At 34.0% G+C, this 219,277-nt stretch overlaps 3 protein-coding genes across 4 annotated transcripts in view; 2 read left to right on the top strand and 1 right to left on the bottom strand.

Moving 5' to 3' along the window:
• Window positions 1-21,106: 21,106 nt before the first annotated feature.
• Window positions 21,107-123,108, top strand: LOC145268423 (CST complex subunit CTC1-like). The gene is made up of 25 exons (XM_080123986.1): window positions 21,107-21,264; window positions 29,962-30,363; window positions 39,034-39,127; window positions 40,998-41,109; window positions 42,437-42,502; window positions 45,150-45,228; window positions 51,770-51,853; window positions 55,930-56,025; window positions 57,926-58,006; window positions 63,902-63,963; window positions 67,164-67,263; window positions 69,213-69,293; window positions 70,870-70,982; window positions 71,612-71,780; window positions 76,077-76,217; window positions 80,956-81,547; window positions 89,223-89,323; window positions 98,100-98,285; window positions 99,614-99,705; window positions 102,364-102,500; window positions 103,834-104,086; window positions 105,254-105,517; window positions 111,610-111,760; window positions 119,826-119,964; window positions 121,668-123,108. Exons 1-25 carry the CDS (start codon window positions 21,145-21,147, stop codon window positions 121,802-121,804), a joined length of 3,852 nt encoding a protein of 1,283 aa, XP_079980112.1. The 5' UTR covers window positions 21,107-21,144; the 3' UTR covers window positions 121,805-123,108.
• A 4,616-nt stretch (window positions 123,109-127,724) lies between these two features.
• On the top strand, window positions 127,725-128,819 carry LOC145271023 (uncharacterized). Its single transcript, XM_080126584.1, has one exon. It carries the CDS (start codon window positions 127,725-127,727, stop codon window positions 128,817-128,819), a length of 1,095 nt encoding a protein of 364 aa, XP_079982710.1.
• Window positions 128,820-153,297: 24,478 nt separating this feature from the next.
• Window positions 153,298-219,277, bottom strand: part of LOC145268417 (sodium/calcium exchanger 2-like) — a 365,943-nt gene continuing 299,963 nt past the window's right edge. Inside the window, exons 9-19 of one of the 2 annotated variants that reach the window (XM_080123977.1) lie at window positions 214,530-214,721; window positions 208,624-208,786; window positions 205,074-205,197; window positions 198,713-198,842; window positions 193,734-193,824; window positions 188,589-188,667; window positions 182,548-182,667; window positions 173,908-173,983; window positions 164,699-164,856; window positions 159,519-159,690; window positions 153,298-154,613 (exon numbers count right to left, since the gene is read on the bottom strand). In XM_080123977.1, coding sequence (XP_079980103.1) covers window positions 154,470-154,613; window positions 159,519-159,690; window positions 164,699-164,856; window positions 173,908-173,983; window positions 182,548-182,667; window positions 188,589-188,667; window positions 193,734-193,824; window positions 198,713-198,842; window positions 205,074-205,197; window positions 208,624-208,786; window positions 214,530-214,721 — 1,449 coding nt within the window. In that variant the 3' untranslated portion in view covers window positions 153,298-154,469. Of the gene's footprint in view, window positions 154,614-159,518; window positions 159,695-164,698; window positions 164,857-173,907; window positions 173,984-182,547; window positions 182,668-188,588; window positions 188,668-193,733; window positions 193,825-198,712; window positions 198,843-205,073; window positions 205,198-208,623; window positions 208,787-214,529; window positions 214,722-219,277 lie in introns of both variants that reach the window. The other variant, XM_080123981.1, reaches the window with a different exon arrangement.

The raw sequence follows: 219,277 nt of genomic DNA, 5'->3' as shown, positions 1-219,277 counted from the left end.
AATTATTCTGAAGAAAATACCTTATTTTACGTGACAAGGAATTTTGGAATTTCTACAAAGAAGAAAACCCGGTAAAAAAAAGAATACGGACAAGCGACGCGGTCTTGCTTCTGAAATCCATCTGTGTGTCTACAGTTTGCACGCAAGCATGGAGGGAGAGAAAATTCTAAAAGGACTTTAAACAAAAAAAAAGAAAAAGGCACGTGCCTGATTGGCTTTCAATTTGTGAGTACGCTCCTAAAATTAATTTCATATGCGAGTGTGATTAGGAGATACTATTTTGAATATTATTATTGTATTTGTTAATGGATACACACAACTTCTTTATAAGAACCAGTGTTATTTTTTTCATTGCATGTTACCTTGGCGTTTCATAAGTTTAATGCCCGCAAAGGGAAAAATTCGCAACTTATTATTGTGAATAAAATCTCTTCTTCATTTCAAAGCCAGACATTTATATTTTATTCTTTACCCCCTCCCCCTCTTTTGTTTCATGCTGTTTTTGTTTTTTTTCAGATTAGTTACTTTAGCGTCGAATTTATCTGGAAGCAAGGTAAAATTCCGACAATATATATATATACAGTGATGATCATATTTATTGGCACGGTAAAATAAAAGTTAAATTTTGTCTAATAAATTCTAAAAAAGGGATTAAATTAAAGAAAATAACAAAGTATATTATGTATTTTTAACTGGCCTTTCCGATGCAGCAATCGGATTTTAGAAAAAATAAATAACAAAGGAACAACAAACATAATTGCAAAAAACCCTTGTTCAAAATTATTGGCACGATTTATTTAATAATCAATTGTATAGCCTTTGGCCTTGATTACCTTCCTCAGTCGCTTTTCATAGTTTACAACCAAGTTGTTGCACTCTTCAGTAGTAATTTTAGCCCACTCTTCCTGACAATAATCCTCCAATTGAATAAGATTCTTAGGCTTCCTTTGCATTACCCTCAATTTTAATGTTCTCCATAAATTTTCAATTGGATTAAGGTCTGGGCTTTGTGATGGCCACTCCAAAACATTAATATGATTGTCCTCAAGCCATTTCTTAGTCAGTTTAGCCGAATGCTTTGGGTCATTATCTTGCATGAACCACCAACGACGACCAAGTGAGAGCTCTTTAGCAGAGTCTTTCAGGTTTTCATCCAATATTTTAACATAATCTTCCTTTTTTATGCTACCTGTGACCTTAACAAGTCGCTCTGGTCCAGAGGCAGCAAAGGATCCCCAAAACATCAAACTGCCTCCACCGTGCTTCACTGTGGGTATGGTGTTCTTAGGCAGGAAAGGTTCGCCAGATTTTCTGTAAATATAAGACACTTTATTATGGCCAAATAACTCTATTTTCGTTTCGTCAGTCCATAGAACACGTTTCCAGAATGCAACATCTTTATCAATATGACGTTTTGCAAAGGCTAGCCTTGCTTTCAGGTGCATAGGCTTCAATAAGGGAGTCTTTCTCGGACGACCTGCTTTTAAACCAGCTCTCTTCAAAACTCTACCAACTGTATGTCGAGATACATTCACTCCAGAGGTGCTCTGTTCATCAACAATCTCCCCAACAGAGATCCTTGGGTTTTGTTTTACTTGCCGAACAATTTTCCGTTCATCTCTTGGGGAAAGAATCCTTTTTCTCCCTCTACCCTCTAAACTCATAACGTGGCCTTGCGATTTGAACTTGTTTATTATGGCTCTAACAGTGGATTTGGGAAGGTTTAGCTTCTTTGAAATCTTATCATAGCCCTCCCCATTGGTATGGCATGCTACAACAAGCTTCCTGACGTCTTCGCTGTGTTCCTTAGTTTTAACCATGGCGATTGAAAATTATAATTTAGTCACTTATAATAGTTTAAATAAATCGCTATCTAAAAATTATCTGAAAAAAATTATTCACTGAATTAGCGTTAAACAAGCATAATATGGCTATAAAAAAGTTCAGAAAGCACGTAAACCGGAAATTGATTGATATTATACTGATACTAAAAGAAAAACAAAGCCGTGCCAATAATTTTGAACAAGGGTTTTTTGCAATTATGTTTGTTGTTCCTTTGTTATTTATTTTTTCTAAAATCCGATTGCTGCATCGGAAAGGCCAGTTAAAAATACATAATCTCCTTTGTTATTTTCTTTGATTTAATCCCTTTTTTAGAATTTATTAGACAAAATTTAACTTTTATTTTACCGTGCCAATAAATATGATCATCACTGTATATATATATATATATATATATATATATATATATATATATATATATATATATATGTGTGTGTGTGTGTGTGTGTGTGTGAATTTAGGTAAAAATGGCACCGGAAAACATGGCAAAATATTTGTAGTAGACATTTATGCAGGTAGGGGTGGGGCTAGGCATTTTTAAATAGGGGCTAATTACGTTTGACGTAAAACTAAAAATGCTTTCTGTTTGAACGATTCTTTTAGAAGCCAGCGTGAAAAGTCTTTAGAGAAGTAGAGATAAAGACTATAAAACGTTATATCCACTCCCTTTCTCTTTTCATCTGACTGTTCAATTTATAACCCTAACCTAGCAAACAGCACCAGCGGAAAACCAGACATATAAAATCAACAGCAGGTTCTTTGATATGATAGGGGAGCGTCTGAAATGAATGTTCTGCTGAGAGCACAATTGAACGATGATACTTGATTTTTGCATTTTACACTTGAATTCAAGCCATGAAATAAAAATAATTTCATAAAATCAACATTAGGTTCTCTACTTTGCAATGTAGACAATAAGTCACTACGAAGAGGTATGTGAAGCTTCCTTCAAGTGCACCGTGATGGTTCTCCGATTAGAGCAGGCAATCTATTGATATTGAAAAATGGACAATTTCACCGATTTCGATAACAAAAACATGGAAGCGTGAAACATTTGTTGATCATCATTCGATCTCGGGCAATGTCAGGTCTCTCTGCTAGCAATAGCTAATTTTCTTTCACAACAAAAAAGTTATAATTGCGAATTGGGGGAAAAAACAAACAAATAAAAACTAAACAAAAGCAATAATAATTTCATAAATATTACTAAACCAGAACAGTACCCGATTTAAAGTTAGCAGCAAACTGTGTTTGGTCAGATATTTTTCCTGATATTAAACTTCATCAGTAATATAACTTCTGGTGAGAGTTTCAATTTCCCAAGTTTATTTATTTATTAAATTGCTTGATGTACAGAAAAAGTACAGAATAATTAACATAGAACATTCCTCTTCATGTTAAGGGTGGCTTTCTAAAGAATAATGTTATTATTTCGGCACGGTCAGTAACTTTTCTACCAGGAATTTGTTTTATTATTTATTTTAAGTCATTATCAAGATATGACTCTATCGTGGTGGTCATTTTTTCTTATTCTCACATAATGTTCGACACTACTTGTTTTTCAAACTGAATAAATGTTTTAAAGTCTATTGTAATGTAAATTTGTAAATCAATTTTGTCAAATTTTCTGTATAACATGTTTTTTAACCAGTAAAAATATTTTTGGCATAAAAAAATTAAAAGCAATGGCCGCCAGCGATTAAATCTTTGAATTAAGTTTCTATTTTCAAGACTTAAAAAATAAATTTAATTTAGATCAATATGGCAGCGGTAAAATTTAATTTAGGCTTTTTTTTTCAGCTTATTATGCATAAATATTTATCATGAAATAATTATTAAATAAAACATTATAATAATTTTTTCGATGCTTCTACAGAATTTGAATCTAACTAAACCGACTTTTTCCAAACTAAAGCTAAGGGGGCTTAGCGCTATTTTAAACTATGGGAATGGGAGTTTAGCCTGCACTTCTCAAACAGTCCTTTCCATTATCAAAGTGCCATTTTTATGTTAACAGATAGTCAAAGTTTAATTTTGTGAAGTTGGAGATACTTCAGTTATTTTCTTGAAAAGATCTGAGAATTAGAAAAGGATTTGTGGCGGGAAGGTCATTATTTAAAATTATATTTGGGAAACCCCAAATAATAACTATTTAATTCAAAGAAAAAAGATTATGACAAATATCATTATTTAATGATGGTTATGTTTGGAAAAATAGAATCGAAATGTACCCATATTTGTTGGAAACACTGGAGAATCATCCGTTGTAGCAAATCGCTACTTCACAAATAGATGTGCTATATGCATTCAAAGGGTAAAAACTCAATTGAAATTATTCCAAGTTTTAAAATAGATGCAAGATCTAAAAGAACACCATTTCACCCACACAAAAGATGGCGGAATATTCAGTATGCTTTGTCCCAAAGTCATGTAAATTTTATGGGGACTAATTTTGGTCTTCTCGCATATAGGTACAGTAAACAAGCTAAGAGCATTGCAATTTTGATTATAAATACAGTATATGGAGAAAAAATCAAATCAGTTTAGTGATACATCTGTCCTCCTAACTCCATCTCGAGATATAAAAATTATGTACCAGGAAATATGCATGTTAAGATGATTCATGCTAATGAATAAATACCTTACCAAGGGATTTGTATTTATACAAGTAACAATGAATGACTTTCTTTAACTCTTTCTTTTTTACCCAGACATATGGTTTTATACGTAACTGTTTACATCAAAGCATTAATTTTAATCCCATATTGATGAATATCACACCGCCTAATTTCATAATGGATTACCAGACAAAAAAGAGCTAATACTCCACACTACTAATAAAAACTACTGTGTTAAATAAAACTATTTAAAAATATATATAAACGTTGTGTTCAAGTTGATTCCTATTTGTTGGTGTTGTTCTTGAGTGTTGCATTCTATTTTATTTTTATTTTATTTTTTAATTATAAAGGAATCTATGATATTTAAATAGATATTTAAATGCCATCGATAATATTCTTCTTTTATGGAGAACACCAGTTGCTAAAACACTAGTGGGTGACTTCCTTTTATTCAGTAAGCCACAGAGGAGGGATACGAAAGCATGTTTCTCGCATGGTGAGTCAAAACCCATGTGGAGGAATGTAAGGTGATGCTATCCTCATCCCTAATCCTACCTTACCAGGCAATCCACAAAAGTAAGAAAAACCATCCTACCTTATATGGTAAAGAACACTTATTCCCCATGCTGAGCACATTCTAACATTAGCGGAATATCCACGTCTTATCTAAGGTAGTGATCCTACCCAGGTGATGAGTGAATGAATAGCTGAAACCACTGTCATTAATTTTCCTCACTCTTTATCTGTGCCTATATCAAAGCGTAGATTCCATGAGCAAAGCTTCTTTCTTAGAAGTGCATGCCTGTGGAACTCTCTTCCATTTGCCTGTTTCCCACCTGACTACAACTTGAATGTCTTCAAGTCCAACATAAACAAATTCCTGATGAACCGCCCCCTTAAGTAAGACACGTTATCAAATCTCCAATACTAACGATTACTACGATACTATCCCATTGATTACTGTACACGCAATAACTCTTATCCCCAAGTGGCTTCTGGGCCCTGATAAGTGGTGACCTCCATGTAAAAAAAAAAAAATTCTATATTTTTTTTACATTGTAAAATGTTGTATGTCCTTTTACAGTTGTGGGTGCATTCAATAAATCTGTAAAAGTTTTTAAAAAAATAAATTTTTTAAATAAAGAAAGAAAAATCTTAGTAAAAGAGTGCAGTCTAGTCTGTCATTATATATTATTTATGCTTTTTAAGTATTTTCTATCCTAAATACTCAACTTTGATTTTTTATCAAAATCGGATTTAAACCAACCAGTTGTTTTGGGGGCCGAGCACCTGTTACATAAGTGAGAATTAAATTAAACCTATCACCACAAACCCTTTACAGTTGTTTCCATAGCAACATGGCACAAACCAATTACCAAAACCTTATGGGCAAACCCAAATCTAGCCTTAGATACTGGGCTAAAGGTTGGCAACAAATGACACCAGAGACATGCACAAACTCATTCGCAGACAAGTCCACACACATACAGACTAAACAAAATATGCACACATACAATAATATCTCATCTACTACACCTACACATTGGCACATCCAATCTCACATAGCAATAACTGAAATAAACTTGCTCAATTTCTTACAGACAAAACAACTTTTTATTCATCTAAAACATGTATGGTTTTTCTAACCGAGCTTATAAATAAACTAGAATACCCGTCCCAGGATGGATAAAATGAATTCCCTTGTTTTGTCCTTTAGTCCTTACATTCCATGAATGATGTTTCTTGTGCATATGGCCACATATGAAAATATCAGCAGCAGCTGAAGGATAGCTGGCTAGCAAAAGTGTGCACGAGCTTATGTTACAAGAAAAGGAGAAAAAAGGACAGCACGTGGTTGTAGGAGAGAAACAAGTTGGGGGCTGGGCAAGATAGACATGTAAAGTCAAGGGCAAGAAAGTGCTGGCAAGCGCCAGTGTGAGGTGGCAAGGACAGAGACTTTTAAAAAGCACATGTGCATGTGAAAAGACTTTGGAAAATCAATAAGATGAATTTTTTTGGAAGAACCACAATAAAAAGCATTTCTATTTGCACTTAAACAAATGCCAAATCAGATTTTTGTTTCTTTCCTATTTTATTTGCTTGTTCCTTTGCAATGGTAACCACATTACATTCTGACAAAGGGGGAAGAATTGCTTGTTTTCTGGGTAGAAATCTATCCATGTAACACTAGTTTTTAACCTTTAAGTAATATTTTTTTTCTTTTTAGAATTTTTGGGTGATTCCGTTCTTATATTTTTGAAATTGTTGTGGGTGTATTGATGAAAGTGCTCAATATTCTTAGTATGGCAGCTGTGTCCAAACTAAACTTCATGTTCACCCAGGCTACCCCGGGTATCTATGCTAGTAGTTAATAAATTCCAAATAATCCAAATAACCAATCCTCATCTAAAAAAAAATCAGAAACCTGAGTTGATAATTTAAAGGCTGTGAATTATCCACAGATCAAAATTGTTGTAATGAAAACTTCCCCATTCGCTACAAAATTTACATTTGATTGAAATTTATTTGCAAGAGTTAATTTTCGTTTGATATGCACAGTTTTCATTGTAGAAAGTTCAGAATGAGAAATGTTAAGTGTGTTAAAATGAATGTTTGTTTTTAGTAAGTGTGTATCTGTATGCAGCAGTGTGAGAAATAAAACATGGTCTGTGTGTCATGTTATTGTCAAAATGCATATGCTTATGACTGTGTGCATGAGTTGAGAAATTACTTTTGCTCTCTCAGGCCCAAATTTGCTCTCTCAGGCCCAAAAGAGGGCAAATAAACATAATATGGATGTTAGCTCTGTTCTGGATTTTGGCCCGAATGGTTGATTAAGGGAAAAATCTAGCTTTATATGCTCGCAAGGTGGAACAAAGAAACAAATTTGACAAATCCAGAGAGATGCCCTTGATTGGCTCAAAAATATATTTATCTGTTTTTGTTAAATCAGGTGAATATATGCATGGAGCCGTGTGTGCCCAAACAATTTTAAGCACTTTTATTTTGTGCACTAAAGGGTAAACTTTGCTTCTACTGGTGAATGATCACAAAGGGTTCTGTATTCATAAAAAGGACTTGGGAAGTCATCAAACACAGCAGAGCATGAGAATGTAAGATTAGGGTTACCATCTCTGGATTGAGTTGACTTACATAAAACCAAAACTAGGATCTCTTCACTGATTGTTAAATCATGCTAAAGAGTCTTCCATGGTCCAGTAAACTTTCTCGGATTGGAATGGGAGTTAGAATTTTGTTTAACTACGGATTTGCTTGAAGGGTTATTGAGAAAATTGTAATAAGTGCGAAAATGACTTCGCTTAAAAACGCCCACGTGTCTGCGAGTCTTGTGGAGTTCAGCTACTAAACAAAAAGAAAAAAAACAAAACAAAATGGTGATGTCCAGTTGATTTTATCTTCAACAGTCATGTGAACTAATGTGAATTCCTGCCATTCGTATACAAATTAGGCAATCTTAGGTTGCATATAAGCAAGCCATATAAAGAACAGGAAAGTTTGTTTTTTGAGGAAGGTGAGATGTGCATATGTATAACGTTGAGGCGTGATGTATTATTTGAAGCAAAGAGAACACAATGAAGTTAAGAAATAGTGTAAATTTTTGCATCATTGAAAAGGGATGCTGTCAATTTACTTATTTAGAACACAGGTGTTGCTCGAGTAACTGCAGGAGGAGATTCGCTCAGTAGAGTTGAGGGCTGAGTTTGGGATATCGCAGCAATTCTGAGTTTATTTTAACCTGACAATTTGTTTGGAATGAACTACCTCTTGATAATATAATGTACAGAGCAATCATGGTGAATATTGCCATTTGAGAAAGTTAGGGGGCTATTATTTGGAAGCGTGTCTTACAAGGGACTTTGGAAATTTGAGCAACAAGATGTCTCTTCACATTACATTTAAACTTTAGGAGGTTAGTATAGTTGGAAGCAGAAAATGGATGACATTCCAAAGTCTAGCAGTCTGAGAGAAGAAGCTATTAGAGTAGAAGGCTTTCCAGGATCTAGGGATCTCAATTGTGAAGGAGTAAGAGTGCCATTTTGCTGCTTATTGGATTAGTCAGGAGTATGTCAAAGGAGTACAAGTGCTATGAGTTCATCAAAGACCATTCCATCAATGTAATTGCAAAACAGGCACAGGGATGTGGCATTGCAGTGATGAGAGAGTTTGAAAGTTGGCCGACAGTGTGGAATCTATTAGATTGAACTCTTTTTTGGACTCTGTTTAAGAAGGGGAGACTAGAGGTAGATGCACAAGCTCAGAGGTGGCAATAATATTCCATGCGTGAGCGAATTGTGGCTTTGTAGAGATATAGGATACTCTTTGGTGTGAGTAATTTTCTAGAACAGTAGAGGGAGCCCACCTTCTTTACAACAGCCTTGGAAATGCCCTTAATGTATTTGTTCCAATTCACGTTGCCTGTGGAGTTTAAACGATGGGATCTTCGGTAAAGTTTTATTAGTCATGGCAATAGGTGTTTGAGAAGGTTTTTGTGTAGTTTTTAAAGGAAAGAAGCTTAGCCTTAGTAGCATTAAATGTGACCATCCATTAATGGGCTCCCATTCTTTCTTTAGATTATTGGCCTTTTGTGACATCATCTCGTGTGCACAGTGACGAACAGGGTAACAAGATCCATAGTTTTGGTCATATACTACAATCCAGGAGTCGTCTAAATCAAATACCATGATGGATTTCTCCCCCCCCCCGCTGATTTGAATAATGACATCATCATTATGTACGGTTATTACACATCTCTCTTAGTGGATGAAGTCATAGTTTGTGACATCATCCACTGTTTTAATGAATGATATCACAAAACAATTATGTCATCTATTGTGCATGGGAACAAACAAGTAAACATACAAACAAAAAAGAATCCAGAGTTTTATCAGCAAATATATATAAACATTTAAAATTGCGCTCATGCGCGAGCCTTTTCTAGTCTCACACAAAAACACGTGTTCACATCTTAAGCTATATTACTTGTCATATACATACGCACGCACAAACACATGCGCGCATGTCCACACATGTACATATATTTATGTTCGTGTATATACACTCACATTCACGTGTATAAACACACACGCTAACGTACACACATGTACTCACATACGCGCACATGTACGCACACATGGGCAATGTCACTTCCCCTTTAAAGGAAATCCACACATGCGCAAAAGACCACTGGAAACAACTATAAAAGCAAGAGCAATAACCTGCTTCCCTCTTTTCCGGCTCGCCTTCCGAGCCGAGTGGTCGGTGGACCAGCCATCTCCCTTGTGGAGCACGCGTGCCCATGCGCCTCACGCCACCTGCTACTATGTGGGGCAAAAGCTAACAGACAGTACGTACACTTTATACACTTTCTCTCTCCATGAACTGGATTGACTTTCTCACTCTTTTTTCCCCTTTTGCTTTGGTCAATCAACCAAACAACTCGTATCTACAACACATGCCTGAGAACACCTCCGCGTAGCTGACTGCTAACATGGCGCATAGCTTTACTGGTGTCAACCCTCTCTCTTTCTCTTTCTACAAGCCGGACTGCCATTTCTCGTTTCTCTACTCCATTTCCTTTTCTTGCCACACGCGAAAAAACATTGGTGACCCGAACGTGAGATGAACACGCATTTCCTTTTCTTTCTATACCACCAGTCCCGCAACAAATGATGGTGACACCCGAACGCAGACATGAACACGTGTTACGCCTAAAACATACATTTTTCAACAGTAAATAAACGACACGTTTATTTTATCCAGCAATTGAGTTTTGTTTCCTTCTTTCCATTCGTTTCATTATTTTCTTTTGTAGTGAGTTAGGATATTTATATCCTGGCCCGCAACACTCAGTACAAGGTAGAGCTTTATAAATATACAGTCTACAAACATTTAAAATGGAATGGTCTCACAATTAATTCATGTTTTAGTACTACAGTGTACCTTTTCTGCTTTATGAACTTGTTGTCTAGAGGAGATGTTGCGGTGTCAGATTACTGTTCCTATTTTTGTAAACAAACACTGATACATAGGTGGTCCACAGAACCCAACACTCCTTAAAGTGAACCCAAACATGCATGCTAAAAATAGTAATAACAAAGAAAGACACATAAAACTTAATTTTCCATAACCAAACAAAAATAACTGAATTTAAATTGTGAGCATATATGCAGTCAATAAACATACAAGACATTTTTGTCTGTAAGAAATCTGGCCCGAAATTAATTATAGTAATTTGTTCGTTTATCAAGCCAATTTCTGTAACCAGGACGTTTTTTCATAAAGTGAGTGACCTTTCAATAAAAATCTTTAGCACATCTAAGAAGCAGGGAGGCTTTTTATTTGTGCAGCTGCCATTGCTCAAAGGCAACATGCATACCGCAGATTTGACTGACATAAGTCCAGTTCAAACAAAAAAAGTTTATAGAAGCTAGAAGTAATTGTAAGAAAGAAATAGCAACAGCTAAAAGAGAATATACTGAAACTACCAGAAAATGCATCAAAGCACAGAAATTAGGAACCCACGATTTCTGGAAAATCTACAACAGTGTAGTAAATAATTGGCAATCAACAATTCCCCCACTATCCAATAATCATGAGGTTGTTTGCATGTCAGCTGAGAAGGCTACTGTACTCGCCAGTCGGTTTGCCTCAAACTCTACATTGGACCCAGCAAACCACTCCCTCCCTGACTTTCCTTTGCAGACAGACACCACACTAGATCATCTGAAAATCACCCCTTCTCAGGTGCACGGTATCATAAAAAACCTAGACACCTCAAAAGCATGTGGACCTGATCCCATGCTCACTGTACTATTAAAAAAATGCTCTGCTGAGGTTGCTGCAGTCCTCTTCAAACTATATATAGAAATTTTTTTTCCAGTTAGCACAATTAATTAAGCTTGATGAAAACACCTTTACATTTTCAAAGCGTATGTCCGTAATGAACATTCAACAGCCAAATATGTATATATTTTTACTTGCATAATATTTTATTGTCTTACATGTGTTTCATTGAATGGTGGAAAAACACCAAACAACTCATCAGAGACAGTTTATAAAAAAACAAAACAAAACAATGAACAGTTGGAAATTTTTTTCCCTTGGATTAAAAGGGATAAAAGTTCTTGAAATAAAATGGAAATCCTTAAAATTCATAAGATTCATAAAAAAATTACTTATTAAAAATATACTGAGATCCTTTTATCCTCTTGAATCTAAGGAAAAAAATCTCTGTTTTTTTTTTTTTCTGAGGAACATATAAACTGTCTCTGATGAGTTGCTTGGTGTTTTCCCACCATTCAACGAAACATAAGTAAGAAACAATAAAATATTTTGATAGTGAAAATAAATATATATTTGGCGGTGGAATATTCAATTATATTTCACCTTTTATTAATAACAATCCTTTAATTTATGAAGCTCAATTTAACCACAAATAAATGACCAAAAAAAAGTCTATATTTCAAATTTCTAAATGTTGTCCATCTTACCATTTCTTTCTTTCAGCATGTTGAAATGTTTGTAGCAACCGCTATATATGGCCAGAACAAAGCCGGAACATGCGTATTTCATATATGTGTGTGTTGAAAACAGTGATTGCTGTGAGAATGTTTTCACAGCAATCATCATTCTCACAGCAATCAACGTTTTCAACACACACGCATATGAAATATGTACAAGCTTACAATGTCATAATTTGCCCATCTGCACACATGTGATAAAGGAACTATGTTATGTTCAACACATAGTATTACAACAAATAGTTTAGAATATCCTAGAACACAGGTATATAAGCTTTTGCCCGTGAAAATCAAATCAGTCCAGGCTGCAGTTTTACGAGTAAACATCATCGCTGCCCATGACTTTACACGTATCATGCACCTAAATTCTCATCATCAAAAGTTACCATATTGAATAAGAATTAATTAATAGTTTTTCTCCAGATTTCTCCAGCTTGCACCATGCAGGACGTTAAAGAACGTAACAAGACTTTCCAAGTATTATGTCTCTTAAATTCTCAACATGGAAAATATCTAAGTGATTTATTCTATTTAGCAACCTTGTTATTTTGAACTGCTGTTTTCATATCTACTGAGCACACACACACACACACACACACACACACACACACACACACACACACACACACACACACACACGTCACTTAAGTAATTAATGATTTTCTTTTCCCTTCAGAAAATAACCACGTATGTCCCTTTCTTCATGAAAATCTGTAATCATAAACTTTTTGCCTTTTCTACAGGACACTTATTAGCAAAGACTGTTATAATGAACATTTATGGCAAAATCTCTTAACGTTAGAATGAGGTTAATAAATGTTATTTCATACCAGTACAGCAATCTGTAGTTCTTTGTCGGATGTCGTTATTTTTCCGAAGTTATTCATGTCTTTTTATTTTATATGGGTGTGGATGTGATTCAATGGAACCCTACTGTAAATTGGAAATCTCCTTTAATTTACCTTTAATGGTACCGGTGATATTTGTTGCAGACCAGGATATAAATATACCCTAACTCGCTACAAGAAAATAATGAAACGAATGGAATTGAAGGAAACAAAGACTCAATTGATGGATAAGATAAACGTGTTGTTTATTTACTGTTGAAAGAATGAATGTTTTAGAAGGTGTTCTCAGGGACCAGTAGTAGATAAAGAGAGAAAGAGTGAGAATGTGTACGTACGGTCTGTTAGCTTTTTGCCCCACATAGTAGCAAGTGGGTTGAGCTACGCGCCTCCCGAAAGAGAGGCGACGGTTCGTCGAACCTCTCAGCCCGAGAGCTGGTCCTAAAAGGGAGAAGCCGGCTATTGCTCTTTGTTTTATACTTGTTTCCGGTGGTCTTTTGCGCATGTGTGGATTTCCTTTGAAAGGAAGTGACGTCGTCCATCTGTGTGCGTACGTGTGCGTGTGTGTGAGTACATGTGTGTACGTTAGCGTGTGTGTGTGTATACACGTGAATGTGAGTGTATGTACGCGAACGTGAATATATGTACGTGTGTGGACGTGGGCGCGTATGTTTGTGTGCGCGTATGTATGCGACAAGTAATATAACTTGAAATGTGAATGTGTGTTTTTTGTGCGAGACTAGAAAAGGCTCGCGCATATTCTACTGCTTCCGACTTCTAGAGATTCCTGCACTTGCAACATTGGTCTTAAAAATCGATAGATCTCACCACCACAATATCCTACATGTTCAATTCCCGACAGCACGTTTCGTAGTGCCAAATCATTCATGTAATTATTATGTTAACTTTTTTAATCTAATCTTCCCTAATTCTTCAAAGGAATAGGAATTCATCAATTCAAAAGAAAACAAACGAAACATGCATGGTCCCCTGTGTGTGCACAGTGAATGAGGCATAAAAAATGACTAAGTTCAGCATTTACCCAAAAGTCTCCAGGGGACGTCAAATCCTGGTGAAATTGAACAAACAGTGCAGTTTTAGGCCTTAACATATGTAAATTTGAGTTCTGCACTAAGCAAAAAAAGAAATGACTAAGTTCATCATTTGCACCCTCCCCATTTAACTCCAAAAGTCCTCAAGGCCTTAACATATTTAAATTTGAGTTCAGCACAATGCAAAACTGCTAAACAGACATACGCAGGAAATTTTGGATAAATATGGTAAAATAGTCCCAAAAATGGAGTGTTTTTATTAGCCCTAAAAGAGCCCCTGGGGCACATCTAAGAGTTATCGCGAAGTATAGACAAACAAAATTATATAGAAATTAGCTAGTTACAACTTTTCAGAAAGTTTTATAAAAATCCAAGGCATCAATTTTTTTAATTAGCACAAAAGTGTCAATTTTAGCCATTTTGACCCAGAAGGCACCCCTATGGGGGTAACTGGAGTTTTCTAGGAAAATCCGTTCTGTTACTTTTTTACTCGGTGCCCGGAAACTCGTCCCGGGAAAACTCGTCTCTGGACAACCCGTACTCGGAAAACTCGTACCCGGAAAAATCCCCCCTTTTTTCTAGGTAGGAAAACTGGTCCCTTATTGAATAAATATCGATTGAAAACACATTTTATTATAGTTCTTGAAGGAAATATTGTTTTTAAAAGAGACTATGCACCCCCATAATATTTAAAAAAAATATTTTTAACTCTTGCTTAAAAAAAATAAACTTGATCACGGAGTCAAGATACGAAAAACGAAACCAAATATTTATTTTTAAAAATACTCTAGTTTTAACACTTTTTGCATCGTTACAGAACAAACATAAAGAAAGAAAACATGTATTATCAAAGAAAGCAATTATTTTATTTAGAAGAATTAATTCAATTTAAATAATTCTTGTGTTATTACAAAACAACAAAAAAGAAAACACGGTCTTATGTAATTTTGGTACCGCGCTGAAATAATAACGTTATTATTTCAAAAGCCAGGAGGGGAGGGTATCGTTTAAAAGTCATTTCGGGAGGACTTGTGCACTTGTGCAGTACTTAAAAATATACAAATTTATTTTCTTTTGGAGGTGGGGAGGCTCGTTTTAAAACTACATCTACCTCAGTATTTTCTTTAATTTTCGGACATTTTTTTGTTCTTTTTAACTAAATAAACTCTTTAAAATATGTTTAAACACCAAAAACTTACAAAGCTGGGTAGAAAACGAAAACTTAGAAAAATCAATTTAAATTTTTAAAACAATAAACATGTAAAAATATTTTTAAAAATATTATGGGTTGTGCATTATTACCTCAAAATATACAACTTTATTTTCCTTTTGAAGGGGGGGAGTCGTTTTAAAACTATATCTACCTTAATATTTTCTTTAATTTTCTATTTTTGAGCAATTATCCTCCTAAGACGTGATCCTCTTATGTCGAACATTTTTGTTCATAAGTAACACTCGACATTACTTGTTTTTTTTTTTTTGTTTTTTTTTTAACTAAATAAACTCTTTAAAATAAGTTGAAAAATCAAAAACTTTCAAAGCTAGGTAGAAAACGAAAACTTAGAAAAATTTATTTAATTTTTTAAAACAACAGTAAACAAGTAAAAATGTTTTTTTAAAATATTATGGGATGTGTATTCTCTTTTAAAAATATCTCCTTCAAGAACGGTCATAAAATGTGTTTTCAATCGATATTTATTCAATAAGGGACCAGTTTTCCTACCTAGTAAAAGGGATTGAGTTTTCTGGGGTCGAGTTTTCTGGGTACGAGTTTTCCGGAGACGAGTTTTCCGGGGACAAGTTTTCCTAAATTCAAGAGGATCACGTCTTAGGAGGATAATTTTCTACCTAGGTTTGTAAGTTTTTGGTGTTTAAACTTATTTTAAAGAGTTTATTTAGTTAAAAAGAAATAACAAGTAATGTCGCACTCGACATTACTAAGTAAATAATTTTTAACATAAAAATGTTCGAAATTAAAGAAATGCGGTTTGAGTTGTCCCCCTTTGCAAATTGGCTGTTTGGAGAAGTGGAAAACTAGATGGCTCTGGTTGATAGTCAATTTGCATAAGTGGAGAAATGGGCAGCATATAAACGGTACTTTTTTTTTTTTTTTTAAAAGCAGGGTGAAGAGCGCAGAGAGTGAAACGACGGTTGGAAGAAGTGACGGTGAATTCTTTTTGTGACAGTGAATTATTTTTGGACGTTGAAGAGCTCGACCTTTTAGAAGGAACAGCTGTGTCGTATATATTATTTTTTAAAATTTCTTTTTTTTTTCTACTTCACTACAAGCTATTTCGGCGGGAACTATGGAAGCAAAGAGGATCAGCAGTGAAATGCTTAAGACGTTCTCTGGAGAGGGAGATGTTGTAACCTGGCTGACCAAAGTTAAGCTTGTCGCTAAGTTGCGGGACATCGTGGATGTAGCCAGCTTGATACCGCTGTATCTTGATGGTGATGCTCTGGCCCTATATCTGGAGATGCGGGAGGAGGATCGACTGTCTGTTGACGCCATTGAGGAAAAGTTGAAGGAAGCATTTACCGAAGGACCGTTTGTGGCATATGGCAAACTAAGCCATATGGTGTGGACAGGAGAGCCTGTCGATGTTTACGCCAACAATATCAGGAGGTTGACGGGACTAGCAGGATTCAATGGAGGAGGCCGTCAACAGATGGTTAAGATGGCCTTTATCAATGGCTTCCCGGACCATATTTCTATAGCTCTGCAGCAACTGCCCGGTGTAAATACTATGGAGGTGGCGGAATTGATTACACAGGCTAGGGTGCTGGCCAGGAAAAAAGAGAGTGAGCAGGGAATCGTAGCTGTCGCTCAACGAAGCAAACTGCAGCAGGAAATTGTGAAGGACGAAAAGCAGAGAGGACTGTGGCAGAGACCCAGGTTCTCTGGCAGATGTTACCGATGCCAAGCCCCCCATATGGCGAGGGAGTGCAGGGAGCCAAAGCCAGAAGTCACATGTTACCGCTGTGGGGAAGTCGGCCACATCAGCATATTCTGTCTCCAGGGAAGCCACTGCGCCGGTGGCTACCCCACTTGTTCGATGAAGGCGCTTCAGGGTATGTCACCACAAGTAGAGGTGACCCTAAATGGACGAAGTGCAAAAGCCCTTGTCGACATGGGCTGTACTTCAACAATTGTCACCAAAGACATGGTTGACACATGCAATGGAACCAGCAGCATTACGGCAGTTGACGGCAGAGAGGTGAAGTGCAATGGCACAAGTATCGTTCAGTTGATGGTACGTGGGATGTCACTAACAATCCAGGCGATTGTTATTAACAAAATTGTCACAAGTGTCGATGTGGTGCTAGGGATGGACGCAATTGCTCGACTAGGGGGCGTTACGGTATATAGGAACTCCGTGAGATTTGGAGGACATCAAGGGGCTGCAGGTGTGCAATTTGAAAAAGGTGTCACAGGAACGGCCGGGTTAGACAAAAGTTGCACGATAGAGGACCAAGATTTCTCTGCACACTTTGATGGTGAGAAATGGACAGTCAAGTGGGCATGGAAGGGAGAACCTCCCATACTGAACGACAGAGTGGAATGCTACGAGCATACGTTGCGAGGAGGCACAAGAGTTGAATTTGAGAAGGAGGTGGACCGTTGGATCTCAGAGGGGATTTTAAGACCATGGACGGAGAAGGTGGAAGGCGTGCTGCCGTTAATGGCGGTTGTTCAGCCCACAAAACAAAAAGTTCGGCCAGTGCTGGACTTCAGGGAGCTGAACGTACACGTTGCGTGTCACACGGGAGGCGATGTGATGGACGTGTGTGGAGAGACCATGCGAGAGTGGAGGCAGATTCAGAAGGCTGCGACGATTGTGGATTTAAAATCTGCATACCTACAGATCCACATTTCACAGGAATTCTGGAAATACCAGCTGGTCAGATACAAGGGCCGAACGTACTGCCTGACTAGGTTGAGTTTTGGCCTGAATTTTGCACCAAAAATCATGGCAGCAATCCTCAAAACGGTGCTAAGCAAGGAGGACGCAGTCAGAAGAGCCACCAGTTCCTACATTGATGATATTTTGGTGGATGAGACGGTAACAACTGCGGAGGACGTAGTAAAACACCTCAACAGCTTTGGGCTAATTGCAAAACGCCCGGAATCATTGGAGGGAGGAGCTGTGTTAGGGCTCCAACTAAGAAAGGACCAGATAGGACGGTTAGTGTTCCGGAGAGGAAATGAAATCCCGGAGGTGTCGGAAAAATTGAGCAGGCGAGAACTCTTCTCAATATGCAGAAGACTGGTGGGCCATTACCCTATTGCAAGATGGCTACGAACTGCATGTAGTTATATCAAAAGGCGAGTTAGTGGAGCGAAGTGGGAGGATGGAGTTGATAAAGAGACTGTGGACATTATGAGAGAGATTATTGAAGAGGTGAAGAGGGAGGATCCAGTGAGAGGTGTTTGGCATGTACCCAACAGTGCAGAAGGTGTTGTGTGGTGTGATGCAAGCTGTATAGCAGTGGGGGTCACCTTGGAGATAGGTGGTGTTACTGCAGAAGATGCTGCTTGGTTGCGGAAGAAGGACGACGTGGCTCACATAAATGTGGTGGAACTGGATGCGGTTATGAAGGGCATCAACTTAGCCTTGAAATGGGGGCTACAGAATGTTGAGGTGAGGACCGACTCAGCCACTCTGTTCTCTTGGATCCAGTCCGAAGCTACAGGAGAAAGGAGGGTGAAGATGAAAGGCGCTGCCGAGATGCTAGTAAAGCGTCGATTGATGATGTTAAGGGAGCTGATTAGGGAATTTGATCTTCAACTTAGGGTTACTATCGTTCCTTCAGCGAAGAACAGAGCAGATGTGATGACGAGGGTGTGGAAGACCTGGCTAAAGGCGCCGAATGAGGCGGCTGTTGCAATATGTTGTTTGAATGAAGACACTCTGAAGGATTTGCATGACATGCACCATTTTGGAGTGGATAGAACCTTGTTCTTGGCCAGGAAGGTGGACCCCAGAATCACAAAGGAGGCCGTTAGGACAGTGGTTGAGAGATGCAGCCGGTGTCAATCAATCGACCCTGCGCCGAGCAGACATGAAGCTGGTGAGGTTCAGGTGGCAGAGAACTGGAGCAGGTTAGCGATAGACGTAATGCACTATCGACAGAGGCCATATTTGTCAATGGTCGACTGTGGACCAGGAAGAGTAGCCATTTGGAGGGAAATCAAGGCGGAAAATGCAGGTGAAATTGCAAAGGTCTTGGAAGAGGTGTTTTTGGAGAGGGGTCCAGTGACGGAAGTGCTAATGGACAATGGAACTGTCTTTCGCTCAGCTGCCATGGAGAATGTGTTGGATAAGTGGGGAGTGCGGCGCTATTTCAGGGCTGCATATAGACCAGACGGAAACGGAATTGTGGAGCGGCATCACAAGACCATTAAGGCTATAGCTGAAAGGGGTCAGATTTCGCCGCAAGAAGCTGTCTTCTGGTATAATATGGCTCCAAACTCAGGGCAAAAAGTGGAGTCAGTGCCGCAGAGGGCAGTCTTCAAGTACAAGTGGCGGCATCCTCGAACTGCACAGGTACCCGCGGAGGAAGGCGAGAAGCGAGCGACTGTGCGAGTGGGAGAGGAAGTGTGGATCAAACCGCCTGATGCTCGCTGTACCACACACTGGGGGAGGGGCATTGTGACAAGTGTCCAGTCTCCGAACAATGTATCTATCGACGCCATCCCTCGACACATCCTTGATGTGCGGCCGGTAGTGGTGTCATCAGAGGAAGACAGCGACGTCGAGCCAAGTAGCGACGTTCACGAAGAGGCTCCGCGGAGATCGCAGCGAGAGAGACGGCTGCCATGTTGGTCGAGCGACTACGTGATGGGTTGACAAGTGATGATCGTGTAGATCAAGGGGGCGTGTGGTTTGAGTTGTCCCCCTTTGCAAATTGGCTGTTTGGAGAAATGGAAAACTAGATGGCTCTGGTTGATAGTCAATTTGCATAAGTGGAGAAATGGGCAGCATATAAACGGTACTTTGCTTTTTTTTTTTTAAGCAGGGTGAAGAGCGCAGAGAGTGAAACGACGGTTGGAAGAAGTGACGGCAAATTCTTTTTGGATGTTGAAGAGCTCGACCTTTTGGAAGGAACAGCTGTGTCATATATATATTTTTTTAATTTCTTTTTTTTTTTCTACTTCACTACAAGAAAATACTGAGGTAGATATAGTTTTAAAACGAGCCTCCCCCCACCTCCAAAAGAAAATAAATTTGTATATTTTTAAGTACTGCACAAGTGCTCCCGAAATGACTTTTAAACGATACCCTCCTCCCCCATGTTAAGAATGGCTTTTGAAATAATAACGTTATTATTTCAGCGCGATACTAAAATTACATAAGGCCGTATTTTCTTTTTTGTTGTTTTGTAATAGCACAAGAATTATTTAAACTGAATTAATTCTTCTAAATAAAAAAATTACTTTCTTTGATAATACGTGTTTTCTTTCTTTATTTTTGTTTCATAATGACACAAAAAGTGTTAAAACGAGAGTATTTTTTTAAAATAAATATTTGGTTTCGTTTTTCGTATCTTGACTCCGTGATCAAGTTTATTTTTTTTAAGCAAGAGTTAAAAATATTTTTTAGCAAAAAGGGGGGATTTTTCCGGGTACGAGTTTTCCGGAGACGAGTTTTCCCGGGACGAGTTTTCCGGGCACCATGTAGAACACACGTAAAATTGGGATTACAAAATGATTATGCGAGTGGGCATACTATTTTACAAACACCAAATCATTTGAAATGGATTAATTTATTTATTAGTTATTATTATTAATATTATTAATATTATTATTATTACCATTATTATTTTTTTGTAGGTATAAATATAAATAAACTATATATTTGACTTAAAAAAAAAAAAAACATTAAAAAAAAACGTAATCTAAGAGGAGATAACTCTAAAATAAAATTAAGCAAAATATTTTTTAGCACAAAGGGAGGATTTTTTCTGGGTACACGTTTTCCGGAGACGAGTTTTCCCGGGACGAGTTTCCGGGCACCATGTAGAATACACGTAAAATTAGGATTACAAAATGATTATGCGAGTGGGCATTATTATTATTATTATTATTATTATTTTTTTTTTCTAGGTATAAATATAAATAAACTATATATTTGACTTAAAAAAAAAAATTAAAAAAAAACGTAATGTAAGGGGAGATAACTCTAAAATCAAATTATTCAGGGGAAATAACACCGCCGTGCAAATTACCGTTGGCGGGTAAATGAAACTCATTTTTCTTGTTTACCTAATGGACCTCAATCAATTATCGGCCACTTGTCTAAGTCGATTAGAAATAATCAACAAGTTCTCAGCACTAAATATATTTAAAAATGATAAAGAGGTGAACTTTATTATAATTTACATTTTGCAACAAACATTGTTTTTTTTTTTGTTTTCATCTGCCACAGAACACCAAACATATTTTTGTTTTTCATTCTTTTTTTGAGGAGGGGTATTCAGTTAAAGAACTTGTGTAGTTTAACAAGTGCTTCTGCAATTTAATTAACCGTTTTTCCGTAAGTAACGCGACGACATTTACCGAGTAGAATACCGTTTTTTTTGGTCAAGATCAAAGTGTAGTATCTGTTCTTATTGCTGCACTTCTATTTCTTGTTCTCTTTCAGTGGAGGAGAAATCCTTCACGACTGAGACAATTTTTATTTTTGTACCTTTTTTCCACGTTAAAAAACGACCCTGGTGTCTAACTCTGTCCCATGGGGAGGCATAGTAAATAGGTACATTAGGGAGGTGGACAAAGATGCTACTTAATATTCTGAAAACTACTTGTTTGCGGCAAAAATATGCATGCACAGAAATGGTCACCACTGATAACATAAGGAATTACACGTATCTGTATACATATTTTTCTTTATTTCTTATCTTGGTAATGGTGTAGATTGGCCTTCCTTTGTTTACAAAGCCATTTGACGGAAGTGACGTCAGACATTTTTATCTACGGATGGCCCAAACCGTAAACCCTTTTTTTTCTGTTTTATTCAAACAATCTTTATTTGAACTTAATGGACTGTTTTTGTTTTGTTTTGTATTTATAAACTGTTTTATTCTTTTTATCCAACAAAAATAGAACTTTTATAATGACATATATATTATGGACTGTTTTTTAAACATCGAAATTTTAAAATTAAAGTTAGTTTTATTTAAAAAAGAAAAAAAAAGACGAGGTTTTTTTTTTTTCAATTAAATTATAAACTTTATTTGAACTTTTCAACAAACTTTTACAGACATAAAAAATAGACTTGGGTTTGTATTACTGTACACATAGATTCGAAAAAGTTGTCAAAAAACAAATATATAATAAATAAATGTTATCAAAGGCAAGATAAGTTACTTTTCTACCTAACCGGATATGTTTTTAGTGTTTTTATTCAATGTAACATATTTATTCAGCTCGAAAAACATACAGTGTTTACCGATGTATTGGAAAATTCAAGATGGCGCCTCCGCCGCGGCGCCTCACTCCCTCTTTAACACGGTAAGTTTGGGAAAAGGTGTTATAAATAAAAAACTAGACGAAATACTATTAAAAACCCGCCGAATAAACATGTTACATTGAATAAAAACACGAAAAATATATCCAGTTTGGTAGAAAAGTAACTTATCTTACCTTTGATAACATTTATTTGTTATATATTTGTTTTTTGACAACTTTTTCGAATCTGTGTACAGTAATACAAACCACAGACTATAGATATTTTATAATAGTTTTTTAAAAATATATTTAACGAAAAGTTTTTGTTTTTTTTTTGGTACTAGTGCAGAGAGTGATCTGCACTATTTTTTAAATCGTATTTTCAAGTTTTATTAAAGTTTTGATATATTTGTTTTTTATTCAACTGTAAGGTTAAAGTATAGAATAGGTACAAAACACCCCCCCCCCCTCCCCATGTTAAGAATGGCTTTTTAAATAATAACGTTATTATTTACGTCCGGATCACTCTCTGCACTAGTACCTTTTTTTTTTTTTTATCATTTCATTGTTGAATAAAATTTCAAAATGATAAATGGTGAAAAAAAAAATATCTCGAAAAGCAAAAACACCTCGTCTTTTTTTTTTTTATTTTTAAATAAAACTTTAATTTTAAAATTTCGATGTTTGAAAAACAGCCCATAAATATACATTTCATTATAAAAGTTCGGTAAATGTTTACTTTAACTACAACAAAACACCAACCAATAAAATTTGTTTTTTTTATAGGTTTTCGGGGTCGCTGACAACGAATCTGATATTCAAACCCGTCGCAAATTTACCGTTTGTATGGTATTAACCTCTGAACCCTCGCAATTTTGTGCCAACTCACCGCCATCGTTTATGTTATTCTTACATGATGCGTTCGCGCATGGACGCACGTAGTAAGGTGACTTGTCACATCGCGGAAGAATTTTTGAGCAGACATTTGAAATAACAAGAAAGTTTTCAGAAAAAAAAAAATGTGGTTCATTTTTTATGTGTTACGTAGTTTTTGATGCTTTTTAATTGACTAAAAAAAAATTAAGTTTTCACGAGCGATTTACAAAAACATTTTTATTTTTCGTTTTTTTATTATTTTGCACGGGGGGGTTTATTCAATTATAGAACTTGTACAACATTTAAGAGGTGCATCTGCAGTTTAATTTACCGTTTTACCATAAGTAACGTGCCGACACACCGAGCAGAAGAACTGTTTAATTTTTCACAAAAATTCTGTTTACATAGGGCGGTGGAGGGGCAGGGGGAATGGGTGGTGTCGCGGTAAATTAAACAGCACAAACACCTCTTAAATGTTGTACAAGTTCTATAATTGAATAATCCCCTAAAAAAAAAAAATGCTTTTGTAAACCGCTGGTGAAAACTAAAAATTTTTTTGAGATCAGTTAAAAAAGGCATCAAAAACTACGTAACACAGAAAAATGAACCACATTTTGTTGTTTTTGAAAACTTGTTATTTCAAATGTCTGCTAAAAAATTATTCCGCGATGTGACAAGTCACCTTACTACATGCGTCCATGCGCAAACGCATCATGTAAGAATAGCATAAACGATGGCGGTGAGTTGGCACAAAATAGTGCGAGGGTTCAGGGGTTAATACCATGCAAACGGTAAATTTGCAACGGGTTTGAATATCAGATTCGTTGTCAGCGACCCCGAAAACTATAGAAAAAACAAATTTTATTGGTCGGTGTTCTGTTGTAGTTAAAGTAAACGTTTACCAAAAGTTCTATTTTTGTTTGATAAAAAGGATAAAACAGTTAATAAATATAAAAAAAAACAGTTCATTAAGTTCAAATAAAGACAGCTTGAAGAAAACTTATAAAAAAAAAGGTTCATTCTATACGGTTTTGGCCATCCGTAGATAAAAATATGTCTGACGTCACTTCCGTCAAATGGCTTTGTAAACAAAGGAAGGCCAATCTACACCATTACCCTTATCTTTAATGTCCTCGTGTCTTTATTGGAAGATGAAAGCAGAAAAAAAAACCTTTTAGCAAAAAAAAAAAAAAACAATAATTGCTCCCCTTTCACTAAGTGGCCAGAATGTGGGTTCTCATTTTACGTTAACTTTATATAGTAAAGTGACTTCCCACTTTTTGAAAAAGTAATTTCTTCATATCATAAAACCTATTTATCTGCGCCATTTTAAAAGTATAAATTCGTTTTCAGCACTTTAATCGTGGTAGCAGGTGAAAAATTGCTGCCATCTTGTTTAAATCGAAACGGAAAATTACCTCTCTTTTGAATTCTCCTGTGTCTATCAATCGTTTTCTTCAAATTCTGTTTCTTATTTTCTTTAATAAATAATTTTCTACCTTATCGATTTTCATAATTTTTGGAATTAATCATCTTAAAAATACAGGGAATGCATAGTTACAATTGTTTTCATATGAAATTCAGTATTACAATTTCCGAAATTTTGTCTTAATATTGTAGAAGCACCACAAAATCTTTTGCATTCAGATCGTCAAATTAAGTGTGTTTTGATTCACCAAGGGGAATTATCTTGACCAATCAAATGGGACTATTTAGGAATTCAAGATCTCCATCTGGCATCAATTGAAATGAATGGCTCTTGTCTTGGGGAAGCTTCATGTTTTGACAAGCTTCTGGGCTTGACCTTTACTCCTGATCTGAAATGGAACACTACATCAAATCCGTTGCCAAAACCGCTAGAAAAATGGTGGGATCTTTCTATTGATCCATTAGATATCTCACTGCTGATGCAATTCTCTATCTATATAAGAGCCAAGGATGGAGTACTGTTGCCACATCTGTGCAGGAGTTGCTAGAAAGGAGTTATTCTGCCTTGATAGAGTTCAAAATAGACTTCGTAGCCTCGTAGGGATGCTCTTTTCTCTCCCCTGCAACCTCTTTCTCACAGAAGAGATGTTGCGAATCTGTCTCTGTTTTATCGTTATTTTTATGGCAAGTGCTCATCTGAGCTCCAATCTATGGTTCCCCCTCGCCAAACTTTCACAATAAACACTCGTCTAGCTGAAAACACTATCCATAATTTCCCCCTACTCTTTATCTGTGCCTAAACCTAAATTCCATGAACAAAGCTTTTTTCTTAGAACTGCATGCCTATGGAACTGTCTTCCATTTTCCTGCTTTCCAGCTGACTACAATAAGGTTGTCTTCAAGTCCAACGTAAACAAGTTTTTGATGAGCTGTTTCACTTAAGTTAACAAATTTACCGAACTTCCATTACTAGCGATTGCTATATTGTCCAATTGACTACTGTACAATCTTTAACCCTTATTCTCGAGTGACCTCTGGGCCTTGATAAGTGGTGATGCCTATGTAAAAAAAAAAAAGATTCACATCTGTCATAATGAAGAAAGGGAAATAATTCTTTCAGGTGACAAGAAAGAGGGAGTAGCTGTTGTTTTGTTTTTTATTTTATTTATTTATTTTTTTTTTTTGGAACATATGTTGCAGCGATCCAATAGGTGAGGTGCTAATCGACTGTACAAGTACAACTATGAAATGAGACAGAAAGTAAAGAGGTAATGGCAATATCAAAGAAATGACAAACACAAATGAATGGTTAAAGATGATAAATATTGTGGATTTATTTACCACAGGAAAATGGTAAATCAGTAAACACTGGAAATCATTTTACTGCATCATTTCAGAGTGAGGACAAGCACCTCACGGGATTGAAGTTCGGGCATCCCGGAGGTATGATAACTTGCCTGAAGTTAGTCTGAGTAATGTAGATGGGATCTGATGCTGGAACGGGTGAACTGACATCGACGAAAACTCTAATGAGTAACTGGACATGAGTCGGCACTGGAACAGGTAGTTGAATGTCAATGGGCATTGAAACTTGTTGCTAGATATCAGTAGGTACTGGAACAAATAGCTGGACGTCGACTGGCACTGGAGCAAAGAGGTGGATGTCAACGGACACTGGTAGCTGAAGTTAGTGGTGTAGGTAGGAGTAGTTGAAACAGAAGCAGGAACTCAAATAAGCGTGTGCCGAGCATGCGCGAAAGCGCACAAACGTATGAGTTTGGCCTACCTGCGATGAAAAGCGAACCTGAGACCTTTCGATTACAAATCAAGTCCACTGACGATATGGTTTCGCCCAACAGCCATGAAAATAAAAAAGCCGATAAGTGATTTGTGGGTTTTGAAATACACTTCTTTAATAACGTGTCTCACGTTATTGGATTTTCGTATTGTGGTATGTCGATTCAGCGAGATTGTTCGGTTCTGCTTAGGAACGTGTATGTCGATTCAATGGTATTTGTTCATGGCGTGGCATGTCAATTTGGTGGTGGTATTCAGAATTGCGTGGACGAATTTGTTAAGCACCGTGCCATCACATGTGAAAACATATATATATATATATATAAGTTTTCACATGTGATGGCATATTATATATAATACATTTTTTTTCTCTGACACTCTCTCCCTCGTGTAGCGACAAAGGGATCCCAGAAGGCAGGTAGCAGGTAAATTGTGAATTGTCCTTAAAAGGATGGTTTGAATCACATTAATAGTTTGGTAGTTAGTTCTGAAAAGGGTATTTCTGCTGTTGAATCCCTCGGCTGCTGGGCTTGGTAATTTAATAAAAGTCGAGGTTGGGAGTCTCCTTTAACACTCACCCTATCTGCTGATTGATGAAAAAATCGCTGGCTTTATGAAAAGGCGATCAGGTTACTGGTATGGACTCATTGAACATACAAATGACTAAAATTAATTATTGGGTGGATTTCTTACAGTTAAAAATGTTTAAGGTATTTAAATCGGTTGTTTTTGTTGGATATGCAAAAAGGAAGTTTGTATGTTTTTTTTCTTTGTTATTGAGATAATCAAGAAAAGTCATCACTATTTTTTATTACACGTGATTGGAACATGTCTTTTTAATTTTCCTCTGAGCTCATCAGATCTAATCCTGTCTTTACACACCCATTGTAACATTCTCATATCATTTCTCTTCATGCAATGCATGTTCTCAACAAAAATTAAAGCTAAAAACATTCCTTAGCAATGCCGGGTAGGTACACCTATTAAATAATCAACTGCATAAATCTTCTATTTCAATTGAATAAATTAAAAAATTATTTTGAGTGGACATTTTTTTAGAGGAATTCTGCTTCTTTTTTTTAAAAAATACATAAAACCTGTTTATTTTAATGAATGTTTTTTTTTTTTTATTAATAAACATTTCTATGAAATATTTTAATGTTGTGACCTGTATTGATTAAAACACACCAAAAATTCGCTTACTAATATTTATTTTTTATTTTTTACTAATAAAGATTCTAATACCTTAGTTCAATCTTGTAACCCACATTAATTGGTTAAAACAACCCCAAAAAAGTCGTATTAATTTTAATTGATGTTTTTCAATAATGTGTTTCAATTCAAACGCCATCTGATTTAAACTCGAATATGCTCAGCATGTCATATTGCCTTTTAGAACAACTTCATCTGTCACTTAATCTACACATTTGCCAAATCTTTACTATCACATCCATCAAAGTTAGGCAGGGACATGATTTAAAGTTCAGAGACTATTTAGTATTCTACTATACAACAATAGCAGTGTTATAGAAACGATTATGGGAGGTATATCTATATATATAAAAGCGAAAATGTATGTATGTATGTTTGCTTTTTGTGTATGTCTGCAAAAGGCTTTTTTCCCAGGCCTTCTCGGGGGGGGGGGGGGGTCGCTCATTCTTAAAACTTTTTATATCGCGTCTAAATGATAATATCTACGACTTAACAACGGAGGTCGCTAACTGGCTTGCAACGAAAAACTAGGTCAAATAACGTGCCACTTCCTCACACCTATATATTTCAGTTTATAAACCTTAACTGAACACGCTTATCAATTTCTCTCCCCTCGTGGCCGAGATGGTTAGGTGGTTAGGTGTCTGGCTTTTTTTCCCTTTTGTTTCCACCTTCGCGTCAAGGCTTTGGGTTTCAATCCTACCTTCCGACCAAAACTTTTTCTTTCTTTTACACCTCCAAACACCCGGCCAACATTATTTTTTTCTTAACACACACACCTCCAAACACCCGGGCAACGCCGGGTACCCCCCCCCCCCCGCTAGTCTATAATATAAATCTCACCTGTCTATATGTATGTATGTTTGTATGTCAACTTAAAACTTTCAACAGAGGTGACGGATTTTCTCGAGATCAGTAGTTTCGAAGCTCGACCCTTCGGATGACAAATATTGAAAAATTGGCTAAAAACATTAATTCCTTCAACCTCAACTGGGAACTTTTCTACAAGGAGGAGTCACTTTTTTTTCACCGATATTTGCGAAAGTCCTCCCCTATTTTTGATTGACTAGCCTTAATTAAAACCTTCGCTGCGATGAACACAACGGCAAAGACGTTACATTTTTTTTTTCATGTTCTTTTCCTCCTTTGCGGTACGGGTTCGAGCTGGCTTGCCAACTGCCACTTACTATTTTTTTTTTTTTTTTTTTTGCTCAATACACATCTACAAACAACCGGGCAACGCCAGGCACCCAGGCTAGTAATATATAATAAACAGTATGGCAATAATTAAATTTAACTTTCAAAATGCTATTTAAAAATGATTTGGTAAAAATCAAATGGCATAGTCACAAAAAAGAAAGTAGGAAAAGTGAAAAACAACAGGTAGATATAACTAATTTAATTCCTAATCTTATATATAAATGCAGATTTTGTCCATCCGTTAGTCACAATTTTTTTTTTTTTCCAACATAATAAATACAATGCAGAATATGATTCATTACAAAATATAAGAGGTATTACCTACTTTTCGAAATTTAGAATATTGTGTTTCTGATTTTTTGTGATAATACTTGATAATTTGTATTATTTGGACTACTGTTCTCATCTTGAGTGTTATTTTCACAACGTTTAGGTTGATGTAACCTACAACCTTTTCCAATATATCTTGGCTGATGTAACAAGAGCATATTACCTCCATGGATTAAATAAAGGGTTCCATTTGGAATTCTGTTTAGATTTAGTTTGACAAGATATGCTTGAAGAAGGTCAAAGGTTACATTGGTTAAAAATAACACTCCAGGGAATAAAAGTAATCTGAATAATTCAAATGATACAAATTAATCTTCATTCTGTTCTAATCATTAGGCCTTTATTGTTACATTTAATGTTGCAATATTTTTGATATTATGGAAGAGTAGGATATAAAATATTGAAAGGTTTTACTTATAGACATTTGTTATAGGAATTGACCAATCAAATGCAGCCACATTCTGCTAGCAATCAATCAGAAATCAGAATCGCTGCATGTAAATATTGAATCTTTTAGCATGCCCGCACATAATTTTTTTCGTGTCCACGCGAGAAAGATCTTTGCTTATTGCCTGCAAAAATTTAAAGTCTGAGACTTATACAGAACAGCTAGCCACCAAAAACTCCTTTTCATCTCCAGGACTTGTACAGAATAGTTACCCTTCGGAAACTCTTCTGAAATTAAACACGGCTTTCAATTCAAAATCTAATTTCCACCCTTTCTTCCTGAAAATTCTGAAAGTGTTTTTTTCTTTTTCTCTACAGAAATGGGAATTTTTGAAGAAATTCATTCGGTTTTATGAGTCTATGCAAACCTCAGGATGTTCACTTCCAGCTTTCACTGAAATGTTGCAAACTCTTTGTCAAGAACTCGATCATGAATTGCTGTCGTCTCTTGAGTTCATTACAGTTTCAAAATTACTGATGGAATTTGGTGAAAGTTGTAATATCTTTCTGCCTCTGCGATCTGCAATGGAAGAGAAGGATTTATCTCCTTTCCCTGACATTGCAGAAAATACAAATAAAACAACCGTTCGTTTACCCAAAAAGAAATTCCTTCTTATTGCGAAACTTACGCAATCCACTTCCATCCCAGATCCATCATCCAGAAAAAGTCCATCCAGTTTTCTCTTTTTGTCTGATGGATTTTTGAAGATCCCTTGCTTGGTAAGTTATAAAAAGTTTATTTAAATCATCAATATCTTCTGCACTTGTACAGTTTAATGAAGACATTAAAAAATGAAAATATCGAAAAAAGGTTATATTGTACATATCCGTTTTGGACTGAAGATCTCCGAAAAAAATTTCACTTAATTTGATCAAGTAGTTAATTTTTTTACAGCGGAAAAACACATTTTTATGAGAGCGCGTTGAAGGTAAACATCTTTGAATTTTTTTAACACACCATGTGGAGATAACTCAATTTAAAGCACCGACACTGCCTCCCCGTTTTTAATACTAGCCTTCCTTCCTAAAAATCGAACGTTTTGCTCGGTATCATAATAAATTGTTTTTTTTTGCTGTAAAAAAAAAAAAAAAAAACTATTTGATGTAATTAAGTGAAATTTTTTTTTTAGGAGAACGTCATTCCATAAGGGATACGTTCAATTTAAACTTTTTTTTCGATATTTTCATTTTTTTAATGTCTTGATTAAACTGTACAAGTACCTCTTCTTCTATATAATAAAGTAAAGTTGGTTTATTTCTTAACCTTTTTAGGTAATAGCTTTGATCATACAAAATCAACATTCAATTCTGAATAGCCAGTTATTCGTGTGGATTATGCCACTATGTTCTTTAGAACAATAAAATGTAATTCAATCTAATTTCTTTAAAAAAATACTATTTTTGGTTGAATTTATGGTGTTTGTTTATAGTGATGATCTTTTAAACCAACATATTTCAGGTGAAAACATTATGTACTTACCTGTCATGGTGAAATTAGTATAAATTTAAAAAATTACGAAAATGATTCAGTAGATGTGCTAGATGTACTTTTAACAAAAAAGTCATTCAGAATTGTGTTCGATTTAAAAATGGCATCAGGTTAAATGACCAACTATGCTGCACTTCCAGCTAACAATTTATGGGATAAAATGTGACACACTGATATCAAGACTTGTTACTCCACCATCCAAATCCAAGTCAAATGAATCTTTGAAAAATTCAGGCTTTTTTTATATTTAAACCAGAAACATCTCATTTGCATATGAAGTGACAAGAGAAGCAGCAGACATTTTTTTTCTTTTCTCCATTCTTTTTGTTTGCACTGGACACTACAGGCTGCTGAGAGAACAGGTTTGTATCATATTTTTAAGGCATTTAATCACACGTCCTCCTCCTCCCCTGATCTTTCAGATCACTCACGTTAAGTAGTCATCCAACATTCTTGGCGGACGTCGCTCTCTTTGGGATCTTCGCGTTGTTTCTTTTTCAAATTCCTGTTGCTCATTATTTCCATTGCTACTTGGATCTCCTCCAATCAACCTAATGTCAATAAAATGTCTTGGTACACCGTCCACCTAGTTAATGTTATGCGACTGTGTCCCAGTAACAATACATTTTGTCTATTTTGCTGTGTAGCAGGCCTTGGGCAGTTTAACCCACACCTCTTCTCCAATTCATATAGATTCTGGCTTGTCAGATTTTTCTGCAAGCACTCTAACTCCAGGGTGTCACCATTGATACTTAAAAATCACCCTATGCAGTACTGTTTCCTCAAGCTGCCAAGACTTAGATGTCATATTGAATCAAAACCCTGCTTGTGTGGGTGATATTCCCCCTCTCTTGGCAATGGCTTTTACAGTTCTGTGATTCCTTTCTCCAATACCATTTCTGCTTGGCCAATAAGCTTCCCTACATTACTGCCTGTTATTCCACTTATCCAACATCCTCCGAAATATCTTTAAATGGTACACCATCTCATTGTCCATTAGCATCTCTTTGATTGGTCCATGCTCAAAAATATTTTCCAATTTTCTTGCAATGATGTCCGCTGTTTATGCTCAAATTTCTCTACAAATGGCAAATCTCCCTGCGTCACAATCTATCATAGATAGGTATACTCCTCCTTTACAATGGCTAACATAAATAGACAACTGTGTCCAATTGGCAGCCACTTGAACCTCTCCTGGTTCATGAATGCTTGGTGGCGGGTTGATCGTCTGACATTGCTCACGGCTTTTGACTATCTTTTGCACATTATTCCTTGTAATTTCTCGGTAGACCATTCTGCACTAGATAAAGCAGTTTATTATTTCAACATTGTATAGTGTGCGCAATTCCTTCACTTTATCTTGATCGACACAACACGCTGTTGTAATCATTCTGTCTAGTTTAAACCAACCTTTTTTCACTCTAGTCAGTTTGTCGGCCTTATTTTTGCTAGAGAACACAAATGCTACACTTAACTTTAAGTCAAACTCATCAATCATTTCTCTCAGAATCCCTAAACGTTGTAGAATAATTAATTCTGCTAATCCTTTTGTTTGGATCCTTTTCTCATCAGTTATCATAAAATTAATCCCGCTACGAACAGTATATGAATCAGTTCAGATCTCGATTTCTTTCAGACCTCATTTCAAAGCAAGGTTTGCGCCCTTTATCATAGCTTCCGGCTCGGTGATACTGATGTGATTATAATCACATTTCTTAACCTTTGCATTCTTGACTTGCAACACCATCAATTGCAACACACACACTAGTGGCCATGTTGCTTGCATTACATCAAGCAAAGACTTTGGGAACCTGCCATATCTCTCGAACCAGGTTTCTTCCACAATTTCTCTTAACACACCAACCGTCTCGCTATCCACCATAACTTTATAATCAATTCCTTTTGCTCTTCTTTTTAAATAGCTGCAAGTGGTTCTAAGCAATCCAGATATTGAGTAATGACCGACAAGTTTTCTACAGGCAGAAAACATTTCGTGCCTGGTCGTTTCATTATTTATCTTAAGCAGGTCTTTTCTTCTTGTAAATATTAATCTTCCTGCATTGTCCATATTGAGCTGGAGACCCAATGCTTCTTCAATGACTGATGGTTTTACTGTTTGACCAAACTTGCCAAGATAATGTACAAGTTCCACTGTTTCATTAACCAAAATGTCATCAATATACGAATCTGTGTTCTTCCTGATGAGGTCCTCTTTTCTTAACACAGTTTTCAAAATTTTTGCCATGATTTTTGGGGCAACATTTAACCACAACCTCATCTAGTCAGACAATTTCAAATTCACAATCTTTGTCGCCATTGTCATCTGCTTCGAGTTCCTTATAGTTTCTCTGCAGCCCTCAATTGCATCTGTACTTTTTTTGTTTTATTTTACTTTTGTTAGTTTGAAGATCTCTCTCTCTCTCTCTCTCTCTGCATCCAAGCTAAGTAGCATAGTATTTTTTTTATTTTACTTTTGTTAGTTTGAAGAGATCAAGGGTCTCCTTCCTGGGGCTAACACTTGATTCTATTACAGTTTAAATTTATATCCGAGGGCTCTTTTAAGAATAGACATTGTTCCCTTTATGGTTGCTATCTGTAATGCCTTACAGCTTGGTTTTCCCGGGATTGCTTCTAAGTATTTTTGAAGGTCCTTTTTTATTAGGCCAGTTGCTCCTGTCACAACTGGTATGATGTTTATTTCTTTCAGAGACCATGTTGCTTTTAGATCATTTTTAAGGTCCTGATATTTTGTTATCTTTTCCCGTTCTGCTCTATTAAGGCCAAAGTCGTTTGGAACTGTGATGTCGATAATGAGTGCAGTCCTTTCGGGCTTGTTACATATTACTATATCTGGCTTGATGGCCTTATCTTTCATGTATCTACCTGCCTGTATGTCTTTGTCATAGAACACTGTCACTTTACCATAGTTGGATGCGATATATTTAATTCTCGATAATCGAGAACTTGTCTGATTTTGTTCTTCGTGGGTTGTATCACCGCCATCTACTGCTCTTATAGTACTTGTACCTTTACAATCACTTGAAAGACCCAATCTAATTAACATGGTAGTACAGCCAGTATCAATGAGAGTCAATGTAAATAAATACCAAATTTATTTTTTTCAACAGCCACTATTATTTTTTTTTTAAATGAAGATAAATATATATTTGTCCATTACAGACTTGCTCCTCTTTGTTTGGAATTTGGAATGAAAATATAAAATTTAGAAAAAAATAAAAACAAAACAAACAAAAAAACAAATTCTAAGCGATGTTGGGTGGCATATTGGGAATGTCATCCTGTATGAGTAGCGGAAACTATTAGTTTAGTGTAAAAATATGTCGTTTTTTGACGTTCAACTTCTAAGGTTACAATCAGGATTCGGTTCTGGGGTTCGGGAAGGAGTGAGTCACTCGCTCGACAACAGCACGTTTCTGCTCTCTTCTTTTCAATCGACCACACTTGGCCTCTCGCCACCAATGTCACACCGCACAATCTGAACGTCAGCAACACGAAATACTTTTCAAGAGATGTTCACGACTCTTTTCTTTTTGCCCTTCGTGTATATAAATGAGCTAGCCATCTTTTCCTTCTTCTTTCCCAAAGAGCGATGCAGATACGCCGGTATGTTTTCTTTTTTTTTTTTTTTTTCTAACCATATACCCCACACAACTATATATAAAAAAACATTATTTTTGCACCAACCTAATAGTAGATTTATTTATAGATCTATTAGTAAGTAAATAAGGAAAGCCATGGAATTTATGCCCCATTGTTTTCCAATACAATTGTATTCATGGGTCTGGTGATGCCCTCGACCAACTCCTTGTTTGTTATATCCCAAAAACTCAAGTATGAGTAAAAATAAAGTGGTTGACCAGAGCAACCTGAAGGTTTCTTTTTCAGTTAAAAATATCAATACCTAACAGCCTAAAAGAGTTATTTGCTCTTGTTCTAAGAAAATTCTGTAGGGATTATCTCCCTTTGTACTTTTTGTTTTATTCCAATGTAAATAAAAGAGAATGCCCTGTGCGTTTTTTAACTCTACGCTAACAATTGTTGCGGACCAGAATATAATACCCTAGCTCGCTACAAGAAAATAATGAAACGAATGGAATTGAAGGAAACAAAGACTCAATTGATGATGGATACGATAAATGTTGTTTATTTGCTGTTGAAAGAATGAACGTTTTAGTTATAATATGCGTTCATGTCCGCGCGCGTGGAACCAATGTTCGTTGTAGAAAGAAAAGGAAATGTGTGTTCATCTCAAGCTCGGGTCACTATCGTTTGTTCGCGCGTGGGAAGAGAAATGAGTGTTGTAGTGGAAAATTGGAATGATAGTCCAGCGTGTAGACAAAGAAGAGAGTTGACAGTCAGCTACGCGAAGGTGTTCTCAGGGACCAGTAGTAGATAGAGAGAGAAAGAGTGTGAATGTGTTGGAAACAGGACGGTCTGCAGTGCGTTAGACGATCCCGTCCCCATGTATGTAATGGTGGATGGATGTATTTAATGGTAGAGGAATTGAAAAGATGAAAGGGCGCATAATGAAGACGAAAATATGCCGTTATATATCAACGAAACAAATGCAATTTATTTGCATAAATATACAGGAAAGAATGATAGAAAGAATAAGAGTTCAGTGAGAGATGAGTAACATTACTTGCGGTTGACTGGCTAGTCAGGAACGCGGTGGTGGCTCATGGCTCCACCGGAGCGGTGTTTGTCACATCTTGACTGGTTGTGCGTTCAGTGGCAAAGAGGGTGAAATTTGAGAAACAGGAAGTGACATAGCTAGGTCGCTCTTCTGAGTTAAAGGGCGAGAGTTTTCAACTCCCACAAATGTGTGCATACGGTCTGTTAGCTCGTGCCCCATACATAGTCGCAGGGGGTGTTGACACGCGCGAGCGTGCGCCTCCCGAAAGGGAGGCGGCTGGTTAGCCCAACCTCTCTGGTTGAGAGCTGGTCCTAAAAAGGGATAGAAATAGCTTGTCTATTTGTTTTATACTCGTTTCCGGTGGTCTTTTGTGCATGTGTATATTTTCTTAGAAAGCGGAAGTGACGTCGTCCATGTGTGCGTTCGTGTGCGCGTGTGTGAGTACATGTGTATATGTTAGCGTGTGTGTATATACACGTGAATGTGAGTGTATGTACGGGAACGTGAATATATGTACGTGTGTGGACGTGGGCGCGTATGTTTGTGACATAGCTTGAAATGTGAATGTGTGTTTTTGTGCGAGACTAGAAAAGGTTCGCACAATACTCCCCTTCCTAGGAAAAAAAAAATATACGCAGTGTATATATATTTATATATATATTTTTTTTGTGAGTAATGTTTTCGGCAATTGATTTTTCGTCCTGTTTTTTTTTTTTTTTTTTTTTTTTGTTGGTGTGGTTGTTTGAAAAACGTCAAAAGGAACGGAATGTCAAAAACGGAGTGTGTTCGTAAAAAAAGGTATTTACTTACGCGTGGAAAAGGCGTTTACTCTTTTTTTAGGGTGACGTTTGTTTGTTTTTTTGTTGTGTGCTGACATGTGCAACGAGTTGCTTGGACAGAGAAGCGAATTGTTTGTTTGGAAGGAAAATTTTTGTTTTGTGTTGACGGTGTGTGTGCCCAGTTGACGGTATCTTTGCAAGTGAGTTGCGGTAATGTGTGCATCGTTTGGACTGGCGCTAGGTGCGCATTCGTTCTTGTCGAACAAGGTGTTTGGTTGCCGTTGTCTTCGCATGTGAGTCTGCGGTAATGTGTGTACATTGTCTGTACGGGCGTTTGTTGTGTATTCGTTCGTGGTTGCCGGCTGTCAACGAAACTTCCAAGTTTTGAGTTTATCAGCGTGCGTGGTGCATCTCAACTCGTATTGTGGATTCAACTTCTTTCTATGTGTTGATAGGGATGTCCTGTTTCTTTGTTGTTGCGTCTGCTGTGCGGGAGGGAATTGTACATAGGCTTATGTGATTTTGCTTCTCGCGTTTGTTGCAGAGTAATGTCAGGAAACCATGAAAATGTTTGTCGAGTTCGAATTTTTTTTTAAATTCGCTGTGAAGTCGACAGCTCCATGTTCGTTTTTTTGCCGAGTCTGATGAGGGGTTTCGTCATTGTAGCTCGTTGAGGTACTTGTCGGTAGTAGGTCACTTTTTTTCTTTGTTAAAAAGTTCGTATTTTTCTTTATCAAATAAAACGTGCGTCTCACTCAAAACAATTAATTTAAAAAAAGGTAGGGTCGCCATGCTTCTTCGTTTTCGCATCAGTCGGGCGCCAGTTTGTTGTGGACTTGTGGTATAGGAGGCAATGCTTGTCTCGCGTTCGGTTGTCACCATTTTGTGGTGGTGGTGCGAAATATGGAAAATGAATTGTCTCGAGGAAGAAACGAACGACGTGTTAAATTGAATTAAACGAACAGGAATTTTTTTTGTGAAAGAAACAAATGAAAGAAAAGGGTACCACACGTGTTTAGTTTGGCGTGCGTCTCTTGCTGTTAACTGGTGAGAAAGAGTCTATATTTTGCTGTGCGTCTCCTGTTGTTAGTTGGTTTATTGTTGTAGAGAGGAGAGAGAGTCTGTGTGTGTATGAGTGTCTCGTTCAACCTCATCCATTTCATTTTAAAATAAAGGGGTCACCAACCATGCTGCGGACTATATGGAAATAAAGACTCCTTCAATTTATGGATAAGATAAACGTCGTTTATTTGCTGTTGAAAGAATGAACGTTTTAGTTATAACATGTGTTCATGTCCGCGCGCGTGTAACCAATGTTCATTGTAGAAAGAAAAGGAAATGTGTGTTCATCTCAAGCTCGGGTCACTATCGTTTGTTCGCACGTGGGAAGAGAAATGAGTGTTGTAGTGGAAAATTGGAATGATAGTCCAGCGTGTAGACAAAGAAGAGGATATGAGAGTTGACATCAGTTAGCAGTCAACTACGCGAAGGTGTTCTCAGGGACCAGTAGTCGATAGAGAGAGAAAGAGTGTGAATGTGTACATATGGTCTGTTAGCTCGTGCCCCATACATAGTCGCAGGGGTGTTGACGCGCGCGAGCGTGCGCCTTCCGAAAGGGAGGCGGCTGGTTAGCCCAACCTCTCTGGTTGAGAGCTGGTCCTAAAAAGGGATAGAAATAGCTTGTCTCTTTGTTTTATACTCGTTTCCGGTGGTCTTTTGCGCATGTGTATATTTTCTTAGAAAGCGGGAGTGACGTCGTCCATGTGTGCGTTCGGTTGAGCGTGTGTGAGTACATGTGTATACGTTAGCGTGTGTGTATATACACGTGAATGTGAGTGTATGTACGCGAACGTGAATATATGTACGTGTGTGGACATGGGCGCGTATGCTTGTGTGCGCGTATGTATATGACATAGCTTGAAATGTGAATGTGTGTTTTTGTGTGAGACTAGAAAAGGTTCGCACACAATCCATGTTTCTGGTTATTTTTTATTATGGAGTATAAAGATTGAAGCAAGCGAGGTATGTACACTTGTCTAACCATTTGATTCTTCCTCTTCAGATACTACACCTTGATGTAGGGGAGGGTGTCACTTATTTCCCAAGATTACACCAGTTACCTTTCTGTTGATTATTGGGTGTTTAGAAAGATTATATTAAGTACAATTTTTTAAGTTTTTGGTATGACTTGATCAAAGATTGAACCCTGAATTTTTTAGATGAGGATTGAAAATCAGTCTCCCGGTCCTTTAGTAAATGCTCTTACCATTATGCCAAATGAGCCATACTATGTCCTAGTACAGAGAAATATTATGAGAAAGGGAGAGTTTGAATATTATTAGACCCTCCCACCCCAATTTGAATGGCCATGGTCATTGCCTCATTACTTCCCCACCCCTTGCACGGCACACCACTATCTCATCTGTTAGTTTAAAGATTTTTTCTTTTTTCTTACTGTTTTATAGGTAATGGCATCACTTTGTGATGAGATGTTGCTTTTGTTTAATGAATGGATACTTCTTGTCAATGTCAATTTCATCTGCAGTTCCAAGTACCCAGGTATTTAATACTTGCATCTTCTGTTTTCCATCTTCTTTTTATAACTTCTGCATAGCAAAACAACCTAGTGTTGCTTTGGGAAAGAAGAAAATACTTTTAAAGCTCTGATTTCCAAATAGGTGGAATTTCAAACCTAAGTAAAAGAATTTAGAATTTAGAAAAAAAAAAGTTTTGTATTTTCTGAAGATACAATATAAAAAACACTGCTTACCCTACAAATGAACATTTATTTTTGAGATGAGGATTGATAATGTGCATTATTTGGACTATTGTTCTCATCTTGAGTGTTATTTTCAAAACATTTTGGCTAATGTAACCTCCAACCTTTTCCAGGTGTATCTTGTTAAACTTAAACATCTTTCTGTTGAACTCGAGAATTTGCATTGAATTTCAAACAGAACCCTTTATTTACTTTAATTAAAGACTTGTAAAATGCATACTAGAATTGTCCCCAAGCCATAATGAATAAAGTACTAGGTAAAATTCAGTTCTTTTTTCTTTTTGGGAGGTTGAAGGTTCAGTCCTCAGTGCATGATTTTTGGAATATGACATTTTTGTTCCAAGATGGGTACATACATCATAAAAATTTTTCTGCATTTTTGTGTTTTTTTAATTAGGTTGAACTCTGGACTTGCAAGAAGAAAATGATTCTTAATCATTCAGATTTGAAATAACATAATACTTTGAGAACTTAGATATGAGAAAGTATATTTGGATGGCGAGCCTGTTGAGGTTGTCCAGAAGTTTTATTAGTGATATGTTCAGAGCACAGGGAGGGTGTGATTGCAAGAGTTAGGAGTTGATGCAGTATCTTTAGAAAACTCCTGTCATTACAAACCAGCAAAGAGTTACCAATGTTGATAAATGTGTACGCAGTGCGATGATGTATAGAATGAAATCTGGCCAAGGAATGTTGATGCATGCATTGCATGAAGGAAAATGTTATCCTCATCTTCATAGTTGTTGTTGTTTCACCATGTTTCGGCCAACTCATCCTATGGCCTTCTTCAGGTGATTAACATTGACAGGATAGGAATGCAACAACTATAGTAATGATGATAACAGTCCGTAAAAAGAATGAATACACAACTTATGAAGCCTTATCTCAAAGGATTCCAAAAATGATAAAGAATAATACCATTCAGTATAGACCCGAGAATAGAAGACCAGATAAGAACACAAAATTGGATTTATAAGACCATAGAATCTAACCTTGATCACCCTTCAGAGCCTGTGGTATAGTGGATAGAAGTGTTCAGTCTCTACAGTTCCAACTGAGCATTGTCTGAAGCTAGTGGTTTCAATTCTACCCAAGCAGGCCAGAGGAATAGTTGACCAAAACGTGATGAAACAACAACTATGGAAGGTGGTAATTACTGGGGATAAGTGACAAGAGCCTACATTTCTATCCTGCTGGAGTTAATCACAAAAGGATGAGTTGGGCAAAACATGGTGAAACAACAACTATGAATTTGCAAAAAAAAAAAAAAATGAATGCACAGTATAAGGAGACTTTGATGGTATGGCCCCATTGAAAGAATGCATGAGAGTTTTTGGTTGGTAGATGTAAAGCAGTTGAGGTAGGACGGTCGCTTAAGGGGCGGGAGGCAAATAAAGCATGGGAGGAAGTGATAAGGATGGATTTGAGAGAAAGAAGGATAATTAAAGACCTGGCCAGAGATAGGATAGTTTGGAAGTCAATTTCTAAAAGCTGTTCAATACATGCTAGCATATTAAACTGACTATGATGATGATGATGATGACCTTTGAGAAGTTGGACATAGTTTTACTTCATTATGATAAAATTATATTATTGTAATTTCCAAAAGTCATTTCTAATCTTTGGCACAATATTTTTTTTTTTTTTCAGGAATTCTAGAAATTTGTCATAAGCCAATTCCTCTAAGAGGTCCTTCTCTTTTTCAAAGAAATTTGATCTCTACTTTGGATGTCAAAAGTGCGTTCTCATTTCTCCATGAAAGGTTAGTTATTTGAAATCGTTGTCTATTCACGATTATAATGCTGAGTGACATTACAAAATTTAAGCCATTACAAAACTGTTTTATTTTCATTCTCAAGCTATGATTTTCCATAGCATTCTTCTAAGTTTTTAACTTAACAAGTAGGTCTTCCATTGTTTCACAGGCAAGTACTAAAACATCAGCATGCAGCACCTCTTCTGAACAATCTGTACAAACAGGGCTTTACATTGTGAGTGAAACAGTCACATTTGCATGTAATTTTTCCAAGTGGCAACTAGAAATAATAAAATGCTTATCTTTTGGCGATTGTTTTTCTTTCCAAAATCTTCCAAAGCCCATTGCTGAATGAAAACTGTCTTTTCAACCTTTATTTTTTATTTTTTTTAAAAATAAAACAAGCAAAGTCAAATTATTCAAACAATAAAAGGTTTAATAGAATAATATACTCTTTTTTTATAACGGAGGCTGCTTAAAGAAAATCTGAAGAAATTTGAATGTTCATACGTTCTAGTCTCAACATAAAATTCAGTGCATATTTAGAATTACACTAAAAAATACAGACAAATCTTTATGATGAATGTACTCATCACAGAACAAAGATTTCATATTCCAAAAATCGCATGGGTTTTAGTGAGTAACTTTTCTATTTGGTTACTAAATGAGAATATTTAGTTGGCAAATGTTACTATAGATAAATTTACCCATAGAGGCCTCACAGAACTCCTCAGAAACTGCTTTTAAGGCACAAATGGAAAGCAATGAATTCAGTACAGAACTCTCCTGTACTTTAATATTAAAGCTCTCATTAAATGTACCGTTAATTCTATCTTAAAATGCACAATTAGTGACAGGAGACTTTGATGGCATGGCCATGTTAAAACAATGGAGAAGAGGTCTTGGATTAGTAGATGTAGAGCAGTTGAGATAGCAGGTCCAGTTCATAGGAGAAGGCTAATGAAAACATGAGAGGAAGTGATAAAAATGAACTTGTGATAAAGAGGGATGAATAAAGACCTGACCAGAGATAGGGTAGTTTAGAAATCCATTTCTAAAAGCTGACCAATGCATTTTTTCAGCATGTAAAATGAACATCAAACCAAATATGATGGTGATTCATGGTTATTGTTTTTGATTTCACTTAGTCATCCAAAAAAATTTACAAACAAAAAAAAACAATTCTTACAAAAGTTTTATTAGGATTTGGTAAATTTCCTTTCTAATTAAAAATCTAAAATAACATTTATTTTTATGTTGTTTATTTAATTCATTCAATCAGTGAAAATCTTTCCACTGAATTATAATTTATTTTTTGTCTATTTCATTATAGAGAAAAATTCAAGCCTAAGGAAGTTTGCGTAGCTGGAGTTGTTTCTGCTATTTCTGAGATTGTTGAGTAAGTTTGTAATTTTTTTCACTTTGATTCTGAGAAGAAAAAAAAAAAAACAAGAACAAATCTAAAGTTTTAAATGATTTCAATGGCATTTTGTGTTAATTATTAACCAAAACAAGAAGGGACTGCATTTAATTTTGTGATTGGTTATTCTACTAGTAAAGAAATCTGGTATTTAGGAGTCATACTTAATAAAAAAAAAATATGATGGCCATTCCAAAAGTAAGGCCTCCTATTTTTAACTCCAAAACTAAAAAGATGAAGAGCTATGAAGATAGGAGTGGTATCATGAAAACAGGTGACCTTTTGTGTTCTAGAATTTATTTTTCTACATAGTCATCACCATTCTCAATGCACTTTTGCCTGCCTCTTTTGATGCCTCAGTTGTAGAAGTCCAGAATGCACTTTCTCACTTACATCTCTGTCATCACTCTGAAATCGACAAACCCATCTGTGCTGACATCAACAGCATAGACTTTGTAAATGTTCAATAGGCACAGGTGATAGTTGATCGGTTCAAGTTTTTCTGGATGGAGGAATTCAATGACATCTGTTTTTGACGCATGTCCATGGCAGGGGGTTGCTTTCTTAGAGTATCACACCATCAATATCTGCAACAAAGATGAAACTTTCAAGTCATCAACAAAGTTTCCGGCCACGGTTATGGTCTTTGGAATGGCGCTGACCCACAAGTACAAAGAAACTCAGGCTTGGCTTCAAGAGAGCTATGATTTTGTACCCTTCACTGGATCCCCTCCTCCGTTGACCTGAACCCGCTGGACTACTTCGTTTGGTCATATGTCGAGAACATCACCAACATGACCTCCCACAACACCAAAGCCAGCCTGATCACCACCATCTGCCAAGTTTTTGGTGAGCTCCTGCTGGTGCTTGTGGAAAAGGCATGCTCCCAGTTTATACAGATAAGAATAACACAATCTTTATTTGCACTTTTAATAACAAAAATCAAAAAATAAAAGTTTTTATTTTATTTGAAATTTTATAAGAAATATATTTTTATAAAACTATAAAAATTAAAGTTTTTTTTTAATTTTAAAAATAAAAGTTTTTTATTTGAATTTATGTAATAAAAATATGTTTATGAAAGTATAAAAATGAAATTATTGAAATCAAAATGGCAAAATAGCACCATTAAAAAATGTATCCAATACATAATGTTCCCAAAATAGTTTTAAAAGATTTTAAAAATATGTTTTCAGTAATTCTTTAAAAAAAAAAAAAAAAAACTAATTGCAATAATTTTTAATTAAAATAAGACCGAAAAACCATTTTAATGATTATTAAAAAAACAAAAAGAAAGATCGGAAAAATGTAATAAAAAAAGAGTACATACATAGGGGAGATATATGTGTCAGAGAAAAAAATGAAGGAACTGATTTGTCTTGTGACTGCTTCTGGTAGCACTACACCAAGTGTTAGGAAGTATGTTAGCTGACTATAACCACTCAGTGTATTACTCTTAACTTTGACTTTGTTATTAGAAACCGATTGAAGTTATTTAGGAAAAATGTTCTTTTTTGAGTCACACCTGAACACGGGATGATGGTGAGGAGATGAGTACATCTCCTAACCCCCAGGTTGGGAAATTCATTTCGATTTCAACTTTTTTTGCAATTGGCTATTCAAACATCTCTGTATTATACAAATGTGTTCTGATAACCCCAGCATAACAATAATGTTATATAATTATTATCTAATATATAAAATAAATCAAATGGATTTTTGACTTCAAACCTAAATAGCATTGCGTCTGACAGATTGATACTTGATTCTGATTAGTTATTAATTTTTATATCCTTGCACCATGTTTTTTGCCTGCATATTATATATTTCACTTTTGTTTCTTTCTAAAATTATTTATTTCAGCCCAGAAGATTGGTAAAATAGAGAAATTTTTCTAATACCTAAAGAACAGCTGACATCATTAATAAAATAAAAAAATCATTGTTCTATCTATTTCATTGCAAAAAATGAATAGGCTAATATTTATTGAAAACAAGTTATTTTTATTTACAATAAATATTAGCCTATTCATTTCATACATTTATTTGATTTATTTATTGACTAGCAGGACTTGTGGAAATTCCACAACCGATTCTTTCATATGTAATATATTGATGTTGGCATTCTGCAGATGTTCAGTGTAAATGGAGACACCCTGATATTACTGTAGCTCCTTTGTTAAAACTGCAAAAGTATTTATCTAAGCTAGCAGGGGCGTCCAGTGTAGTCCAGTCGTAAAATATGCTTAAATATGATAATTTATGCAGATTTTTGTGAAGAATTCTTGGTAAAATTATTTATAAAAACAATAGATAACTTGAGTGCCATCAGCTATAATCGAAACCAAAACTCATGAAGAATTCTTGGTAAAATTATTTATTACAAGAAATGAAAGGTCATGACAATTAAACAACAGTCTCTCGGCAGAAAAAGATGTGTGACACACAAAATGACACACACTATAATATTAATATATAAATAACAAAAATAACAAATTTATCTGATATGATGCTCGTTTTTTGTTTTTTTTAATTGATGTAAGATTATTTTAACTTTTCAGATCATTATTAACAAATGGCTCCATTTTTGTTTGTATTTTTTATGAACAAATGTTTTACTCCTTCAGAATAAAAGAAAGTGTTATAGTCCTTGTTGAATTGTGTTGCCAGGAGAATGATAGATATTCTTGTTACATTTTGCTGAAGGTAAGTCTATTGATCATCGAACATGAATGACTTCAGTATTTCTTTTCATAATCTTGTGTGCAAAAGAGCTACATTCTATTGTTCCTCCTTTTTTGTCATGCGAGAAATTCTCTATTCAGATGACTATTCCAAACTTACTTGTAGCAGTCATCCTAGTCGGATCAAGTCAACTTTCTTCTGAGCATAAACTACATCTTGAACCATCGCAGTCCAGTTTCGATGACCCCAGGCCAGATTGCAGGAAATGGCTAATAACTCCCAATTCCAGTGCTGGAGACCAACAACTTGTGGGTTTGATAATACCACTAAGTCATCCTTAAATGTTGTTACCCAGGTCTTCAGCCGTCCATTGATACATTTGTGGCAGTTAAGCAGAGTGGGGAGACATGAATGAGCTCTCCTTCTGATCAACAAGCTGCGTGTCCAAACCATCAGAGATGTTGTTGAAAAAGGATGGACGGTAGAGGGCGTAGGTGTAGTCGAAACTAGAACATTATCTCCACACCAGCTGCGAAAACTGATTATCAAAGACTTCTAGTTTGTGCAAATCTGCCGCTCTCCGAGGCCACAACTCACAGCCTTAGAAAAGGATGGTTCTCACAATCGCTTGATCAATACGTTCCTTTGTATCCAAACGTACTTCCCAACAGGACCACAGAAACCAGTTGAGATGGACGAATGTAGACCGTGCCGCTCCTATTTTCCGTTCAATCTCAAATGCTGCTTGGCCAGTCAGCATGATAGTTATGGGCATATGCCTTTATCTAATATGCGTTAGATCATACACACGTACACATGCACACATCATTATCACCATGATGGGCTCCTTGCCCGGACCAATGTGACTCTTCCTCTCCAGAGTTTCCTGTCTTCCATCAGTTGCCTCAGATCTTCAGGTTCACAGTTGGCGTCGTGTGCTATTTGTTGGATGTACGTGGATCTAGGTCGTCCTAGATCCACACATGCACACACTTTCATAAAATACACCCCGGTTACCTGCCCTTGTCGTGATTTCTGCTTCAGCTGACAGGCGGTGTTTGCATGACTTCCTGTTTTATTCTCTCCTATGATCTTCCTCTTTTCTCGCTTGCCATTGATGTGGCGACACGTTCTTTTCTCATCGAGCTGTCCATGTGAGGAACACACTTTTAACACGTCTTGACAGCCACTTAATCCTTTCAAGGTAAAGATGAACTCTCGTATGTACTCATATATGCATACACAATGAACATTCAACAAATCCAGACACACATATGCACACGAATGTATACGTAACAAACATTCTACTTCATACACATGTATGTGCAATGAACTTTTGCACATAACGGACAATTAACTTAATGCATGAAATATACATACATGTGTGTAGACCCACACACTTTGTATTCGTCAATACTTCTGTATAAATAAATGTCTCCTGTATATATAAATATATAACTCTGTTTCAGCATGCTTTATTCTAAATCTTCTTCCTAATTGTATTCATAAAACATTTTCTTTATTGTGGATTGTTTTTATTACGCTGTCACAACTACAAACGACGACATTCGACCTTCAAGCAATAGAACATGCAGCCCATAACTGATAACTAATCTACCATATAGTAGAACCAAGATAGATAGACAACGAAATCCATATTATCTTCTTTTTTTTTTTTTTTTTTTTTTTTTTTTAATTCAATTTTCACCCCAAACAAGGCACAGTGCCACTACTATCAGGGACTTAATTAGCAGGGCCATTATGAAGGGAGATGAGTAGAAAGATGTTTGTTCACATTACACTTGAACTTCTGCATATCAGTACAGTTGGGAAAGCAGAATCCCGGAAGAGAGTTCCAAAGACCCGCAGTTCTGGGGAAGAAACTATTGGAGTAATCTTACACGTATGAGAAGTTTCAGTTTCTTAGTTGTTCTAGCACAAGCACAAAAGATATAAACAAAAAAAAACTCTAACTCATAATCCTAACCATAACCTTAACTAACAAATCAATATTTTTTAAATGAATATAAATTTATTATGATTTTAATTTAAAAAATTTTATTTACAGATCATGTGAATATTTAAATAGTTAAATCACTTTATGTTCATACATACGTTACCATCTGTCAAACCCATTAAAAAAATGAGATTGTTCAAATTGGTGATTAAGCTGATATTGCTATAGTAAAAAAAAAATGTGATTTTCAAATGAATTATTCTAAAATCAAATTATGTTATCCCGTTGACTAAAAAAGTACAATTTTAAATAAATGCATTTCAAAAAATGAGATTAATTTTAAAGAATATTTAGCTGACAATTGTTTTTACCGTAAAAAGACAGACTATTTCTTGTTAAAACAATTGCTACAATTTTAAATGAATACATAAAGAGACATTCATTTTTATTTATTTAATGAATATTTAGCTGACAATGAAAATTTCTTTTATGGAATAAAAATCATAGTTTTAACAGAATTTATTATGTGACTGCATACCACTTAGAAAATAATAATAAATGAACAATTTATATTTAAAAGTAAATTAACTCTGCCCATTGTCATCTCCCTTCGGATGAATAGCATTTTGAAAAGTAAAGTTATGTCCTTTACATTTGGTCAGCTGACATTAGGATAGCAATGGTTGTTTCATTCAACAATTATAATTTATTATATCTTCATCAAAAAAGAATTATTGGTCCTTGACAAAAGGAAGGTGGACCTGTAAATTCACTCTTATCCGTTCGTCTGTCAGCACTTTTCTCAATAACTATACCTTGGAAGTTTTTGAAATTTTGCACAAACATTAAACATGATATGAGTAAAAACGTAACAGAACGGATTTACCAGGAAAACTCTGGTTGCCCCCCGATGGGTGCCTTTCAGGTTAAAATGGCTAAAATTGACACTTTTGCACTTATTGCAAAAAACTGATGCCTTGGATTTTTATAAAACTTTCTGAAAAGTTGTAACTAACTGATTTCTATATAATTTTGTTTGTCTATACTTCACAATAATTCTTGGGTGTGCCTCAAGGGCTTTTTTAGGGCTAATAAAAACACTCCATTTTTAGGACTATTTTACCATATTTGTCCAAAATTTCCTGTGTATGTCTATTTAGCAGTTTTGCATGGTGCTGAACTCAAATTTAAATATGTTAAGGCCTTGAGGACTTTTGGGGCTAAATGGCGGGGAGGGGTTTCAAATGATGAACTTAGTCATTTCTTTTTTTGCATGATGCAAAACTCAAATTTACATATGTTAAGGCCTAAAACTGCACCGTTTGTTAATTTTCACCAGGATTTAACGTCCCCTGGGGACTTTTGGGGCTAAATGGGAGGGTGTGTGTGCAAATGTGAAGTTTACTGTGCACTCACGGAGGACCATGCATGCTTCACTTGTTTTTCTGTTGTATTTATATAAGGTGGGGCATAAATGTCAGGTGTTTTGCTATTACAGGGGTTTGACAAAATAATGGAAACAGTGTTAGAAAGGTGAGGGGGCAGAAAAGGCATTAGCACATTTTTTCCTCCCAAGGGTCCCTTAGACATCCTTGGGATCATGCCAGAAAGCTTGTACCTTACTGAAAGATGAAACCAACATTTTGGTAATTTTTAAATTCTTATAAGTTCAAAACACCTATTTACTAATGAAAAATTCACAAGGTGTTTCCATTATTATGTTGAATAACGATTTCAAAAATACCCGTTGATCTGTAAAGAAGCATATTCATCCAATTTATTTCTTCATATTTGTATTTTGTGGCTCACACAAACACTTTATTTCAGTATTGATGATCACACGCATTATTTCAAAAGGAATACTATTAATAACAGATTAATGACTATTACACAGATTAATGTTGAAATTTCTCACCAGTAAATTGAAAATTTAACAAAATATTATTTGAGTTAAAATTAAAGTTCAGTTTTATGCACATTGAAAGTTTATGTAAACATTTATTTTGTTGTTGTAATGTTTTTCAAATGCCTAATGTAATACATCTTTAATGGATATATCCGTAACATCAGATATTCTGCTGGCTTATCGAGAATAGGCTTGAATTGTTCGCTTGAAAAAAACTGTTTTTTGTAATAATACAATTTCAAAAATGTGCAAGTAGTTAGTGTTAAGTGAAGTCATCATCGTCATATCATAAGAATTCAAAGATTCTATTGTTGACATTGGTTTCCCTGATATTTATCCAGTCAGAATTCTTTCTAGAAAGACATTGGGTACTTATGGAAGAAACCATACGAAGGTTGCCAACATCCTAAGTGAAAATGATTTTTGTGGAATGATCTAGATTCAAACTGGGAACACCCAGTTTATCTCGTTAATCACTTATCCACCATCACCTCATGAAGTAATCTATCTCAGGGTGTTTGTAGTTTACTTAAAGCATTGGGTGTAGTATGTAAGCAAAATAATTTTTTTTTTAAGACTGTATTAATGACATTTACAGGGGGGAACGATAAAGTTGTTGCTTTACCAAAAACAGCACTACAGCTTTACTTTAAAACTTTTATTGAAAAAATCAATTTAGATAATTTGATTATGTAGTAGAGCTATTCAATATAGCTGCCTTCAGTCTCAATCACCATCTCGATATGGGTGCAAAACTGGGAGCATGCCTTTTCCACTAGCATTAACAGGAAGGAGCTTGGCGAATACTCGGCAGATGTCAGTGATTAGGCTAGCTTTGGTGTTGTAGGAGGTCATGTTGGTGATGTTCTCAACATATAACCAAAAACTAGTTCACGGGGTTCAGGTCGGAGGAGGAGGAGGGAACCAGTGAGAGAAGAGTATAAAGTTGTAGCATTCCATCTGAAGCCAAGCCTGGATTTCTTTGGACCTGTTGGCCAGCACCGAGTCCTGCTGCCATACGCAGGGTTTGTTAGTGGCCACCTGATTGCACCAGGTGAACACCACACTCTTTAGCACATCCAGGTATACTTTGGTGTTGACTTTCAAGCTGACTTGAAGCCACACGAAAGACCATAACTGTGGCTGAAAACTCCGTTGAGTTGTGCCCTCAAGCATTGAACCGTCCAAATTTGCATTTTGAGAGAGCTGGCAATGGTCCTGTTGTCATAACTTGGATTAGTAGAGAGCATGAATTGTACAGCGGGGCATCTCAGATCTCGCTCGTTGAACATTGTGTCACTTTCAGACATGATAGAAGGCTCCTATCGCTCTTGGGATTTGTACACAACTGGCCAACTAGTAGATGGGCTGCAAAAAAAAAATGAATAAATAAAACCGGTTTTCATCAAACAAATGGAATTATATTGTCTTTTCTATGGCGACAATTTTATCATTCCACCCTATAATTGCTAACACCATTTGGTATGACCAAATGACAATATTGAAGTTCTTTCAAACGGGCTGCATATACTCTAGTCCACAAAACGTATGTGTAATTAAGAGAGCAACAGTTCAACCATAAATATTCATAGTACGGATCTTTAAACAACAATAAACAGTCATACCTTTTTATAATTTCCAATGTAGGTCTATTTCAAATTCATTGACACCATGGTGAGTAGAGTTGCAATGCCAAGTTCTCACCTGTCTTACATTTTAAGTCGTAAACTTCCCTTTTGCTCTCTGAACGTAAATAAAGCCAATGCTATCACCAAATGAACAACTCTATAACTGAATCGAAAACTTTGTAGATTACATCATTAAGACATCCTGTCTCACTCTCGCAACTCTCCGACTAATATGTTTGGGCCATTACTTGTATGACTGGCTGTGGCCTTTATCCTTTAATCTTTGACCTCTTTCTATTGTGTGATTCGTTGCGGTTTGAGATCAGTTGAAGTTTATTATTCCCTATTGTTTAGGAATTCTTTGACTTCCAAATGTTTTATATTTATTTGTTTCAAACTGTCTACCCCAAATTACCAAGCTTTGCTGTGTATTGCATATTTAGATAATCTACTTGCTAGCTATTATAGAACTCCAATTTGTTACATTATTTGTGTCATTTATAAAAAATTTTTCTTCTTTTCAAACATCTGTACTTGACCTGGAGAGTAATTTGGTATTGTGAGGTACAAATCACCCCTATTTCAGAACTAAGTGGAATCAACCAGTCTTATGAATACCACTGGTTTCAGAGACTAAATGGAGACATTCATACCATGTTTAACCGTATGCTACGAACACCTTTCTCTCATACCACTTTAGTGGTTCCTGTATTCTTTATGATAAATACATATTATATTTTATACACTTTACACTACTTGTGATTTCTTTCATTTGTGACCCCTAGCACGGGTCTACAACAGTTGGTAAATAAATATCTAATTGAAAATTCAATATTGTCACTTTGGTCTATTTACTGTTGTCTCATATTAAACAGTGTTTTCCACCAAATTACATTAGCATCACCTTCAGACTACAGCAATAATGCAAAGGACTGCATAAAAAACGTGGGAAAACTATTGTATGACCAGATGCTTCAAAGGCGCACAAAGAAAAGACCACCTTAAAATGTTTCAACTTTTTAAAACTATATTTTTATTGCAATTCATTTTTTTTTACTTTGTTTTTTGTAGGACCACTTTTTGTATTGGCAACAGTTGCTTAATCCGGGAAGTTGTTATGTGTTCAGTGCTTTGAAGATCAGTACTCTTACCAAGGTAAGAAAAAAAAAATATTTGATATACAGAAATTTTTTGTTAAAATGACCCCGTTTAATCACACCTTTTCAGAAGTTGATCATTTTATATTAGACTTGTATAACAAACTAAATCCCTACTTAAAAATTGGGTGCTTATTTAGAATTGCACTTTATTAAAAAAATAAAAACACAGAAAGTTCTTTATGGTGTATGTACTCATCACGAAACAAAGATGTTATATACCAAAAATCACGTAAAGTGATAAATTATTGTTTTTTATAAATAAAAATTATATTTTTCAGATTTTTAGTGATTTTAAGAATAAATTGTAGCCATAAGAAGCCTTAGTAATTCGAATTGAGTTGTGTTCGCTTATTTATTGTGGATAAAAAATGGCCGATCCAAAAATAGTGCCTTGCTTTGTAATAAAATTTGTTTTTTAGCTAAAAAAGAACTACTTGATCAATTTATGTGATTTTTGGAACGTGACATCTTTGTTCCATGCCAAGGGCATTCATCATAAAGATTTGTCTGATTTTTTTTTTTTTTAATTTAGTATAATTCTAAATAAGTAACAAAAATATAATTGTTTTGTTATGATTCCTTTGCATTAATAAAATTATGTGAACATTTTTGTGTGTATATGTGTGTGACTTTATCACTTTTATGTAACTTACATATTATTTCTTTTATTCATTATTAATTAATTCTTTATTGAAATAAACAATGCAAGAATGTAAAGTTGTAAAACTAGCTTGTTAAATATCCTGTTTAACAGCATGATTTAATTATGAAATAAAATTCACTATAATGCATTTCAGTTTCTTCATAATCAAGTGAGTCATTGTAATTTTTTGTTAATAATTAAAAAAAAAAAGAATGAATTACTTCATACTCCTTCGAAATTTAAAAGGAATTTGGAAACATTTAAACTATTAAATTGAAACATGTTTCTGGCTTGGAAATTCTTAAGAAATCTTCATGCATTTTTTTTTTGCATCCAATAATTTCATAAATTAAAATTAAAACATTATCTTAACAAAATTAAGCATAGTTTTATAACAATTTGGTTTAATTAATAATTTAATGGTCAAATGATATTGTTATAATTAAATTTAACTTTGAAAATTCTATTTAAAAATAACAATCCTCTCTGTATAAGAGTCAAATATGTTTTTATAATGGAGTACTGTTGCCACATCTGATGAGGTGTTGATTAAAGCACTCTTTCCTGTCTCAGCAGACATTGAAATCAAATGGATGATGTCCTCTTCTCTACTCCACAACCTCTTTCTCACACAAGAGACGTCTTTGCTTGTCTTTCTCTACTCTATTAATATTTTCATGGCAGGTGCTCGACTAAGCTTCAATCTATGTTCTCCTCATCCCATAAGACATTAACAACAAAAACTCGTCTCACTGCAATCATTGTCAGTAAATTCACTTTCCTTTTCTGTGTACCAAAAACAAAGTGAAACATCCATGAGCAAGTTTATTTTCTAGAACTGCCTGTCTGTGGAACACAATACCACAGGGCTGCTTTCTGGCTAACTATAACATTATCGTTTTTAATTTCAGTGCAAACAAATTCTCTTTAAGCTGCCCTTTTTAAATAATCAATTTCTTAACAGTTACAGCCATTGTTACTAGTCCCCTTGGTGTTTCACGGTCTACCTATCAAAATAACACTACCGGCCTTACTAAGCAGTGACTCATTTGTAAAAGACAGTAATTTACAAAAATATAAACAAACAGCATAGTTTAAAAGATAAAATAACAAAACAAAAATGAAACTAAAAAGAGACTCTCGGGTGATGCCTGGTAGGTATAGTTCATTATTTATATGAATTTACTGGTTAATCTTGAAAGACTGGTTTCTTTCTGAAAGTGATGAATATAACTTCCAGATAATAAATCTAAAATGGGCTTTTGTTAAGAGTCACACTTCTTTGCTTACACAGCCATTCGGCGGAAGTGACCTAAGACAAATTTTAAGGTTCGGATGACCAACACTATATAATGTAGTTTTTTTTTTTTTTTTTTTTAAGCAAATATAAAAGTAAGAGTTTTATTCAAACAGTCTTTATTTGAACTTTTCTAACAAAACTAGTCTGGGTGCCCAGCGTTGCCCGAGTATTTGGAGGTGTAAAAAAAAAAGTGGTAGTAGGCAGGCAGGCTCGAACCCATGACATGAAGGCAGAAAAGAAAGTGAAAGAAAACCTGACGTCTTACTGCTACTCCATGACACGACCGGAACTGTAAAGTGTTTAAATTTAATGTAGTCAATCAAAAACAAAAGATGGCGTTGCCTTTAAACCTCCTATGAAAGCAAATTATACACAAAGTCATTTTTAATGTGGGGGGAAAAACCAGCTCTCCCCAAAAGGGGCCACTCTGGCAGTCTTCAAATAAATAGCAATTGTCTCAGTATGAAGGGTTTCCCCTACATTGACCAAAGACCAATTATAGAACAGATACTACCCGGGCAAAGGCCAGGCGTTGGCGTTGCCATTTGCGTTCCAATAGTTTTGCTTTATTTATACGAAGAAGACAAACAAACACCCGTTTTTAACTCGATCAAAAAAAGATAGAAACGATGTACGTTTGCGAATCTGGGATATTGCAATCTGGGAAGTATGCAAAAACTTCTCTCAGAATCTAACCAATGCGAGAACCCTCATCCAAAAAACCTTTCATGGACATACACAAACATTCGAACCCATTTTACCCTTTATATATTAGACTAGCGGGGGGTACCCGGCGATGCCCGGGTGTCTTGAGGTAAATCAAAACTCGGGGGGGAGGGTGTTAAATAATAATAAAAAAATGTTTTGGTAGGTGAGTATGAGAATCGAACCCGTACCCTTGAGTTGGAAATTAATGTGTGAAAAAAAAAAAGTGCGATGTTACCATTGGGCCACCGCAACATACAGCGTAGACGTGTTTGAATTTATTTATCTAACTATAACTATAAAAACAGGCGTAATAAAAGTTAACTTTGCTGCTTACATTTGACCTAATTAAGAAGGTCAAATAGAAGTCACGCAGCGTCAGCGTCTGTTTGTTTATCTAAATTTGACTGTCTGATATACAAGATTGATCAAAGCTGATTGCTTCTGGACGTTTTTCCCGGCGCAATGCCGCGAACATGTCCGTTTGAGTTTAGTTTCACTTTATTTATACTAAAAAGCCCAATCAACACGCGAGAAGCCAAAATAGCAATAATTTTGTAAAAATCGACGTAAATAAATCTATACGCTTTCCTAATTCCTAGATATTATTATACAGGACCTATATACACAGTTTTAAGCGATAGTAACGACCCCGGGAGCGTGTGCTCGAAAAGCCTTTTGAAGACATACACGAAATAATCACACACATTTTGCCTTTTATATATATAGATTATAACCTTTATAATAAAAACATGTTTATGCACTGTTCTTTTTATAATTAAACATCAAAGTTGTTTGTAATGTTTTTTACATCAAACGTAAAAATAGAACTATCATAAAAAAATATTTGCAGGGTGTTTTTTTAAAAATATATTTGTGAACTGATTTTTCCAATAATATGTTTATGAACTGTTTTTTTTTAATCAAAGAAAAAACAGTTCATAAATATTTTTTTAACAAAATCTCGTTAAAAAAAATTCAATTCATAAATATTTTTTATAATTTATGTATGTTTGTTTGATATAAAAAAAAATTACCAACACCTTGGATGTTTGATTAAAAAGTAAACAGTTCATAAACATATTTTTATTATAAAGGTTATAATTTTGCTATAAAAGTTCAAATAAAAACTGTTTGAATAAAACTTTAAAAAAAAGAAAAGCTATACATATATATACAGTGTTGGTCATCTGTACCTTAAAATTTTTCTGACGTCACTTCCACCAAATGGTTTTGTAAACAAAAAAGTGCAACTCTTAACGAAAGTCCAAAAATGTAATTTTTAACAGATATCTAAAAATAGGACCCATTAAATTTTCCACCAAATCAACCCAAATTTGAGATCAATGTTTATTATTCAAGTAATTGCAAAGGGAGACAACTCAAGTTGTACTTGTATTCTTTTTTTGTTTTTTTATTATAGGGCTGTGGCTTTTCTCCTGTCAAAGTTTTTGTTCCGTGCATCACATGTAAAATTTGGCCACAAAAATATTGTCAGCTCCAAAAACTCGAAATAAAGGTATTTTTTTCTTCCATTTAAGCCAAATATTTTGAAGTATCACATAATTTTTTGTTTCTATTAAGAAAGAAAAATTTTTTTGTGTTTCATTGAAAGGAATAAAATAAAGTGCTAAAAAACAAGATGTATATTGCCACAAATCTTATGAAGAGTAAAAAGTCTATGATGAGCATTAGATGGAAAGTGTTCAACTAATACACCATGCCTGTTATGACATATGGTAGAGAAACATGGACATACAATAATGCAGTAATAGAAACGTTAAAAGTGGCAAAATGAAACAAATTATACTTGGCATTAGTCTACATGAAAGAAAAAGAAACACCTGGATCAGACAGCAAACTGAAGTAAACAATGTCATACAAGTGACTAAACAGATGGACGGCAATATGATAGATGGGAGTATATATATATATATATATTTAGTAATGTGATTGATAATTTAAAAATCAAATTATAATTAAATTAAAAATCCGTTTCATAAGAAGGAAAAACAACAAAATCAATTATTTGGATTACAAATTGGATTACAAATAATTGATTTTGTTGTTGTTCCTTCTTATGAAACGGATTTTTGATTCAATTATAATTTGATTTTTAAATTATCAATCACATTACTAAATATTAAATTAGCTCTAGGATATTTACCTATCGAGCTTATTATATATCTAAATTACAACGAGCACTTTTTCTTTCCCTGTATTTTAATTAAACTAGTAATTTTACTATTACATTAAAATACACTTTGCTCTCTAGACTATTGTTCTAATCTCCTTTAAAATATATATATATATATATATATATATATATATATATATATATACAGGCTCATTCAGTCTTTGACAGACTATGGATACCCACGAAGGGGTGTCTGCATGTGAAAGTTTTGTGTCAGAAGGTACGCAATCTCCAACCACACCTCTCCTGAGTCGACATTGTTAAATACCAGTGGCGAGTGAAGTGTGTGAACAGGACGACTGGAAACAAATGCCGAGATAAGTGGAGAGCACATACAGCGCCTTGAATTCCTAAATGGTCACCCATCTGGTACTAACCAGGCTCAACGTTGCTTAACTTCAATGATCTGACGAGAACCAGTGTGTCAACGCGATTATGCTGTAATCTATATATATATTTATATTTATTTATTTATTTAAAAACTGTACAGAAGGTGAGGAAAACATTGGTGCCGTCGGTTTTAAGCCCAATAGAAGGGGGACCAGTTAATTGTAACTATTTTGGTTTCCAGCCCAATATAAGGGGGACCAATGAATGGTTACCATTAACTGGTCCCCCTTATACTGGGTTTGAAACTGATGCTACCAGTGTTTTTCTGATCTTATGTACAGTTTTTAAATGAATAAATATTAAGCTCCTGTATTGGGAACTTTTTTCTTTATAATCGAGCACTTTGCTAGAATTTTTTCCCACAAACAGTGAACAAATATATAATGCATTAGCTTGTATGTTATTCCACAAATGCTTCTAGAGAAGTATGTTCAAGGCTATAGATGATGTAAGAAGCATAGAAAAACGTTTTTAATTTGTTATATTTTATTTTGTTATTGCCAGTGGTTTTGTGCTCTTTGGCACTAAATGTAGGCAAATGAATCAAAATGAAAACTATGAGAATACCGGAAATATTTGAGTAGGGTTCATTTCTTGCTATGAGAGTTAAACGCAAAATCTTGTAACTGTTTGACAAAAAAAAGTAGTCTTATTTCGTCATTTATATATATATATATATATATATATATATATATATATATATCACCATTGTTATTAATACTTTACTATATTTATCTGTTAATAGTTATTTGTATTAAACGTTTTTAATGAAAATAAAATTTTCATTTCGGATACCTACCAAATTTAAACATTAATTGAATTTTGTTTTTAGGATTTATTGTTAGAAGAATTTAAAGAAGAAAAACTTGACTTTCCCATTGAAAAAAACGTTTCAAATTTCACTTCTTATCAGGTGAGTTATATTCAAATTTTCTAACTGAGATATCCAATTGCAGGTGCCTGGGTTTAAATGTAAGTGGAAACATATTTGGATAACTATTCTCATGCATACTCCAAATGGGGACTACATATATATGTAGCAAAATGCAAAGTAATCTATTATATAAATGACAATTGTTTTGTTTTATTTTACTTCAGTTGAAGTTCTCAGAAATCAAGCGGCCTACAACCTGGGGCTAATACTTGAACTCTATATGAGATACATAGATATCCAAGTTCTTTATCTCTCAAACACTGAGTCAGTAAAGAAATTGAGAACATAATTTTCCTCTCCCCAATTAACCATTTTCATATGTTGTAGTATATCTTTTATTTTGGTCGCTTGGTCTTACTAGATTCCAAGACAGGAATTTATCTAGTCTGGTGGAATATCCAGCTTCATACTATTACTTGAGGTGACATCACTTGGAGAAGGTTCACCAGATTGTTCTGATAAACCCTTGTACAGAGAGACCTTAGACACTTGTGGACAGTGTCTATTAGGCATTCAAGTTCTCTCCAGTAGGTATTCAAATTTTCTGTGTGTATATTTGTATGTCCAGTTCAAAGTAAAAAGAAAAATCTACAAAACAAACATCCACAAAGTTAGTATATTCTTGATCAGTATTGCCCCGGATGAATAATATCTAAAATTTATTAAAAAATATTCATTCTCTGAGAATCAACTGGGCTGAATTTCATCAGAGAAAGTCGGCTTTTCAGTGTTATTATGTATGTTATGGAAACTTCTGTGGCAGTTGTCTGTATGTTCAAAGTTGAAGTTGTTGAAAAACTCAAAACTAACATATTGTTGATGACTCCATTCAAAGTGTCTTTTTAAGATGTATTTTTGAAGATCAGGTTGCAAAAGATTTAGCTGATTTGTAGGCATTTTAAACTATTGTAATTTATTTTATGCATATTGTTATTAAATATATTTATTTATAACTTTTTCTTTCAGATTATTAATGCATCATTAATATTTTTCTGTAATAGTCTCACCTATATTTACCCACAAACAACCTTCTTTAATCAATAAAAGGGAGTCATATTTAATCATGATAATGCTTGTCATAACACAGTACTACTGATCAAAGATCTAGAAAGTATGGTTGGGAAATCTTGCCCCATCCTGCATATCCCCCTGATCTTGCTCCTTTGGATTATTGTTTATTTCAAGGATTACAAAACCATTTAGTTGACCTTAGGTTAACATCACAAGAGGACATCGAACGTGAGTTAGATTCTTATCTTACATCAAAACCTAAATAATTTTACAAGAAAGCTGTTTATAAGCTCGTTGACAGGTGGAATCAAGTTATAGAGGGTAAAAGTTATTGTTATAAATAAAGATTTTTAAAAACATTTTTTTTTCATTTTCAAAATGAAATTTTAAATCAGCAAAAACTTTTGCACTAATCTAATATTTATAATTAAAAAATACAGTATGTATGAGAGTTGTTCCAAAAGTAAAACCTTTTTTTTTTTTTTATCTCAAAAAATTGAAAGTGTTACAAAGACAGGAGTGGTACCATTAAAATAAGCGACCTTTTGTATTCCAGAATTTATTTTTCTACATAGCCACCACCATTCTTAATGCATTTCTGCCAGCGATGAACGATGGCTGTGCATGGACATCTGTATTGTGCTTTGTCATTCAAGGGACATTCCAAAAGTAGAGCCTTCTATTTTTTTTTTTTAACTAAAAAAGTTGAAGAGCTACAATGGCGGAAGTGGTGTCATTAAATCGAGCGACGTTTTATACTCCAGAATTTATTTTTATACATAGTCAACACCATTCTCAATGAATTTTTCCAAGAGTTCAATGATGTATCTCTGCTTCTGACGCATGTCCATGACAGGGGTTGCTTTCTTAGAGTCTCACACTGTCAACATCTGCAACACAGAGATAAAACTTTCAGGTCATGAATGCATAAGTTCAGTCATCATAACAATGAAATTTGCAATCCCTACTGATCCATTTAGATGCAATAAAAAAAATAGAAGGGATTACTTTTGGAATGTCCCTCATAAGTTGTGTCTGGAGAAAAAAATAACATATCTAAATTCTGATCAAATAGCAAAACTACTCAATAAAAAAAAAAATACAAATTGGATACAACAGACAACAAAAATTGAAAGAAAACTGTTATAAAATCTATAGTTCCAAAGCAACCTATAAAACCTAATAAAAGTTAGCATTAAATTTTCTATTATTTTCAAGTGATCACTAGTCTTCACGATGCTGTTCATTTTGCAGTTGAATTCTATTTCCAAGCATGACTCTTTTAGTGTAATGCAGGCATGTGATTTATGGTACTACTAACATTTTGTTTTGCTTTTTTTTTCCTATTTTTTTTTTTTTTTCAACATTTTTTTTTTTATTATTTATTTATTTTTTTCAACATTTTTTTTTTTTTCCCCAAAAATTTTTTTCCCTCCAAATTTTTTTCCCTCCAAATATTTTTTCCAATTAAATGGGAGTTAACTTTGTATAGACGAATACAAGGGATCAACATGCACTCAGATTTCACTTTGACTTATTGTATACTAGAAATAGACCTGACATCACATTACTCAAAGAAAGAGTTCTTTGGAAGCTTTGAAGCAAACAATGTATGAGAGGAAATGACTTAAGAATCAATTATAAGCCCTGGAGTACAAAAGAAGGCGACATCAACAACTTAATAAATTTAAAAGTTTGGAATATGTTTTTTCCTTCGTGTTGTTGTGAAACTTTAATGCTAGCTGTCACAGTCACAGGAGGAGAGTAGTTGTTGGGAGACACAACTTATAATATTCATTTATGATTCATTGATTTGTATTTGAACATGTATTTTATTTCATCACAACATGGAAAGAGGAGTATTGCAACACTTTTTTCTTAAAATGTGAAAAATAATTCCAACTCCAATAAAATATTTTCTGAAAGGAATTAAATCGGATTACATTTTGTTTATCTTAACAACATGCTGCAAAGATCCACAACATCATAATTTTTGTATGACGAGGGAACAGCCTTTTAGAATATATATATATACTATAATAGCCTGAGGAGTCCTAGAGTGGATGAAATGCGGAATATTCAGTGTAGCTTAATCGCCATATATATTTTATAAATTACTATATATATACTAGCAAAAGTACCTGTCGTTTACTGGGTTCAAAAACAACCTACAGAAAATGGACTTATTAAAGTATGATAGGTTATGAAAAGGAAGGGTTGTAAATGTGGATTGAATTTGGGGTATCAAAACCAAAGCAAAATATGATGAAAGTAAAAATAAAATAGATAAACCCCATAATTTATTATATCATACCTGTTCACACTGAAACACTTATCACAATATTCTGTGGATTTATATTTAAAAAACCTTGTTAAACTTTGTGACATATTTCCATTCTATGGAGGTCAGGTTCAAACGAACACCCCATAATTTTATTATACCATATTTCTTCAAACAGAAACATAATTATCAAAGTATACTTACACGGATAGATATGAAAAGTTTTTATTAAAGTTTGTACCTATTTCCATTCTATGGAGGCCAGGCGCAAACGCAAACCCCACAATTTTATTATACCATCCCTATTTAAGTTAAAACATACTTATCAAAATATTCTTATGTACATCTATATAAAAAACACTTGTAAACGTTTTTTTTTTTTAAATTTTTAAATTTTTTATTTCCATACTTTGTGGACTAGGCGCGGATGCAGACCTCACAATTTTAATGAACCACTGTTCTGTCAGATCAAACATACCCATTCCTGTGTCTCGATACATCTTCTATCATTATATGTAATCAGTTTTTTAAAATAGTCAACCATATAGGAGCCTATTTATGATCAGACACACACATACACACACAGACATTCAACTTTATATTATATATATATATATATATATATATATATTGTGTATATTTAGACAGCATCTTCTCATTCAAACAAATATTATTGAAGAACACGGAATTCTTCTGTTTTATTATCTTCCTTTTCATCTTCTCCAATCTCTGAATAATTTTCTTTGTGTTTTTTTCAAAGTTTATACATACAATTTTGAAAAAAAACACAAAGAAAACTACTCGGAGATTGGAGAAGATGAAAAGGAATTATTCATAATTAAAGGATACTCTAACTTAACATCTAAATCTGACCCCCAAGATCGCCATGGGCATGGTATATATGCCTACATTAAAGATGGCTTTCCATGTGGTAGGGATATCTCCAGTGAAGACCCTAATTTACCTTATATGTGCTTCTGGGTTGCACTTACACCACTGCATTTATATTTGCCCTCTATCACCCCCACAACAGCGGAGTTACTATCTTTAAGAGTATATCTGAGAAAATTGAGCACATCCTGTCTGCTCATCCTTTGGCTAACATCCACATTTGTGGTGACTTCAATGTCCACAATGTGGAATGGCTGACCCACTCGAACAAGACAGATGATGAGAGGAGGTTCTGTCATGATTTCACCATTGCCTATAACCTCACTCGGATTGTTCACGAACCCACCCGTGTGCTCGATACTTCCGGTCAGTATGCTAGCCTTCTGATGCAATTCTCTATCTATATAAAAGCCAAGTACATCCAAGGATGAAGTACTGCAGCCACATTTGAGCAGGAATTGCTAAAAACAGCCTATCCTGCCTTGACAGAGTACAAAATAGGCTTCGTAGTTTAGTGGGGGATGCTCTTTTCTCTTCCCTGCAACCTTTCTTCCACAGGAGAGATGTTGTGAGCCTGTCTTTGTTTTATCATTACTTCCATGGCAAGTGCTCGGCTGAGCTCCAATCTCTGGTCCCCCCTCGCCAATCTTTCATGATAAACACCCATCTAGCTGAAACCACTGTCAATAATTTTTCCCACTCTTTATCTGTGCTAAACCAAAATGTAGATTCTATGAACAAAGCTTCTTTCTTAGCAGTTCATGCTTGTGGAACTCTCTTCCGTTTGCCTGTTTCCCACCTGACTACAATCTGGATGTCTTCAAGTCCAACATAAACAAATTCCTGATAAACCGCCCCCTTAAGTAAAACACTATCAAATCTCCAATACTAACAATTACTACAATACTATCCCATTGATTACTGTACACACAATAACCCTTATCCCCGAGTGGCTTCATGACCTTGATAAGTGGTGACTACCTTGTAAAAAAAAAAAAAAAAAAGGAAGATAATAAAAGGGAAGAATTCTGTGCTCTTCAATAACATTTGTTTGAAAATATATATATAGTCTGTTTATTATACAAACATTATTAGTTACATATGTGCATTTCAGTGGAGTCCCAATTCAGAGAAAACACTTCATCACAGCAAAAAGAATTGATATTATTAATTATCAAGAATATTAAATTTCTCGGTGGTGTGTGTATACTTCGTCGTACGTCATCTTGGCATTAAGTGTTACTACTGTTATTAATTCTTTTTTGGTCTGATGAAGTGTAGTCTCTAAATTTGGCCTCCACTGAAACATGTATGCACATATGTAACCAATAATGCTTGTATAATAAACAGACTATATGCCAGCTCTGTCCTGCATTGAGCACTCTTTAATAATCATGCGAGTTTCATTGGATTTACATCTAGGAAACCAATCGATAAAATCCATACATATATATGTGTGTGTGGGTGTGTATAAACATGTACGTATGTGTGTGGTTTATTCCTCTCCATTGATTTTGTAGGAAAAAATCTATCATTGAAAGGAGATGAATTTTACTTTATATATTAGTCAGATATATTAAATAGTTTATCGCTAAGTAATTCGTTTGATTGAATCAAGAAATAATCTATGAGAAATTTTATTGTGAAGAATTTTTTCTGCACTAACTCCTTCTTAATTGTTTTATTTTTAGGGAATCATAACAGATACAAATCAAGCATCGTGTGGAATTTACATTCTCAATCATCAAGTAAGGTAAGTTGATTTGATAACAAAGATGGCGCCTAAGTTTTATTTAATTTTGAACATCATATAAGAAGCAAGGTTTTTAAATTGAAGTTCAGAGTCAGACTCATAAGGATTTTTTTTCTTAATTGGATTCCAATTTTGATTGAATATTGGAAAACTATATGAAGTAGTCAAAATTTTTTAAATCCTATGATTCGGAGTCAGACCTTATAGGTTTTTACTCTGCAACTTTGATAGAAAATTCATTTTCAGTTTTATGTCTTAAAAGCTAATAATATTTTATATCTTAGCTTTTACATTAAACAGTCAGTCAGAATTTTTGGAATCCTAGGAGTCAGAGTCGGATCTTGTAGGTTTTTACTCCACAACCCTGATAGAAAGTTTATTTTTCAATTTTATATGTCTGAAAAGCTAATAATATTTTTGTTGTGGGGACATGCACATGCACAAGATATGAACTCTTCCAAACTGTAGATGTAGACAGAGAGGTACCGTTTCTCGGTGTGATGTGTATACTTTGTCGTACGTCATCTTAGCATTAAGTGTTACTACTGCTGTTTGCTGTATATTCTGTTTTGTTATCAATGCAAATACTTTTTTCTAAACCATATCTGTGTCTGTAACTTCTTTAGTGACCCTTTTATACCCTAGCTTTTATATTTTTGATGAGCACGTGTTCCGTTAAATCCTCCCCTCACAGATAGTCGCCATTTTGTGTGTTATGTTATTTTGGATGACACACACAAGTGTCAGAAGAAAGAGAAATGCACAATACTTATTCATGGATAAACAATTTATCGAAGACAAATGTATCAACACATAGTTGAGAATTAATGGCATAATTCATTCTCACTTGCTGCTGACAGTCCTACAGAATGTGCTTGATTTGGGGCACGTCCACAACAGAAAAGACACTACAAAGAAAATTTAATGGTGCTTATTTAGAATTGCACTCATTTTGAAAAACAAAAAAATAAAGAAAAAACTTTATGGTGTACGTACTTGTCATGAAATGAAGATGTTCCAAAAATCACAAAAATTGATCAAGTAATTCTTTTTGATTAAAAAAATATAATTTTACGATTTTTAGTGATTAAGTATTTTTAAAGAAAAAGAAATAGCCAAATTGAGTTGTCTGCCCTTGTCAGTTGTCTACCATTGAATTCGATCAAATATAGTGACTGGTTTCTCTCGCATTGAGCCTGTCATAAAATTTTATTTTCTTAAATAAAACAAACAAAAAAAGACATTTGATCAAATTATGTAGTTTTTGGAATATGCCATCTTATTTCCGTGACGGGTATGTACATCATAAAGACTTTTCTGTATTTTCATTACTTAAAATTTGCAAAATAAGTGCAATTCTATATAAGCACATTTTTATGCAGTCTATCGTAATTAGGAATGATGTGCTTAATTTTATGTGTAATCTACATATACATGTATAATTTATGATTTTTATTGTTTGTCTAGACAAACTGTAAATAAATGTTATGTCTTTATTAATGACAGGCTTTTTTTTTGTTTTTATTACCAACACGTGTGTCAGTTGCTAAGTGATACATGAATTCTTAGCAGCACTCAAATCTATTATAATATAAAACTCAGATCAACTTGCTTGCGACACTGAAGCCATCTTTCCAGTTTGCAAGTTCCGATTTAAAAAATTCGTCTGCTTACCTATTTTATAGCCATTCTGTCTTAAGTCGGATATTGAAAGCTACTGTAGCTAGTTAAGACATACACAAGGTCAACAATATATTTGTATTATTTGGATTCATCGAATTACTGTTCTCATCTTGAGTGTCATTTTCACAACATTTTGGTCAATGTAACTTTTTTTAGTTCTTATGTAGATTCTCTAACCTTTATTTCTATTTTTTGCTAGTATATATATATATATATATATATATATATATATATATATATATATATACTAGCAAAAGTACCCGTCGTTGACTGGGTTCAAAAACAGCCTACAGAAAATGGACTCTGATTTATGAAAGTATGATAGGTTATGAAAAGGAAGGGTTGTAAAGAGATAGCTTCGAATTTGGGGGTATGAAAACCAAAGCAAAATATGATGAAAGTAAAAATAAAATAGATAAACCCCATAATTTGTTATACCATACCTGTTCACACTGAAACACTTATCACAATATTCTGTGGATCTATATTAAAAAACCTTGTTAAACTTTGCGACATATTTTCATTCTATGGAGATCAGGCGCGAACGAACACCCCATAATTTTATTATACCATATTTCTTCAAACTGAAACATAATTATCAAAGTATACTTACGCAGATAGATGTGAAAAGTCTTTATTAAAAGTTTGTGCCTATTTCCATTCTATGGAGGCCAGGCGTGAATGCAGAGCCCACAATTTTATTATACCATCCCTATTTAAGTTAAAACATACTTATCAATGTATTCTTATGTACATCTATATCAAAAACACTTGTAAACGTTTTTTTTTGAATTTTTAAATTTTTTATTTCCACACTTTGTGGCCCAGGCGCATACGCAGACCCCACAATTTTAATGAATCATCATTATGCCAGATCAAACATACCCATTCCTGTGTCTCGATACATCTATCATTATATGTGATCAGTTTTCTATAATAGTCAACCATATAGATGTCTATTCGTGACCAGACACACACACAGATGTTCAGCTTTATATTATAGATATATATAATATTTTGATTTATATAGACAAATATTATATAATTGCTACACTGAACTTGCTAATGTTTCAGAACGATTAGTTTATTAAAAAACAAAGGCTCTTTGTCAAGCAATAGAAATAGTTTATTCGCTATTCATCATAACTGATCTTTAAAGCTAAGGATCATTTAAGGATCGGCTATGATGAATAGCAGATAAACTTTATTTCTATTGCCTGAAAAAGAGCCTTTGTTTTTTTTTAATAAACCAATCGTTCCGAAACATTAGCATGTTCAGTGTAGCACTGTAGCAACAATGTAATATTTGTCTATATAAATAAAAATATTATACTCTGCTCTTTTTATTGAGCACTCTTAATAACCTCGTTAAATTGATGGGTTTTATCTCCTGATACATTTACCTTGATGTATATATATATATATATATATATATATATTGTTGATTTTGAGTTGCTCTTTCTTTTTAAGTGTTTACTTTTGTTATAATATTGCATGCTGATTTATTTATATAATAGATTGCATTTGTGCTATGTTCCTCTTGTTAACGACTTCAGTCACCTGCGAGTTGGTTGTTTTATCCAAGTCCATAACGTACACATAAAAGAATATTCAGAAGTAAGTACATGAGTATTTTTTTTTTTTTTTTTTCAAAATTTGATATAATGTTTTCATGGATCTTCTTGCAATCTCTCATTTAAATAATGCAAACTTTCTTGACTGTTAATGTATATAATAATGGATGACACACCGGTTCTTGTTAGATCACCAAAGTTAAGCAACGTTGAGCCTAGTCAGTACCAGATGGGTGGCCATTTGGGAAGACCATGCACTATATGTAGAAGGAGGTTGACATCACAAGAGCTACAAAAACCTAACGTTATCAGCTGCCTTGACAGAGATATAGACTGGGGACCCCTTGTAAATTTTGTACTTCCATGAAACTTCCTCTTTTGGAGGAAACTGGTTCAACCCACCTTGAGTTAATGCTGCTTGAGTTTGTGTTTTTTTTCTTTTTTTTTTTGTTGGACACGTTTAACATGGACAGTTTACATCTGAAAATATGTTTCACATTATAGCTATTAGTAATGATATATCTCATCATAGTGAAAACACAAAAAAATACTTCTATTTTCATCTCTTATATTCACAACATTTCACTTGACATAACCTCTGACCTTCTTCAGGTAGAGCAAAGTAAAGATTATAGAGAAAAGAATGGTGGAAAGTTAAACATCTCCAAGAAGCAACACATATGTTAGATGGCAATGGTCTCCAAAGACAATGTAGTATAAAATTGAATACAATATGGGAACCAATAATTATAAATAGTACATTAAAAACCAATAAGAAAATTGCAATATGAGTAATTGTAAAAAAGAAAATAAAAAGAATTCTAGGTGCTTATACAACATGGAACATAAGTGAAAATTGCATTCTAAGTAAAAACTCTTTGATATACTTAAATATGTGAAAATAGGTAACGCCACCAAAAATTGAGAAAAATTATAAATTTTAATTAAAGATAAAAATTAATTTTTGTATTTTGTTGATTCACCATTCATTATTATTTGGTTAAATGACAGACTGATTTATCTCCCCCTAACTCATTAATGGCTGATTGACAAGATACAGTAAAACTGATTTTTATTTTAATTAAAATTCTACTTGATAATTCTTCCTTAATTTTTGTGTAGATAAGTATTTTTGCTTGATATGTAAGTATATTAAAGAGTGGTTCATCTGTTCTATCTCTATAAGCAGCGAATTCTATACTTCTAAGTAATGATGCTACACATCTAGATTATTATTATTATTATTTTCATCTTGGTTGTTATATTAATAATAGTAACATCTTTATGTGCTTTTTTTTAAAACTTAGGAATCTTTATACTGAACTTGGAAACCTGAACTGAATGTTGTGAAAATAACAACCAAGATAAGAATAGTCATCTAATTAATCCAAATGATGCAAATTATTAATCTCTATCTAAAAAATTAAAAAAAAAATTTAGTCCTTAAAAGACAAAAGCCTTAATCATCTCTTATTACTAAATCGATTTGTTTTCAGACAGGATTTGAGGAAATTTAATAAAAACTATTTTTGATGGTTGTCCAGACCCCCCCCCTTAAAATAAAAATAAAAATCTGTATATGATGAAAAGAAAATATGCACAAAAAATTGCGTACATAAAACAAGTAGTTTCATTTTAAAATAAAACAATCAAATTTTATGACTAAACTATGAGCCATGATCTTGCAACACCATCTTGGAAACAGTCTGAAAGAAAAAGGAATATAACTCGAAATAATTAAAACAAAAAAAACAAAAGTAATTCTTAACATGGGGAGACAGGAGGCATTGAGAAAACTCAAATTCACTAAAAAAATAATTTTCTTTATAAAAATATAACTATTTAATCAATTTACATGATTTTTACTGTACAATATTTTCTTTCCCTCACAGGTAAGTATATCATAGTTTTTTTTTTATTTTTGCTTTTTCATAGAGGGTGAGTTCTGGACAAGTGCTACTATTTTATTAATTTTTAGCATAACTTTTTTAGGTGCCAAAAATTCAACTCTTTTGCTGTATGAAAACCTGCATTAAAGTTTTAGAATTTTCTTCGATGAACACTTCTCCTATGGTAAGTTTCCCTTGCTTTTCTTCTTCAGTTTATCACAACACTCAAAATCTTTTTTGTAATGCTAAGTCCATGTTCAATAGCGTCTGTCCATTTGGTAGATGTATGGCCTGTGTTTTTATATAAAGACAGACGCATATTGGAGGTTGAGAACCAATTTGTATTAGGAGAGGCAAAGTGTTCGTAGGATGGAATGTGATTTAACAAAGGAGATGAATGTTCGTAAAATGTTTGTAGGTATGTATGAATTGACAAGGAATGAATGTTCGTAAAATGTTTGTAGGTATGTATGAATTGACAAGGAATGAATGTTCGTAAAATGTTTGTAGGTATGTATGAATTGACAAGGAATGAATGTTCGTAAACTGTTTGTAGGTATGTATGAATTGACAAGGAATGAATGTTTGTAAAATGTAACTTATCTTTTGGACGATGGAGAGGGTTAGGGTAGGCTGGTCATCCTGCTGTCGGTGATGCGTGTCCTGGCTTGGAAAGCAAGTGACTTCTTTCATCAGCGCTAGCAGCCCGGCGTCTTTGTCTTCTTTCTCCTCCTCTCTTCTTTGGTTTGTGTGAATTAGGCATTGTTTAGAATTGAAGGCATTTGGCCCATAACATGAGAGCGTAGTCAGCTTCAGTTCACTGGTGCCTTATTTCTTTTTCTTTTTCATCTCTTTAGGTCGGGTGGGAGAATCCGTCCGTGCGTTCACTGACGCAGCAGGGCAAATCTCCTCTCTCCCTCTTTTTGGTTCCCTCAGATCCTTTGTTTTTATAGTGGCAAACTGGCTCCCAGCGACTGTGATATTTGAGGTGTTTATTTTAGGCGCAGAGCTCTGCCATTGGTCGATAATTATTTTGTGGTTATCTTATTTTTTTCTTCCCAAGCGGAAGTGATGCGTGGAGCCATGTGCAAAGGACGATTTTTCATTTTGTCTCTCATGGTGGATACGTTAACATCCGGTTCACTGCTAATTCTCATCATGTTCCCACAGATGCCACCTATTGTTAATCATGTGATGAATGGTGACACATTGAATTATAGTGTAAGCTGATTAAGGCCACATTCAAATGCTCTCAGACTAGAAAAGTATATAAGGTAGAGGGTGCTGCAAATCTGGAGAAACTTATTCTCACTCAGATTCCAGGGAACACTACTTGTTGTTGCCAATAAACAATCACAGATAAGGACTTATATAAAAAACTTCTGGCAAGTAATAAATAATTAATAAGAAAAACCACCACCACCACCACTTATAGGTTCCAAAACTATCCAGATGCACTCATCCAAATTTTTCATAAAGTATCCTTGGAATACCAAATGTCATAAAGAGATAAAAATTTGTATAAAAATGCCAGGTGAGTAATAATTAATAATAAATATTACCACCATCACTTAGAGATTCCAAAACTACCCAGAAAAAATTGTATCAAATTTTCCATAAAGTATTCTTGGGATACCAAATATCATAGGGAGCTGAAAGTTATAAAATTACTACTACTACTATCTGAGAGGCCCTTTTTCGGCAAGTTTAAAGCAAAATATTGTATTTATTTGTATTTTATATTTCTCATTTCTCTGTAGCCGTTAAATGTCAGTTGGGCTCAAGTAATGGCATTTTCGCATTCCACAAATATCAACTGGTTACTTGAAGTTCAAAACTGGTTTAACACCAGTTCCAGCCTTCTGAGATTAAAGTAAGCTTCTTTTTTTTTTCATCCTTTTATTTTGAGTTTGTGAATATTTCTATGAATTAAAAGTTTCAAATTGGAGAATTGTAAAAGAATAATATATTTTAATGAAGATAGTGTATAATAATACCAAGATTAAAAGCAAAAAACAATATCCCAGCAATTGACAAAAGTATTGTAAAATATAATGAATGAGGAGAATATTCGTACAAGGACAGTTAAAATTAATTTTTCAAGCAGAACAGTTTTGTACCACTTTTATGTCCTCTTATAAAGATTAATATCGAGATATAATTCTATGAAACCTTATGTCTAGAATACTCATTCTAATTTTGATCAAAATCCATTACATGACTTTGATTCTAGAAAAAGTTTAAAATTCAAGGTGTCTTAAGAAAAAAGTGAAATTCAGGGAATTTTGCATAATTAGTGTCTATTGAGTATGTATTAAATTTAATGCAAATCTTAAAATCTCTAAAATCCCTTTAAAATACCTCAAAGGAACTGAAATGTGAGAAATATTTGTGCATGCAAATTTTTAAAGGACTATCATATTCAATTTTTTAAAATTTATTTTTTATTATTTCAGCAAAAACACGTTAAATGAAAGTGATTTTGATTTTTTTTTCTTTAAGGCATCAAAGACATGTTGATTCTGTCTGGAATTGCTTTTTGTTGTCAACTTTGAATGAAACGAGTGAAAAGTCAAAACAATCACGACAGAATTTGTTGCAGGAATTTTTCTCTTCAAACCATAGTTGTCCAATTGTTATGGATAAAATTTGCTCCAACGTAGAAAAACAGGTAGGTTATATATCTATACTATTATGTGAGACTGGATGTACTTGACTGGTGTAGCCCGGGATTCTTGTTTTTCTTATTACCCCACCCTTTCATACACACACACACCTTTTGTCTTCTCTCTTAATTATTGTTTTGTAAAAGAATATTTATACTTGTGAAAAGATGATTCAATGAAGGAATATGTTACTCATATTCATCCGGTGTTGCCTGGATGGTGATATTTTACTGGTCAGAACGTTTCTTATGGAAAAAAAATAATTTCATATATAGTCATGTTTACAATTTTTTCTTTGAAATTTTCTTTTAAAAAGATAAAACAAACAAACAAAAAAAAAAAAAAATTAGCACATTTGTGAATATAACAACTAAAATAAGTAGAATGAAAAAAAAAATTAATTTGTTTTAACAATTGCTATTTTTATTTTGGTGAAATTGACTTTTAATGGTCTTTTTTTTTTTAGCAAAAAATGCCCTTTATTAATCCAAACACTAAGTTTGCATAGCAATCATGCCTCCCCCTAAAAATAAACGGTTAAGAGGCATCATCTATAAGGTGGGCCCCCGTCCAAATAGATGACTCACTGCACACATAACAGATCTTACTCTACATTCTCAAGTAACATATTCAGAGGATTATATGCAGAGAGCTTCCATGCAGTTCTTTCTAAAGCACCTTAGATCAGGCTATCTTTATGGCACTACTCAAGTTTTCCACATGTCCATATCATAAGTTCAATTAGGTTTCCAAGTTTGAAAAGATGTAAAACCAAAAGATGGAAATAATAGCCAAGATTAAAATAATAGACTTAATAATCCATATTTTGACAGGGTACGTAGGTCATTCAGAAAAATTATCACTCCTGTAGGTTTTGTTGGAGATACAAAGTCTCCATTATGATAAAAATCACAAAATACTTAATTACAGAATGGCTAAAACAAATGTTACCATTTCTGTAGCATTTATTATTGAAACAAAAACTTTATAATTTTTTTTCATAGACGTGCGTGACATAATTTTTTTTCAGAGACCTGATTTTTTTCTCTCGTATACAAACATTTTGTGAGCATGGCTCAATAGTTTGTAATTAGTAGGGCAGGTTATCTCAATATTCCATAAGAATCTTTCACTTAGTGAGACAAGCACTAAAATTGCCACAAATGATGTTCAGAACATACATTTTAAGAAAAGAACGTTAGCCATCAGAAAATTCAAGATGGCTGCCAGTTTTCAAGATGGCTGCAGAAGCAAACCTGACAAATTTCAATTTTGGTGCTTGTATCACCAAGTGAAAGATTGTTTCAGCAATCTGCCCCACTAAATGTGCATGATCTAGGCTGAATGACTACTTATACATTGAAGTCTCACAGTCACAATGCTATTTCCTGTCCTGACTTACCATGACCACCCACAGTGATCTTTAAATGTTATTGTAAGGAAAAAGTGTAAGGAAAAATTCAAGATGGCGCCCGACTCTCTCTTTAACACGGTAAGATATCCTCAACACGGCACAAGAAGCAACAGCCACACGATTCCCCAGCCAACTCAATCGTCACTCCCCCACGTCTTTCCCCTCACCCGCTTTTATCGTCGTTCTAGGCCGGTTAAATTTGCATATTCCGAGAATTCGTGTGACTTTGCGAGATATCATAGTTTACAAAAGACGGCGGTCGCCATCTTGGTCTTTCTTTTCTATTTTTGGTCGGTAACGCTGAGCTGGTCTCGAGGTAAGTCTTTTTCCCCTCATCCGTCTCTCCCACGTACCCACACAACACGCAAACACGCGGGCGCTTATCTCCTGGATGCACGTTACAGTTATCTTGTACTTTTTCTGTCTCTTTGAATTTGTCCAAGGGATACTTTTGCGAAATTTTCATTGAGTTTGGATATTTGATTTGGTCATGAAATAGAACTTTACAATCTTGATCCTTTGCTGTACAAAATATTTTCACCTGAAAAAATTAAAAACTATACATATGTTTCCAAGATATACAAAATTTTGAACCCAACCCACATATCTATATATTACAAAGATTAATATAAATATATTTAAAATTGGAACCTATTAAGATAAACTAAAGCTTAATATACTAAATTAAAGAAATAGGAAAAATAGATGATAAAAATAAAATTGAATAAAATACAATATTTAATAATCCATCAAATTCTACAAGGCATTATGATAATGAAAATCCTTAATTAATGAATCTTCAAACATATGGTCTTTTCATTTGAGGATAAACAGGAGTAAAAAAAAAATGCATCACTTGTTAACATAAACTTGAAAATATAAAACATATATGAGAAACATTTCTTTGCAAAAAATAAAAGGCCTTTTCAACAAAATAAACAAATTAAAATCAATCAATTAGCTAGTCAATCAATTTCTGAAAAGAAAAATCTGGAATTTCTGAAACGTAAACAATCCAAGTATGAGCTGCAGCATAAAATCTTTAAAATTTGAAAAATCAAATAATTAATGACACTGTATTCATTAATACTCACATTAAAGAGCAAGCCATTAAATCTCACCTGTCTGTTTAAATGTATGTATGTTTGTATGTCTGCCTAATACGTAACAGAGGTGACCGATTCTCACAAGATCGGTATCATTTTGAAGCTCGACCCTTCGGACAACAAATATCAAAAACTTGCCTAAAAACATTAATTCCTTCACCCTCAACTGGGCACTTTTCTACAGGGAGGGGTCGCTTTTTCGCTGATATTTTCGAAAGTCATCCTCTCTTTTCGATTGACTAGCCTTAATTTAAACCTACGTCACTTCCGGTTTGGCGATGGACACAACAGCTAACGTGTCACGTTTTCTTTTTCACTTTCTTTTCCTCCTTTGCGGTACAGGTTCAAGCCTGCCTGCCTACTACCACTTTTTTTTTTATGCTCAACCAACACCCTTACACACACCTCCACTTTCTTTTCCGCCTTTGTGTCACGGGTTCGAGCCTGCCGGCCTAACGTTTTTTTTTTTTTGCTTAACACACACCTAAAAACACCCAGGCAACACTGGGCACCCAGGCTAGTCCTATATTTAAATAAAACAGTAAATGTGTGTGTGTGCGCGTCTGTGTCTGTGTGTAAATATTTATCTGACAAACTCTTGAACTACTTTTCACATAACACTGAAATTAACAGGAAATATTAATCTTGCATCAAGGATGGTCTATAACAAGTAAAATCTTTGTTTGGAGTGATGAATAATGTGTACAGAAATATGTCAGCAAGTTAAAATGCAAAATGTTCACTTCAATTTGTCGACATATTCTTACTTTCTGCGCATGCCAAATTCAGCTCATTTCTTTAAGTTGTTTTATATTAAATCTTTCTTATCTATCTTTCAATAGCTGGGAGACACAGCTGGAGTGCTAAATGACAATCCTGAAAATTGTAGTCACTAAATTCAAGCAGTTCAGAAAAAAAAGGGTTATTAAAGATTTTGCATGAACTGGAATATGTGAGAAAACCGTAGCCTAAAAATAAATCGCTTTTTCTTCAATAAAATTCCATCCAGACATGATAGAGCCACAAAAGTTTGCACAAGAAAGGTTTTGAACGCAAATAATAAAACAATAAAAATATTTATATAAATAAAACAGTAGATGTATGTGTGTGCATAAATATTTAATCAATACATTCTTAAACTACTCGTCACATAACACTGAAACTAACTGGAAATAGTAATCATACACCAAGGATGGCTTATAACGAGTAAAATCTTTGTTTGGATGAAACATACACTTACAGACATATCATATATAAAATGCAAACTGTTCATTTCAACTTGTTGAGATGTTTCTACTTCTTTCTGCATATGCCCAAATTCAGTTCATTTCTTCAAGTTGTTTAAATTACTATATTGACCAATTTCTACTGTACACTCTTTAACCCTTATCCTTGAGTGGCCTCTGGGCCTTGATAATGTGGTGATGCCTTTGTAAAAAAAAAAAAAAAAAAAAAAATCTATCTCTTGATACTTACAATAACTACATCGGTAGGAGACGTGCTAAATGTTTTGTTTTTTTTTCAAACTTTTGAAATCACTACTATATATTAGGTACAATATAATATTCAATAGAGAATTGGCTCTGTAATAATAAATATGAAATCTGCATGAATTAAAATATATCTAAGCTTATTTTACAATCTGACAAGAGAAAGATACGTAGTAAAAAGTAGGAGTTAATTTTCATGATAGCAGTAATAAAATGGATACCTCTTTTTAGATAAGTTACATTTGTTTGTTCTGTGTTCTTATATTCAGTCACTTTATTTTTTTGTTACAGGCTTTTCCTTCTGCTATGTCTCCATCAGATTTGGTAGAAGATTTTACAAATTGGATCAAGGAGCAAAAGCAACACACCGCAACATGTGTAAATACAGAAGATTTTTGGGAACCTTTTGTTCAAAATATCCAAGGCACAAAGGTAGCTTCTTCCTTTTCTTTTTTCATTTATTGTTTGCTGATTATTAATTATTTAACTTTTTTTTATAGCTTATGTGTTTGGTTAGGGAGAAAGGATGATAAACATAACTTGGTTGCTGAATCTGACTGAAATAGAATATTGAACAACAAAAAGGGTCACCATCTTCCATAAATGACAACACATCTCCACAACTAAATTGCTATCAACTTTTATTTAAGGGAACACTGGAACATGACAAGAATTTTTTGGTAGGCTGGATTTTGTTGATAAACAAATTTTGTATCTTGACGTTCTATTCTAGCAAGCAGTCGATGGTGAAATTATCAGCACAGATTAATATCATGTCTAGCAGCAATTTAAACAGGAACTGATTTGAATCATAGTTTTGGTGAGAAAATGCATTAAGATCTTGATTTTGTGAGGATAGGTTTGGTACATTTCATTGTTATAGTCAAAGTTTTGCTTATATTTTAAAAATTAATTCAGTAAGCAAAGAGTTTTTTTTCTTTTAATAAAATTGAAATAAAAATTATTTTGCTGAAATATTGACTTCCATTTGGAATAAAAATGCCTAAACAATAGAACCTCAAAATAAATATTATTTTACTAAACACACAGTGTCAGTACACGTTTTATTAGTTCAGTTCAGTTTAAGCTAAAAGTAAAAATATTATTTTTCTTAATTAAAACAAAGAACTTAAAAATATTTTCAAGTTTTTAATTTTTAAAAAATTAATTGAATTATTATTATGTCAATATCGTATCTTTTCATATGCATACTCTGTATGAAAATAGATTTACACACACACACACACACCCATATATAAAAGAGTAGAAGAATGCCAGAACCTCAAAATAAGTGTTATTTCACTGCACACACAGTGTCAGTACACGTTTGATTAGTTCAGTTTCAGTTCAGTTTAAGCTAAAAGTAAAAATTATATTATTTTTCTTAATTAAAAAAAGAACTTAAAAATATTTTCAAGTTTTTTTAATTTTTTAAAAATTAATTGAATTATTATTATGTCAATATTGAATCTTTTCATGTGCATACTCTGTATGAAAATAAATTTAGACACACACACATACACACACATACTCACACATACACACACATATATAAAAGAGTAGAAGAATGCCTAAGTTATTTCACTACACACACGGTGTCAGTACATGTTTGATTACTCCAGTTTCAGCTTCAGTTCAGTTTCGTCTAAAATCAAAATAATTTTATTTTGATTTAAAAATATATTTTAAGTTTTTAATCCTTAAAAAATTAATTAGAAAATAATTAACCAAAAAGAGTTTTGCAAAAACATGTTTTTTTTTCTTAAAAACAGTTAAAATGATAATAAACATCAAAACCTCAAACCATGTTTATTTAAAATACAATAATAAAAAAAAACAGGCAACAACAATCAGTCGTCAATAACAAGATTATATTTTCATATTACTTTTCTTAATTAAAAAAAAAGAACTTAAAAATAACCATGTTTATTTAAAACACAACACAAAATCCAGACAACAGTAATCCATCGTAAACAATGAGATTATATTTTCATATTGTTTTTTTATAGTTAAAAAAAGAACTTAAAAATAATCGTGTTTATTTAAAACACAACACAAAAACAGGCAAAACACTCAGTCATCAATAACAAGATTATATTTTTATATTGTTTTTCTTAATTAAAAAAAGAACTTAAAAATATTTTCAAGTTTTTAATTCTTAAAAAATTAATTGAATTATTATTATGTCAATATCGAATCTTTTCATACCCATACTCTGTAGGAAAATAGACACACACACACACACAAACTTATACACACACACACACACACACACACACACACACACACATATATATATATATATATATATATATATATATAAAGAGTAGAAAGCTATAGGAATGCAGGGAACCAGCAGCTGAATTTGTGTGATGTATGAACAAAATGAACAAACAAAAGAAGGTCTATAATAATTTATGCATATCTATCTATCTATCTATCTATCTATCTATCTCTATATATGTATAAATTATTTTTAATAAATAAATATTTTTAATATCCATTGACATATATGTTTCATATTCACTAACAATCATCAGTATGGATGATGTAATCACGCTGCTGGTTGAATAACTCAAACTCAAGACCTGAATAATTTGAATCCAAGCCTCTTACCTCTCAGTCCTTGTGACAACCATATTTCAAATGTGAGAGAAATAAGTCTTATGCTTTCATTTGTAAACACAGCAAGAAACAATGTTCTACTTAGCTTAGGGAGAGAAGCTACAACATTGCTTGATTTGAATCTTTTATTATTTTCTCCCAAAGTAGTCAACTTGAATGACGCTTAATATATACCAGCAGGACCTGTTACCCGGCATTACCATACCCACCTCCATAAAAAAGTAAAGTACAGTTGTTGTTGGTGGGTTCCCCTAACCTGCCCATGTTGAAAACAGTTTTTAGAATAGGCTCCCAACCTCTCCATTCAAATCCCAAGTTTAATGCATTTGCTATGTCTAGTCATACTGATGAATCACAAAATGACGAAACACACTATATTCCCAAGGTGAAGGTAAATATCAGGTTGACAAGAAAGTTCTTGGGGTTCTTAGTTTTAAATTCAGATGGTCATGTCTTGGCTCAAATAAACATTTATTGATCAAAATAAGCACCATCAGAATCAACACACTTTTGTCAATGCAAAACAAGTGTATTTATGTCATTAATGTAAAAATCTTGCATTCTGGTGGCGATGAAGTTGCTGAAGGCGTTTTTGATATTGTGACCCAAGCAGCTACGATGATCGGAGATTGCCCCAGAGGGCAGCTAAGGAGAGCTGAATAAGAACTATGGTTGAAAATTGTCCCAACATTGCCTAAGATTGAATGCTCCACACTCCCAAACTTTTATTGTAATTGAAATTAGTGAAATCACCCATTTTGCAATTAAATGGATTGATTGACTGCTCTAGTCAGGGTCCTACCACAGTAATCAGGAAGGAAATTTCACCTGCCTTCATGCAATGACTTAGTCCACAATACATTGTAGTTTACATTGCACTGTAGAGAACCTAGTGTTGATTTTAGAAAATTATTTTTATATAATGGCTTGAATTTAAATTTTGAAATGCAAAAGTCAAGTATCATGGTTCAGTTGTGCTCTAAACAGAAACATTCATTTGCATGTGCAGTTGTCTTATCAAAGAACCTACTGTTGATTTTATAAGCTGAGCTCTTCTGCTTGTGTGGTTATAACACTTTTCAAATACACTTGTGATGTTGGACTGTATAAGGGTGTTAACATTGATCAAAATCGAACTGTTCCTTCTTTAATCAGATATTTCCGACTATCCATTTTTGATACTTATCAGAGGCATTCTGATGCAAAACCTATCCAAGAACACTCCCAGACACATTTCAGAGTCCGTAGAGAATGAACTCGCACACACATACACACAGACAAAGTGCCTTTTATATATAAGTAAAACTCTGTTAATTTATCTTGTTGGATTTTCCAGATCATATCCAAATAAACTTTTAACTGACAGATCAAACTTTGTATTTTTGAATTAAAAGTATCTAGCGGATTGTGCAGGCACACAGAGGTACATCTTTTGTATTAGCTTCAATTATCCGCCGTTGCCCGGCAATTTTTTTGTTTTACTTTCATTTTTGCTTCAACTATGCTGTTTCTTTTATTTATCAAATTATGTTTTTTAAAACAAGATTTTAAAAGTTGAATTTAATGATTATTAATCAAACCAAATCGTTATAAAACGGTAACTAAATCTGTTAATTTCTGTTTCTAAGATTATTAGATGTAAATAGATTCCAAAACTTTCAATCTTTTAATACATGAAGATTTGTTAAGAATTTTAAAACCAAAATGTATTGGAGAGATGAAGAGATAAGTGGCCACGTTAAGCCTGCACTCGCTGCAAAGAAACGGTGGCTATGTATAGGAGCGGACTTGAAACTGTCTGATTTCAAGGCAATGGTTGTAATTATGCAAAATAAGTGCTTTTGACTTTCCGAAAAAGTTAAATAAAAGGACTGACATTTTTGATTAAGGAAAAAGATCTTTTTTGAATGACACGCAGTTAATTTTGTTCATGGGCGTTGTCAGCAACAATATTTCATTTTGGGCTACCAGTTAAGGTAAGTACTGCACCTACTACTCAGAAAAAACATCTTATCTTTTGTTGATAAAGAAAAGAAAGAAGAAAGTAATCCAGCACCATAAAAAGGTGAAAATAACATTCTGTGTTCTTTCAACTCTATATAATTTTACATGACCAAAATAGAAATTAATTAACCAAATATAATTTTCCATTCACTAATTTAAAGGCTTCCAGATTCCATTAAGATTTCAAAGTGTCACAAAGTAATTCCTATTTTTCTTGTTTACGAAGTAACTGAAATGCATTCTGGAGGATTTATTTTTTTAACTGAATTATTTTTTTAAAAATAGAATTAAAAAAAATTGTTTTGTATCATGTGTTTGCATGTTTGCTTTCAATAAATAAGCAATTAATAATAAATAACAAACGACATTTCAATGCGCAATTATCAAAATCACGTAGTTGTGTGAAAAACACAGGCACACACAAAGTTGTTTTATAATTTTATTAATGTAGAAATGTTTAACTTTAAGGTAAATAAAGTTTAAACTTTTTCTCACATTTCACATTGTTTCATATTCCTTTGATTTTTCTTCTTTTCAATAGATGCTTATCGGTTATTTGGACGTATCCTCTGAATCTAGACGCCTCTGTTTAAGCGACTGCTCAAACAGCCTCAATATACTTTGCCAACCTTGGCAAACTACTCCATTGTCCGAATCACGATCACATACATGTACAGCAAGATGTCTTTTAGAACAAAAAACAAATAAACTGGTGTTTCCGTGTCCCTTTGCTCATTCTTGGTGCCTGGGTCGGTTGATTGCTGTCAACAAATTCAAAATGGTCTTAGAACGGTTCAATTCCAATTCAAATACTAAACATTGGATCAAATATGTACATTTCTCCCTTGAAGACATTGTCGTGCTGAATAGCTCAATTCCGCCTAATATTTATCCAAAGTTTGGACTGAACTTCAATTCTATGGAATCAACGGATAATGACAATATATTTACGTGCCAAATGTTTATGTTACTCCACAAGCAATCTTTGATGGGACACAATTTGTTAGGCGAAAATCCAGCCTTGAGGTTTATTGCTAATGGCTATTACTTGGGCAATGCTTTCCAAATGTCTGCAGAGAATGTCTTCAGATATATGACGAAATTCCCAAAGTCAGAAGTGTTACAAAATGCAAGTAAATACCATTTTTATTTTGTTTTTTTGAAAATTAAATATTATGTATTCCAGTGTAATAATTGTTCAAACGATAAATTTGGTTTCTTCATCTTTCTTTCTCTCATATAATGAATGTATGACAAAAGTCTATATTCCAAATTTCATGATGTTGACCATCTTACAATTTATTCCTTTAATTTAGTTGATATTTACAATTCTTGACAGTATCTGTTTCGTAGCACAAAATCAATCACTTAATTATTATAGCAATCAGTGAATCTATTCATAATTTCATGACTGATATAATAATTAAGTGATTGATTTTGTGCTATGAAACAGATGCTGTCAAGAATTGTAAGTGTCAAATGAATAACAAAAAATAAAGGAATAAATTGTTAGATGGTCAACATCATGAAGTTTGGAATATAGACTTTTGTCATTCATTCATTATATGCTCTGTAATTTTAATGTAGCTTCTTAAATAAGGATTTGTATATATAAAAAGGAAATATAAGTGAATAAAGAATATTTCCACATAAATATTTATACATATATATTTACAAAATTTTACAGAGTGATCCCCCCCCCCCTTTATATCGGATTTGAAATCGACTATACCAAAGTTTTTCTGACATTCTGTAAAATTTAAAAATGAATATTATGCTCGGATATTGAACTTTGCTTTATAATCAAGCACCGGAAAGGAAAAACAAAAATTTACAATATGTATTCGATCATCACATTTAAAAAGAGAGATTACAGCAAAGGTTGTTTCCTTAATTTATACTTTTCCCTTCATGTTGATGTTTTATCTCAAATACTGAGCATATTTTCAGGATAAGATTGAATATGTAAACATTCATATTTTTATATTAATATTTTTATCTTACTGTTTTGAATGTATGTATGTATATATATATACACACACACACATATTACGCCGTAACCCAGCCCTACTGGGGACGGTAGAAATGAGTGACTTAGCAAGATATAAAAAAAAAAAGAAATTTCCCAGATTCCTTAGCAATATGTTGGTATGGGAAAGGGAGAATCCGTCTCAAAGGCATCAATAAAATGAAATATACTGGACAACTAAATCACATAGGAATAACGACAAATACCAATGAACAATTAACAAACTTTTATTCATATAAAAATGAATAAAATTCAATTCAATTCACGAAAAAAAAATATATATATATATATAACTAAGTGAAATAGTCTTTGTCATTCAAATTTTACAGAGAGAAAAATATAACCAACATGTAATTCATATCAAAGAAGTTTGTCTGCTCTGATTGAGATGGATCATAAGGTATATGAGAAAGATGCAAGAGAGAGATGAAAAATTTTGGATGGATAACTCACGGATTTCCTTTTAAAATGTATCCTTTCTTTTGTCTTTAGATTTCCTTTCCATTCAATCGCCTTCCTTTGTTGTTTACAATTGTTACGCACCCGTGTTGTTTTGTCCAAATCCTTGTTTCTGAAGCTCATATAAAGTCACTGGTCTGTCATTAGTATTTCACCATTCTTTTGATTTTTCGCCCAACTATATCATCGTTGGGTTTATTCTTGTCTTGCTTAATAGCTCGATGGTTTGTATTTCCTACCATCCAATGTTGTCATCAATTACACGTGTACATACGTAGCGATTACTCTTGCTTTGCCTATCATCTCCACTCCTCACTTATGTTTTCATTAGGCACACATGCGCGAGAGTTGGTCGCCCCACATTAGCTCTTATAGCTTTTGCCGCCGCCGTTGTCTTCGCCTTTCGCTATCTTCACTTTCGCTGTTTTCGCCACCCCCGACTTTGCTTCTCAGCGCAAAGCTCCGACTGATTGGTGACGACTCTTGTCAGTCTCCTCTCCCTCTATGCGGTCTATCTCTCTCTCTATATATATATGGTTTATCTCTCTCTATCTTATAGATTTTCTCTATATTTTCTCCCTCTCTCTCTCATCTGTAAGCTTTCGTTTCTCTTTCCTCTTCCACCTTTCATTCATAGGATCTCCCTCTCTTCTCTCCCTTCTCCTCCTGTTCACAAGTATCCTCCTCTTTTTCCTCCTGTTTTGTTTACATAATGAAATGGGCAGACGACGATCATTTTTTTGAGTGCAAAAATAATAAAATAAAAGATAAAGCAAATATATTTTCTCTCGGTTTGAAAATCAATAAAAATAATTTATTATACATTTTAACAAATGTATAACTATATATATATATATATATATATATATATATATATATATATATATATATAATGTTGCTATATATGGCATAATTGCGTTGATATACAAGTTCTTATCAGAACATTAAAGTTAAACAACGTTGAGCCTGGTTATTACCAGATGGATTTGGGAATTCTAGGCACTGTATGTGCTCTCTGCTTATCTCGGCATTTGTTTCCAGTCGTCCTATACATACACTTCACTTGCCACTGGTATTTAACAGTGTCGACTAAGGAGAGGTGTGGTTGGAGATTCTAGAAGTGTAAGCCATGTTTAGTTTCAAAACAGTTTCCGATGGTGCATTGTTCCACACAAGTCTTGAGTGGTGACTGGTTTGCAGTAGACAGTTCCACAGAGCAAAAGATTCTTATCGTGTCGAGACGGAAAAAACATGCGAAATTGCGACATAAAAGGTTTAATATTTATGGAATAATTCTGGTTTCTGATTGGTCGGTAGCAGAACGTGAATTAATTCGATTCGTCAGTTCCTAGCAGCATCGTTTATAAATAGAATCACCTGACTGTGTGGGATCATACCCCATTATGAATCAAAAATATTGCAACATTCCCCCTATTTTTTTTTTATAATGGGGAAGTCCCTTGTGTTCATTCTGCTTAAAAATAAATATATGTTTTTATATTCAATTATACAAAACAAAAATTAGAAAGTATTTGGATCTTAAAATTTTAGCATGTAAAAAGACGCCATTTTTAATTGTGTTTAAATGTCAAACATATGTGTATAGAGAAATGGAACATATTTTTTCTTTAAAAAGGGGTGGGTATGTGAAAAAGAAACTGTTTTAAATTTGATTATGCAGTTTTGTTCAAAAACGCATACATATAAATAAATATACATAAAAATAAACATACATGCAATATGTACCCGTTTAATGAAAGGGTTTTTTGTTTGTTTTTTTTTTGTTAATTAAAACAATGCAAAAATAGGACATTTTTGAAAAATAAGAAACAAAACTAATGTGCAAAAAAAAAAAAGAAGTCAATTGTAATTTATGCATGCCTTAAAATAAGCATGCAAAAAGTATTTGTCGAAAAGAAAAATCGCACAGAAAATGTTTGCAAAAATAAAAAAATGATGCAAAAAAGCTACTTGTCAAAAGGAAATTTACAAAGAAAAGGTTTTATAAAAGTGACTTTTTAAAATTTTTTATTTCAGCAAAAGTATAAGTTACACATTAGTAGGTTAAAGTGTTAATACAGATAAAATGGATACAGTTTAATGGCTTGTCCAGGACTATTTTTTGTTTTTTTTGATATATAGAAATTTATATACATACATACATACATACAGGTCCGTGAAAAAATTATTCAGTCGAATCCCCCCAACAAGTTTTGAAGAAAACGCTTTAACTTTATTCTTGTTGCGGGTTTCGTGAATACATCAGTGATATTTTGCTCTGATGATATGTAATTCAAAATAATGGATTCCTTTTTCATCTCGTTTTTTTATGAAATGGTATTTTATATCTATATGCTTAGATCTTTGGTTGAGTATCGTGTTCTGTGCTAAGACTATACTGGCTTGATTATCACAATTAATTATTATGGGGCTTTTAGTTAATTCTGGCTCTAAAATAGTTTTTAGAATATTTTTAAGGTAAAGTGCTTCCTGGGTTGTGTGTGTGATCGCGATATCATTTTTGACCGGTGTAGAGCGTTACTTGCACTCTCCCATTTCAAAATTTAATAGTATTTTGTTGATGTATCTCGATTGATTCATCGTAATAAGTCCTTTGCTTTGAGTAAATTCTATCCCCAAAAACCAGGATATTTTGCCAAGATCAGTCATTTTGAATCTTTTACTTAATTTGTTCTTAACATACGTCAGCATTATGTCACAATTTGATGCGATTAAAATATCATCGACCCACAAAACCAAAATCAGTAGTTTATCGTCTTTGTGTTGGGTATATAAACAGGGATCTACAGCGCATTGTCTAAATTGTTGTTTAATAATATAATCATGAAATACTGTATTCCAACACTGAGCACTCTGCTTTAGACCATATAATGACTTGTTAAGCCGCCACACGCTATTTTTATTTTTCATTATAAATTCCTTTGGAGGGGTAATATAAATTTCACAGTCTATTGGGGCATTCAAATAAGCATTTTTTATGTCCATTTGATGGATGTTTAGGTCATATTGTGATGCGATTTGCAGTAAAATTCTGATTGACGTTAGGTTTGTGGTCGGTAAAAAGGTAGAAAAATATTCTATACCGTAAATCTGAGAGTACCCTTTAGCAACAAATCTAGCTTTGTACTGTTCTATGCCTGATGCTGTAGTCTTTTTGTAAAGACCCATCTTGTAGAAATAACATGTTTATCTTTTGGGAGAGGCACTACCGTATAGGTATCATTTTCGATTAAAGCATCTATTTCTTTTTTCATGGCAATTTTCCATTCATCACAATGTTCTGAATTGCTTCGTTAAAGCTTTTTGGTGCATTTTCCATTGAATAGCAATAGTCGATTTGATAATCTTATATTGTCGACCACAAAAAAATCGGGTCGCCTTCTATTTCTTTTGGGATATCTTTCGACTTTATCATCATCATCATGGATTCTCTTGTCTCCGTCATTTTTATTGTCTTTGTTTGTTTTAATAATTTGAGGAAATATAATTTCATCCTCTTCATATGACGGGTTTTCATCTTTAAAATTAAACGTGTCTGTGAATTTTACACATCGGATTCTTTTTATTTTATTTTTCTCTGGAAAAAATACTGAATTGGCTGGACTGTTTTTATCGTATCCAAAAAATATACCTCTGTCGGCTTTAATATTCAATTTACTCTTTTTATCTCTATATGCAAAGCAAGTTGAACCAAATATATGCATTCTGCTTAAATTTGTTTTTACCACAGAAAGATTCATATGGAGTTTTAGATAGCATTTTGTTAAAGCATCTGTTGCGTATATAAGCTGTCACCATAAGTGCATACGTCCAGAGGTTTTTGGGGAGTTTTGATTAAATGGGTAGGCATCTTGCCATTTCAAAAAGTGTCTGCCACGCTCTTTCAGCAGTTCCATTTTGGTGTGGCGATCTAGGAGCTGATTGTTCATGCTTAATATGGTTAATTAGTAAAAGTTCAAAGTCTTTATTGGTGAATTCCGTACCGTTGTCAGAGCGAATACACTTTACTTCACCGTAGGGAGCCATAACGGCTAAATATTTTTTAGTTGCTAGCAGAGTATCAGATTTGTTCTTTAAAAAGTAAACCATTATTAAACCTGAATGGTCATCTACGAAATTCAACACATATCTATAATGTTCTCTGGCCATCGGTTCCACGGGACCGTTCAAGTCACAATGCACCATTGATAGGATTTTTCTGGCCTTCTTGTCTGGTATCTTGCTTTGATAGTTTGTCATTTTCCCTTGCATACAGGCGTCGCAGTTGAAGTTTTTTGATGTTTGTATTTTCATTCCATCAACTACAGTCGGCAACTTTTTGAAATCAGGAATATTGCAATGTCCAAGAATTTTATGCCATGTCTGTAGATTATGGCAGGCAGTTTTTGATGGGACTACGCTATTTAAATAATATAGTCTTCCATTTTCTTTAATGTCGAATACAGTTCCATTCGGATACACCAGTTTTGATTTATTGGGGCTAAATTTTATATTTGCACCTTGTTTAGTGGCAGCTTGTACAGAAAATATATTTTGTTTGAATTTTGGGATTAGAAGAGCGTTTTCTAGAATACAGAAACATAGTTCACCTTTATTGTTCCTTAGCAAGATTTTAGCATCGCCTCTTTTCAAAACGATATCATTTACTCGACTCCCGTCAGCTAGTTCTACAAAATGATTTTGTGGCTTAAAGTTGGGATCAAAATTGATAAAATCAGATTCCTTTGTAATCACATGTGCCGTGACATCACAATCGACAAGAAAATTGTTTGTTGAAGCATTAAACGTACATGAAAATAAAAATGTATGTTCGCTAACAGAGCTCTCCACATTTTTAATGGAGTCACCATTTTGAGTCCTGTATCTACATTGGAAACTCTTGTGATTAGGTCGTCCGCAATTATAGAAAATAATTTTTGTACTTTTCTTATGAGAAAAATTGGTTTTGGCAAAGTTGCAGTTTTTATTCCTGGTATGGGTATAATTTAATTTTGGTGTTTTTATGTGTGTATTTTTAAATTTCATGATATTTGTAGATTCGTTTTTTCTGTGATAATTTTTTTCAGTTTCCTCGTAACTTCTGAGTGCTACTTTGAATTGACTAAAAGTCATGGGTTTTTCTTTCTGGGTTATCATGGTGGTAAATGGCTTGAAATCACTCTGTAATCCCTTAAAGACCATGGAAATTAACAGACTGTCACTTATAACTTCACCAGACATTTTTAAAGAATTTGCAGTCGTTTCGGCTCTTATAATATAATCAGTAATAGTTTCAGCTCCCATTCGTTTTAGAGAGGTCAGTTCAGTATATAAAGAGATAATTTTGAGTTTTCCTTTCGATAAATAATGCTATAATAAAAAAAAATTATATTAATGAAAGATGGAAACTGCGAAACTTATTCCTTTACATGTCTTCATTTGTTTCAGTTTGTGTTAATCTGTTACACCTTTGCGTTATATTGTCTTCTATTAGATTGGTGCAAAAATAATGGTAAAAAATTAATAAATGTACCCTTTTAATTGGATTAAATTTACTGTAATTGCTTACCATCAATTCCCTTTGTGCTCTTCACTGTTGTCACTAATATTTTTCGTTTATTTAAAACTATTGATTTTCGTCTTATTAGATGTTAGTTGAAAGGACCTTAGATGTTATGCTGTCTATTTGTTTCAAATATGCATTTGATAGAACAATGAATAAGAATGAAAAGAAATTGTATGTTGCCAACTTGCCATTTGCCGTTTTCCTTATTCTGCCTTTTAGTCCTCGCATCCCAGGAGCGATGTTTCTGACAAAGGGGGAAGAGTTACTGTTTCCTGGGTCAGAATTTATTCTATCTAATGCTTATTGTTGGAAAGTTTTTGACCTTGAAGTACTAATTTTTTTTTCTTTTTTTTTTTTAGCTCCTTATATCAAATTGCTTCTTGCCTAATCTGGAGCGGTTTCCATAAAAAACTTAGTTAATAACAGACTTGTTTATCTCCCTTGATTTATGCATGTTTTTCACTTTTATCAATGGCGAATCAGCAAAATATAAAAACTGATTTTTATTTTTAATTAAAATTCTACTCCATCATTTGTCCTAATTTTTAGTGAGAATAGTAATTTTTGCATGATACATAAATATATTGAAAATTTTTTACTTGGAATGCAATTTTAATCTGTGCCTCATATTGTATAAGCACTTATTTTATTGTCCCATTTTGCTATCGTTACACCCTGATTAATGTTGGATATATCTTCTAATTTAGTAATAAAAATATTAACTGCAAATGCTATTTCTTCTTTATTTCTTAAGCTTTCAATTTGGAAAACATTTGTGACGAAGAGAAAGATAATTATTACAGAGTAATGTTGCAGTTTGAGAACACTCAGGCTCAATGGTACGATCTATTACAGGTAAGTAAGATATGCTAAAGTTTTACATCTGGTCAGTTCTGACATATGGGTGTGAGTCTTGAACAATGGACAAAGCAATGAGTGGATGTTTGGAGGCAGCCGAGATGTGGTTCTATCGACGAATGCTTTGCATTTCTTGACAGAGAGAGTGTCAAATGCTGCAGTCCTAAGAAGAATGAAGATCGATCGCTTGCTGATGCAGACCATCAAGGAAAGGCAGTGCCACTTTGTTGGACACGTATTGCGTGAAAAAGAGGGCATCGAATGACACATCTTGGAGAACGAAACTGATGGAAAGAGAGCCAGAGGAAGGCAAAGGATACAGATATTAGACTGGATGTGCAGCTTAATGGGTGTCAACAGTACCATCGGACTCCGAGAACAAGCAATGGATGAAAGTCTATAGAGAACACTAACCATAATTCCATCTACGGCATGAACATTCAATGACACAGGAAGAAGAAGATATTCTTGTTTGTTATATAGAAAGGTGAGCGAGTATGTATCATACCTCAGAGATGAATGTCCTTACCTTGCACAATTCCTGTGGGCAAGGTGAAGTACCTGTTAGCTTCTCTGATATTCTAGAAAGAGTAGATGGAGTTCCTCAGCTGTGGTTAAAACAATACATCTAGGAAAGGGAAGCTTTCTTTAAAAACCAAACCGGGTAGAGATTGTTGGCCTTGTAAGACAATCTTCTAATGATGTTGTCACAATCAATAACACTCGCTTTCAATTTGTCATGAGCCAGCATGGAAGTAGTAAGTAACATAAATTGCAGGTTGTGAGATATGTAACAACAATTTTGAGAGAGGAGTATCCAAGGCTGAATCCTTAGAAAATGACCTTCAACCTTAGTTATATGGCAACATAAATGAATGTGTCTAAGATAAAGCTCTTTTTTCTTGAACAATTGTAAGAAACCTTTTGCAACCACTGATTCCCATGGCAAATCGCACTCTACCTGAGAGTCCAACATTCAAATTCATTAATCTAACATTGACAGATAACATGAATCGGAACAAATACTTAAAAATGGAAAAGTGGATTTCCTCTGCCATGCTGGAAAACGACCATATTCTCTCTGATTCTCTCTCCTCTGATTTTGAGCACGTGGTACAATGGGAAAAGAGGTGGCTGGTTATTTTTAATGCATCTAAAACCAAGCTTCTATCTTTACATCATCAACGTTCTGATCCCCATCTGGCATCTATTGAAATGAATGTCTCTCATCTTGGGAAGGCTTCATGTTTTGACAAGCTTTTGGGCTTGACCTTTACTCCTGATCTGAAATGGAACACATACATCAAATCTGTTGCCAAGGTCACTGGAAAAAGGTGTGGGATCCTTCTATCGATCCAGTAGATATTTCACTGCTGATGCAATTCTCTACTTATATAAGAGTCAGGTATGTCCAAGAACGGAGTACTGTTACCACATCTGGGCAGGAGCTGCCAGAAAGGACTTATCCTGCCTTGACAGAGTTCTTCGTAGCCTAGTAGGGGATGTCCTTTTCTCTTCCCTGCAACCTCTTTCTCACAGAAGAGCTGTTGGGAGTCTGCCTCTGCTTTATTGTTATTTTCATGATAAGTGCTTGTCTGAGCTCCAATCTATGGTCTCCCCTCGCCAAACTTTCACAAAAAGCACTTGTCTAGCTTAAAACACTATCAATAATTTCTCCCACTCTTTATCTGTGCCTAAACCTAAATATAGATTCCATGAACAAAGTTTCTTTCTTAGAACTGCACACCTGTGGAACTGTCTTCTGTTTGCCTGCTTTCCAGCTGACTACAATATGGTTGTCTTCAACTTCAACGTAAACAAGTTCTTGATGAGCCGTTCCACTTAACAAATTTACCGAATTTCCATTACTAATGATTACTATATTGTCCAATTGACTACTGTACCCTCTTTAACCCTTATCCTTGAGTGGCCTCTGGGCCTTAATAAGTGATGATGTCTATGTAAAAATAACCAAAAAAAACTCGTCAGTATTCTGTATCTCTACAAGACCATCCATACGTGCAGTATTGTTGTCACACCAATCACAAGTCTCTTCCTTGTAGACAAGATCCAGAAAAGAATCTCTAATAAGTCCAACACATGCTGCATTCATGTGTTTGTTTTATGAGTACTATTAGCGAGGGGTACCCGGCGTTGCCCGGGTGTTTTTCGGGGTATGTGAAAAAACCCCGAAAATGTGAAAAAAAACAGGTGCCCATGAAAAAAAACCGAAGCCTTCACGATGCGCAGTTGGAAAATAGTAAAGTGTTTAAAAAAAAAAAAACAGGTGCGCGTTTTTGATTGATGTAACGGCGATAGGTATTCAGCAGTTAGCATTTTGTGGGGGACAGTTTTGAATGAGGTGAATAAATCGGTTTGTTCGTTTTTAAAAACCCGCTCCCTGTTTATTAGGAGGAGCGAAATGAAAGCTGATATGACGAAGTCGACATTGAACAAACGTTACTTAGCTCTCTTGAGACAACTGGCTTTTGGCCTGTGATTAGAGTCGAGTTTCACTTTTTTTTATACCGAAAACCGAATGTAACGCGTGCCGATGCGGGAAATGTGCAATAATTAACGTTTGAAAGTCAATAAAATTAAATAAACAGGCGAGCTCCGTGGTTAACTCTGAGGTATTACAATTTATAGATGATATAAAAGTTTTAAGAAGTTGTAAACCGAGCAAGCGCTTCTCTGAAAGAAGCCTTTTGTGGACATCGAGGAAAAGCGTACATACATACACACATACATTTTCGCTTTTATATATATAGATAATACAACAACTTTAAATAAGGTAGCAGTTTTTCATTTGAAAAGAAATTGTTAAAGACAACAGAAAGCTTCTTTTTTTTAATACCTTTTTTATTTTTTCATATTTTCGTATTATCGTTTTTGTGTATAAGTCGAAGGTATTGATGTGTGGTCCAAACATTATTTGTTCTCAAAGTTGGTGGCTATATCGTTTAGTAGTTTAAATGAAAAAATGCTGCCTAAATATACATAATTCAAACTACATGACCCAGCAGCGCAACAGGATACCACTACCCAAGAGTTTCGATTCAACTGAATTAAAAAGCAAATTACCATCGCCCATGAAAATATTCGGAAACAGACCAGTGAACTGGATGAACTTGAACAAAAACTCAAGACCTGTGTCACTGGAGAACACAATGCAGAATTCCAGCATCGACTAAACAATGCTGTCACCAACTTCGGGAAGAATAAACGCTTGGACCATACATCCATACCTTCGACGTATATACAAAAAAAAGATAACACGAAAATTGAAAAAATTGAAAAAAAAAAAAAAAAAAGGTATTACATGCAATGCTGCATTTGTGTGTTTGTTTTACGAGTATGAAAATACTACAAACTTATTATTCTCATACCTCGACGTATGTCCGCCTGTCGACCCAACATTCAACTAAATCCCATTCATTCACCGTGTAGCTCTTGAGATGCTTTCTACTCTAATAGTTTCTTTCAATAACTACTGGCTCTTAGAATTCCCTCTCTTCTCCCTGTTTCTCTGACTATTCAATCATGCAGAAATTTCATTGTAATGTGAATAGCAATCTTGCACAGCACCTCATTTAGGATGCCTCCTTTAAATTTGTCCCTCAAATCACAGTATCCCCTTGCATCTTAGCAGTAACGTGCCTTGTTTCAGATGAATTAAAGTAAAGAAAAAAAGAGGGTGTATTATTGTGAACCTGCACGTGTACATTAGGGTAGGTTGATTTTTAACTATTTTTGGAAAATGTAAAAGACCTAGGTGGAGAAAGTTGCACCCACATGAGGGAAGTACAAATATATAAAAACTAGGTTTCTAACATCAGCCGTTAGATGAGCATTTGATTTTAAAGATCGTCTGTTTTGAAATGGAAAAATCCTTATTTGTGAAAGATTTACATGTGAAATTATTTGGTATTTTGCAGTTTTGATCATAGCAAGGAGTGGGTTTATTTATTTAAATAAACTATATAATAACTGGTATGGTAAATATTAAAAACTTATAACTGCACCCCCCCCCTATTTTTTTTTGGAAATGGCATATTTTACCTTACTGTGTGTTATAATTATAAAAAATTGTAAAAAGAATTGAATTTTTTGTTGTCAATAAAAAGAAGAAAAGTTTTAATTGTTTGGGGAAAAAAAAAAATTTAAACAAATCCAAAACATTTCTTACTTCTAGGGAAAAAAGTACAAAAATCAAACTATTTTTGTAACATAATGTCAAAGGTTTCTCTATAAGCCCCTTTTGAAGCAAAAAATGGCCTCATTTCATGGCATAAAATTTTAGCAATAATATGTCTATGTCTTGCTTCAAGTCCATAGACTGAATGGCAGGCTTCTGATGTCAACTTCACAGCTCTTTCAACACTTTGTGAATGAGCAGGCAAATCAGGCAAATCTGGCTTTCTACCACTCATCAAGAATTCGCGAAGTTCATTGTCTGATAAGTCTTCAGTCAAAGCTGGCTCTGACACTCCATTTTGAGAAAGGTCTATCAAATCCGACCAATGTGAAGCATTAAAATTTATATCTGAAATTTTTTTCAGACGCTTTTTCAATGGTTCCCCATTCCTGAAAAAAAAGAAATTATTATATTGAATTCAACAAATAAACACAATTTTTATTTTAATTAAATTTTTTGTTAAAATGAATGTATAAATCAGTGTAAACAATTTGATCAGTTTTATATGAACAAATGTTTACTTACCTTATGGTTAAAATTCTTTTAATAGCTTCTTCTCTCACTTCCAATTCATTAGATTTTATCATTGAGAAAATAATATTTTCAGGCAAAAGGGCAAAAGCGTTGAATTTAAGGGTTTTCAATGCTATTTCTTGAATTTCTGATGGCTGCTTTTTTATTTGCCCAATCATTTTAAAAATATACAGTTGCTGGTTATGAAATTTGTTATCTAATTTAATTTCAAACCAGCAAACTGCATAGACTTGGACAATGAATTTAATCAGATTATGCATTTTTGTGGTTAATTCTGTTGCATAACTTTTTCCATATGCACATTAATCTGATTGCCAGAGTAAGCCATCTTGACTGATTCAATGGTCCGATCCTCCAGGCTGCATACTTAGGATTTACTTTGCCCCTCGAAATTCCTACTGAATATTCTAACAGTAATCTCTGGTCACCAGATAGATCCTTATTTTCTGTTAATTTAGAGTAAATAGTCTCTAAAGGACTACTCACTTGTAAAAAGTTAACTTGGGGCAAATGATGTTGATTGCTGGCACATAATTTTCCAAGTGGGCCTGTAAAAGATGTTGGGCTTTTGCCACTTCCATCAATGGATTTAAATATTGCCCTAAAAGGGAGCTCATTCTGATGGAGGGAACATCCAATTGTGTGTAGTTTCCTTTTGATTTTATCTTCTAAGGAAGAGACTAGTCCTGATTTGCATCCTGTGTTGGTGCTAGTGTTGTCCAAAAGGACAGCCTTTAGTGTTTGAACACTTTCATATTGTTTTAACACTTGGAACACCTCATTTGCCAGAACAGCACCTGTGGCTCCAACAATGGGGATCACTCTATGAATAAGGTATTTCCCATTACTTCCGCATCCCATCTCTTTTGTAAAAGTCAAATGATGTTCTTGTCTTTTAGATTTTCTTTGTATTTTGTTCCCTTTATCATCAACAGTTTCTTGGTAAAATAATGTATCTTTGTCGTGTTTCCCATCGACACCAATGCAGATAAGATTGCTAATTTTTTCATTATGCTTTTGATAGGCACTATTTTTTGTTCTTTCTTTTTCCCTATCAATTTTGGATTTGTCCAAAAAAATATTTTTTAAATCAATGTTTGGTTTCAGAAGGCCCACAGCCTGCAGATCTAAAAGAAAAGCATTTGTGAGACTTGCTCCTAAATTGGACGAGACATCACCCCTGATGAGTTCAATTGCATAACGCAGAATTTTTATAAGGCTGTAAATACTCTTACATTCTCCCTCTGGTTCAAAACTTTCATCTGTTTCATCACTATTTTCTGAAGGAAGAATATTTTGGTCTTGGGATGTTGAAGCAACAGGAGGGGATGAATCAACTTGCTTTTCTCTTGACACTAATAACTTTTTAGATTTTGCTACTGCTGCTTTATCAACAGGTCCCAGTTGAAAATTGCCTTTGGGTCCAATTTTATTTCTTTGGTCCTTCAAATATTCCCGATCTTCCAGAGGAACCTGAAATATACAATTTGACAAATGTTAATTCTATTCTACTCTGGTCTTAGAAATAATGCTATTTTACATATAAAAAATTGTAAGAATTTTTCTCATTTGGTTAATGTCTATATCATACATATCTTAAATTAAATGAATTTCGATACTTGTAATTAATATGATTACAAGTACTGAAATTCATTTAATTTAAGATATGTATGATATAGACATTAACCTTTTTAAAAATAAAAACAAATAATTGAAAATTAAAATAAATAAAAGTAAACTTACCTTCTTTGTGATAGAACAGGTACACACTATGTGCTTTGCTTGACAATTTTCTTTTCTGCATTTAACATTTTTGTCACTACATCTTGCAAGTGGTAAATCACATGAACACGATGAAATGTCAAATAATTTGTCAAGTTTTTCGACCAGAATATTTTTAGCGACTTTTGATAAGGATTTTCTGTTTATTTGCTTAACTTTTCTAAAGCAAGTATCTTGCACTTTATATATAATCCATTTTTTCAGTCAATAGGGGCAAACGGGGATTTACTGCCTTCCAAATATCCACAATTTCATTTGCCATTAATTTCGAAAGAGAAAATGCATTTAGAGTTGGCTGAGATTTCTCCATAAAGTAACTATATTTAATAACTTGACGGAAAGTAGGGGGTTCTGTAGTTTTTAATGGAGAAGGTGGGCCTGCAAATTTTGTAGAATCAGTACTGCGTGTAGAAATACTTTGTTTTCGACTCATTGTTAGAAAAATATCTGCAAAAATATATTAAATGATATTGTAAGAAATAGAAAAAAGAAAATTATTAATTTAAATTAGGAAAAATAGATAAATATATATAAAAAAATAATAATGGTTTTACTCACCGAAAACAGTTTAAAAACACAAGTCGATTAATTCACACACAAATAAAAAAAAACCTGTCAAATAGCACAAAGATATAAAATATATATTTCTTTCTCTTATTAATTAAAATGTGCTTAGATATAAAATGCAAAATGTAGTTTTTGTATTTGAAATCAGCCTGTTACTAAAGAGTAAACACAACACACGTGAGCGAGCGAGCGAGAAAATGAAACAAATTAGTAGACGGTGTTGAAGGAAAGATGAACTGGATAAAATAAAGCCCTTGTTATAAATTTTTAAAATTTATTTTAAATGAAATCTTTAGCAGAGTTTCTTTTTTTTCCGGAACTCATTATGTTTTCTGAAGATAACATACATAACAAACAAATTTAAAAAATATTGCTTATACTTTCTTCATATTTTTTCTTAAAAAGAAGCGGTATTAATATGACATGCTTATTCTTTCATTTAACACCGGCATTCAGCGATGTACAGCCAGGATATTGAAAATTTTCAATCTTTAAATTCATTTGCTCAAAAAATTACGAGGTTTTGGGAAAAAATATTTTGCAGTGTTGTTATAAATGTTATTTAGCAACTTTCTCTACCTCAGTCTTGCCGTGGTTTAAAAATCGACCTACCCTAGTGTACATTCACCAGCCGTGATTGTGGTCCCACGTGTTGTTCCGGGCTTAATTTCTCTTTTTTTCCTGGTTTTTACTTTTTTAGCTCTCTCTACACATTTTTTCTTTCTATTTTTACTCTCTCGCTATTTTATTCTTTCTCTATCTATTTTGACTCTTTCCCTCTCCGCTTATTTTTAGTCTTTCTGTCTATTTTTACTCTTTTCATTTCTTGTTTATTTTTGGTCCCCTGATAAAAGGAGGGTGGACCTGTAAATTCACCCTTGTCCGTTCGTTTGTTCGTTCGTCTGTCAGCACTTTTCTCAATAACTATGCCTTGGAATTAAAAAAAATTTTGTACAAACTATTAACGAATTAAACATGATATGAGTAAAAAAGTAACACCACAGATTTTACAGGAAAACTGCGGTTGCCCCATCCAACCCCCACGGGTGCCTTTCAGGTTAAAATGGCTAAAATTAACACTTTTGTGCTTATTAAAAGAAATTGATGCCTTGGATTTTTATAAAACTTTCTGAAAAGTTGTAACTAACTGATTTCTATATAATTTTGTTTGTTTATACTTCACGATAAGTCTTGGGTGTGCCCCAGGGGCTCTTTTAGGGCTAATAAAAACACTCCATTTTTGGGACTATTTTACCATATTTGTCAAATTTTCTGTGTCTGTCTCTTTAGCAGTTTTGCATGGTGCTGAACTCAAATTTAAATATGTTAAAGCCTTAGGGACTTTTCTTTTTTTGTATGAGGCAGAACTCAAATTTACATATGTTAAGGCCTAAAACTGCACCGTTTGTTCATTTTCACCAGGATTTGACATCTCCTGAGGACTTTTGGGGCAAAATGGGGGAGGGGGGGGACAAATGCTGAACTTAGTCATTTTTTTTTTATGCCTTTTTTTATGCACTCACAGGGGACCATAAATGCCTCACTTATTTACTCTCTAGTTTCAAATAATTAAAAAAAAAAAATTATTGAAGCATATAATTCTAATTGTAATTAAATTTGTAGACAGAAAAATAAATATTTTTCTATCTCAACAATATTTTAATTGTTTTCTTTTTACTTTTTCTTCTTCAGAATGTTGGAAGTTGTTATATGTTAGTTGCGAAAGGAAATAATTCAAATGTCTTTCAACCCACTCTTTCTCCATCCATTGAAAGGACCCTACGAAAGTTCAGTAGCAAATGTCCTATACAAATGCCACCAAATCTATTTGTTCAAGAACTTTCAGACTGGCATTTTCACACTATATACAAAACAAAGGTATTTGCTTTTCATTTCAATTTTTTAAAAAAATTCAAGATATTTGACATTTAAACTTGTCTTCTCAGATCTTAAAAGTCAGACCTAAATAGCATTTAAACTGACAAAATGAACCATTGCTTCTGACTAGCAAATTTTCACTTTTTATTGTTGTACTGTATTATTGGTAATATAATCATTTACTTAGCTATAAATTATTCAAATTTTTTAACATAATGAAATACTTTCAATAATCACCTAAAAAATAAAACCCTGCAAGGGGGATAATTCATATTTTAAATTGAAAGATATAATAGAAATTGTTTTTGAAATTTTGAGGTAAGAATTAATAATTTATATTATTTGGATTATTGGGACTACTGGTCTCGTCTTGAATGTTATTCTGGCCAATGTAACCTTCGACATTCTTCAGGTATGTCTTGTTGAACTTGGGCATCTTTCTGTCAAACTCGAGAATCTGTACATAGTTTTGAATTGAATCCTTTATTTATTCCACAGTCATAACTGGTTAGAAGTCTTAAGTAATTCACAATTGTATTCTTAGTATTGTCTACAGTGAGGATTGAACCTTCAACCTCTTGAAGAGTGTCGATTAAAACTGAATTTTACTTAGAACTTTATTCATTATGCCACAGATCCCTGTGATACTAAGAATACAATTGTGAATTACTTCTACCAGGTCATGGCTGATGGAATGAGAGCATGCTATCTCTGTGGATTAAAGTGTTGCGTTCAAAATTCTTACAGATTCCCAAAATTTGACAAGATTCACTTGAAGAAGGTCAGAGGTTACATTAGCCAAAGTGTTGTCAAAATAATATTCAAAATGGGAACAGTAGTCAGAATAAGCCAATAAGTCAGTCAACATTTTTTCTTCTTTTATTCCCAGTCATTGCCAGGTTGGTACAGTCAATAGTAATCTATAATATAAATCTCTCCTGTCCGTTTAAATATATGTATGTTTGTATATCTGTCTAAAACTTTTGACAGAGGCGACGGATTTTCACAATGTTGGTATCGTTTTGAAGCATGGCCCTTCGGCCGACAAATATAAAAAAATTGGTTAAAAACATTAATTCTTTCACTCTCAACTGGGCACTTTTCTACAGGGAGGGGTCGCTTTTTTCGACAATATTTTCGAAAGTCATCCCCTCTTTTCGATTAACCAGCTTTAAACAAACATCCGGGCAATGACGGGCACCCAGGCTAGTATATTTCTAAAAGAGTTTGAATTTTGCTAAATGCTCCAATATTATCGATCTGATATCAGGTTAAATTTATATGCGTTTGTGCATAATTGTTTTCCATTTAATTTCTTTTTTATTCAGCAAAAATCTTTATCGGATTTGAAGAAGACAGTTTTGACGCAGATATCTAATAATTCTACTGCTTATTCTATTTCTGAGATAATTTCAAACAGGTAAGACCTTAATAACATGATTGTAAAACTTGGAAATGTCTGAATGTTCCAGTAGGCCTTCCATTCCCTGATACCTCCTTTGTATAAACTAAATTTAAACTACATATAGCCCACATTTGAACCCCTTATGCTTAGCAGCTATGGTCCATAATTCATTTGATGCTATTAGATCAGGCTGTCTGAAGATACTAGCTTCCTGAACTAAAATGCACCAAACACTGATATTATCGTCCTTTTCCTTTCCTTTGCAAAACTCAATCATGTTCTGCAAAGCCAAAAACAACAATTTTCCTCTACAAAACAATCAGATCAAACAACATGAATAAATATTTGAAGATATAAAGATTATTTTAGTATAAAGAACTTGAAGCATAAAACTTTTACCAAAATGATTAGATTCAACATTAAATAACCTATAAAGGTTTGATATGCCGCAAAATAAAATGACCAAAATGAAACAAAAATTCATAAATATCAATTATTTAGTTTAAGAGTGAATTCTGTACACACAAACAAACCTAACTTTATGAAGATAGAGATATAAGATGAGTCTAGGTAATAAATAGTGTATATCCATTCCAAAAGTGCTCAATACTTAAGTAGTTAGTAGTAGAGCTGGTGCATATATGTGGGGTCTTTTTGTGCGTTATCCACAAAATACCCCCCTCCCAATACTAACACTCTGTCTAAATTTATCTGGACCCAAAAAGTAACTCAGTACCAATTATAAGATATTTCGCAAGATTATACTTAAGATCTTAGCATTTCTAAACCCCTCACTTTACATGGATATTGATTATCAGTTCTCCTGATGGTAATTATTAATATTACCAAAATAAATTATTTTAAAGGCAGTACTGTTAGAAAATTCGTTACAAGCAATTTATTTTGCTTTAACTACCCATTTATGATGTATTTGCATTAAAATAAATTTAATATTTCAATATTTTAAAGATGTTTTAAGCGAGTTTGTTTTATCATAAAAAGTCATTGAGTATGATAATCCATATTCGGCCATTTTGATTTTAGACAGAAACTAAGTACAAAGCTGAAGTGGAAAGTGAGAAAGAGCTGAATACTTAACTTCTGTATTTTTACCCCTTACTCACTTTCCGCTCCGGTTATGTATGTAGTTTCTGGCTGAATATAGATGATTTTACTAAATGCCAGTCTTTGATAAAGTAAACTAACTTAAAACCTCGATACTTCTGCATTACACAGACAGTGCCATTTTTTTGGTGCGTTTCACTAAGCTGTCATGAGGTAGCGCTTCTTGGTCAAAGAACAGGCAATTTTGTTACAGTGAGAATTTTACTTTATTCAAAAAATGTTTAAGAAAAAAAAAAAAAATCCAATGTTGTTTTAATTCGAAAAATATTTCATTTAAATTATTAAATTGTTCAGAAAAAAAAAATCCAATTTTGCTTTAATTCAAAAATTGTTTCTTTAAAATTATATTTTCTTAGGCAGACTTTTCAATAAATGTTTTTACAATAATATATTGATACATTTTTATACAGTTTCCAAATAGTTTTGTGTTCAGGAAAAAGAAAAAAACTTCTTTGTTATTTATTTGATCAAGAAGAAATTGGAGTTACCGCCCCCTAAGAATGGCGCCGTCCATGTAATGCAGAATTGCCAAAACCTCTTTTAAATATTAAAGAATTGGCACTTGTCCAGCATTCCCCCATTTGAAAGAAAAAAATAAATCTGTTTGATGTATTTACTAGTGTTGCGACGATTAATTGGAATTGGGAGTCAGAATCAGAAACAATTGTTGTCATTTTTCTCGATGCCAAAAAACGATTACTTTAATTGTTTCATTTTTACTTTTAATCAAAATTTAATTTTCCATTACTTGTACTACTAATAAAATATTACATATATATTTCAAACTATCAGTAAACAAAAAAAAAGCTATCAATTCCTACCATCCAGAAGTGTATTTTTATGTTACCGCAAATGTATGTACATATTAATTAGGTATTTACGATAATCCGACCTCCTCCCCCCCTCAGAAAAAACAACTCTGAGCAAAATATTTAAAAATCAGAATTAGTAATTATATCAGAATCAGGAAAAATATTGGAATCGTCCCATCACTTGTATTTACGCATGACAGAAAGAAAATATTGTATGAAAAAAATCATTTTTAAGCAAATTTGAATTGTCTAAATGATCCCTTCCTCCCCATGGTAAGAATGACTTTCTAAAATCTTGATTTAGAGTTATCTCCTTTGTTTCTTGAGAGTGTTTCCAAAATGGCGTCATAAGATAGTTGCTCTTTGTTCAGCCATAAAATTTTACTTTCTATTTTAAAAATAAAACTACTTAATCAATTTACATCATTTTTGAAATACACTATTTTCTTTCTGTTGTGGGTACATATATCACACATTTTTTTTTTCTGAGTTTTTTTTTTTTTTCATATGGGATGGGATGGGGTGGGGTGCAACTCTTCACAAGCACCAAATATTTTTATAACGCAAATAGGTCACAAATGAGTTGGTAAATGCATTATTTTTGATTAATTCCTTAACAGTATTTCCTTTAAAATGATTTCGGTAATAGTAACGATTATCCCCCCCCCTCCCCACACGCCATACACACAGATGCACATATGTTTTGTAAACAAAATAATTGATATGTTTTTCCTAGTTTTTCAGAAAGTATTGTCAACTTGTTACCAACCGTGATTTTAAGCCGGATTCACCCCCAAAATAAATTGTCCGCTTATGGTTCTGGAGATGCTTACTTTGATGATTCCATTAAGGATCCTGTCAACGCTAAACTTGGTTAGTTGCGCAATTCTGAATTTTTGAGATGAGATGGGAATGCTTGTGTTATTAATCCGACTATTATTCTCATCTTGGGTGTTATTAGCACAACGTTTCGGTCGCTGCAACCTGCGACCTTCTCCGGGTGTTGAAAACATGCTTCTTTCTCTCTACTAAGGAAAAGAGGGTTGGTTCTGCATTACAAGAAATTCGAACCGTGGGTTAGAGGGTAGGTCCGTAAATCATAAAGAAGGTTCAATCTTTAGGGGTCACTAAGATATTTTTTAAAGGCTTCTTTATGACTCAATTTTTCAGGATATCTATACTAATTGTTAAGATTAGTGAAAAAATGTTTTACGGAACGATACCCACACATATTTTTTTTTTTTTTTTAACATAATGCAAGGGGGGCAATTCCAAGGAAAATAAGAGTTTTTTTGTGAAGTTACCTCCCTTGGGCTGGGCATATGTCTTGTTTGTTCTTTTTCTGTGATTTGGGGTGTCCAAATGCAATTTAGTTCTATACTGGGATGGCTAATAATGTTATAATTTTCTATCATATGTGCAGTCTCTTTAAGTTTTCTGATCCGCCATCTTTCTTCTGTCTCCAGCATTTTGACATCATCCTACAATGAGGAATGGTTACTCCCTTCCTTCCACACATGTTCAGCTAGGGCCGATTTTTCGATTTCTCCGCATGTGACAGCTTTTCGGTGTTCTTCTAGTCTTACTTTGAGAGGCGGCATGTTTCACCTTTGTAAAGTTTCCCACATTTACATGAAATCTCATAAACGCAGTTTTTTGTCATGAGTTTTTCAGCTGGGGGTTTTACATGCATCAGGTATTTTCGGAGTGTTGAGTTGCTCTTAAACACTGTCTAAAAACTAATATCGTATTGACTGCATATTTTAAAAAAAAATTTCGGTTTTGGTTAGTTACATAGCTTGTCTGGAGTGAATTTCATTTTTTAAAAAAAGCGAAAAACTAAACAACACTCCCATAAAACTCTATTCTTTTTCATCATGGTCATGGATAAAATATACACTTGTTTTTAATCATTTGTTTCCAAATCTACAGGAAAAAAATTAGTAAATTCCTTTTTTGAACATGAATTGTTGTTGTGTCCATGTGTTATACAAATTTAAATCATGCTTCACACAACTAGTTTTATTTTATTATATTTCCTAGCATTCCATGTGTTGTATTTATTCCTGAAAAATTCCAAACAGAATTGAAATTTAAAAAAAATTTGAATCACATATTTTTTTAAAATACAAATTCGAAAGTTCCTTTGAAGAACTGTTTCAAATTTCTTTGACTCTAAATTTTTTGTTTTCTTTTTTCTTTTCAGAGTTAGCAACCTTTATGGATAAAAGTATGAAGTTAGTTCTTCAGGAATTGAAATCTCATGAAGAATTAGTGCTTTACATGAATCTGGAGGATACTTCATACCCTTTGGGACTTCTTGAGGGTGCCGTTGTTGAATTCCATCTGCTTCAAAGGATTGTTTCTAGAAATGATAAAGTCTACTGCAAATTTATTGCCATTTCTAGCGTTCGTGTTTTGGCAACACCTTTTAATGGAATCCTAGATACTAATTCAAGGTAAGTACCTTTTCTTTCTTCTGTTTTTTTTTTTTTTTATTCTTTGGTTCGTCATGTCTTATCTCAAATGTTAAACTCTGTTAAAGTGGAATTCATTTTGTAAGAAAATTTCTATCTCTAATTATATATAAAAGGCACTATGTGTGTATGTAAGAGAGTTTGTTCCCTATGAACTCCGAAACGGCAAGGCTAGTTTTTTTTTTAAATGTAACAACCAGCATATTTTATGTATCTGTGAGTGTTTTTAAAAAGGTTTTGTATTGAAATGCCTCTGATGAGTATTGAAAATCAAAAATCGAAAAAATCCAATGAAAGAAGGAAGTCTGATTCTGACCAAAGTTAACACACTTATACAGCCTAACATGACAAGTGTATTTGAGAAGTTTTATCTCTGCACAAGCAGAATTACCTAGTGTACAAGGAGGTTCTTTAATAAGAAAGAAATTGCATTCTGTTTAGAGCACAAGTGAACCATGGTACTTGACTTTTACATTTTAAACTTTAATTCAAGTCATTTGAAATAAAATAAAAGAAGAGAACATTATTGATAAATATCCGATAAAAATTTTAAAAAATTATACAGATAAAAATAACACAATTAGTCTTTATTTGCACTTTTAATAACGAAATCAAAAAATAAAAGTTTATAAGAAACATGTTTATGAAATTATAAAAATAAGTTTTTAATTTTAAAAGTAAAAGTTTTTTTTATTTAAATTCATATAATAAATATATGTTTATGAAAGTATAAAAATGAAATTATTGGAATCAAAATAACAAAATTTCAAACATTAAAAAAAAAAAAGAAGTATCCAATACGTAATATCCCCAAAATAGTTAAAATATTTTAAAGTGTTTTCAATAATTCTTTAAAGAAAATTAAATTCATTTCAATAGTTGTTAATTGAAATAAGACCAAAAAAACTTTTCAATGATTATTAAATAAAAAAGAATGATCGGAAAAAAACGTAATAAAAAAGAGTATGAGTACAGGGAAGATATAGGCGTGAGAGAAAAAAAGCGAAGGAACTGATTTGCCTTTACACCACTTCCGGTAGCAGCTATGCTGGAAGTTAGGAAGTGTGTTAGCTGACTATAACCACAATGTTTACTTCTGTGTTGCTTTATACAGCCTACATTGAGAGTAACCTTTCTGTATCTTTATAGGTTCTCCAATCTTTTTCCAAACCGTGAGGGTACAATGAAACATAAGACTGGAATGAGTGAACGTGATAAATGGGGTTGTCTCTCTTTGATGCTAAGCGAACTTTACTCTGACAGAAATTATTTGTGGACACAAGCATTTGTCGCGCACATGAAGAAGCTTACTGTAAAAACCGTATGCACCAAGTGTAGCAGCATCATTGTCAATCATGTATGTTTAGATAAGAATTGCAACAATACGCAGTTCAATGTCTCCGTCTACGTGTGGTAAGTAATTATTTCTTGACACCATTTATGTATTATTTACATTACTGACAAATATAATCAGCATGCTTGTTATCTGTGGTAGATTATAGTCCAATTAAGGATTGATATATAGATTGGCTTTACAGATGTTTTCTGTATCATTATTTTAACTAGTTTGTTTCCAGACTTATCCTTTAATTTCGCATACAGTTGAACTCCAGGTTATAGTGGCCCTAGGATACGTTTTTTAAAAGGTTACGATGTGGAATACAATGTTTTTCCAACTCCTGATTACGGTACTTGCCCCGTCTTACGGTGTTATTTATAATGTTATTTGATTATATACATCTGTATTATATACTGTACTGTATTTTGTTACTAATTTTTAATGCTGTATCCTTGGGTTATCCTGTACTAAACTTTACACACACACACATCTATAATATAAATCTCACCTGTCTGTTTAAATGTATGTATGTATGTATGTATGTATGTATGTCTGCCTAAAACTTTTGACAGAGGCGACGTGCATCGAGTGCAGATTTGTGCCCTAGAATGACATTGTCTAAGATTCATAAATGATTCTCATTTAACCTTGAATGATCCGAACGCAAAGCAAGAATGACACAACACATGGATAAAATATCATAAGGCCTTTATTAAACATATAATTGAAACTTGATGCAACACCTCAATGGGTCAGGGTGAGGTCGAGCAAACGAGAAAATAAGCAGCAAAAAAAAACAAAAATGAGATCAAACAAAAAGAAAATAATAAAGTAAAAAAAAAAATTGACATGGATGTCTTTCTGGAATAACAGTCCGGAGAGAAAAAATAAACATGGATGGAGGCAGGAGTTGGGTTTGGGAGATTGGGTATTAGAAATGGGGTACTTAACTGCAGATAAAATATATCACATGGCCAGACTTGCTTCTTTTTATCTTGCTTTTTTATTATTATTTTTAAAAGTCTGTGAACGTGGATATATTGCCTTCTGTAGTCTCTTTCAAATTTGTCAACATTGTCTCCTCGACCTGAAAATTGTACGCGCTGTACGTTATTTTGCATTGTTCCATGTGGGTATAATTTCCACACCAATTTTTTTATGGCGGTTGAATATTAGGTTTCTTTTAGTCGCTTTTATGGAGATATGATTAAACGGCAAAAGAAAGTTCTTCATTTTATCCTCGGAATAATACAGAGATGATTCGTCCATCATATTTGGTCGCTGGTCCATCCATTGCTTTTTGGCATGACGACGTGAGGAATTTTTCCACCTGCTTCCTTCGTAGTCTAAACCCAAAAAGACCAAGCTTTTTTCGTTCTTCCCGCTTAGAGAGATTCTTTTTTTATCGCTGCTACTACTTCCTTGCGCATTGGTTTTTTACACAGTGAGAGAGGGGTGAGCAAAGGGGAAAAAATGGCAAGGTGTTAAAGGTGGTGGTGGGGTTCTTGCTGCTAGCGCTGTTGTAAGGGAGAGGGGGTTGGTAGGGCTCTCACTGCTAGCAATATCTTGTGTTAGGAGGGGAGTTAGTAGGGATCTATGTTTGATTTGGAGGAGAAGGAAAAGGGGGTTCGCTATTCGTACTGATATTTATTTATTTATTATTATTTTCTTTTGTTTCTTTTCTCTTCTCTACCTGGATCATTACAATATATATGTGTGTGTGTGTGTGACTTAGGATCGTCTCATGAAACTACCTCTTACAAGGAAACCAGTTAAACCCAATTAGGGTGAATGTTGTTCGTATATAGTATAACTATATATGTAGCAGTTCACATCTCACTGCAGTTTCTTTTGTTTGACTCTTGTATTACTTCATGGATTCTTTGTTATATTCAAATTTAATTGTCCTTTTGGATTTCAATATAATTCACATTTCAGATTCCAGATTCTTCCTTACAAATTACATGTTCATGTTATTAAGTAATCGATTAATTTATTAATTATTTGATTATTTTGTTTTCATTTTATTGGAAATGCCTTCAATGCACAATATTTTTTTTTCATATATTTTAAAATTTATGCTAATCAGTGATTTTTTTTTTTTTTTACTAAAATGCAAAGAGTCTATCTTCATCAATAGGTTAAGCATTTTTCTTTGTTATAATTTCTTGTTTAATTGTCACCAAGATGGACGCAAAATGAGTCATGTCTTTGTCTATAACGATGAATGTCCCTACAATGACAACTTTCAGAGAATCAACCATTTTATGGGTATGTTTGTTGGTCTTGGCCTCGATCACACCCCAGAAAAATTAAGAGGGTAGCTACAAATCCGCCAATCAGCAGTGAGAAATATTGTTGAGCAACTACGCCTGGGTCATCTTGGTCTTGTGTGCAGGAGCAGAATCTTGTTGGAAGGTATAAGAAGGGTGTTAATTGTTGGATTTAACTCATGAAACATCTATTTATGTGTCAGCTTTTTGTTTATAGGTCGACAGGTGTTAATAATGATTGCCTTAAGAATATTGGTGTGGAGGTTCAAGCTAGCACAAAGTAAAATGGAGAACACTGGTTGAGTAACTGTTCAAACAAGTGTTTATACTGAGAAAGTGATGACCAATGATAGAATTGTGTCTGTAAATATATTTTTATATATATATATATATATATATATATATATATATATAATAGTAATATATATATATATATATATATATATATATATAATAGTAATATATATATATATATATATATAATAGTAATATATATATATATATATATATATATATATATATATATCATCAGACAGCAAGCTGACGATATATATATATATATATATATATATATATATATATATATATATATATATCATCAGACAGCAAGCTGACACATATAAGATACAATGTGATTTTGTACCTGGCAGGGACACAATGCCATATTCATTTGTCAATTATAAAGAGAGATGTTTCTGTGCTGCAGAGGACTCTGCATGGCATTTGTGGATCTGGATAAAACCTTTAACAGAGTCCCTAGAGAGGTATGATTATAGGTAATGCATAAAGTGGGCATAAAGGGGTAGCTTGTCTGACTTGTACAATATATGTATGCGAACACTAAAGTGAAGGTGGATGAAACAGTGATAACTTCAGGTCAAAATTGAAGTTTACCATAAATTTCTCCTTAGCGTTCTACTTTTACTCATAGTCTTGAAAGAGTTTTGGTTGTGTTATCCATGGGATTTACTCTGCTGATGACTTAGTTTTTTTTTTTTTTTTAGTTTTTACATGGAAGCCACCACTTATCAAGGCTCAGAGGCACCTTAGGGATAAGGATTATTGCATGTACAGTAATCAATGGGATAATATCGTAGTAATCATTATTAATAGAGATTTGATAAATTGGATTATTTAAGGCGCTGGTTTATCAGGAATTTGTTTATGTTGGACTTGAAGACATTCAAGTTGTAGTCAAATGGGAAACGGGCAAACAGAAGAGAGTTCCATAGGCGTGCAGTTCTGAGAAAGAAGCTTTGTTCATGGAATCTACGTTTTGATTTAGGTACAGATAAAAAGTGGGGAAAATTATTGACAGTGGTTTCAGCTAGACGGGTGTTTTTCGTGAAAGATTGATGAAGGGGGACTATAGATTGGAACTCAGATGAGCACTTGCCATGGAAATAACGATAAAACAAAGACAGGCTCACAACATCTCTTCTGTGGGAGAGAGGTTGCAGGGAAGAGAAAAGGACATCCCTCACTAAGCTACAAAGTCTATTTTGTACGAAGTCTATTTTTGTACTCTGTCAAGGCAGGATAAGCTCCTGCCTAGATGTGGCAACAGTACTCCATCCTTGGACGTACTTGGCTTTTATGTAGACAAAGAATTGCATCAGCAGTGAGATATCTACTGGATCAATAGAAGGATCCCACCATTTTTCCAGTGACCTTGGCAACAGATTTGATGTATGTGTTCCATTTCAGATCAGGAGTAAAGGGCAAGCCCAGAAGCTTGTCAAAACATGAAGCCTTCCCAAGATGAGAGACATTCATTTCAATAGATGCCAGATGGGGATCAGAGCGTTGATGATAGAAGCTTGGTTTTAGATGCATTAAAAGTAACCAGCCACCTCTTCCCCCATTGTACCATGCGCTCAAGATCAGAAGAGAGAGAATCAGAGAGAACTTTGTCATTTATGGCCTTTGATGTGTTGCCATAGATGGTAGTGTCATCAGCATAAATGTCAGCGAATGATTTAAGTATGTGTTTTGGGAGATCATTGAGGTAGATCAGGAAGTGAGTTGGGCCCAGGATGGACCCCTGAGGGACTCCAGCACTAATACTGTGGGCTTTTGATTTCTGCCCCTCAACCACTACTTTTATGAGCTTATCAGAATGAAATTATTTTGAAAGGATTTATTGGATTTATGGAAAAAGGATTTGAAGATTAAGGTGTTATATCAGTAATGGACAATGCTGAGAAAATATTGGATATATTGCATACACGTAATATCGGATCCAGGTAAAACCAAATATAAATCAAATTGCTGGCGATGATATCAACCCTACATTCCGATTGAAAAATCAAGATCATGAAGCAATGAGAGTAATATTTAACTCTGGATTAGAATTGCTAAAAGTACAAAGCATAATACAATAGAAAAAGAATGTCAAAATAAGCGAACAGTAATTCCAACCAACGGAATTTTAATATAAAAACATAAAAAAAAACAGAAGAGAAATTACTCTATACAGTTCTGCCAGCACCCGACGGATCACACACCACCCAACTCTCTCGTCATACGTCACTGTAGAATAAATAAAACTTTGTTGATTTGACAAGTGTTTGTTTGATTACAAAAACCACAACTATTCAGCGTGTACATACTATTGGCACGCATTTGTTAAAATGTTATATAAATTATATAAATAACAATATAACAAATGGTTGAAGAGTGAACTTGCCTAAAACTAAAGTGATAGCGCGTAGCTCTCGTCCACAAACCCTAGGTGACCCTGGTCAGTATTCTTGTTCTGTGTGTTGTAAGGTCAGTTAGAAACAATGTGAATACAATGTAACCTGTACCTACTGTGGGTTCGCAAGATGACCTGAAGAATAAGTTAGTCTCAAACCCAACTTTAAGTGTAGGAGATGCATATCCTATTTACAATCGTCCTCCCCAAAAGATGGTAGTTGATGGCAATACCATGAAGGTAGTAGACTCTTTCTGCTATCTAGGAGATTTTTTTTTTTTTTTACACGGTGGTCACCACTTATCAAGGCCCGGAAGCCACTCAGGGATAAGGGTTATTGCAAGTACAGTATGTTAGTGTGGAGATTTAATGAAGTGTTTACTTAAGGGGGCGGTTCATCAAGAATTTGTTTATGTTGGACTTGAAGACATCCAGGTTGTAGTCAGGTGGGAAGCAGGCAGACGGAACAGAGTTCCACAGGCGTGCACTTCTAAGAAAGAAGCTTTGTTCATGGAATCTACGTTTTGATTTAGGTACAGATAAAGAGTGGGGAAAATTTTTGACAGTGGATTCAGCTAGACGGGTGTTTTTCGTAAAAGATATGCTAAGTGCAGATGCTGGATGTGAACTTCGTACAGCCACAAGGGTGAAGGCAGCTTGAGTGAAATTTTGTGAGTTGTTGTTTCTGATAACATAACAACCTTAGCCTCTCTACCTCCAGCGTAAGTTGTATAATAGCTGTTTCTGGATACTGAAAGCAGTACATTTAACCAGCATGGAGGTTATCCGAAGGATGAATTAATTACTTCTTCCTAGGATAAACCATTGTAAAAGTATGAATGTCCTAAATCTCAGGAAGGTTGAAAATTTGGAAGCTAATGATTGGACGAGACCACACAGAGTGGAATATAAACGCTACTGAATCATGAGGACTGGAATGTTAGGCTGCATAATATTAGAAAACATTGACTCCTGAACAAGGGAATAGTGACAGTAAATGAATAGAAGAAAATATATATATATATATATATATATATATATATATATGCAAACAAATATAACATTGAAATTTTAATTTTAAAATAAATCAGAGCTTTTATTCAGTTTTTATTTCAATTTTGGAAAAATATTCATTTTTTTTCTGTTCTAGTTAATTTTTATTTTTGATATACTTTTGTCTTGCATCTCTTTGTAGTTTTCTGCTGGATGATGGGAGCTGTACATCATATGCTTCCTCCTGGCAGGAGGATGTACTCCTTAAGATCCTTGGTTTGTCTCCAATCCAGTGGAAGGATTGTGTATATCTGATCCATTCCAAGCATGGAGAAATCTGCTTTGAGTCAAAAGTAAGTCATAAAAGAAAAAAAAAAACTATTTCTTTTGTTTTTATTCATTTTTTTTAAAAACTGATTAAAAATGAATAAAAAATTTTTAATCTTGTTCTCATGGTTCTAAATTGTAATTCATTTTAATAAGTGTACGGTGGTAATCATGACAACAGCATAATAATTGTTAGTAGTGGCAGTTCGGTATAATTGGATTATTTAAGGAGACAGCTCAGCAAGAAGTTGTTTACATTGGACTTAAAAACGACTATATTATAATCAGTTGCAAAGCAGGTTAGCATCTTCAAATCCAATGTAAACAAGTTCTTGCTGAGCCATCCTCTTAAATAATCCAATTATACCAAATTCACACTACTAACAATTATTATGCTGTTGTTGCGATGACTACCGTACAGTTATTAATCCTTATCCTCGAGTGACCTTCAGGCCTTGATAAGTGGTGACTCACTTGTAAAAAAAAAAAAAAATTTTGTGGATATACAAATCAAACAAAATATTTGATATTTTTCAGTAGTGCATATGCAGTATACATCTTTTCTACACTACGAGTACTCTCTTTCTTTCTCTCTTTATATATATATATATATATATATATATATATATATATAAAATGTATATAACTACTTCATTTACTCACATAAAATTAATATACGAAAGTATAAATTTATGCGTAAACTTTAAGTATTTACTTCAAAAGTGCTCAATACGTAGGTAGAGCTAGTTAGTTAGTTATAAAATATATATGGCGATTAATCCTTTGTCTGGTAAGTGCATGCCCATTGGCTGATAGGAAGGGCACGGTGGATACTAGAAAGCTGATTGGCTAACTAAAATCTCAATAGAAGATGCGTGTATAAAAAGGACAGACAACCACAAAATTCGCGCATAAGCCTGAAGAATCCTAGAGTGGATGAAACACGGAATATTCAGTGTAGCTTAATCGCCATATATATTTTATAACTAACTATAATATATATATATATATATTAGTGATGGGACGATGCCAAAATTTTTCCCGATTCCGATTCCGATTCCGTTCAAAATTTCCGATTCCGATCCGATTCCCGATTCCGATTCTTGTAAAATTTATACATATTTAATTAGAGATTTTTTTTGTTTGTTTTTTCGTAAATTTTCAAATTGTTACATAAACCCCTGGTTAATGTCCGCGTATATTTTATCTCAAATGTTTGCCTTGTAATTGATTAAAAATTGTAACACAACAAAACATTTATTTTGATTTTAAAACAAAGCTATATTGTACCAGTTCGTATTTACTGTATAACATGCTACTTACATGAATAGTGGAAAATATTCGAAGATTGGTAGGCAAAATAAGAAAACGATGTAAGAACAATATATTTAACAACGCCACTTAGCAAAGCCACATCTCATTGTTACGAACGAATTTCTAAATAATAATATTACTATTATGAAAACCATTTTTAACGTGAGATTGCGTGAGCTTTCTGTGCTTTCTCTCGCAGCTAAATCCCTATTCCAAAATGAAATATTACTTTTATAGATTACGTGTTAGAACATTTTTTTAATTGGCGGAAAGAAAAGCGATCATTTAGAATTTAGTGTGTAAGATCAGTTTCGAATATAAATTTAACGTAAAATGATCATCATTTCTGGCCATCCTAATTCTTTATGGATATTAACTAAAGTGTTTCCCACTAAATTAAGTTCGGTTTGCAACGTTGTAAAACCATGTGTAATCGCTTAAAAAGTAGACACCCTATCCCCAATAAGCGCACATAATTTAAAATTGGTAACACACTACAGCTCATTTTACGTTATATTTATTTGTGAAACTGACCGTCAATTTTAAATTCCTAATCGTTTTATATTAGTGTTGTGTCGATTAATCGGAATCGGGAATCGGATAAATCGGTAATTTTGGGGGTATCGGAATCGGTATTGGAATCGGAAAAATTTGTGCCTAATTTCCGATTCCCAAATCGATTCTTTTAATATTTTTAAAAAGTTCATTTTCAATTGTTTGTACCGATTATAAATATTTCTTTCTTTTAAACTATTAGTAAAACTAAAGAAGATCTAAACTTATTTTATATGCATAAAATAAACAAAACAAAAATTGAAACTTTGCGAAAATTCGCTAGGTAACCTTTAGAAGAATGCAGTTTATTTTCAAAGTAGCGAAAGAATTGTCTAAAATTAAAGAAATATTTTGCCCAGAAAAATAATATCAAACATTATTGCTAATTAAATGAAAAGTAGAATATAAAAGTGTTGGGTTTTGTCGGTATGTTTGCTGCTCCCTCACTCGGCAATCGGTATTGACAAATATAACAAGCCGTGCATGCATGGTCCCCCTCTATGTGAGGAGGGGGGATCGAATAAAGTGATAAAAAAGTGATACATAACTGATAAAAAAACAATTTTGAGTGAAAAAAAATTTTTCAAAAGTTTTCAGAAAAATGACTAAGTTCAACTTTTGCTCCACACCCAATATTAGCCCTAAAACCTCCAGGGCTTGTGACTCTGATTTTTCCCAGGGTCAGTGATACTTCCATCAGGTGTATATCAGGTATGCCCATGGTTTTGCCAAGTTTCAGAAAAATCTAATGAATGGATGAAAAGTTATTCTGAAAAATATGTCAATTTTGTCTATTTAGAGTCATTTTGAGGTATTTTTTTTACCTCTTTTGCCCCCATGGGGGAGCTGATTACTTGTAAAAATGGACAAACGGCTATGTTTCAGGCCTTAAGACATGTAAATTTGAGTTCAGCACCATAAAAAAAACACTAAATAGAGATACATAATCACATTTTAGACAAATATGAAAAAAAGAGCCTAAAAAAGGGGTGGTTTTTAGCCCTAAAAGTTCCCGGGGGGGGCGCAAACCAGAGTTTTGCCAGGGTCAGCGATACTGAATTTACATTTGCAACAATTGCCTTCACATTTTGGACAAGTTTCAGTAAAATCTAATGGACGGGAAAATAGTTATGGGGCCAAAAGTGTCATTTTTGCCATTTTGGGCATTTTTGACCCCTTTTCAGCCCCTGGGGGAGCAACGAGAGTTTTCTTAAAAAAAACTCGATGTTGTGCACATCTACGTATTGGAGTACAACTTGTGGCAAAATTTCAGAAAAAAGTAATGGACGGTTATCCGGGAATCATCCGGACGAACGAACGGACGAACGCCACTGAAAACTATAGTCCCTCTCCGATAAATCATCGGGGGGGACCAACAAGGAATGGGCAAAATTGTGAAAAGGCTTGGCCTTTGATTTAATTTGAAATATGCTTCCAGTGTGATTTTCTTTGATTCTGCCGGTATTGTTTATGTTTATACTTAAGGATTGCTACGACGGCGCCAATGCCGTCTGAAGCCGAGGCCTCCGTGATATATATATATATATATATATATATATATATGAAGCCCGCCAATCTCACTCAAAAGTTGAGTTGAAAGTATTATGGGGTAATTAACACCTTCGATGCCGTTGGTTTCGACAACAATACTTTTTCACACCCACTTGCCAAATTTCTCAAGGAGTTTAATATGAAAAGATTTCAAACGAATAGAGTTTTATTTTATTTTCCTGGAGCCACATTGTCTGACACCGTCGCATTTTTCTCGGGTTTCGGAAAAGTTAAAAATATACATGAATATCTCACAATGAATTTATCAAAGTCTGGATAAAATAGATAAAGAGAAAACATTTAGAAATTTTTCAGATTGAAAAAGAAATTATATTTACATTTAAAAGTCCCCCCTCATTGAAATTCTACTTTTGGACGATATTTGTAAACCCACTAAAAACCAAATTATTTTTAGATCTAGGATGAAGCTCTAAACTGTCTTCACGTATTAAAAACGGGTGCTTGTGCAGTTTACACTATGTTAAAAAACGAAAAATAAAAAAAATATATATATTCTACGTACTCGTTATGGAATGAAGTTCTCATAAAAAAATCACGTAATTTCATCAAACAGTTTTTATTTTATGCCGTAAAAACGATTTGGGAAATTCGGAATCTTCCTAAAAAAACTGCGATAATTAGTCAAGGGAGCGTAAAACAAAAACTATTTAATGAAATTACGTGATTTTGTTATGAGAACTTCATTCTATAACGAGTACGTAGATCTATAGAGTTTAGTTTTACTAATAGTTTAAAAGAAATAAATATTTATAATCGGTACAAGCAATTGAAAATTAACTTTTGAAAAATATTCAAAGAATCGATTTTGGAATCGGAAATTATACACAAATTTTTCCGATTCCGATGCCGATTCCGATTCCCCGAAAATTACCGATTTAACCGATTCCCGATTCCGATTCCGATTCATCGGCACAACACTAATATATATATATATATATATATATATATATATATATATATATATATATATATATATATAGCCTCATGTGATCACTGCACTGGCTGCGATTTTCCACTTGTTATGTTGATCCAAAATTGTCCAAATCAGTCAACCATGCAACAAAGAAATTCTCCCTTCAAAATAAAAACCACAAACCCAATGTATAAAGAAATAATAATGTTTATCTTTTTGGATACTACAAGTGGTACTCGCTTCTCGAAGCTGAATGACAGACAGACTTGCAGATTTTTTCTGATCAGACCGAAAGTCATGTCCCATTACAGTCTTTTGACTAAGAGCCCCAAAGAATGTAACCTTCCCAGACAGGCACAGCGGCCAAACTGCTGGAGACCTTCAGGAAAATCAACTACCTCTGTCGAACGTCCAACTCCAACTCTTCCTCCTCCTACTCCAAAAGGCTCCAACTTCCTCTCCTTTTCATTTTCTGACACTTTTTTACCGTTGACTAAATCTGAGCTTTGTTAGTGTGATCACCATTCAACCAGCCAGAGGTTGACTACTCAAGATATCCACTAAAGATATCCAGATCATTTCCATTCATGGCGCTTATCTGCAAATAATCGTTGTACATTGTTTTCTCACAAAGATCAGTCCAAGCATGCCTTTCCCATTCAATGAGGCACTTACTTTTCCAAACAAAGAAAATATCTCTTGGAGGATAGAACTTTGGTAAGAGATACTTTCAGTTGTCTGTGCTCTCATTGCCTTGTTTGACCAACTATCTATCATCTGCAAATTCTGCTATTCATATGCACCAGCAAAACATGCAGTCCAGCACATGTATACATACATTTTTTTTTTTTTTTAACATAGGCGTCACTGATAGGCCACTCAAGAATAAGGGTTAAAGAGTGTAGAGTAGTCAAAAGGACAATATAGTAATCGATAGTAATGGAAGTTCGGTAAATTTGTTAACTTAAGTGGAATGGCTCATCAGAAACTTGTTCACGTTGGACTTGAAGACAACCATATTATAGACAGCTGGAAAGCAGGAAAACGGAAGACAATTCCACAGGCGTGCAGTTCTAAGAAAGAAGCTTTGATCATGGAATCTATGTTTAGGTTTAGGCACAGAGTGGGAAAAATTATTGATAATGTTTTCAGTTAGTCTAGTGTTTCTTGTGAAAGTTTGGCGAGGGGGGACCATAGATTGAAGCTCAGTCAAACACTTTCCATGAAAATAACGATAAAGCAGAGACAAACTCGCAACATCTCTTCTGTGAGATAGAGGTTGCAGCGAAATTATAAATACCACATATTTTGGTATATAAGACAACCCTTAAAGCTAAAAAAATCTTCTTTAAAAACCAATATTTCATAAGATACCAGGTGTTGCAATCTCTAGCTTAAGTTAAACAAACATAGTTTTGTGATTTAGGAGTCATCTAATACAACCGATATATGATAAATTTATTAAAATTTGTTCCAATTTTGTAACTTGCCTTATCTGACAGTCATCCTATATGCCGAAATATATGGTAATCATTTTTAATACCTACAAACTCTAGTGTTTCATCCTTCTGGAACCATCAGTGCAAGAATTTATGATTTCCGCTGGTCATAGGATTCAAACCCTGCAACAAAGCCAAGGAACATAACCACACGACCATCAGCAACCAGTACGATATTCAAATGAGTTGCAAAAAAACCCACTGAAACTAGTTCCTGTCCCTCAAAACTAACAGCGACGTTAAGATAAGCTTAATAAGATAATCCAGAGCAAAGAACAGCTATTTTTGCCAGAGAATTAGCTCAATACAATGTGGATGTTGCTGCTCTATCTGAAACCCGTTTTAGTGATAAAGATCAACTTACTGAAAAAGAAAGGTACAGGGTATACGTTTTTCTAGAAAGGCCCAAGGGAGTAAAAAGGGACGGAGGAGTTGGTTTTACTATCAGGACAAAGATCACACCTCAGTTAATGTTAAATCATTTGCTGAAATGGATTTGTCCATCTATCATCCCAGAGAATCAACGTGGTTTTAGATCTGGCCGCAACACAATGAACATGATATTCTCTGTGCGACAGCTAATAGAAAAATATATGGCGCAGCGAGTGCCTTTGCATCAAGTTTTTGTCGATCTGACAAAAGCTTTTGATACCATCAATCGCAATGCATTCTGGAAGATTCTTGGGAAACTAGGCTGTCCTACTAGTTTTGTGGAGTTGTTTCAGCAGTTACACCATAATATAAAAGCACAAGTGAACTTTAATGGTTCTCTTTCTGATCCAATGTCAGTTGAAAACGGTATGAAACAAGGTAATTTATTTGCTCCTACATTATTTTCCATTTTTCCAGCTGTGATGCTGGTACATGCTTTTAACAATTGTGATATTGGGGTATTTGGTTTCATACAAACTTTGAACCTTAGACGTCTCAACACAAACTTGAAAACTTTTCAGAACCTTGTTCTTGAACTTTTATATGTAGATGCTGCAGATCTTGTTTCACATTTAGGAGACACAGATGATTATGGACAAGTTATTGGAGGCTTGTGAAGCTTTTGGACTTACCATCAGCCTCAAGAAAACATGTTATGTATTCCCTTCCTATAGGAATACCATATGTTAAACCAAACATCTTGGTTGATGGTAAGAAGTTAAATGTTACGGACAATTTTGTATATTGGGGTAGTACGCTGAGTAAGAACTGTACACTTGATGCTGAGATAAATCACAGAATAGCCAAAGCCAGTTCTGCTTTTGGCAAACGTGTGTGATCAGATTGGGGAATCACATACAAAAACAAAGTAACTGTTTACAAAGCATGCGTTATCACTCTGCTGCTATATGGTATAACTTGAACAACATATAGAAGGCATCTCAAGTTATTGGAAAAGTTTCATCAAAGTTGTATTCAGAGAATACTTAATATTGCCTTACAATGTAGTTCTTGAACAATGAAATAGTACTAGTATAGAAATAAAAATCATTCAAAATCAGATGCGCTGGACTGGACACTTCGTTAGGATGGAGGACAAAAGACTTTCTAAATAACTGTTTTATGGCGAGGTAGATAGGGTAAAAAACATTCGAGGATTTACAATATCATAATGCGGTCACCTTTACAAGAAAGAAAGTTTTTATACCACATATGTGTACTTTCATGTAGGACTAAAGCTGAATTAAAAAGTCACCTACGTGCACACAGCCGCACAACACTTAACTGAAGAGATGGCAAACTTCTGTCAAGAAGTAGCAATCATCATATATGTGTGTGTGTATATATATATATATATATATATATATATATATATTACTACTGCTTTATCTGCTTGGTTACACATGTTTCAGTTACCAAATCGTATCAACGACCCAGTAACTTCGTCAGACTTTAACAGAAATACTTATTACTTAGTAATAAGCATTTCTGTTAAAGTCTGACGAAGTTACTGGGTCGTTGATACGATTCGGTAACCGAAACACGTGTAACCAAGCAGATAAAGCGGTAATAAAAAATATATATTTGCTCTGCAATAGTATCGAGCGCTTTCTTCAGGTTTTTACTAATTACCATTTGTGCTATATATATATATATATATATATATATATATATAAATGTATATATATATATATATATATATATGCATCAACTCAATGAGAAAAATGATAGAAATGTCCCAAGTTCCGAAACTAATATTTTTAACAATTTAATTTCTAAATTTATAGAATTAAAATTTTTTTTTAGCCAATTTCTTCAGTCATCAATGAGGAAAGTCTTGTCCATCAGTTCCTGTCTGTGCTGTGTGAGAGTTCATTAATAAAAAGAAAATGGTGGTTAAAACTGAAACGGATGACAAATTTTGCTGCTCCATCACGTGAAGATCGTAAGTTTTGAGTTAATTTTTTTTTTATTTTCTTTTAATTCTTACAAAAATTATTAAAATATTTTTTTGCTGTCATCTAAATGCGTTATCATTAATTTCATTCATCGTATTCTTCATGTTGCAGATATATGGCGCCTTATTTTGTCATATTTTATCATTCTTAACTCAAGTTAATGTTGGGTATAATAATATAATGTAATATAAAGTCAATCACGATTAATTACATATCTTGTATAGACTTTGTGGAAGTTAACGATCAAAGAAAAGAAAAAATGGAAGACATGTTGGAAAGATCTTTTCAATAACACATGTACACAAGAAATGTGTGATCAGTTTTTATTTACATGTTGAGAAAGAAAGAAAAAATACACATCAACTCGCTTATTATATATAACATAAACGTAGATTCCATAAACAAAGTTTCTTTCTTAGAACTGCACGCCCGTGGAACTGTCTTCTGTTTGCCCTCTTTCCAGCTGACTACAATATGGTTGTCTCCAAGTCCAACGTAAACAAGTTCTTGATGAGCTGTTCCACATAAGTTAACAAATTTACCGAATTTCCATTACTAACAATTACTATATTGTCCAATTGACTACTGTACACTCTTTAACCTTTATCCTGGAGTGGCCTCCGGGCCTTGATAAATGCAAAAAATAAAAGAAAATAATAAATAGAAGTACACTTCATCAAAATTACAGTCCAACTTCTAACCGCACTTCGCAGAGTCCAAGAGAGATAACATAATATGGCAAATAATACAAATAATAACAATTTCAATCCTCATCTCAAAACTTCATTGTTTATTTTTATGTCTTTTTATCTTGGTTGTGGTAAAGTAGATATTGGTATGAAATGATGACTAGGGTGTGTTAAGTTTAAATCCACAGGGTTCCACATCATCACTTCCACTTATGGATGTTGGCGACCTTTATATAGTCCTTACTGTAAGTACCTAATTCTAGAAACAATTGAGGAAACTAATGCCAATAATGAAATCAAACCAATCACCAAAGTTGTACTCTGCTGATTTTACTTAGGCGCCATGTTGATTTTTCTGTAATGGATTTTGTAAATGTTTAGCAAAAGTAAACGGTTAATCTAACAAATGATTCTGAACAGCCAATCAAATTGCCTGGAAACTAATATTTGTCATAATAACAGAAAGATAATGTAAGAAAACATGTGAAATAATACATTCTGTTATTCTTTTATTTTTTGCCAAGGTGGAAAATTAAAAATGAAATTGTTATATTATTTGATAAAAAATAGTAAATATCAGAGTATCAATTCAGAGAACGTAGGAAGAATAAGGTCAAGTATGAAAAAAATATAAAGCTAACAAAGCAGGAATTCTTAGTGAAATTGAACAGGTGTTGTTTTTGTTAGGTGACATCCATTGATTTTTTTTTTTTAAGTATTTGGTCATTATATTGGATCAAGCGGTGTTTATTTATTTTCTGAACTTGCAGTTTTATCGGTAGGCCACTATTTGTTGCAATGAACCCTTTTCTATGAAATTATAAGTGTAATATGTTATACACAAATACTTGTTAAAAAATATATGCATTTAACATCTTATTAGATATTACTCAGATTTTTCAAGGCAGCATATACTAATAAAAGTATCTAAAAAGTTTTTTCTGCTGCCCCGTTTCCAATTTCTAAACTAAATTAATATTTTTTTCCTTTTTCTCTTGTAGATTTTCCTTTTCAAGAAATTGGATTTTCCAAACCATTTGGTAAAATCCGAACCAGATGCCTACCATTTCTGAAAGTGGAAATACTCTCCATCCAAGATGATTCACCCTTTGACATTCTATCTGCCTGTATTGACTAATTTTCGAACAGCACCATTTATCTTTTGAAATATCTGCTTGATACAAATGAACGTACCCATCTCGTGGGTTGTAAAATTTAGTGGCACTTAAACTTTTTGACTAAAAGTTGAAACGAATCCTCCTCTGAAACATGTTTTTCGATGGCCAAAATACAGCTATTTATTAACGGTCTGAAAGTAATTTTTTTATTGATTAATAATTGCTTTATTCCTTTCAGAAAAAAACATTAAGGAGAATCACGAAAATTAGTGTGCATGAAATTACTTGTCACTAGATGGTGTGAGTGGGACATATTTGTGTGAATTTTCCAATTAAATGTTTAAACAAAACGTAAAAAAACTTGAATTAAATTTCTTTTTACACCCAAAATATGGATATTTATCTTCAGTCTGAAACTTAAATTTCTTTCTTTTACAACTGGAATTAAAAATGAAATACTTTTCAATTTTTTTTATAATAATTGCTCTAATCTTTTTGGTATGAATGTTGGGAGAATCGCCGAAACTACTGAGTTCCTATGTTTATCCCTCTCACATGGCAGGAGGATATGACATAAGGTAAACAAAGTGGAATTTGAGAAGCCAACATCCTAGGGGAAGAGCACCATAGCCCACAAAAAATGCTTGGGCAGCCCCATCAGTGTTTGCCCGTAAGAATGCCTCAGATGATTAGCAACAAACTAAACACTTCTCAAAGAGTGAGAAGGCAAATCCTGGGAGAGAGGACCTCCTGGAACTGCATAGGACCAGGACAATATCTTAACAATATCCCAGACTCTATTGGCTATGTGCACAGATGGAAAACTGGTGTTGGTGGCTCAGTTTTTGTGTTATTTTGTTTATTGTTTATTTATTGTTTGTGAAAAAAAAAAAACAGACTTAGGCATAAAGATATATGCAGGAAATAAATAACAAGAACAGATAATTTTCACATGATTGTAATTCACTGCTGGATTGATTTTATATGAAAAAAATATAAAATCAATCCAGCATTTTTTTTTTTTTTTTTTTAATGAAAAAATATGGAAAAAAAAACATGAGAAAACTCAAAGATGACATAAATATCATAAAACGCAATGCAACTACTTTTTGGGTGTTTTTGGATTTAAGTAATTATGCCCAAATTCTTTTTTCTTTTTTAAAAGTTAATGAGTTCTTATTCTGCTGATGTTTCAGAGTGGAAAATATTTAAAACTGACATAATAATTATGATTGTTTCTGCACTATGAAGCAAGTGCTGTGAAGGATTGAATATTTTAACATGCTGAAATAAATAAACGCCAAGATCAACAACATCTTGGAATTTGGAATATAGACTTTTTGTCATTTATTTGTATACTAGCAGTTGCCCGTGTGTTTGTAGGTGTGTGTTGATCCAAAAAAAAAAAGTGGTAATAGGCAGGCAGGCATGCAGGCTTGAACCGTAAAACATTCAAATTTAGTGATATTAACCAAGGATGAAAAGAAGGTGACAAATAAGTTAAGAATCACGCAGGCGCAGAAATGAACGTCTGGCTGGAGGCCAGTTAAGCTTTTAGCTTTCTGCCATATTTGTTTCCCCACGATGTTGGAGAAAACCAGCTCCTCCAAAAAGGTGGAGCTCTGGCAGTGTCTTAATGAATAGCAATTGTCTGATATGAAGGGTTTCCTCCACATTGATCAAAGCTAATCGTCTTCAAGACGTCCCGGCCAGGAAGATCAGGTGAACGGCTTTGCTTTGATCAGTTTCGCTTTATTTATAATAGTTACGAAAAAAGCCTTCCTTGGATATACAAAAACGCGCACGCACATTTTGTCTTTTATATAATAGATGCTCTGTAGTTATATTTAACATATATTGAGCTTCATAAATAAAAGAATTGGTATAAATAAAGGGTGAAATATAATTGATTAAGCATATTTTTCCCCATAAAAACGCGCACACACACACACACACACACACACACACACACACACACATATATCAAATTTGGAGAATTTTTCTGTTAAACTTGAGTAATCTATATGGAATTTCAAACTTTTATTTAATCTATGGGGTTAGTATGCTCTTGTTCCATTAACCAACCATGGCTGATTAGAAATGTTTAATCATTCGAAATTGTATTTTTTATATCAACTGGTTTAAAAATTGAACCTTCAACCTCTAAAGAGTCTCGCTTACAACTGTATTGAATTTAAATGATATTATAAGGGACATATACATTAAAAAAAAACATTTTTTAATATAAACTCCGGAATAATATATATATATATATATATATATAAAGGTATAAAAGAGGAAGGGAAAGGAACCACAAGTGAGTGGGAAGACAGCGTGTTGGGAGAATGCGTGTCGAAACGAAACTATTGAAACTAAATCAGAAAAGACAGAACAACAAATTTGACTCGGTTCAAATACTGTAGAATTCCATAGTCGGATTTTGTCACGGTTTGCTTGATCTGTGTTAGTTAATATCCTTTCCTCTGTGTTAGTTAATATCCTTTCCTCTGTGTTAGTCAATATCCTTTCTTGTGTGTGGCGGAGTACTTGCCTCGCATGCAAGAGATTCGGGTTTTGAATCCCGAGTTCAGATGTGTTTAACTGATGAGCTTAAATGAGGGCAAAACTCGAGTCTTGGACTTCTGGTTTGTTGGCATTCATGGTTTGTGTGAGCTGTGACGTTGTTTGACTATGGAAATTATTATACCATCTCTAACATTCTGAATATAAAGTGGGTAGCAAATGTACTTTGTATACTTTTTTTTTTGTATTTCTCTAGAAATATCAAGTTAATTTGAATGAAATTTTCACTCAACCTTTGAACAGATATTATCTAAAAATAAAACGGAAATTAATATATATTTAGTTGATAAATATTTATTAACGAAAAATCAAATTACCCATATGCAAAATTATTTAACACATTTACTAATATTTAGTTGTACATCCTTTGTTCTGTCTTACATCCTCCAAACGCTTTCCATAACTGCCTATTAGTTTCTTATAAGCACTTGTTCATATTTTCAGTCTTTCTTCTTTGCAAACTTTCTTCAATTCCTTGATGTTCTTGGGATCTCTTTCAGAAATTTTTGATGGGAATTAGGTCGGGTTGCTGGCTAGGCCACTGTAGAATACTAATTCCATTATCCTTAAACAATTTCACAGTTATTTTAGTTTTGTGCATGGGATCATTGTTTTGCTGGAAGATAAAGTCACAGCCCAATCCTAAATCTGCGGCACGCTTGAACAAATGTGTTGACAAAATCTTCTCATATTTTGCTACATTCATTTTCTTTTTTATGATGTCCATGCTTCCAACTCCATTTGCAGAAAAGCAGCCTCAAATCATCACTCTTTTACCTCCAAATTTTACAGTGAAAATGGAATTAGATGGTTTAAATTCTGTGCTCTTTTTCCTCCATATACGGGTGCGCATGTTTCTTCAGAAAAGCTCGATTTTTGTTTCATCTGACCAAATAACTTTGTTCCAGGAGTCACCTGATTCACATTGATATTTATAAACAAATTTTAAACGATCTTTCACATGTCTAGGACTCAACAATGGAGTCTTTCTCTGTGATCCAGAATATAGGTCTGTACGATTCAAAGATCTCTTAATTGTGTCCTTGCTTACTTCGACACCTGTTTACTGCAAATCCTTCTGAATTTCTGAACGAGTCAGAAATGGTCATTTCTTCATGTTACAAGCAATGTAACAAGCAGTAACACCATTTAATTTACGTGGCCAACCACTCAAACAGCTCAAACTGTACTCACCACCAAATTTAGTTCTGAGCCTATTTTCCTGTACTTCTTTCCGTTTTTATGCCTTGCTATGATTTCCTGGCGCATATCTTTAGTAAATTCCTTTGTTTTAACCATTTTAAAACTAATAAAAGAGGCATCTGCTCAGTATCTGAGAGCTGTTATCAACTGACTCTTAAGGAGATGGAACCCTGTGGTGCCTTCTGATTGGTTGAAATATTGTAGCAAGATTAAATGACAGCTTCACACTGAAATTTCTGATTGGTTGAAATATTGTAGCAAGATGAAATGACAGCTTCACACTGAAATTTCTGATTGGTTAAAATATTGTAGCAAGATGAAATGACAGCTTCACACTGAAATTTCTGATTGGTTAAAATATTGTAGTAAGATGAAATGACTGCTTAAGAATGAAATTTGACAGTGTGTTAAATACTTTTGAGAAATATAACAAAGAACTAATGTACCAAATACTTTTGCTACCCACTGTCTCTCTCTCTCTCTATATATATAATTAAAGTTCTCCTCTTTGGGTTGGGCACTTTGTAAATATATTTTCACCCAACGCGTATATAAGCAATTAAGCGAAGCCCACTATTTGTTTGTAAACAAATGATGGTTTGAGCACTTTCTGCGACGGGAGGGTGTGGATTTAATACACACTCGAGGAGAAATATTTACAACACTGATTCGTGGTCTGATGGTTAGAGCTGTCGACTATTAACACGATGTTTGTAGGTTCGATCTACGGCTTGGAAAAGGTGTGTGTCTAGCCACACTGATGAGTTGTTATACAACGTAACAGAACTGTATGTGGATAACAAATATATATATATATATATATATATATATATAGATGTTATTTGTTTTTTGTTTTTGCGATACGCCCCGAATTAACCCAATTATTTACGAAAGTGCACTCCTACCCAAATGCGAGATGGGAATAATCCTCCCCTTAACCAATCGGCACCCCCACATGGGGAGCGGTGTATATATATATATATATATATATATATATATATATATATATTATTTTTAAAATATAATTATCCACTGACACGTGTTTCGTCGCTAGATTCAGCTACTCTGATGAGTCGTAGATGACGAAACACGTGTCAGTGGATAATTATATTTTAAAAATTATATATACATATATATACCAAGTTAAAGGTATTCAGGAGAGAAAACTTGTGAATTAAAACGAGGTTATTAAGAGTGCTCAATAAACGAGAAAATATAATATGTTTATATAGACAAATATTACATAGTCGCTGCACTGAACATGCTAATGTTTCAGACAAGTTGTTGGTCCAAACCACAAGCCTTCTTCAAGCGATGTAATAAAGCCTGTGTTCCCGTCGCCTGAAGAAGGCTTGTGGTGTAGACCGACCACTTGTCTGAGATATTAGCATGTTTAGTGTAGCGACTATGTAATATTTGTCTATATTGTTAGGAGAAACATATACCCCCCTCCTTATATCATAATGGATATATAGATATGAGCCAGACAGACCTCCCCTTCCCCCCTTCCAAGTCAAGCAGCAGACCTCCCCTTCCTAAGTTGAGCAGTGAACAATCAACGCCACAACCCCTCCCTCCCTCACTGATCAACTATAAGCAGCAGTCAAAAGAAAAGGAAGAGAAAAAAATATATCTCCACCAATGACCCCCCCCCCTATCCTGATCTGATGTTGTCTGTGACTGGACTCTCATTATGACTGTTTTATTATTCTTATTTTCTTCATTTGGTTTTTTTGTTTGAATAATAAATTCATATATTTAAACGTTATTCATTTGGTGTCCGACCTTTTTCATTCCCTGCCATCTTCATTATTAAACGTGAATGTTATCGGGTAGTCCATGATGATTCCACTGATTCGAAACTTGGGAAATGCCATGTGGTTGTGATATTATTACGGCCGGCAAAATTCCACACTTTTTCTTTTTCTTACGACGTGTATACACAAAAAAAAAAGGCAGGCTGACGGACATCGATGAATTCATAGAAAACCCATCCCCAGATAAGTTACATAAGAAGGATGAGCTGATTATAATAGGGAAAAAGCTAGACCTAGAGGTTAGAGGGGCTATGAGGAAAAACCACTTGATAAGAGTGATAGCTGAACACAAGAAGAAGAAGAAACGTTGGAAGAATTACCAGCAGAGAAGATGACCATGACACCTGACGAAGTTGAGTTAGAGAAAACAAGGATAATGGCGAAGATGGAGATAGAAAAAGCTCGAATCGAGCAGAAGCTGAGAATAAGCGAACTAAATATAGCTCATCAGCCACGAGAAGATAGAAATAAGTTTGACATGACAAAACAGGTGCGCCTAGTCCCAAAATTTGTAGAGAAAGAAGTTGATGATTACTTTGCACACTTTGAGAGAACCGCCCTAAACATGAACTGGCCGAAAGAATGCTGGGCAATGCTTTTACAGACAGCGTTGAGTGGTAAGGCCCAAAAGACATATGCAGCACTTCCAGCAGAAGACTGCGCCGACTATGAAATAGTAAAGGCAGCCATATTAAAAGGATATGAGCTGGTCCCACAAGCTTATCAACAGAAGTTTAGAAACTTAAGAAAAAGCGATGGACAAACATATGTAGAATTCATTAAGCTAAAGGAGAATTATTTCGATCGGTGGTGCAATGTCAAAAACATAGAGGGTAACTTTAACAGACTGAAACAACTCATATTAATTGAGGAATTTCAGAACTGCATACCCGAGGACATGAGGATGCACCTAGCTGACAAAAAGGCTGAAACAGCACTCGATATAGCCATGTCAGCTGATGAGTATGTATTAATTCACAAGAGGAGCCGCGTGAAACCCCAGGGACTTACGCATTTACAGACCAGGGAGCGTTGGACGAGCAACGACAATCCACGGAACCCCGTTAGGAACCCTCCCTACCCAACCAACCGACCGGACCTAGGACGAGAAGTGAGACCCATAATATGCTTTAAATGTGGAAAGCTGGGTCAGGTAGCTATAAAATGCCATGTAAAGCGATTCAATGAAATGAATCAAAATATTCCAAGCAAACCACAAGGGGCAATATCCCAGGGAGTAGATAAAACATATAAACCCTTCATGTCTAGAGGACACATAGCCAGGGATAGCGAGAGTAGAAGGGAACCCATCGATATCCTCAGGGACACGGGTGCATCCCAATCCCTAGTGAAGAGAACACAGATACCCAAAGGAGCAATGAGAGCGATAGGTAGATCAATCACATTAAAGGGCATAGGAAATAAAAATTGACAGTCTCGTTATTTAAGGTCCACATAATATCAGACTGGTATTCGGGAGAAGCTACAGTAGAGGTAATTGACAAATTGCCAATGACTGGTGTAGCCATGATATTGGGAAATGATATCGCTAAACACCAAAGTGATACATTCATAGGTATAACCACGAGAAATAGAATAGAGGGGAAGGGAAACAGACGACAAGCCGTCAGAAGGAGAACACCCGAAACATGGTGTAGCACCCAAACCTGAGCTATCCGTGCCACGGCAGATGCTGATTAAAGAGCAACGGAATGATAGCGATCTCGAACCCCTATTCGATCGAGTTGGAGTAGAGTACTCTCATAACTCGAAAAGCCATTACTTCCTCAACAACGGTGTGTTAATAAGGAAGTGGAAAGCTCCCAGGACAATGGAAGGGACGGAAGAGGCTGTGAGAGAACAGATAATGGTGCCTAACATATATCGGAAGGATATTATGAAAGTGGCACATGAAATACCATTAGCAGGTCATCTAGGAATTAACAAGACCTTAGAGAAGCTGACCAGACACTTTTACTGGCCAGGAATCGTGGGAGATATAAAGAAGTTCTGTAAAACTTGCGAAACATGCCAGAGAACAGGAAAACCCAACCAAAACATTCCCCCAGCCCCACTCCAACCCATACCGGCAGTGGAGGAACCATTCAGTAGGATAATCGTAGACTGTGTGGGACCGTTACCCAAAACCAAGGCAGGCCACAAGTTCTTATTAACGATAATGTGTGCGTCTACAAGGTTTCCCGAGGCAATCCCGTTACGCAATATTTCAACGAAGAAGATAACAGACACCCTGATAAACTTCTTCACCAAAATGGGACTACCCCGAGTTATACAAACCGACCAGGGATCCAACTTTACATCGAGGCTATTTAAACAAGTCACAGAACTCTTGGGAATCACCCATATAACATCCAGCGCTTATCGCCCTCAGTCACAGGGAGCGCTAGAATGCTTCCACGCCACCCTGAAAACTATGTTAAGAGGATATTGCGTGGAACACAATGCCGAATGGGACCAGGGAATTCCGTTTGTGCTCTTTGCAGCTCGAGAAGAAGTTCAAGAGTCACTAGGATTCAGCCCATTCGAATTAGTCTTCAGTCACCAATTGCGAGGACTGTTAAAAATGATCAAAGAGCAATGGGTCAGTAGCGAACCCATGCCGAACAATATGATAGAATACTTTGCTAAAATCCAACAGACCTTAGCTGAAACACGGAGGTTAGCCAGAAGTCAATAAGAGAATAGCGAGAGGGTCATGAAGGCCACATATGATAGAAAGGCAGTAAGCAGAGAATTCGAGAAAGGTGAAGAAGTGTTGATCCTCCTACCCATAAATGGTCAACCATTCAAGGCAAAGTACCAAGGACCATACTCGATCTCCGAAAAGTTAAGTCCCCTAAACTACTGAATATCTACCCCAGGGCGTAGGAACAAGTCGCAAATATGTCACATTAACATGATAAAGAAGTATGCCAGGAGAGCAGGAGAAAAAACGGTATTGGCAGCGTTAGGCCACAACAAAACCGCAGACGAAGGGCATCCGGAATGGAACCTTCACGTAGAAAAGGATCCGCCTATTAAGTTGAAAAATTCCGAGGTACTTGGAAATTTAGGGTGCAAACTGGCACATTTACCACTAGAAGAAGGGCGGAGGTTACGAGAACTTCTTATAGAATATAGGGACCTATTCGCCAATGTGCCGACGCGCACGAAGAGAATAATGCACGACATTAATCTAAGGGAAACCAAACCGATTAGACAACACCCGTATCGTTTGAGCCCGAAAAAAGCGAAGATAATGAAGGCAGAAATAGATTACATGTTGAAGCATGGAATAATAAAAACAGAAGATTATTGTCGTGGAGCTTAATACTACAAGAATTTGATATAAACATTAGACACGTCAAAGGAATAGATAATACGATAGCAGACGCCTTGTCAAGAAAATCAGAATTTAAAAAAAAAAAAAAAGGAAAAAAGAAAACGAAGGAAAACAACAAATTAGATATAGAAAGGTGGGAAAGCAAGAAGAAAGGAAGATAGTAGCTTACGTACAACCTCTTCGTTTTTCCTTTTTTTTTTCTTCTTTTATGGAAGAGGGTGTTAGGAGAAACATATATACCCCCTCCTTATATCATAATGGATATATAGATATGAGCCAGACAGACCTCCCCTTCCCCCCTTCCAAATCAAGCCAGACAGACCTCCCCTTCCCCACTTCCAAGTCAAGCAGCAGACCTCCCCTTCCTAAGTTGAACAGCGAACAATCGAACGCCACAACCCCTCTCTCCCTCACTGATCAACTATGAAAAGCAGTCAAACACCCACGCAAACATAGGTAAACATGACAACCGACATCAGGCGGTCATGACATTAAGTGCGGAAAGAAAACGCGCGAAAAAGTTTAGTTTCAAGCTGACAACCGTTGTAAAACGACAGCAATATTTTCTGCTCCCCAAAAAAGCTGGAATATGCACCCGCGCGGACGACGCATGGTGACCAACAAATGATCAGCTCAAGTCAACTTGGCGGACGGCCATGAGACCAAACAGGGACATTTACTCCAACATGGAATTACCTTGATCAACATAATTTAACGAGAGCCATTCTACCCGAGAACTTTGTCAGGACAAACTGCATATCGAAGATGACGAAGTTCCTAACCCCTAGGCTAGATCCCGGAACACGTCACAATATACATAAAAATATATATATAATAAATTCCCTATCTCAGTTGGTTACATTTCCGACACGTTTCCCAGACCAGCAAGATCAACATGCCTCACTTCTAGATCTCTTTCTGACAACGGTTCCCAATGACTGTACAACAAATGCCCACAGCCCACTCGGGAATGCTGATCACGCTGTGATAATGGTAGAAATCAGCCTAAATTCTTGCCCTAAAACTGAAGACCCACTACTCAAAACAACGAGGTATTACAAAAAGGCTGATTGGGAAGCCATCAGGGAGCTCATCAGAGATGCCCCATGGCAAAATATCTTTACTCTTCCAGCGGAACAGTGTGCAAATGAGACCACTGAATGGTTCAAAACTGCTATTGAAGCACATGTTCCCGCACGGAAATTCTATAGCAAGCCCTACTCCCCCCAATGGTTTACTTCTGCTTGTGCAGCTGCCATTTGTCAAAGGCAGCATGCGTTCCGCAGATTCAACCGACATAAGTCCAGCTCAAATAAACAGAAGTTTATAGAAGCTAGAAATAATTGTAAGAGAGTGATAGAGACAGCTAAGACAGATTACTCTGAAACCACCAGAAAACGCATCGAAGCACAGACATTAGGAACCCGGGATTTTTGGAAAATCTACAACAGCGTAGTAAATAATGGACAGTCAACTATTCCCCCACTATCAAACGATCATGAGGTTGCTTGCACGGCAACTGACAAGGCTAATCTGCTTGCCAGTCGGTTTGCCTCAAACTCCACACTGAACTCGGTACACCACTCACTCCCTGATTTTCCTCTGCGAACAGACGCCTCACTAGACGATTTGAAAATCACCCCTTCTCAGGTACATGCTATTATAAAAAACCTAGACACCTCAAAAGCATGTGGACCAGATCTCATCCCGGCTGTGCTATTAAAAAAATGCTCTGCCGAGATTACTCCAGTTCTGTCCAAACTTTACAATAAATGCCTTAACGAATCTTGTTTTCCCGACTGCTGGAAAACCGCCTCTGTGGTACCAGTCTTCAAGAATTCTGGTGAAAGAGTGACCCACTAAATTATCGTCCCATTAGCCTCCTCCCGCTTTTCGCCAAAATATTTGAGTCCTTAGTTAATCAAGCCCTAGTCCAGCACCTAACAGCTGCTAAACTCCTGACTGACAAACAATATGGATTCAGGCAAGGCCGTTCAACAGCAGATATCTTAACTGTAGTTTCTGAACGTATATACCGTTCATTGGATAAAACAGGGGAGGGTAGAGCGGTGGCTCTCGATATATCTAAGGCTTTTGACAAGGTATGGCACGATGGTCTTCTAAGGAAAATTAGATCATATGGAATCACTGAAAGAATTCATAATGTAATTAAATCCTTCTTAAGTAATAGAAAAATCAAAGTTGTCCTCGACGGTCGTACATCCAAACAATACGACATAAATGCGGGAGTACCTCAGGGGTCTATCCTTGGACCTCTATTATTCCTGATATTCATAAACGACCTCCCTGATAAAATTGTTTTGGAGATTGGTATATTTGCCGATGACACCACTCTCTATAACAGATATGAGGGGAAAACAAATGAACACATATCCAAGGAAATGGCAGAAACGCTAGAGGATGACCTCCAATCCGTAGTGGAATGGGGACAAAAATGGTTGGTCACATTCAATGCTGCTAAGACTAAGCTTGTTTCCTTCAATAACTACAAGAAACCTTCTCTGCCACCAATAGCAATGGCCAAGAACACATTACCTGAAAGTACTTCTTTTAAACTCCTCGGCCTAACGTTTACAGGGAATATGAACTGGAATAGATACATTGAGAGCATTGCCAAGGCTGCTGCAAGGAAGGTTGGCTCCCTCTACCGTGCTAGAAAACTACTTACACCTGACAGTATCCTATACCTCTATAAGGCAACCATTCGCCCATGTATGGAGTACTGTTGTCACATCTGGGCTGGTGCATCTGCTTCTTGTCTCTCGCTCCTGGACAGGGTTCAAAAGAGTGTCGCCAACCTGATAGGTCCTGAACTGTCATCTAGGCTTCAGCCTCTGTCCCATCGACGAGATGTTGCATCCCTCTGTCTGTTCTACAAATACTTCAATGGTGAATGCTCTGACGAACTGCAAACACTTGTACCTCCCCGACATAACTACCCCCGACAAACCCGACAAGCTACTAAGTCTCATCCCTTTACAGTAGAGATCCCTAGGTGCAAGAAAGCCTTTTACTCCAATAGTTTCTTCCCCAGAACTGCGGGTCTTTGGAACTCCCTTCTGGGATTCTGCTTTCCCAACTGCAATGATATGCAGAAGTTCAAGTGTAATGTTAACAAACATCTTTCTACTCATCTCCCTTCATAATGACCCCACTAATTAAGTCCCTGATAGTAGCCCCCTGCTTCAAAGTGGCACTGTGCCTTTTTTGGGGTGAAAATTGAATTAAAAAAAAAAAAAAAAAATACGTATCAAGTGCACTTGTAAGCCAAATCACAACATAATACTAGGAAAATAAATATTTTACTTGTTTGAAATTTATAACATAAATATATTTCGGAGCTGTACTTCATCCTTAGTATGTTGTTTTCTTGCTTTTTTTCTTTTCTTCTTCCTTATCATGTCGTAAAGTTGGAGAAAGAAAAGTCTGTTTGTAGAGAGCTGCGTGTTGTATCTCAACAGTTGTACAGGGTGTCCATAAAGTCCGTGTGCACTTTAAAAAAATTATAACTTCATTTGTACTTGCAATAGAAATAATCTGTAAAATGGATTTGAAAGAAGTAAATCTATATTTTTTAAGCTTTCATTGAAATTTTATTTAACTTTCCACATGCCCTCCATCATTAGCAATACAAAGGGTAATACGATTTTGCAGTTCACAAAAAACATTTGCCAAATGATTTATAGTAATGCCTGAAATCAAATTAGTTATTCTAGCTTTAAAATCTTCCAATAAACTAGGTTTGGTTGCATACACAATTGTTTTCACATGTCCCCATAAAAAAAATCTCATGGAGTCAAATCTGGCGAACGTGGAGGCGAATGAAATGGTCACCCCTTCCGATCCATCTGTTAGGAAATTCCTGATTTAGAAACTGTCTAACATGCTGAGCAAAGTGACAAGGAGCTCCATCTTGTTGAAACACTGTATCATCTTTCAAGTTTAATTGTTCAAGTTGCGGAATAAAGTAATTCTGCAACATATCTAAGTAGCTGTCACTGTTAATAACACAATCTTCAAAACAATATGGCCCTATGATTCGATTTATCCCCAAAGCACACCACACATTAACTTTAAGAGAGTCCCTTTCATGTTCAACAGTTTCATTTGGGTTTTCAGTTCCCCAAATTCGGCAATTATGCCTGTTGACCTTGCCACTAATGTGAAATGTTGCTTCATCAGAAAACAGTAAATTACTCACAAATGCATCATCATTGCAAAGTTTTTCATTGAACTGGTGACAGAAAGTTAGCTGTGCATAATAATCTTCTAACAACTGTTGATGTAATTGAATTTTGTTAGCTTTCATATGAAGTTTTGCCTGCAGAAACTTATGCACAGTAGACTTTGGCAGCCCGAGCTCCAATGATGCCCGTCTTACAGAATTTCTTGGACTTGCAGTAAAGGATTCTTCTATGGAAGCAACACTTTCGTCACTGACACATGGCCTTCCAGACCGTGGTTTATCATGGACAGAGCCTGTCTCTTAAAATTTTTTCATCTATTTAACAATGGTGTTTCTATGAGGCGCTTTTTTTATTGTATTCAATTCTAAACTTTCTTTGTACAGCAATAGTAGATTTCAATTCAGCCATCCAAAGGACACAGTTTACTTTTTCCTCAATTGAAGCCATCGGATCAAATTGATTCTAAAAAAACAAAAGAATATATTTTTTACTTATTTTTTACTTATCTAAAAATTGTTACGACTTTTGTGGTGAGAAATTATTCAATAACTATACTTAAAACTAAATACATGAAACTTTATAACATTTTTTACAGATTATTTCTATCGCAAATATAAATAAAGTTATAAATTTTTTAAAGTGCATACGAACTTTATGGACACCCTGTATTTTGAAATGTTGGAACTGTGTGTAAGCAACGCAAGAATAATGTGAAGGGTGCGAATTCCATATAGAAATGTTGATTTAAAAAAAAGAAAGAAACCAACATACTGAGGATGGAGTATAGCTCCGAAATATATTTATGTTATAATTTTCAAACAAGTAAAATATTTATTTTCCTATTACGTTGTGATTTGGCTTTCAAGCACACTTGATGCATATTTTATTTTATTTAGATTAAATCAACGTTTCTATATGGAATTCACACCCTTGACGTTAAATATATAATAATAATAATAATAATAATAATAATAATAATAATAATAACAGTATTCTTATGTGAAATAGGCTTTATTCAGTTCATATGAGGTTTCGATACAATGTATACCTTCATCAGATATGTAAAATCCAAGAGCAAAAAGATGTTATTACACTGGAGACAACATTTTCAAATGAATACGGATGATAGCAATCGAAAAAAAGGCAAAGGAGAAAAAGAAGAAATTGATTTGGTGACTTTTCATGCGATCGGCAGCTGGGAGGGTCATGTGTGAGAGTTTATCTCAACTGTTTTCAATTTTAATTTGTCAGTGAAAAATCTTTCATCGATAGGAAACCGGGTGGTTAAGCCCGCTAACATGAATGTGTGTAGGCATGCGTGTGGCATAATGCGGACAGTGTTAAGATCACAATTTTATCATTAAGTTTGTAGCCATTTTTTTTTTTTTTTTTTACATCACTCAGTTTTTTTGTTTTTTTTATGGAATTTATATTTTGCTGAATATTATTTATGTGTTTTGAAATAAATACCAAGAAATAATGACAAGCAATTTATTTCAGATGAAAAGCTACTGAAAAAGAAAAAAAATTAGTTCCCTGTAAGTGTATATATATATATATATATATATATATATATATATATATATATATATATATATATATATATATATATATATATTTATATATATATATATATATACATATATATATATATATATATATATATATATATATATATATATATATATATATATATATATAGAGAGAGAGAGAGAGAGAGAGAGAGAGAGAGAGAAATAAAAAGGAACACGACCATATTATGTGTTCATCAACGTTTGGTCTTTATTTCGAGACTTCCTCTGGATGAAAGTCTCGAAATAAAAACGAAACATTGATGAACACATAATACGGTTTGTTCCTTTTTATTTCTCTATTTTGTCGGAATACTATTTCGATATTTCTTATCATATATGTATATATATATGTATATATATTATAAATATATATATATATATGTATATATGTATATATATTATAAATATATATATATGTACATATATGTATATATATTATAAATATATGTATATATATTATAAATATATGTACATATATGTATATATATTATAAATATATGTACATATATGTATATATATTAAAACATATGTTTCTATATTATATATATATATGTTTGTATATTATATATATATATGTTTATATATTATATATATATATGTTTATATATTATATATATATGTATATATATATTATATATATGTATATATATTATAAATATATATATATATAATGTGTATATATATATATGAGTATATATATAATGTATATATGTGTGTATATATATAATGTATATATATATGTGTGTGTATATACATAATGTATATATATGTGTGTGTATATATATAATGTATATATATGTGTCTGTATATATATAATGTATATATATATATGTGTGTGCATATATATAATGTATATATATACTGTATATATATATGTGTGTGTATATATATAATGTATATATATACTGTATATATATGTGTGTATATATATAATGTATATATATAATGTATATATACATATAATGTATATATATATAATGTATATATATAATGTATATATATATAATGTATATATACATATAATGTATATATATAATGTATATATACATATAATGTATATATATCATGTATATATATAATGTATATATACATATAATGTATATATAATGTATATATATAATGTATATATACATATAATGTATATAAGGTATATATATAATGCATATATACATATAATGTGTGTATATATATACATATAATTTGTATATATATATATACATATAATTTGTATATATATATATATACATATAATTTGTATATATATATACATATAATTTGTATATATATATACATATAATTTGTATATATATAATGTATATATCTATCTAATGTATATATATATATCTATCTAATGTGTGTATATATATATATCTAATATATATATATCTAATGTGTATATATATATCTATATCTAATGTGTATATATATATATATATATCTAATGTGTATATATATATCTATATCTAATGTGTATATATATATCTAATGTGTATATATATATATATCTAATGTGTATATATATATATCTAATGTGTGTGTATATATATACATATCTAATGTGTATATATATATATATATATCTAATGTGTATATATATCTAATGTGTATATATATATCTAATGTGTATATATATATATATATATATCTAATGTGTATATATATATCTAATGTTTATATATATATATATATATCTAATGTGTATATATATATATATATATATCTAATGTGTGTATATATATATCTAATGTGTATATATATATATCTAATGTGTATATAATGTATATATATATATATGTAAAATGTGTGTGTGTGTATATATATATATATATATATATATATATATATATATATATATATATATATATATATATATATATATATTATAGCCCCCAGTTTCCTCAAAAGAGGCTACGTCATTTTGCCACAGTACTTCAATCCTCAGATTCCATGTTTCTGATAAGGGCGAAAGTATTAACTCTAAATACTTCTGTATCTCATATGAGTGAAGCGATTATTTTTCATATTTTCCTTTTAGGAGTCGTGTCAATACTATAGGTAATATAAGCTCATTAATTCATTCGTTATATGGATCAGAGCTTTCATACACTAATAGATGGATAGCTAATATATTAAAAACGAAATATGGTTGTTGGCTGCTGATAAGAAGATAGATTTAAAACAGAAATGTTTTTTTTTGCAAAAGATTGTAATTTTGAAATTGGATAAAGTAATATCTTTTTAAATATTCTACTTCTCATACATTACATATTCACCTATTTGTATGTATGTATATATATATATATATATATATATATATATATATATATATATATATAAAAGGTTCTTGGACTTCAGGCCAAGATCAAAGTGTAGTATCTGTTTCGGCAGATACTGCAAGCTATGACTAGCTATGACTAGCAAAGACCAGATGTGGGGGCAACCCCACATGCCTGACCTTTAACCAGCTCCCATTTCCCACCTTTCGGGAGCTGGTCCCCTTTTTCCCTTCCCCCTCCCTTCACTCCTCACATTAAAAATTGGCCTTGTGCCTAATTTGCTCGGTGGGGGAGCAAATAAATACCATCTGTTTCGGCAGATAGTGCAAGCAAAGACCATATGTGGGGTAAACCCCACATATAAGACCTTGGTCAATGTAGGGTCAACCCTTCATACCAATTGTCACTATCCAGCTCCCCTACTCCCCAGGGAGTTGGTCCCCATTTCCCCTTCACTCCTCACATTAAAAATCGGCCTTGTGCCTAATTTGCTCGGTGGGGGAGCAAATAAATATCGCTTAGCCTTTGGGCCAGGATCAAAGTGTAGTATCTGTTCTGATGCTGCACTTCACTTTCTTTGGTCTCCGTTAGTGGAGGAGAAATCCTTCATGACTGATACAATTTTTTTACATTTGTTACTAACCAGAATGCCCCTTTTTGAGGAGCTGATTTCTCCCTAGATTAAAAACTGACCTTGTGTCTAATTCTGCCCTCGTGGGTAGGCATGTAAACAATATATATATATATATATATATATATATATATATATATATATATATATATATATATATATATATATATAAAACACCAGAAAAATCTCTATGTGGATTGACCTATGTTTACACAAGATTAACTGTCTCTGTCTTTCTTTTTTTACAATGAAGTCCCCACTTATCAAGGTCCTTGGGCCACTCAAGGATAAGGGTTAATGAATGTAAGGTGGTAATGTAATAATCATTAATGGTGTAGATTGGGTATAATTTAGATTATTTAAAGACTTTGTTTACATTGGACTTGAAGGCTACCATATTGTAATTAGCTGGGAAGCCAATGGAAAAGTGTTCCACAGGTGGGCAGTTCTAGGAAAGAAGTTTTGTTCATGGAATCTGTGTTTCGATTTTGGCAAAGTTAGAGAGTAGGGGAAATTGTTGATAGTGGTTGTAGCTAGTTGAGTGATTTTTTGTGAAAGTTAGGCAAGGGGGGCACAGCTGAGCATTTATCATGAAAATAACGATAGAAGAATCATCAGTAATCAATAATTAATCAATAATAATTATACTAATTATTGAATCCTTGATAAGACGGTTAACGTTGTTGAAACATAGGTCACTCTGACGTTTTTATAATTTTACTGATAAAAGTTCTATATATTGAGCACTTTTGAAAAGATATTGGTTTTTAGTCCAGTACATTTGAACATATTTAATTTATATACATGTGTGTGTGTGTGTGTGTATAGACACAGTGTCGGCAAAAAGAAGGTCCGCACTTGTAATTTTTTCAAAAACTGCAAATTTAAGCTGAATTTAATGTAACTGTTTAAACAAACTATACCTCATTTTATTGGCCTTTTATTCTTCTATAATTTTACTTGTTCATATTTGACTTTTAATTGAAACATTTTAGTGTCCACGTCAATTAAAAAAAAATAACTTCAAATTGAGGAGGTAAAAAAAAAAGTCCGCAGCAACAAATTCGCTTAAAACCAGCTTAAATTATCGCCCCTAAATCAGTTTAAAATATACACTAACAGGCAACACAGCATCTCTAATCGTAATTGTTGTTGTAAATTTGCAGTTTTTGAAAAGATTACAAGACAGAATGCATAAAAGACAGAAAGGAAAACAATTAAACACAGGAAAAAATAAAAACAAACAGAAGATCTGACTCATGTCATTCCTTTTACTATTAGCACGTTTTTCATACGTGCTGTATATTTTCGAATTAATTACATGATAAAAATATCCTGTTTTGTATCTTTTTACTATGCTTTGTCATTTTTCTTGACAAATTTAAAATTTTCACTTTTTCTGAAGACATTCATTGATCTGAAGAAAAACGTCATCTCTCTCATTTGTTTTATATTTTCTCCCTGTGTTTAATTGGTTTTTATTTCTATCCTTCATACTCACACACACACACACACACACACACACACACACACACACACACACACACACACACACACACACACACACACACACACACACACACACACATATATATATATGTATATATATATACACATACCAATAGGTTTTAAGCAAAAAATGGTTGACTTAAGGATTAAGCTACAAAATTATCACATTTCAAAATTGAGCATTAATATGCTGTGTATGCAAAATCAAGACTTCAAGACAAGATGTTGATGACAACAAAAAGTGTATTTCATTTTACGTTACAATTGTTTCAATGTCTAGTTCGACAATTTCAAGCATTATATCATTTGAAAATTTTCGAAAACCAGCATTTCTTCAGACTTTATGAATAAACACACTTTAGGTAATGTAGCATTTTTTGAATAGAAAGAAAAAATGGGCTCTTCCATAACCACAATCAAGGTAAATGTTTCTTGCATGCTTTTCCCCGTTAGGGATTACCCCCCCCCCCGCCTTTTTTCAAAAAATGCTACATTGCCTAAAGTGTGTTTATTCATAAAATCTGAAGAAATGCTGGTTTTTGAAAATTTTCAAACGATATAATGCTTGATTTTTGCACGCACAGCGTATATATATATATATATATATATATATATATATATATATATATATATATATATATACACACATACACACATATTTACATATATATATACATACACACATATTTACATATATATATGCACACATATTTACATATATATATATATACACACATATTTACATATATATATACACCCATATTTATATATATATATATATACACACATATTTACATATATATATATATATACACACATATTTACATATATATATATACGCACACACATATTTACATATATATATACACACATATTTACATATATACATATATATACACACATATTTATATATATATATATATACACACACACATATATATATATATACACACACATATTTGCATATATATATATACACATATTTGCATATATATATATATGTATATATACACACACATATTTGCATATATATATATACACACATATTTACATATATATATATACACACATATTTGCATATATATATACACACATATTTATATATATATACACACACATATTTACATATATGTAGGATGATTGCAACGTCTTGTCATATATATGTTATATATATATATATATATATATATATATATATATACACACATATTTACATATATATATATATATATATATATATACACACATATTTACATATATATATATATACACACATATTTACATATATATATATATATATACACATATTTACATATATATATATATATATATATACACACACACACACACATATATATGTAAACATATATATACAGGGGTGTGTGCAAAAGTAGGTATACAGTTTTGAAATTACTGACATTTTATTGAACTGAAAGCTACATACCTTAAAGTAAAAATGCATCCACTTTTAGTCTTTTTTTTTATTAATTAAATTTCCTTTTGATTAATGTGCATGTACTTTGAATCATTTATTTTTATTTTTTCAGTTAAATTGGCAATTTAATCATGGCCGGTAATTTGACTGACGAACAGCGAAAATGGATATTAAAACAATACTGGAAGACAGAAAATAGTGAACGCGTAAGAGAACAGTGGGTCAAAACCTTTGCAACACCTCCCCCAACAAGGCTCACGGTTTATCGACTGCATGACAAATTTGAACAGACAGGGAGTATCCACAATGCACCGAAAAGTGGTGACAACACAAGAAAATGAATTCAAAGTTGCTCATGCATTCACTTAGAGCCCACAGAAATCGAAATACAGAGCCTTATCTGAACTTGGTATTGAGCCTAGATCATTGGGGCGCCTGATGAATCATGCCGATCTAAAGATGTACACACCTCGATTGATACATGGTTTATTGGAAGATGACTCGGATCGGCGTTTACAATTTTCTGAAAACATCCTGAGCGAGGAACTTTAAGGTAACGGTATTCTAAATAAAATTGTATGGTCTGACGAAGCAAACTTTAAATTATCAGGTGCCGTTAATCGACACAATTGCATTTATTATGCAACCGAAAACCCTCGCATCACTATTGAAAAACAACTCAATCAACCCGGGGTAACAGTATGGGCCGGGCTTTCTTACAAAGGTGTTGTTGGCCCCATTATTCTTCACACAAGCATTGATCAAACTGTGTACTTAAACATGTTGCAGGATACAATAATACCCCAAGTACGTGAACAATACCAAAATGATGAATTTTATTTTCAACAAGACGGAGCCCCACCTCATTTTGCACTCACTGTGCAAGCACTACTTGACTTAAAATTTCTCAACAGATGGATTGGACGCCGTGGCGCCATCGACTGGCAACCACGCTCGCCAGATTTAACTCCCATGGATTTCTTTTTTTGGGGCACAGTAAAAGATAAGGTTTTTGCACGCAAGCCTCGCACTGTCGAAAACATGATTCAGTTCGTTTTGGAAGCTTGTCAGGAAATTGATGCTGATAAAGATCTTTGTTCTAAAGTGTGCATGAGTGTTCGCTCTCGATTAGAGGAATGTGTTAACGCTGACGGCAAGCAATTTGAATACCTGCAGAAATAGGGCTTCCTATTACATGTGTTTCTTATTATACGTGCTAATTATTACTTGTTTATGCAACATTTGTTTGTCTGTATAATAAATGCCTTTAACTTTATACGTTTTTTCTTTTTTTGACTACTGTATACCTACTTTTGCATCCCCCTGTATCTATATATATATATATACATATATATACATATATATACAAACATATATATATACAAACATATATCTATATATATACAAACATATATATATACAAACATATATCTATATATATACAAACATATATATATATATATATATACAAACACACACACACATATATATATATACAAACACACACATATATATATATATACAAACATATATATATATACATACAAACATATATATATATACAAACATATATATATATATACAAACATATATATATATATATATATACAAACGTATATATATATATATACAAACATATATATATATACAAACATATATATATATATATATATACAAACATATATATATATATATACAAACATATATATATATATACAAACATATATATATACAAACATATATATATATATATATACAAACATATATATATATATATATATACAAACATATATATATATATACAAACACATATATATATACAAACATATATATATATATACAAACATATATATATATATACAAACATATATACATACAAACATATATATATATATATATACATATATATATATATATATATATATATATATATATATATATATATATATATATATATATATATGAATTATTGGCGACTGCTGGATGTGTTGAATATCAAATCGATTCAACGCAGGCAAGAAAGATATTCAATCATCTATACCTGGCGTATGATGGAGAACCAGGTGCCCAACGCTGGTATACAGCACCATATCTCAAAACGTGGCAGAAGGTGTGTGGTACCACCCCTAACCAGTGCCAGGAACAACTGGATCCGACGGCTCAGGGAATCGAGTTTAAATTCCCGGGGTCCTACGCTCTTCAATTGCCTGCCACGTAACATCAGAGAGATCACGAACTGCAAAACAGAATCGTTCAAGTCGGCGCTGGATACCTGGCTGAAGTCTGTACCAGACGAACCTCAGATCCCCGGTTATACCGCTATGAGACGCAGTGAATCCAATAGCTTACGCCACATGCTTGTCTGTGTAAAGAGGGACAGCGAAACGGTGCAGCGGTCTATTGGTTTGACGCCGCCTATACCGTCCCAACTGGAGGCCGCTTGCCGCAGTGACCTTGGAGAGCTCTGACCGCCGAAAGACATCACACAAAAAAAAAAAAAATATATATATATACAAACATATATATATACAAACATATATATATATATACAAACATATATATATATATATATATATATATACAAACATATATATATATATATATACAAACATATATATATATATATACAAACACACATATATATATATAAATATATATATATATATATATATATATATATACAAACATATATATATATATACAAACATATATATATATATATACAAACATATATATATATACAAACATATATATATATATACACACAAACATATATATATATACGCACACAAACATATATATATATACAAACATATATATATATACAAACATATATATATATATATACAAACATATATATACATATACGAACATATATATATATACAAACATATATATATACATATACGAACATATATATATATATATACAAACATATATATATATACGAACATATATATATACAAACATATATATATATACAAACATATATATATATACAAACATATATATATATATAAAAACATATATATATATATATACAAACATATATATATATACAAACATATATATATATATACAAACATATATATATATATACAAACATATATATATATATATACAAACATATATATATATATATATATATATATATATATACAAACATATATATATACAAACATATATATATATACAAACATATATATATATATATATACAAACATATATATATATACAAACATATATATATACGAACATATATATATATATACAAACATATATATATATATATATATACGAACATATATATATATATATATATATATATACAAACATATGTATATATTTACGAACATATATATATATATACAAACATATGTATATATATACAAACATATATATATACAAACATATATATATATATACAAACATATATATATACAAACATATATATATATATATACAAACATATATATATACAAACATATATATATACAAACATATATATATATACACACAAACATATATATATATATATACATATATATATACAGACATATATATATATGTATATATATACACACCAGGTTAAAGGTATTAAATAGTGATAACTAATGAATTTAACAAGGTTATTAAGAGTGCTCACTAAAAGAAGAACAAGATATATTTTATTAATATAAACAAATTTTGAGGACTAATTTCTTCTGTAGAAAGCAACCATTTATTAAATCACCTGACGAGAACTTCTGGCTTTAACCGACCATTGGTCCAAATCATTAGCATGTCCAATGTCGCGACCGCGTCAATTTGTTTATATTTAAATATATATATATATATATATATATATATATATATATATATATATATATATATATATACAAGGAGAGAGAACAATAAATCTTGTTTAATTTTTATTTATCCATTGATATTTTAAAGTTTCATCTGAAAGGATATGCAACTGTGCCAGCTTGATTCAGATCACAACCTATCACAGCATAATCACCTCACAAACTATCACAATGGCAACATAATTGGCTGAAAGCTCTTGAAAGTATATAGAGAAAAATATTACACCCATTTTACCCAATACAAAACAAAACACCCCCCTATAAATAAGTTATTTAAAAATAACAAAATCAAGATATCCAGTAATCTTTAACCAAATTTCTATTAACAGATAATCTGTAATATATATATATGTATGTATATATATATATATATATATATATATATATATATATATATATATATATATATATATATATATATATATATATATATATATATAATAGCAGGGTGAGGTGCGCCCGGTTTTGCCTGGTTATAAAATATGCTTAAATATGATATTTTAATTTGTCTAGATTTCGTAAATATTATTATAAAGTTATGATTTCAAAAGTGAAAAAAAAAAGTATTTGGGTACCATCAGTTAGAATCGAAACCGAAATTAAAGCTGTAGCATCTAAACTATTAAATGTTGCAGAGTGGCACTAAGGGCCTCAAATGATTGGATTTTTTAAAACCGTTCTTTTATCGGTCTTTAGCCGATTAAAGTAGTTTTTAAGGGATCAAAAAGGGTCCAAATTTTAAAAATCGTTATACATTTTATACATTAATCTTAGTTTATTTTTAAATGTGTCACGTTGGTGCAGTGGTAACGTCACCAGCTTTGAATGCTACAGTTTTGTTTTCGGTTCCGATTCTAGCTGATGCCACCCAAATACTTTTTTTACTTTTAAAATCACAACTCTATAATAATATATATGAAATCCGAACAAATTAAAATTTCATATTCAAGCATATTTTACAACCGGGAAAAGCCCCCCCCCTCCGCTAGTTTGATTATAAACAAATGTTTATTTTTTAAAAAATCCTACATTGCACTGGCTCTCTAAAATGGCAGATTTTATTCAAATTAAAACAAATCTTACATAGAGAAATACGTCTGGCATGTCCACATATCAATTTTCAGTATTTGACTTTTTTAGCAAAACCTGTGACATTTATAATCAGAATGTTACTAGGGATGTTTTAGCCTGAGGTTCATGTATATATTGATGGTTATAATGACACAATCCTTCCCTTTTAAAAATTCAAATATTTCAAATTTGTATGAAATTTGAACCATAGCTAAACCAATAAGAAATATTCTCCAACTTTCAATTTCATCTGAGTATTTTTAAGGGTTGTAAAGGTGTAAAACAGGGGACATAACTCTGCACTATTTGAAAAATCAATTATGCCCAATTTGCATGAATTTTGAACCATAAATATTAGAACACAATCGAACACGATTTTTGAAGTTCCATTTTTTTTTTTTTTTAATAATTTTTAGATACATTCAGAGAACGCTTTAGCCACGCATTTTTACATCTCCACAGTTTTTGGATTAAAACAAACAGACAAAAAACATAAAAAATAATGGTTTAAACGTGGATAAAAAAAAATAACACAAAAACAGATGCACAAGTTTCTTTGAAACTGATGTACGCGTTTTGAACAAACATTGAATTTTAACTGGATTTTGCATTTTTATTGACTGAAGAAGGATGGAGGCTATCTGAAAAGTATTAATCCCAAAAATGGGGGGAAAAATATTAAAAACACCAAGATATAAAAATACTTCTAAAATGTCCAACCATGAACTCTAGACATTAATAAACAAGGTTGAAGTCTTATGTATCTAATTGCTTCGGTTTTGAATTTATCAAAGGCTTATATCACAAACACCAATCTCTCTCTCTCTCTCTCTCTCTCTCTCTCTCTCTCTCTCTAAATAACAGTATAGTTACATTCCGAGATAGATCAAAACATTTATTTTTCATACAAAACAGATCCTACAGCATGTTAAAATTTTGATACATTTTTTACAGATTCATTTCGTTATGCAGAAACAAATGGTTATTATTATGTCAATACCGCTTGTTTTCATGCATATACTCTTCAGAAAAATGAGAAATTCTTGCTTAGATAAAAAATAATATATATATATATATATATATATATATATATATATATTCATATTCATCATTTAATAGTTCTTAATTCCCTTTATTCTCATGATAATTGTCTGATGGCCCTGAGTTAGAGGCTTAGCAAATGGAGCAAAAGGTATCTTTGTGACTGAGTTCAAATCTCATGGCCGGCAGAAATTGTAACCTCTACACTGATGATTGCATTAACAAGAAACACTAATGTATGTAAGTTTAAAGAATTATTATTTAATTATAATTATCAAGCCCCTTTAAGAATACTTAAGGATGGGCACTGTCTGTGGAGTTATGACTAAGGCAATCAACTAGTGTTTATGCAATGTTCACGACTTCAACTTGTGCGAACACTCTAGATTTTCAAAAATGTATTTGCTTGAATTCGGCGTTTAATAGTTTTTAATTCCCTTCATAACCGTGGCAATTGTTTACAATTACTGAATTAGAGGTTTAGCAAATGGATCCAAAAATGGCTTTGTGGCTCGATTCGAATCTCATTACCTGCAGAAATTGTCACCCCTACACTGATGATTGTGTAAGCATGAAACGCTAATGCCTGTAGGTATAAAGAATAATTATATATATATATATATATATATATATATATTTTATTTATTTATTTCAAACTGTCCAGAAAGTAAAAAAAAACATTGGTACCATCGGTTTCAAGCCTAACATAAGGGGGATCAGTTAATGGTAAATAATGTTAAGCTCTCGTCAGCCATATTGTTTTCTGTTACAGATGGCTGGCGAGAGCTTAACATTATTTACCATTAACTGATCCCCCTTATGTTAGGCTTGAAACCGACGGTACCAATGTTTTTTTTGACTTTCTGTACAGTTTGATATAAATAAATATTAAGCTCTTATATTGAAATTTTTTCTTTGTAATCGAACACTTTGATGGAATTCTTTCCCAAAAACAGTGAACAAATATATAGTAAAAAGTGGTCGATCATAGTCGAAGATGACCCAAAGTCACCCTTTTTATTAGCTACTATACCGAGTTGTAGGGGAGGTTGCCACTTCTTTTTCAATATTACTCTTCTTACCCTTCATCTTCATCTTATAATGCTGAGACGGGTGCATCAGGCATCATTTTTTTAGTCTTTAGTATGAACCATTCTCTCTCGGCCCGGTAGTGAATACGTATGAGTATAAGTAACAGTATATGTATGATTATAGCGCACGCACGCGCACACACACACGTACGTTTTGGTAGTAAAAGATATATATTTTTAATGTATATATTCAATGCTATTTTTTTTTTAAATTGCCACATTTAATTAAGCTCAATAAAAATGGATTTGCACTTTCAGAGCATATATATATCGTTAGTAAACAATTCCAATACCACAAACATATTTATATAGCATTTATATTATTTTATTGGTTGTATGCACATGTAAGACATGCCTACAACCAATAAAATAATATGAATGTTATGTGAATATACTTGTGGTATTAGAATTAGTTACTAACGATACATACATGGAGGAATATATATTGCAGGTCAACATATATAAAAATATATTTATGGCAAGTAAGCTACACAGGAATATCCATGCTTCATTCCTGAAAGAAATCATCAGGTTGCACTAACACGAAAATGAACTTTTCAAAATAGCAACGGAGTCGAATCAAGACAGCAAGCGCTGCATACTCAAGGTACATTCCATTGAGCAGCGAAGAATGCAAGGGGACCTGACTCTGACATGCATCATCATCTACAGGAATGTAAATCTACCTTTAGAGAAGTGTTTCACTTCTACACCTAGTGTTGGTCACTGGCAGAAGATATAGCATCGCTACTCTCATCACAACAAAAAAAAAGGCATCATTCTCTGTTCATGATTCTGCTCTTCGGAACATCCTGCCAGAGGAGGCCATGTTGATGCCACCATATCTAAGTTTATTCAGTTCAAGTCAGTTTTGGCAAAAAATATGCTTCAGTTACCATGTAGAGAAAGGATGGTAGAAATTTATGCAGAAGCGGATACAGTAGCCCGGCACCTGTCCAAGTTTGCCTTGAATTGTTACGTTGTTGACATGGTTAGTGCGCCTGGAAATCCATTCCAACGTACAGGGATTCTGCTTGAGAAAGACCGCTTTCTGATGAAGGAGTCAGTAATGGGTCCCGAGGAAGATTGTAATGTCTATTGAGGAAATTGTTCAGTTTGGTTGTTTTGTTTTAAAGCATATCAACCCTTTTTTAGGTCATTTAATACAAAATCTGGTCATTTTGGTAAAAGATTTTATGCTTCAAGTTCAAATATTTATGCATGGCATTTGGTTTGCTTGTTTTTGTAGAGTAAGTTGTTTTTGTTCTCTGACATTGCAGAAGATAACTAAGGGAAAGAGAAAAAAACGAACCACAACGTTAATGTTTGGTGTATTCTAAATCAGGAAGCCATGATCTGATAACACTAGGGAGGAAGTTATTTGCTTAAAATGAGATCACCGCATAATCATCGGTGCTCAAGGGAGTGTTGAGCTTTTTTAGTCAGATTTTGTAGCTTTTGTGTCACCTTGGACAAACATTTGGGTGATATAAAGATGCAGTATCTTCTGTCTCTTGCTACACTTTGCAATTTTTTTTTTGCCAATAAAATTGATTGGTTCTTGTTATTAAACTCCATCTAAATAGACATCAACCCTTTGAACAAGGTTTTCTGTCTATTCATATTATCATCTATTAAAGGAAAGTCACAATTCTGTATGTGCAAGAACAAGAAGATCAATCTAAAATTCAGAAACTACACAAGATATAGTTACAAACCTTACATTGGATTCAGTATGACCTCAACCTTGTTATGGTAAAAAGAAAATACTGTAATATTCATTCATTTGGAGTCGTCAACGACCAAATTAGTGCATGAGCAGTAAAAAAAAAAAATATATATATATATATATACATGTTCTTTTCTTTTGTTAGTTGTTTAAAATACAGCACTGAAGCTAGGTCAAAAAGTGAGTTAGTTTTCTTTTTCTTGCTTTTCTCAGTTTTCTTTATTCTTTCTATTATATTATCTTGAACCAGTTACAAGAAAGTGAGATTGATTAGAGAGGGATCAGTCAGAGAGAGAGAGAGAGAGAGAGAGAGAGAGAGAGAGAGAGAGAGAGAGAGACAGAGACAGAGACAGAGACAGAGACAGAGAGACAGAGATGGACAGTCAGAAAGAGAGAGAGAGAGAGGGTTTTAGCTCTTCTATTTTGTTACTCTTATGAGAAAATTCAAAGCTGATAATAAATCTGTTTATTTAAAATGTTTAACTTTGTATATTCATCAAACACTATATATGTAAAAATATTCATCAGTTTTGGGATTGAGTTATGTTTTTAAAAATGTTTTATTCTAATTAACTGTAATTTGCAATTTACTCTCTCAGTTACCCATCTTATACTAAGTTTCAATCTATTACTCTAATGCTCTCTCAGTTTGAACCCCCTACCTGCTCTTATTTTACACAATGTTTATTACTCTCACTTTTCCTCTCTGTTTATTTAACAGTCAAAGATTATAAAACTAACTATAAAACAGAAGATTGGAATCGCTTATTGTAAATAATAGGAAATATTAATGCAAGTATTAATACTGAAGAAAAAATCAGAGATGGAGGTATAGTGAAAAAAAAAACCCTCATTTTTTATTTTGTTTTTTATTTTCATTAAATTTAATTGATTTTTCAAACTCGCTTTTTCCGGATTCAAACAATCTAACCAAAGCTCAATGAGCAACCCAATGCGTCACATTTTTTCTAGCATATATATATACAGGGTGACCCCCCCCCCCAAAAAAAAACATAGAAAGTATATCTAGAATATATGCTGTAAAAAAAAAATAAATAAATAAAAAAGGCCAAAGACTCTAGTGTTTTAATGTGATGTTTTGAATATAATAACCTAGTTATGACCAAAGTTTCATTTCATTCAAACAAAACACTAAGAAACGGGGCCTAATTAGAGTCAAGGCCCGTGTTTTTAGGTCACCCTGTATATATATATATATATATATATATATATATATATATATATATATATATATATATATATATATATGCACATATACAAACAAGTGCAACAGTAACACCGCTTTCCCAGTACCCTTAGTTCCAAAGTATTGCTGAATCGTCTGATTTCATCTTTTATCATATTGAAAATGCGTTAACACACCCCAAACCCACTAATTATACATCCATCATGTCCCTAAACCATCAAGGAATGCTAGAAACATTAAATAGAAGGGAATAAATGAAATGCAATTATTAGCAATAATTAATACCGAGGTTTCCACTTGGAATTGCTTCCACCTGAAGTTATAACTAGCAAAATAAGCATAAACAAAATAAGATATAATCTCAGAGGAAGGCAACCACTTGAAGATTAAGTTGACGCAAGCAAATTGACGGCCGCTACTTGCAGAGCCATCTGTTGGCCGGCCAGTAAACTAGCCTGGCAGCAGTGGAATTATCAAATCACCTCTTGCGATTTTGTCCTGATAATCTGAGGTGTTGGACAATCAGATGCGGGAAAATCAGTGTCGTACCTGTACACATACACACGTAATAAATAAATATATATATATATATATATATATATATATATATATATATATATATATATATATATATATATATATATATATATATATGTATATATATATATATGATACTTTCTATCATATCATACACACACACACACATATATATCAACTTCATCGTGGCTGCTGTATCAGAAATCAAATTGTGAACCAACATCAATCAACTCCATCCCCACCCCCAAAAGAAAATCCCAGTCATATTTTAAGCCAGGTAGTTATTTTGGCAAATAATTTGTTTTCAGTAATCTGTTTATTAACAAATAATAAAAAAAACTTTTTTCATAATTGGAAATTAAAAAAAAAAAATTAATTTTTAAAATGTTTTAACAAAATCAAAACAAAGGTTTTTTTTTTTTTAATTAGAATGTTTTATTTTTATTTTGAAAATATTTTGTTAATTGTATAATTATTAATTATTGACCAAATACAATTATATTACAAAGTAACAAACAATTATGAATAAATAATAAATGCAAACTGTTTTTTTGCTTTTTTATAAAAATGATAAAAATTCCACAAAAAGCTAAAAAAAAAAAAAAATATGGCTAAAAAAGTTGGAGATTGGTTTCAAATTAATACCGTTTTGCAATTTCCGATTTAAGATACGGGCGGCCATGACAAAGTAGATACTTTCTATTATGAATGAAAGGTTTATGTTTGTTTTACTTACAAAAAGTAAAGATGTATTTCTAAATGGATTATAATTATGATAATTAACAAAAAAGAATTAACAAATATAAATAAACAATAATAAACAGGATTGGCTGACTGTTATGGTGCACGAAGGACATAAATTTTTTTTGTTTGTTTTAGGCAAGAGAAAACTAACAGAATAATAGACAAGATGTGATGTTTTTTGTTGTTTTTTTTTTTTGGTCGGAGTAAATAACTGAAGTTCAATTTGAAATTGGTACTGCGCGCAACCATCTATTTACACGATATGAAAATGTTCCGGATCCATGAAGATAATCACAAAGAAGTGCCGCCGCTGTATATATTTTCACAGAATGTGTCATTTGTATGATCTTTTCGCAACTTTTTCCTCCGAACGGCCATTTTTTTTTTTTTTTTTTTTCGAATTTCTGACGTAGGAAAAAATAAAAAATAAATAAAAATTATGTTCCTAGCAAATTTCCAATTCCTGTCAAAATAGGCGAGATTTTTCGCATTTTTTCTTCAACTTCCGGTTTCTAGGACGCAAAATGAGTTATAGTTTTTGTTTGCGCATAATTTGTTATTATTATTAAAAAAAAAAATCATCATTGTCAATTTTTTTTTTTTTTTTTTTTTTTAAATCACTGTAACAATCAACGTTTAAAGAATAAATGTAAAAAATCCATTTATTTGTTTCGACGGGTTACAAAGGCCTCGTTCATTGCTTCTGTTTCCATTCGTGATTCCGGTAAAATTCCGTTCATTGTTTTTTGTTTATTCAAAAATGTATAAAAATTGCAACTCTGCATCTCTGGAAGGTTTGTATCACAGTCCAGAAAGTCTAAAAGGAATCAACTTCCGGTTATAGATAACTGATGTAGGGAAGTGGTTTGTACCCATAAGCCTGCAGGCTGATGATGATGACATAGAACAGCCAGAGACCTGCTAAAAATAAACTGCTGAGTCGAGCTCCCAACTTTGTTCCACCAAGTTCTCCACCAACAAACTGTAAAATAATAAAATACTTGAAAGTTGAAAAGAAAGAGAACAAAAAATAGAACATTGCACTGAATCATAAATACCAGCAATGGAAAATTAAGTTTTAAACAAAAACAAACACAAGAATCGTTTAGGGCATCAAAAATTAGGCCAAGGTTTTTCTGATTCCTGTTGTAGTGTGTCCCCCTTACAGATAATAATGAACTCTTCCACTCATAAAAACCAGGAGAATATGTCTTGCATCCTTGGTAGTCGGACTGATAATATGCCAGCATTTTTAATTTTTTGTGTTTGCTTTTCTGTTCAATATATTTTGTTTTCTACTACAGGGTGGAACGCTGAAAATGTCACCCTAAAGAAAACAACACTACAGCTTTATTTTAAAACTTTGAAAAAATCAATTCAAGTAACTTGATTATGTAGTAGAGCTGACATCTATTCAATGTAGCCAACTTCAGCCTCAATCACCACCTCGATATGGGTCTGGAACTGGGAGCATGCCTCTTTTACAAGCACCAGCAGGAGCTTGGTGGATAGTGGCAATCAGGCTGACTTTGGTATTGTGGGAGATCATGTTGTTGATATTCTCAATATATGACCAAATGAAGTAGTCCAGTGGGTTTAAGTCAGGGGAGCAGGAGTGCCAATGGGAAAAGTTGTAGCACTCCTGAAGTCAAGGCTGGGTCTGTTTGAACTTGTGGGCTGGTGCTGAGTCCTGCTACCACACCCAGGGTCTGTCACCAGGGGATCACCACACTCTTCAGTACATCCAGGTAGACGTTGGTGTTGACTTTCAAGCCGACTTAGAAGATATGAGGTGGCATGATGTGGCCCTCACTTGAAACCACACCAAAGAACATTTTTATCACCCTGGGCACATCCCTGTTATTCGTGGCAATTTTTATCACTCTGGGCACATCCCTGTTATTCGTGGCAATTTTTATCACCCTGGGCACATCCCTGTTATTCGTGGCAATTTTTATCACCCTGGGCACATCCCTGTTATTCGTGGCAATTTTTATCACCCTGGGCACATCCCTGTTATTCGTGGCAATTTTTATCACCCTGGGCACATCCCTGTTATTCGTGGCAATCCAGCGATTCAATAACTTGGATCGCGAGAGAGCATTATATTACATACAGTGGCACATTTCCGATCTCGCTTGTTGAACATTGTGTCACTTTCAGACATGATAGAAGGCTCCTATCACTCTTGGGATTTGTACACAACTAACCAACTAGTAGATGGTCTGCAACAAGAAAAGAAAACTGATTTTCATCAAATAGAAATGGAATCATATCACCTTTTCTAGGGCAACAATTTTATCGTTCCACCCTGTTGTGTCTGTTCAAGTTGTGTCTTTCTTCCAGACCCTTACGAGCAGTGGTGGGATTCAAATTTTTAAGAACTGGTTCTAAGAAAATGTTACTGAGAATAAAGAATCTACTATAATGTAGTTATGAATAGGGGTTTATGTAATTTTAACAACCGGTTCGCCGAACTCATACTATTTTAAGCACTGGTTCGCATTAACCGGTGCGAACAAGCTGAATCCCATCACTGTTTACGAGACCACAATACTGGCAATAAGGGAATTAGGGATTTCAAACCTTTTGCCATCCACAACCTAAAAAGTTCTGATTTTTTTTAACTGCAATTTGGATCCTGATTAATCGTCCCAATACTAATAATAATAAAGGTCAGTTGCTGAAAGTCTTTTCTCAGAACTGCATATCTTCAAGTAAAAATAGCTTTGCTAGGTGACAGGAGAAAGGACATTTTTCTTGGTGAGTACTTGGAAGGCCCTGGTCTGTTCTGCAAATCTTAAAAGGGTCTGGATCCATGTACTCTTTCAAAAATCTGATCGAAATTAACATGAACAGGAGTTATATTTAAAAGATTTGTAGCAGTTATAAAGATTGATATTTTTCCTCTGGTAAAAGAAATCCTAGCGAAGTTGTTTGATCATAAGCTGACCAATCAACCTTGCTAGGGCTGCTTTCTGCCAAAGGAAAGATATGTTAACCTTTATGACTACTACGAATCCTCTACATATAAATATACTAGAAGGTTGCTCAGTCATAAAAGATGCTTAAATATGATATTGTAATTCATGCAAATTTCGTATTTATTATTATAGAGCCAATATTCTATCGATTATTATATTTTACCCAATATATAATAGTGATTTCAAAAGTAAAAAAAAAAATGACTTGGGTGCCATCAGCTCAAATCGAAACGAAAACGTGTAACTTTACAGCATTATTCGTTATCATCTGAGCTAAGTCCACATGCATATCAAAACTTTATAAATTAATGTAGTTAAATGTCTAAATGTATATATGCGCACGTATAGGAGATAAATGTTTAGTTGCTTTATACCTGCCAAGTTCCAATTTTTCAATTTTGACTCCTTAGAAGATATTTTTTGCAGGCTAAAAATAAAGTTGAGTTTGTTGCACAAGTGCGAATCATAAGTTTCAAGTTTGTAGACCAAAAATTGACAAAGTAGATTGGTAGAGACCATTATGCACACAGAGACAACTTTTATCTCTGTCTCTCCTTATATATATTATATATACATATTTTAATTTGTTTGCTGTTGTGGGAGAGGTGCTAGTCTAGCGGCACTGATGAGTTGTGATACAACGAAACAGTACTGTATGTCGATGACTACAAATATATATATATATATATATATATATATATATATATATATAAAGTGACCTTGTCTGTCTGTCTGTCTTTTAATTTTTGATCTACAGACTTTAACCTTGATGTATTGTGTATTTGAACCTGTGGAACAATTCGATTTGGGTTTTAGCAAGTAAAAGATAAAAATTGAAAAAAAATTGGAACTTTGCAGGCGTAAGTGGATTAAACATGTTCCTTCTTTGTCTACACTTTTATTTTTCAAAGGTACAATGACATTATTTTAATCCGATTATATTTTAATTTGTTTGCTATTGATTTGTCAGTTATTCAGTCCATTAGATCCCACTGTAAATATGACACCAAATAATTTATTTTTAAAATCTATAAGATAATATATAATAGTACTGCTTGCTGCGTAATTACTAGGACTATGATACCAGAATATTCTTCATTGTTTTGACTCTCGAGAGCATATATCCGACACAGACACAGTTAATCAACCGAGAACCACATAACTCTATATAAAAGCATATAAGATATCAATGGATACACACTCGAGAGTCAAAACAATGAAAAGAATATGCTGTTGTCATAGCCCTAGTAATTACTCTGAAAAAAGGATAAAAATCGTTTGTATTCACCAACTTCTCTGCAAGAGTTTTTGGAATCCTCTTAAAAATTCTTGTGAAATTTGCTGAAATTCTATTTGTTCAACAATGTATGAACTTATATAAATGCATCTTGAAATTATATATAGCATCTGGTAGTCTCAAATAGTCACCCATATGGTAATTGACAAGGCTCAAGATCACTTAACCTTGGTGATCTATGAAGAACTGTTGTATCAATGTGATTATGTCGTATATAAACATTATACAAAACCAAGATAATTGAAACTATCAGAAATCCTATAATATGACATCCTCCAAACACACATACACACACAACACACACAAACACACACACACAACACACAAACACACACATACACAACATGATCGGGAAAAATGGAAAGCTCAAGTTAGCCTCAATCAAGCACTCGAAGGGTGCAGAGAATATTGGAACTTTAAGAGGATTGTTATCACTTAAAATTCCATAGAAAAACAACAACTATTATTGACAAGAAATCAATGGTAAATGACAGTTACTATAATTCAAAATGATTTGTAATGTTCATTAAATGAGGCTGAGCCTACTTGAAATTTGGAAAGACTTTTGTCACTAAGGATCCAGGAAACACTATTTGTTAATACCAGTGTGTGATCACTAGGGATAGGACAACAGCATATTCTTTTCATTGTTTTGACTCTCGAGTGTGTATCCGTTGATATCTTATATGTTTTTATGTAGAGTGATGTGGTTCTCGGTTGATTAAGTGTGTCTGTGTCGGATATATACTCTCGAGAGTCAAAACAATGGAAAGAATATGCTGTTGTCATAGACCTAGTGATTACTGATAATGGTTCTGACTTTTAGAGATGAGAATTGATAATTTGTATTATTCAGATGACTGATCTCATCTTCAGTGTTATTCACACAATGTTTCGATCAATGTAATCTCTGAACTTCTTCAGATGTATTTTGTTGAACTCAGAAATGTTTCTGTAAGTTGTAAGTGACACTATTCTAGAGGTTGAAGGTTCAATCGTTAGTGCAGGCGATACTAAGAGTACAATTACGAATTATTTTAGATTTTTATTAAGCGTTGGCTGATGTAATGGGAGCATGCTATCCGTGTGGATAAAGGATTTTGTTTGAAATTCCATACAGATTCTAAAGTTCAACAGAGAGATTCCCGAGTTCAACAAGATACACTTAAAGAAGATTGAAGATTACATCAGCTGGAACGTTGTACAAGTAACACTCCATGTACCATTGTATACGTTTACACATGTTTTATCACGTAGACCCAACACGTTGTAGACTCCATCACAAAGGAGACCAAGGCAAGGAATAACTTAACTCACTTTTTTTCTGTTGAAACAACATTTATGTCCGGGTACTTTCCCAAATAAAATCTGATCCTCCATCTAACATGATCCCTGGTCTGCGCACACATTCTTTTTATAATCTCTTTCTTTTTCCTTGCCGTGATGTCTCTTTGCACACTGTTCAGCATTTGCATAGTTACGCCCACACTCTGTTAGATCAAGATGAGAACAGTAGTCCAAATAATACACTGATAATGACTCATGTGAAAACCCCAAGTGAGTAAATAATAATAATAATAATAAAAACAAAAGCAATGATACTTACAAATCTCCTAATGACCAACAGGAATATACAAGTAATACCACAGATTGTGAACAAAGTGACACTCGATGCTAAGCTTTTTCCTGTGACGTGGTAAGGTACACCCTGGTATAAGTAGTACATGCTACAAATCACCCACGGTAATCCAAGACCAAGGAACACATTTACGCTGTTGCTTCCTGCAAGAAAAACATAATACAGAAATGTATTAACAATTAACTTAGACTGTCCACCGCTCCCGCTGGTCTGCTTCGCAGTTGAATACAACATGGTAGCATTCAAATCCAATGTAAACAAGTTCTTGTTGAGCCGTTCCCATAAATAATCAAATTCTACCCAATTTACACCATTAAAGCTTACTACACTACTACCTTACATTGATTAACCTGTATCCTCAAGTGGCCTTCAGGTCTTGATAAGTGGTGACTCCCAAGTAAAAAAAAAAAAACGATAAAAGAGATGTGTGAAAGTGAAATCATATATTTGATGGCAGCTATTCCGAATTCATAACTGTAAGTTGCCATCAACTGTTTGTATTTTAACAAACGGTCATAAGTTTTTTTTTTTTTTTTTTTTTTTTGTTTTAAAGTTATATAAAATCTTTTGCAGTAAAATTTTATAATTAAAATCTAGTAAAATTTTCTGGTATTATTTTTTTATTGAAAATTTAATATCAAGTAAAAATGGAATTTTCACTAAAAGCTATCAAATAATTTTAATTGAAAAACCGGTATTTTTTAAAAATTTAATTTTCCTTAGTACGCAGTTATGTACATCAGATAGAAAGGATCTAAACAACCTGTTTTATAACGATTTAGTAAAAGAGAAACCATTATGAATTCACAAGAGTCACCATTAAGTGAACGCTTTTACTTTTAGCAAGAGGTGCGATTACTATGGTAGATGCTCTACTGAACTACAATGCCTGTTTCCCCCTATCTTGCCAAAAATTCTCAACAAGAACTCGTCTAATTACAACCACAACAAAGAACTTCCATTTCTTTATATATATATATATATATATATATATATATATATATATATATATATATATATATATATATATATATATACCAAAAACCAAACAGATGTTTCTTTCCTAGAAAATCGCATTTGTGGAACAGAATGCCATAACTCTACTTCCAAACCGACTACAGCATGGTCATTTTAAACAAATACTTGTCAAACTGTTCTCTTGAAAAATCAAGCCTAATGTAAACAAATATTTGTCGAATTGTCCCCTTAGAAAATGACGTCCTCTTAAATAACCTTCTGTCTACCCCACTCACTATTTTTTTCCAATCCTCTTGTGGTGGCGGTCATTGTCCAACCAAAAATTCTTTTAACCTATATGCTTGAGTAGCCCCTGGGCCTTAATAAGTGGTGATCCATCAGTACCAAAACAAAAAGGTGTCACGATCAGAGTTTTCTCCTTTTGTGAGAAACTGGTTTCTTGGCCAGAGTGATTTCCCTTTGGTGAAAAAAAGTGTAAACCGCAAATCTCATGGTGAACACGAGATAATGTGGAAATTCTTATAACAACACATAGTCAAGAGTACTTGCCACTGCAGTACTGGTTTCTATTCAATCTAACAATTAATGATAAACAAAGAAGAACTGAAAACTAACCTTACTTATAGAATAAAATGTAACAGGATTTATATTTTTTTATGTTCTAGTGAGTCACTGCCTATCAAGGCCCAAAGACGATTCAAAGATAAGGTTAATAAGTGTGTTAAGTATATACTTGGACAACACCTTTAGGAATGATGACTGGGCAGAATTTAATACTTAAAGAGGATGTCTCAATAAGAATTTGTTAACATTAGACTTAAAAACGACCATGTAATCAGCTGAGAAGCAGCTTTGTGATATTATACCTCAGAGATGGGCAGTTCTTGGAAAGAAACTTTGCTCATGGAAATTTCATTTAGTTTTAAATACACAGAAAAAGAAAGAAAAATAATCTACAGTGGTTCTAGTAAGACAAGTTTTTATTATAAATGCTTTATGGGAGGAACACTAGATTCAAGTTCAGTCGAGCACCTATCATGAAAATAACAATAGAGTAGGGAAAGACTATATGTTGGATGTGATAGCTAATGGCTAAACATGTTTCAGTGACCACCCTGCCAGGGAAAATCACCTCATCAGACCAAGAATATCCACGAGATATATATATATATATTTACTAGCAGGTTGCATGGTTGTAAAATACGCTTAAATCTGATATTTTGATTAATGCAGATTTCGTATTGATTATTATTATATTAGATTGGACCCAATATATAGTAATGATTTAAAAAGTTTTTAAAAAATCACTCGTGTACTACCACCAAAAATCGAAACCAAAATCTTTAGCTTACGATTGATTTTTTCCTTTGACATTAATGCCTGACCTATGAAGATATGTTTACTAAAAAATAAAACATGAACCAATAGTTACTATGTTACACATGCATATTTGTAATGCTGTCGTTTGACATTCACCTGGAAAATTTAATTTCTCTAATTTTCAACAGTTTTGCACCAATTTTCCCCGGCTAAAACCCAAATATAAGGTTTTGCATGGGTTCGAATACCCTCTATATGAAGTTTCATGTCTGTAGACCAAAAACTGATAGAGTAGCTTGGTAGGCAAAATTTCTTAAACAAAAATATATACGAATACATAAATATATATAGAAAGAGGTTTGGGTTTATAATCTTATCACGCAAATATTATGCAAGTATAAATCATGTAGAATATCTGCGTGAATATAATTAAACGTAATATTTAACTAAAGATGATCATCTCATAAGAAACGAAAAAACTAATAGGAAATTAATTAAAATGAATGTTTAAAAGAATATGCAAATTAGCTAGATCTTTTGCAGATCAATGCAATTCCATGACCTGACAAATATATATATGACAAAGTTGTATTTTTATTTTTAAATAAATAGAAAAAAGGGGTTTTAATATAAATATCAATACACACAAAAAAAGTAATAAATTTATAGGAGCATAGATATACACTAACGAGTCACCATTTATCAAGGCTAAAAGCTACTTGAGGATGAAGGTTAATGAATGTCAGTTGGGTGATTAATAATGCTATAAAAGAATTGAAAACAATGAAATGGAATGGACAAAAAATTGTTGCCATTTGACTTGAAGACGATTATATTATAGCCTGTAGGAAAGCAATCCTGTGGCAATGTGTTCTACAGATGGAAAGTTCATTGTTGTGGGCACAGTTACCATGGTAATATAGCACTATGATCTTAGATTGTTCTTGTTGATATAAGTGTGGTTTATTAAGCTAATCACTTCCGGTTTCTTTGTCGGGGTGTGCTGGATGTGACAATATAAAACAGAAAGAAATGTGCGATAGTCATTAAGAGAAAGTGGATATGCAAGGATGTTGAATTTTTGACTGAGAAAAAAAAAGATGGTTACCTGCTTCCTACTTTAGCAAAGTTAGACACGAAGTAAGCTTTAATGTTATGGGATGGTAGTTCTCTAAAGGGCCACTCTGGCTAGTAAAAATTATTCAGGAATAAATCCATTAGCATTCCTCGGTAAGGGGTGCTTAAGGTGATGGGAATAACCTGCTTCTTTTCAAAGGAAGATATAATACCTGGAAGGTTGCACCCAAAACAGAGTAGGAAAAGAACAGTTTGATTGTTCAGGACAAACTTTAGGTTTCTAAACAAACATCGACAAACAGTTCAAGTCATTGCTGGATCCCTCAGGGTGGCTGATCTTTGAATCATTTATATCTTACTTGAGCAGCAGAGGATGTGTGAGGGTGCAGTTTTAGCATAAAACGACTACCAGAATTTAAATATACCTTTTGAGAAGTTTTTCACCCCGGCTGCCAAGTTGTGGTCAACAATAAACCGGTTGCAATATTTTTTATATAATAAGAGGGTATGATTAAAGGAAATTGGAAAATTCTACTTTGTAGACATGGGCGATAGGAACTGACCAATCAAATGGGGCCATGTTCTGCTAGCAACCAATCAGAAACCAGAGTCGCTCCATAAAAATATCTTACTTTTTATAATTCCTGCACATAATGTTATTTTGTGTCCACACGAGAAAGATCTTTGCTCTTTGCCAGCAAAATTTTAAAGTCTGAGATTATACAGAACAGCTACCCACGGAAAACTCTTTTTCATCTCCGGGACTTATACAGAATTGTGACCCTGTTGTTTTGAAAAATGATTATCGTTCATAGAGTACAAACATGCTACAAACTCATTGCTGTCAAAGAGAACAAGTGATGAATTAATTCTACTTGTAGTTTCTCATTACTTTTGTTGGTTGGTCTATAATTGCTAGCGATGAAAAGAATTTCCGAAATCTGAATAGATTCCTCCATAAAGTTCTATCTTCACGGTTGATCTTTTCCTTTTGAACATTTTGTTGAATAGTCAAGCCATTCTCATAGAATTGAAATGATGACAAGTGTAGTGACTGACATACGGAGCGATTTGAATGAATTCTAAAAAGCAAATGGGTCGAATAGCTTACTCTCTTTCTTTCTCTGTTTTGTTTTGATTCACTTTCCCTTTCACTCCCAAAAGTAAGTAAGTTTTCACATGAACGTGTCAACTCGTACGAACTTGTGGTTACTGTTAAGATATAAAGAAACACAGTACTTTTTTGTTACTTCAAATTTATTACAACTTTTAAAAATAACAGGAAACTATTATGCCAGTGATTGCCACCTTCTTTTGGGGAGGGAATGCTTCTTTTTTTTTTCTTCTTTTTTTTTTGCTTGTCATCTACAGCAATGGTGTGTGAGGGAGTACTTTTAACCAATGAAAATCGTTTTAAGCCCAAACAGTAATAAGTCTATGTCAGATTAACAAGCCAATACAAACTTATAAACTTCTATAAAGCGAGGAAATAAACACTGAAAAGATAGAGACAGATTAAACCCAGTGCACCTGAAAGACCTAAGAACGTATGCTCAATAACCCTACCCGGTTTGGTTGGGAGAGGCAAAAAGGAATCTTCAATGACTCACAGACAAGCCTAATTCATCTCGTGCATACATTACATACTAATGAAAGTCAAGAAAACTGAAACAAATTGCTACTCACAGCTACACATGCACAAACAAGAAAAAAAGTAAACCAACACATATACACAGTACTACGCCACAAAAAAAGCAACAAATTGGAGGTACTTGCCTGTAATATTTCCAATAGCGGCATCCGCTGTAGAATCGTGTTTGGCTGCTGTGCGACTGGCGAAAGTGTCAGGTAGACTTGTACCCAAAGCAATGATTGTAATTCCCGTTACACTCTGTTGCAGACCCACAACACAACCTATTAGATTACCAAGCTGATGGCAAAAAAAAAAAAAAAAAAAAAAAAAAATGACAAAGATTAAATACTCGTGAATATAGGACATTATCGTAAGAAAATAGAAAACAAAAGGGTATATCTAGATTATAACCCAATCTCTAGCAAATTCACGTCAGCATTTTCTAACATGGCTATGTAAACAAGCAGAAAAAAGCTAACACAAAAACTGCCAGGCGATAAATTCAAAATAACACACTGTAATCAAACAGGACAAAAAAAAAAAAACAACCCAAAACAAAATTGTAAAACCGTAATACTTAAAATACAAAAAATACTGTATAACATCATATATTTTTAACATTTTTGACACCCCAACAAATTTTAAAACCCTTTTATTTTACTAAAAGTTTCTAATGCAACTGTTGACGCAGTATATTCAAAGTTATGTCCCTTGAACCACTATTTAAGTTATCTCCCCTGAATTATACCGACACTTAAAGAGAATTAACTCTTTTGAAGTAAAAAACTTGCATATGCATAGTATGGAATTTTAGACCGTGGTTTTGTCTATTTTTGTTTTGATTTTTATGCCTTCACTATGAAGACATGTCTGCTGCAAGGCTAAAAGTTAAAACATGAACCAATAGCTACTACATTATGCATGCATATTCATAATGCTGTTATCCGACCTTCACCTGGCAAATTTCATTTCTTTAATTTTCACACTTTTGTCTCTAAGTTTTGACATGGTTTGACGTGTTTGTGGTCAGATTTTATGTAGTCGACTGCAACTCAACTATTATTCACAGCGATATTTGATCATGGTATTTTTAGCTATTTTAGCATGACCCTTTTTCTACTGGTCATAGCATTCATATGAGGATATTTATTAAGTAATACAAAGTTGTATTTAAATTATATAGTAGATGCATTCTCTATAATCTGTTTAACCCTAGCAATACATACATTTTAATTGTGTTTGCGGCATTTATGTAGATTTACTTATTATTAAATTTTTATGTCCTTTTTTGTTTTTAATCAATCTCTCTGAGAAAAAATATACATATATATATATATATATATATATATATATACATATATATATATATATATATATATATATATATATATATATATATATATATATATATATATATATATATATATATATATATATATATATATTAGTGATGGGACGCTTCCAAAATTTTTCCCGATTCTGATACAATTACCGATTCCATACTAAATTCCCGATTCCGATACAATTATCGATTTCGATTCTGATTCTTTATAAACCTCTAAATATTTAACTATAAAAGTGTTATTTTGTCCCGATTATCGTAAAAACACATTTTAAATGTGCATATATTTTCTCAAACATAAAAACAGACTTGTGAGATAATGATTTAGGGATTTTAGTTTTACTGGAAGTTAAAATCAATAAATATTTATTATTTTATTATTACTACAAATAGTGGAAGATGCTTTTTTTAAACCAAAATCAAATAAAAAAGATAATCAAAGGAATCGGTTTTGGCATCGGAAAATAGGCGCAAATTTATCTGATTTTGATACTGATTCCTATACCTCAAAAAGCTCTGATTTTCTGATTCCTGATTCTGATTCCAAATAATCGTCCCAACACTAATATATATATATATATATATAGGATGAAGCGATAAATTTGTTGCCCTATAAAAACGACATGATTCCATTTCCATTTGATGAAAACCGGGTTTCTTTTTTTGTTGCAGACCATTTACTAGTTGGCGAGTTTTGTACAAATCCCAAGAGTGATAGGAGTCTTCTATCATGTCTGAAAGTGACACAGTGTTCAACGAGCAGGATTGGAGATGCGCCACTGTACTATTTATGCTTCCTACCGATCCAAATTGTGACAACAGGACCATTGCCAGCTCCTTAAAATGCAAATCCGGACGGTTCAACACTTAAGGGAACAGCTCAACGAAGTTTTTAGCCACAGTTATCGTCTTTAGTGTGGTTTCAAGTGAGGGCCACATCATGTTACCTCACATCTTCAAAGTTGGCTTGAAAGTCAACACCAAAGTACCTGGATGTGTTGAAGAGTGTGTCGATGCCCTGGTGCAATCAGGTAATCGCTGGCAGTCGCTGGATGTGGCAGTAGGACTTGGCACTAGCCTACAAGTCCAAAGAGACCCAGGCTTGGTTTTACAAGGAGTGCTATAACTTTGTACACTTCTTTTACTACCCCCTTCCTTACTCGACCTACTGGACTACTTCGTTTGGTCATATGTCGAGAACATCACCAACATGACCTCCCACCACACCAAAGCCAGCATAATCGCAACCACCAGCAGAGTATCTGTCGAGCTCCTGCTGGCACTTGTAAAAAAGGTATGCTTCCAGTTCTGGACTTGTGTCAAGGCGGTGATTGAGGCTGAAGGAGGTTACATTGAATAGATGTTAGCTCTACTATATAATCAAGTTACCGAATTGATTTTTTCAATAAAAGTTTTAAAATGAAGCTGTTGTGTTGTTTTCTTTAAGACGACAAATTTATCATTCCACCTTGTAGTTCGTATTAATGTTTTCGCTCATGTTCATGTTAGCATTACTGGTCAAGTCTGTGTGGAACGTATAAAACATGCGTTTTAATCGTGTTCGGGACATTTATGTAGATTTACCTATTATTACATTTTATGTCCTTTTTAATCAACCTTTGTGAGAAATCTAATATATAAAAGCCTATATGTCTGTCTGTCTCCATATTTTCAAACTATCTCCTCTGAAACTAAAAGTCACGGAGCAGCGCTAAGGACCTCAAATGATTGGATTTTTTACGGACTGTTCTTTAATGGGTCTTTAGCCAGTTAAAATAGATTTGAAAGGGTCAAAAATGGGTCAACATTGAAAAAATCGTTATACATTTTGTACATTTATCTTAGTTTATTTCAAATTTTAAATTTTTAGTCTGTTGATATGCGTGTCATGTTGGTACAGTGGTCGTCATTAGCTTTGAATACTACAGTTTCGGTTTCGATTCTAGCTGATGGCACCCGGATACTTTTTTTTATTACTTTTGAAATCACGACTCTATAATAATATATACGAAACCCGGACAAATAAAAATATCATATTTAAGCGTCTTTTACGCCCTATATATATATATATATATATATATATATATATATATATATATATATATATATATATGAGCAAACAGTTAATAAAATATGTTAAAAAACCCTTTGAAATGAGTTAAAAAACATATTTAATTTGTTTCATCAAATACTTCTGCATGCAAAATCCGATCCCGCATTTTGCTAATTCCTACCCTCTGATGAGAAGGAAAGTATTTCTTCGAAACTCCGCAGATTAAGGACTATCCATTTATCTAGTGTTTCCTTTTCAAATTAAATATGTTTTTAACTCATTTAAAAGTGTTTTTTAACATAGTTTATTAACTGTTTGCTCATATTATAAGCTCTATTTCCTATTTGGTTTTATCGAGCTTTTACATCTGGCTGAGATAATTTTATAAATATTAATTCTTTAATATTTATAATATACTTTAATTTTATCATCTTGGATCATTTTGGTAAATTTAATTGTAATTTTTATTTTATATATATATATATATATATATATATATATATATATATATATATATATATATATATATATATATCTACTAGTGGGGGTGAAAGACGCTTAAATATGATATTTAATATATACATGAAACGAGTCATTATCCAAACATATCTGATTAAATAAAACAGTGTTTTCTCTTTCATTCGTTATCTTATATTTTTCATATTTTACTCTCTTCATTTCTTTTAATTGAATTTCATTGAAATATTTTTCAAAGCATATAATTTCTGTAAAAATAATTGCTTCCTAGATTATAGCAGGTACATAAACCTAATTATTTAACTTTCTATTTTTACTCTTCAAATATTGATTTTTCTGAAATCAACGAGTAGCAGAATTTTCAATTGGAATCAGACTGCAAACTTCGGCATCACGTACACAATTTCTCATGAAGAGTTCCTTCGATTAACCTTACACTTTATCATTCTTGAAATAAAACATTATACTTCACACAATCAGCTGTCGTCTGCTATGCCAGCTGCCTACAAACTAGTAGTTTTGCTGTCTGTTGTTATGATGATGAAAAAAAGTTGCAGCTATGATTTAAATGTTATTTAAAACAAAAAAATTTCTAACATTCTACTTCGTATGCAGACTCAAATATTACTGAGGATATCAGACATTTCGAGAAATTCTTTCTTTTAAATAAATTTTGTACGTTGAATTTGTGGCCTTCCTCCTATGCATTATCACCTCCTTTCAGAGGGAGCGAGTTTATTGCCTATAACTTGAGTCATTATAATTTGTCAAGGAGTGTCATGGCTCAAAGCAGGATATTTCAGGTGGAATTACTTTTTATTATTTTATAACTATTAATTGACTTTTTATTATTTTATAACTATTAACTGACTTTTTATTATTTTATAACTATTAACTGACTTTTTATTATTTTATAACTATTAACTGACTTTTTATTATTTTATAACTATTAACTGACTTGGAATTATTTTATAACTATTAACTGACTTTTTATTATTTTATAACTATTAACTGATTTTTCATTATTTTATAACTATTGAATTACTTTTATTATTATTTTATAATTATTAATCGACTTGTTATTATTCTATAACTATTAACTGACTTTTTATTATTTTATTACTATTAATTGACTTTTTATTATTTCATAACGATTAATTGACTTTTTATTATTTTATAACTATTAACTGACTTTTTATTATTTTATAACTATTAACTGACTTTTTATTATTTTATAACTATTAACTGACTTTTTATTATTTTATAACTATTAATTGACTTTTTATTATTTTATAACTATTAACTGACTTTTATTATTTTATAACTATTAACTGACTTTTTATTATTTTATAACTATTAACTGACTTTTTATTATTTTATAACTATTAACTGACTTTTTATTATTTTATAACTATTAACTGACTTTTTATTATTTTATAACTATTAACTGACTTTTATTATTTTATAACTATTAACTGACTTTTTATTATTTTATAACTATTAACTGACTTTTTATTATTTTATAACTATTAACTGACTTTTATTATTTTATAACTATTAACTGACTTTTTATTATTTTATAACTATTAACTGACTTTTTATTATTTTATAACTATTAATTGACTTTTTATTATTTCATAACGATTAATTGACTTTTTATTATTTTATAACTATTAACTGACTTTTTATTATTTTATAACTATTAACTGACTTTTTATTATTTTATAACTATTAACTGACTTTTTATTATTTTATAACTATTAATTGACTTTTTATTATTTTATAACGATTAATTGACTTTTTATTATTTTATAACTATTACTTGACTTTTTATTATTTTATAACTATTAACTGATTTTTTATTATTTCATAACTATTAACTGACTTTTTATTATTTTATAACTATTAACTGACTTTTTATTATTTTATAACTATTAACTGACTTTTTATTATTTTATAACTATTAACTGACTTTTTATTATTTTATAACTATTAACTGATTTTTCATTATTTTATAACTATTGAATTACTTTTATTATTATTTTATAATCATTAATCGACTTGTTATTATTTTATAACTATTAACTGACTTTTTATTATTTTATTACTATTAATTGACTTTTTATTATTTTATAACTATTAACTGACTTTTTATTATTTTATAACTATTAACTGACTTTTTATTATTTTATAACTATTAACTGACTTTTTATTATTTTATAACTATTAACTGATTTTTCATTATTTTATAACTATTGAATTACTTTTATTATTATTTTATAATCATTAATCGACTTGTTATTATTTTATAACTATTAACTGACTTTTTATTATTTTATTACTATTAATTGACTTTTTATTATTTTATAACTATTAACTGACTTTTTATTATTTTATAACTATTAACTGACTTTTTATTATTTCATAACTATTAACTGACTTTTTATTATTTTATAACGATTAATTGACTTTTCACAGTGGCAGTATGACCACTGCATACACAGTTTTTGTCTTATTTTTGTTTCGTTTTTTTATCCTTTTCTTTTTTAGAATGCCACCCAAACTTTCGATTACTGTTAAGATATGAAGAAACACAGTACTTTTTTGTTATTTCGAATTCACTACAACTTTTAAAAATGACGGGAGACTATTATTTCAGTCATTGCCACCTCCTTTTGCAGCACTCACCTGTGAGGGAGTGTTGACAAGTTAGAGCAGGACATTTTGGAGCAAAATTGACTTTTATTGGTCCTTAAGATTTTAAATTAACTTTTAATCGTTCCATTACACCAGCTACACACATACTGTTTTTGTCTATTTAAAAAAATTTTTTTTACTGCCACTCGGACTTATGGTTATTATTAGGAGACAAACAAATACAACATTTTTGTGTTATTTAGAGTTCATGACAACGTCCAAACATAAAGGGAGACCATACTCCCAAGCATTACCACCTCACTTTGGAAGGGAAATGTGTTTCTTGTTTGTCGTCTGTAGGAATCTCATCTATGATTTAGTGCTGACAGAACTGACTAGGGCATTTTGGGACAAAACTGACATTTATTGGCCTGTTAGACTATTAATTGCACCATTTTACCTTTTCTTTTGTATTGCCATCCGGACTTAGGGTTAGTGTAAGGACATAAAGAAACCCAGTACTTTCGTAATATTTAGAATTTTTCACAGCTTCTAAGATAAAATGACACCATCCTCCCAGGCATTACTGCCTCCTTTTGGAGAGAGAATGTGTTTATTGTCTGATGCCTTCACCTTTGTGAGGGAATCTCAAACGGATCAACCTGAAATTTTTAGGTGAAATTAACTTTTTCATGCACATTGTTTCTGGATTTAGGGTTAGTTACAGGGTTATCAAAGGGCATGTATTTTTCATTCATATTAAATACTAGCATGGATGCCCGGCGTTGCCTGGGTGTTTGGAGATGTGTGTTGTGCAAAAAAAAAAAAAAAAAAAAGTGGTAGTAGGCAGGCAGACTCGAACCGTACCACAAAGAAGGGAAAGAATGTGAAAAAAAAGTGACGTCTTTGCTGTTGCGCCCATCGCCACACCGGAAGTGACGTAGGTTTAAATTAAGGCTAATCAATCGAAAAGAGGGGATGACTTTTGAAAATATCGGCGAAAAAAAAAGCGACCTCTCCCTGTAGAAAAATGCACAGTTGAGGGTGAAGGAATTAATGTTTTTTTAGCCAATTTTTCAATATTTGTCGTCGGAAGGTTCAAAACAATACCGATCTCGTGAAAATCGCCTCTGTCGAAATTTTTAGGCATACATACATACATACATACATACATACATACATACATACATACATACATACATTTAAACAAACAGGTGAGATTTATAGTATAGATTACCTTCTTCAGAGTGTTTGTGTATAGACACAATTACTTAACTAGAAAAAAGTCTTGCCTTTTACCTTTCTATAAGGATGCTCTATTTTAGTCAGGAAATAATACCAAAGTTTAAATGTAATTAAAAATTTTATACTTACAGAAAACTACAATAAATATTTATAACTAAGTAAACATCAAATAAAATATTCATATGGAGTTCAGAGATGGAAGCATGAGTTTCTTGAGTTGTTTGATTTTTCTGGGCAACGTCTGTGCATGGGCCTCACTAGTATATAAATAGATGCAACCGTCTTTATTTTTCTTCACCATTGTTATTTTCTCTTTTTCTTCTAACCCTCGTGGATTTTCTAGCAAACACATATTCAATATGGCGACTGATTGTTGATACTCATGTTTTATTATGTCTTAAATTTTCTTTGGCAAAACTTTTCCGTAAGAAATAAACGTACGTAAAGAGTGTTTTTTTTAGAGGCAGCAAACTTTAAATTAAAATAAATCACAGAAAATTTATTTTATCATACAAATATGTAGATTATTCCAAAGATTGATTTTTGGCATTTATAATTTAAATACAATTTTGTGCATTTGGCCTCGCAGCTTGCGCATATATGACGTAATCTAGATGTTCAATTTTCAGAAACTATACACGTTAAATTAGGCTATATTTCGGCAATAATGCGTCGACTTTTGTCTTCCAAGTGGTTTATTGTGTCTGGTTTATCAGTGCAAACATAAGACTTTACATATCACCCAAGAAAATAATCTAATGGGGTTAAATCGAATAAACGAGATGACCAGTTGATAAATCCATCTCGTGAAATTATTCATTCATAAAATGTAAATAAAATAAATTTGCACAATTTGCAAACGCTGCTCAGGTGTCTGTGTCTTCATGATGAATTACCAAACCAAGCTGAACTGAAAACAACCAAAAGTTACCAAATCTGCAATTACAGAAAATAGAGTTGTTAATTTAAAGTTCATCACCTCTAAAACAACATACTGTACATATGTTAATCGGGTACGTAGGTACGTATAATACCTCAGGAAACTGACTCCCCTGCTTCCAGGTCACCTTTGGGCAAGGTGTAATACTTGTTAACTTCCTACTAATATTTTAGAGGGTTACCATACAGGGATGGAGCTCAGCTGTGATGAAAGGAGAAGGATCTGATAAAAAAACAAACACAGTAGAATGTATCTGTTAGCCCTGCACAGCAATCTTATAGTAATAATGTCGCAAACAAAACAATTGCTTCCAATTTGTCGTAAGCCGGCATGGAAGTAGTAAGGCTTATAAAACTATCGCAAGAAATATCCAATCAAAAATCTATAGAAAGTATGCTAACGCAACTATCTCTTTATTATTACGATTTCTTTATCATTACTTCAACTCTCGTATGTTCGCAAAAAGAAAAGAAACACATATTCAATATGATGACCAGTTGTTTGAAGAAAATACTTGGTCGTTTTAAAAAACATATAAAATGGAATATAAAATATTCGTATTTTTCATGATTAAATCTAACGTCCGTTTTGTTTCTCTAATTTTTTGATAAGTGAAAGCTGTGTAAGAATTTCGTTTCTTGTATTGATTCTTACCTGTTCGACAAATGCTGTTAATACTCCAATTGCAAACAACGACGAAAAGAACGTCACCCAACCATTGGCATAAGATCTGCAAATAAAAACATGAAATAATTGTCATTGCATCAAACCATCTAAATTTCGATTTACTTTAAAAGTTGACTCCATATAAATATACAAACGTTAATTTAATAAGAAAACAAAATGCAGAAGAAATGTTTCGGAATTTTTGAGATGTGGATAGATAATCCATATTATTTTTGAATATTCAGACTACGCTTCTCATCTTAAAGTGTTATTTGTAACCCCCGATCTTCAGGGTTCTGTTTGAAATTCCATGCAAATTCATGAGTTGGACAGAAAGATTTCCAAGTTAGACATCAATCGACCTGAGGTAATCTTATCAGCATCAGACAAAGCCAAACTCTTTGCCAATAACTTTGCAGCTAATTCTACCCTTTGCGACCAAGGCCGCCAACCCCCAATATTTCCTCCTGTATCAGAAAACACGCTATGTGATATACATATATCTGTACGTGATGTTGCCAAGCTAATCAGAAACCTTGATTCCAGTAAAGCAACGGGCCCTGACGGTATTCCAATTATAGTACTCAAAAAACTTCAACCAGAACTAGCGCCCATCCTTACAAAACTGTTTAAACGTTGTCTTAAGGAGAATAACTTCCCATCACCCTGGAAAATCTTATCAGTATGCCTTGTATTTAAGAATTCAGGTGATCGCTCATCCTCCTCTAAGTACAGGCCAATAAGTCTCCTATGCGGCATGAGTAAGTTGCTGGAATTTGTATTAAATACAGAAGTAATCAACCATCTCAACAAAAATAACCTTCTTAGTAACACTCAATATGGTTTCCGTTCTGCTAGATCTACAGTAGATGTGCTTACAGTTATATCTCATAAGATTAGCAAATCTCTCGACGGAGGCAACCTTTCTAGGGCAATTGCTCTTGACATATCTAAGGCCTTTGATAGGGTATGGCATAAAGGTTTACTTCACAAGATCTCTAGCTATGGTATAGCTGGAAATGTCTTCTCAATTATTAAATCATTTCTTTCTGATAGGTTCATAAGAGTAGTAGTTGAAGGGCAAAAATCAGAAGCTCACAGTATTAATGCCGGAGTCCCTCAGGGGTCCATCCTGGGCCCAACTCTTTTCCTGATCTACATTAATGATCTTCCAAATCACATCCTTACATCATTTGTAGACATTTATGCTGATGACACTACCATTTATGGTAGCACATCTAAGACAGTAAACGAACAAGTTCTCTCCGATTCTCTCTCCTCTGATCTTGAGCATGTGGTACAATGGAGAAAGGAGTGGCTGGTTACTTTTAATGCATCTAAAACCAAGTTTCTCTATTTACATCATCAACGTTCTGATCCACATCTGGCATCAATTGAAATGAATGGCTCTCATCTTCAGGAGGCCTCAAGTTTTGACAAGCTTCTGGGCTTGACCTTTACTCCTGATCTTAAATGGAACACGTACATCAAATCTGTTGCCGGGGCCGCTGGAAAAATGGTGGGATCTTTCTATCGATCCAGTAGATATCTCACTGCTGATGCAATTCTCTATCTATATAAGAGCCAGGTACGTCCAAGGATGGAATACTGTTGCCACATCTGGGCAGGAGCTGTTAGAAAGGACTTGTTCTACCTTGATAGGTTTCAAAATAGACTTTGTAGCTTCATAGGAGATGTCCTTTTCTCTTCCCTGCAACCTCTATCTCACAGAAGAGATGTTGCGAGTTTGTCCCTGCTTTATCGTTATTTTCATGGAAAGTGTTCGACTGAGCTTCAGTCTATGGTCCCCCCTTGCCAAAATTCACAAGAAACACTCATCTAGCTGAACACACTATCAATAATTCCTCCCACTCTTTATCTGTGCCTAAACCTAAACGTAGATTCCATGAACAAAGCTTCTTTCTTAGAACTGCACGCCTGTGGAATTGTCTTCCGTTTTCCTGCTTTCCGGCTGACTACAATATGGTTGTCTTCAAGTCTAACGTAAACAAGTTCTTGATGAGCCGTTCCATATAAGTTAACAAATTTACCGCATTTCCATTACTAATGATTACTATATTGTCCAATTTCTAATGCACACTCTTTAACCCTTATTATCGAGTGGCCTCTTGGCCTTGATAATGTGGTGATGCCTGTGTAAAAAAAAAAAAAAAGACAAGATAGATCTAAAGAAGGTCAGAGGTTACAATCGACTGAAACGTTGTGAAAATAGCACTCAGGATGAGAATTGTAGTCTGAATATTGAAATAATACAAAGGAATTATAAAAGTTGTCTCCCTTGTGTATTTCCTATTTAGCTCATTGTATTTATGACACCTATCGATCCGCCATTTTAAACTGTAGTTTGAATATTTCAAATAATAGAGAATCAATGATTTATTTGGACTACTTTTTGCACAATCTGACCTTCTTTAGATGCTTTTTGTCAAACTTGAGAATCTTTACATAGAACTGGAGAATATGTATGAAATTTTGCAATGAAACCATTTATTTAATTCATGTTCTCATTTCGTCAGCCATGACCAAGTAGAAGTCTTAAGTAATCCGTAATTGTATTCCTAGAATCGTCTGTACTGAGGCTTAGGGCTTCAAGTTCCAGAAAAACTGTGACTTAGAACTAATTATTATGACTTAGGACTTTTATCCAGTATGTCACAAGTTCTTTCAAACAATTCTTGTATGAATTTAAGAATTCTGAAACCTATCCATTAATAAAGCCAAAAATTGCATAGACTAAAACTTTGTGAAAATAACATGCAGGATGAGAACAGTAGTTTTAATTCAAATAGTATAAATTATCAATCCTTATTTCTCCAGTGTCTAAGGTCTCTTTGTACAGGAATTTGTCAGGAAAACCTAACATTAAAATACTCCCCATATAAATAAACTCTGACTAAATATTCAAAATAACATAACATTCGAAGTCCAAATAAAATCGCTTTGGTATGCCTACCCTACACTACAAAGAATCGTATAGCTTCTTTAAGTGATGTTGATTATAGTAAAATCACTAAGTCGGATACTCTGACAGATTAGATAAACTATAACGTAGTTAACTGGTCAATAAGTGACAAGAAAATTAATATTACTTATTTCTTGGCCTTTGGAGCAAGACGCCTTAACTGTTGGTTCTGGCAGAAACAGTGGCAAAGAACTGCCCCAAAAAGCCAGTTTCGAGCCAACCAATGCCACAAGTGACCTCAGCTCCAGCAACAGGGAATCGCCGACACCAGCCCCAGAGTCGACAAAAGTCAGTGGAGCACAGTACCGGAGAAACGGGGGGTAAATGGAAGAACGCATTCATCTCCACTTCAACCCCACTACCCTCTCAACAGCAGCGGCGTCAACAACAACAGCTGCAGCAGCAGGAACAGCAGCAGAGCAAAGACAGGAGGGTTAGGAAAAAACACAAGAAGAGTAGGGAAGCAATCCCCAGCCCACTCCCATGTGAAGACTCGCCAAGGAGGAGAAAACTCAGCCCTCAAACACCACTCAAGCTGAGCAGACTACCCCTCTTCCTACCAACTCCCCTCAAGACTCTTTGCACAATCCATCCTGCGATAAGTCTCCTGACAACACACTAGTGCACATTCTATCCTACGGTAAGTCTTTGATCAACAAGTCAGAGCCAGAGAGACCTAAACCCACCCCTCCAGTCTGAACAGAACGGATTAAAAAATTACCGTTTTTTCCAGGAAACAAAATCTGTGAGACCGACCTTCTGCAAACCTACCCAGAAGTAAAAGGCAAACAGACGGCGCTCTAAAACAAACTTAAAAACTTCATATATGTCCAGGGGGACAATATTATGGTTTCCACGAAGTTTAAGGATACCTCAATGCTGATCACCTTCATGAGAGGACGGGGGGGGGGGACAACCAGACCAAAGCCCTATGGAGCATGGTGGAGGAGGCCAAGAAGGCGTTCCCAAACCAGAAGCTGGTCGATGATGGACACCTGTCACTCAAATAGGGCACTAAAGCTAAAATTTCTCTTGGAAGTAGGAGGTGCAGTACGAAATGGACAAATTAAGTCTGAATTGCTCTCAGGCAGTCTCTGTCAGGCCTGCCACGTCCTCACTCCTGGGGACTTCAGCCCTGTGTGTGACACTGCTTAAGGGGAGTAAGTGGTGGATTAGCTAAGATAACTAAGGATTCTGTGTCCAATATAGCCAATGCCTCGCTCAAGATAGGGCTAAAACAAAGAAGCATATAGAAGATAGGCTGACTCGGGCAGTGGCTGAGGGGGGGGGATTTCGGGAGCATTTATTTAAGCGCTTCACCCAACTACCCAGACTCACAAGGTCAAGGAGTTTGGCAGCTATTCTACTTGAGGCTGTCGCCCGCGTTGGTCCCTATTCTAAAGGATGTGTTCAATCATTGGTTTGCTTAGGGCTCCATTCCCTGGTAGATGACCAAAGGAGTGATTACATTGCTGAGGAAAAGTCAACGTTATGGCGGGGAGGAAACTTTAGATGATTACAGGCCTTTGACTCTGCTAAACACAGAGTTGAAGATTTTGGCAAAGATTCTTGCAAATCCCCTGCAGGTTGTCATCACTGACTTGATCTAAATGAACCAGAGCTATGCTGTGAATGGGAAATTAATTCAAGACAATCTGCATTTGATCCACTCAATCAATGAGGGAATAGAAGACGACATCCAAGCTGTGCTTATCAATTTAGATCAGTCCAAGACTTTTGATAGGGTTGACCATCATTTTCTGGGATCTGTTTTAGAGGCCGCTGATTTTAATCCAGACTTCTGCAAGTGAGTCTCCATTCTGTACCACAAGCCGACGGTAATGGTGCAGATCAATGGTAGACTTTTGGAGTATTTTGCCGTCTCTTGGTCATTGCGTCAGGGCTGCCCGCTGTCACTTCTGTTATATGTCCTGGCACTGGAACCCCTCCTTCACAAGTAAAGGGATGAGGCAGCTACACCAGTCCTGTGTGGAATAGCTCTACCTGACGGTACAGGAGCCAAGGTTTCAGCATTCACTAATGACATCACCATGTGTGGGTCGAGCTGTACAGACATCAGAACAGTGACCAAGGTGCTCACTCCCTATGTATGACCTGGATTCGAATGAGATTGTCCATCCTTAAAGGGTCGAGTGGAGGTGTATGCTACTTACATCTTCTCGCTCATCCTTTACCGGTTGTTTGTACTGCCCCTTCTTGCAAAACACCTCCAAGCTTTCACAGAGCTCCCCTCCTCGCTTTTGTGGGAGAAGGGAAAGCATTATGTTTGCAGGGAGGTCTGTACTGAAAGTCCAAGCGAGAGAGGCCTGGGACTGCCCGATCTCAAATATCATAGTCATATCGAGAGGTTGGCTTTCCTATGTCATTCACTAGAGGAGGAAATTCCATGGGTCCCTGTGGTCGGAAGCGCTTTTCCCAATCTTAAACCTGACACCTTGGTTGAAGGCCATCGTAGGCGGATGGGGGGAATTAAGGTTCTTTGCTGAATGCCGAGCTGTGCTTCTGTGCCGAGGACTAGTGTTCTCTCACAGCCTAGGAAGAAACTTTATCGGACACTAGTGGTGGGTACCGCTTCAGATCCCCTTAGGGAGCAGCTGGATGGTCGAAGGAAGATATCCGCACACGGTGAAGGTGGGCAATAAATGTTACCATGACATTTATTGCGGGTGTTTCTACCACCATTTTGTTTTATTTCATTTTTTGAAGTGATTATTGAATCTTCAAAGGCATCGTGACCTTTTCTTGTTCGGCAGTATTCAACATTACTCGTTTTTCGAACCGAATGAACATTTTACATCAAATAAAAACACTTAAAACTTATCCAGTTAGGTAGAAAATTAATTTTTCTTGCCTTTGGTAACATTTATTTTTTATATATTTGTTTTTGAAAACTTTTTCGTACCTCTGTATATAGTAATACAAACCCACCACTGCAATAGTACATTTGTGCTTGATGTCCTCCTCCTCCTCCTCCTCCCATATGCTTATGTAGGAAATACACCAATTTTATGCTTCTGAATTAACTAAATTATACTAATGAATGAATAATGACAGAGTTGGAAGGAATTTAGAATGTTAAAATTTTAATAGAAAATTCTGAAGTGACTTTAGAAACTAATTGCCTGTTTTATAGTTATTTGTCTACTGTTTCTTGGTCAATTTATTTTTTAATTTTGGCTCACGTAGCCCTAAAATGTCAGGTGAAGGTGGGCAATAAATGTTACCATGACATTTATTGCGGGTGTTTCTACCACCATTTTGTTTTATTTCATTTTTTGAAGTGATTATTGAATCTTCAAAGGCATCGTGACCTTTTCTTGTTCGGCAGTATTCAACATTACTCGTTTTTCGAACCGAATGAACATTTTACATCAAATAAAAACACTTAAAACTTATCCAGTTAGGTAGAAAATTAATTTTTCTTGCCTTTGGTAACATTTATTTTTTATATATTTGTTTTTGAAAACTTTTTCGTACCTCTGTATATAGTAATACAAACCCACCACTGCAATAGTACATTTGTGCTTGATGTCCTCCTCCTCCTCCTCCTCCTCCCATATGCTTATGTAGGAAATACACCAATTTTATGCTTCTGAATTAACTAAATTATACTAATGAATGAATAATGACAGAGTTGGAAGGAATTTAGAATGTTAAAATTTTAATAGAAAATTCTGAAGTGACTTTAGAAACTAATTGCCTGTTAACTCTGTTTTATAGTTATTTGTCTACTGTTTCTTGGTCAATTTATTTTTTAATTTTGGCTCACGTAGCCCTAAAATGTCAGGTGAAGGTGGGCAATAAATGTTACCATGACATTTATTGCGGGTGTTTCTACCACCATTTTGTTTTATTTCATTTTTTGAAGTGATTATTGAATCTTCAAAGGCATCGTGACCTTTTCTTGTTCGGCAGTATTCAACATTACTCGTTTTTCGAACCGAATGAACATTTTACATCAAATAAAAACACTTAAAACTTATCCAGTTAGGTAGAAAATTAATTTTTCTTGCCTTTGGTAACATTTATTTTTTATATATTTGTTTTTGAAAACTTTTTCGTACCTCTGTATATAGTAATACAAACCCACCACTGCAATAGTACATTTGTGCTTGATGTCCTCCTCCTCCTCCTCCTCCTCCCATATGCTTATGTAGGAAATACACCAATTTTATGCTTCTGAATTAACTAAATTATACTAATGAATGAATAATGACAGAGTTGGAAGGAATTTAGAATGTTAAAATTTTAATAGAAAATTCTGAAGTGACTTTAGAAACTAATTGCCTGTTAACTCTGTTTTATAGTTATTTGTCTACTGTTTCTTGGTCAATTTATTTTTTAATTTTGGCTCACGTAGCCCTAAAATGTCAGCAATATGTCTCCCCTCCTGTTTGAACGTTGGAGACCTCTGGGATGAACTTATACTCTTAATCCTTGGTTGACCAACGAATACAAAGAGGTTTTTACAGGGATGTATCTAGCGGATGGTAAAAAACGATAGACGTGAGATAAATTTCTCAACTTGTTCCCACCTCTTTATGTGTGTATTTTTTTTTTGTATAGAGAGGGGAGCACACAAAACAAAACAAAAAAAAACACAAAAGAAAAACTGAAAACAAAGACACTGCATCAGTCAGGGGGAAGGAGACAGAAAGTCATTCTTTAAAAATCATCTGTCTTTTATTCCTTCATAAATCCTTGGATTATTTTTCACAGCACAATGAACATTTTCAGGTTTTAGAGAGAACACTCATAAGATAGAAAATGAAGGCATGGCAAGATAAGACGAAGAGAAGAAGAGAAAAGAAAAAATAAGGAAAAGAGAAAGAAATATAAATATATATATAGAGAGAAAGAGGGGGAGGAGAGAGGAAAAAAGCAAAAGAGACAAATAAAATACATCTAAGTAGTGCCATAAATCTAAGGAGGTAAGGCTCTAACGATTTGGCAGAAATCAACTTCTTCATTGCAGTGGGCACAAATAAAAATCACATTTACAAATAAATTAACAAGAAAACTTTTCATATACTTATGTAACAGGCAAAAATAGTTATCTACACTAAAAAATTAGGAACATTTATTAAGTAGAATTTTAATTGAAAATAAAAAAATCAGTTTTATGTTATTTTTCCAATCCGCCATTGACAATAGCAGAAATCGTGTAAGTCTGTCATACAAAACTGATTTCTATTTTTAATTAAACTTCTACTCAATTATTTTTCCTAGTTTTTAATGAGGATACTTATTCTTGCATGATACGTGAGTACATCAAAGAGTTATAACTTGGAATGCGATTTTCACTTGTGCCTAATACTAAACGAGCACCAACTTTTTTTTATTAAAAAAAACGGTGGCAGAGAACTCATCTCTTAGCAAGTAAAGCGAAAATTAGCTTCTTTTTTTTTTATAATTAAAAATAAAAAAAAACATAAATTCTGTTAAAAAGTGGAACATCCCCCTATTTTTTTTAAAAATGTTTTTTTACAAGAGTTACCATTATTTACATTCCTGGATAATCTGTAACTTATGCTTAGGTAAAATTGAATGAAGCAAATATAAATTTGATAAAATGAGAAAAAAAAAAAAAAACAACAACAAAAACATGTTAGTTTATTACTTACGTCGGTGGAATCACAGCAAAAATGACTTTCCAGAAAAAAGTGAGAAAATGGAGTAAATAATCGTACCACATGATCTCGGATTTGATATCGGCTCCAGAACCTCCACCAACTTCCATAGCTCTATGGGAGATGAATGGGGAAAAAAAAAAAAAAAAAAAAAAAAAGAAAACAGGATAAACCACTCATCTCATAATACAAAAAAAAAAAAAAAATAAATAAATAAAATAAATAAAAAATGGACGTTCCAATACATCGAGAATCAATTGAATCTTGTCTAACAAATCCTTGAACATATTTATACATTTGAATACCAATTCTAAATCATCAGGAAAATGCCTTTTCAAATAACAAACATCACATTTTAAATATACGGGGTGGAACGATAAATTTGTTGCCCTAGAGGAAACAACACTGCAGCTTTATTTTAAAACTTTTATTGAAGAAATCAATTCAGGTAACTTGATTATGTAGTAGAGCTGACATCTATTGAATGTAGCCGCCTTCAGCCTCAATCAGCACCTTGATACAGATCCAGAACTGGGAGCATGCCTTTTCCACAAGTGGCAGCAGGAGCTCAGCAAATACTTTGTGGATGGTGGGGATCAGGCTGGCTTTATTGTTGTTGGAGGTCATGTTGGTGATGTTCTCGACGTATGACCAAGCGAAGTAGTCCAGCAAGTTTGGCGCCAGTGAGAGAAGGGTACAAAGTCATAGCACTCCTTCTGAAGCCAAGCCTGGGTCTCTTTGGACTTGTAGGCTGGTGCCGTGTCCTGCTGCTACACCCACAGTCTGCCAGGTACACTTTAGTGTTGACTTTCAAGCCAACTTTGAAGATGTGAGGTGGCATGATGTGGCTCTCATTTGAAACCACACCAAAACCATATCTTTGGCCGGAAACTTTGTTAAGCTGTGCCCTTAATCATTGAACTGTCCGGATTTGCATTTTGAGGTTGCTGGCAATGGTCCTGTTTTCATAACTTGGATCGGTAGAGAGCGTGAGTTGTACAGCAGTGCATCTCAGATCTCACTCGTTGAACATTGTGTCACTTTCAGACATGATAGAAGGCTTCTATCGCTCTTGAGATTTGTACACAATTTGCCAACTCAACTAGTAAATGGTCTGCAACAAAAAAAAGAAAACTCGTTTTCATAAAACAGAAATGGAATCACGTCGTCGTTTTTAGAGCGATAATTTTATCGCTCTACCCTGTATTACATCTGGTGCTACCAGATTAGGCTGTCTGAAGATATTGGCTTCCTGAGACGAAATGCACCTAACAGTGATGCTTTTTGTTTTTCTACTTCCTTTTGCAAAACTTAATTATGTTCTGCAAAACCAAAAACAAAAACAACAACAACCCACCTTTTCCCCCTTTTCCTTCTCCCCATTTCTCTTTCTATCTCCCCCACTTCCTGACTGGTTCCCTAACTTAAAATGTACTGAACATTAATACTGTAACACTTTTCCCTCTCCCATTGCAAAACCCATGTTCTGCAGGGTAGGGAACAAAGACCAATAAAATTCACTATAAAACAACTAAACCAAACACTACAAACTAGTGATTGAAGATACAAAAACCTTTTACAAAATAACGGGATGCAACATGAATACTATTTCCAAATTAATTGAATTTTGTATTAAATAACCCGAAAAGTGTTGATATGCCGTAAAACCAAACAACCCAACCTAAACTTGTATTACATCACGTCCAACCAAACTGTCATATTTCCTTCTGTAAATATGCATCTTGTGGTGTGACCTTAGAGAGAGATTAGTATAGGAAGAAGTGTGCAGAACAGGAGACTTTGATTGAATGGCTACATTGAAAGAATGGATGAGAGTTTTTAGATATATAGATATAAAAACAGTTGAGGGAGCAGGTTCACAGAGGATAATAAAAACAAATGAAGAAGTGATAAAGAAAGGTTGTGAGAGAAAGAGGGTTATATAAAGACCTGACCAGAGATAGGTAAGGTTGGAATTCAATTTTTAAAAGCAATCCAATGCATAATTGTCATCCCCCTATTTTGTCCTTTAGTCCTTACATTCCATGAGCGATGTTTCTGACAAAGAGGGAAGGATTGCTGTTTTCTAGGTCAAGATTCTTTTTACATCAAGTGGCTTTATACTTTGTCTGAGTCGATTTTCATAAAAAAATTAATAAAAAGACAAACAAACTCCCCAGACGAGTGATCCCATGACAATTATTTGTTAACTTTCTGGTGTCTAGATACGGATGGGAAAAGTAAGCTGAGTAAAAAAGAAGATATGACTAGTTCTAATCAGGCGATAACCGGACATCTAGGATTTCCAGTCAAGAGTAAATATATTTGGAGGACACTAGCTATGGTGAATAGATCGTTCAAGGAAATCGTAGAGAAAGGTCTCAAGATGCAAGACAAAGCAAACCCAGGCGAGTAGATAAGTTCGAACGGATAACAGCAAATGGTCTCGGCAGGTAGGAAGGTTATTGAGATATCAGTTAAATCTTAACTGATATTCTGAACTTTGAAGATAGCAGGTTTAGCTTAGAAGAGTTGGTACCGGCGACGGAATTCTAATCACACACATACTCATGTTCAACACGCGAAGTATAAAATGTATATTTTTTGTGTCTGTGTTGTTACTTACTTTGAACGCAAATTGTATACTTTTGTTGCTGCTCTTAGCGATCTCCAGTACTAGAATCGATGCAGCCAAAATAGATGAAAAAAAATGAAAACCTATAACACATTGCGTTTTGGTGGTCGACGGTCCTCAATGGTCTTACATGATTATACAGTAGCATTCTATTACTAAACTAACTTTCTTTGAGATTCATTTCTTCGTCTTTGTAGTGTTTGGTTTGTATTTAGTTTAGCTGTCTTCTGTTACCGTAAATAAGAAGGACCAACATTCGCTGAATGCTGACCGAATCCTCCATGTTGGCTACGAAAGGAGCCCCTGCTGATTATGATGCTTAGATCGTTCTTCTGAACCCCTCGATTTTTCTATTTGTTCAGTGTTATTTTTTCATGTTTTTGTTAGTGTATATGGCAACACCTGCCATAGTCTTTTTTTTACCTGTCATCCTGCCATAGGGATAGTGTTTATCCATCTCACATGTAGAAATAGCACTGCACTATCGCACACATTTTATGTGGTAGATGTTTACAGTAAAGAGCGCTAATCGATATTTGTTTCAGACGCTTCTGAACACGCACACACACGTATATATATACAGACACACACAGATGTACACACACACACACACACACACACACACACACACACACACACACACACATATATTATCAAGCCCTTTAAGAATACTTAAGGGTGGACACTGTCTGGGAAATGTAAACTAAGAGGATTTATACAAGGTTCTCGACTTCCATCGTTTGAAAACTCTGGATTGTCTAATGTCTACGCCCGAATTCAGTGTTTATTCAATTCTTGAGTGTTTATTCAATTGAGTGTTTTATCAATTCCTTTTATTCTCATGGCAATTGTTTGGTAGCCCAGAATCGATACTCTATGGCTGACTGGGATAGCTTCCGTACATTCATATCTGATTTACCTCTGCACTCCATGTTTAAAAAGGAAGTGTCCTCTATAGTATCAGATCTGACCGAATGGTTAATTGTAGGCATAGACCGATTCATACCATCAAAAGAATTCCAACAAAAACCTAACAGCCAGCCATGGTTCTCCCCAGAATGTGCTGCTGCTATCGCGCACAGAAATCACTTTTTCCATAACTACCAACGTAATAGATGCACTGAGACTAAAGCTGCTTTCAGGACTGCCAGCAACCACTGTAAAAGAGTAATAAAAAATGCAAGAGAGCTATATGCCCAGTCTGTTAAATCCAAGGTAGCTGATCAGCGGCTTGGTTCCCACCAGTTTTGGCAAAAAACAAATAGGATCCTGAACAGAAGTGTGCGTTCTATCCCAACCATTATCAATGGACCAGAGGTTATCTCGTCAGCGTCAGACAAGGCCAAACTATTTGCAAAGAACTTTGCAGCTAATTCTACCCTATGCGACGAAGGCCATCAACTCCCCATATTTCCTCCTATAACACAGAACAAGCTAGGTAATATACAAATATCCGTGCATGAGGTCGCCAAGCTAATAAAAAACCTAGATTCCAGTGAAGCAACTGGCCCTGATGGCATCCCAATTATAGTGTTAAAAAAGCTTCAACCAGAACTTGCTCCCATACTTACGAAACTATTTAAACGCTGCCTTAAGGAGAAGTGCTTTCCGACCCCCTGGAAGACCTCATCAGTTTGCCCTGTATTTAAGAATTCAGGTGATAAGTCATCTCCCTCTCAATACAGACCAATACGTCTTCTCTGTGTTATGAGTAAGTTACTGGAATCAATATTAAATAGAGAAATAGTCAACCACCTCAGCAGAAACAACCTTCTTAGTGACACACAATATGGTTTCCGCTCTGCAAGATCTACCGCAGATGTGCTGATGGTTATATCCCACAGGATTAGTGAATCTCTTGACAAAGGCTTCCTTTCTAGGGCAATTGCTCTTGACATATCAAAGGCCTTTGACAAAGTATGGCATAAGGGTCTACTTTACAAGATTTCCAGCTACGGTATAACTGGAAATGTTTTCTCAATCATTAAATCATTTCTCTCCGATAGGTTCATAAGAGTAGTGGTAGATGGACAAAAATCGGAGGCCTGCAATATAAATGCTGGAGTCCCTCAGGGGTCAATCCTCGGCCCAACTCTCTTCCTGATCTACATCAATGACCTCCCTAAACACATGCTTAAATCATTCGTTGACATCTATGCTGATGACACGACCATCTACGGCAACACATCAAAGGTTGTAAATGACGAAGTTCTCTCGGATTCTCTCTCCTCTGATCTCGAGCGCGTGGTTCAGTGGGGGAAGATGTGGCTAGTTACCTTTAATGCATCTAAAACCAAACTCCTATCCTTACATCATCAATGCTCTGATCCCCAGCTGGCATCAATTGTGATGGATGGCTCTCGTCTGGGTGAGGCCCCGTGTTTTGACAAGCTTCTGGGTTTGACCTTTACTCCTGATCTGAAATGGAACACGTACATCAAGTCTGTTGCCAAGGTCGCAGGAAAGATGGTGGGATCCTTCTACCGCTCCAGAAGATATCTCACTACTGATGCAATTCTCTATCTATATAAAAGCCAAGTACGGCCAAGGATGGAATACTGTTGCCATATCTGGGCAGGAGCTGCCAAAAACAGCCTATCATGCCTTGACAGAGTACAAAATAGACTTCGTGGTTTAGTGGGGGATGCCCTTTTCTCTACCCTGCAACCCCTCTCCCACAGAAGAGACGTTGCGAGCCTATCCTTGTTTTATCGTTATTTTCATGGCAGGTGCTCGTCTGAACTCCAATCCCTGGTCCCCCCTCGCCAAACTTTCACGAAAAACACCCGTCTAGCTGAATCCATTGTCAAAAATTTCCCCCACTCTATATCTGTGCCTAAATCAAAACGCGGATTCCATGAGCAAAGCTTCTTTCTTAGAACTGCACGCCTGTGGAACTCTGTTCCGTCTGCCTGCTTCCCTCCGGACTGCAACTTGGATGTCTTCAAGTCTAATGTTAACAAATTCCTAATGAACCGCCCCCCCTAATTAAACACTTCATAAAATCTCCTCACTAACGTGATGTACTTGCAATAACCCTTATCCCTGAGTGGCTTCCGGGCCTTGATAAGTGGTGATCACTGTGTAAAAAAAAAAAAAAAAAAAAAAGGCTTAGCAAATGTAGACAAAGGTGGCTTCATGGAACGTCATCTTCTCTGACGGTGATATACATGCAACGAAAGACCGGTTGTGAATTTGATATTTCCTAGAACCTTGTTTATTTGAAGAAAGTTGGTTCAACCCGCCTAAGGTGAATGCCAGTTTTTTTAAAAAAAATCTATATACACGTATAGAACATAATTCTGATGTTATGATATCGATTTTACAAACATCCTCTATATCCTGTCGTACAACCTTCTCATGGATCGTGATTATAATAAGTAAATAAAATTATACATACGAAGTTAACTGCTCGAGCCAAGACAATTCTTCCTCCTGTTCGTCATCAATTGCTTCTCCTAAATGATGGGCTAATTCATCTGAAAATAAAACGAGAAACCAATTTGTTTTATAACAATGACGTTATTGCATAAGAACGTAAATGCGCAAACTCAATTAAAAATAATTTCGTGTTCGTAAGTACGTTGTAACCCTCCACCCCTTTAAAAAAAAAAAAAGAGATCCGCCATTCAAAAAAATTTCATCTGATGTCGCTGTGGAGAAACTCGAACTAAAATACGTTTTCTTGATGTTCAGGTAAGGATCAATGTAGTACGAGGGGCGTGCAATAAGTAATGCCCAATGACCCCACTTCTCATAGCAGTAGAGCAACGAAACTTGGCACAGTTATTAGTCTTTCTCTACATAGGAACCACCCAGAGTTATGCATTTCTCCCATTGTTTGATGCAGCTCTGGAGACCGTTTTTGCAGAACACCCCAGGTTGATCCTCCAACCACGACGTGACTTCAGAAATCAAGGCTGCATCATCTGGGAAACGCTTTTCTTTCAAAAACAACTTTATGGCTGGGAAGAGGTGAAAGTCAGAGAGTGTAAGGTCAGGAGAGTAGGGAGGATGGGGGAGGATTTCATAACAACACGCCCATGCTTCTGATCTGGCGAGATGCGAGTTATGGACCGGAGCGTTATCCTGCAGGAGGAGGGTACCTTTGCTGATCTTGCCCCGCCTCTTGATTTTGATAGCTTCTCTTGATTTCCTCAAAAGTGAAGCATAATAGGCTCCTGTAATTGTGGTACCCTTTGCCAGGAAATCTGTCATCACTACTCCGTCCTAGTCCCAGAAGACTGTGAGCATGACTTTGCCAGCGGAGGGCTACACCTTGCCTTCTTTGGAGGTGGTGAGTCCAAGTGCTTCCACTGCATTGACTGGGCTTTGGTCTCTGGATCATAGTGATGGACCCAGGGTTCATACTGTGTAATCAGTCTTTTGAAAAACTTTGACTCATCTTCTTGGCACATCTCCAAATTCATTCTGGAGCACTCGACGCGTTCTCGCTTCTGGAATGGTGTGAGCAACCCGGGAATCCATTTGGCAGACACCTTATGCATATGCAAATGGTCATGAATGATAGTTTCCACAGACCCTGTACTAATCTTGACATCTTGGGCTATTTGGCGAATAGTAATGCGCCGATCTTCCAAAATGGCAGCCTCAATTTGACGGACAGATGCCTCATAAATGGCAGAAGGGGGGCGACCAGGTCTGGGAGCTGTTTCCACAGACTTCCAGCCATGTTTGAATTCACGATGCCAGCGTTTTACAAGGTCATATGATGGGGCATTATCACCATAAGTTTCTTTCATTTCATCAAAAGTCTTCTGTGGTGTGTGTCCTTTCAAATACAAAAAGCGGAGCACTGCTCGACATTCAACAGGCTCCATTTCACACCTGACTCAGTTCAAACACCTGTAAAACAGAAACCACAATTAGTTCAGAGCTGTAATTTGCTACATAACCTGTAGAGATATAAGTCATTCCACATGCAAAATTTTAGATAGATCAGATAACTGGAAGTGGGTGAGGGGCATTACTTATTGCACGCCCCTCGTATCTGTTCGGTACAAAGATAGCACAATAATATTGTTCACACTGTACGTCCATAGAATGGAAAGATCTCACAAAGTCCCACAAGGATTTTTGAGACAGACACTCATAAGGAGATTCTGAAGCTAGATTAACCAAAATACTTAGATAAGTCTGTTTCAGTTTGAACAAAGGTGATTCAATATCATGAAATCTGCATTCGTGCTGAATGTCCATAGAATGGAAATATTTTTCAGCACGGCAGCAATGTATAGCCGATGAAGGATACAATTGTGGAATTTCTTCAGGTCACACTTGCAATGAATATGAGTTTGTCTACATTCAGCCATGACAATGCTATTAAAGTAAACTATTACAGAGTCAGTAAACGACGAAGCCGAGCATTTAATCTCACATTATGTGCAATACACAAAAATATAAGCTTGTGTTACTAGATCAGGCTGTCTGAAGATACCGACTCCTTGACCTAAAATGCACCAAACATTGTTATCATTGTTATTTTTCCTTTTGAAAAATCAATTATGTTCTGCAAAGTAAAAAACAAAAAAACAAAATTAAAAAAAAACAACCAATTTAAACTATAAAACAACCAAACTAAATACGATGAAAATAGTTGAAAATTAAACCAATTTAAAGCAGCTTTCCCCCCAAATTACTGGATTCAGGAAAGGGTTGATATGCCGTAAAACGAAACAACTAAAGCAAACGAAACTCAGATTAGAGCTCATTGGAATGGTTTCCATGGAAATACTTATAGGAAATATTTTCTCTTATTGTGGGCGGTGGTTTGTGGAAACATTACAATTGAAGAAGTTGAAAGATCACGTTCTCAGATCGTTATGATTTCATTTGCAGTGTTATCTTTTTTTTTTCATTGCTGCTATTGTTTCACAGAATTGACATCAACAATCCATGAAACACCCATAATGATGATGATGATGATGATGATGATGATGATGATGACTATGACGATCATCATCATTATCATATTCGGTTTAACGTCTGTTTTACATGCTGGCACGTATTGGATGGCTTTAAGAAATCGGCTTCCAAACTAAACTATCTCTGATCAGATCTTTATTTATACCTCTTTCGCCGAAGTCCATTTTGTAATCCCAAAAAGAGAACCGACGGAACTCCTTTACACTAACACCGCAATTCACATCAACAAATCTCAACTTCAATGTTTTCTCTCAGTTATCAAACTCTATTGCCTACCTGCTCCAATTCGTCCCCCTTAAAGTAGCTATTCCCCTCACATGCAAATAAATGTCGCATATGCAAATCCAGTTACAAACACAAGTTCTTTACTTTTTTCTTTCCACGATACCCATACCCGACACGCTAAATACGCTGTCGCTTTTAGGAGTAGTTTTTCCTATTACACATTTTTATCGTTTCTTCTTATGTTTCCCCCCCCACTCTAAACTGTACCTGCTATCTTAACTGTTTTACATCCATTTACTGAAGAACTCTTCATCATTTATTTAACGTGGCCATACCATCAAAGTTCCCTGTTCTACACACAACTTCCTATAATGTCCAGCTCGGATTGTAGAAAAGATTACGAATTTTATTAACGTTTCCATAGGTGGCGTTTTGGGATCACTGTATTAAACTTGTAAGTATGACAAACTTTTGAAGCACACTTTAGATAATCAGGAAACTTCTTCTGTTGTAATGGCTATACTTTTTGTGGTTTTCTTATATGATAACTATAATCATTTGTTTGTCATATACAGGGTGGCCGAAAAGTCTCAGGACACTATACATGTATTTTTAATAAAGCACAGTATTTTTTAATGAAACAAACAGTAAATACACTGATGTCAGTCATAACCTGAAAAAATAAATGAAATAAATTGTTTTAACATTAGAATATTAAAATCAATCATATTTAACAGCATTAAAATATTAAAAATAGAGTGTCCTGGGACTTTTCGGCCACCCTGTACTATAATCCGTTACATCAATAGAATCTACATTATTACATTATGATTAACAGCCTCAGCAAATCACCAAGAGAAAGTACCGTGAAAATTAATCTTAACAAAATATGTTTTGTTTTCGTTTTAAATAACCGATCACTTTTAACATGTCACTTCCGATGACACATCAAATCCCAATTTGACTGACCTTGGCACCAAAGTAAACAGTAACCTTAACCATAACCCTAACCCTAACCTCGGCACCAAAGTAAAGAGTCTAGGTCATTATTGAGATGTTTTTTTTTCTCTCTGTTAACTAAAGTTAAGTTATAGCTAATTGGTTGTGCAATTCTAGGTAGTGTACTCTTCCCGGTCATTGCCTACCGCCATTCGGTGGGAGAGTGAGTAAGTTTATTGCTTGCTGCCCAAAAAGCCTTTACCTGGACATGCAAACGGGGCTGTCCAAGCAATTTTTAATATGCCAAAGTGTTTTTCTTTTACAGGCGCTTAATTGACTCTTCTCACCTTCCGACCTTTTGTCACATCTTCCTGCAATGGGAAGGAAATAAATGAAGTCTAATTTGAATGGGACAAATTATAGATGCTAATGGAACTATGTTAAATGTAACTTGTCTAATACTGATTTATTTCAGAGGTTGCTTTATAAAGATTGTCATAAACGTCAAGGCTAAGAGACACTCGAGGATGAGGGTTAATGAATTTGAAATAATTGCCAGCAATTTATAATGAACACTATGGGAGTATTAACATTAACCAATACCTAAGTTAAATAGACATTGTAATTATTTTTATTTGACTAAATTAATTGATCAATGGTATGGATTGCTTTTAATTACTTATAGGAAATCCACAACAAGAATTTACTGTCATTGGATTTAGTAAACAACAGGGAAGCAGTCCTGCAGTCATGTGTATTGCAGGTGGGAAGCCCTTACAAATAAGCTTTGTACAGGGAAATCCCACATGGTGCTAGGTACATGAAAGGAGAAAGCGAATACTTTTTCATTGCGGTAAAAAAAAAAAACGAGTTCTTGCTGTGAATATCTTATTTGTAATTTGTTTTCTTTTTCTTTTTGTTTTAACTACGCCATTCTTTCTAGAGCTTATACAAAATTTGAACAGAACCAAAATTTGCTGAAACCTAAAACTTAAGTGAGGATTAATTTAAGATTAGGTTATGGTTAATTTAGACTTAGCTTACGGTTAGGATACAAAAAAAAAAAAATAGTTAGATTAAAATTCTGTAGAAGTCCCTTTTTCCTTTTTCAAATATTTTTTTTTTGTTTTAAAGAAACCCAAGTGACTCTGCATTGAAGACTACAGACTTGTGTTCCCTTTTTAAGACAACTTTTTAAGACAATATCCGTACGAATATAATTCCAACTAAGACAAAGTATTTTTTGTAAGGACTTAAATCGAATTACATGTTATGATTCTTAACAACACGCAGCAACGGTCTACTAAAAGAACTGACGAAACAATATCAAATATTGATTTTGTAGGAAGGAAGCTATCGATGACAAAAACCGAGAAAGAGACTAACTTTACTTCGTTATATAGATAGAAGAAGAAGAAGATTGATGCTGACTAACCGTTATTCATGAAGCAAACCACTGCACTTCTTTCTCCAATTCTTGCCCCATTGTTTGGATTACTCAACACAATGATAAAATTCTTACATGTCTGAAAAAAGAAGAAAAAAAAGAGCGATTGTTGTAAAGGTCATCGATCACAATTCAACTCTGTCGACTCGTTTTACTGAAATAATAAAGCGAACACAGAGGTGTAACTATATAAGAGATGATATTAAATAATTTGTCATTATATATTGTTTCTTATTTGAATCCTTTGAGATGAGTAATTTGTGTATTTATTTTATTTATTTGCAGATTTTTATCCCCATCTTCACAACTATGAAGATGTGGATAACGTTCCGCAAATAAATAAAATAAATCAGTCATCACTTTGTAAACAGATTAAAAATCATAGGTCTAAGATTGGGACACAGGTTATAGAACATTGGATTTTAAAATTATATTTGGTATTGCTAATATATATATATATATATATATATATATATATACATACATACATACATACATACACACACACATATATATATGTGTATATATATACATACATACATACACACACACACATGTATATATATCCTTTATTATCAGTCAATATATGTATTTTATTGTCTGTTATTATTAGGGCTATGACAACAGCATATTCTTTTCATTGTTTTGACTCTCGAGTATATATCCGACACATGCACAGTTAATCAATCAAGAGCCACATCACTTTATATAAAAGCATATGAGATATTAAGGGTTACACACCCGAGAGTTAAAACAATGAAAAGAATATGCTGTTGTCCTAGCCCTACTTATTATATATACTAGCGGTGTGTGTGTGTGTGTGTGGGGGGTGGGGGAATAGCCCGGCCTTGTCCGGCCGTAAAATACGCTTAAATATATTTTAATTCATGCAGGTTTCGTATTTATTATTACAGAACCAATTCTATATTTAATATTATATTGCCCCCATTTTATAGTACTGATTTACAAAAGTTAAAACAAACAAACAAAAAAAAAATGACTTGGGTGCCATCAGCTAGAATCGAAACCAAAACATTTGGTGCTTCAACCGCATTCCCTAACATTTGAGCTATCGAGAGATAGAGTAGAAAGATTTAAAATTAAACTACTTCAAGCTATTAATATATTTGCGCATGTGCAAAAGTAATAGAAGTATGTTGGCAAGTTTAAATGAACATTTTGCATTTCAACTTACCGACACATTTATGTACGCGTTATTCATCCATCCAGACAAAGATTTTACTCGTTATAAACCATTGTGTATGCTTACTGTTTCCTGTTAATTTAAGTGTTATGTGACCAGTAGTCTAAGAGTTTATCAGTTAAATATTTTCATGCAAGCACACACACATACATCTACCGTTTTATTTACGTAAATTAGATAATTCCGGACATACATCTATATATAAAGCAAAGTTGTATATATATGTGTATGTTTCACAGTTAAACGATTGACACAAGAGCCAAACATAGTGGATATTTAGAATCTGTGCCTTAGATTTGATGTCCGTATCGATAGCAGAAATTCTGAACATTTTAAAAACTCATTATCCAAATTAAAGTATATAAGAATAACATTAGAAACAAATATGCCGACATTTTTAGCGTTCCCTTTTAGTCAACTGAATAACAACTTTTCACGCCAAATCATTTTATACATATCGGACATCGTTTACTTTGAATAATTAACATTTATCATTTAAAACGTAAAAAATGGATGAGAAACATTCGATAAATGTTCACTAATATATTTTATTTTAATAAGAACCTTTTATTTTATAGTTATGTTTTTCTTTTAAACATTCGCACTATTTTAGATTTGTGCAGAGAGGTAAAAAACAATCTTTACATCAAACCCATTTGCGAGACTTAAAAAAACAATATATTTTCATTCGATCGATGACTTTGTAGATAACGTGTTTGGTTTTCAGTTCCCATACTTTATGACCTCAATGATTCGAATCTCACGTAAAATAATTGTTTTTCTTTAGCTGTAGTGTTCCAATTATTTCATAGCCGACATCGATCATCATCTTGAATAATTTTATTTTAATAAAAAAAAATGTATGAAAATATTTAATAGGTCTTCTTAATTTCTGAACATAGCTATAAAATCCAAGAACAATTAAAAAAAATCCATTAAATAAACACAGTCAGCTTCAGTAAAGTGTTCAACCAAGGGGAGTGAACTATGCAATATTACTTTAGTTGCAAGCTTTTCATATTTTCCGTACAATGTGTAACAAAACAAAAAGAAAGACGCAGAGCACTATTCACTGTACTCAGGTTAGAACACTTCCCCCTAACTCCTCCAAGGGACCTGCTTTTATCGTGCCCGAGCATAGCAGGTGTATCATGTGACAATGTGAGAACTGTGCGAGATCGAAGGCTTTAAAAGATCACGGACGCCATCTTGGATCGCTTGGATTTTTTTCTTCTCAGCCCGCAGGACAGACAGACATAAGGACGCTTTTGAGGTAAGTGTTGATTATTTATTTATCGTTTGTATAGCCACACAAGGCACAAACGCGTAGCCGCTTGCTTCTTTGAAGAGAGCATTAATTAATTATAATAAATATTTTTTAAATAATCACTTGCATCACTTAAACAAGAATCAGCAATCAAAATAGGTAGAACTCTAGCAGCTGTGTCAGGATCTGAATCCCGCACTATCATCTATCCAACATCTCTGATCTTTAGCGAAGATATGCACAGTTTCTCTGTAAAGAGGATTATTAAAAAAATCAAAGAAAAATGTCGTTGTACATGTATAAGGAGCTTATATTTTCAGCAAATTTGACGGCGCTAATGAGAAAAGATAGCGGACTACTATGGGATTCGACGATAGCGACCATTCCATGACTATGTCTTTGAACATATAGTATCTGGAAATGCAACATTTGGATGCAGCTGGGCGGAAGTTGTTGAGAACCTTTGTAGAATCCCAGTCTTTGCTGCAATCAGGTTGAAGGTAAACCTTGCTGAGTCCGAAATGGTAAATATTGATTGTTTGGCAGAATATTTCACGATGTTCATCCCTGAAATCAATTGATAAAGTAAACATTACCAGTAGGGACGAACTCATAATTGTCAACTCCCCAATTTTCGAATCAGCAATTCACACTGACATCAACAAAAATCTTACTAATTTGTTCAACATGTCATCCTGGCCCTTACAGATTGATAAGCAACCGGTATTGTTCTTCTTGCGCAACTCATACGTTTACATGTCTTTACGTAGTGCACCATGTAACTAGTTTATTTTAGACATGAGAAAGTTGGGTTGCCTAACCGGCCATCTGCAATATCAATTTTAATGATGGAAATTGCTGCTAGGCTAGCCAGCCTATTTATTTTGCCGACTTAGTTTTTGATTAACGACCCACATCGCATTGCCAGCTGATGCCTCCTCCATCTGCGCAAATCAGGATCTGGTTGAGAGTATTCTACACGAAGCATTCGAATTTCCTCTTGATCAACTGATCCATAACCTTTCTACCGACTGTGGGGGGTGGTATCGTTCTGGAAAAGACGGAGAGAAAGATATGGGACACGGTCAGGATGAAGACTCTAGTCGAATCCCTAAGAACATTATGAAGCCAACACTGTCTGACTTGCCTTCAAGTTGCAAGTTCGCCATACAGACGTTCGTAGCTAACAGTCTTGCCATCATTATCTGTCGGGAACTTAGTTCCCTGCGATTCATCGACGAGGAAATTAATACGAAAGTTGCTTAACCGAAATCGGAAATTGCAGTTGTAGAGGTGGCAAAAAAATAAAGAAATATACAATAAAGAAAAAAAAACGTCAGTGACTAGATCTAACTTTCACTAGCTAGATTCCAAACTAAAATGTCTAAATCTAGCGAAACAAAATCACTAAATTGGCGACACTGAGAATAGATGAAGCACAATGGTTGCTTCGTTAGACAAAGGGTCGCATTTTGAGCAGTAACAGAGAAAAAGGTTTTCAGACATAGGCAGATTGTAGGACCTCTGGCGACTTGCTTGTAATAAATAACACGTTGGCCAAACGTACATTTCTCGTATACCCTTTCGTGTTGAAGTGCTGGCAGATTTCCCACGCACAGCGCTCTCAATATTATTCGACGAACCCTAGATTTCCTCGGTGTATTCTCATCGATCTTCAAATCAGTTGGCTTCGAAAGAGAGGATGATAAGCGACCAGATGGTCTGACAATGTTTTCCTTTAAAAACGGCAAACCTCCTACGAGGGATGTGATTTGTGTCGACACTTTTGCGACCTCATCACTGACAAAATCTGCAACAAATCCTTGATATGCAGCAGCAGAGAATTGCAAGGAATCAAAATATACCGACTTTCTCAACAAATTTGCGTTTCAACGAATCGCTGATGGAGTCGAGTCACGCATAACTTTCTTAGCAGTCGGAAGCAGTAAGTGATGTGCCACACCGGGGACCAACGTGAATGACCTGGCTTTACAAGCGTTTCACCATCGCTACTATTCATGGAAACGCCTTGGGAAGGGTCATTTTATTGTTTTCCTGTTTTTCTTCATTCATTGAATGTTTGTGGTTACATTTCTTGAAATTGAAATTGCAATTGTAATTGACATTGTACATTTTCCTATTTTTATCAGTAGTTCTTGCTCTTGTTTATCTTTGAATACATTATTTTGATTAAATGTATAAAATTTAAGTGATAAAATTATTCATTCAAAGAAAGCGTTGTTTGTTTCAAAGAGAATTTGTTTGTCACAATGTCCTGTTTATCTTCAAGTTAAACTTTAACTTACCTATTAAATACTGCACTCTCTAAAATCATTTATGTAATTATCGAAACAGATGCTAGTTTAATAAAAACCTATTTTACACCAGAAATCTTTGGCTACATTGGTTAAGAAATTGAATGTTTGCGGCCATGTTCGGCCATTTACGATAAAGCAACTCAAAAGATGTGACAATAAAACCTATAAAATCACTCACCTTTACATCCGAATTGATGTCTATGGTAATAGCTTTGGTTATTTCTCCGTCTGCAAAGTTAAGTGTGTCTTTAGTGACTATATAATCTGCACCGATTCCAAGTTCGCTGCCGCCTAACGCAGTTCCGTCCCTTTGAAATATAAAATAATGGGAATTATTAACAAACACACATCATCTTTACAAGGCCACCTATAAATTCGTAACATTTGCAAAAAAAAGGGCGAGTCACCCCTCTTCAAAATTTCTGGAACAAAATATTGCGGGTCTGCTTCCCAGGTGACTATAATATTGTCGTTTTCAACGTGAACAAAATTTTTTTGTTTTCAATGTGAACACATTTTTGTTTTTAATGTGAACAAATTTTTGTTTTCAATGTGAACACATTTTTGTTTTCAATGTGAACACATTTTTGTTTTCAATGTGAACACATTTTTGTTTTCAATGTGAATACATTTTTGTTTTCAATATGAATACATTTTTGTTTTCAATGTGAACACATTTTTGTTTTTAATGTGAATACATTTTGTTTTCAATGTGAACACATTTTTGTTATCTCAAATAATAGGATTCCACTATCATTACCACATCACAGTATAGGCTCACCGCCCATCTGATATTCATTAACCCTTTATCCCCGAATGGCCTCTAGGCCTTCATAGGTGGTAACTCTCAGTAAAAAAAAATAGATTAGCACTCAGTAGAGTGAAGACCTCTGCCAAGGCTTAACAGTAAAAACAAAAATTACTAAATTAACGTGTAGGATCTCTCCATCTACAGAGATGCGACGTCTAAATTATTCAATAGTTGCTTAACTTAAATGCTTGGTACTGCTTGGACCAGAATAAACAATTTCTATTGGGTTCCTTTATCGGACCTTAGCACATCAAAAACGATATCTTCAGGAACCATGAACCTGTTCATAAAATCTGATTAAAGAACAGCATTTATGCTTTGAACAAAGAGCCAACGAGAAGGCTAAGTTTCCAAACGAATCTTTGTCATTCTGAACATTATCACACCATTTATTGGCGCGAAAACGAACTTCATCTTTAGTCTCTGGCTACAGACATTGGTATGCGGGCAATTTCAAAAGATAGCGACATCTATGAACATGAACATACTCCCAAATATAGCGACACTTTGTCAGTCATGGATTTACTTACTTCTAAATAATACAAAGCTTGCGAATACACTCAAGACTTGAATTTTCGTACAGAATTTTGAACATTTAACAGAACGCGTGATCTGTTAAAACGCATGAACATTTGATGAATTCTTTCATTAAGCCCTTTCTTTTATTCGTTGAGTAAGACGTGAAATAAAGTTGAAAAATATGTTAGAATAGACTTTTGTACGCCTTGGCGAATCATTTCCTCCAATAGGTCATTCTATAGTATCGCACACATCCAATGACCAACTTGTCATTTATTATATAAATTACACAAGAAAATTCATTTATATTACATAAGTTATAAACCAAATCATACATTCCTGTTACATAAGTTACGAAACAGCAGATATGACAGCCAACTAAAAGCAAAAACGATAAAACAAAAACCAGAATCACAAGCGTGCATTTACCCCTTTCGCCATCCAAAAGTTATTAAAATATTGACAAAATATTTTTATCAAAGAAATAAAATGACAAATAAAAAAATATATAACAGGCCGCCCGGAATAGCTAGGTCGTAAAATACGCTTAAATATGATATTTTGGTACGTCACAATCACGTTGACACACCGGTTCTCGACAGATCACCGAAGTTAAGCAACGTTGAACCTGGCCAGTATCAGATGGGAGACCATTTGGGAAGCTGAGGCGCTGTATATACCTTCTGGGAAGGTTGGGCGTGGGGCCAGCACCCTCACCTCGTAAAAAGAACTCAGTCGCTACAAAAGCATCTACAAAGTTGTAGATGGTCTATGCCCCTTAGGGGCTCAAGGCTATGGACGATATTTTAATTACTGCATATTCCGAATTTATTATTATATTATAGTGGACCAAATATATAGTAATGATTTAAAAAGTAAAAAAAAAAAAAAAATGACTCGTGCGCTACCATCGAGAATCGAAACCAAAACGTTTAGTTTACGATTTACTTTTTCCTTTGACGTTAATGATAGTACTATGAAGACATATTTACTGCAAAGCTAAAAAATTAAAACATGAACCAATAGCTATTATGTAACGCATGCATATTCGTAATGCTGTCGTTCGGCCTCCATCTGGCAAATTTCATTTTTTAATTTTCACACTTTTGCATGGATTTTCCCTGGCTAAAACCCAAACATAAAGTTTTACATGGGTTCGAATACCCTCTATATGAAGTTTCATGTCTGTAGACCAAAAACTGGCGGAGGAGTTTTGTAAGCAATTTTTTAAAGCATAAATATATACGCATACATAGATATAAATAGAAAGAATTTTGTGTTTACTATAAGCTTTTTACGCAAATATTGCGCAAGTATAAATCATGTAGAATATCTGCATGAATATAATTACACGTAAAGATGATCATCCCATAAGAAAACCGAAAAGAGAATTAATTAAAGATGATCATCCCATAAGAAAACCGAAAAGGGAATTAATTAAAATGACTGTTTAAAATAATTTTGCAGAAAAATGCAATTCAACGACCAATATATAACAAAGTTTTTTTTTTTACAAAGGAACCACCACTTATCAAGGTCCATAGGCCACTCGAGGATAAGGGTTATTGAGCGAACATTGGTCAAAAGGACAATATCATAGTAATCATTAGGATTGTAAATTTGATAAATTGGATTACTTAATGGGAACGACTCATCAAGAACTTGTTTACATTGGACTTGAAGACAGCCCTATTGTAGTCAGCTGGAAAGCAGGTAAACGGAAGAGAGTTCCACAGGTGTGCAGTTCTAAGAAAGAAGAACTGTTCATGGAATCTACATTTAGGTTTAGGCACAGATAAAGAGTGGGGTAAATTATTGATAGTGCTTACAGCCAAACGAGTATTTCTCGTGAATGTTTGGCGAGGGGGTGACCATAGATTGGAGCTCAGCCAAACACTTGTCATGAAAATAACGATAAAACAGAGGCAGGCTCGCAACGTCTTTTCTGTGAGAAAGAGTCTGTGGCGAAGAGAAAAGGACATCCCCAACTAGGCTACGATGTCTATTTTGAACTCTGTCAAGGCAGGATGTTCTACCTAGCAGCTCCTGCCAAGATGCATTTTCTTTTTAAAAAAATAGAAAAGAGTTTTTAATATGAATATTAATACACAAAACAGCCAAATTTATAGGAGTATAAATTTTGATAATACTTTTATTAATCGATTTATCAATTCCGTTACTAGTTTCGATACCCTTATCGCACAAAAACGAATGACAAATATACTTTACTGTTACATCTACGTTCAATACAAAAACAGTCAAAATTGAGGGACATACACGTGAAAAATTTTCTTCTTTTCTGTATAATTAACCTTTTTCTTGTATCATCCTTTTGTTCATCCAGTAAAATTACTTTTAAATATTGTACACACTTGTCGTGTTACTGCTCGCAAACCAACTATCGCCATATTTTCTTTCAGACCTTATTCTCAATTTGTTACCGCATTCTCATGTGTGAGAATTAAACCTTTCCGCGATAAAATTAATCTCAATAGAGCCCTGTTTCATCATTGAAAACATTATTCCGTAAAGTTATTAGAAGATTGAACACCAAATAATCTTATATAACTTTAACGAATAAAATCATTTACTTAATTTTTTTTTCTAAAAATTTCGACGATATTCTCTTTTTTTTTTTAATGAAGGGTTTTATTTTTTTTCTCTCTCCATTTTGCTTGTATTTACCGTAAGTAAATGATGTGACATTTCTTCTCGTTAACAAGAACGAGCGTATATTTCAATGTATCCATCTATCTATTCTATTAAAAAGTGCCAACCATGCAAAAATGCATCGGATTCGGACTTTAATTAGCACTTGCCAACTAGAACGGATGTATATTTTGCTGCATCGACGATTGAGCATGTAGAGAAAATGGTAACTTACCCGAATAGCATGTATATGTGTGTGTGCTTTGTAGGATTCGGTCGCTTAAAAAAAATAATAATTGCTACTCGCAGTTGCTTTTGTACTTGACGATCACGCGTGAGTAACGCAGACTTTCGGCGGTTCTATGCAAATAAGATTATACCAGACGCATAAAAGGAACTTTGAAGAGAACAGGAGGCTGAGCTGAAAAAAGACTAACACACAATTTTAATATTGTGTATATTTTCCATATAATATATATAATATATATATTTTCCATATAATATATATAATATATATATATATATATATATAATATATATAATATATATATATATATATATATATATATATATATATATATATATATATATAAGTGAAAATATCTGTGCGTCTGTGTGTCTGTATGTCTGTGTGTGTACACTTCCCTACCAAATAACTATGTCAATTTTCGGTCCACATAATCGAGATTTGACATAATGGGTAATGAGATTTGGGAAAATCTTTTGAATCAGTTTTCGGCCAAAAATTTGGCTGTTAAGGGATCAAAGTTCAACGATTTGACCTTTGAAAGCTACCAAACTCCTCTGCCAATTTTGGGTCTAAACACTTGAAATTTTACATGTAGGTTCCTTGGACATGGATCAACCTTTTTATTTTGATTTGAGCCCAAAACAATAAACGTTAAGCAGCCATAACTAGGGTCAAATTTAAAAAGTTGACCTTTCAGCCAATTTTTGGTCTAAACATTTGAAATTTTACATAAAGTGCATTCAGTTATTTAAAATTATTTAATCAGTTTTTGGCCGCAAATTTGGCTGCCAAGTCAAAGTTCAAACGGTCGCTAGCAAACTATTCAGCGAATTTTGGGTCTAAATATTTGAAATTTTACTTAAAAGGTATTCAGACATGGAGCAAGGGTTTTAATCAATTTTTGAGCGAAAATTTGGCTGCCAAGAGGTCAAAGTTGAAAGAGTTTACCTTTGCAGACTCTACCAAACTCTTCCGCCAATTTTGGGTCTAAACACTTGAAATTTTAGATGTAGGTTACCTGGATATAAGTAAAACTTCTTAATATATATATACACATACACATATATATGTGTGTGCGTATATGTATATATATATATATATATATATATATAGATAGATAGATAGATAGATAGATAGACACACATATATGCACATAAAGTTATTAACAGTACATAGGACCCGAGCAAAGCTGGGCTGAACTGCTAGTATATATATATATATATATATATATATATATATATATATATATATATATATATATATATATATATATATACATTTGTCATTCGGGCTTTTTAAGTAGTTGATTCATAGAACGATTCTGTTTATCCATCCTCCCTCTTTTTGGTCTTGTGGTTATTTTATATTTATTTATTGTAAATATTTTAAAATAAATATTCAGTTGGGGGAAGGCGTGTTACTGAGACGAACACGTGCGACAGACTGTTTAGGTTAAGTAGAAATCTGTGGTCAGAAAAGATTAAAACTTTATTGAAATAGACTTTCAAACTATAGGCCACACCCTAGGATTAATGCTAGCAGAATGGAGAGAAAAGGTACGGTCTTGTTTGAAAAAGATTAATATTGTCAAAGTCTGAGAAAATTTTCAGTAAATAATTTTATTTATTTAATATTTAAAAAGAAAAAAATTGAACTTCTAACTTCTTCAAATAATTTCTAGTGTTTTTTTTTTGTCGATAAAACAACACGTAAATACATTCATCGTAGTTATTTACTCTCTAATATAAATGTTAATTAGCATATTTTTTCACGAAATTTCTTCCAAATATTTCCCTTTACGGAACCTATAAAGAAACTCGGTAAAATGGAAATTGACATATAACAGTACTATAGCAACACTCTGAGCGAGTATAATTTAATTAAAAATGTTGGTTGGTTGGTTGTTTTTGTTTTACGGCATATCAACCCTTTTCGGGTTATTTAATGCTGAATCCAAAGATTTTGAAGAAAATTTTTTTTAATAGAATGTATTTGTTGTTTTCTCGTCGGTTTCTATTTAACCCATAGTTGGGACCCTAACAGGTACTACCATTCCGGGTCAGAGTGGACCTGGGAGCAATGGTAATTAAAGGGTGGCTCTACACTCCCCAAAGCCCACAAGCTGGGGCCTCACCACTGGATATAGTTTAAGGTCATATCCAGGACCCCCATTGAGGGACTTTTACCCTCTGCAGGGGGGCAGTCGGCGTATTCTAATGCCCCACCGACAGGGCCAATTAAAAATGTACTTTAGACAATAAACAATTAAAGAAATTGGTTTCTCACCATATTCTACCATATCTTACTTACATTGTTTGGTACTGGACACTGACGGCGCCATCGAATCCTCCTTCTCTGTGAACAACTGCCGTGACCGTTCCAATCTTCATGTCGGCATGGCAGAACGCCGCCTCGAAGAGAAACTCCCCGGGTTCTTTACACAAAAAACAGGCAGAAACAGAAATTAAATAAATTAAAGAAAACAACTAAATTTTAAATGTAATCCATATAATAGTCTGCTTGTTCCTTTATTAATTAGTGCGTACGTTACGCTTTGAAAAAGTCCAAATACAACTTTTTGGTGGGGGAGGGTCATACTTATTCAAAAAAGATCAAATTCGTAAAATTTGGCTTTAAAAAGTCCAATCTAGCAACCTGGGACAAGAATATGAGAGTTACCGGCCTTTGATATAGCCTCGTTTTGGAATATCATTATAATAATATATGATCATTGTTGTAATGGTGTGATAAAAGAACTCATAATAATTTTGACATGTTCTTCACCGAAAAAAGAAGTCAATGAAAGATTACGTAAAACAGAGAACATTCGAAAGAAACAGGCTACAAAAAAGAACATTGTCTGCCAAGAGGCGTTTGACTGAAGGAGTAAATTAAAGATGGTCTCTTACAATATGATTTTATCATTTTTATTGAACAATTTAGCAGAATATTACTGTCTGTGTATTTATTAGTACTTCTCATTTGGGCAAGTTTTATATTTAAAATACAATAGACACTATTTTAATAGAAATTTTAATAAACTCATATTTGCTGCGTGTTATTGTTTTTTCTGTAAAAAAAAACAAAACATTTTTTTTGCGCTATCCAGAAAAATATCAGCTTTATCAAAACATTAATTAAGTATATTTCTCATTCTGTGGAATTTCCACGGGTCCTGCTAGCTAAGTAATAACAGTTCAACATGGTATTTCAAACAATAAGCTATAATGAATATCATTAGATTTATTTGGACTACTGTACTCAAGTTGGATGTTATTTCGACAGCGGCCCAACTAATATTTTCAGGTCAACTTTTTCTATGCATAACCTTCAGGAGTTTATTGGACTTTTTACTGGAGCCCGCATCCAGACCTGCCCTCCTGGTTTTTGTCTACCTTTCCAGTTTTCGTCGATGTCTTACCTTTCCTATTAGTGACTTTCTCCTACTGATTCACCTGTCGACCCACTTCCTAGAAACTTCCTCTTGCCAATCCAACTCTGAGCTTCGTCTATACGAATCAGACTTACCAGAGGCACCTCCCTGTACCTCACGGCTGCCCATATCAATTCCCATGTAACTTTATTCTGCTATTTCGTTTCCAGTAACGTCCCTCAGTGTTAGAGAGTGTTCGAGCAGAAGCAGTAAATTATCTATCTATCTATCTATCTATCTATCTATCTATCTAGTGATGAGTGGACAAAAGAGATTTAAAAGCATGTTTTCACAACATGTCAAACTGTGACCGGTCAAGTTTGCACCGGAAGGTGCAAACATAGACTGGAAGTGCGAAAGTGTCATATGTCACATGTTCCGGTTTGCGCGAGCTTAGTTAGCAGTTGGATTTGAGACACTAAGAAGAGAGGTGAACTGAAAATGGGTCTGCCTATGAGGGAAAGGGCCTTTCAAAATAGAGACAGAAGATCCTCCCAAGCTAAAGATTGGCAGTCACTCCTTCTGCTATGACGAATACCTGGGAGCGAATAAAATACATAAAATTTCACATTGTCCTGGGTCTTGTCTTGTAGTGTTCCCTCTAACAGATTCCATTTCCTTCAAGGACGGTTGACGAACCTCCCAGAAGAAACAATAGCAAAATAGGTTAAGTCGTCAGTGTATATGTTATGTTATGTGTTCTGACACGCACGCACCAACGCCTAGATGAATCATGGGCCGCTAAAATAAACATTGAAGCGAGGGCAACAGTCTGTTACACAACACACATACAAACATACATACATATGGTCCGTTTATAAGAACACACAGATATTTATTAGTGCCACATACACATTCAACACACTACGATTCATCTAGATACACATATATATAAAACTACGCGACGCAAATATGTCACAAATGCAAACACGTATAAAGACACGTACGATTCAACTATATATACACACGTACGTTAATGTGGTACAGTATATACACAGTCATATATACCCTCCACATAGTAACATCAGTATCCACAGTCTTTCTCGCTAGTCTTGTACATTTTCTCCGCAATAAAACGGTTTTTATTTTCTTACGCTATTCATCTTCGTTTGTCATTTCTTTATTTTTGTCTGTGTCTCTTTCTTTGTTGTGAGAACAATCACTAGCATCAGCAGCAGCAGGAATAACATTGCAATCACTAACCAATTCGATGTAGAGAATGAAGAAATACAATTAAAACTGTTGCCCGGCATCGGTCAGTTATATAAGAGACAAGAAATCTGATTTCGCTTTTTCGACTAGTTTTATAATCAATTATAATTATAATCAATTTAACATGTGGGGGAGGGAGAACCCAGTTATCTGATGGGACATCTTAGAACAGGGATCTCTAACTACAACCTGCGGGTCAAATCTGATTCACCCAAATCTTTAATCAAGCCCGCGGAGTTTTTATTGAAAACATTCAGAAATTAAAAAAAAAAAAAAAATGGAAACGTGTGAAAATAGTTTGATGGTTTTTCTTTTTGTTCAGAAAATGATTAAAAGAATGAGATTTTGGAGAACTAGTTTCACTAAAAAGCAAAACTCACGAGCAAAACAGTATAAAAAAAAATGCCGAGATCATTTTTTAAAAATTATTATTTTGGCCCCCGTAGCTCTAAAAAGTCAGCAATATACCCCCCTTGGAAAACTTTAGAAACCCCTGTCCTAAAAAGGTTATAAAAATAGAGGATTCTATAAAACTGAATTTGAATGAGAATGTCTGGAAACGATTTGTAACATTATTGTTCGTGGGATATGCTAGTTGATGTTGAAATCGGAAAATTTCATTAGAAATTAAGGTTAGGAATTTAGCAAAGATCTGGTGATGGTTGGCACACTGAAATGCTACGACACGTATATGCGTGGTACGTAGACAGCCATCCATTTGCTCACACATTGGAACACCTGCTGGGCGTTACCCTGCAGGAGATCCCGACCATAGATCGAGACGTCGGTATCGCTGACTGGGCACCTTCGGGTGCCCCTCTTCCGTGGCTGGTCATTCGCACACATAAGGGCCTCTGCGTGCGCGGAAGAGTGGACATGGATCAGCCGGCCAAAAGGTCGGCCATGTTGCGTGGTACCCTGATTAGATGGTAGCTGGGTACCGAGCTCACGTTTCCCTTGTCATTGAGTGAACACTCCAACTCCACCGGCGTCCCTGTCCCGCCGGTGGTAACAAGGCAGATCAACGTCTGCTGACTAGTCACGGAAAAACAAGTTACAATAGCAACGCCATTAACGGGAAGGTAAAGTAGCAAGACGCGGCGAAAAGAGTCTTCAGATTTTTTGCCTGTAAGAGACTACCTCTTAAAATGGAAATAAACAAAGTTAACTATCATAAGAATACACAGGCATAAAGGATAAGCAAAAAGTACTCACCGTGTCTACCAATGATGACAACGTGTGCCACGGAAGGGTCACCCAAGCCAGCATTGCCAGATGGGTTCTTCAGGATGATGAAAAAGTCAACAGTGTTTATAGTTCGACCTTCAGTCGTTATATTTATTGGAATTTGCTTTCTGTATTCGTCTTCTCTGAAAACCTAAATATTAATGATTAATAAAAGAAATAGAAATTAATAAACAAAATAATTATCTACGACAAAAACACTGATTTTGTAGATGAATTAACACAGATCAAATGAAATAGCAGTGTAAATCAGACAAATAAATTATATCCGCATCATTTACCAAACACCAAAAGGTGTAACGTTGTCGTTAATCTTCTTCAACTGTGTTGAACACTTGGATCCAACACGTTGTATCTGAGACAGTCACAAAAATAATTAAAAAAAATGAAAATTCGACGTAGCTTTTTTTTTCTAGCTGAAATAAAAGGCATTTATCAACGGTACTTTCTTAACAACGCCCAGCATATTGTTTTAAAGTCTCTTAGTTCGCCATGTAGTTGATAAAACTCTGAACTCTGTCGTGTCAAACACGTACTTTTCCTTCTCATGCGTCGACATGCCTGCTTGTCTCGTCATCACGCGGGTTTCAAATTCCTCACGCCACTCCGTCTCGTTGTCCATTCACGCGTTTTTTTATTTTTATTTTTTTTAAATCTTTCTATTTCTTTTCCGCTACTATGTCTGCACCTTGCCCAACGACACACGGTTATCCGACCATTTTTTTGTTCAAAGTCCGGATTGCATCTTGTTTTAACAGTTACTCTCGCACTGACTCCTGCTTCCACATCCTCTGGTCGCCCACTTGATTCCTCTCTGTCGCTACACATGTGTTTTTCCGTCTCCTGTCGCCCAGGTGTGTCATTTTCTTCTATCCGATTTTCATATTGTTCTCTTCCTCCGCTGTGACGTTAGGTCTAAAAAGTCAACAATATGCCCCCCCCCCCTCCGTTCAAAAACTTTGGAGACCCCTGGTCCTAGAAGATTACAAAAAATGAGGATTCTATAAGATTTAAATTTGAATGAAAACATCTGGAAACGATTTGTAACATTATTTAGTAGCCAAGATCACTCAGCTATTTCAAACAAATATACCCCTCCCCAGGACGTAGCAGAGACTAATTGTGAAAATTTGATTTGTTTTCGTTTTGAAGTTTGCTGGTTCAGAAATGCTCTAAAGTAATTGCTGACGTGTGTCACCGACCGAGAAAAGATCACAAACCAACAAAGAAAACACACTTGATATTCGAAGATTGTGAACATAGCGTATTTTGCTTCCGTTCGCTTGAGGGTTCGGGAGTTGATTATAATCATAAGCGTACTATGCTATGAGAAATATCGACACCACGGCTGCTGTTGCTGCTGCTGCTGCTGCTGCTAAATACGCATCAGCGGCTTTGTTACAAAGGTACAGAGAATTTAAAACTGTGTGACAGTTATTCTCTCGATCTCCAAACTATCAGAGTCTATGCTATTGTTGAGATGGCTTAGTTGTTTCTTGATAGATTAGATGTATGATTTTTTTCACTTCTATGAACCTCCCAGGCATTGACTTATCACCCTTTAAGTAGGGGTTAGTTTATTGCTAATCGCTTAAGGCACCCCGACTGAGGAATTCTAATGGAGCTGCCCAGGCATATTTTGCATGCCACAGTGCTCTTCCTCTAAGGCCATGGATCTTCAAATCCCACTTTGAAAGAAGATAAACACCACGAGCGCGAAAAAGCTCAGAAATATTTTGATAGAAATATTCTCAGCACGTGAAAAATGAGCTAATTTCAATGTGCTGTGCACAGGGAAAAGTTTTACTGGCCTTTGTACCTACTCTACAAACAAATTAAAAAAAATCTTATGACACAAGCATATCGATAAATAATTCTTTTTTTTTTTAAAGAACATTAACAAAAAATTTATGACAAGAACATATTGATATTTTTTTTTGTACTAGGAAAATATTTGACAAAAGAATAAAAAGATATAATCCAAAATTAGTTTCTTTCTGCTCACTATATGTCTCCTTTCCCTTTCTCTTTCACTCCATAGCTATGTATTACTACTAGTGATATTTTGTTTGTTTTTGTTTCTAATGAACTATTCCAATCTTTGTTTTTTTTTCTTTATTACCTTTGACTGTTAATAAACATAAAGGGAGAAGCAAAAATGGTACAAAATTATGTGGGGTGTCAAATAATATGATGAGAGGGTGATAAAAACTTAGTGGTAAGTGATTTGGTAATAATTTGATGAGTTAATTGCAAATTGCAGCTTATTAGAATAATTAAAATCATAAAAATTTTTTTTTTTTTGTTAATAAACATAATTCAATGCTAAAACTGAGGAATATTTTAACATGGATTTTTTAGGATTAATCTATTATATAAAAGCGAAAATGTGCGTGTGCACATTTTTGTATATCGGGCAAAGGCTTTGGGGGATGGAGCTCACCACGTCTTAGAACTTTTTACATACTCCTTAGATTATAATATCTATGATGTATGAAAGGAGGTCATCTCTATCTTTTATTTGAATGACTTTTACACGCTATTTTTGTGCTATTTCTTACTCTCCGTGTGTTTGTTTGGCTTTTCTGTATAAAAGCGAAACTGAATCTGTTGCAAACAAAGCTCCCTGGCACTCATGCCAGGGGCATCCAGAAAGCAATCAGCTTTGATCAATGCAGGAAAAACCCTTCATATCGGACAATTGCTATTCATTTGTACACTCTCCTTTCTATGGGGAGCTGGTTATATTATGTGGGGTGTCAATGGGGAGCTGGTTATATTATGTGGGGTGTCTATGGGGAGCTGGTTATATCATGTGAGGGTGATAAAAATTAGTGATAAGTGATTTGGTAATAATTTACTTGTTGATGCGTGAGTATGAACAGTTTCGCGTATGTGTATCTCTCATCCAACACTTGTTTTAAGCACTTGTTTCTTTGACGTGAACAATGTGTACGCTGTTCAAACTTGTTTGTCTTACCCAATCACTAATCGTACCCCCGAAATGTTCCAATTTTTCTCATGGTGGTCGGGCTGGTGGCAACATGGCAGAGTCAAAGCTACTCGTGTAACAGGACTTGGTGAAAATTGCTGTCAGGGGTAAAATCTGGATACATTTTATTTCAGCCAATCGAAATCACAGAACACAATCCTACCTGTTTCAGTGACAATTGTTTAATGAGATTACTAATAATTTGTGCGCTTTTTTATATAGTGTTGAGATCGACTATCAGCGGGTTAACGCTAGATATTTAACGGTTTGCCGAGTTGTCGAGTTCTTACTCACACATCAACAAGTAACTTAACACGTTCTGAGAATATTTCAACCAAGTACAGCACGTCCATTCAAGTACTTGTAAAACAGGCACAGAGTGTAATAGAGCGCGGACATGCGAATCGCGACTATATGCAGTAAATACCGAGCCGTGTGCGAAATGACGTTACGGCAAGGAAAAAGAAAAGACTATAATTCAACTAAAACTGTTCAACGATAAGAAACGAATTTCTTAAAGGGATGACACAATATAAGAACTTATATAAGTTCTTATATTGTGTAAACTTGAATTAACTTTAAATAGGTCTAATCGCACTGATGAGTTGTGATACAACGAACCAGTAGTGTATGTGGATGACTACACATAATTTCAGCCCTCCCCCGTCTTTGGGGCCTGTCGTAAATGAGTCTGACCAGCTACTTAAATGGCTATAATAGCGAGGTTCGCTGTTTATTCGTAAATAAAAACAAACTGCTTGAGTACTATAAAAGCGGTGGGCGAATGTTTGTTTAAAATGAGCATTTGTTGAAATTATTTACGAGCGTCGCTCCCATGGGTCAATGGGTAGAACTGCCGACTATCAATATGCTGGTTGTAGCTTGAATCCTCGGCTAGGGAAAATGCTAGTCTAGCCGCATTGATGAGTTGTGATACAACGAAACAGTACTGTATGTGGATGAATACACACACACACACGCACACACGCACGCGCACGCACACACACACACACACACACACACATATATATATTCATATATATAAATCATTCTATATATATAAATCATTCTAAAGTGCTACTGGAAGACGGAGAACATTGGTGAAGTGCAAAGGACGTTTAAGATGCATTAAAAAAGACTCACCACTACTCGTTTGCGAGATAAGTCTGAGTAAGAAGGCACGGTTAAAGATGTCAAAACAACTATTCTGGAAGACCGCGATCATCAATTAATCTCACAAAAGCAAGAGAAGTCATTGGGAGATTTCACTAATCCCCTTGAAAGCTCGAGAGACAGAAGTTCTAAAATTTTAGATTCAATTAGTAAGCGTTGACCACAATGGACACCAAATTGAACACTTTCGATAATTGTCTGGTTTCTATATTTTTAACAGTATTTTGATGTATGAAACTTTTTCTTTATTATCATAAATGTTGGTTTTATAGTCATTTAAAGAGTGTATCCATTTTATTGGGACATCCTCTATATGCATATATATATATATATATATATATATATATATATATATATATATATATATATATATATATATATATACGTTCTCTGTATTTTTTAAATAAACAAAAATTTATTTATTTAAAGTTTCAAATTTTCGGCGTATAAAGCCTTCATCAGGATTTTTCTTTTTAAACAATACAATATATTTTTTATTTTTTTTTTTCTTACGTGCCATAAAAAAGAAAAAAATATATTGTATTGTTTAAAAAGAAAATTCCTGATGAAGGCTTTATGAGGCGAAAATTTGAAACTTTAAATAAATAAATTTTTGTTTATTTAAAAAAATACAGATACGCACGTGGTCGTTCTTTCTAACCTCATATTTGAATTCCGTTTACTCCGTGCTTCTAAAAAGTGGATTACTACTAAACTATATATATATATATATATATATATATATATATATATATATATATATATATATATATATATATACAGACACAGACACACACACATATATATATATGTAGTTTGTTTATTATACAAACATTATTATATGCATATGTGCATACCTGTTTCAGCGGAGTCTCAATTCAGGGACAACCCGTCATCAAACCAAAAAAAGAATCGAAATTGAAACGGGTGTCAAGATTACATGGTTTTTATAAGACATTTGGATGAGATCTATATTCTGGGTGAGATCTATATTCTGGGGAAAATTGGGGTGTATACTTTATGAATGTGAGAAGTAGGGTTTCTTTTAGGTTTGTTTAGGGGAATTGTTCAAGAATTTAAGCTGTCATTAGTAGAAAGGTGTTAGGTGATTCTTTTACATCAAAGTGGCACTGTGCCTTGTTTGGGGTGAAATGCAATGAAAAGAATAATAAAGAAATACCCATTATTTTACTATATGTTGTTATTGTAGTTTTTATCCCCCAATTTTTGACCTAACAAATAGTTCTATGTATGAATATTGTTTTATTCCGTGGACCAATATTTGGTCAGTTATTAGAATTCAGAAATGCTAATGCTGGTTGGTTCTATTACTTGGTTATAATGACAGAACAGTTTATGTGCCATTATTAGGAATATAACAGAATATTCTTTTCATTGTTTTGACTCTCGAGTATATATCTGACACAGTTAGACACAGTTAATCAACCGAGAACCACATCATTCTATATAAAAGCATATAAGATATCAACGGATACACACTTGAAATTAAAACAGTGAAAAGAATATGCCGTTGTGCTAACCTTAGTCATGATTATATTCCGGTCCAACCTATTCTTTGGTAATACTGACTTGATTTTGAACAAGTTGTGAGTTAAAAACAAAGCCCGTTGTATCGGAAACGGGAAAATTTTTGGAATCTTCCCACCACTAGTGATTATGCAAGTAAATATTTGGCGCTTCAAAAACTTACCAGTGTTCCGCTAACAGGTTGAAACTCCTGATTGGCCCGTGCGTTGCCTTCGCGCGTCTCGTAATCAACCGAAACAACGCCCGATCCGAGGTTTATGGTGGTGTTCGACATAGACAATTGACCAGACGGCGGGTAGCTGTTAGGGATGGCATCGGCACTGTTGGAGTTCTGAAGAATATCCTTTTTACTAAACTGTAGAAATAAAAAAAAAAAAAAAAATAAATAAATAAATCATCATCATCATCATCATCATCATCATGTTTGTACACACATAAAAAAAGAGATCGTCGGGTCAGCAAAAACGGTGATTAGTGATTAATCTGCTGTAGTTAAGTTAAAAGAAAATGTCGACTGTTTCGATTTTAAAATGAATTGTTCTAAAATCAAATTCTGTCATTCAATCGACGAAAACGACACACTTTAAAATAAGTGCATTTCAAAAAGTGACATTCGTTTTATCGATTTGAAGAATATTTAGCTGAGAGTTATTCACACGTTAAGAAAACAGATATAATTTATTTTGTTAAAAAATAATTAAATTGCTATTTTTTTTCGATAAGTTTCGCTTAGTCTGCAATTCTTTGTTCTGATGTACTGTTAGTCTCTGGACATGTCCCGTAACTCTTTCATCCGTTTGCCATATCTTCGGTCTTTAGGGTGACTTATGTAATAGCATTTCATTACTAGTCTATTCTTTATTTTTTGTCCATTTCTTCCTTTGGTTTTTGGTCGATTATTATTATTATTATTATTATTATTATTATTATTATTATTATTATTATTATTATTTGTACTCACTAGGAGTTTTTTATAAAGGCAATCACCAAACATTTCTCTTTGAGAACAACCTATGATGTTGCCTGGAGTTTGAGTGACAAGTCTCCCCAAATTTCCAGTACTATCCCCGTCTTTCGATAACATTTGCAAATGAATTTGCGTTATCGCAACAGTTGTTTATCATTGATTTCTCGCTGGCAATGTTCATTGGTTTTCACTGGAATTTGAGTGGCAATAAGTTTCTTCAAGGTCCCAGTCCACTTCACACTCATCCAGTGGAGGTGTTGTTAGTGCTTTCTGGCACCCGTCTTTCCATCCTCCTTGACCCTTCACGACTATCTGGTGCCAGTTGATGCCGATTATTATTATTATTATTATTATTATTATTATTATTATTATTGTTATTCACATTTTCTGTATGGCAGTTGGTATTATCGATTTTATACTGATAGGCAGATCATAACAAATGACCATAGGCTATCAATATCTTCTTTTCTCAGTCTTTCAGTACTTTCCGCAAGATTCTGGCGTTTTGTTACAAGACAGTCTTTTGCAATGGATCCCAATTTTCACAATCCATTTGTCAAATCATTGTTACAGTCCTTAAAGCTCCCATCACAATAGGTACAACTTCTACCTTCTTAAACTTCCACAATCTTTTTATCTCTCTTTTCAAGTTTTGCATATGATAACAATATATATATATATATATATATATATATATATATATATATATATATATATATATATACACACACACAGTAGCGTCCAAAACTAAGGGACACAATTTTAAAACCTAATATTTGTTAGAAATAACAACTATGAAAAGCTGAACTTTTGACAACTGGTAGTCGTTATCATCCATAATAACATACTAAAATTTGAATCATTTGCAAAGGATAGAAAAAGAATTATAACAATTATTTATTTATTTTCAAAATCGGAATATCATTTCTAACAAATATTAGGTTTTAAAATTTTGTCACTTGGTTTTGGACGCTACGAGGTGCCTTCAATAAGTTTCCAAACGTTTTTCATATGAACACTTTTATTGATAGTACACACATGAAACTCTAATCACCTTCAAAGTAATCCCCGGCTGAAATGCAGTTGTTGTACCGTTCCAACAACTTCTGGAATAACCCATGGAAACCAATGATCCTCGTCACAGCCTCTTTCATCTCCTCAATTGTCTCACAACGACAACTTCTAATGGTTTTCTTTGAGCTTAGGGAATAACCAAAAGTCACAGGGAGCAAGGTCTGGATTATAGGGAGGGTGAAGAACTGCCTTGATGCTCCTCTTGATCAAATAGTTTTTGATCTTCTCTGAGCATACTTAGGTCAAACCTGGCGTAAATCTTCCGCATCTCCAGTTCCTTGCGAAAAGTGTGTGTACAGTTCCCACATTGACATAAAACTGTACCCTTATTGTCTATATAGACACACGACGGTCCTTATCCATGAAATTCTTTATTTGGCCAATCAACTCTGGTGATCTGGCATCCTTACTCCTCCCACACCTATAATCATCCCTCACAGACTCATTGACTTCCTAGAAACTATTATACCACTCAAAAACTGATGCTCGATTCATGCAAGATGGTCCAAAAGCAGCCTGAAGCATTCCATACGTTTCTGTGGCATTTTTTCAAGTTTAAAACAGAACTTGATTGCATATCGTTTTTCTAAAGTGTCCTCCAATCCAGATTGCATTTTTGAAATTCACCACTGTGACAGTCAGGCTTTAGTAGAGTGCATTCCAATTCCTGCTGTAGCTGTTCATTTGTACCTGAAATCATAAAAATTGGTTAGTCATCTCATAAGGTGTATACCAATAACATACATACTTTTAAAGAGTCTACGACAATTTTAAATGCCTGTACAAAAATGTCTGGAAACTTATTGAAGGCACCTCATATATATATATATATATATATATATATATATATATATATATATATATATATATATATATATATACGAGCTGTACCCTGTCACGCGTTGCTGTGGCTTAATTTGGTGTAATGAAAAATTCTAATAAAAAGAGAAAATGCATGTTTCTTATATTCTTAGTACAGCAATCCACTCCAAAAAGTGAAAAAAAAAAATGCAAAAAAAAAAAAAAAAAAAAAAAATGGAACTCTTGCAGAATCATGGCTTGGGCTCGACCAACATTCAGTGAATTAAGCCGAAAGTTGCTAAAACGTTGAAACACTAAATAGTTTTCTTTTTTATTGTGTTAAAAAAAATGTGATTTTTTAATTAATATTTGGGTAAGGGGAGGTTTACTATACACAGATTCGAAAAAGTTGTCCAAAAACGAATAAATGAAAGCAACGGTAAAGTAAATTACGTTTCTATCTAACTGGATAATTTTTTAGTGTTTTTTATTTAATGTAAAATGTTTAATCGGCTCAAAAAACTCAGTGTTTATCTATGTATTTGAAAAAGATGAATGGTCACGAACTCTGTTGAATACGTTAAGTTTAGGAAAATCAGTTAAAAACTATACAAAATAGTGTCAGACACCTACTGATTATATGTTATTGTGACATAGCCTGACATATTCGGTGGGTTTCTGATAGCATTTTGTATAGCTTTTTAGTTTTTAATCATTTTCTCAAACTTAACATGATCAACAGTGTCCGTCACCGTTTGTATTTTTCAAATACACTGATAAACACTGTTTTTCGAGCCGACTAAACGTTATAGTAAATAAAACGGGTTTGTATTACTAAACACAGAAACGAAAAAGTTGTTGAAAAATAAATATAACAACTAAATGTTATCAAATGCAAGATAAGTTACTTTTCTACCTAACTGGATAAGATTTTAGTGTTTTTATTTAGTGTAAAATGTTTAATCGGTTCGAAAACATGTAGTATATTTGACAAATACAAATGGCGGCAGACTGTGTTGAACACGTTAAGTTTGGGGAAATGAGTTAAAACTAAAAAACTATACAAAATACTGTCAGGAACTCACTCAATGTATGTTACCGTGACATAGACAGACATGTATTCGGTGTTTTTTAACAGTATTTTTATAGTTTTCTAGTTTTAACCCATTTTCCCAAACCTAATGTGTTTAACACAGTCTGCCGCCATTTGTAATTTTCAAATATAGCATTAAACGCTGTGTTTTTTTTTACATAGGCATCACCACATTATCAAGGCCAAGAGGTCACTCAAGGATAAGGGTTAAAGAGTGTACAGTAGAAATTGGACAATATAGTAATAATTAGTAATGAAAATTTGGTAAATTTGATAACTTATATGGAACTGCTCATCGAGAACTTATTTACGTTAGACTTGAAGACAACCATATTGTAGTCAGCCGGAAAGCAGGAAAACGGAAGACAATTCCACAGGCGTGCAGTTCTAAGAAAGAAGCTTTGTTCATGGAATTTACGTTTAGGTCTAGGCACAGATAAAGAGTGGGGGAAATTATTGATAGTGTTTACAGCTAGACGAGTGTTTCTTGTGAAAGTTTGGCGAGGGGGGACCATAGATTGAAGCTCAGTCGAACACTTCCCATGAAAATAACGATACATCAGAGACAAACTCGCAACATCTCTTCTGTGAGATAGAGGTTGCAGGGAAGAGAAAAGGACATCTCCTACGAGGCTACGAAGTCTATTTTGAACTCTATCAAGGCAGGCCAAGTCCTTTCTAGCAGCTCCTGCCCAGATGTGGCAACAGTATTCCATCCTTGGACGTACCTGGCTCTTATATAGATAGAGAATAGCATCAGCAGTGAGATATTTACCGGATCGATAGAAAGATCCCACCATTTTTCCAGCGGCCTTGGCAACAGATTTGATGTACGTGTTCCATTTAAGATCAGGAGTAATGGTCAAGCCAAGAAGCTTGTCAAAACTTGAGGCCTCCTGAAGACGAGAGCCATTCATTTCAATTGATGCCAAATGTGGATCAGAATGTTGATGATGTAAAGAGAGAAGCTTGGTTT

This window comes from Euprymna scolopes, chromosome 4 (genome assembly GCF_053919585.1).
Source record: "Euprymna scolopes isolate OS-2025 chromosome 4, ASM5391958v1, whole genome shotgun sequence".
Lineage (NCBI taxonomy): Eukaryota > Metazoa > Mollusca > Cephalopoda > Sepiida > Sepiolidae > Euprymna > Euprymna scolopes.
Note: the sequence above shows the minus strand (reverse complement) of the source record. Positions and strands in the feature narration are given on the sequence as shown.

What these genes read in the sequence shown, in the direction of transcription:
- LOC145271023 (XM_080126584.1), top strand. Translation starts at nt 127,725, where the DNA reads ATGACACCTGACGAAGTTGAGTTAGAGAAAACAAGGATAATGGCGAAG.
- LOC145268423 (XM_080123986.1), top strand. Translation starts at nt 21,145, where the DNA reads ATGAAACTCATTTTTCTTGTTTACCTAATGGACCTCAATCAATTATCG. An exon ending in GCTATTTCTGAGATTGTTGA is followed by an intron (nt 42,503 to 45,149) that starts GTAAGTTTGTAA and finishes TTACTCCTTCAG; the next exon opens with AATAAAAGAAAGTGTTATAG. An exon ending in CGATGAACACTTCTCCTATG is followed by an intron (nt 69,294 to 70,869) that starts GTAAGTTTCCCT and finishes ATTTCTCTGTAG; the next exon opens with CCGTTAAATGTCAGTTGGGC.